Raw genomic sequence first — 215,096 nt, 5'->3', positions numbered from 1 at the left:
TCTCTCTATTTTGCCTAGGCTGGACTCAAACTCCTGGGCCCAAGCAAACCTCCCGCCTTAGCCTCCTCAAGAGCTTCAACTACAGACTCTAATTTGTGCATTTTAAATGGGCGAATTGTATGGTATGTGAATTATATCTCAAGGAAGCCGTTACTTTACAAAAGTAAAAAAGCCCATGAGTGGTCAGGCGCAGTGGCTCACGTCTGTAATCCCAGCACTTTGGGAGGCCGAGGTGGGTGGATCACCTGAAGTCAGGAGTTCAAGACCAGCCTGGCCAGCATGGTGAAACTCTGTCTCTGCTAAAAATACAAAAATTAGCCAGGTGTCATGGCGCATGCCTGTGATCCCAGCTACTCGGGAGGCTGAGGCAGGATAATCACTTGAACCTGGGAGGTGGAGGTTGCCGTGAGCTGAGATCATGCTACCGCACTCCAGCTTGGGCAACAGAGTGAGATTTCATCTCAAAAGACAAACAAACAAAAATAACAACAACAACAAAAACCTACAGTGAGATACCCCTGCATACCCCCTAAAATGGCTCTGATCAAAAACGTGGAAAAATGACAAGTTTTGGAAAGAATGTGGAGAAACTGAAACCCCCATACATTGCTAGTGGGGTGCAATATGGGGCAGCGGCTGTGAAAACAGTCAGGCAGTTCCTCAAAAGGTTAAACATGGTTATCCTATGACCCAGGAATTCTACACCTAGGTAGAGATCCAAGAGAAATGAAAACAGACATCCACACAAAAACTAGGATGTGACTATTTATAGCAGCATCATTCATAATAGTCAAAAGAATAACAAACCTAAAAGTCCATCAGCTGTAGAATAAACAAAATGTGTCACAGTATATTCTTATCATGGAATATTACTCAGCAATAAAAAGGAATGAAGTCCTGACACATGCCCCAACGTGGATGAACCTTGACATTAACATGCTAAGTGAGAGGAGCGAACACAAAAGTCACATACTGCATGATTCCATTTATATGGAATGTCCAGGACAGGCAAATCTATAGAGACAGAGGGTGGATTGGTGTTTGCCAGGGGCTGGAGGGAGGTGGAAAAGGGAGGGACTGATAATGGGTATGGGGTTTCTTTTGGGGGTGATGAAAGTGATCTGGAATTAGATAGCGGTAATGGTTACACAACTTTGCCAATAAATAAAAAACATTGAATTGTATACTTTAAACAGGTGAATGTTATGGTATGTGAATTATTTCTCAATTTTTAAAAAGAAAGTTTTGGAACAGAAACATTTTTGGAGAGGATTAAAATGGCACTGGATGAACAGGACATGTGGAGTGGGGAACTCCAAGCAGGATGACAGCTTTCAAGACAGAAGTGTCGGCTGGGTGCAGTGGCTCAAGCCTGTAATCCCAGCACTTTGGGAGGCCGAGGCGGGTGGATCACTTGAGCTCAGGAGTTCAAGACCAGCCTGACCAACAGGGTGAAACCCCGTCTCTACTAAAAATACAAAAATTAGCTGGGCGTGGTGGTGCGTGCCTGTAATCCCTGGTACTCAGGAGGCTGAGGCAGGAGAATCATTTGAACTGGGGAGGCAGAGGTTGCAGCGAGCTGAGATTGTGCCACTGCACTCCAGCCTGGGCAACAGAGTGAAACTTTGTCTCAAAAAAAAAAAAAAAAAAAACCGGCCAGGCGCAGTGGCTCAAGCCTGTAATCCTAGCATTTTGGGAGGCCGAGGTAGGCGGATCATGACGTCAGGAGTTCGAGACCATCCTGGCCAACATAGTGAAACCCTGTCTCTATTAAAAATACAACAAAATTAGCAGGGCGTGGTGGCGGGCACCTGTAGTCCCAGCTATTCGGGAGGCTGAGGCAGGAGAATGGCGTGAACCCGGGAGGCGGAGCTTGCAGTGAGCCAAGATTGCGCCACTGCACTCCAGCCTGGGGGACAGAGCCAGACTCTGTCTCCAAAAAAAAAAAAAAACCAAACACAAATGTCTCACGTCAAGAACAAGACCTGACATCAAGTATGCACTTGCACTGAATAAATGGTTATATTCATAAACTTGTATGAATAAACGGTTATATTCTAACACTTGTATGAATAGATGGATTGGATTAACTGGGGGAAGAAAAGTTTCAGATGAAAGAGACATTATGAAGAAGCGCTTTGAGGACTTGGAGAGAAGAGCTAGGCATGGCTGCAGTGTAAGTAACATAGCAACATTGCTGGGCGCAGTGGCGCCCACCCGAGGTCCCAGCTACTTGGGAGGCTGAGGTGGGAGGAATGAGCTGAGGAGTTCGAGTCAAGCCTGGGCAATATAGTGAGGTCTTGTCTCTCAAAATAAAAAGCTTAAAAAAAAAGCTTTTTAAACATGAAATGCATACAACGCAAGAATGCAAGAGATGTCATAAAACTTATGTGGCCATCACCAGATAAAAAGCATAGACAATGGCATATCCAAATAGAGGAGAGAGAATTTACTGTGAGCAAGCAAGGCCTCCCAGAAGACATCTGGCATCCAGTGGGCCTCAAAGAATAGCAAAGATTTTCAAGGCTGAAGCAGGGACAGTTTCCTGTTACTAGAACTCCTGGACCCAAGGGTTTACGCAGGACAGTGCCAAGAAAATAGATCGGGAGTTTCCAAACTGTGGCTGTCCAGTGGCCCCTGGCTACCAGGGAAGGGAAGAAAGAGTTCTATCCTTTAGTCCTTAAGATCAGAACTAAAACTCTATCTCTTCTATAACAACCAGCCATAATCCATAGGCTTTTTTTTATTTTTTTTGAGACATGGTCTAGCTCTGTCACCCAGGCTGGAGTGCACGGGTGAAATCATAGCTCATTGCAGCCTTGACCTGCTGGGCTCAAGCGATCCTTCCACCTCAGTCTCCCACATAGCTGTGACCACAGACACATGCCATCATTACTGGCTAATATTTGATTTTTTGTAGAGATGGGATCACTGTGTTGCCTAGGCTGGCCTCAAACTCCTGAGCTTGTGTGATCCTCCCACCTCAGCCTCCCAAAGTGCTGGGATTACAAGTGTGAGCCACTGTGCCTAATCTATAAATTGCTTTCTGATATAAGCTACTTTCTTTTTAAAAGTGTTTTTAGAAAAAATAAAAAGCATGTAAGAACACACCTTTAAGACCATTTTAAAAGAGAATTTAATCCAATGGTTGTGAGCTGACGTTGGTAAAGCCCACATAATGCTGGGTCATGCACATACCGAGATACTCAACAAGCCTTTGATGAATAGGTGAATCAATGAATGAATGAAATGCCTGAGGCCATCCTGATTCCCTCAATGAACTGAGGCAGGGTGACAAGGGTGTGGGCAGAGTGGGGGGTCAGAAGTGTGAGGGGAGGGGGGATGTGGATGAGCCACTCAGGAGAAGTCTGTCTGATGAATAGGTTTCTAAATCTGTTGCTAAGAAAGCAGCAGCAGACATCTGACTTTTGTGGGTAAGCCCTTGTTCGGCCTCAGAGCTCTGTGTGCAGGAGATAGCATGACCTCCATTTCCCCTGTGTCTGGTCAAAGAGGCTTTCTGGTTAACGTTTGTAGGACACAGAGACAACAAATATAAACAAGTGCCTGGCCTGGGCAAGGAGAATTTTTGGTTTGGGTCTTTTTTCCCAGTTTTAGCAGGGTCTGTGATGGGGGCAGGCATTATTCAATCTTTGCCAAATGATGTTCTGAAACCCCTTCCCGGTGGAGGGCACAAGGGCAGAGCCCTGTGAAGAACAGACAGGCATGGCCAAGGCACCTGTGTACCTGGCAGCGTTTGGAGGTCCCCCTTCCCTAGGCCAAAGGCTGTCCTTTGTTTAGGTGAGCCCCCTCTAGAGCCAGACTGAGGCAAGGACAGTCATTGGCTTTCTGGAGGCAAGGACAATCCCTGGCTTTCTGGGAGAAATACACATTGATGAGCAGGAAAGTCCCAGACCTGCTGGGAAGACAGGATTTTTGGAAACAGACAGATGTAGGTTTGAAGTCTGACCACCTACCTGTCTACCAGCTAGGAGAGTCATATCTAATTCCTGCTTCTTCCCAATTTACTCTAAATCTGAAAATGTTTAAATCTCAGCCCTAAGTGAGTAGCCCCCAGGAGAAGCCAAAGGAGGAGTGGGAAGGAGGGAGAGAGACAGAGGGAGGAGAGAGGGAGGAGAAGGAGGGGGAAGAGGGGAAGAGGGGAAGAGGGGGAGGGGGGGAGGGGAGAGAGGGGGAGGGGGGAGAGGGGGAGGGAGAGGGAGGGAGGGAGAGAGAGGGAAGAGAGAGGGAGAAGGGGGGGAGAGGAGAAGGGGAGGGGGAGAGGGGGAGGGAGAGAGAGGGAGGAGAGAGGAAGGAGGAGGGGGAAGAGAGGAAGGGGAGAGGGAGAGGAAGAGAGACAGAGGGAGGAGAGAGGGAGGAGAAGGGGGGGAAGGGGAGGGGGAGGGCGGAGAGGGAGGAGAGAGGGAGGAGAAGGGGGGAAGGGGAGGGGGAGGGGGGAGAGGGAGGAGAAGGGGGGGAAGAGGGGAAGGGGAGGGGGAGAGGGGGAGGGGGGAGAGGGAGGAGAGGAAGGAGGAGGGGGAAGAGAGGAAGGGGAGAGGGAGAGGAAGAGAGACAGAGGGAGGAGAGAGGGAGGAGAAGGGGGGGAAGGGGGGAAGAGGGGAAGGGGAGAGGGAGAGGGGGAGGGAGAGAGACAGAGGGAGAAAGGCAGAGAGGTGAGGGAATAAAATGGGAGCCCCCTGCAGGGCCCAGACCAGCCCTACCAGCCAGTAAATGATGGCTTCCAGGCAGAGAACATTGTACTGCAGGCAGGAGCTGAGCTGACCCGGACACTCGAAGTCAGGGGCCCACAGACAGAACAGAGAGGGCTGTACATTCAGTAAAGAAAAAATTACACACTTATTTTCATTAACCCCTAACTAAATTTTAGCTATTCCTTCAGTTAATGTATGCAACAAAGTAGGGTGTATCAGAGGCACCTGTGACTCTGGAGCAATTTGAATCTGAAATATTTTCACTTCCCACTGCGTTTGTTGCAGATACCTTGAAATTTCTTACATTCATCACTTCTTCAAAATCATCGTTGTTATTAGAGTGACTGCCAGATCTTATCATGCAATGCATTAATAAAGTAGCATTTATCTTGCCTGAGTTTGTTTACATTTTGATAACTGTATTTCAATACAGCAGGTTCTGTCTGGAGTCCTTTGTGCTTGTTTTAGGCATGAAGAACATGACTCCAAGAATCCGTCCATCCACCTCCCCAGGCTGCCGAAGACGGGAGCACGGCACACAAGGGTGAGAACTGAGGAGGGCAGCTGGCGGGAGGGGCTCTGAAAGCACAGCTGTGTGAAGGTCCGGTTCAATATCCGCTTCAGAAGACACACAGCCCTTTGTTGCTCATGTCTGTTGCTGTCTAAAGTTGATCAAGGGCCAACTTAGGGAACAGGATGGAGCTGTGGAGAGGAATGGGTAGAACGCCATGGAGATATTGAGAACAAAAGGCCATGGCTAATACTCCCACTCCAGCCCCAGCACCCAGGCACAGGGAATCTGAGCCCCCTCCACCAGCATCTGCGAGCCCCTGACAGACTCAGCAGATGTCAGCTTTCTTGAAGAGACGGTGTCTCGCTCTGTTGCCCAGGCTGGAGTGCAGTGGTGCAATCACAGCTCAATGCAGCCTGGAACTCCTCTTTGCAAGTGATCCTCCCACCTCAGCCTCCTGAGTAGCTGGGACTACAGGCATGCACCACCACGCAGAGCTCTTTTTTTTTTTTTTTTTTGAGACGGAATTTCCTTCTTTTTGCCCAAGCTGGGGTGCAATGGTGCCATCTCGGCTCAATGCAACCTCTGCTTTCCGGGTTCAAGCAATTCTCCTTCCTCAGCCTCCCAAGTAGCTGGGATTACAGGCATGCATCACCATGGCCAGCTTATTTTGTATTTTTAGTAGAGATGGGGTTTCTCCGTGTTGGTCAGGCTGGTCTCGAACTCCTGACCTCAGGTGACCCGCCCACCTCGGCCTCCCAAAGTGCTGGGATTACAGGCGTGAGCCACTGCGCCCAGCCTCGCAGAGGCTTTTACAGAGGCTGGGATCTCACTGTGTTGCCTAGGCTGGTCTCAAACTCCTGGCCTCAAGCGATCCTCTGGCCCGTAATCCCAAAGTGCTAGGATGACAGGCATGAGCCACCGTGTCCGGCCTCTGTCTGCCTTCTAACTCCCAGCCTGCTTCTATCATGTGCCGGAGAGCTGCCCTGCCTGTTGAAGAAAGCTGAGACCCCAAACATCTTTTCCTCAGGAAGGTGAAGGTGAACTTGGTGGCCTTTACCTGATGACTCTGCTGATATTTGATCCCTGAGGGAATGAGCCACGGCTCAGCACCCAACACCCACTTGAACTCTGCAGTGTCCCAGTTTCATTAAGAAGCCCATTGTTGAGTCTGGCCGTGCGTCAAGGACACGTGGACTCTTGGGGCAACCCCGTTTCTCCAACATCCTCCCAGGTGATGGGTTGGTGTGGCCAGGAGCCAACAGGAAGGGTGCGGGCCAGAGGGGAGAGGCTTCCTAGCAGCTGGCTGCCCTGGAGCTCTGGGAATGTTTGACCATCAGGTTTACTGCACCAGGAATATCCTTCAGTCTCCCCCAGCCAATCTGTAGAATAAGGAGAAATGGAGAGTGTAGGAAGGTAACTGCAGTGTGGACGCAGCCTCAGGTTTCTTCTTTGGTAAAGCTGATGTTTATTACACAGGGGCATAGTAAGTAAAGCATGCACTTCATTTTTCATTTTTCCTAGAATCCAGTGCTGCTAAAAAAAAAAAGAGACAACTGTTTACTCACTGAAGAGCAAATATATACGTTGTTGGATGAGGAAGAAAAAGTTCCATTGGGACTGGGCGTGGTGGTTCACACCTGTAATACCAGCACTGTGAGAGGCTGAGACAGGAGGATTGCTTGAGCCCAAAAGTTCAAGACCAGCCTGGGCAAGATGGCGAAACCCTGTCTGTCCAAAAAATACAAATATTAGCTGGGCGTGGTGGTGTGCGCCTAGTGCCAGCTACTTGGGAGGCTGAGGTGGGAGGATCGTTTGAGCCTGGGAGGCAGAGGTTACAGGGAGCGGGAGGTTACAGTGAGATGAGATTGCGTCATTGCACTCCAGCCTGAGCGACAGCAAGACCCTGTCTCAGAAAAAAGAAAAAGTTCCATTGCTCCCCACTACCCTGATGAATGCCCCCTAAAACAGCTCCTGAATGGCTGGGGGCCACAGTGGCAGGTTTTGGGCGAAACAAACCACAGCTGCCAGTTATGAGGCACCAGCTGCACCACATCGTTTCATTAGATCCGCCGCGATGCCACGAGGCAGGAGCCCTTCAACTCACTTTCCACACGAGGAAAATAAGGTTTTGGGAAGTTAAGAAACTTGTTTCTGCCACACACATCTTACCTTCTGATTTGATTTTGTGAGAAAAGCCTGGTTTGTTTGTTTGTTTTTGCCTGAGCATGGTGCATCTTTCAATCTGGAATGAAGGAGTATAGTGAGGGGGAGGCGCGGCGCACCTCAGCTGTTCAGGTATGTGGTGTTATTTAAAGCACACCGTAGCGGCTACTGGGAAGCCTGGGTCCCAGCCCTGTTGCTAAGCTGCTGCTTGACCTGGAGTAGCTCCCTTTTCCCAGCGTGCCTCAGTTTCCTCATGGGAAAGCTCACTAGCAGCTGAAGGTGAGTGGACTGGGGAGGGAGAGGAGGGGACAGAGCTGGGGTGCAGGCCGGCAGACGGGTGGAGTGTGGGAGGGGCTGAGACGGGGAGAGTCCGGGGAGCAATGGGGTTCCAAGGAGGGGGCTGAGTCCTGGCCTGGGGAAGTCAAGTTCAAGGCGCTGGCGTCCCAGCTGATCCCTGGACCTGAACAGGGACCTGTTCCCTGTCCTGCTTGGAAGTCCCGTCTTGGGTGTGGGCAGCCAGAGAAAGGAAGCCTTCTCCCAGTGCTGCCATGGGCTGCAGCCCTACCTTGCTGGGCTGAGTTTTGTGTTTAACGGAGGGAGGAGGAGGAGAGGGGTGAAGAGCTGGGCCTTCTGGTAGCTTTTTATAATTATTTCTAAAATGCTATATTTGGATATTATTTTCTGCTTCTACAAATAAAACACGCTTATTGTAAAAAAATTCAAACATAACAAAAATCTGAAATTGCTGGAAATATTTTCCCAGGGCTGCTCCCTAGAACAAACAATTAATTATTAGGTGCTCATTGTACATGCTTTGTTACTCCTTTATTTTCCTTTTTTTGGTAACATATGAACATGTTTATGTTGGACAATATAGAAGTATTTGAATCCAAATATCAGAGTTCTTCCACTCCTTTCAACCCCCTGGTATGGCAGGCCAGGCCTCAGGAACGCGGGCCTCCGTAACAACTGTTTCAGCACTGAGTGGTGAAGTTAAATATTAAAAGCTGATAGCGCCAGTGTCCTTATACAAAGGCTGGAATGTAACAAAATCCCACCCAGAGTTTCGCCTAGGCCTTTCCTGGGCCTTAAAGCATGACAAAATAACAAGGCATTCTTAACAAAACCTGTCTAGGATTAAACAAACAAGTTTTACTGGGGGTCTGAAGCAACTCCCCAGGCCTCCACGAACAAGTTTATTGGAGGTCAGAAGGAACTCCCCAAACCTCGCGATTTAGTAAGAGACAAGATAAGGGTAATCACCGCAGCACCTGGACCCATTTAGATGAAGTCAATTTACTGAGGCTCCAGAGGAAGGTCCTCAGGACTCAGACCTCAGTTATAGATTAGAAGTTAATCACTTACGTCTTCAGATAAATGCACCCTTACACATACACATAGAGCTTAGAAGATATATAAGCTCTGGAATACTTTGAAATTTTGAGTTGGTCTGGCGATAATTTCCAGGCCTTCTCCCTGCACCCGGTTACAGAAATAAAAATGCTCTTCTTTCCCAGTTTATCTGCATCTTGATGTTGGGCCACGAGAATAAGCAGCTCGCCCCTCGGTGTGGTCCGGGAGCACTGGCACTAAACACTGGGCAGTGGGAGGGCAGCTTCTGGGCAGTGCCTCCCAGCCTGCTCCCTCCTGCCTCTCCACCTCCCAGGCAGGTCTTCCCACCTCCCCAGGGGTGTGGTGGGGAGGGCTGGGGAGGCCTCAGCACTCCACTGACTCATCAACCCTTCTGTCCTTTGATGGGTAGGATGGGGTGAACGTTAATGCCAGCAGACCTGGTTTCATAATATCTTAGTGTGTTCTGCATGTGTGATCCAGCCCCTCCCTTGGGATGCAGGGGAACTATGCATCTTTTATGTATTCTCAGACTTCAAGGTCTCAGCTGAATTGGAGACAGAAATAATCCCATCTTAATGTCCAGTCACATAACTATATCATCATTTATTTAACTGGCTTTCACTGATGGACATTAGGTTGTTGTGTGTGAGTGTGCGTGCAATACACGTCACACCCATGTGTGAGCTCCTGTGCTAGTATTAATATTATAAACAATGCCTCCCATCATGCCACCTGACTTCAAACTATACTATAGAGCAGCAGTAACCAGAACAGCATGGTAGTGGTCAAAAACAGACACATAGACCAATGGCACAGGATAGCCTAGAAATAAGGCCACACACCTACAACCATCTGATCTTTGAAAACCTGACAAAAACAAGCAATGGGGAAAGGACTCCCTATTCAAAATGGTGCTGGAGTAACTGGCTAGCCATATGCACAAGATTGAAACCAGACCCCTTCCTTATACCATATACAAAAATTAACTCCAGATGGATTAAAAACTTAAAACCCAAAACTATAAAAACCCTGGAATGCAACCTAGGCAATACCATTCCAGACATAAAAACTGGCAAATATTTCATGACGAAGAAGCCAAAAGCAATTGCAACAAAAGCAAAAATTGACAAACGGAATCTAAAGAGCTTCTGCCCAGGAAAAGAAACTATCAACAGAGTAAACAGGCAACCTACAGAATGAGAGAAAAATTTTACAAACTAGGCATCTGACAAAGGTCTAATATCCAGCATCTATAAGGAACTTAAATTTACAAGAAAAAGACAACCCCATTAAAAACTGGGCAAAGGATATGAACAGACACTTTTCAAAAGAAGACATACATGTGGCCAAGAATCATAAGAAAAAAAATCAACATCACTGATCATTAAAGAAATTGAAATAAAAAACACGATGAGACACCATCTCACACCAGTCAGAATGGCTGTTAAAAAGCCAAAAAAGAACAGATGCTGGCAAGGTTGAAGAGAAAAGTGAATGCTTTTACGCTGTTGGTGGGAGTGTAAATTAGTTCAACCATTGTGGAAGACAGTGTGGTGAGTCTTCAAAGAGCTAAAAACAAATACAATTCGACCCAGCAATCCCATTACTGGGTATATACTCAAAGGAATACAAATTGTTCTATTATAAAAACACATGCACACATATGTTCATTGCAGCACTATTCACAGTCGGAAAGACACGGAATCAACCTAAATGCCCATCAGTGGTAGACTGGATAGAGAAAATGTGGTACATATACACCATGGAATACTATGCAGCCATCAAAAATAATGAGATCATGTCCTTTGCAGGAACATGGATGGAACTGAAGGCCATTATCTTTAGCACACTAATGCAGGAACAGAAAATCAGATACCTCATGTTCTCACCTATAAGTGGGAGCTAAATGATGAGGACACATAGAGGGGAACAACACACACTGAGGCCTGTTGGGATGTGAAGGGTGGGAGGAGGGAGAGGGTCAGGAAAAATAACTAATGGATGCAAGACTTAATGCCTGGGTGACAAAATAATCTGTACAACAAACCCCCATGACACAAGTTTACCTATATAACAAACCTGCACGTGTACCCCTGAACTTAAGTTAAAAAACAAAAATGCCTCAGGCATTGTAGCTGCCAATTCTCGTAAGCAATTGTCACTTTGGCCTCCCTAGACCTCTAACCAGTCTCCAAACAAGTTCCCCTGCCCTGCTCTTCAAACTAGGAGAAGTTTAGCACTGGGCCTACCCAATGTATGTCACAGGGCTCCGAAAGCATCACATTTACTTAAACGTTCTGGTGTAAAAGGGTATGTAATGTAATTATTATGTACTTAAGAGAGGATAAATTGGCTGGGCATTTCTCCATTGTAGTGAGCTATTTGCTGTTGGTGCCAAACCTCCAGGCCCTGCAGAGTCCATTCACAGTCATTCCCCTCTGCCCTCAGGGATATTTTGATAGGAAATCTTGAAACGTACTCTCTGTAGTAGACAGCATCCAAGATGGCCCCAGGGATCCCAGCCTCTTGATACCCACACCCTTAGGCAGTCCCTTCCCACAGTACACCAGGGTTGGCCTGTGCGACCAAAGAATATGGCAAAGGGATGGCAAGTCACTTCCACAATTAGGTTATAAGGTTACTATAGGTTATAAAAGGCTTCAAAGCTGAGTGCCATGACGTGTGCCTGTAATCCCAGCTACTTGGGAGGATGAGGTGGTAAGATCCCTTAGCCCAGGAGTTTGAGACCAGCCTGGATAACATAGACCCTCATCTTAAAAAAAGACTCCACCGGGCACGATGGCTCACGCCTGTAATCCCAGCACTTTGGGAGGCCAAGGCAGGTGGATCACCTGAGGTCAGGAGTTCAAGACCAGCCTGGCCCATATGGTGAAACCCCGTCTCTACTAAACATATAAAAATTAGCTGGGCATGCTCGTGGGCGCCTGTGATCCCAGCTACTCAGGAGGCTGAGGCAGGAGAATCACTTGAACCCGGGAGGCGGAGGTTGCAGTGAGCTGAGATTGCACCATTACACTCCAGCCTGGGTGACAGAGCGAAGACCCTGTCTCAAAAAAAAAAAAAAAAGAAGATTTCTCTGGCTGGGTATGGTGGCTCACACCTGTAATCCCAGCACTTTGGGAGGCCGAGGCAGGTGGATGACTTGAGGTCAGGAGTTCAAGACCAGCCTGGCCAATGTAGTGAAACTCTGTCTCTACTAAAAATACAAAAATTAGCCGGGCATGATGGTGCACGCTTGTAATCCCAGCTACTCGGGAGGCTGAGGCAGGAGAATTGCTTGAACCCGGGAGGCAGAGGTTGCAGTGAGCCGAGATCATGCCACTGCACTCCAGCCTGGGTGACAAGAGTGAAACTTGGTCTCGGGAAAAAAAAAAAAAAAAGACTTGCTCTCTCTTTCTTGGATAATTTGCCTTGAGGAATAGGGATGGATACTGGTAGGCAATGAAAAATGTTCATTAGACAAAATGTCTAGATTTGTAAACCCAAGAACTTAGTTCAGGAGACAATATTGCATCTTTTGATTTAGAAGAAACTGAATGCTCTAGAGGGCAAAATAATCTATTTTTCATTCAGTGCCGAGTTTCAACCACATATCATTAATATGTGAATGATTCCAGGACCTTCTCTCCAGACCTTTGGAGGTGCCTTCACATAGGAAAGGCGTTGGTTAATGAGCCTGACATGTGGGTATACCGTAGTTGGCATTTTCATTCTTACTCAATTATTTGCGTCCCTTTGATCCTGCGAAGTATCTTCTTATCCCCACATGCTAGATGAGGAAATGATGCCTAGAGAGGTTATACAAATGACCCGTGGACACGCTGCTAATTAGTGGCACATCTCTGGTGTTAATAAGGATTCTCAACGAATTCGAGTTATGTTACCAAGTCAAAACATGGGGAACTGGCTGGGCGCGGTGGCTCACCCCTGTAATCCTAGCACTTTGGGAGGATGAGGTGGGCGGATTGCTAGAGCTCGGGAGTTTGAGGCCAACCTGTGCAACATAATGAGACCTCTTGTCTCTACAAAAATTTAAAAAATTAGCTGGGAGTGGTGGCACAAACCTGTGGTTCCAGCTACTTGGGAGGCTGAGGTGGGACAATGACTTGACCCTAGGAGTGAGACCCTGTCTCAAAAATAAAAATGAAAACATGGGGAATTCGTCCTAAGGATCCACGGGTGTCTCATGGAGCTTGAGAGCTGAGGTCCAGGTAGGACACGACCAGGGACTGAAGCACCATCGGGGTGCTCTGCTTCCCCCTCTGCTCCTCTCCGTCTCTGCTCTGTTCTTCTCTTTTCCTGCAGTCAGGCTCTCTCTGCTCCTCTAGGCCTTGCGGCAGGAAAAGGTGGCCACTACGGTCACTGGTTTTTTGTTGGTTTTTTTTTCCTGCTTTTTTTTTTTTTTTTTTGAGATGGAGTCTCGCTCTGTCACCCAGGCTGGAGTGCAGTGGTGTGATCTCAGCTCACTGCAACCTCTGCCACCCAGGTTCAAGCGATTCTCCTGCCTCAGCCTCCTGAGTAGCTGGGACTACAGGTGCCTGCCACCACGCCCAGCTAATTTTTGTATTTTTAGTAGAGACGGAGTTTCGCCATGTTGGCCAGGCTGGTCTCGATCTCCTGGCCTCAGCCTCCCAAAGTGCTGTGATTGCAGGCCTGAGCCACCACGCCTGGCCATCCTGTTCTTTTCTTCCTCCCTCAGTTCCAAAATCCTAGAGAAGGCACACCCATGGGCACAGGGGGCAGGTCGTGTCATACAAAATGGACGCTGACCTGGCCCCACTCCCGGGGGCCTCAGTGGATAGAGTCAATATGAGCTGCGCTGATAGCCCAGAAGAGGAACTTGCGTTACAGATCAGCAGCAGGGAGCGAGCCCCTGTGAACTCGGCCAGGGACTCCCCATGGGTGGATTGCTGTGAAAGCAGCTTTGTGCCTACAACTTCTGCCAGCTTCCTGCTTTTTCTCTCATCACAGGCATTTTGTCCCAGCAGCCTCTGAGGCTACTTATTGGGCAATTCACAGAGTGCACTGAGGAGCCTTCAAGAAATAGCTGCCTGGGCCTGAGTTTCCGTCCACATCTTTGTGAGTTGAAACTCTGGGGCATTTCCCTCCAGCATGGCCTTTGGTTCCAAGTCAGGTTTGGGTGGTAGATTCCTAGGAAGAGTCACGATGAGCCAGTCCCTGTGGGACAGGCGATGCCCTCTCTGGACCATGGGCCCTGTGGACCCTGGACGGTCGAGGAGCTGATGGCGTCTGAGTTCTGTGCACGGGCCAGGGCTTGTTGCTGGTTGCAGTTTCTGTGTGCGTGCGGTATGTGGGGGCGGCTGTCAACTCTGTCTGGGTTAATAATGACTGACTTGAACCTAATTCATTAGATACACAAGTCCAGGAAGGTGGTTCACCCAGAACTGGGCGAGTCATGGGAGCCGTGGCAGCCTTCCTCTGGCCTGTCTCTGCCAGGCCTCTGCAGTGCATCACTCAGAGCTGAGAGGAGCCCTGCCCAGCTCAGCAGGCCCAGGGTCCTGAAGAAGGTGTTGTTGGCCCAAGGCCCCCAGGCAGCCCTGGGATGGCAGAGGTGGCTCCTCACCTGTCTGGAGGCCCTCTACAGCCCCTGAGGCCTTTCCCAAGAAGGCCTTCACCCTGGATCTAATCTGGAAGGGAGGAATCTTCCTCTAGTAGTAAAAGGGGTAGTCCTCTCTTAAAAAAGGAGGCTTCCTTCTGAGGCCTCCTGAAGTCAGCCTTGTCTTAGCTGCCACAATTACACGCTAACACCCAGTGGCCCAGGCTTCTCTCTAGAGCGCTAGGTCTGGTCATCCAGCTTGTCTGCTGGACATCTGCCCTTGTGTGTGCCCTGGGCACCTCCTAGCATGTGAAGCCTGGTCCTCCTCACTCATGGGTACTCTGCTCTCCTTCCTTACTCTTCTCAAAACCTGCTCCTCTAATATTCACTCCTTACGGGACTGTTCCCACCAGCCCCCTAACCAGTTCGAGCCCAAGTGTTATTCTCCACTCCTTCATTCAAGAAACATTTATTTGGCCTGCAGTGGCTCAAGCCTGTCATCCCAGCACTTTGGAAGGCCGAGGCAGGCAGATCGCTTGAGGTCAGGAGTTTGAGACCAGCCTGGCCAACACAGGGAAAACCGATCTCTACTAAAAATACAAAAATTAGCCAGGCGGTGGTGGTGTGCACCTGTAATCCCAGCTACTTGGGAGGCTGAGGCAGGAGAATCGCTTGAGCCTGGGAGGCAGAGGTTACAGTGAGCCGAGATTGCACCACTGAACTTCAGCCTGGGTGATGCAGCGAGACTGTCACACACACACACACACACACACACACATTTATTCAACCCCTGCTATGTGCCAGGCCCTGTGCTGGGCCCCAGAGGTAAAGGCATGAGTCAGTGCCAGCACAAGATGCTTGCAGGCTAGTGGAAAGCACACCACTCCACCCTGGGAAGGGAAAGAATGAGAACTTGGCAAGCTCACAACAGGAGGAGGGTGTGGAGCGTCTTGCCCCCTGGCTTATAAGATTCAGGAAAGGTTTCCTGGAGGAGGGGATACCAGAATTGAGTCAGGGGAGAAGACAGAGGAGGGAGGAAGAGGACTTCCAGGCAGAGGGGAATCTGGGGCCCAGTGTGTCTCGGGGAACTGGGAGCAGGCTGACGCTGCCAGAGTGTAGTATGCCGGGCAAGAGAGTCCTGGCAGCCAAGGCTGGAGCCATTATCAGGAGCAGGTTAAGAAGGCTGTTGTTGGGAAGGGGAGCATCTAATAAGATTGGACTTTGTCCTGTGGCAGGGGAGAGCCATTTCAGGGTTTGGAGCTATGGGTGGGAGTTGGGGGTAAAGGGGCCATGATCAGGTTGTATTTGAGTGATTCCCTCTGGAGGCTGTGCAGAGGTCCGAATGTGAAAGTGAGGGGTACAAAGCGAGATCGTGGAAAGGCAGGAGATGATGGGGCCTGAACTAGGGCTGTGGAGGAAAGGGAGAGAAAAGGACCGTTCACTAGGCGTGGGGGAGGCAGAAGATGAAAGAGTCAAGGATGACCCTCCTGTTTCTGGCTAGGGTATCTGGTGAATGGTAGGCCAGCCATGGAGCCAGACAGTGCAGGAGAAGAAATGTGTGTGCGGGGAAGTTTGAAGAGTTCATATTTGGATATGTTGAGTCTGACTGCCTACAGCTGGGGTGTCCAATCTTTCGGCTTTTCTGGGCTGCACATAAAACTCTGTCACTAATGATAGCTGATGAGCTGAAAAAAAAAATCGAAAAATCTCATGTTTTAAGAAAGTTTATGAATTTGTGTTGGGCCACATTCAAAGCTGTCCTGGGCTGCATGTGGGCCCGTGGGCCATGGGTTGGACAACTTGGCCTACAGGATATTCAGGAGGATAACTTCAGGAGGAGATGTTTAGCGGGAAACACAAGGAGAAGTGGGACTGGAGATAGGAATCCCTGTGTTAGGGGAACTATAAAAATGTTGCTGGTGCAAGTAGGAGAGGATGCAGTAGCTCCAGGAAGGAGTACGCAGAATGGGAAAATGGTGAGGGTCATATCCTAGTGAGCCCTGATGGGAACGGGTGGGCCAGAGAAAAAGAAACTCAGGAGAAAGAACTCAGAGAGCAACACTGAGGACTCAGTGAGAGGAGTATCATGACAGTCAAAGGGCGAGTCATGGGAGCCGCAGCAGCCTTCCTCTGGCCTGTCCCTGCCAGGCCTCCACACCTAGATATGCAGACAGTCTCACACCACAGAGCAGTCCAGCAGCACAAAGACTGGAACGTGTTTATTAGACCTGACATTTAGGAAGCCACTGGCAAACCTGTGGTTGGGAGAGGCAGGCCTCAGCCGACATGGTAGCTCCAGTCTCAACCGTACCTATGTCAGTGTGGAAGGAGCATGGGAGTGGAATTCATATGCAGGAATCAGTCTTGTTCAGCACAGACGAGGCTTGATTTTAAAGCTAAACAAATTTGTATTTTGGAATACAACCAAAGCTGGGCACGGCGCCTCACGCCTGTAATCCCAGCACTTTGGGAGGCTGAGGCGGGCGGATCACTTGAGGTCAGGAGTTCGAGACCAGCCTGTCCAACACGGTGAAACCGTCTCTACTAAAAATACAAAAATTAGCCAGGTGTCGTAGTGTGTGCCTGTAATCCCAGCTACTCGGGAGGCTGAGGCAGGAGAATCACTTGAACCTGGGAGGTGGAGTTTGCAGTGAGCTGAGCTGAGCTCATACCACTGCACTCCAGCCTGGGCGACAGAATGAGACTCTGTCTCAAAAGAAACAAAAAGAATACAACCAGAAAAAATCCATTATTAACTATTCAAAAACCACATAAACGTTTGGAAGCCCCACTCTGTGGGGAATAAACAACACTGCTCAAGAAGGAATGAGGTTGTAAAGCTGTAGTGATCCTGGACTATTCTGGCAGGCAGATTTCTAATGTATGCTTTCCACGAATAAAAGCAATCTGAAAGCACATTAGCTGTTTATAACCGCGTCAGTCCTGACCTGTGCTTTAAGAAGCTTGTACTGTATTTGGAACTTGGTTTTGAACAACAGTGCCTCCTGGTGTAAATGTCATGCCTAAATACTTTACTAGCATAGTGGCAATATTCTAATAGAAATATTGCTGCTCTGATACTTTTTTGCTTAAAAAGCAAGTTAAAAACATGTTTTGGGATGAGGAAAGTAATATGGGGGACTTGTTTAGGTTTTATGTAGTACAGCATTAGGGGTATTGATAAAGCTATCATTTAAGATGATAGAAATTCATCTGCCCTTGCATTGTACAGCTGTGCTTCTATAAAGTGTCACAGAGTGGGGTCTACCACTTATTTTTTTAAATAAAATTTATAGCCAGGTGCGGTGGCTCATGCCTGTAATCCCAGCACTTTGGGAGTCTGAGGCAGGCAGATCACCTGAGGAGTTCGAGACCAGCCTGACCAACCAACATGGAGAAACCCTGTCTCTACTAAAAATATAAAAAAAATTAGCCAGGCATGGTGGTGCATGCCTGTAGTTCCAGCTACTTGGGAGGCTGAGGCAGGAGAATCACTTGAACCTGGAAAGTGGACATTGCAGTGAGTCGAGATCGCGCCACTGCACTTCAGCCTGGGCAACAAGGGCAAAACTCAAAAAAAAAAAAAAGAAAAGTTTATAAAATGATACAGAAAATTGAACAATGAATTTCTCCAATTGAACCATTTGTGTAACCAAGCACGTAGATCAACAAATAAAAAATGACTGACAGCCCAGATGCCTCCTCATGCCCTGAGCTCCTATAGGTCACGACCGCCTGGCTAGGGTAATCACGATCATGTCTTCTCACATCACAGATCAATTCTGCTTGTTGATATATCTATGATTGGAACAATTTGTAAGAATATTCTCACAAGTATATTGAATAAGACACAAGAGTGTGTTCTTTTGGGTCCTATTCAATCATTAGCAAGATTTACCCATGTTGCTTGGTGTAGTTGGTTTTCTCTTTGCTGTATAAAAACCATTGTAAAGCTCAACCATAATTTATTATCAGTCCTATGGTCGATAAACATTTGGATTGTTTCCAGGGTTGGGCTTTTATCGCCTGCTATGAACATTATTGTACATGCCTTTTGGTGCCCATATGCATGCATTTTATTAGGAATATACCTAGAAGAAGAATGACTGGGTTATAGCGCAATGAACTTTAGTAGACAATGCCAACCAGTTTTCTAAATTGGTTGTTCCAATTTATATTACCATCAACAGCGGATGAGAATTTGTTTGCTTCACATCCTCACCAACATATGGTATTAATCTTTCTAATTATAGGTATTTTCTGGTGGGTATATGTCATCATACTTTTTAAAAGCAGCTTTATTAAGATGCAGTTCAATTATAGATAATTGCACCATACAACTGATCCACTTACTGTGTAGAATTCCGTGGCTTCCAGTATACTTGGAGTTGTCATCCATCACCACAATCAATTTTAGAACATTTTCATTACCCCCCAAAGAAATCTTATAGCCTTTCATTATAACCCTCAACTCCACTATCCCCTCAGCTCTAGTCTACCACTAATCTATTAATACTTTCTCTGTAGAGTTGCCAATTCTTAACATTTCATATAAACAGAATCATACAGGCCAGGCACGGTGGCTCACACCTGTAATCCCAGCACTTTGGGAGGCCGAGACAGGCGGATCACGAGGTCAGGAGATCGAGACCATCCTGGCTAACATGGTGAAACCTCGTCTCTACTAAAAATACAAAAAATTAGCCGGGCATGGTGGCAACGCCTGTAATCCCAGCTACTAGGGAGGCTGAGGCAGGAGAATGGCGTGAACCTGGGAGGCAGAGCTTGCAGTGAGCAGAGATTGCACCACTGCACTCCAGCCTGGGCGACAGAGCGAGACTCTGTCTCAAAAAAAAAAAATAATAATAAAAATAGAATCATACAATAAGTGGCCTTTTGTGTCTGGCTGCTTTCACTTAGCATGATGTCTTCAAGGTTCATTAGATTTTGATTCTCCATGTGGGACACAGGTTGTAGGCTTCCTATTTATTCCCTTTAAGCTCATCTATCTGATGATACATTTCATAGTGAATTTATCTTCATGGACCTACCAGGAAGCAGTGCTACTCTAAGTCAATCTGTGAGGGCATGACTGAGGTTTATCTTTGACTGCAGGAATGAGTGAGCTTTGTTAACATTTTCTAGGCCAAATTATTTTGGCCATCCTTTATGATGAGACATTCTGAAGTCTCAAGTTCATTTGTTGGAATAGATCCAAATGATTTATTGAGTTGAAACAAATCTGGCTCTTTATTTTTTGAGAGGGGTTTTTTGCTCTTGTTGCCCAGACTGGAGTGCAATGACACAATCTTGGTCATCACAACCTCCACCTCCCAGGCTCAAGTGATTCTCCTGCCTCAGCCTCCCGAGTAGCTGGGATTACAGGCATGTGCCACCACGCCTGGCTAATTTTGTATTTTTAGTAGAGAAGGGATTTCTCCGTGTTGGTCAGGCTGGTCTCAAACTCCCAACCTCAGGTGTGATCTGCCTGTCTCGGCCTCCCAAAATGCTGGGATTACAGGGATGAGCCACCGTGCCCGGCCTGAATTGGGCTTTTCTTTCAAGTATCCCTACAGCCAATCTTATTGCTGACATCTATGTGGAGGCATGGGAACTTCCACCCAGCTGAAGAAGATACACACGTGGGAGGTGACCATGTGAAGATAGAAGCAGAGATGGGAGTTATGTCTACAAGCCAAGATATGCCAAGGGTTGCTAGCAGCCATCAGAAGCTAGGAAAGGCATGGAATGAATTCTCCCCCAGAGCCACCAGAGAAAACCAACTCTGCCAACATCTTGACTTTTAACTTGTGGCCTCAACTATGAGAGAATAACTTTGCTTTAAGCCATCACATTTGTGGTAACTTGTTATGGCAGCACTAAGAAATGAATACACTAAAGACCTGATTTCAGAGCTGCCTGGCATAAGCTGGTGCTCAATAAAAGCTCGTGGAGCCGAGTTAGGTTGTGAATATTCCTCAGCAAGGACCTGGACCTCTGTGTGTGTGTGTTGAACAAGAGTAACTGAACGTGAGCTCTTTTTCCTGATTTGTTTCCCTAACTAAAATTTAGTAGCTTGGATCAGAGAGATGGTCCCAGTTTCCTGTAGATCTTCTGGAATTAGAGTAAATGTGACCTATTTTCCTCTTTAATGGCATCAAGCCTGGGGCATTCTGAGCGTGAATCACCATGGATAGTGACACATTTTTTATTGGCAAGGGGACCGGCCTTATTTTGGTAGATGAGTAGTTATTTTCCTCTGATTCAGCTTAAGTTTAGTACTAATGTCCAAAAGCAGAAAAGGAGAAAAAGAGCCAGTTAGGATGTCTGGATACCATACTGCTTACACTGACTACAGAAATGTCTATCATACTAGGATTAAGTTTGAACTATCAGAAATCCGCCTCAGCACATATTTGGAGATTTTTTGTTTGTTTAAAGACAGGGCCTCACTCTGTCATCCAGGCTGGAGTGCAGTGGCATGACCAGAACTCACTGCAGCCTCCACCTCCTGGGCTCAGGCAATTCTCCTGCCTCAGCCTCCCTAGTAGCCTGGACTACAGGTGTGCACCACCACGTCTGGCTTTTTTTTTTTTTTTTTTGTATTTTTTGTAGAGATGAGGTTTCGCCATGTTGACCAGCCTGGTCTCAAACTCCTGAGCTCAAGCCATCAGCCAGACTCAGCCTCTCAAAGTGCTGAGATTACAGGTGTGAGCCATCACACCCAACTGGAGAACTCTTCACCAGAAGATATACAATAACCACCTTATTTAGGCAGACTGCTAGGTGTGGCCCATTGGTTATTAACCAGTCACCATGTATTGTTCCCATGTGTAGATCAAGAACTAGACGTTTGAAGGGGATGTGGATTTCTTCTTCCTGAACAAGTCACTTCTATATAGTGGGAAAACATCCAAACTCTTTTTTTTTTTTTTTTTTTTTTTGAGAAGGAGTCTCGCTCTTTCACCCAGGCTGGAGTGCAGTGGCGCGATCTCGGCTCACTGCAGGCTCCGTTCCCCGGGGTTCACGCCATTCTCCTGCCTCAGCCTCCCGCGTAGCTGGGACTACAGGCGCCCACCACCTCGCCCGGCTAATTTTTTTGTATTTTTTAGTAGAGACGGGGTTTCACCGTGTTAGCCAGGATGGTCTCGATCTCCTGACCTCGTGATCCGCCCGCCTCGGCCTCCCAAAGTGCTGGGATTACAGGCGTGAGCCACCGCGCCCGGCCCATCCAAACTAATTCTACCACATATTTTCAGATTATAAGGTGACATTCAATATTCCTGGCTGTCACTATGTTTTTTCCTTTTCCTGTATTTCCTGCCAAATTAGGAGACAGAGATACATGAAAAGGTCAAGAGTATGTGTGCTGTAGAGTATCTCAAGAAGAATCCACTCCATCTCAAAGTGGGGCTCAAGTTTCCTACCCCCAATTCTTTGGAATGCTAAATTTTATGAGGATCAAATTATATATATATATTTTTGAGACAGAGTCTCACTCTGTTGCCCAGACTGGAGTGCAGTGACATGATCTTGGCTCACTGCAACCTCTGCCTCCTGGGTTCAAGTGATTCTCCTGCCTCAGCCTCCCGAGTAGCTGGGATTACAGTAGGCATCTGCTACCTCGCCCGGCATTTTTTTTTTTTTTGAGATGGAGTCTCGCTGGGTCACCAGGCTGGAGTGCAGTGGTACGATCTCAGTTCACTGCAACCTCTACCTCCTGGGTTCAAATGATTCTCCTGCCTCAGCCTCCCAAGTAGCTGGGACTACAGACATGCGCCACCACACCCAGCAAATTTTTCTATTTTTAGTAGAGACAGGGTTTCACCATGTTGGCCAGGATGGTCTCGATCTCTTGACCTCATGATCTGCCTGCCTTGGCCTCCCAAAGTGTTGGGATTACAGGTGTGAGCCACCATGCCCGGCCTTTTTTTTTTTTTTTTTGTATTTTTAGTAGAGATGGGGTTTCACCATGTTGGCTAGGCTGGTCTTGAACTCCTGGCCTCAAGTGATCCATCCACCTTGGCCTCCAAAGTGCTGGGATTACAGAAAGGAGCCACTGTGCCTGGCCCAATTATTTTAAATAGCTGTGAATTCAAGCAAATATATCTGAAGATTTACTGACAAACAAGGAGCTTTGTTCTTGAATCTATGGCAGCTTCAGAGAAATTAAGACTGCTTTAAAAATGAGTATTTTCTAATGTAGCAACAAAAGTTACATTCAACTATACATAGAATAAAATGTTTTAAAATCATACTGTAGTTTAAGGCATACAATAATAGAAAGTCATCTTGGATATCACGAGTAATGTTCAATTCTTTAGAAACCAGGTAACTTTGCATAGTTCTGGTCTAGATCTATGTCGTCTACCTTGGCCACTATGCACATGTGGCTCCTGAGCATTTGAAATGTGGCTGGTCCGAATTGAGATGCATCGTCAGTGTAACATACACACTGGATTTCAAAGACTTGGTATGAGAAAATATAAAGTATCTTAACATTACAGTAGAAATATTTTGGCATATTGGACTGAATATTAAAAATAATTTCAACTGTTTTCTTTTTAATGTGGCTACTAACAAAATTTAAAATCATGTGGCTAATTACACTTTATTGAACGGCCTTGTTCATCCAGTTCATTAAAGTGTACAAGAGAGCTAAACATTGGCTGTGATGTGACCCCATTCCTAAGAATCTTATCCTCCTGGCCGGGTGCGGTGGCTCACGCCTGTAATCCCAGCACTTTGGGAGGCTGAGGCGGGTGAATCACCTGAGGTCAGGAGTTTGAGACCAGGCTGGCCAACATGGCAAAACCCCGTCTTTACTAAAAATACAAAAGTTAGATGGGTTTCGTGGCACATGCCTTTAATCCCAGCTACTCGGGAGGCTGAAGCAGGAGAATCACTTGAACCCAGGAGACAGAAGTTGCCGTGAGCTGAGATCACGTCACTGCACTCTAGCCTGGGGGACAGAGCAGGGGAAAAAGACAAAACAAAAAACACCACTCTTTTCTAGGCAATGACTCAGGCTGCCACTACCCAAGCAGACGAAGAGAGCTGGCTTTTATGTATGCTTCTGCATGGAAAGGCCACATAGCCCATGCTTACAGGCCCTTGGCCAGAACCATGCCCCTCCATGACTTAAGTAGGGTGACTTGGGATAGTGCATGGGTACTTAGCAGTAAATGCCTCTGTCATAAGACATGGCATTAGGTTTTGGGTTTCTTGAAACATTCAAAGTTAAACACAAGTACTCTTCTACGTATGTTGGAAAAAGGAGGGAATAAAATCAGGATGTGGTCACTTCTGTCAGATGAGTACTGGAGCCAGTCAAGAGGGTAAAATCTTAATTAATACAGCCTATATATATTGTTTTTATTTCCTTCCTTTTTTAGTCAAAGAAAACTATTAAACATGTGGAAAATGACAAGCAGAAGCTCCTCTTTCCATATTATGTTGACAGTAAGTTGTATATAAACTGTAGCTAATGTGGACAAATCTAACTAGTTGTCTATTGCAGTCTTGTAGAAAGAACTCTAGTTGAATTCTAGTTACCTACGTGTATCTTTTTTTTTCCCCCCTTCCCAAGATGGAGTCTTGCTGTCACCCAGGCTGGAGTACAGTGGCATGACCTTGGCTCACTGCAACCTACACCTCCCTGGTTCAAGCGATTCTCCTGCCTCAGCCTCCCAAGTAGCTGGGATTACAGACATGTGCCACCATGCCTGGCTAATTTTTGTATTTTTAGTGAGACAGGGTTTCACCAGGTTGGCCGGGCTGGTCTTGAACTCCTGACCTCATGATCCGCCCAACTCAGCCTCCCAAAGTGCTGGGATTACAGGTGTGAGCCACCACACCCAGCCTTTTTTTTATTTTTCCTGAAGAGACAGGGTCTTCTTGCTATTGCCCAGGATGGAGCGCAGTGGCACAAATATAGCTCACTGTAACCTCAAATTCCTGGGCTCAAGTGATCCTCCAACCTCAGACTTCCAAGTAGCTGGGACTATAGGTGTGCGCCACCAGGCCCAGCTAATTTTTAAAACATTTTTGTACAGATGGGGGTCTCGTTATGTTGCCAGGCTCTACTTACGTATCTCTACTGTTCAATATGCATATACCACGTTTGGCTATACTTTCTGCTATCTTCTTGGCCTTTATAAAAATATAAATATGGCCGGGCGCGGTGGCTCACGCCTGTAATCCCAGCACTTTGGGAGGGTGAGGTGGGTGGATCGCGAGGTCAGGAGTTCAAGACCAGCCTGGCCAAGATGGTGAAACCCCGTCTCTACTAAAAATACAAAAATTAGCTGGGCATGGTGGCGGGATACCAGCTACTTGGGAGACTGAGGCAGGAGACTCGCTTGAACCAGGGCTGCAGAGGTTAGTGAGCCGAGATTGAGCCACTGCACCCCAGCGTGGGTGACAGAGTGAGACTCTGTCTCAAAAAAAAAAAAAAAAAAAAAATTATATATCTATAAATAGGTACCATATGTTACAATGCTAGTTACTTTTGCATTTCTAAGTTGTTTACGCAAATGCAGAAATACAGAATCTAGCAGCCAGTAATTCAACCCAGCTCTATCTTCCTGCTGCTCTCTCCCCATCCCCATGCATATACAACCCTTCCCCATCCCTAACACAATGACATGAAACACAACAGATGTTTTAAGTGTACATCATACATTTATTACCAACAACCCTCTCAACTCCAAAATTGGGCACAGGGATTAAAAATAAAAATTCATTGCACTACTTAGTAAAGCATTACTAGTAACTTTCATAAAAAATGTACAAACTTTGTTAAAAATTTATCAAGCCTTCAAATGATTTGGTTACAGATATTTATAATACATACATTTAAAACTATGTTAACTGATACAATGGAATATGATTTGAGAAAATGACTCAGCAAATGATTCCAAAAAACACCCGTGAGCTTTCACAATCTGAAACGGCAAAATGAGGTAACCAAATGTACCAACAGGGGGACAAACAGCTTTCTAATGAAAAGGCCCAAAGATATCTGTGAAAAATATTTTCACAAGTGAGTCCGTAAATCTCATTCAAAATTATTCTAAGAGGCCCAAATTTAAGAATCTTAACAAATCACATTTCAGATAGTATATAAAATCTAAATATGCTTTCACATTTTCCAGATTTTGCTCAAAAAATTAAGGACAGAAAATCCTAATATGAGATCTTGATACCTGGAGGCCTTATTTTTTTGAGGAGTGGGGGTTAAAAAAACACCAAAGATGACAATTCATGCCAAAAAACAAACAAGAACCCACAAAAAACCCACAGCTGAGTTAAGATGGTAAAGCCAATATTATTTTAGGAGGAAAGTGGACGAAGGCCAACAAACCAACATCTGCCTGCTATCTGGTGCATCACCCAAGGTGACTGGCTGGGCACAAACTGTTCTCTTTTGCTAGCCACAAAGTTGCTCACTGCGGCAAGCCTGAGCTGGTCAGAACACCTGTGCGTGTGTTCCTGATACACACTAACCACAACAAGCAAGTCTGCACACACCTCCATGAGCCCCATGCAAAGACAAGACATTCCCAAAGATCATTCACAAGAGTGCAACAACGAAATTCAAGATTTTACCAAAACAGACCCTGCTGCCTCCTAAATTGCCAACTGCCTCTCAAAAATTTACAGAAAAAAGGACATTATAAGAATTCATAGAGGGAGGCAAGAAAAAGCTGCTACTCCTAGTCATTAGTACAATGTGCTGTGTTAATTAGGTACCTCTATATAAATTAGAAAAAGTGCTTTACTTGCATGCTTCAATAAAATGAATACTGAGTGTAGTAGTGTTGTTAGATCTGTACAGATATAAATTTTTTGCAGCTATATAAAAGTGTATAAGATGGGCTTTTGCCATTTTAAACATGATTTTTTTTCATTAAAAAAGATTAAACTATATGTGATCTGTATGTAGCTGATTATTATGCCAAGAATTTTGGTCTTTAACACACTTTTTATTCATCAGGAACAGGTGAGGGATATCCTAATGATTTAAAAGTAACATGTGCATTAACCATGTGCATTTTTACCACTGTTTATAAGTATTTCTGATGCACTGACAACCTAGGGGCAAACAGAGTATGCAAAACCCTACTTGTAGGACTAGATAGAGGCAACAGTGTCTCGAAAAGGACAAAATTGTGCTTCTGTGAATTGACTTTACTTAACTCTAGGCTGTGATGAGCTTATAGACACTTCAAGGGAGGGCAAGCAGCATGGCAGTAACAAGTAGTTAACACTGAGTGGAAAACTGACACAGAGCCAACTGAAAGTTGAGTGGGGCTGGCAGCAAGTTATCAGAGTCCTGACTGGAATAATGCAGCTTGTGCTATTGCAAACAAAGCAATTACATCAACTGCAGGAAGAGGCAGACAATGTTGAATACACTAAAAGAATGAGAAAGTAATTTAAACATTGCTGGAAAAATGACTTTAAAGTGAATTATGCTCAAAGAACTCACTAAAAAAAACCCCATACAGCTATGTATTAGATCAACTAAATGAAGGTCAATTCCTGTTTAACAGCATTATTTTTTTATACAAAAATCAAATCTTCATTTATACTGCAAGTATTCTGGACACCTGTTGTATCAAACTTTTCTCAAACAAAAATTAAAAGGAAAAGCAATAAAACATCAAAACAAATCAGGTCTAAGGAACATGAGCTGTAACAGCACTTGATCCATCCTGAAACAAGGGTTTCGATGAGAAGCACATGTGATGAAGGAAGAACTAGACAACTTTCAGAATTGGAGTCTGGCAAGTGAATTAATATGAACAGAAATACAGTTTTCTTAAAACAATTGAGTTGCCCACAGGAGCTTGAACACAGAACACACATCAGAAGTCAAGCTGAATTAACAGGTTTTGTTCTGGTGGAAGTCAACAAGGTGAGACTTCATGGGACTAGTGGTCTTCTTAGAAATATATTAATCAAATATCTTCAGAATAGACTACAAATCTAAACATTAAAAAAAATCACAGGTACTTTCTGTAAGAAACTTACTGGAAATGTAAAGGAAAAAAAAGTATCAACATTCAAATCATTGATTGAAATGCTAATATTGCTAACTGATTATATATGATATTGCACCTTCTTTTTGGAAACAGCAAGTTGGAGATTTAAAAATTTCCACAACAGAATCAAAAAAATCACGTTCATGGAGTGAGAATTTGTTACACTTTTTTTTTTTTCTTAGGTGACCCACTTAGGACCACCAATAAAGAGAAGGTGACAGCTGCCTGAAGCAAAGGAAGAAGGCTTTTCTCATTCCATTCACTGGGAGGGAAGGGGATGGAGTATTCAATGCTTGTAATTGATGCACCCTCAGCAATCAGTGTGCAACAGCAAACACAAGGGGAAAAAAACCAGTGTACAGTACTAGTGCTGTTTAAATAACACACCAGATTATACATTGCAGCATAATTAAAACTACACACACATTCTTGGTACATGCTGGTATATAGGATCTCATACACACGTTAGCTACCATGCCCTCACACAAGTAGTTGCACACTCTCACACAGATACACTTATCACCAACAGTCATACGCTGCATTCATTTCCACTCACAGTTTCTGAAGGCTCTATATAAGGTAGATTGCTATATCATCTGTAGCTACCACTTTTTATAAAAGCACATGCTAAAAGATCACGTCCACTGTAATCTTGCAGCAACACTCGGAATGATCACACAAAAACCAGGGAATGTTAGTGCACACACAAAATTAAGCTAAAGAAAAAGTCTTTGGAGTTCCAATCACACGGTTAGTATAACAATCCCATAACTGTGAAGACTAATTGTAAGCTTTTATAGTTGATTAAGTCACACAGTGCAAAGAAAGGTCCATTGACCCTTTTGGTAAAGGGAGGGCTGGAAGCCACACAGATTAAGTTCAATGGATAGTCCGTATATACATGTGATGAGGAACACCCAAACTAAATTTGTGCTTCTTAGGTTGGTCATTCTGAATCCCGATGCACTTCTGAAGCATCAGCTCGGCAAATTGGGCAAGTACGATTTGCCTACAAAACAAAAGGGAAAACTTGTTTAAATTGTGACATATACAATGACACACATTCAAAGCAATGGAACTACTTTTACTTCCCACAGTTTTTACATTCTTTCTTCCTCTGAAGAGGTACAAAGCAATTTTTGTCTTTTTTTAACCCACAAACCTCCGAATTAGTCCAGGAATTTTTTCTTTTTTTTGAGACGGAGTCTTGCTCTGTCACCCAGGCTGGAGTGCAGTGGCGCAACCTCGGCTCACTGCAAGCTCCGCCTCCCGGGTTCACGCCATTCTCCTGCCTCAGCCTCTCCGAGTAGCTGGGACTACAGGCGCCCGCCACCATGCCCGGCTAATTTTTTGTATTTTTAGTAGAGATGGGGTTTCACCGTGGTCTCGATCTCCTGACCTCGTGATCCGCCCGCCTCGGCCTCCCAAAGTGCTGGGATTACAAGCGTGAGCCACCGCGCCCGGCCGGAATTTTTTTTTTGAGATGGAGTTTCGCTCTCGTTGCCCAGGCTGGAGTGCAATGGCACGATCTCAACTCACTGCAACCACCACCTCCTGGGTTCAAGCGATTCTCCTGTCTCAGCCTCCCGAGCAGCTGAGATTACAGGTGCCCACCACCATGCCTGGCTGATGTTTGTATTTTAGTAGAGACGGGGTTTCACCATGTTGGTCAGGCTGGTCTCAAACTCCTGACCTCGGGTGATTCCACCCACCATGGCCTCCCAAAGTGCTGGGATTACAGGCGTGAGCCACCGCACCTGGCCGCCATGAATGATTTTTAGTAGGTCTGTTAAAATATATAAACAAGATTACTATTCGCCATTTTGGACCAAGTTAACAACTGACATTAAAGTAAAAGCTTGGTTAGTCTTTTTTTTTCCCCCTTTTTTGAGACAGAGTTAAACCCTGTTGCCCACAGGAGTGCAGTGGCATGACTACAGCTCACTACAGACTTGAACTCCTGGGCCTAAGTGATCCTCCTGCTTCAGCTTCCTGAAAACCTAGGATTAACAGGTGTGTGCCACCACACCCAGCCAATTTAAAAGACGGGTTTCACTAAGTTGCCCAGGCTGGTCTCAAACTGCCGGCCTCAAATGATCCTCCTGCCTTTGCCTCCCAAAATGTTGGGATTACATGCCTGAGTCACCATTCCTGGCCCCTTGGCTATTCTTAATGAAGACACAGAAAACATTTAGTGGTACCGAGGAAAGCTTGATTGTAAAATAGGTGACTGACACTATACTGATAGCTCTACTTACTCACCTGTTCCCTGGCTACTAAATTTGCTTTCTCCATTTCAACAAATGGGACCATAATTTGTGGAGTTACTAATGCCAGAAACATAAGCATCACCTGCTCTCCTACTTCCTACAACCCATTATTCAGCACATAATCTTATTTCTGCATTATAGTAATTCTCAAATCAGTCCCTCTTTTCATCTAGTTGCCACTATCCATCCTCTGGCCCACCATGTCTTTATTCTATCTCCCTGTCTCTCAGAAATTACCTCTTTTATTCCATCCTCCAACAGTGGCCAGAAATCCTTCTAAAACACAGTCTGTTATATCCTTCCCAAATGCCTTCAGGATCACACCTAAACTCCTTTACGCTTCAGAGTGACTTCACAACAAGCCGGTCATTGATTTTATCTCTGAACACCTTTTCTTTTCCCACTCTTCCTCACATTCCAACTATCAGCCACATGGAACTTGTGGTTTTCTGATTCTCTGTCTGCACGTGTCAGGGATTTACACATATAATGCTTTCCTTTTAAAATAATTTAAGACTCTTTGTCTTCAGGATTGAGTTTGGGCTAAGCTAGATACTCTGGAACTGTGCTCCCTCAGAACTGACTTTAACTCTATCTTCCTCACCAAATTGTAAGGTTATCTAGTTTTATCCAAACCGGAACACTTAATTTAAAAAATAACATAAATTTGACTATATAATAATTTTCTTTATAGTCATGGAGCCACTGCACCCAGCCTATTAAAATTCTTTTACTGTATCACATTTTTATTCTACTGTTACAATTTGAGACTATGAAACTATGAAGAGTAAAAAAGCAGCTTTTGTAAACTTTTTTTTTAAAACATTAAGTAGCCAGGTGCAGTATATAATCCCAACACTTTGGGAGGCTGAGGTGGGAGGATTGCTTGTGCCCAAGAGTTCAAGACCAGTCTGGGCAACACAGTGACACCCTGTCTCGCTTGAGCCTGGGATGTCAAGGCTACACTGAGCCATGACTGTACCACTGCACTCCAGACTGGGTCCCTGTTTCAAAAAATATATATAAAAAAAGAGGCCCCTGCAATAATTTCACCCTGTCATAGCCACTCTTAAGATTGGTGTCCTTTGTGCTTTTGTTCATATATACAAAGGAGAAAATGGTCAGAATTAAATAAAAACACTAGATGTATTTTTCTCCATGCAAACCTCTGACAATAGAGCTATAATTAGGTAGCCTTCTAAACTCTCAAACTGTGGCCTAGCAAGTTCGGGCCTTGTCCCTATATACCATGAAAAAGGACATACTGATTGTCAAGAGGTCATCCATTTTGGGTTTTGTATAGTCACTCCTATGTTGTTGACTGCAGTTAATTTTTACTGGCCTTTTCTCCTCATTTGCAGAGATCATACTGAAAGCTGTGTTTCCATTTTGTCTTCCTTCCTGTCCACTGAGCTACGAACTTACGCTAATTAACCTGTGGTCAATAAAATAGAAAATTCAATGTCATTTCCTTTAAAGATGTCATCACTTTACCTTAAGCCATTTGTCAACACACTTGGCATGGAACTCGTGGTTACAGGGTAAGACTCTAAGCAGCTGCCTTGACTCAAAATCACACATGCATACTACACACCTAAAAAAAGCAAAAAGATCATTTCACCACAAAACCAGATGGTTTTCTATTGTTACAACTATTGAAACCTACAAGATAATTTATTCTGTTATCAAAATGTCACTTAAACAAAATTATCAACCAATACCCTGAAAAAATTGTGATGTTAAGACAGTAAGAGTTTTGCTTTGCTGACAGATTAGCAAGAAGATTTCCAGTTAACATCAAGTCAATCTTAATACCAAAGATTCTATACTATTTAAAAAAAAAATGGTATTGGAACAACTGGATGTCCACATACAAAAGAATAAAGGTGGACCCCTACCCTCATACCATATATAAAACCTGACTCAAATGGATCAAAAACTTCAGTGTTAAGAGCTGAACTATTAACCTCTTGGAAGAAAACACAGTAAATCTTCATGACCTTGGATTAGACAATGGTTTCTTGGAGATGACATTAAAAAGCACAAGAATTAACAACAAAAAAAGAAATGCAGTTGTTCTTCAGTATTTGGGGGGATTGATTTCTAGGACCCGCAATGGATACCAAAATCTGCAGATGTTCAAATCCTTTATATACAATGGTATAGTATTTGTGACCTATGCACACCCTCCTACTTTAAAATCATCACTGTAATACCTAATACAATGTAAGTGCTATGTAAATAGTTGTTATACTGTATTGTTCTTTATTTGTACTATGTATTGCTCTATTGTTATTTTCTATTTTTATTTTTTCCTGAATATTTTCAATCTTTGGTTGGTTGAATACAGAGGGCTGAGTGTAGGCTGAAATAAACCAAAATCAAAATTTAAACATTTTGTGCTTCAAAGGACATCACTGAAAAACTCAACAATCCACAGAATGGCAAAATATTTTTTTACACTTTTTATTATTCTGTTCCTCAGAGATCCCTGTTCTGAGGGAAGACATTTTTGAAGATAATTTATCTGGTGAGATCTATAATATGTACAGAACTTCTACAATTCAATAATACAAAGACAAACCAATTTATGGAAAACGAAGCAAGGGTCAGAATAGACATTTCTGAAAAGAGGGTACACAAATGGCTGGCAGCACACGAAAAGACACTCAAGGTCATTAGCCATCAGGGAAATGCAAATCAAATCTGCAGGAAATATCACTTCACAACCACTAGACTGGCTATAATAATAAAAAAAAAAATAGACAATATAGAGTGATTCAAAGCCATTATTTAGCCTTGGCATTATTCAATGTCCAAAGCAGAAACCCAAATGTCCATCCACTGATGAAAAAAAAAATATGATCTATACAATGGAATATTATTTGGCCATAAAAAGAAACGACTTACTAGTAAAAGCTACAATATATAGAAAAAGTTATGCTAAGTGAAAGATGCTAGACACAAAAAGACCATATATTATATGACCCCATTTATGTGTAATCTATACAGACACAGTGTAGACTGGGGATGGGGAGGAGGCACCAAGGTGAGGTAGAAATATGACGAGTGTTGCTAGTGGGTGACGGGTTTCGTTTTAGGGTGATGCAACGGGTCTAAATTTGATTGTGGTGATAGTTACACAGCTCTATAGGAAAAACCACTGAATTGTACTTTTTAAATTATTATTTTTTTTTGAGATGGAGTCTTGCTCTGTCACCCAGGCTGGAATGCAGTGGTGTGATCTCGGCTCACTGCAACCTCCGCCTCCTGGGCTCAAGCAATTCTCCCTGCCTCAGCCTTTCGAGTAGCTGGAATTACAGGAGCCTGCCACCATGTCCAGCTAATTTTTGTATTTTTAGTAGAGACAGGGTTTTGCCATGTTGGCCAGGCTGGTCTCAAGCTCCTGACCATAGGTGATCCACTCACCTCAGCCTCCCAAAGTGCTGGGATTACATGTGTGAGCCACTGCGCCCGGCCTGAATTGTACATTTTAAATGAGTGGAATTTTATGGTATGTAAATTATATATCAATAAAGCTATTTTTAAAAGATCCCATACTATGCAGAAATTTTAGGTAAGAACCTCAAACTTTATGTGCATGAATTTTCAATCTTGTGTGAAAACAAACATTCTAGAATGTGAATTAGAAACAAAATTGCTAAGCAACATAAAAATCCAAAACAGCCCTAACAAAACTTTCTAAGATGACAGAAATGTTCTACATCCATACCACCCAACACAGCAGCCATTAGCTAGTACGACTAAGACATTTAATTTTTAATTTAATTAGCTCTACATTGACTTATTGGACAAGCATTGGTTTAGACTATGAAATAGAGATAACTTTATCAAAGTTATCTCTGACTCTTAAGCATTTTCTTTTAATTTTTTATTTCCTCTCCCAACTTTTACCTTAATGACTCTTAAGCTTTTATTTCATAAAGGTAGAAAAGGAAATTTAGCAGAATGATGTCAGAAAAATTTACTTACAAAGTCTGTTCTGACTGGTGGTTGTTAGGATTGAACCGGTAAGAAGGAAGTTGTTCAATATCTGCTTTAGTCAGTCCACGAGGCTTTGCCTCTCCCAGTCGCTCTGCCAGGTTTAACAGGGCCTGCAGCGGTAAAAGACAACATATTTTCATCTATCTTTACATTTGGCATTCCGATACTTTTTTTTTTTTAAGAGGTGGAGTCCTGCTGTGTTGCCCAGGTTAGAGTATAGTGGCTGTTCACAGGCGTGATCATTGTGCACTGAGGCCTCAAACTCCTGACCTCATGCAATACTCTTGCCTCAGCCTTCTGAGTATCTGGAACTACAATTGCATACCACCGCAGCCCTATTAAAATAATTTTTTAAATGTTTCTTATGAAAAAATCTAAACACATACAAAAGTAGAAAAGTAATGTTAATGAACCTTGATCTTTCCATTATGCAGGTCAGTAGTCCATGGCTAATCTTTTACCTATTACCATCTATCCTAAACCTCACATTATTTTAAAACAAAACTGAAAGATGGTATTATTTCATTCATATCAAGTGCATCTGTAAAACAAAGTTAGTAACTTTGACCCTGTGAGCTGGATAATTCTTTGTTGTGGGGGCTGGCCTGGGGACTACAGGATGTTTTGCAGCATTCCTGGCCTCCCTCTACTCTCAGTGCCAGTAACACCCCCTAGCTGTAACAACCAAAAATGTTTCCACACATTCCCAAATATCCCCTAGGGGACAAACTGTCCCCAGGTTGAGAATCGCTGCTCTAAAAAGATAGACTTTTTAGAATATAACCACAATGACATCATCACACCTAAAATATTAACACTAATTCTTTAACATCAAATGACCAATTAACGTTCAAACGTCTTTGTTTTCAATTCAAAACTTTAAAAAGTAGTTTGTCCAAATCAGGATCCAAACAAATCCGTAACTTACCATGGCCTAATATGTCTCAAGACTCATTTTCACTCTTAAATCTGAAGAAACCAGCTTAATGAGCTGTAGAAATTCCCAGTTTGAAATTTGCTAAATGAACTTCCCATCCCTGACCCACTGGGTTTAACAAATCCCTTGTCCCCTTGTCCTATAAATAGGTAGATGTGAATACTTTTACCATAAGACCCATCATGTCTACTGGTTATGTTAGCAGCCAATCATGGAATACTGTCTAGATCCATTAATTCATTAAGAATGGCAAAACGGTAATATTCTAATTTTATCATTCATTTATTAGAATGCCTCATATTAAATACTCAGAATAATTTAGGTAGAATAGGATAAATGAGACCCCCTAATTTCTTTTATGAAGTATCCACCATCAACTCATGAACTTTAATATATCTGATGTGTTTCAATATTGTAATTACTATGCCTTTTTTTTTTTTTTTTGAGTCAGAGTCTTGCTTCATCCTCCAAGCTGGAGTGCAATGGCATGATCTCGGTTAACTGCAACCTCTGCCTCCCAGGTTCAGGCGGTTCTCCGGCCTCCTCCTCCTGAGTAGCTGCCCAGCTAATTTTTTGTATTTTTTATTTTTTAGTAGAGAAAGGGTTTTGCCATGTTGACCAGGCTGGGCTTAAACTCCTGACCTCAAGTGATCCACCCGCCTTGGCCTCTCAAAGTACTGGGACTATAGGAGTGAGCCACTGTGCCCAGCCAATTCTTATGCTTATCGATTTTACACCAGTGCCTCCTCCTTTCCTTAATGACTCTAGTAACTCACTTGTTTTATCCCACAATTAGTCTGCCTTTTGTGGACTGCTTTTCTCCATTTTCCAGGTTGCCCCAGGGTTAACAGAATGGGTAACAAATAATGATAGATGAGAGAAACAGAAATAACTTCCCCAAATGTCAATAGTTAATGTGGTAATAACTGTGTGTGTTTTATTATGATACCACAACTTTGCTTCTGTGTCAACATTAGATAATTGCGTCATCTAAATAATTTGTTCCCCTTTCACTAGCTCCCCAGCCCTTCTAAATGCTGGAATAGAAAGTAAATTGCCAGGCCACACATGGTGGCTCAAGCCTGTAATCCCAGCACTTTGGGAGGCTAAGGCAGGCAGATCACTTGAGGTCAGGAGTTTGAGACCCACCTGGTCAACACGGTGAAACCCCGTCTCTACTAAAATTACAAAAAAATTAGCCAGGCATGGTGGCGTGCACCTGTAATCTCAGCTACTTGGAAGGCTGAGGGAGGAGAATCACTTGAACCTGGGAGGCAGAGGTTGCAGTGAGCCGAGACTGTGCCACTGCACTCCAAGCCTGGGCGACAAAGCAAGACTCTATCTCAAAAAAAAAAAAAAAAAAAAAAAAAAGTAAATTGCCAAATTGATGGTGATCACAATATATAAAATTTAGATACAATTTATGATATCATTGATAATGATCTTTTATATCTCTTAGTACACAAAGGTCAACAAATACAATTTGTGACAAAATGTGTTAAGTTCTGGCCGGGCACGGTGGCTCACGCTTGTAATCCCAGCACTTTGGGAGGCTGACGCGGGCAGATCACGAGGTCAGATCGAGACCACGGTGAAACCCCGTCTCTACTAAAAATACAAAAAAATTAGCCAGGCGTGGTGGTGGGCGCCTGTAGTCCCAGCTACTCAGAGAGGCTGAGGCAGGAGAATGGCGTGAACCCGGGAGGCGGAGCTTGCAGTGAGCCAAGATCGTGCCACTGCACTCCAGCCTGGGTGACAGAGCAAGTCTCAAAAAAAAAAAAAAAAAAAAGTCCTTACAGTATAAAGACTACACAGGCATACTTCACTTCACTGCACTTTGCTTTACTGCATGCCACAGGTACTACCTTTTCAAAACAAAAACAAAAAATTGAAGGTGTGTAGCCACCCCATGTTGAGCAAATCTATTAATTCAATTTTTCCAACAGTCATGTAGTCATTTCATATCTTGGTGTCACATTTTGGTAATTCTCACAGCATTTCAAACTTTTTCATATCTGCTATAATGATCTCTGATCTTTGACATTACTATTGCACTTGTTTTGTGGTACCACAAACTGCACTTGTATAAGACAGAAAACTTAATTGATAAATGTTGGGTATTCTGACTACTCCACTGAACAACTGGCTATTCGCCCATCTCTCCCCCTCTCCTGGGGTATTCCTAGTCTCTGGGACACAATAATATTGAACTTATGACAATTAATAACCCCACAATGGCCTCTAATTGTTCAACTGAAAGGAAGAGTCACATGTGTCTCACTTTAAAAACTAGAAATGATTAGGCCGGGCACGGTGGCTCACACCTGTAATCCCAGCACTTTGGGAGGCTGAGCAGGTGGATCATGAGATCGGGAAATCAAGACCATCCTGGCTAACACAGCGAAACCCCATCTCTACTAAAAATACAAAAAATGAGCCGGGCATGGTGGCCGGTGCCTGTAGTCCCACCTACTGGGGAGGCTGAGGCAGGAGAATGGCGTGAACCCAGGAGACGGAGCTTGCAGTGAGCCAAGACTGTGCCACGGCACTCCAGCCTGGGCAACAGAGACTCCGTCTCAAAAAAACAAAACAAAAACTAGAAATGATTAAGCTTAGTAAGAAAGGCATATCAAAGCCGAGACAGGCCAAAATGTAGGCCTCTTGCGCCAAACCAGTAACCATGTTCTAAAGGCAAAGGCAAAGTTCCACCAATAGAAAAAGTGCCATTCTCACTGGGCACAGTGGCTCACACCTGTAATCCCAACACTTGGACTAGCCTTGGATGGCAAAACCTTATCTCTGAAAGAAAAAAAAAAAAAATCCACAAAAATTAGCCAAGTATGGTGGCATGCATCTACTGTCCCAGCTACTTAGGAGGCTGAGGTGGGAGAATCGGTTGAGCCTGGGAGGTTGAGGCTGTACTGAGCTGAGATCGTGGCAATACACTCCAGCCTGGGTGACAGAGTAAGACCCTGTCTCAAACAAAACCAACCAAACAAACAAAAAAACAGAAAAGTCACTCCAGTGAATGCACGAATAAGAAAGCAAAGCAGCCATATTGCTGATATGGAGAAAGTCTGAGTGATATGGATAGAAAATCCAACCAGCCACAACATTCCCTTTACCCAAAGCCTAATCCAGAACAAGGTCCTTTAATTCTATCAATCTTGAGAGAGGTGAGGAAGCTGCAGAAGAAAACTTGGAAGCTAGCAGAGGCTGGTTCATCAAGTTTAAGGAAAGAAGCCATCTTTATAACAACAAAGTGCAAGGTGATGCTGGAAATGCTGATATAGAAGCTGTAGCAAGTTACTCAGAAGCTCTAAGATCACTGATGAAAGTGAATACACTAAACAATAGATTTTCAATGTAGATGGAACAGCCCTATATTGGAAGAGGATGCCATCTAAGATTTTCATAGCTAGAAAGAAAAGGTGGCAATGCCTGGCTTCAAAGAACAGGCTGACTCTTTTTGGGGGGCTAACACAGCTGGTGACTGTAGGCTGAAGCCAATAATCATCTGCCATTCTGTGGGCCCTTAAGAAATTATGCTAAATCTACACTGCCCAATAATAAAGCCTGGATGACAAAACGTCTGTTTACAGTACGATTTATGGAATATTTTAAGACAACTTTTGAGACTTGTTCAAGAAAAAAAGATTCCTTTCAAAATATTACTGCTCAAGTGCTCTGATGAAGATGTACAAAGAGATGACTGTTGTTTTCCTGTCTGCTAACACAACATTCACTCGGCAGCCCATGGAATAAAGGATTCTCTTTTCTCTACATTCTTGCCAATACTCACTTTTTGATAACAGCCATCCTAACAGGTGTGAAGTGATATTTTATTGTGGTTTTGATTTACATTTCCCTGATTGCAACGTTGAGCACCTTTTCATATACCTGGTTGGACATTTTGTGTCTTCTTTGAGAAATGTCTATTCAGGTCTTCCACCCATTTTTTTTAAATTGGGTTATTCATTTTTTTTTGCTACTTTGTATAAGTTCTTTGTATATTTTAAATATTAACCTCTTATCAGATGTTTTTCATATTTTCTCCCAACCTGTAGTCTGCCTTTCATTTTGCTGTTTCTTTCTTTTGCGGTACAGAAGCCTTTTAGTTCAATGTAGTCTTAGTTATTTATTTTAGCTTTTGTTGCCTATGCTTGTGGTGTGATGGCCAAAAAACCAATGCCATAGCCAATATCGAGGAGCTTTTCCTGTTTTCTTTCAGCACTTTTATCATTTCAGGTATTAAGTTTAGGTCTTTAATCTATTTTGAGTTAACTTTCATGTATGGTGTAAAGGTCCAGTTTCATTCTTTTGCAGGTGGGTATCCAGTTTTCCCATTTCTTTTTTCTTTTTCAGACAAGAGTCTCGCTCTGTCACTCAGCCTGGAGTGCAATGGTGTGATCTTGGCTCAATGCAGCCTCCACCTCCCGAGTAGCTGGGATTACAGGCACCTGCCACCACGCCTGGCTAATTTTAGTATTTTTATAGAAATGGGGTTTCACCATGTTGGCCAGGCTGGCCTCGAACTCCTGACCTCAGGTGATTTGCCTGCCTTGGCCTCCCAAAGTGCTGGGATTACAGGGTGAGCCACTGCGCTCAGCCTCCCAACACCATTTCTTAAAGAGGCTATCCTTTCCCCATTGTGTCTTCTTGGTGGCCTTGTCAAAAATTGGTTGACTGTTGTATTCCTTTCTATTCACAGTTCCTAAAGTTCAGAACATGCATGGTTTTATAATTTATTGCCTGACCTATTACAACATCTAAATAGGTTTCCTTGTCACCATTTTCTAATCACTCCCATCAATGACTTCACAGTAGTGGCAGAGTTTGGACTCTTAACAAGTACTGATGCCATAAAGCACCAAAAACATTTAGTGGCTCCTTCCTCCCCCACAATATTCAAAATTATGTCCATTCTGTAGCAAGCACTGAAGGACAACCAATTGACTTTTCAATCAACTGCCGATTTTCTCCCTTTTACGTTAACCACAGACCGTCTGTTGATTCTCAAGAATGTCTAGCCCTTCTCTGCCTAAATCTTTTTTTTTTTTTTTTTTTTTGAGACGGAGTCTTGCTCTGTCACCCAGGCTGGAGTGCAGTGGCGCAATCTCGGCTCACTGCAAGCTCCGCCTCCCGGGTTCACGCCATTCTCCTGCCTCAGCCTCTCCGAGTAGCTGGGACTACAGGCGCCCGCCACCACGCCCGGCTAATTTTTTGTATTTTTAGTAGAGACGGGGTTTCACCGTGGTCTCGATCTCCTGACCTCGTGATCCGCCCGCCTCAGCCTCCCAAAGTGCTGGGATTACAAGCGTGAGCCACCGCGCCCGGCCTCTGCCTAAATCTTAAAGATGAAAAGCTTGTACATTATTTAAGATCTAGCTCAAACATTTTGGCTTCCACAAAATCTTTTCAGCATGCCTAATCAAAATTCACTGTTTTCTCATTTGCATTCTCATTGGAATTGTACGTAATTCTAATAGAGCACCAATCTACATACCTATTATCATAGCTATGTGGTAGTACATATTCAAATATCCTTAAAGATGTTAAAACATTTTTATGACATGTTTGTATCTTGAAATGCAGTGTATAATTTTAATAAATGTTTAGATCAAGCTTGTTGAACACATGGCTTGCATGTGGCCCAGGATGGCTCTGAATGTGGCCCAACACAAATTTATAAACTTTCACAAAATGAGATGTATTTTTTGCAATTTTTAAAAGGTTATTGGCTACTATTAGTGTTAGTGTATCTTATGTGTGGCCCAACACAGTAATTCTTCCAATGTGGCCCAGGAAGCCAAAAGATTGGACGCCTGTGGTTTAAAGAGTTAAGTAGAATAATACTTTCATGCACACAATACTCCCCAAATTAATTCACAATTCATCTACTAACCTCGTAATTTTCTACTTCTCCATCTTCTACATCTAATTCAAAGCTGAAAGTTGGGCCCACTGCAGGTGGCACTGGAAGCATTGATCTGCAGTGAAAACAATCACACTAGCATTGATATGTTAGTACATTAAATCAATGAACAGGACAGGGAGGACAGAGGCCAGTGCTATAAGGATGAAGAATGGTCAGTGTTAATCTGACAAATCTAACAAAACATATGCAAGAACTGTACAACAAAAACTACAAATATATTGCTAGGATAACTTAAAGGTGAATAAACAGAAATACACCACATAAGACTCAGTATCATTAAGATGTCACTTTCTCCTTAAAATAATCTATAAATTCCATGCAATACCTACCAAGATTGCAGCAAGCACTTAAGTAAAAACTCACAAGCTGATTTAAAAATTTATAAGGAAATGCAAAAAACCTTAAACTAAAACATTTTAAGAACAAAATTGGGAGACATACTATATCTGACATTAAGATAGAAAAATAAATACAGAAAATGGGGGGAGAGAGGAAGGAAGGAAGGAAAAACTACGACCACAGTGTGGTAACATAAGCACGTGGCCTTCTGGTATAAAAACTGTATTTCCTAGCATTCCTAGAAAGTAATTATAGACAGGTGACTAAGTTCTGGCCAATGTGATACAGAGGCAGGGGTTATACGTGCAACTTCTGGGACAAATCCTCGAGAGGAGCAGGTAGGCAGAGGAATCTATTTTTATTTTTGCTAGGTGGAATGTCATATGACTAGAGCCTGAGAGGCCACCTTAGATCTTGCACAGGAAGCCATTAACATTGTTCATAGTCACAGGGCTAACAAATCATCGTTGAGCTGCCTACTTCTAGACTTTATTACGTGAGACAGAAATAAAGAATTACCAGCAGGGCGCGGTGGCTCACACCTGTAATCCCAGCACTTTGGGAGGGTAAGATGGGCGGATCACCTGAGGTCAGGAGTTCGTGACCAGCCTGGCCACATGGCGAAACCCTGTCTCTACTAAAAGTACAAAAATTAGCTGGGCATGGTGGTGCACGCCTGTAATCCCAGCTACTTGGGAGGCTGAGGCAGGAAAATCACTGGAACCTGGGAGGCAGAGCTTGCAGTGAGCCGAGGTGGCACCACTGCACTCCAGCACAGGCGACAGAGCGAGACTCCGTCTCAAATAAAAAAAAAAACAACAAAAAAAAAACCTACCCATGGGAATTTCTGTTACAGACCAACTTAATCCAAATAGAGTAGTTCTAAGACATAGAAATAAATAATTTTTCTCCTTTCCCCCTAAGAAAAACAGCACTAAAAGCTGAATAATCAAGACTGGTGTTATCAGTTGTAAAAGAGGCAAAAAATCTTAACCTTTTCTGCTTCTTGATTTGTTAAACCTATTTTTTGGCTCACAGATTTCTTCCTTCCCCACTTCTCCTATGTTACTGTTCTTTCTTTCAGCCTTAACTGGCTCCTCCCACCCCACCCTTTAACATTAAGACAAATAACTAACACACCGAAAGCTACAGACCACAAAGGAAAGAGAATCTCAAGAGTTTCAAAATTCAGAAATCATTAAGATAAGAAAGAACTTACAACACATATGGCAGTAAGCTGGGATGATAAGGGGGAGGTGGTATTGGCTGCTGGGATCGGTATCTACTACGTCCTGTGAGCCTCCGAGGCATAAATGGAGGATAAGGCTGCAGGGGGAAAAATGTTAAGATTTAGAATCACTCTACATTTACAAATAATCTGTCAAATAAAGTATCTAATTAAAAAAAGACAAACAGTAAAGTTCTTTATTGTTCAAGGTTTTAATATTCCTTAAATACTAACTTACTAATGGATGCAGCAACCATACACTCAGGTGTATTTCTAAATATAACTTTCCAACTGAATGCTGTCGAGAATACATATAATTCTAAATATGGTGAATTATACTAAAACATAACTCAGAACAAGTAAGTTGCCAAAGCAAGTAATTAACATAGTACTCTATGAAAACTTACTACTCCAAAGGACACCTCCTGATGCAAAGGATCATGTGTTAAGAACTGCAAGGGAGCTGATGGAGGTAATGTTGGGGGGTGGGCTGATGGAGGGTAAGTAAAACCTCCTACTGGAAGATGTTCTCCTAAAAGTTCCACTTCATTTTCTATCCTTTGCAGAGGCTGAGGAGGAGAGAAAAAGAAAAAAAAAAAAAAAATATATATATATATATATATATACACACACACACACACACACACACACACACACACTCTTCCTGTGTTTAGATAGATTATGCTTTATAATAATCACATATTTAAAATCCCAAAATGTCTCTAAGGCCATGTATCTCTTGATGTTCACATGAATCTAAAATTCATAAAAGTAAACATATAGACTACAGTAAAATCTTCCTAACTTTGATTTCAACAAGGTTTAAAACATGTTATTAAACATTTCCATTATCCTCTATTTATTTTACTATTTGAACCTTCTCTTAAAATGAGAAGGCAAAAAGTCATCGAATAAGCCAATTATAGGAAAATTAAAATTACTTTTTCAGTCATAGCACCCTAACCTAAAGGATTTTCAGACACTTAACCTTTCACAGATGAAACAAAACAGGATGTGCATTTATAAATCAGAAACAGGGCTAAATGAGATATGGTACAGAGGCATTATGCTGTGCAGAAAGATTATGGGCTTCTGGACATTAGAATCTTGGTACTGTCACCAATCAGCCATGTTAACTTTCAGATAAATTACTTAATCTGAACCTCAGTATTGTCATCTATAAAACTGGCATGTTCACAGCCTACTTCAAAACTGTGTAGTTAACACTGAAGCAATGTAGTGCTATGCAAAGCACACAGAAGATATGTATTTTTTTTTTTGAAATAACAGCTCGGCTGGGGGCGGTGGCTCACGCCTATAATCCCAGCACTTTGGGAGGCCGAGGCCAGTGGATCACCTGAAGTCAGGAGTTTGAGACGAGCCTGGCCAACACTGTAAAACCCTGTCTCTATTAAAAATACAAAAATTGGCTGGTCGTGGTGGTGGACGCCTGTAATCCCAGCTACTGGGAAGGCTGAGGCAGGAGAATTGCTTGAACCTGGGAGGCAGAGGTTGCAGTGAGCCCAGATCGCCCAGATCACACCATTGCACTCTGGCCTGGGCAACAAGAGGGAGACTCTGTCTCAAACAAAAACAAAAGCCACAAGAAAACAAAGAACAGTTCATTGAGATATAACTGACATATGATAAAAGGAATTCAACTGAATGGATTTTTGGTTTATTAACAGTTATGTAACCATCACCACTATCTAATTCCAGAACATTTTCATCAGCCCCAAAAGAAACTCTATACCCATTATCAGTCAATCCCCATTTCCCCAAGCCATTAGCTTTCCATTATTTGTTTATGTATTTATTTTTTGAGACAGAGTCTTGCTCTTCTTGCCCAGGCTGGAGTGCAGTGGTGCCATCTTGGCTCACTGCAACCTCTGCCTTCCAGGTTCAAGCAATTCTCCTGCCTCAGCCTCCTGAGTAGCTGGGACTAGGGGCGCCCACCACCACACCTGGCTAATTTTTTGTATTTTTAGTAGATTTTAGTAGAGACAGGGTTTCACCATGTTAGCCAGGATGGTCTCGACCTCCTGACTTTGTATCCACCGTGCACGGCCCAGCTTTCCATTTTTATGTATTTGCTTATTCTACACGTTTCATGTAAATGGAATCAGTTCATTTAAATAGCAAGAAGCTATGTCTACCTTCTCTGCTTAGCATAATGCTTTCAAGGCTCATCTGTTTCGCAGACTTTATCAATGCTTCACTCCTTTTTATGGGTATTACATTGCATGGATATACCACTCTTTCGTCACCCATTTATCAGCTGATGGACATTGGGATTGTCCACTCTTTGACTATTAGGAATAGTGCTATTACTACATTTGTGTACACATTTTCATGCTGATGTTTTCAACTGAATTCTCTTAGGCACATTTATTTTTAAATGCTAGTCTGACTTCTTCCCTTAGTTACAGAATAGCAACATGTTATTCAAATATAAGTAAATACTAAGCTTTAATTTGGAAGCCTATGCACGCTTGAGAGAAATCACAATTGCTTATACTATGACAACACTAGTGAAAACAAAGTCTTGATATGGCTATGTGACTGGACCTTTAAAAGAATTCCAGATTTAGATACAAATGATAGCTGAATTTTGCTTTAGCCTTGAATTCCCAGATACTGGAAACTGAGAAGGAGAACATCCTGGCACAAATCCTATCCTATTTCCAAGAAAAGACTCTCTTGCAGAAGCAATTCTACCTCTTCTGATGAGCCAAACTTGTGTCATAATTGCTTCTACAGTTTTCAGGACAGCAGCCTCTTTGGTACCCAGCATGGTATAGAAATCCTTAGTAAACAACGGTAAGACTCTGCTATAATAAACTGTCAAGTTCTTTCCACAGAGCTGAAGTCTTCCACTTTAGCCATTTCTATAGGTTATCTCTCCTGTTTCTCCTTAATGTCTGATGGTTTTGATGCTGAACCTGGCCTATTGAAACAACTAGACCTTTTTTCCTGTGCCCTTCTCTTTGTACTTATATAGTACTTACATCTCCCAGTGTCCCAAAATAATATGCCTCTCAACTATATCCCAGTCCCAAGACAGAATTAACTATGTTAATAGACTACCTCATCTGCTTTTTCATCACAATATAGCGAAAAACCAGGCCTTCAGAAAAAGTAACTGAAGTTCAGAAAGGTTAATTTCCTTGCCTAAATGAATACAAATATTATTCTAACAAGTATTAATAATTTTATAATATTTTCATTTTCCAATTTAGAACCACATAAAAAGAAAAAAAACAATACAACTAAAAACTTTTCTTCAGATTTACTTCCTGAAGGACTGCAGATGTAATAGAACACAAATTTAGACCAGTGACATTAAAATAACTAGAAAAATTTAAGAAACCAGAAATTTAAGGTAAATGTTTATACTAATTTGTGCATGTTTGGATTCCTTTAATTCTTTTAAGAACCAGAAGAATGCCTAAGTTATTATGTTTGTTTGTTTGTTTATTTTGGAGACAGAGTCTCACTCTGTTGCCCAGGCTGGAGTGCAGTGGCATGATCTTGGCTCACTGCAACCTCTGCCTCCTGGGTTCAAGCGATTCTCATGTCTCATCCTCCTGAGTAGCTGGAATTACAGGCACGTGCCACAATGCCTGGCTAATTTTTGTATTTTTAGTAGAGACAGGGTTTCACCATGTTGGCCAGGCTGGTCTTGAACTCCAGACCCTAGGTGATCTGCCTGCCTTGACCTCCCAAAGTGTTGGGATTACAGGAGTGAGTCACTGCACCTGGCCAAGTTACTGTGTTTAAGTGTGCCATTTAAACATAGTAACTTAGGCATTCGTCTGGTTCTTAAATCCACTAAGGTTATATGCCTGGCCTAAACATTCTGAAAAAATTAAAAATTAATTAAAAACTAAACATTCTGACATAATAGTAGAGATACCTACCGATCGTGATTGCTGTGTTTGGAAAGGGACAAACTGGCCTGGTGGTGGCAAATGAGGAGGATGATGGGGAGAAAGGTGAGGAGGATGTATAAGAAATGGATCACTAGAAATAAGGGGTGGGAATGCAGCATATGGTACTGGTAAGTGCTGAACTGAACATGCCTGAAGCATCTGTAAGAGAAACCGTTACAGTTTGGTTAAAAATATCAGAATATATAATTAATTTAAAAGGATAGTGAGATTAAAATCTGTAATTGTCACACCTCCCCCAAAATCATGAAAATGTTTTTAATAGCTTATATTAACAATGAAATACCAGTGTATTTTTTTTATCTACTAGTAAAGTAATGGTACTAATAATCTGTATTTTATATAATTTTTACAAATTGGTTGAAATACTTGAGCCTTTTAAACATCTATGAAACAGGGTTGGGGCGGGGTGGGGGGAAGCGCTGCAAAGAAGAGGAAACGCTCTCTAGTTGGTTTAAGATGTAGCGAACACTACTGGTATTTCAAGAAACTCCCCTTTTCAATCCAGTGGAAATCTTTTTCTTCCTAGGATTTTTATAAGAACACAGTTCTCAACTAATTGCCTTAGAATCTCTCAGTATTTTAGTTCGCAAATTTGGTACAATGTTTCTATTACTGAGAAACCAAACCTGAGTAAATTCATCTGTTAAGTTAGTATTGGTATAAGTGTGCGTTTGCTTTAATCTCACATTCAGAGCAACGTATTAAGAGTTACATTTAAATTTTGCTGTGATTTCCTTTGAAGACATTGTTGACCTTAGATACATCATTTAAATACAGCGCCCTCATTTCTGAAAGGAGGCTGAACTGAGATTAAAGGACAAAGCATAAGCTTCAGAGGCAAGAAAAAAAAAGTGTGACTCTCTACTCTCCTATACTAGCTGTCTCTAGGGCACTAAGCAAGTCATTTAACTTTTCAGATTCAGCGACTAGAAAATGGGGGATGATGCTACTTTCATCATAGGTTTCCTATAGTAAGGAATAAGACAAAGCACTCAAAGTGCCCATTAAAACTCAGTAAATGCTGAGACTCTTAAGTGTTGAACAACAAGGTCTCTGAGACTTAGGCTGACCTTCATTGGCTTTAATTATAAACGGTGTTGATATATGAGAAAACATGGTTTGACCCTCAGGATATCCAAATATGTATAAGTTAATTAATGTAAAAATATATCCGGTTATAAAGCTAATTTTATTAAATGGTTACTATAAGGATACTATTGAGACTTTTATTGCAATAAAATTGGCCTTTTTACTTGAACGTGAAACTACAAAGACAGTCTCTTAAATTTTGTTTGCTTATATAATGCAGTTAGCCCCTCTAAAGAGGGTAAGAGTGAGTAAGTTACAAAATCAAATTCAGGCTGGTGTGCTTAATAGTAATATCTAATGAGAACAAAAATATAGACTTACTGGAGGAGGCACACTACAGACAGGGAGGTGCTGTCCACTGAAAACCACAGAGCATCCTGGGACCTGCTGTGTACTACAAGCAGGGATGTGCTGGCCTGTGCAGAGTGGAATCCCATGTGGTGCCACTGTTGTTACTGTGTAAGAAACGGGGACTGTCCCTTGATGGAGCTTTAAAGGAAAAAACAAATGAACAAACTTTAGCTGTTTAGATAAAATGTTAACTATTCAAAATCAACATTTGGTCATTTATTGGCTCCTCTCTCAGCTACACAGATTTTCACAATGTACTCTCCAATAGTTTCGACCAGAATATTCGTTGTCTTTGTATGGGAGAGTTGACTATTTCAAGAGTATATACTATTCCCACAAAATTGGGGCTAAACTCCTCCCTCAAATGACTTGAAAAGCCCAGGGAAATAATGGATTACTATATTAACTCTTCTAGCCTATCCTATAAGGCAGAATAAAAAAAACTGGAATCATTAAAGCTTGTATCTTCCATTATTTGGTCACATTCAAAACAAATTTTAATTACAGCTAGTGAAACAATGCAAAGTATATTAAAAAAAACACGAAATCTCATTTCCCGCCTAGCCAATCTTATTCCCATCCTACCTGCCACCCAGAGGCAAACGATGCTGATAACATATCCTTCTTCTCTTTCTCCATGAACATATGAAAGCACAATTACACATAAAATGTCACGTTTATTTGTTTTTGTTTTCTTAACAGAAATGAGATCATACTACCCTGCAACTTTGTTTTTCCATTTAATACTACATTGCAGGTATGTATGCAAGGGAGTTAAATGTAACTTGTTCTTTTTAGTACTAGCCAGATATTTTAAGAAACACTTGCTTAACACAGTCCTATCATATGGTGTATCAACACACATTCAAATTGTTTTCAACTCTTTTGCCAATATAAACACAACTGAAAAAAAATATGGTATTAGTTTGGCCGGGCACGGTGGCTCATGCCTGTAATTCCAACACTTTGGGAGGCCAAGGTGGGCAGATCACTGGACGTCAGGAGGATGAGACCAGCCTGGCCAACATGGTGAAACCCCATCTCTACTAAAAATACAAAAAATTAGCTGGGAGTGGTGGCGGGTGCCTGTAATCCCAGCTACTTGGGAGGCTGAGGCAGTAGAATCACTTGACCCTGGGAGGTGGAGGTTGCAGTGAGCTGAGATCGCGCCATTGCACTCCAGCCTGGGCGACGGAGTGAGACTTGGTTTAAAATATAAATAAACAAATTTATATAAATGTATTTTATCTATCTCAGAATGATTACTAGGTAAAGGGGTGAACGTTTTTTAAACTTTTACATATACTGCCAAATCATCTGCAAAAGGCTGGATGGAATATGCCACACCCCAACAGTAACATATGAGGGCCCATTTCCCAGGCTCTTTACTCAGAAGTAGATGTATTTGCATTACAAGTATGCTTATCCGAGTGAAAAAATGGTATCACAGCAGGTTTGCGTTAAATTTGCATTTCTCTGACTAAAAAGGTTGACCATCCATTAACATTTTATTAAGCATTTAAATTTTCTTTTCTGTCAATAATCTCTATCCTTTGATCACTGCCCATTTTCTTTTCCTTTTTTTTTTTTTTTTGAAAGAGGGTTTGGCTCTGTCATCAAGGCTGGAGTGCAGCGAGTGTAGTGGCACTATCACGGCTCAATGCAACCTCCATCTCCCAGGCTCAAGCAATCCTCCCACCTCAGCCTCTGGGGTAGCTGGGACTACAGGCACACACCACCACATCTGGGTTTTTTTTTTTCTGGAGAGGGAGTCTCACTCTGTTGCCCAGGCTGGAGTGCAGTGGTATGATCTCGGCTCACTGCAGCCTCCGCCTCCCAGTTTCAAGCGATTCTCCTGCCTCAGCCTCTCAAGTAGCTGGGATTAGAGGTGCCTGCAACCACGCACAGCTAATTTTTGTATTTGTAGTAGAGATGGGGTCTCACCATGTTGGCCAGACTGGTCTCGAACTTCTGACCTCAGGTGGTCCCATCTGGCTAATTTTTAAACTTTTTTGAAGAGACTCACTTTGAATGTAGAGTCTCATTTTGTTTTCCCAGCTGGTCTCAAATTCCTGGGCTCAAGCGATCCTTCTGCCTCGGCCTCCCGAAGTGCTGGGATTACAGGTGTGAGCTGCTGCACCTGGCCCCATCGATCTTCTACTAGGTTGTCATAATCATTTGTAATTTTTTTATTTAACAGGTATATGAATCTATTGCTTGTTGTGTGTAATGAAAATATTTTTCTAGTCTATGTTTTATCTTTTGATGAGATCCTTTATTTAATGGCATATTTTTGTCTTTTGTGATTTTTTTTTTTAATGTAGCCAGAGTGTAGCTTTGGGGTTTCCTTTACTGATGAGGTTATAAACATATATTCCTATATTTCCTAATTCTTTAGTTTTTTATATTCCAAAAGACTTATTTTTGTTTATAAAGTAGGGCTCTAATTTTGCTTGCACATGGACAATTATACTTGCTCCATTTATTAAACCATCTTCTTGCCTCTACAGTGAAATACCGTCTTTTTAAAAATTCATTAAGTACGCACATATTCCTGGATTTCATGCTGCTTTAATTACAGTATCTTACTAGAAGAGTTAGCATCTGGTAAGAAATTCTTCTCACCATACATCTTTTCATTTTTTGGCATTTTCACACAGCTATTCTTACGTATAAAATCAATTTTATTCACTTCCAAAACCCATTAGTATTAAGATTGTACTAAATATGTTATTTTACAATGGACTGAATTTTGTATTAAGTTTTTTTTTTTTTTTTTTTGAGATGGAGTTTCGCTCTTGTCACCCAGGCTGCAGTGCAATGGCACAATCTTGGCTCACTGCAACCACCGCCTCCTGGTTTCAAGCAATTCTCCTACCTCAGACCCCTGAGTAGCTGGGACTATAGGCATGTGCCACTACACCTTTTTTTTTTTTTTTTTTTTTTTTTTTTAAATTAGAGACGGGGTTTCACCATTTTGGCCAGTCTGGTCTTGAACTCCTGACCTCAGACGATCTGCCTGCCTCAGCCTCCCAAAATGTTAGGAATATAGGTGTGAGCCACCGTGCCTGACCTGTATTAAGACTTTTTATATCCAGAAACATTATGCCATTACGTTGAGTATCACTGTTCTGTCTTTCAAGAAGAAATTAAGTTTTCCTTCAGCCCCATAAGACAGGATTGAAAAAAAAAATTAGTTTTCTTCAAAAAGATTATTAATAAATTTATTTCTCAAAGTTTATTATTAAATTTGTTCCTCAAACTGTGGTTTTGTTATACTGACAAGAGGTTATTTTTCTCTATTTGCATGTCAAAGCGGTTAGTGTTAGTACAAACATAATTTTTATTTATATTATCTTGAATATATCAACCTTACCAACTTTAAAATTCTAGTATTTTTTAAAAACTTAGAATCTCCTTTCCTAGGTATACAACTACAGGATGAGCATCCCTTATCTGAAATGCATGGGACCAGAAGCATTTTGGATTTTTTTGAATTTTAGAAAATCTGCATTATACTTACCAATTCGGCATCTCTAATCCCAAAATCTGAAATCCAAAATGCTTAAAATAAACATTTCCTTTGAGTGTTGAGTCGGTGCTCAAAAAATTAGATTTTAGAGCATTTCAGATATTCAAATTAGGGGTGTTCAACCTGAATAAGGTTCAACCCAACTATCATCTTTTTGTGTTAGCAAACTAGAACCTTCAATAATGTGTATAAGTACCTATATCCTATATCTGATATTAATGGAAACGTATGATGAATTTTACCAATAAAACTATTGATTTCTGATAAATAGCCTTTGTCACAAATACCACCCCCGCACCCCGACCAACTGCATACACATTTTTTTGAGACAGAGTGTTGATATATTGCCAAGGACGGAGTGCAGTGGTGCCATCACGGCTCACCATAGCCTCAATCTCCTGGGCTCAGGTGATCCTCCCACCACAGCCTCCCAAGTAGCTGGGACTACAGGTGCATGCGACCACACCCAGTTAATTTTTGTATTATTATTTTTGTAGAGACAGGGTTTCACTGTGTTGCCCAGGCTGTTCTCCAACTTTTGAGCTCATGTGATCCGCCCACTTCAGTCTCCCAAAGTGCAGGGATTACAGGCATGAACCACCGCGCTCCGCCAAGTACCATATTTTGCTGAATCCAAGACATCAGATTGCAGTCATTTTTCCCCATACTAAGAAAAATAATTCTATTTTACTAACACAACACTTAGTCATATATATATATATATATATATAAATATATATATATATATATATTTTTTTTTTGAGATAGATAGAGTCTCGCTCTGTCACCCAGGCTGGAGTGCAGTGGTGCGATCTCAGCTCACTGCAACCTCTGCCTCCTAGGATCATACCACTCTCCTGCCTCAGCCTCCCGAGTAGCTGGGTCTACAGGTGCCCGCCACCACGCCCAGCTAATTTTTTTTGTATTTTTTAGTAGAGACGGGGTTTCACTGTGTTAGCCAGGATGGTCTCGATCTCCTGACCTTGTGATCCACCCGCCTCGGCCTCCCAAAGTGCTGGGATTATAGGTGTGAGCCACCGCGTCCGGCCAGATTGTATAGCCATTTTTTCCCCATACTAAGAAAAATACTTCTGTTTAACTAACATAACGCTTGGTCACTTATAAATTTTATATATTTATTAGAAGCACTTTAAATGAGATCATAAAACACTTCAGCATTCACGAAAAGGAAAATATAAGTGAAATAAAGTAGTTAGTTCTAATAGTTCTTCACTTTCAGAGTCTGACTCTGGTGAATCACTTTTACTTTCAGTGTCATTGTCTGGTTTTCCCACAAAAGGTTCAGTGCCATTAAGGGAGTTGGTGATGCAGCGTTTCTTAAAACTATCCATAAAAGAAACAAAGGCTACTTGATGCTAGATTCTTAAGTCAGGGGTGTAATTATATAGAGCTTGTCTACTTTTGACTCCTGCTTGGAGGTTTATGTTAAACTCACCTCCTGCCACACCCCCTAAACACTACCACTTAATCCCTATGGGTTAACTCCAAGACATATGATGCACAGCACAAGCAATGAAGACTGTGTCACAACTACTGCTTGGCTGACACCAAGATTAAGATGCCATCATGAGAAGCATCCGTCCCAAATTCGGAGATGTTAAAATATGGAAATAGTACATTTTAAAATCAATGAAATAGGGCCGGGCGCAGTGGCTCACACTTGTAATCCCAGCACTTTGGGAGGCCGAGGTGGGTGGATCGCTTGAGGTCAAGAGTTTGAGACCAACCTGGCCAACTAAAAATACAAACAATTAGCTGGGCGTGGTGGTGGGCATCTGCAATCCCAGCTACTCGGGAGGCTGAGGCAGGAGAATGGCTTGAATCCAGGAGGCAGAGGTTGCAGTGAGCCAAGATCGAGCCATTGCACTCCAGCCTAGGCAACAAGAGCAAAACTCCATCTCGGGGGCGGTGGGGGGAAGAAGTTTCACATTTCTTTTCAGAAACTTCATTGTAAAATACAAGCAAAGTACCAAAGTACATAAAGCATGAACATCAAGACTACAAAACAAACAAAACTCATCAGATGAACACTCATGTAACCACCATGTAGGTCAATAAACAGAACATTGCCAAAATCCCCCAACGACCCCCCTCAAGGACCCTTTCCTGGTCAAAATGATCTCACAGCCATTCTTTGATCCCAGTTATCAAAGGAATCACTATCCTGATTTTTCTGGTAACCATTTTTTTTTTTCTTTTGAGACAGAGTCTTGCTCTGTCACCAGGCGATCTTGGCTCACTGCAACCTCCGCGTCCCGGGTTCAAGTCATTCTCTGGCCTCAGCTTTCTGAGTAGCTGGGACTATAGGCGTGCACCACCACACCCAGCTAATTTTTTATTTTTAGTACAGACGGGGTTTCACCATGTTGGCCAGGATGGTCTCGATCTCCTGACCTCGTGATCTGCCCGCCTCGGCCTCCCAAAGTGCTGGGATTACAGGCGTGAGGCACCACACCCAGCCCTAATCTGTTTTTCTTTATGGTTGTACCACCGAGGCTTGAACCCCAACCTAGTCTTTTGTTGGTTAAATATCTTTTCGCTGTCTTCACGGTGACTGATTGTTTCAGTCTATGAGACGGAGGTCTTGCTCTATCATCCATCCATCCTTATCTACCTATGTATCTATCTATGAGATGGGGGTCTCACTCTGTCACCCAGGCTGGAGTGCAATTGCACAATCACTTGGGCTAAAGGGATCCTCCAGCCTCTGCCTCCTAAGTAGATGGGACTACAGTGGAGCACCACAATGAGAACTTTTGATTAATACAAACCTTTCCAAAAAAACAGACATAAAAAGCTACTATAAACAATCCTGTAGAATTTTTTCTGTGGGGACATACGCACTCAATTCTCTTGATTACACCAAGAATGGAATTACTGGATTACTGGGTAGGTGTATGTTTGACATGATTAGAAACTGACCAACAGGTTTCCAAAAGATCATGCTACTTTTTACTTCCACTAGCAATAGAATTGTCAGTCTTTTTAATTTTGGCCCTCAAAATGTCATGTTTTCATTTGGTCACCCAACTGTCCCAGAACCACTTATTAGCAATTCTGTCTTGTTCCAACTCACCTACATTCATCAAGTCATATGCCATGTATATATACTCACGCGTGGCTTAATGATGGAGATACATTCTGAGAAATGTGTCATTAGGTGATTTCATTGTTGTGCTAACATCACAGAGTGTACTTATACAAACCGAGATGGCAGAGAGCCTACTACACACCTACGCTTATATGTTATAGCCTACGGCCCCTAGGCTACAAACCTGTACGGCATGTTGCTGTTGCTATACTAAACCCTGTAGGTAATTATAACACAAGGGAAGTACAGTTAGCCCTTGAACAACATGAGTTTGAACTGCACGGGTCTACTTATATGCAGATTATTTTTTTTCTTTTCTTTTCTTTTCTTTTTTTTTTTTGAGACAGAGTCTCACTCTGTCGCCCAGGCTGGAGTGCAGTGGTGCAATCTCGCTCACTGCAACCTCCACCTCCTGGGTTTAAGCATTTCTCCTGCCTCAGACTCCCGAGTACCTGGGATTATAGGCACCCGCCACCACGTCTGGCTAATTTTTGTATTTTTAGTAGAGATGGGGTGTCACCATGTTGGCCAGGCTGGCTCGAACTTTTGACCTCAAGGGATCTGCCCACCTCAGCCTCCCAAAGTGCTAGGATTACAGGCATGAGCCACTGTGCCCTGCCCACATTTCAATAAAAGTTGCATAAGTGTACCTGCCTCTCCTCCACCAGAGACAGCAAGACCAACTTCTCCTCCTCTTCCTCAGCCTACCCCACGTGAAAACCACAGGGACAAAGACCTTTATGATGATCAACTTAATGTATTTTATGATTTTTTATCACACTTTCTCTAGCTTACATTATAAGAATACAGTATATAATATATAAAATATGTATTAATCAACTATGTTATTGGTCAACATTAGTCTACTAGTTTTTGAGGGAGTCAACCGTTATATGTGTATTTTCAACAGTGTAGAGGGTTGGTACCTCTAACCCCTGTATTTGTATATCTAAACACAAAAAAGATATAGTAAAAATATGGTATTATAAACTTATGAGACCACTGTTGTATATGTGGTCTGTTGGTCAAACGTTATTATGTAGCATATGACCATATTAACAGGAAATGTGTTGGCTTCTAGGTTTTATATTCTATTTCATTAGCTTATTTGGCTATGCTGGCATAAATGTCTTTATTACCATAGTTTTAAAATAATTCCTGGTAACTGGAGAAGCTACTTTGCCCACCTGTTCTTTCATGACTAGAACAGTGGTTCTCTAATTACAGTGTGCATTAGAATCACCTGGAGGGCATGGTTAACTAGATTGCTGAGTCCCACACCCACAGATCCTGATTCAGTAAGTTTAGTGTACAGTCTGAGAATCTGCAGTTCTAACAAATAATCTAGGTGATGCTGCTGCTGCTCAGCTGATTCAGCTCATACTCTGAGAAATAACTGGTCTAGACCTTAAGATCAGGGTGTCAATGGGCCAATTATTTCTTAAAGAGCTAGAAAGTGAATGTTTTAGGTTTGTGGGCCATGGTCTCTGCACAAAGTAGCCAAAGACAATATGGATGAACAAATAGGTGTGGTTGTGTTCCAATAAAACTTTACAGAAACAACTATCAGTTCACTTTCTATGGCTATAGACAATTTCAGGTCTTTTAAATTGTCACTAAAAATGATAGAATCATCTTCTCAAGTTACACCAAAAATCTACTGAAAATTTATTTGGGATTATACTAATTCTATTACGTGCCACTTTTAAGAACTAAGAGCCTTAAAAAAACGGGATCTTTCGAGTCAAATCTCTCGTTTAAATAAGTTTTCCTGTGGTCAGGCGCGGTGGCTCACACCTGTAATCCCAGCACTTTGGGAGGCCAAGGCAGGCAGAACACCTGTGGCCAGGAGTTTGAGACTAGCCTGGCCAACATGGTGAAACCCCACCTCTACTAAAAATACAAAAAATCAGCCAGGCATGGTGGCAGGTGCCTGTAATCCCAGCTACTCGGGAGGCTGAGGCAGGAGAATTGCTTGAACTGGTGAGGTGGAAGTTGCAGTGAGCCAGTATCTCACCATTGCACTGCACTCCATCCTGGGCAAGAAGAGCAAAACTCTGTCTCAAAAAGTATGTAAGCTTTCTTTAAACTCTCTCAATAATGCTTTGGTTTTCTACACAGTGGTTTTAAACCACTTTTGTTAAGACTGATACTTAACTTTTTTTTTTTTTTTTGAGATGGAGCCTTGCTCTGTGGCCCAGATTGGAGTGCAGTGGTGCAATCTTGGCTCACTGCAACCTCCGCCTCCTGGGTTCAAGCAACTCTCCTGCCTCAGCCTCTCGAACAGCTGGGACTACAGGTGCGCGCCACCATGCCCAGCTAATTTTTGTATTTTTAGTAGAGACGGGGTTTCACCATATTGGCTGGGCTGGTCTCAAACTCCTGACCTTGTGATCCACCCGCCTTCGGCCTCCCAAAGTGCTGGGATTACAGGCACAAGCCACTGCTCCTGGCCAAGACTGATACTTAACTTCTTTAGTATTACTATGATTTTTTCAATGGTATTTTTTCTTTGAATTTTTATTAGAGAATTCCAAATATGTTCAAAAACAGTAGGATAAACCCCCATTATCCACCACCCAGCCCTCAAACCATTAAGCCATAGCCAATCCACCTGAATATACTGCTTTGTTTCATGTGTTTTGTTGAAGCAAATCCCAGGACTCTATCATTTAAAAAAAAATTTTAGTATGCATTTCTAAAAAATAAGAACACTTAACCACAATAGCATTATTATATTTTTAAAAGAAAGTTATTTAAAATCAAACATGCAATCACGTTCAAAATTCCAATTATGTCATCAAATAAAAATAAATGATTTTATTAGAACTTTTTCCCTTTCCTCTCAAACAGAATCAAAAAAAAGCATTACATATTGCAACTGATTAGTATGTCTGGGTCGTTCAGTGTTAATGTATCTTTTAAAAAGTTCATGTTCTGTTTGATTCTGGTATTAAAAAAACATACTGATTATTGTATATTCATTTTTGTAACATTTCAATCTGTTCAATTCTTAGTTCTAACAATTACCTAAGATGCTTCGGGATTTTCTATCAATATAATCAGTTTGACTACAAATATTGATGGTGTTACCTGTTCTTTTCCTATTCTTAAACTTTTTCCTTCTTGTCTTTTCTGTTGGCTTAGCCTACTGAATAGATGTGGTAATAGTCAGCATCCTGGTTTATTCCAGGTAGCAGGAAAGTGTTGAAAGTTTCACCTTTAAGCATGTTTGAAGTAGGTGAATTCACTGTAGGTCTGTTTCTATTAGTTTTCAATTACAGCCCTTTTTAAGTCATGTACCGAGTTAAACTTTGTTTATTGCTCGCTGTTCTTGAAAAATTATTGGGGCAACTGAGAACCAAAATGAAGGTGCCTTCTTTCAGGGAGAAATTGCCTCTGTTTTCTAGGCCCCTGAGGTACCCCCATTACTTTAAATGAATTTTCACTAATTTCACAGAGTGATGTGAATTTGGGCTGCAAATTTACTTCTGCTCAGTCTTATCCTAGTGACCAGATATCCCTGTATTCTGGGTACACAGTGACTTAAGGTGCCTGGTATTTTACGTAGGAAGGGTCTCCTATATAGAAAGTGACTCCTTAAATAGTCTTTGATTTTTGTCCCCTTTGCCTCCTGACAGACTCAAAATTATAAGTTCAGGTTTGCTCAAATGAACAAATGCCTTAAGGATGGAACTAGCACCCCACTTTCCCTTAGTTTTGATTTCTTCTATTAGCTCTTTTGATGCTTTCAGGATACTTAAGAGTATTTTATCTAGCACGCTTGGTTGTCCTCAAGCAAAAGCAATGCTATCAATAAGCCTTCCTACCACGTATTGAAAATTAAAGTCCTTTTTACACTTTAAGACCTTCTAATAAGAAATGATGGCTAGATTTTTTATTTCTTGTGCCTATTAATATTTTTCCTTTATATTGTTAAAACCAATTATCTTGAAAGATTTCCTAATATTGAACCCATGCAGGACAGGTTCAATATTACGTTATTCTTTTAATACATCACTAGGTATATTAAAATAGGTTATTCCAACAGGTTATTTTTGACATTTAATTAAAAAATTGTTCTCATACCTTCCTGCTGAAAACAGCTTATTCTTTTAATACACCACTAGCTATGGCTTATTATTTAAAACTTTTTCATCTGTATTCATGAGGGAAACTAGTCAACAGCTTTCTTTTGTTGTATTCGTCTATGAAGTTTCATTGTTAAAGTTGTGTTGGTTTCATAAAATATATTTGGAAGCTATCTTTTTCTATGATCTAGAATAGTTTAAATTGGAATTACCAGTTCTTTAAAGGTTAGACAAGAATTCAGATGTTTTTATTTTTTTGAGATGGAGTCTCGCTCTGTTGCCCAGGCTGGAGTGCAACCTCCACCTCACAGGTTCAAGCGATTCTCTTGCCTCAGCCTCCCTCAGCCTCCCTAGTAGCTGGGATTACAGGTGCCTGCCATCACGTGCGGCCAATTTTTTGTATTTTTAGTAGTGATGGGGTTTCACCATGTTGGCCAGGCTGGTCTCAAACTCCTGGGCCTCAGGTGATTCGCCTGCTTCAGACTCCCAAAGTCCTGGGATTACAGACGTGGGCCACTGCGCCCAGCCTCAGGTGTAATTTTAATTTTAAAGACGGATTTTGTTATGTTTTATAATTTCTGCCATGGCTACCGGTCTGCTCAGGATTTCTAATTCTTGTGTTGTTCTGGTTATTTACATATGCAATGTTTTCATATTCTAATATACAGACTCAACACGTAACACTACTACATAAATGAGACCTTGCCTTTTCTGAAATGCAGTCTTTTCTTTCTTTGGCTCCATCACTAACCACCACTCTTCCTTCACTTTAGCACTTACCCCACAAGCCTAGTATGTATTTCTCTATATTTTTCTCTGTGTTCACATAGTCCTATATACAGTCATATACATATTAATTATGCTTTACAAAATGGGACTTTGTAAACACTTTCCTCCATTTTGCTTTTCTTGCTCAAGGGGATGGGGAGAAGGTACAATTGTGTTTTTTAGTATTTTATATCCATACTTTTATCAGGTTATGGCCACAAATAAGGTAAGCTTTCCTACGTGATCAATTTTTAAGTGTTTCATGAACATAATAAAAATGTCTGGCATAAGAAGAGTATCTAGGTAAGATATTTTCTCAGTTGTCACTGTGTTATTGTTTATTATTATCTAGTGCGGTAGATGAAAAATGAGATCCTATTCTCATTAGTCTTCTCTGGTAATTTTTTTGGTTTATAAACTCACAAGATTTCCCCCTTATCCTTAAAATCCAGCAATTTTTATAAGGACGTGCTTAGACACATGTCTTTTTTTTGACCTCAGAAACTCCACAGAAAATACCACCATGAAATTGTGGTCTTCATCCTCAGGCTCTGAAGATAGGCAACCCCTCTCCTCGGCTGGTCCCTCAGTTCTTGGCAGGAAGAAAAGGGAAATGAAACATTGTAGCCTTGTACCCGTCATCTCCTTGGAGATCTATGAAAACCTACAAGCAAAGATGTACCCAACTGTCTTGCTTATTGAATTATTCCAGAAGAAACTAGGAAACAGGGATATGTACTCAAACCACCAATTGTCTGCTATTTCCTATTAATCTTAAATCAATAATTTCAAATCAAGCATACATGAATTCATTCTAAGCTTTCATAACCTTGATCCTTTTTTTTAAATTTTTTGAGACGAAGTCTCGTTCTGTCACCCAGTGCAGTGGTGCGATCTTGACTCACTGCAACCTCCACCTCCTGAGTTCAAGTGATTCTTCTGCATCAACTGGGATCATAAACATGTACCACCACATCCAGCTAATTTTTGTATTTTTAGTATAGACGGGGTTTCACTGTGTTAGGCTGGTCTCGAATGCCTAAGCTCAAGTGATGCGCCTGCCTCAGCCTCCCAAAGTGTTGGGATTACAGGCATGAGCCACCGTGCTGGGCTGATACTAATTTTTTAAGTTCAACTTTCTTCTATGGAAGCTGTGTAGAATTTAAATCTCAATTCTTAAAAGGAATGAGGAACTTAAATAACTTCATTTTAGGTAAAACTAAAAGAAATTTGCAACAAAAAGCCAAAAAAAAAAAAAAATCTCCAACTGCCACAAAATTTCAGCTTCTGTATTTCCAAGACATTCTGTTATTGTACCTGATCATGTATGTCAACCATGACTGCATTCTGCTGGGGTGGATGAGCAGCAGGATGTAACAGACGGGGAGATACATTCGGAGGGTGGAAGGCTCGAGGCTCCTCTATTGCTTGCTGCTGTGCATAAGGGAGATGGTGATAGTTTTCATCTTGACTAATGGAATTATGTCGAGACAGACGATCCCTTCTTCCTCTCTGGCGCCTGACAGGAGGACTATAATAAATGTCAAAAAGAAAGTCATTATGCTTATTGTCATCCATCAAGATTCTGTATTTTCTTTGATATCTATCAATAGTATATGCTAAGGTAAGCCTTATTATTAAATAACTGCTAAAATTCCCCATCAGCTCTAAAAACTTACAAATTTAAATACAAGGTATATGTTTTATACCATAATGAAAGCAAACAGTATTGGTATTCATCTCTGAAAGTATTTAGAAGTCAACAGCTACAAACAATTTTTTCTTGAATCATATGAAATTGCCCTTTTTATAAGTAAAAAATAGTCTAACAGCAACAATTTCATATAATTTAACCTACCATTTTCTCCCTTTTTAAATATTATAATAAAACGAACTTTAATCTGTAGATACCTTGTCAGTGTTCCTCATATACCTAATAGGCACCTTTTTGTCTATTTAGCTAACACATACATAAGACATAGTTCCTATGTGGCCAAAATGACACTTTTAAAAAATGAGAAAACATGAAATAACCAAAGAACATATAATTTGCTGACAACTGCAAATAGAAACTGGGTAAACACATGATGAATATGATTGATAGTATCAACACAAATATTCCAATATACAAAATTTTTAACTTTTAATTTTTATGGGTACACACAAGGAATATATACTTATATAGAATTTTAAATTAGAATTTGCTTGTTGGGCCAGATGCAGTGGCTCATGCCTGTAATCCTAGCACTTTGGGAAGCTGAGGCAGGTGGATTCCTTGAGCCCAGGAGTTCGAGACCAGACTGGGAAACATGGTGAAACCCTGTTTCTACCCCAAATTACAAAAAATTAGCCGGGCGTGGTGGTGTGCACCTGTAGTCCCAGCTACCTGGGAGGCTGAAGTGGGAGAATCACTTAAAGCCTGGAAGGCCGAGGCTGTAGTGAGCCGAGATCACGCCACTGCACTCCAGCCTGGGCGACAGAGTGAGACCATGTCTTAAAAAAAAAAGAGAGAGGGCCGGGCACAGTGGCTCACGCTTGTAATCCCAGCACTTTGGGAGGCCGAGGCAGGCGGATCACAAGGTCAGAAGATCGAGACCACGGTGAAATCCCGTCTCTACTAAAAAATACAGAAAAATTAGCTGGGCATGGTGGCGGGCGCCTGTAGTCCCAGCTACTCGGGAGGCTGAGGCAGGAGAATGGCGTGAACCCGGGAGGCGGAGCTTGCAGTGAGCCGAGATCGCGCCACTGCACTCCAGCCTGGGCGACAGAGCGAGACTCCGTCTCAAAAAAAAAAAAAAAAAAGAGAGAGAGAGAGAGGAAGAGAATTTGCTTATTGAAGCAAGCCACATTTACTCTCCATGTACTAGTCATCGACACAGTTTAATAAAAGTTTTATTGTGACTAAACTTTCATTTTGTTCATCTCTAAAACTGCTTTTTACAATGGCTCGGCACAAAAGCAACTTGAAAAAGTACCCTGCCTCATTAAAATTGTACTCTACATTGGGCAAAGGAGGTCAAACATCTCCCTTCTAGGAAGAACTCCAAGTGTCGTTTCAGCAACTTTCTTTACGGTCACTTTTTCCTTAATCTTCCCACTCTGTTCCTCTAAATCTATTTCTTCTTACTCCTAATTCTCCAATCTTAAGAGAACAAGGGACACTCCTTTATGAGATCAACTCGCAAAGGTGCTCTTGATATTGTCCCTCCAGCTTCTTGCTCCATTAATTGTTTCTTCTAACTTTATTTTTAATACAATCCTTTTTGCATTTTTGCTTCAAACTCTACTTACTGTATTATATTGAATTCAAGATGCCCTCCACCTTAGAACTAAAAACTTTTTTTTTTTTTTTTTTTTTAAGAGACGGAGTCTCGCTCTGTCGCCCAGGCTGGAATGCAGTGGCGCAATCTCGGCTCACTGCAAGCTCCGCCCTCCGGGTTCACGCCATTCTCGTGCCTCAGCCTCTCCGAGTAGCTGGGACTACAGGCGCCTGCCACCACGCCTGGCTAATTTTTTTGTATTTTTAGTAGAGACGGGGTTTCACTGTGGTCTTGATCTCCTGACCTCGTGATTGGCCCGCCTCGGCCTCCCAAAGTGCTGGGATTACAAGCGTGGGCCACCGCGCCCGGCGAACGGAAAACTTTTTTGAGACGGTGTTTCACTCTTGTCACCCAGGCTGGAGTGCAATGGCACGATCTCTCGGCTCACTGTGAACTCCGCCTCCCAGGTTCAAGCGATTCTCCTGCCTCAACCTCCCAAGTAACGGGGATTACAGATGTCTGCCACCAAGCCCGGTTAATTTTTTTTTGTATTTTTAGTAAAAACAGAGTTTCACCATGTTGGCCAAGCTGGTCTCGAACTCCTGACCTCAGGTGATCCGCCTGCCTCAGCCTCCCAGAGTACGGGGATTACAGGTGGGAGCCACCGCGCCTGGCCTACATTATTTCTTTTAAAATTTTCTCGTATTGTCTTCTTCTGGAAATATTAGTAGACATTTAGAACTTATGACTCTGTGTTCATACTTAAATTTACTTTTTCACATTTTTCATTTTGCCCTGTTACACTACATTCTGGGAAATTTTCTCTGCTTGATCTTCCAGAATGAACTCACTTTTTCTATTTATTAAGTTTTACCAGCTAACATTTCTAGTTGATTTTCATGAGTACAATATCCCTCATCCCTCTCCGTCTTACATCTCTCATATTACATGTACTCTAAAATTCGATCTTGCTTGTTCTATTGTTTCTTGAAGTTCATTGTTAATTGAGTTTAGTGGCCCTGTTTATTCACAGTTCTTTGTTTTATTGCATTTATTAATAGTATCCCTCTTTCACTTCATTTGTTTTTTTCAAATACCTAGCTTTGTGCTCACCTCTGTAACTGAAATCCTGCTAGATTATTGTTAAAAACTGCATCTGCTTGGCACAGCCTGTTTCTGGGAGAAAATCTGGCAGCTATGCTTATAGGTAACCTATATTAAGTAGTAAACAAGAACAGAATACAGAATAAGACACACTGCTGAAAAAAAACACCAGGAGAGCCACTTTTCAGGGTGGTAAATACTCTCTACTACTCCTTTGTATTGCTATGAACGAGGACCATGATGCTTCTCAAAGAACTCAAAGCTACTTACTACTATCATCATCTGTAAATAGACATTGCTGACACTCCCTTCCTGGTCCAAGGCATTTCCTATGACCTAGCAATTCTACTCCTAGACTTACATCCTAATGAAACTTTTGCACATGTACACAGAGAGATGTGCACACAAAGGTTCCTAACAGTATTGTTTATAATAAAAGAGCTGGGTGCGGTGGCTCATGCCTGTAATCCCAGCACTTTGGGAGGCCGAGGTAGGCGGATGGATCACTTGAGGTGAGGAGTTTGAGACCAGCCTGGCCAACATGGTGAAACACCATCTCTATTAAAAATACAAAACATTAGCTGGGTGTTGTGGCAGGCGCCTGTAATCCCAGCTACTTGTGAGGCTGAAGCAGGAGAATCACTTGAATGTGGGAGGTGAAGGTTGCAGTGAGCCGAGATCGCACCATTGCACTCCAGCCTGGGCAACAAGACTGAAACTATGTTTCCAATAAAAAAGGTAAGAAACTGGGCATAGCTACTAGCCAACAACAGTAGGCGGATACATAAATTGTGTGGTACATTAATATAATGGAACATTATATCACAGTAATAGAACTATTGCTACTGCTACCAACATTAAAAACAGAATGCTTAATAAACAGTCAAAGAAAAATACATTTAAATGAGAACAGGCAAAAACCAAAATTATATTGTCTTAACAGTAGATTCCTAAGTATTAAAAACTATGACTGAACAGGGAATAATGTCAAATTCCAGAACAAGGTTACCCTCTAAGAAAAATGAAGGGGAACAGTAGCACCTGAGGCCTTTGAGGGATCAATAACACTATTTTCACCTAGGTGGTGGGTATATGTATTTGTTAGCTTTTTTTTTTTTTTTTTTTTAATTTGAGACAGTCTCACCCTATTCCCCAGGCTGGAGTGCAGTGGCACGATCTCAGGTTTTGCCACTTTGCCCAGGCTGGTCTCGAACTCTTGACCTCAGGTGATCCGCCCATCTCGGCCTCCCAAAGTGCTGGCATTACACGTGTCAGCCACTGTACCCGGCCGTACTAGCCTTTTTTTTTTTTTTTTTAAAGATGGAGTTTCGCTTTTGTTGTCTAGGCTGGAGTGCAATGCACACCCGGCCAATTTTGTATTTTTGGTAGAGACAGGGTTTCACCATGTTGGTCAGGCTGGTCTCGAACTCCTGATCTCAGGTGATCTGTCCACCTCGGCCTCCCAAAGTGCTGGGATTACAGGTGTGAGCCACCACGCCCGGCCTGCCATTTAACTGTCCATTGCTTTATTCACCATAAAATAGGAAAAGACTACAGCAGGTACTCAGGCCTTAACTTTGAAATAACTATACTTTCTCATGCTTATTATTTTTAATAGCTATAAAATAATTTATCTGATAGCCATATACTATCTTACCTAAAAATATTCCCATGTAACTGGTTAATAAGGTACTGGGTAATGTAAAAGTGTTAATGTCTCAACAGAATATAGCTCAGAGACAGGTTTATGTTGTTTCAGCTGGAACACAGAATGGTGGTTTTAAGATCCCTTCTGTATTAGCCTGCTCAGGCTGCCATAACAAAACATTGCAGACTGGGTAGCTTAAACAGATACTTAATTTCTCAAAGTTTTAAAGCCTAGAGGTTTGAAATCAAGGTACCAGCATAGTCGGTTTTTGGAGAGGGATCTTTTCCCTGGCTCTTGCAGACAACTACATCTCACTGTCTCCTCACATGGTGGAGGATGAGTTCCCCGACATCTCTTTTTGAGACAGTCTTGCTCTGTCGCCAGGCTGGAGTGCAGTGGTGTGGTCTTGGCTCACTGCAACCTCCACCTCCTGGGTTCAAGCGATTCCCCTGCCTCAGATTACCATCTCAGCCTCCCGAGTAGCTGGGACTACAGGTGCGCGCCACCACACCTGGCTAATTTTTTGTATTTTAGTAGAGACGAGGCTTCATCATGTTGGCCAGGATGGTCTCCCGACCTCGTGATCCACCAACCTTGGCCTCCCAAAGTACTGGGATAACAGGCGTGAGCCACCCCGGCGCATCGCTTCTTAAAGGACATTAATCCTGCTGGGTAAGGGTCCTAACCTTATGACCTCATTAACGTTAATTACACTTCCTTAGCGGTCACATCTCCAAATACAACCACACCGAGGGTTACAGGAAGGTTATAGCTTCAACACATTAATTGAGGAGGAGGGGTTACAAACATTTGGTCCGTAACACCTTCCTAACTCAAGATCATTGATATTCCTTCAACATCCTGGACATGCATCTCACAATGCACTATTTCCCTGGGATAAGAAATACATGACCTCTGGCAACAACTAATGAGGAAGAAACTCAGGAAGAAATGCACTCCTCTAGGACGAAAAGACAAGAGCCAAATCCCATTGCCTAAAAGTTGAACTAAACTTGTCATCTTTTCATACCACAGGCTCCACAGTTGTTTTTTGTTTTGTTTTTTAAATACAAACAGTGTCTCATTCTGTCACCAAGGCTAGAGTGCAGTGGAACAATCATAGCTAAGGCTCACTGCAGCCTCACACTCCTGGGCTCAAGCAATCCTCCTGTCTCAGTTTCAGCTTGGACTACAGACGTGTGCCAACATCCTCAGCTAATTTTTTGTTTTTTTGAGAGAGACAGGGTCTTGCTATGTTGCCCACGCTGGTCTCGAACTCCTGGCCTCAAGTGATCCTCCCACTTTGGCTTCCCAAAATGTTGGGATTATAGGCATGAGCTACTACTGTGCCGAGTCTCCATGATTTTATAAGAAACATAATTAAGCTCCTAATTGCCTTAGAGGATACAGAAGGAAAAGGAATGGAGTAGGAAAGGGGTAGCTCATTTCTAAGATCTCCATATATCCTTAGTTATGAACTATAAAATGCATCTTCTAATAGTCAAGATTGCAGGCTAGTCCACAACAATCTGTACCGTTAAGATAGCTGATTTCATATATAATGGCATGGACTGATTTTAGCCTCTTTCCATTTCTTCATCTGTCAATGATAAGCTAAATAAACTCTTCTAACCTACTGGAAATCTAGGCAACTTTATTTTTCGTGAGTGAATGTACGTGTATGTGTGGTGATGTGTTTATGAAATGACTACAGAAAAAAATGTTTTCTGATGTTAAATATACTCACAAATCTACCAATGGAAGAAAACTTAAGAAATAAATTGTAATTAACTAACCTTCTTCTGTTGCGTGCAGGTGTGTTGCATCGTTCCCCTGAGAAGTGATGTTGGCTTGGTCGAACTGAAGGGGGCTGCCTATTTGATGTCATCTCCCATGGTCGCATTGGTGGTGAGGGAGCTGGTGATGCTGATGTATAATCAAAGACTGAATGAGAGAGGCGCTGTCTCTTAGGACTTGGACTATCTTCACTCTGCCAATGCAACAAAATGGATCAACTGAGTAAGATCTTTTAAGGATTTCACATTACTGCATATGCACAGGTGTTAAGATGTACTTAACCTAAAATCTAAAAATGTAAAGCAGGGAAAAAAATATATGCTATCAATTCAAATTTAAAACCTTTAAAAAATGCTGGGATGGGGTAGAACAGGGGAGGGAGATGCACAGTAAATGATACCAAGTGAAAAATGAGCTTTGTTTTTAAAAACTCATTCTAAGGCAAATGAGGTAACGACATATAGGGTATATAACAGCATAATAAAACTTTTGTGTAGTACTTGACCTTCTCTTTAAATTCCCAAACCACCTGAAAAATTACACTACACTATAATCTCCCATCAATAAGGCATCAATTCTCAGCTGCGAGTTCAGCTTAGTAGGAGATATAATTGAGTAGGACCTCGATTTGATTCTAAATCACACTCCTCTCCCTCCTTGTATCTGTTTAGACCACTATATTTATTTTTTTTTTTAAAGAGAGTTACATGGGGCCGGGCACGGTGGCTCACACCTGTAAACCCAGCACTTTGGGAGGCTGAGGCGGGTGGATCACTGGAGGTCAGGAGTTCGAGACCAGCCTGGCCAACATGGTGAAATCTTGTCTCTACTAAAAACACAAAAATTAGCTGGGCGTGGTGGCGCATGCCTGTAATCCCAGCTACTTGGGAGGTTGAGGCAGGAGAATCGCTTGAACCCAAGAGGCGGAGGTTGTTGTGAGCCGAGATCACGCCATTGCACCCCAGCCTGGGTGACAAGAGTGAGACTCTGTCTCAAAAAAAAAAAAAAAAAAAGTTACATGGATAAAATAAGATTTATATTAGACAGATAAAGAAATAGCAGATTTACATCATCAGTTCTTAACTAGAATATCACAGCAGTTTGGAAGTACTTTTAAAGTTTTCAAGGGTCCCAGCATGGACTTACTAGCTACAAAACTGATATGGATCACTTTATTGCAATAACACTCCAGGGTTCTCCACCTGGCTCAATTTCCCAAATCAGTCTACCCAAAAATATCAGTTACAAATTAACTGAAAATTTGATAAGGCTGTGTGTTTTCTAATAGAACGTCTATCTCCAATCTATTACTACAAGTTCTAATTAGTTGGGCATTACAGTACTTTTGGTTGCAAAATAATTAGTACCTGCAGCTACCATAAAAGTCATCTTATAACGCTGCAAAAATATACGGGATTACAAATTAGTGTTAGATTGTAGATAAGCATATAAATCAGAACTGATTAAGCTGAAAGGAATGAAGCAAATTGGTAAATGGCTACATTTGATCATTCCAAATTACTTAGCAGTATTCCAAAAACCATGTCATTTCCCTTCTATATTTAGGAGATATTATAATCAATTTTATTATCATTATAATGAAAATACAAAATACAAAAGCATTTTGCTCTAACTTTCCTACCACCATACTAACCTTATTTTCTCCCTAGATTTAACTGTATAGTCGTCCCTCACTATCCTAGGGAGTTGGTTCCAGAGACCACTCCCTCATACCAAAATCTTAAGATGCTCAGGTCCCTGATATAAAATGGTGTCGTATTTGCATATAACGTACACACATCCTCCCATATACTTTAAATCTCTAGATTACTTAACAATATCAACACAATACAATGTAAATGTTTTATAAATAGCTGTTATACTGTATTTTAAAATTTGTATTATTCTGTATTGTTACTTTTAGTTCATTTTTTCTGAATATTTCCCATCCATGGTTGGTTCAATCTTTGGGTAAGGAACCACTAACTAATCTAGTAAAAGTACACTTATTTTTATCCTTTAATTTTAGTGAGAAAGTTAGTTCTTATGTTCTGATAATCCTAAAACTTAAAAAAAAGGTAAATAGCCACTGAAATTTAAATATTCTGATTTTTTAAAAAATGTAGAATAATCAAGACCTGACAAACCTGCATATGAACTACATGAGCACCAGAAACAGGGTGGCTCCACACCTGGTGAAACAGATTTGATTAACACTGACTTTTTTTTTTTTTTTTTTTTTTTTTTTTTTTTTTTTTGAGACAGAGTCTCGCTCTGTTGCCCAGGCTGGAGTTCAGTGGCGTGATCTTGGCTCACCGCAACCTCCACCTCCTGGGTTTAAGTGGTTCTCCTGCCTCAGCCTCCCGAGTAGGTGGGACCACAGGCACATGCCACCATGCCCAGCTAATTTTTTGTATTTTTAGTAGAGACGGGGTTTCACCTTGTTAGCTAGGATGGTCTTGATCTCCTGACGTCATGATCCGCCCACCTTGGCCTCCCAAAGTGCTGGGTTTACAGGTGTGAGCTACCGTGCCCAGCTTAACACTGACTTTTTAAAAACAAAATGCTAGTAACGAATCATGATCATTAGCTTTTCATACATACCCCACATTGTATATCCTACTCTGAATAAACCTAATGTAAGCTAAAACACAGAACTTTGAATTCTAAAAATTCACTACCTAAAATGGAGGCGAATGCTACAGATACTCATGATAAAGGTCAGATGACCAGAGAAAGCCCTTAGGTTATAAACCTTTATATATTTTCAGTGATGTTCAAATTGTGGGCTAAAAATGTTCTTATTTTACAAGACATGCAAAGCTTTTAAAAGTAGAGGTAAGGAAAAGTGGCTGCGAAAAGTAAAGTTACCATCACTTCTCTTTGTGCTGTGATGGTGACAAAGAAGAGACGAAGAATGGGAACTGAAGGGAGCTATTCATTAGAGTACTACTTTTCTACTTTTCTTTTTCTTTTTCCTTTCTTTTTTTTTTTTTTTCAGATGGAGTTTCGCTCTTGTTGCCCAGGCTGGAGTGCAGTGGCCTCATCTCGGCTCACCGCAACCTCTGCCTCCCAGGTTCAAGTGATTCTTCTGCCTCAGTCTCCCGAGTAGCTGGGATTACAGGCATGCACCACCATGCCTGGCTAATTTCATATTTTTAGTAGAGACGGAGTTTCTCTGTGTTGGTCAGGATGGTCTCGAACTCTCGACCTCAGGTGATCCGACCGCCTTGGCCTCCCAAAGTGTTGGGATTACAGGCGTGAGCCACTGCGCCGGGCCAGTAAGTTTACTTTCTAACTCAAAGTCATAGGAAACCACAATGACTAAATACAAGAAAACATTAAAAAGTAGTTTGCTATATGCAATATGATTTCCATCACTTCCCTTATCAATTTTAGTACTCTAAGGAACTTCAAAGAAATTCTCACAGTTTCCAGAAAAGGCAAGGGGTAGTAACCTACAAAGAAATAAGAATTATATTAACAGCAGACTTCCTATAGCAGAAACAGATGCTAAAAGTTATCTGAGGGAAATGAATATTGAACCTAGAATTTTGTACTCCAATCACACTATTAATCTAGTGTGGAAGCATATAAAAAGACCTTTGTCAGATATATCAGGACCCAAAGGTGCTCCTTACATAGCAGAAAATCACTTGATGTGTGCTCACAACATTCCCTATCTCTCTTATTTGAAGCTATTACACAATATCCAATAAATGACAGAAGTAACCCAGAGAGTACAATGAAATGAAATTCCAGGAATGGTAGTACATCAAGTGTGGAAATTCATCATTCCACATTAGAACAAGAAGTCAGAGGGCTCTGAGAAAAATGCCCTAAATAGAATCAAAATATATGACTGAGAACTTGGAAGTTATTAATAAAATTTAAGCAGACGGCTCTTTGTCATAAAAAAATATATAAAAGACAATCAGTCCAGGAAAGTCAATGAGGAATGCAAATTCATCTGACCTTGTCATCTAAAGCATTCTTTGAGTGGAATGGGTAGTCAGAAGATTACCTTCACTTCTCCATGGGCCAAACATGCTCTTGGTTCTGCAATGAGTAAATACATGGATGTTCCTAACATGATGCAAAGTGTTTACTAGTTTCTGATAGTTAAAATCAACCTAGGACAAGGCATGAAAGATCACTACTGTAGTTACAGAATAGAATGTAAGTATAAACTTCGTTAACGTAAACTCTAAAAGTTTCTTTATGATAAAATCACGGACATTTAGTGAAAATCAAAATACAAAAATCTAAAAATAATGGCTTAAATATAACAAACATACTTTCTTGTTTTTTGAGATGGAGTTTTGCTTTTGTTGCCCAGGTGAAGTGCAATGGCAGGATCTCGGCTCACTGCAACCTCCGCCTCCCAGGTTCAAGCAATTCTCCTGCTTCAGGCTCCCGTGTAGCTGAGATACAGGCATGCGCCACCACACCCTGCTAATTTTGTATTTTTAGTAGAGATGGGGTTTCTCCACGTTGGTCAGGCTGGTCTCAAACTCCCGACCTCAGGTGATCCGCCCGCCTCGGCCTCCCAAAGTGCTGGGATTACAGGCGTGAGCCACTGCGCCAGGCCTGTTTTTTTTTTTTAAAGACAGTCTCACTCTCACTGAGGCTGGAGTGCAGTGGCACGATCTCAGCTCACTGCAACCTCCACATCCCGGGCTAAAGAGATCCTCTCACCTAAGTAAGTCTCCCAAGTAGCTGGGACTACAGGTGCACACCACCATGACCAGCTAATTAAAAAAAAATTTTGGAGATACAAGGTCTCACTATATTGCCCAGTTTGGTCTCAAACTCCTGGGCTCAAGCAATCCTTCCACCTCGGCCTCCCACGCTGCTGGGATTACAGGTGTGAGTCACTACGCCCGGCTAACAAACATGCTTTTAAAATGCAGTGCTAAATGCAGGGGAAAAAAGGGAAATCATCAAGGACTCAGAAACTGAGGAAAACTGAAAACCAAATTTGTATTTTTGATGCTCTCAGGAGGAATAGAAGATAAGGCCTTATGACTGAGACCCCTACATGAAGTAGTCAAAATTTCCAAAGCAGTACACTTAAAAAGGAAGACAAGAAAAAGTCATTCCAGTGGAAAAGAGAAGGAAACGTCAATAAGGAAATGTCTGCTCTGTGTTGACTTCGAGTGGAAGTGGGTTTCTCCCGTGAGAATTCAAACTTAGGTTCACTCCCCACACCATATTTGGGGTTCAGATTTTCACGATCCATGCTGTCTGTGAACCTCTAAACATAAAAACATAAAAACTCATCCAGAACTACGCTACTACAAGGACTCTTTACATGAGTAAATACAAAGCTGAATCTGGAAGGATATTTCCACTGCTTTTGTAAACTAAAAATAAAATCCCCCCCCCCCCCACAAGTGACTGAACTGACCCTCTCTTGACTAGAGAGACCCGAGAAACTAGAAAAATTGAGTTCTTGGCCTTGACAGGAAGGAAGACTAGATACACCTCATTCCATCTCTCTATTCCCTGCTTCTGGAGTTTAGGCAAAACTGACCAGCATTAATGTTAAAATAGAAATTACAGGACCTAACAGAATGGACTTTTTGTGACAATAAGATACCAAATTGTAAACAGGACCTAAGGCCAAGCCAGACAAGGGTTAACTCACACACCCCTACAGGTCACTCTAACCCAGTGTATTGGTTAACAGACTTTCTTATAAGATTCCCTTTTGCTGAATCCAACTTTTTAGACAATGCTTTACTCTTTCAACCAACTGCAAATTACAGAATCTCATCTCTGAATCCACCTAAAATCTTTAAGTCCTCACTTCAAGATATTCCGTGTCTTTTCAGTATGAAACAATGTATACCTTCCATGTATTGATTTATGACTTTGTAACTCCTGCCTCCCTAAAACTGTAATTCAACTGTAGTGGGTACATTTCCTTGGGACCTCTTGAGACTGTTTTCCAGGCCATGGTCACTCATATTGTCTCAGAATAAACCTCTTTAAAATATTTTTACAGAGTTGGGTTTTTCCACTGATACCTATGCCAGTAGTTCTCAAACCTTTACATGCTTCAGAAACACCAGATTGCTGGCCCCACTCCCCAGTCTCTAATTCAGAAAGTCTGGACCAGAGGTCCATGAACTGTCATTTCTACTATTATCCCAGGTGATGATGCTTGGATAATTTAGATTTTGAATTATCAGGCAGAGAAGTTCTTTCCCTCCTCTCCTTGTTGATTATAGGCCAGTGGACCAACTTTTCAAAGTACCAAGTGTTGACAACTTAAAATTCATAAGATGTTGATTCAAATCTGGTACAAGTACTGTCTCTATTATTTAATAATATAGAACGTTGTACAGATATTACAGTATAAAACACTGCTACAGATTTAGGGATCATGGGAGGTAAAAGAGGTCATAATGGGAGGAAGGAAGGAAAGGCACGTTTTATGCTTAGCATTAAATCTGATAAAAATGAGTCTAGGAGTACATCTCTATTAACACCAAACCATTTTTATTACCAAAACATCAACAGAAGTGAAATGAACCTGAGGCAGGCATAAGAATGCATTCCATAATTCCAGATGAACAAGTCAGAAGTCATTAAAGGCTAAAGAAAAACAATTTTATATGTAATATATATCTTAGGTTTATATATATCAGCAAGTCTTAGAGATAATAGGAGATGCTGAGCCAGACAAACTTTTCCCAAAACAGAAACAGGTTCCAAGTTCTACTCAGTGACTACAACATGCCTCTAATGGCAACCACTAGCGAGCCCTAAGGACTTCCTTCCCAAAGCAGCAAAGAGGCAACTTGTGTGGGGAAATGGAATTTCTCAAGAACCTGGTCCTCTTTCTCATCAGTCAGGACTACTCTTCACCTTAGATTTACAAATAAGCACAGCATGAGTTAAGAACCTTCAATTCTCCTTTAAACTCCCAGACTTTCTCTACTTGCCTTAATTATCTTTAACAAAAATGAAGTTTCTTATTCCACAACTAAGGAAAAACAGTTGAATGCAAAGGGCCCAGGAAGAGCAAACTCTCACTAAATTTTATTCATTTTAAATAAATGTGAAAACTTAGAAATCAACACTGTGTATAAGCAACTTGTTACTAAAAAATAAGACAAGATCCTTTTTTTGTTTTGCAGAAGATGGATATAAGCTGGGGAAAGCAGAAAATTAATAATTTTATATTTGGATCACACAATAGTTTACAAAATGACTTCTAACATTACCTCATTTTATTCTCTACAAGCTGAGGTTTTTATTTTTAAACTATGTCCAGATAATACGTAAAATGTGGTGTTTTTTTTGTTGATGAGACAGTCTCACTCTGTTGCCAGGCTGGAGTGCAGTGGCGCGATCTCAGCTCACTGCAACCTCCGCCTCCTGGGTTTAGGTGATTCTCCTGCCTCAGCCTACCGAGTAGCTGGGACTACATGCGCGCGCCAGCCAATTTTTGTATTTTTAGTAGAGACAGGGTTTCACCATGTTGGCCACGACAGTCTTTATTTCTTGACCTCATGATCCGCCCACCTCAGCCTCCCAAAGTGCTGGGATTATAAGCATGAGCCACCACGGCCCGCCTAAAATGTGTTTCTATTAGTGAAACTGAAACTTTAAGGCAGTTCAGTGAACATGCTGCCCTTGAACCACATAATGTACAGTCTCATTTCACATAGGACTTTCATTTGATGCATAACTCTTATATTCCTCAGATCACAATTTTGCAATGAAATTCAGTCTCTCAACCAGACAACTAATATATTCTCCTGAAATGTTATTTTACTTGCAGATATAGAAGAAAAAGGAGGCTTTGAATGTTCTGTTTTCAAGTTACCATAAACATGCAGAAACAAAAAAATTTTGCTCTTTGATATGAGCCAAGTTTTTTTTTTTTAACGGAAGCCCAAAGAAAGTAACAGTTTGATATGCAGTGGCTGCTCAGAAAGGCACTCTAGTAGTATAACATATTGCAATCATACCATAATGAATAGTAAAATACGGTATTTTCCTATCATTGGCTATAACTGCTAGTCCACCAAAACACAGGAACTATAAATAAAGTGGCTTCCTAAGTCTAAGGAGGCCTGCATGGCTAGTATTTGAGTAACAGACTAGTGATGTTATATACTATATTTTTCACAGTTCCTAATTACACAAAACATCATTGGTCCACAAAAACTAATTTAGCTTGATGCTACAATTGTAGTTATCACTATATTTCTACCAGAGTACTAGATTCTACTCATGTATCTGTAATAATTTTAAGCTATAATTATAGATAAGAGACTAAAATAAAAAATAAAGTATAAACATGAAACCAGTGAAAATAGGAAAGATACTAAAACAACCTGAAATCAAGAGATCCTTTGAGAGATAACCTGCCTGGAGGTGTTCTGTAAACAGCTGAAGCTCAGAGGGTTGGAATATAAATTTAGGAGTGTTGATATATAGATAGATCATAGTTCATGAAGCTGCAGACATAGACAAAATTGCCCCTCAAAAGTTTATGTAATGAAAACAAGGCCCAATACTGAAACCTAAGAAACACCAACATTTAATGCTGGGTACTTGATTAGCAGGAGGGTGGAGTGTGATGGAAGCCAGTGGAAGGAGGTTTCAAGGATGCAGGATGAGTGGCTGAAAAATATCCACCAGATGTATTAGGTGAGTGCAAAAATAACTGCAGTTTATGCAGTGTTGGAATTTGCCGTTTGGTATTGGAGTACATTCTTAAATAAATGTGGTTATGTTATATATCATTTTAATGGGAATTTCTCACTTTATATTCTTTGTTAATGACTTATTACTTGCTATTTATGTTTATTTTAGACTAAGGAAATGATGTTAGACAAAAAGCAAATTCAAGCAATTTTCTTATTTTAGTTCAAGGTGAGTCGTAAAGCAGCAGAGACAACTCGCAACATCAACAACGCATTTGGCCCAGGAACTGCTAACGAATATACAGTGCAGTGGTGGTTCAAGAAGTTTTGCAAAGGAGGCGAAAGCCTTGAAGATGAGGAGCGTGGCCGATCATCAGAAGTTGACAATGACCAATTGAGAGCAATCATCGAGCTGATCCTCTTACAACTGCATGCGAAGTTGCAAGCTGCCAAAGAACTCAACATGAATTATTCTATGCTGTGGTCGGTTGGCATTTGAAGCAAATTGGAAAAGTGAAAAAGCTTGGTAAGTGGGTGCCTCATGAGCTAACCGAAAATTAAAAAAAAAAAAACAAAAAACATCGTTTAAGTGTCATCTTCTCTTATTCTACAGAAGAACATGGAACCATTTCTTGATCAGATTTTTATATGAGACGAAAAGTGGATTTTATATGACAACCGACAACCAGCTCAGTGGGTGGACCAAGAAGCAGCTCCAAAGCACTTCCCAAAGCCAAACTTGCACCAAGAAGAGGTCACGGTCACTGTTTGGTGGTCTGCTGCTGGTCTGATCCACTACAGCTTTTTTTTTTTTTTTTTTGGAGACACAGTTTCGTTCTTGTCATCCAGGCTGGAGTGCAATGGCGTGATCTCAGCTCACAGTAACCTCCACCTCCCAGGTTCAAGTGATTCTCCTGCCTCAGCCTCCCGAGTAGCAGGGATTACAGGCATGCACCACCACGCCCGGATAATTTTTGTATTTTTAGTAGAGATGGGGTTTCACCATGTTGGCCGGGATAGTCTTAAACTCCTGACCTCAGGTGATCCACCCACCTTGGCCTCCCAAAGTGCTGGGATTACAGGCATGAGCCACCGTGCCCAGCCACTATAGCTTTCTGAATCCCTGCAAAACCATTACATCTGAGAAGTATGCTCAGCAAATTGATGAGGTGCACCGAAAACTACAACGCCTGCAGCCAGCACTGGTCAACAGAAAGGGCCCAATTCTTCTCGTCGAATTCTTGGCACGTCACACAACCAACGCTTCAAAAATTGAACAAATTGGGTTACAAAGTTTTGCCTCATCTGCCATATTTACCTGAACTCTCGCTGACTGACTACCACTTCTTCAAGCGTCTCAACAACCAACTTTTTGCTGGGAAAAGCCTTCTACAACCAGCAGGATGCAGAAAATACTTTCCAAGAATACGTCCAATCCCGAAGCAGTGATTTTTATGCTACCAGAACAAACAAACTTATTTATGGTTGGTAAAAATGTGTTGATTGTAATGGTTCCCATTTTGATTAATAAAGATGTGTCTGGGCCTAACTATGATGATTTAAAATTCATGGTCTGAAACCAGAATTACTTTTGCACCAATCTAATACCAACAGAGGTCTCTGACAGAGCTATTTCTAATAGGATTTGCTATCTCTTATGGCATATTTCTCCCCTTATGACAATTTTTGGAAAAGTTTTTCCCCCTTTTCTTCAATAATCTTCCATATGAATTTAAAAATAATTCTGAAAGCTCTAAAAACAAAATTCTGCTGATATTTTGGCTGGAAATTTCATTAAGTCTACAAATTTGCTAGAATATAGATATTTTCACAATAATTTGTTTTCTCTTTCAGAAACCTGGCGTATTTCTCTATGTGTATAGCTTTTCAAATTTTCATTCACCTAAGTTAACTTCAGTAAATTTGTTAGAGGTGTTTGAACCACAGTACCTCCATACTAAACAGTGGCTTGGTAAAATAAGACTGAGACCTGCTGGGTGCATTCCCAGCAAGTTAGGCATTCCGAGTCACAGGATGAAATAGGTGGTCAGCACAAGATACAAGACCTTCCTGATATAACAGGTTGCAGTAAAGAAGCCAGCTAAAACCCACCAAAACCAAGATGGCGATGAGAGTGACCTCTGGTCATCCTCACTACTACACTCCCACCAGCACCATGACAGTTTACAAATGTCATGGCAATGTCAGGAAGCTACCCAATATGGTCTATTTTTATTTTTTGAGAGGTAGTCTTGCTCTGTTGCCCAGGCTGGAGTGCAGTGGCACAATCTCAGCTCACTGCAACCTCTGCCTCCCGGATTCAAGCGATTCTTGTGTCTCAGCCTCTTGAGTAGCTGGGACCACAGGTGTGCACCACCACGCCTGGTTAATTTTTGTATTTTTAGTAGAGACAGGGTTTCACCATGTTGGCCAGGCTGGTCTCGAACTCCCGACCTCAAGTGATCCGCCCGCCTCGGCCTCCCAAATAGCTGGGATCACAGGTGTGAGCCACGGCGTGGGAGCCCCTATCTTGTCTAAAAATGAGGCATGAATAATCCACCCCATGTTTAACACATAATCAAGAAATAACCACAAAAATGGGCAACCAGCAGGCCTTAGGGCTGCTCTCCTTTAATAAACTTGCTTTCACTTTATGGATTCACCTCAAATTCTTTCTAGCATGAGATCTAAGAACCCTCTCCTGGGGTCTGGATCAGGACCCCTCTCTGTTAACAAATTTACAAAATAAAAGCTATAACATAGCAGTCATTAAGATATCACAAACACCCCTGAAATTAATGGTTGTGCCAGATATAAAATTATCTCACCATGTACTTAATTACCTTTTGAAAACTTACTATCTTCAATCACAACCATTGAATCCACTGATAGTAAAGACATGGCTAATTTTAAAACTTTAAGACAGGGGTTGACAGCAAAGAGACATGAGGGAATTTTGGGGGGTGATGAAACTGTTTTATTATTCAATGTGGTGGTGACTCCACATCTGTATGCATTTGTCAAACTCACAAACCTATATGCTAAAAAAGTAAATTTTATGTTAAGTATACCTTAATTTAAAAATGTTTAAAATATTGTATGAAGCACTTTTAAGATTCTAATTTTAATGGGCTGGGCGCGGTGGCTCACGCTTGTAATCCCAGCACTTTGGGAGGCCGAGGCGGGCGGATCACGAGGTCAGGAGATCGAGACCACGGTGAAACCCCGTCTCTACCAAAAATACAAAAAATTAGCCTGGCGTGGTGGCGGGCGCCTGTAGTCCCAGCTACTCGGAGAGGCTGAGGCAGGAGAATGGCGTGAACCTGGGAGGCAGAGATTGCAGTGAGCCGAGATCGCGCCACTGCACTCCAGCCTGGGTGACAGAGCAAGACTCCGTCTCGAAAAAAAAAAAAAAAAAAAAAAGATTCTAATTTTAAATATGAGTTTTTATAGAGATGCAAATGAGCCTACACTTATACCTCTTCTGTGGGCAATGAGTACACAAAGCCATCATTTTCACAGAAACATTAAAATACCAACCAAATGTGCACTGGGAAGCACATACAAAATATTCCTGGAAGCACTGCTTGTAATAACATTAAAAAACAAAAAAAAATACAGGAAACTACCCAAATGTCAAGCAAAAAGAAAGGAGACAAGCTGCAGTATATTCATATAATAGAAAACTAAAAACAATAAAATAAATCAAGTATACAGGCAGATGCACTAGTAGGGATGAATTTTTTAACAAGTATACAAAGTGTGACATCATTTATACTAACTTCAGAAACAAGCAAAATTAAACAGTATAATATCAAGGGATATTTTATATGGTAAAACCATATAGAAAAACAAAAAGGATACTGAAGAGAGATGTACGTGAGGCACAAGTATGGGATATAACATGGAGGGTCATATGGGGGCTTCAAAAGTGTTGGTAATGGCTGGTTTCTTACACTAGATGGTCTTATTATTATATAGGTGTCTGCTTTACATTTTCTAAATCGCATATATGAAATATTTACAAATATTATTTCACAAAGCATGTAAAATTTAAAAGAAAACCCAGAATTTTGGGCAATTAAAAAGAAGTCTTGACTAGGAGCAATACAAAACAAGCAAATATGAGAAGCAAAATGTAAGTCTGTAATAAACAAGGACAATGACAGAACCGATAAATAATAGATATGACTGACAAAAGCTCAAAAACAGGATAACTTTTTTTGTTCAAAAAGACTGGTAGTAGAAACAACAGTAAGAATCCAGGAAGTGTAGCAACACATTTTTTCTCCCATATGGCCACTTGACTGCCACACACCCAATTCCTCATGCTTGGTGTGGGGGGTGGTGGAAATCAATTAACTTCTTTACTCCTAGAGAAGGCTGATGTCCTCAGAAAAGACAGGAGTTTAAAGGAAGCAGAGAGGGGGTGCCTTAAGAAAAAAATGAAAACACAGGTAAATCTGTTTAAAACAGATTATTCTAAAAAGAAGGAAAAGTAGAAAGAATTGGGAGAGAAGGTACTTGAGGAGAAAGCCAAGAAGAAAGCATTAAGGGAACACATTAAGGGAATAATTTTGACACTAGATGGCTGGGTAGGTTTTCCTTTGCATGTGGTAACTAAGTTTTTAAGGATAAGAAGCATAACTGGAACTAACAAATTACACCCTTTTTAAAAAGATATCAACTAGCTGAAGGTATCAGTATCTCAAAGGAGTTGTGAGAAAGATCTACTTTGCTTCATGTCGAACAGTGGTAGGGCAGTTTCTGGGCAAAAAAAAACTTCCAGATCCCCCTGCACCCCCGCCCCAAAGTTCACTGAGGGCTTTGTTCTAAGGTTCAAGGAAAATAAGGCTTAAGTTAAATTAAGACTATTTAAATAAAAATTTAACAACAATATATTTCATCTTTCTGCAACACTCAAATTCAATTGGCTCTAACTGTTTCGTTTTCACAACATGAGTTTAAATCTATTGCATGCGGCAGCTACTCTCTGAAATTAAAGTTTATATTGAGTTATTGTTTGAAAACACAAAGGGAATATGGAGAAAAGTATCCCAAAAAAAAAAAAAACCCTTTTTATTGGTGGCAGTAGTAAGGGTATTAAGTCCATTTCTTCCACAAATACATAGTAGACAAGATACAGCTAAAGTTAGATTTGAGGCCCTTCTCTGCCAAATAACTACATATGTGATTAGGCACCTCACTGAGCTTTTCTTAGCCTGTTTCCACATCTTAAAAACCATCAATGACTAGTTTACTGTGAGGGCTAAAAACAAAGAGTTAATACATGCAAAGCAGAGAACCTGGCACAAATTCCAAGAAGGAATACCAGACTGAAGAGCCCTAGATCACCTATCCCTCCAAATTTTGTCTCTCCAACTTTATGTGTCACAAGGATTTCACTTTCATACAAACAGAAAATGAGCTGGCTCTTATTCAAAAGTCCCAGCCTTGATGATCAATTAGTTCACTACCTCAGGTTTATACACATTGGCCTGCAATCCTACCACTCAGAGGCAATTGTGTAACCTAACTTTTGTGGTAACAGCGATACTGACTTCCATTACTAAAACATGCTTCTCTAGGAATATGGATTGAAAGTTTGGTAGCCAATGATTTCTATGAGCAGATCCCAGTAATCCTGTTAATAACCTAATGAGTTTCAATCCATTTACACACCTTACTTTCAAGTTTTCATTTTATATTTAAAAAAAATTTTTTAACTCACATGTTTACCCACAGATAAAAGAAGACAAGTAACCATGTTTTCTCTCAGAAATATATATTACTATCGAACTCTGGGTGCCAAGCAAGTAACTAGTGAACATCTTACATGCTTTCATTTTTCCTTTCCTACACAACTTCATATATTCTACACTATCTTCTACTTTCCTACAGAACTTGACCTATTAGGACAAGTGATTTAAGACCAAAAGATCAAAACACAAGAATATTTAGTCAAATAATTAACAGTAGCTGAGTAGCTCAAGAAGACAAACATTCGTCAGAAAAGCTGGCTGAAAAAATATTAAAGTCCTCTAAGAAGAATACTTATTTCCACATACAACAGAAAACAAGGAGACGGTATTGGGCATTTTGTTTCAAGCCTTCCTAGAAACACCGCAGAATGTGACTTTCAGCCCTATGTAGGGAAAGGGTAAATATATAAGAACCTGGAAGAAAGCTTTGAAGTGAGCATCCTCTTGAACGGTAGTGTTCTGATCACTTGGGAGGAGAGGGAACAGGCTCTGAAGTCTCACCCTTTCACAAATCACCTTGTTAGGATGGCCAGGTAGAGATGCTGAATTGGCCCCGGAAGACATCTGGGAAAAAGAGGAAGAAAAGGATAGTTCATGGCTAGCTGCACCAATGTGGAGAAACATGCCTATGAAGGATAGTCTGGATTTTCTAGGTATTTGATGATTCTGCTAGCGAAGACAGGAAAGAAATTAAAAATTAATGTTAAACATCAAAACATATAGAGGGCAAAGGTTGCCTCTGGCAATGGATCTCTCTTACAAAAACTGTTGGAGGCAAAACAGCACAGCCCAAGAACACCACGTCCTTCCTGTTTCCCAAATACCTATTGGTAAGTTTCTCTGTTGGTGTTAATTCTGAAATCCTAAAGGACAGACACTTCATGCTAAGAAAATCCAAGGTAAAATTACATAACTTAAGTACAGAAAGGTTAAGTGTTTGCCTGGACCAAGATTAATACTTTTTCTCATTCTGTTTTTTAGTTAAGCTTCCAAATAATCATGCAAAGGAAGATGACAGATTTAACAATAGTTGTGGCAAATTTTCTATAGCAATCATACATCTGACTGCAGAAATCTCAGCTCTATTCAACACAAACCTAATGACCTTCCTAAGGAATAAAGGACACAATCATAAGCACAAAAGTAAATGACTGCCACGTTTCAAATGCTTGATTTGGCCAATGCAGTGGTCACACCTGTAATCCCAGCACTTTGGTATGCCAAGGTGGGAGGATCGCCCCAGTCTCTACAAAAACTAAAAAACAAAAATAAATGTTTGACTTGATTATGGGTTAATCCCCTTAAATTCATATGTAAATATACTTACTCTGTAACATTAAAAAAAAATCATGAACATAATGTGTTCCACTGTGCTGTGACAGTGAATTCTTCTTGGGGGGTTAAGGCTCGTGGTCCCTTCTTGTCCCTACACTAAAAGTTATATACTTTAACATGGTCTTCTTTTTAGAGTTTCATTGCCTCATTCATTCACTCAATGCTACCTTTAAGCATCTATTTGGTGACAGGCATTAAACCAAAAACAAAGGCATCGTTTCCTACTTTCAAAAAGTATATGCTATAAGAAAGAAACAAAAGTAAATCACTGCATGATGTAAGTATTATGGTAACGCTAGGCACTAGGTGCTATGGAGAAGTAGCTGCCAAGAGACAGCAATGTAGCCAGGAAACTGCAAAACATTTAGTATGGCTAGATAGTAAGGAAGCAGCCAGAAACCGATCATAAAATGAAATGCTATTAATATCCCTGCTGTTAGTATATTAATACCCCCTACCTTCCTTAGCCTTTTTATAGTATTTTGTTTCTGGTTTGCTATGGACCTGGTAAACAGATAACTGTGCCCACTGGTAAGAGTAAAAATACTTCCAAAGACTCACCTAGAAGTAAAAAACAAAGCACTTGAAAACAGGAACTTTAGAATTCATTAGTTTTCTGTACAGAATGTTCTGATCCCTATACTACAAACATGAATGTACTATCCTTTACCATTACGCAGAAGTATGCATTGCTGAATCAAGGCGTATTTACTGACTGACTCCTACAAGCCAAAAATTACATTAGGAAGAATACAGACAGGCCAAATGCAGCGGCTCACACTTGTAATCTCAACCCTTTGGGAGGCCCTGGTGGGAGAAGAGCTTGAGCATAGGAGCTCAAGAATAGCCTGGACAACATAGAGAGAACCCCATTTCTACCCCAATAAATAAATAAATAAAAATTTAAAAAATTAAATTAGTGTGGCATGCTGGCACACTCCTGTAGTCTTAGCTACTCAGGAGGCTAAGGCAGGAGTTTCACCTGAGCCCAGTAGTTTGAGGTTACAGTGAGCTATGACTGCAATACTATACTCCAGCCTGGTCAACATGGTGAGACAATTTCTAAAAATAAGTATTTGTTAATCTAATAAGATATAAAAACATGGGCCCTACCCTCAAGAAGCTTATTCTAACAATTTTTGAAACCCAGATGCAAGCAGCCAACTGTAACACAATGTTTAAAGGCCATAAAACAGGGAAAAATTAGGAGTAAGAGTTCTGAATTAATGTGAAGAGTTAAGATTTCATAGAAAAAGGAGTATTTCACATTCCTGACTCAATCTAAGGAAGGCTTTTGCCACTCTCTCAAAATGGTTTGTTTCTTTATGTAGAAATCTTTTTGCATCCTCTTAAGCTTCTCATTTGCTCATTATGTATCCTTTGTAGTGTGTTATCCTAAGGCCATCCTGCCTTCAACTATCATGCCCAAAGCAGTCTTACAAAATTGCTAGTACAAGTAGCTGGCTGGGAAAAGACAAATCAAGGTTATGTTTCTTCTCCTTCATTTCTTGTTCCTTTGAAATGTTAAGATCTTGGTCACAGACAAATGAAAAACTGGCCAACCTGGTCCCTGTGGCCATAATTTTCACGCATATCCTCTCCTACTCACAATAGTTTCCTTTGATCAGAGGCTCCATTTGTCTTAAAAAGGATGGACCAATATAATGGAGAAAAGCTATATTCGCTATATTCAAATATAATGGAGAAAAGCTATATTCAGAATAAGTCTGGGACAAAACCATAGATGGGCTTGATTAAAACGAGGTACAATTTCATTTTACTACTAGGTAAAATAAAATCACGCGTGTGTGTGTGTGTGTGTGTGTGTGTGTGTGTATGGGGCAGGCAGTGCCATACATAGGTTGCCCAAGATTACCTCTGGTGTCCATCTCCTGTACAACCCCCTTCCCCATGTGCGCAGGCTGGGCTGTGAATGTGATGTATTTCATTCCCATGATTAGGTAAAATCATATGACGAAAGAGGAAAGACGTTCAGATGTAACGAAGATTCCAAGTAAGGTGAATTCAAGTTAAAGAGAGAGATTATCCTGGGTGAGCCTGGGCCTGACTTAATCAGAGAAAGCAGAACTGAGTCCTTCCCAAGAGATTCTCTTGCCAATTCTTCAGACTAAGATGTGAGAAGGCAGGCGAAAGGTACCATGTGGCAGGAGCTTGAGGGCAGCTTCTAGGAGCTGAAAGCAGTCACCAGTTGACGGCCAGCAAGAAAATGGAGGACCTCAGTCCTATAATCACAAGAACCACATTCTACCAGTGAACTTGGAAGGAGACATGGATGAAACCACAGCTCTGGGCTGGGTACGGTGGCTCACGCCTGTAATCCCAGCACTTTGGGAGGCAGAGGTGGGCAGATCATGAAGTCAAGAGATAGAGACCATCCTGGCCAAAATGATGAAACCCCATCTCTACTAAAAATACAAAAATTAGCTGGGTGTGGTGGCGCACACCTGTAGTCCCAGCCACTTGGGAAGCTGAGGCAGGAGAATCACTTGAATCCAGGAGGTGGAGGTTGCAATGAGCCGAGATAGCGCCACTGCACTCCAGCCTGGCGACAGAGCAAGACTGTCACAAAAAAAAAAAAAAAAAAAAAAAAGAAAGAAAAGAAAGAAATCACAGCTCCTGCAAGGTAAGACCCGGGACAGGGGGCCCAGCAGCTAACCCATACCAGGACTCCTGATTCGTGGAAATTGTGAGGAAATATTTGTGTTTTAAAGAAATAAATTTGTAGTAATTTGTTACAGAATACACAATGTGTATGTATATAACTTGAATAAAAATTATTGTACCACAGTGAAAAAAAGTTTCTTCTCCAGAATTCTGGCTACACTGATTTGATTACAAAAGACATAAAAATTAACACATTTTTATTTAAGCAGTATAGCAGGTTTTAGAGCCTCAATCTGGTAACAGCTAGCTTCATGCCAGAAACTGAACTGGGCTCTCCCATCTTTATACACTGAACACCAAGTTTAACAGACTTGCTTAAAGTCACACACCTCAGAAATATCAAAACCATAATCTGAACTCAAGTCTATCAAATTCTAAGGTTCATACTCAACCCACAAAACCACCTTCTACTTTAAAGTAACATTCTTTTTTATAATTTAGTTTGATTAGTATGTATCAACTATTCCACCAGGCCTATTTAAAACCATTTTTAGTACTTAAAAATAAACTTGTTTCCTGAAAACTGATATAATTTTTATCTAGGCTGGCAACTGTTCAGCATTACAGATTTGGTAACTCTGGCTTTCTCTCAGAATGCAACCTGTATTTAAAAAGTCCTGCCAAGGAAACATCCTGAGACCAGATTAAGTCTGCAACTCCCAAAACTTACCATGTTTAATGTCTACTTCCATAAATATCGACTAATTCATTAAGCATAACTAAGAAAACCCTATTTCACAAAACTAAAGTTTACAGAAAACAGTTTAACCTTTTAAGCATCAACACTACTATTTTAGGACATCCTTTGTTTAATCTGGCCATTCTGTGTTTTGGTAACATAACCAACAATTTAACTTTTCTTGGAGACTGCAGGCATTATTAGTAATTATCGCACTAAAATTAGCACTTAGGACAAGACACTGTCCCAAAACATTTAAAATTGCTTCTGACAACAGCATCCTTCTTCGTTCGTTTCTTTTTTTTTTTTCTTCAGTAAAAGTGAGAGAGAGGATACAGTTACATGACTTCTAAGCCAGTATGACATAATGTACTTCTACAAAATAAGGTGTTCACAAAGGCCCACAGAGCATTCTTCAGCATACCAACTGGTCGGTCAAAAGCACTAAAATCACAGCCTAATATAAAAGACGAAAACAAAACATTAGATGAGGAGTCAGGTGCTTAGTGTCACCTCTAGCTACAAGTCTGGGTATCTGTAAAATAAAGTCAAATCCAAAACTCCAAATATTCTCACCACTTCCATGATGGCAACTGTTAATCTCCTGGAAGTAATTAGGTAGATTTTATTAATAGTTTAAAAAACATGTTTGAATCTCTAATATTTAAACTGACAAATTATCAGGTTATATACCAAAATATGAGAAAAGCCATATGCATGAATATGGTCACCACAGCACGATAATAGTGACAATTTAAAAGGTAACTAGAAGCAACCTAAATGTTTAACAAATATTTGCTAAGTAAAATTAGGGTACACTTGCTTCAACTATGCAGCCATTAAAAAGTAGCAACCAGAAACACTACTACTTGGGGGAGGGAAAAATTATTTAAATGCTATGATCATAAGGTAGGGTTAAATATAAACAGGACTTCATAAATTCAAGAAAAAAGTTATCTTGGAATATTAGGAAGAAAAACAGAGAACTCCCTAAAAAGATTAAAGAGCAGCCAAATCAATGAGGTGACTTGAGCATAATACCCTCAGGAGAACATGTGTAAGCTCCATGTCTTGTTCAGCACAATGTCACTAACACCTAGAAGAGTACATGGCACATGGCAGGCATTCAACTATTTATTAAAAGAATAATCTTCCACACTGTAAGCAAATGATGTAACAGCCTGCCTTTCTGATTTGTGTAACAAGTTTCTTAGAAATCTGGTTGGCAATGAGACAAGCTAAAAGCTTTGATCAAGGAAGAGATCTGATGCACTCACCTGCAGGTTACCATTAAATGAAGTCAGTGGTTGCCCAATAAGTCCACCCCATCCTACTGAGGCAGAATAAATCATTGAGCTACTACTGATGCATGCTGTGCTCCTTCTAGGATTTTTTTTCCCTGTTCTGAGAATAAACTAGACCTAAATGTCACCTTTCCTTTGAGAAGAGTTCTATCACTGGGCCTAAAACAAATCTGTTTCCTTGGCTTTTGTTTTCTGGAAGCAAAGTTCTCTTAAAGGATTTTGACAGTGTGGAGCAGGGGTACTCAAAGTCCCGGATCGCATTCTTCAAAGCTGGTCCAGGAGAGAACACTGCAAGCAGGAATGGGACTGTGCACGCTTGGAGTTATGCAAAAGGCAGGCCTGGATGGGCACAGGGATCTTTGGGGGACGACAGAAATGTTCAAAATGTAACAAAAAAAATCTAATTGAATGGAGTGAATTTTATGGTATATAAAACGTAACTCAACAAAGCTCCTTTAAAAAAAAAAAAATCGAGAGCCTGGTTCTGGAAAACTGAGGTCCAAACACTGGATAGAACTGACCCTCTGAGGTGTTATTACCCTCAGAGATCCAAGACAAAATTTCTAAGTCATTCATCTCTAAGCTTCAACAATTCTCATACACAAATGACACATGAAAAAGACTGAAAGGAATAAAAAATAAAATTCTATCACTACCCAATGGTCACCATTTGCTTTTCATATATATGTGTGTGCATAGGTGTGTGTGTGTGTGTGTGTGTGTGTATATATTTTATATATATATATATTTTTTGAGACGGAGGTTCGCTCTTGTTGCCCAAGGTGGAGTGCAGTGGCGCAATCCTGACTCGCACGATCCTGACTCACTGCAACCTTCACCTCCCGGGTTCAAGCAATTCTCCTGCTTCAGCCTCCAGAGTAGCGGATTACAGGTGCTGGCCACCACACCCGACTAATTTTTTTGTATCTTTAGTAGAGACAGGATTTTATCATATTATTCAGGCTGGTTTCAAACTCCTGACCTCAGGTGATCCACCAACCTCGGCCTCCCAAAGTGCTGGGATTACAGGCGTGAGCCACCATGCCTGACCTAAAAAATAATTTTGAAAAGCTAATAGGCAGTATTAGGAAAAAACATTCAAGGACTGGTACTATGTGGGTGAGGATGTTCATTACTGCCCAGCACCGGGACAATCATTTCTAAAAAGAAATTATTGTTCCCACTCTTGAGTTTAGGCAAACAAACTGGACCCATCTCTTTCTGAGAGCATAGCAGAAAAAGGGTCTGTGAAAATAGCCTAAGGCTCCCCTACTTCCTTTCCGCAGTCCACAATCCCATAAGGTGATGAAAAAGAAGGAAAAGGGAAAAGAAAACAGATGCAACTAAAGAAATCCTCTATCCATTACACAGAGAATGCAGAAATAAAGGGTAAGAAAGATAAGAGTTATATATTTTAAATAAACTTTTCTTTCCTTCCCTTCCAAAATCTAGATTTGCCTACACAAAGATTTTTCTCCCCTCAAAGAAGTATGTCTAAAATCGTTTTACTTAGGTTGGTTACCAACAAGAATTACACAGATGTGAAAAATATCTAGACCACAAAAGTCCAAACCAATAAAAAATTTTATACGCTCTCTCCCCCTCCCTCTCTCCAAACACATACGGCGCACACACATATAATTACTTACACAATAATTGTGGGTTTTACGATAGTGGGAAAAAAAGAGGTATGACTGAGTTATGATTGTACTAAATAACAATCATAATTCAAATATTTATTGCTTGCCTGCCATATGCTGGATGCTGCGACTACAAAATGGGAAAAAGAAACAGTCCTTACCCTTAAAGCGACTCAGTCCAGTGAGGGACAATTAATAACAGGAACTACAAGAGGATAATAGGGCTCCATAACCTAGACAGAAGTAAGAGGTAAAAAGTTCAGATCCTTAAATAAGGGAAAGATCTAAGGCAGGCAGGCTCCATAGCAAACACCTGTAGTCCTAGTTACTCAGGAGGCCAAGAAAGGAGGATCACCTGGGCCCAGAAGTTCGAGTCCAGAATGGACAACATAGCAAAACCCCTGTTTCTGGAAAAACTAAAATTAAAAAAAAATTTTTTTAAATGAAAGATGTAAGATTTGGGAAAAGAGACTGTGTGTACATGACCCCTCTTCTTCATCTGTTTATTCTAAATTTCTCTCATTAATTTACTATATAGAGTTCAAGTATTAATGCTTTATCTCCTCTAGATAACGTCGTATTAACGTTTGCTGATGAAGGAACTAGACAAGAACTATACTGTTCAAATCCATGTTTACAATCTGTTCGCTCTTTCCAGAGAAAAGGCTATGAGTTAAGCAGAGTAAAATGGAAGTGAAAACTGTCTGACATGTTTTCTTAGCAGGAAAACCAAAACAAACACAATGCAACAATCAAGACTAATTAAGAACTACCTTTCCAGCAAGATGAATTACAAAATGGTGGTGGCCTAAACCAAACTAGAGGTAGTACAGAGAAATAGGTGGAATAAACTAGAAGACATAATCTTGACCAATAATCTTTCCATATTCATCAAATACCTAATCATTTCAGAAACTTTTATCATAAGAATTTCTCACCCACAATTTCCACTCATAGCCTCAAAAAAAGAAAAGTGAGCACAAACAGAAAGCCTGGGAATGTAACATGAATTAACTAAAAGCCTCATCCAATGCTGTCGACAGAGAGACAACAGATCTACACTCTACATTATGATGCTAACAGATTCAGTTATGTCTGACTATGCCATCTTGTTTACTCTTCATCAAAAATTAGGTTATTTTAGTAGAGAAAATTCTCCTCAATATTCACCCAGAGTAATACTTGACAATTTAACTACAAAAACAAGATGGGTATATAAAGCCCAACAAGTATGGAAATACGAACTACCTTCTAGAATCACAGACGAAGTCAGAGGTGGAAAATCCACAGATTATTTAAGTCCAACTTTTTTTATATTTTACGGATGACAGCCTGAGGCCCACATGACGAGTCTGTGGCAGAACTTATTCAACTATAGGCTCTAAGGCCTTCAAATCTCTTAGAAATAAGTCTTACAGAAATATCATAAAAATCAACTTAAAATTGAATGAACAATGTATGATTAGTAGGTTCGCAAAAGGTGAAATATACCATATCTTAAATATACATTTATAAACCCCAGAGAAAGGGGTATGTGAAGTGACACAATTCCCAGGTAAACTTCCAGTCAGAAATTTCATCTTTTTATTCCAAGTGTGTCCCAGCTTCCCACACCTGATCTGACATCTATATGTATTTGGTTTCGTATTGTTATCTCTACAAAAGTTCTATTTCTTCCATTAGACGGTGTTCCCTGAAGATAGGAACAATTTTACTTCGATTTCAACTGTCCCTATAAAAGGGAATTTTTTTAAAAGCCTACATACAAGGTTTGTTTGCTATTGAAAGAAATTTATGGTAAATGTTCAACAGCACTCGCAATCAAGGCCAAACAAGATACAGCAGACTTGCAACTCTAAGGTAACAACTGTATTATGAGCTTTGTGTACATTTAAGTTTTCATACGTTAAGTCCACCGCTTAAGAAATGGCAATTCATATGATGGTGGCGATAATTACATGTGTGTGTTTCTACTTACGGTATAATGAGCATACCCAACTTTTACTGAATAATAGCATACATCATTTTTGCAACACAAAGAAAAATACCGTACCTTACAAGCCATACAGACGTAAACAAAAACTTTATTTTTTTTGGACCTCAATAACCTGAAATACTCCCGTTTCAAAAACCAACCTCTCTCACGCTTCAGCCCTGAAAGAACTTGCATCTCCTGAGAACAAAACGCAGCCTGTCCAGAAACCCACGGAAGCAGAAGGACGCCAGAAAAGACCCTTTCGACCGGGTTCCGCGTTGTCCTGGGTGACGACATTTCACCTGCGTCTCGGCAAAAAGGGAGGGAGCGAGAGAGCGAGGCCATCTGCAGGGCAGAGGGCCGGCGGCTCCGCGAGCTGAGACCGCGCCTCCTCGCCACCGCGGGAACAAAGAGCGCCGGGCGGCCGAGCCAAACCTTAGCCCAAGACTCGGGCGCGGCCCCGCAGGCTCTCAACGGCCCGCAGCCCGTCCCGCCCTCGCGCTGCAGCCAACGGCCGCGGCGGCCAGTACCTGCAAGGGGAGGCTCCGCCCTGCCGGGCAGCTCCCGCGGCTCCTCGCTGGGCCGCCGCCTCCTATTGTGACTGCTCGCCCAGCCCGCGGCCAGCTCGCCAGATCCGCCGTCCGCGGGCCTCCTCACCCCCGGAACCCCGGCTCCAACTGAGGCACTGTCACTGCGCTTCCTTCCTCCCGGCACCATCACACGGGCCGCGCCAGGAAACGACGGCTGCACGCCCAGAGATGACAGAGTCGCCTAACGCCTTGGAGGCTCCATCCTCTCCGCCCCCGCACCCCAACCGCCCGAGCCTCGGCCCAGTCCTGCAACACCGCACTAGGGGCCCGGCCTGGCCCGGCCCGGCCCCGCCCCGCCGCGCCGCACCCCGCCTCGGCGATCACAGACCCGGGCTCGCTGCGCGCCGGCGCACTGGCCTCCGCTGCGCACGCAGGCGACTCCCCTCGCCGCTAGGCCGCGACACGCGCGGCCCTCCCACTTCTTGGGTCCGAGTCGCCCGTCCCACCCCGTCCCTTCGCCAGCACAAACCTAGCGAGCCCAGCGCGCCAGACCGCCGGAGGGCTCCTCCCTTTTCCCCTAGGATCCGCACCGCGCGCCGAGCCCCCTTTGTTTCCACCCCGAGGGAGAAGGGGGCGGGGCGGGGCTGCGCGCGGCCCGACGCACGACTCGGACTAGTTCCGGCAACAGAGCTCCGCGCGCAGCACCACTGCGCAGCCCCGCCCCAGCCCGCCCCCCCTGCGGACCCCAGGGCCCTGTTCCAATTCCTACAAATTTTCTCTTAGTAAATTGTTGCTACTGTTCCGTGCCTCCTACCTACAAAACTCCGCAATCAAACAGTAACTAACCTCACGTAGTTCTTACAGCATAAATGCATTCACGTGGCCCGAAAAGTAGGAATTTTTATTGCAGTACACAAAGGTGTCTCTCAATGCAGCAAGCAAACAGGTTCGAACCCAACTTGTCCGAGGCTTCGTTAAGTGTGACAGTTGTTCAGATGTCGCTTGGGGAGGGGAAATAAGGACAAAGATTGAAGCCGGCTTGGCTCCTGTCCTGATAATCACGATACAAGAGAGGAAATAAAAATTTCCACAAAAGCACAATCCACACAAGGAAAAAATAGTAAAGTGGTATCAGAGTTAAGGAGAGAGGGCAGTCAAGAGGACATCATGGAAGGGGTGGGCTTTTTAAAGCAGCAATCAGATGTTTCCCGCAAGGATGGTGGTCATATTTTAGGGTGGTAGAGTAAAATTATTGAGGACCAGTCAACAGAAAACTCGGGTTCTCAGGTTCTAGTTCTTTTGGCATTACTTAAACCAGTCTCTCTTTCCCTCTCTGGGCCTCAGCTGCAACCAGTAGAAAATGGGGGAAATCAGACTAAATGTTTTTTCAGGACCTTCTGGACCTTGGACATTCTCTTTATGAGCAACACTATATGGTAATTATTTATGTACACTTGTCTCCCATATCAGACTGAGCACCCAGACGCTGTTGGGACTGTGTAAACCCAAGGCCCAAGCCTAGTGCCAGAAACACAAGAGTAGGTGTTTAGCAACTGCTGAATCAAAGTTCCAGCAATAACATCACAGGTTTTGAAATTCCAGGACAAACAAAGAGAAGCTGGAAAGAGGTATTAGGTCCCTATGAACATATCCACCCCAAACCCATACTCGAATTATGTAACCCAGTTAAACCAGCTGGCTGGCTCTCTCTCGAAGCAGCCAGTTTGGAGATGATCACATCTAAATTTTTTTTTTTCATTTCAAGGTAAAGTGCCAACCATACCTTTAAGTTTATCCAATGTATCCTATTTTCTATCCTCTGTATCCCTCACAAATCGCAATCTACTGTGAATTCGCCTTGCAATTACAGATCTTCCACCAGAATCTAAGCTAAAAAAAAAAAAATCTTCCCTACATAACGCAGACCACCCTGAAGTAGCTTTTCCTCCAAGCTTGGATAGGACTATGTGAAGAGAGGGGAAAGGGGAGAAGAACATCAGGAAAGGAAAGGGAAGTTACATTTGGGGGCTGTCTAATTATAAGAGGCAGATTCCTCAAGTGCTGAACTCAGCAGCAAAGATCTATTACAGTCCTCCAGCATTCCTCACCTCTAAGCTTCAGCAAATCCCTCTGAGCTTCAGCCAACCTTTTGTGAGGCAAGCTTCCTGAAACCTCTCAAATGGTTGCGGATCTTCAACAATGTTGTCACAACCCTAGGTTGGATAGTTTTAAATTTCTTTTTTTAAATTTTTTTTTATTTTGAGACACGGTGCTCTGTCACCCAGGCTGGAGTGCAATGGCTGGATCACATCTCACTGCAGTCTCAAACTCCTGGGCTCAGGCAGTCCAGGCTAAATTTTTAATTTTCCGTAGAGACAGGTCTCACTATGTTGCCCAGGCTGGTCTCTAACTCCTGGGCTCAAGCAGTCCTCCCATATTGGCCTCCCAGAATGCTGGGATTACAGGTGTGAACTACCATGCACAGCCTCTAGTTCATTTCTTAACCAGAAAATCTTAAGCCATGCAAGTAAACACCCAAAGAGTAGGCAGGCTTTTAAAGTGATGGGCCACCTTTGACACCTAATGTGGCAGGGGTTAAAGTTATACCACAGCAGTCACTTAACTACAGTCCAGCTAAAATTTTATTTGGTGTCTGTCCACAAAGGTGGAAAGTCCCATTGTAGAACTAATAGAACTTTCTGCAATGACAAAAATATTCTACATCTGCCCCATCGAAAAGGCTGCCACTAGCTAGTGACATGTGGCTACTGAGCACTTGAAATGTGGCTAGTCCAATTAATGAATTGTCCAGGATCAGTTTTTAAAGCCACACAGGGCTACGGGACAGTACAGCATTTGTAAGAAAAGGTGCTTTTGGCAAGAGCTTTTTGAGAATTCTGACTCTCAGGCTGCCCTTTAAAAAACTGGTTTTCTTGACAAAAGTGAAAATTGTAAAGGACTACTTATTCCAGAGCTACCCAAGTCATTTGAGTCCTTTCAATTTTAAAATAAAAATATATCAAAACATTGCTTACTGAACAGGAAAATGCTGAAGTTCCTTCAGATGGTTCTGGTAGTTATTCAATGAGATTGTTTACTCTGGTGTTCTGCCATTCTAATACATGGGAATAACAGCAGCCACTATAAAAAACTGCATAGGATTTTAGAACTGATCACCTAGTGAACAAATTCAGCCTATTCTTCAATGCTAAATCTCACCCACTTTTCACCTTTTAAAGAATGTGACTCTACAAATTCTCTTTTATACCATCATGTTTTTCTCTTTATTGGATTATTCCTAACAGAACACAAAAATACACCATTAATTTCTCCCATCTTTAAATCTTCATAGTTAAGGGTTTCAGGTTTGTGTTTCTAGTTGCTGTTATTACCCTGTTTAAGAAATATTTCCCGGCCGGGCGTAGTGGCTCACGCTTGTAATCCCAGCACTTTGGGAGGCCAAGGCAGGCGGATCACAAGGTCAGGAGATCGAGACCATGGTGAAACCCCGTCTCTACTAAAAATACAAAAAATTAGCCGGGCGTGGTGGCGGGCGCCTGTAGTCCCAGCTACTCAGAGAGGTTGAGGCAGGAGAATGGCGTGAACCCGGGAGGCAGAGCTTGCAGTGAGCTGCGATTGCGCCACTGCACTCCAGCCTGGGCAACAGAGCGAGACTCCATCTCAAAAAAAAAAAAAAAAGGAAATATTTCCCTTCACTTGGGTCATAAAGACATTTACCTATATTATTTCCTTAGAATTTTTATTATTTTCTCTTTTCCATTTAGATCTACACATCACCTGGAATTGATTTTTGGTGTTGGTGAGGTGGGAATCAAGTGCCCCCTTCCCCATACGGACACAGCATCATATACTGAAAAAGACTTGCCAACTGCTCCTTTGTTTAAAAAACTGTGGCCACATATGCATGAGTTTGTTTCTGGGTTCAGTAGTCTGTTGCACTGTTCTCTTTATCCCTGTGCTGATCCACACCATTGTCATTACTGCAGCTTTGTAAGACTTCCTTTCATCTGTTACAGCAGGTTGTCCTTCACAGTGTCTACATTATCTCTGACCTTTTAAATTTCCATAGGAATTTTAGAATCAAATTATTTCAAAAGAAGGAAAGAAAAAAAGACAAGGAAAAAGGTAAAATTGCTGGGATTTTCTTGGGCTGCATTAGATCTAGAAATGAGTTAAGGAATATAGGAAGATTAAATATTGTAAAGATAGCAATCTATAAGCTATTTACTTGAGTCTTTAATTCTTTCAATAATGCTTCATAGTTTTCTGTCAAGGTCTTGCACATTTTAGTTCTTAGGTTTATTCTAGGTTTGTTAATATAATTCAATTATTAATTCTAATAGTTTATCTCAGTTCTTTTGAGTTTTCTATACACACAATTCTGTTTATATCCTTGTCTTTCTACTTGGCAGAAAATACTGGCTGTTCCATTTCTTTCTTTCCAACATATACTCATTTTCTTGTCTTAGTGCACTGGCAACGACCTCTAGTACAGTGCTAACCAGACAGCTTTGTTTTATTCCAAACCTCAACTGAAAAACTGTCGATATTTAATATTTAAGTACGGTGTTTGTAGTTTTTTTTTTAAGACCCCTTTAGAAAATTAAAGGAGTTCTCTACTATTTCTAATATATTAAAAATTTATACATGGGCCAGGTGCAGTGGCTCACGCCTGCAATCCCAGCACTTTAGGAGGTCGAGGTAGGCTGATCACCTGAGGTCAGGAGACCAGCCTGGCCAACATGGTGAAACGCCATCTCTACTAAAAACTACAAAAAATTAGCCAGGCATGTGGCACGTGGCTGTACTCCTAGCTACTTGGGATGCTGAGGCAGGAGAATCACTTGAACCCAGGAGGCGGAGGTTGCAGTGAGCTGAAATCGTGCCTTTGCACTCCAGCCTGGGCAACAGAGAGAGACTCTGTCTCTTAAAAAAAAAAAAAAAATTCATAAATGGATGTTTGATTTTATGAAAAACTTCTGTATCTACAAGTTAATCATGTGACTTTTCTGTTAATACGTGAATTTGATTGGTTTGGGGGTGTTAGGAATTCACATTCCTAATCAGCCCATTTTAGGCTTACTGTATTGCTCTAAATGGTTGATTTGGTTTGTTTAGATTTTTGCTTCTGTGTTGAGTGACATTACCTGTAATTTTCCATTTTTGTAATGTCCCTGTCAAGTTTTGTTACAAAGACTTACGCTAGCTTCAGAAAATGAATCAGGGAGTACTGGCTTGCTTTCTATTCTCTAGAAGTGTTTCTTTTTTTTTTTTTTTTTTTTTTTGAGATGGAGTCTCGCTCTGTCGCCCAGGCTGGAGTGCAGTGGCGCAATCTCGGCTCACTGCAAGCTCCGCCTCCCGGGTTCACGCCATTCTCCTGCCTCAGCCTCTCCGAGTAGCTGGGACTACAGGCGCCCGCCACCACGCCCGGCTAATTTTTTGTATTTTTAGTAGAGACGGGGTTTCACCGTGTTAGCCAGGATGGTCTCGATCTCCTGACCTTGTAATCCGCCCGCCTCGGCCTCCCAAATTGCTGGGATTACAAGCGTGAGCCACCGCGCCCGGCCCTAGAAGTGTTTCTTTAAGACTAGTGTTAACGCCTTCTTTAAATGTTTGGGAAAATTTGCCAGTTGGCTAATTGGACTTGGAGTTAAATTTCCTTAGATGTCCTGTTTTTTCTTTATTTCTAACTAAGGCAAAACAACTGTAATCTTAGGGTATATATACAAGAAAGACCTCATTCTGAAATTCACTATCTGCTTCTAGAAAACCATTTCCCAATCTTGTGAATTTGAAGGGTACCGTTGCTACAAATACATTTTAAAACACACTAAACAATAATCATAAACAAATTTAAATAAGTGCTAGTTAATAGTCTGTCAAATGGTAAATATAGTTTATTTTTGTGACCAGTTTTGCATTTCTAGACATCAAGGAATACCTAAAATAATGGTTATCTGAAGGATCTTTTTACAAAAAAGGTGACTATGGGGTTACAGGCTGTCCTCCTTATCCCTCTACATACTTGTATCACAATGCCTTGCAGCATTTATCAAATGTCTGTTTCCTCCTGTTAAACTGTAAGCTCCTCAAGTCTCAGTTCTGCTTTGTTTGTATATCACTGACACCGATGTTGGGGGAAAGAATGGATGATGGAAAATGCACAAAAATGGAAAGAGGACCATCTCCTATTTTAAGGCATTGAAAGGCATGATTCAACAGCTACAGATAAAGAACCTCTTGTCCAAATGCTGAAGAACCATTCACATGGAAAGAAATGTCAAAGGAGGTGCTGGGTAAAGAATGGCTTACCTGCTGGAAGTTCTGGACCTCTACTAATGAGAAGGCAGTTTCTCATTGGTTAACACTGTCAGTGCTGTTCTGCCATCACATCCACATCCAAGTATCCCTACTATAATCTCACTCCAACAACCTCAATCTCTATTGCCGAGTTAGTGGCCTCTCCTGTGTGTTCTAAAATAGCATTAATCATTCTGCCTTCCAACTTTGTATTTACTTGACACTTCTGCCCAATAAATAGTAAACTTCTTGAAGCCAAGGACTAAGTCTTACCAAATCTGGCAAGGGGTTAGCACATACCATGTGCTTAATAAATAGTTCAATTAATGATATGTAAATATTTCACAGCAGTGGTTGATTGTACGTTTCTCGCTTGGTAAATTCCCAAGGAAAAATGAAGTACAGGAACAATGGAAAGTGGGCAGTGAAAAGAGAGGAAAAGGGATGCAAAAAGATAAATTTCAAAATTTTCCCTGAAGCTAGCTTTGCTGTCATCCCTAAGTTTCCTTTCTTCCTCCAAAACCAGCTAAAAGGACTGAATAACATAAAGCTGCACTGGGCCGGGCGCGGTGGCTCACGCCTGTAATCCCAGCACTTTGGGAGGCTGAGGCAGGCAGATCACTTGAGCTCAGGAGTTTGAGATTAGCCTGGGCAGCATGATGAAACCCCATCTCCACCAAAAATACAAAAAAAAACACAAAAAAAACAACAAAAAAAAGATAAAGCTGCACTGAGGGAAAAGGTATATTGGCTGAACAGCATTTACGCTACGCACTATCTACAAGCATGCTACAATTTGATCTACTACTGCAAAACAATCAGCATAAGCAGTTTCACCCAGAAATGTTAACACAAATCAAAGTAGAAAAAGTTAATTAGCAGCAGCTGCCGGCTATAGCAACTAGAGACCAGAAGAGGGCAGCAAAAGCTCACCCAAATCGAAGTCCACTGAAAGCCTCCCATATTATATAGCCACTTATCCAGCTTTGGGGTGAAGAGTTAGTCAGATGGCTGTTCCCACAGTGCAGTGAGAGATGACTTGGACTGAACCATGGTAGCTGAGATGACAGAGGGAAAGCTCATGGTAGTGAAGGTGTGAAGGGGCTAAAGCAGGTGGACAGTGAAAAGTCATCGGCCAGGAAGGAGTTCAAATGAAGTGTCCTAAGTGCCTAGGACAGCCAAGTCAGAAACAGAAAAACAGAGACCTATCCCAATCATAAGTGGAGACCCAAGGGCATAAATAAAGCATGCACTGCATATCACAGCATATTCAACCTCTAGAACAGGGTAAACAGGCAGGAGCTGACCCTGAGGCAAGAGGCCTCCACTATATGGCCTGCTGTAACCTATACTCTTTGAAGCCACACTCTTGCTCTTTCTGTTCCGGAGAACAGACAGCACCTTGAGCTCAACCGTATGCTCCAGCAGCTTCATCTCAGGGGCAATCATATTCTAGTACTACAGTTTTTACCAAATCCAATGGAGACCCAGAGCACAAGAAAAAGTTAGCCACATACAGATCTAGGTTATTCTTTTCAACAAAGCCAATTCTTTCTTTGTTAGGGAGGAACCATCTCTGTATTTTTTTTAAATCCTGTATTACATTTAGGTTGTTCTCAGTGTTTTGCTATTACAAAGCTATTATTAATATTCTTGTACATACATATAGTTTGGCAAGCATTTGAAAATATATCCATAAAAGTACATTTCTAGCAGTTGAATTGCTGGTTCAAACAGTATGTGAATTTTCTTAAAATTTCAAGATATATTGCTACACTGCCTCCTAAAAGGCAGCATCAATTTTTTTAATTTTTTGAAACCTGTCACCCAGGTTGGGGTGCAGTGTCATGATCACAGCTCACTGCAGCCTTGAATTCCTGGGGGCTCAAGTGATCCTCCCACCTCAGTGCCCAGTAGCTGGGACTACAGGCATACACCAACACAACAGACTTAATTTTTTTTTTTTTTTTTTTGTGGAGACTGGGTTTCACCATGTTGCCAAGGCTGGCAATTTTTATTCAAAGCAAAGCTAACTGATACAGTTTGGAGTTGACCCTGGAGGGGAATCAGTAGTTTTCAGGGTACTCCCTGAGGAAAGATAGGCTAGCCCTATGGACAGCATCAGGAAGACAGAAGCCCTGAGCAGAACTTGGACCAGTATACTTTGAGTGAAGCCATATTTCATATGCAGCTTTAAGTTCTCTTTGTTCTAATGCCCTTCTGTTAAATCCTTTATTAAATATTAATAGCTTAGGAACTAGGCCCAAACTATAGTCTTATTAAATACAATAGCCTAGGAGCTGGGCCTAAACTTGAGCCAAAGTGACACCAGTGAGAACACCTTAGGGAAGCTGGTGACCAATGGGCCATGGGTCAAAGGACTGGCTGGAAGGACAAGCAGTTTACCCAGGAAGTCCCAGAAATACCTGGAGAGGAAAGCCAGACAAACTGTCCAACTGAAGTTAAGAAAAGCAAGCGCTCAAATCATTAAGAATTGGGCATTAATGGAAAATGTGATCCCAAAATCCAGTGAAATAAGGACTTAAATGGGTTATACTTACATAAGTGCTTCAAGAAAATAAATGATGTTATGCACATGGCCGGGTGTGGTGGTTCATCTCTGTAATCCCAGCACTTTGGGAGGCAGAGGGGAGCAGATCACTTGAGGTCAGGAGTTTGAGGCCAGCCTGGCCAACATGGTAAAACCCTGTCTCTACTAAAAATACAAAAATTAGCCGGGTGTGGTGGTGAATGCTGGTAATCCCAGCTACTAGGGAGGCTGAGGCAGGGGAATCACTTGAACCTGAGAAGCAGAGGTTGTAGTGAGCCGAGATCACACCACTGCACTATAGCCTGGGTGACAGAGTGAGACTGTCTCCAAGAAAGAAAGAGAGAGAGAAAGGGAAGGAGGGAGGGAAGGAAGGAAGGAAGGAAGGAAGGAAGGAAGGAAGGAAGGAAGGCAGGCAGGCAGGCAGGCAGGCAGGCAGGCAGGCAGGCAGGCAGGCAGGCAGGCAGGCGGGCAACAGAAGCACAGCCAACTAGCTACTTTACTTTTGGGAAGGACAATGAAGAGAAGTCGCTGAAAACAGACATGGGAATCACGGTCTTTAAGAAGTTTGAGATGCAAGAAACATTTGAATGTTGCAGACCAGACTGCCTGAACATCTTACTATTTCCATTATGTTCAATGAGGAACACACTTTCTTTCCTCTAGGGAATTCTGGTGGAGCTCAAATACCTGTAAAGTCAATAACTTGCTCTAAATGACACACACCCTGCTATAGAAGTCTAACATCTTGCATTCATGAAATGTGACCAGCTCACTAAAACTGCCAGTGTTTCCACTGATGATAGTTTTAGGATCCTAACACGAGTGGTTTTGCACAGACATATGTGATACATGGCGCATCTCCACAAACCCTGTATCCTCCTGCCCGTGCCACATTCTACAGGCCTTCCAGACTTTAAGGAAAAAAAGGAAATATGTGGGCAGATTTCTAATTTGTACTACAAAACAAATCATAATATTAAGTAAATCCCTTAAGGCAGTACAACCCTTTGTAGAGTAAATATAAAATTTAAGCTTCCACAGGAAGCTTATTTATCTTCCCCTAGCTTGCTTGTTCCTGTTGCAATAGTGTCTTGTAAATAAAACAAAACAAACTTAGGAGATAATGACATTTTAAAGACCAACAAAATAATCTCCAATAACAACAATCTCAAAATACCTATCATTACATGGAATCTCTAATCAGATATTTCACAACAAAGCAAAGTGAGAATCTACTGAAAACACAGTCGGCCACATAATCATACACTAAATAAATTCCAGGTAGATAAGAAAGGATAACGTAAAATTATTAAAACTTTTAGAAAATACGGGTAAATATCTGAATGGAGACAGATTTCCTAAACCTAAAGGCAATGAAACACTACAAAAGAACATATCACAATAGATTTGTTCCTCAAATTATTTATTTATTTTTATTTTTGAAATGGAGTCTTGCTCTGTCGCCCAGGCTGGAGTGCAATGGCATGATCTCGGCTCACTGCAACTTCCGCCTCCTGGGTTCAAGCGATTCTCCTGCCTCAGCCTCCCGTGCAGCTGGGATTACAGGCGTCCACCACCATGCCTGGCTAATTTTTGTACTATGAGAAGCCATGCCACCAGGAACAAAGGGAAATCTATGAAACCTGCTGGCAGATCTACAACATGGAAATGGCTGGCAAGATCAACTTCTTGATGTAAAAGAATCAGGCAGAACCGAGGCAGGAATGCTGAGGCCTGCGGATAAGACATCCAGTATGAAAACACCCAACCAGTTTTTGTCTCTATCTTTCTTTCAACAACCCTATTTTCTATTACTCTTCTCTACAATAAATCAATCACGTTTCCAAGAAGGCCTCCACACATAAAAACAATCCTATTAGTCAGCAGTGGACCCTTTCTTTTATTAAGTGAAGGAAGAAAACAGAGTCTGAAAGTAGTCTAGGGGTAGAATGTTGTTTCCCAGGGGCTGGAGGAGGCAATGAGGAGTTATTGTTTAATGGGTAGAGTTTCAGTTTAGGAAGATGAAAAAGTTCTGGAGATGGAGAGTGGTGGTGGCTGCACAAAAAGGTGAATGTACTGTATGTACTTAATGCTACTGAACTGTATACTTAAATGGTTAAGATGGTACATTTTATGTGTATTTTATTACAGTAAAAAATGTAACTTATGTAATAGGTGAAAATACATGTAAATCATGTCTAATAAGGGGTTAATATCCAGAATATATAACTCCTAGAACTGAACAGCAAAAAAAAAAAAAAAACCTGATTAAAAAATGGCAAAAGGAAGTGTAAATGAAAACCACCATCTCACACTCATTAGGATAGTTACTATAAAAAAATTAAAAAGAAAATAACAAGTGTTGACGAGGATTTGGAGAAACTGGAATCTCTCTGCACTGTTGGTGGGAATATAAAATGGTACAGCCGCTATGAAAAACAGTGTGGCAGTTCCTCACAAAATAAAAAACTGAATTACCATATGATCTAGCAATTCCACTTCTGGGTATATACCAAAACGAACTGAAAGCAGGGTCTTTGAAGAGATACTTGTCCACCCATGTTCATAGCAACATTATTCACAATAGCCAAAAGGTGGAAGCAACCCCAAGTATTTATCAATGGATGAATAAACAAAATGTGATGTCTATTACAATGACATTTTTTTTTTCTTGAGACAGAGTCTTGCGCAATCACTCAGGCTGGAGTGCAGTGGCGCAATCTTGGGTCACTACAACCTCTGCCTCCCAGGTTCAAGTGATCCTCCTGCCTCAGCCTGCTAAGTAGCTGGGACTACAGGCACCTGCCACCACACCGGACTAACTTTTTTATTTATTTTTTAGTAGAGACAGGGTTTCACCATGTTGGCCAGGCTGGTTTCAAACTCCTGACTTCAAGTGAACCACCACCTTGGCCTCCCAAGGTGCTGGGAATATAGGCATGAACCACCATGCTCAGCCTTACAAAAGAGTATTATTCAGCCTTTAAAGAAAGGAAATTGTGACATATGCTACAACATGGATAAACCTTGAGTACCTGCTAACTGAAAGAAGCCAGTTACAAAAAGAAAAACAGTGTATGATTCTACTTGTATGAGGTACATACAGCAGCCAAATTCAGAGAGACAGAAAGTAGAAGGGTGGTCTTTTATCAACATGTCGTATTATGCCACTCCTTTGCATAAAACCCTCCAATGGCTTCTCGAAAAAGCAGAATAAAATCTAGACTACTTTCCCTGGCTTACAAAGAACTACATGGGCTGGCCCATGCCCACCTCTCCAAGCTCATCTCATACCATTCCCAATCCGCATCCACCGTGCTTGCAAATATCAGCCTTTTGTTTCCCTCATCTTTCCGGCTTTACGGATTTTGCACTAGCTGTATTATTTCCCTGAAATGTTCTTTCCATGACCTTGATTTTCACCTGAATTGTTACTTATCATTCAGATCTTTGCCGAAGTGTCAGGTTGAATGAAGGCCATCTTCAACACCTAATAGAGAGCAGCTAACTACCCAATTACTTGCACCACATGAATCTTGAAATGACCATGTGATATGGTTTGGATATTTGTCCCCTACAAATCTCATGTTGTATTGTAATCCTCAGTGTTGGAGATGGGACTTCGTGGGAGGTATCTGGATCTTGTGGGTGAATCCCTTATGAATGGCTTAGCACCATCCACTTGGTGAAGAGCGAGATCTCGCTTTGGTAGTCCACGAAAGATCTGGTTGTTTAAAAGAGCATGGCACTGGCTGGGTGCAGTGGCTCACGCCTGTAATCCCAGCACTTTGGGATGCCGAGGTGGATCACCTGAGGTCAGGAGTTCAAGACGAGCCTGACCAACATGGTGAAACCCCATCTCTGCTAAAAATACAAAAATTAGGGTCACGTGCGGTGGCTCACACCTGTAATCTCAGCACTTTGGGAGGCCAAGGCGAGTGGATCACCTGAGGTCAGGAGTTCGAGACCAGCCTGACCAACATGGTGAAACCCCATCTCTACTAAAAATACAAAATTAGCCGGGCGTGGTGGCATATGCCTATAGTCCCAGCTACTCAGAAGGCTGAAGCAGAAGAATCGCTTTAACCCAGGAGGCAGAGGTTGCAGTGAGTTGAGATCAAGCCATTGCACTCTAGCCTGAACAAGAGCGAGAGTCCACCTCAAAAAAAAAAAAAAAAAAAAAAAAAAAAAAGGGCTGGGCGTGGTGGCAGGTGTCTGTAATCCTAGCTATTGGGGAGGCTGAGGCAGGAGACTCATTTGAACCTGGGGGGCGGAAGTTGCAGTGAGCCAAGAATGCGCCATTGCACTCCAGCCTGGGCAACAGAGCAAGACTCCATCTCAATTTAAAAAAAAAAAAAAAAAAAAAAAAAGCATGGCATCTCCCCACAACTCTCTCTTTCCCTCTATCACCATGTGACATCGCCGCCTTTCCCTAAGCTTCCTGAGGCCTCACCAGAAACCGATGTGGCACCATGCTTTGTGTAAAGTCTGCAGAACTGCAAGCCAATGAAACTTTTCTTTATAAATTTCTCAGCCTCAAGTATTTCTTTATAGCAACACAAGAACAGACTAACATAACCATGCTCAGTGAGAGAAGCCAGACACAAAAGGCTACATTTTGAGATCCCAATTTATGAAATGTACAGAATAGGCAAATTCATATACAGAAATATCAGTGGTTGCTGGGAGCAGGGGGCAAGAAATAATGAGAAGCATGGGATATGTTTCTGCTTGTTTGTGTCACCTATGATTTCTTTCAGCAGTATTTTGTACTTTTCCTTGTAGAAGTCTTTCAGCTCTTAGGTCTATTCCTAGTTTTTTTTTGTTTGTGTTTTTTGTTTTTTGCAGCTATTGTAAAAGCAGTTGAGTTCTTGATTTGATTCTCACTTTGTCATTTTTGTTGTATAGTTCAAGTCCGTTGTTTCTTTGTTGACTTTCTGTCTTGATGATCTGTCTAGTGCCGTCAGTGGAGTACTGAAGTCCCCCACTATTACTGTGCTGCTGTTTATCTCATTTAACAGGTCTAGTAGCAATTGTTTTGTAAATTTGGGAGCTCCAGTGTTAAATGCAAATATATTTAGGATTATGATATTTTCCTGTTGGACCAGTCCTTTTATCATTACATAATGTCCCTCCTTGTCTTTGTTAACTGTTACTGCTTTAAAGTCTGTTTTGTCTGACATAAGGATAGCAACTCCGGATAGCGACTCCTGTTTGCTTTTCATGTCCATTTGCATGGAGTATCTTTTTTCACTCCTTTACCTTATGTTTATGTGAGTCCTTATGCGTTAGGTGAGTCTCTTGAAGACAGCAGATACTTGGTTGGTGAATTCTTACCCATTCTGCCACTCTGTATTCTTTGTGGAGCATTTAGGCCATTTACATTCAACGTCAGTATTGAGATGCTAGCTACTATTCTATTTATCATTCTTGCTGTTGCCTGAACGTCTTGGTATTTTTTTCCTCGTGTTATTGTTTTATAGGCCCCGTGAGATTTATGCTTTAAGGAGGTTCTATTTTGGTATACTTTGAAGTTTTGTTTCAAGATTTAGAACTCCTGCTGGGCGTAGCGGCTCACGCCTGTAATCCCAGCACTTTGGGAGGCCGAGGTGGGCGGATCACCTGAGGCTGGGAGTTTGAGACCAGCCTGACCAACATGGAGAAACCCTGTCTCTACTAACAATACAAAAAATTAGCTGGGCGTGGTGGCACATGCCTGTAATCCCAGCTACTCGGGAGGCTGAGGCAGGAGAATCACTAAAACCCAGGAGGTGGAGGTTGTGGTGAGCCGGGATTGCACCATTGCACTCCAGCCTGGGCAACAAGAGTGAAACTCTGTCTCCAAAAAAAAAAAAAAAAAAAAAAAAAAAAAAAGATTTAGAACTCCTTTTAGCCAGTTCCTGTAGTGCTGGCTTGGTGGTGTCGAATTCTCTCAGCATTTGTTTGTCTGAATAAGACTTTATCTTTCCTTTATTTATGAAGCTTAGTTTCACTGGATACAAAATTCGTGGCGGGTAATTGTTTTGTTTAAGGAGGCTAAACATAGGACCCCAATCCCTTCTAGCTTGCAGGGTTTCTGCTGAAAAATGTGCTCTTAATCTGACAGGTTTTCCTTTATGCTTTTCCCTAACAGTTCTTAAGGTTCTTTTCTTCATCTTTATTTTAGTTAGCCTGATGACTGTGTGCCTAGGTGATAATCTTTTTGCAATGAATCCCAGAAGTTATTTGAGTTTCTCGTATTTGGATGTATAGATCTCTAGCAAGGCCAGGGAAGTTTTCCTCAATCATTCCCTCAAATAAGTTTTCCAAATTTTTACATTTCCCTTCTTCCTCAGCAACACCAATTATTCTTAAGCTTGATCATTTAACATAATCTCAAACTTATTGGAGGCTTTATTCAGTTTTTTCTTTTTTGTCACACTAGGTTAATTAAAAAGCCTTATCTTTGAGCCCTCAACTTCTTTCTTGTTCAATTCTATTGAAATTTTCCAGTGTATTTTGTATTTAAGTGTGTCTTTCATTTCCTGAAGTTGTGATTGTATTTTATTGATTCTATTTCTCTGGAGATTTTTTTGTCGGTATCTTGTTTTTTTTTTGTTGTTTTTTGTTTTTGTTTTTTTTTGTTTGTTTGTTTTTAAATGTCAGAGGAAAGATCTGGGGCTCAATGGCTGTTCAGATTCTTTTGTCCCATGGGGTGATCCCTTGACATGGTACTCTCCCCCTTCCCCTAGGGATGAGGTTCCTGAGAGCTTGACTACAGTGATTGTTGCTGCTCTTCCGCATCTAGCCACCTAGTAGAGCTACCGGGGTCCAGGCTGGTACTGGGGAGTGTCTGCAAAGAGTCCTGTAATGTGATCAGTATCCAGGTCTCTCAGCTGTGGCCATTAGCATCTGCTCTGACGGAGGTAGCAGGGGAATGAAGTGGACCCTGTGAGGGTCCTTGGTAGTTTTGTTTAGTGCACTGTTTTTCTCAAATGCTGGTTGTGCTGGCAGTGAAGTTGTAATGTGGACAGACTCAGAACCTCTGGTTAGCTAGGATGTTACAGGCAGTGGAATTTGCTATTATTTTCTCCTTTCTTGGTGCAGAGTTGTTCTTTCATGAGTTGCTGTAATGACTTCAGTTGGTTGGCCTCCAGTCAGAAGGTGGCACTTTCAATACAACATCGACTGCGGTAGTATGGGGGGATATAAGTTTGCCCTAAAGGTCACTTGGATAAGTATTCTGATTTATCAGGTGATGGGCGGCGCCATAGAGCTCCAGGGCAGAAACAGACCATCAGGTAAGGGCCAGGTTAGGCATATCTGAGACTCTCCTTGGGTGGGGCTTGCTGTGGCCACAGGGCAGGGGGGAGGGGGAGGGGGTGGAGATGGGAGGATGGGGGATGGGGATGTGATTCTCAGGCCAATAAAATTGTGTTCCCTGGGGGATTATGGTTGCCTCTGCTGCTTCAAACAGATCACCACGGAGTTAGGGGGAAGCTGGCAGTGACAGGCCTCACCGAACTCCTGCAGAACCAGCAAGGCTGGTCTCAGTCCCACCATGCCCTGACAGCACCCTTATATCCAGGCAGCCTTAGAGCAAGGCTGAGATTTTGTCCCAGGCTACAAAAGCCCCTGCTGAGAAAGCAGCAAGGATTTCAGGTCTTGCCCCTCCCTGCCTGCCCTAACTTCTGTGCCGGTATCTGCACTTTCGGTTTGCCCACTCCCAAATATTGCCCAGGAAAATTTGCACTCAGTCAAAATGATTACAAAGTTAGGCTGTAAGTTTTCTTCTCCCTGTGGTCCTTCCCCATTTCTAATGGCAGCCTTTCCCAAGAACCCCTGGTAAGACAAAAGTCAGAAATGGCTTCCCTGGGGACTAGAAGTGTCTACAGGGCTCCTTGCTGCTGCCTTAATTTTTTTTTTTTTTGAGACAGAGTCACATTCTGTGGCCCAGGCTGGAGTGCAGCGGCACCATCTCAGCTCACTGCAGCCTCCGCCTCCTGGGTTACAGCGATTCTCCTGCCTCAGCTGCCTAAGTAACTGGGATTACAGGCATGTGCCACATGCCCAGCTAATTTCTGTATTTTTAGTAGAGACAGGATTTCGCCACGTCAGCCAGGCTGGTCTCGAACTCCTCACCGCAGGTGATCCACCCACCTTAGCCTCCCAAAGTGCTGGGATTACAGCACTTTTTGGCTGGGAGCCACCGTGCCTGGCCTTGCATCAACTTTTATATTTCATTTGGCTCTCTAAATTTGTATCAGCTCCAGGTAAGGTTAAATCCTTCTCCCACCATCTGGATTTTCAGGTTCCCCAGTGAGGATGTGTGTTCAGAGGCCGACTTTCTCCTTCTTGCACTTTGGGCACTCACAACTTTTGGCTGTCTCACGGAATTTGCAGCAACAAGTCGCTTATTTCAAAGGGTCTGTGAATAATTTCGGTTTTTTTTTTTTTTTTTTTTTTTTTTTTTTGAGACGGAGTCTCGCTCTGTCACCCAGGCTGGAGTGCAGTGGCGCAATCTCGGCTCACTGCAAGCTCCGCCTCCCAGGTTCCCGCCATTCTCCTGCCTCAGCCTCTCCGAGTAGCTGGGAGTACAGGCGCCCACCACCACGCCCGGCTAATTTTTTGTATTTTTAGTAGAGACGGGGTTTCACCGTGGTCTCGATCTCCTGACCTCGTGATCCACCCGCCTCGGCCTCCCAAAGCGCTGGGATTACAAGCGTGAGCCACCGCGCCCGGCCTTCGGTTTTACTGTTATGTTCCTGCAGTAGTTCTTGAAGCAAAAGTTCACGATGTGAGTCTCCACACACTGTTTTGTCCATCCGAGTAGAAGCTGCAAGTTAATCCTGCCCACTTTTGATTTAAAATTATACATCTTACTTGAATTCTAACAGTAGGTTAACTTTTATTTTTGATATTTGAACTATTTACCTAAAAGTACCAATAATAATTCTATAAATTAACAATACTTCCATCACTTTTTTTGGTTTTGGAGACAGAGTCTCACTCTGTCATCCAGGCGGGAGTGCAGTGGTGCAATCTTGGTTCACTACAAACTCCACCTCTGGGTTCAAGAGATTCTCCTGCCTCAACCTTCCGAGTAGCTGGGATTACAGGCGTGCACCACCATGCTCAGCTAATTTTTGTATTTTTAGTAGAGACAGGGTTTCACCATGTTGGCCAGGCTGGTCTTGAACTCCTGGCCTCAAGTGACCTGCCTGCCTTGGCCTCCCAATCTGCTGGGATTACAAGCATGAGCCACCACACCCAGCCACTTCCACCACTTTTTAAGTGAAACACTGCTTAACTTTTACAAATCTAGTTCCTATCTTAAGCTAGAGAATCTTTCTCTACCAAGGTACAATCAAGGAACTTGATTTTAACAAGGATGAAAAACATTTCATACAAATATGGTAAGAAAAAAAATCTGTTGGTCGGGCGCGGTGGCTCACGCCTGTAATCCCAGCACTTTGGGAGGCCGAGGCGGGCGGATCACGAGGTCAGGAGATCGAGACCATCCTGGTTAACACGGTGAAACCCCGTCTCTACTAAAAATACAAAACATTAGCCGGGCGCAGTGGCGGGTGCCTGTAGTCCCAGCTACTTGGGGGGCTGAGGCAGGAGAATGGCGTGAACCCAGGAGGCGGAGCCTGCAGTGAGCCGAGATTGCGCCACTGCACTCCGGGCTGGAAGAAAGAGCGAGACCCCGCCTCAAAAAAAAAAAAAAAAGAAAAAAAATCTGTTAATACTGAAATTCCAATTGTTATTTCTCAGGAGAGAAACTGAATAGAGTGCTGTGTTTGTTTTTACAATCAATATGTAATTTTTTTTTTTTGGAGACAGAGTCTCACTCCATCACCCAGGCTAGAGTGCAGTGGCTTGATCTCCATGCAACCTCAAATAATCTTCCCACCTCAGCCTCCTGAGTAGCTAGGACCACCGGTGTGTACCACTAGGCCCAGCTAATTTTGTATTTTTTGTACACACAGGGTTTTGCCATGTTGTCCAGGCTGGTCAGCTGGTCTCAAACTCTTGAGGTTGAGTGATCCACTCGTTTCAGCCTCCCAAAGTGCTGGAATTACAGGCATGAGCCACTGCGCCTGGCCAACAATCAATATGTAATTTTTAAAAATTAAAAAGAGGCCAGGCATGATGATTCATGCCTGTAATCCCGGCACTTTGGAAGACCTAAGCAGGTGGATCATTTGAGGCCAGGAGTTGAAGACCAGCGTGGCCAGCATGGTGAAACCCCATCTCTACGAAAAAAAAATACAGGCTGGGCGCAGTGGCTCATGCCTGTCATCCCAGCACTTTGGGAGGCTGAGGCGGGCAGATCACTTGAGGTCAGGAGTTCATGACCAGCCTGGCCAACATGGGGAAACCCTATCTCTACTAAAAATACAAAATTAGCCAAATGTGGTGGTACACGCCTGTAATCCCAGCAACTCAGGAGGCTGAAGCAGGAGAATCGCTTGAACCTGGGAGGCGGAGGTTGCAGTGAGGCGAAATGGTGCCACTGCACTCCAGCCCGGGTGACAGAGCAAGACTCCGTCTCAAAAAACAACAACAACAACAAAAAATTAGCTGGGCATGGTGGTGGTGCATGCCTGTAATCCCAGCTACTCGGGAGGCTGAGGCTGGAGAATTGCTTGAACCCTGGCAGTGGAGGTTGCAGTGAGCCTAGATCACACCACTGCATTCCAGCCTGGGCAATGGAGCAAGACTCCATTTCAAAAATAAACAAATAAATATGAAAAAGTAAAAAGATCAAGAAAAAGGGCCGGGCGCGGTGGCTCACGCTTGTAATCCCAGCACTTTGGGAGGCTGAGGCGGGCGGATCATGAGGTCAGGAGATCGAGACCACGGTGAAACCCCGTCTCTACTAAAAATACCAAAAAAAAAAAAAAATTAGCCGGGCGTGGTGGCGGACGCCTGTAGTCCCAGCTACTCAGAGAGGCTGAGACAGGAGAATGGCGTGAACCCAGGAGGCGGAGCTTGCAGTGAGCCGAGATTGCGCCACTGCACTCCAGCCTGGGCGACAGAGCGAGACTCCGTCTCAAAAAAAAAAAAAAAAAAAAAAAAAGAAAAAGAAAAAGGAAGTATATAGTCACAGAAGAAAAACTGGTACATCTCGAGCAAAAATCTAAAAATCCAAAATCTGAAATGCTACAAAATCCAAAACTTTCTGAGTACAGATTACACACTCAAAGGAAGTACTCAATGGAACATTTTGGATTTTCAGATTTGGGATGCTCAACCAGTATATAATGCAAATACATAAAACCTGAAAAAAATCCAAAATCCCAAACACTTCTGGTGCCAAGCATTTTAGATAAGCGATATTGAACCTGTAAGTACATTTTCCATCTTCCTTGAGGGCAGTATGCATGGGATTACTTATAGCACAAGCTAGATGGGTGCTTTTTTCCAAGACAAATGAACGAAGCCTACTATAAGGAATTCTTTTTTTTTTTTTTGAGACGGAGTCTCGCTCTGTCGCCCAGGCTGGAGTGCAGTGGCGCAATCTCGGCTCACTGCAAGCTCCGCCTCCCGGGTTCACGCCATTCTCCTGCCTCAGCCTCTCCGAGAGGAATTCTTGTCAAGAAAGACTCCTGCTCTGAAGCACACATAAGCAGTTTAGGAAGAACTCTTCTGTTTTTGTTTCTCAAATGGCCATCCTCCTGGCAATGTATCAAGAACTCTGAAAAAATATATAATTGAGGCTACAAGTTAATTCACCTCAACTGAGGGAATAGTCTTATCAAATTCTTCTATATTTTATCTCATTCTCGGGTCAGACCTAGTTCCCCAGCTCAAGCTTGTTGTCACTGTGAAAATGTGACTATTTTCAAACTGACATTAGCTGAGTTAAGTTAATTTCAGTGTCTAAGTGAAACATGACTACAGGTGGCACGGCGTCTGTATTCCCAGCTACTTGGCAAGGCTGAGGTGGGAGAATCCCTTGAAGGTGGGGGCAGAGGTCACAGTGAGCAGAACTTGCGCCACTGCACCCCAGCCTGGGCAACAAAGTGAGACCCTGTCACAAACAAACAAACAAAAAACTTGCACAGAATTCTGAGCCTGACACAGGGTAGGGATGACTTGGCAGAGGAGCCTGGAGTAACAAATAGTCATGAATCAGAATAAAGGCCTGGGGGCAAGAAAAAAAACTACAGACAAGGACTGGTGCCAGTGGTTCAGTTCCACTGTGACTCTCTGAGGCCTTCTCCACTTGCAGATATGTTTCTCCGAGCATGTCACAGTTGAATGGTTGAACTTAAAATAGGAATAGGTTTCTTCAAACAGCAGAGTACAGACTTGAGCAAGGCAGCTTGGGATGGAATCCCACTGTACTGCTGTGTGATCTTGGGTAAATATTTAATCTGTGCCTCAGATTCCTCACTGATAAAACTGGAATAAAGCAGTCCCTACTTCAAAAGGTGTTGTGACTACCTGGTTAAGAGTACAACCTTTGGCCAGGCATGGTGGCTCACGCCTGTAATTCTAGCACCTTGGGAGGCCCAGGCGGGTGGGTCACGAGGTCAGGAGATCGAGACCATCCTGGCTAACACAGCAAAATGCCCTCTCTACTACAAATACAAAAAATTAGCCAGGCGTAGTGACAGCCACCTGTAGTCCCAGCTTCTCGGGAGGCTGAGGCAGGAGAATGGCGTGAACCCAGGAGGCAGAGCTTGCAGTGAACTGAGATCGTGCCACTGCACTCCAGCCTGGGCAACAGATCAAGACTCTGTCTCAAAAAAGAAAAAAAAAAAAAAGAGGACAACCTTCTCCCAGTATTTCTATGCCCACTTCCCTGCTTTCTTATTCTTCACAACACAAATAATCAGTTAACAATATCTTTATTGTCTTGCCTTTCCCCACTCACAGAAAGCAAGCTGCATAAGAGCAAAGACTTGTTTTCTTCAATGCAGTATCCCCAATATTTAGAACATTGCTCTGTATGTAGTAGCTACTCAAATATAAACGTTTGCTACCTAGAAATTACGGAATACGGCCCTGTGAACGAATGTAAAAATAATGCTGGAGGGCCTGTGCAAATTGCTGTGCCCGATATAAATTAATGAGAATCTGTAACTCACAGGATTTAATAATTAACATCAGAGCTGGAATCAGTTTCTTCCAGCACTATAAACAGATACATATCAGGAGAGAAACTTTAAGCTGGAGAACAGATCAAGCCAAAAAATTGGGGATTGGCCACCACCTCCAAGGCTGTAGAGAGGATGTCCAACAAATAAATTGGCCCTCATACTCCTTGCCTGAACTGTGTTTCTATCCCGTCATACATGGATTAGTTAAAAGTGAGAAAACTTATAAGAAAAATCATCTTTTCTTCCCCAATCTGAGAAACACACCATGCCTGAAAGATGGGCAAAGACAACAAGCAAAGAATCAACACGTTTTGACAATGTGCTCAGAATACCTAAGCAAATATTTTAATAACTTGCATTTGATACAGAAGATCTGGTCTAGCCCTAGCACTGTGGGTTACCCCTGAACAAGTAATTTCTCCCACGGTGGTCACAGCTCCCAAGTTTATTTTTTTTAAAAGCAGGTTGGGGCCAGGCGTGGTGGCTCACGCCTGTAATACCAGCACTTTGGGAGGCCGAGGCGGGCAGATCACTTGAGGTCAGGAGTTTGAGACCAGCCTGACTAACATGGACAAACCTCGTCTCTACCAAAAATACAAAATGAGCCGGGCGTGGTAGCAGATGCCTGTAATCCCAGCTACTCGGGAGGCTGAGGCAGGGGAATCACTTGAACCCGGGAGGCAGAGGTTTCAGTGAGCCAAGATCACACCATTGCACTCCAGCCTGGGCAACAAGAGCGAAACTCTGTCTGAAAAATAAAAAAATAAAATAAAATAAAAATAAAAAGCAAATCAGCGTAAATGTGCTCTATGATCCCTTTAATTCTGAGTGAGACTACGAAAAAGTGGGGAAGGGAGAGAGAGTGAGTGTGCAGAGGGCAACAGGTTCATTTTAGTTTTTGCAAAACCAATACCCACGTGTCATAGAAAGACGTTAGGGGGCTGTTGTATACGTAGGGATCTGATTTTTAAATATGATATCCACCCACTCTCCTCCCCAGAATAACACCTGATGATCCTGTTGAAAGCTATAATCTGGCCGGGCACGGTAGCTCACACCTGTAATCCAAACACTTTGGAAGGCTGAGTCGGGTGGATCACTTGAGGCCAGGAGTTCGAGACCAGCCTGGCCAATATGGTGAAGTCCCATTTCTACTAAAAATACAAAAATTAGCCGGGCATGGTGATGAACACCTGCAGTCCCAGCTACTTGGGAGGCTGAGGCACAACCATCACTTGAACCAGGAGGCAGACACTGCAGTGAGCTGAGATCTTGCCACTGCACTCCAGCCTGGGCAACAGAGGGAGACTCTATCTCAAAACAAACAAACATAAAAATACAAAAAATTAGCTAGGCGTGGTGGCACACGCCTGCAATCCCAGCTACTCAGGAGGCTGAGAATCATTTGAACCTGGGAGGCAGAGGTTGCAGTGAGCCAAGACTGTACCACTGCACTCCAGCCTGAGCAACGAAGGGAGGCTCTGTCTCCTCACTAAAAAAAAAAAAAAAAAAAAAAAAAAAAAAAAAAAAAAAGGAGAGAAAGAAAGGCTGTAATCTGTAACTTTTCTTTTATCCACTTCACTTATTGTAAAATGATATACTAGAATCTATCTGTTTTGTATCTGGCTGTATTCCCTAAATGCCTAGACACATAGCTACCAATCAGTGAGTATTACTTGCTGACTGAATGAGTTGAATAAATTCTAAATATATAGTCAAGAGACCCTAATCCATTTTCTCCATTTCCATTTAGGAAACAATCAATATATACATGGTAGGTAGGAAGAAAGGAGAGTTGTTTCAGATGGTTCTTTAATCTGCTGATCTCCTGTTCCTTAATAATATTCCTTAAACTTCTCTTCCCTTTTTCCCCCATATTTCCAGAAAAATCTCCTGTCTCAAAAGCACAAATTCAGCTATAGAAAGATTAATAAATTAGAAAACAAAAACATTTTAAGGGGTGACAGGAAGTACCTGGCAAAGGTAGACAAAAAGCTTATCTTCAGAATCTAAGGTCTGGAGACAACCCAGAGGGCAGTCTGGCTTCTATACCATAAATGAACAAATGGATAGTAACATAACACACTCAGCAGAAGAAAAAAAATTCAACCCAAAAGCACCTTCATAATTATGAAGCACAATCACTTGTAACATTAGTAACCTAAAATGATTTTGCCTTTTCCCTCTATCATCACTCTTAATTTCAAATGTTCATTTCTAAAATCTGTAGTATACAAAATTTTCTGTAGCCAACTATATATTCTAGAAGTCTCAGTGGCTTGCCTTTGAAAGAAGTTAAAAATGAAACTCATGCCTCTTGATTGGTACAATAATAAAGGAGACTCTGGAATGCTATGAGCTACCACTCTCTGTAAAGAGAGTGAAATCAGTCTGAACAAAGCTCACAGAGACCAACAAACAGAACAAAGAAACCATTTGGAAAATCCCAATTATCAACCAACTTCTTGATCCAGCTCCAACACAATGAGAGAGGAGGATCTTGATCAAAACAGCAGAGAAAAAGACTGCTTAGATTGGTCTGCACTGGAAACTACCAAGGGAGTGATAGATTCCTGCATATAACATGTAGGAAATGGGAGGGAAGCCACTAGAAATTGATGGTGAAAAAGACTAAATTTAAGTCCATCCAGATCAGCAGCCAGATGTTCCAAACGCCCAGCCCACAGAAATATTTACTGCAAGGGCTGGGCCGTCAAGGGTACTGATGAGTATTGAAAAGCCCCTAGAGACCAGATTTCTTTAGAGATAAAAAGAACAAAAGCAAAAAACACAATGAAACCACCACTAATAGTTTGGACATAATTTAAAATATATACATATCAAGCCCAAAGTAGACTTCTTGTGTATGAACCAGATCGATTCAACTGACAATCCCCAATATTTAAATTGGCCTTTGCAAACAGAGCCAAAAAATTTTTTTGAAGGTAAAGTATAAGAAGAAAACATAATTCAATGCAATTAATGCCAAAAGTGAACCAAAATGTAATGTCCAAGATATTTCCAACATGAGTTGCTGAGATAGCTATCAACCTCTGAAACACATGTTCATATATTAAGATAATCCATTCAGGCTGTGCAGAAGAGGAAGCACCACTATGGGGACAGAGGCATAGGTAGGAAAGTGGAGTGTTGATCAAAAGTCCAACCCACCTCGGGTTGAGGAATTAGCCCTAGGTTTTCTGGAGCAGTCAATAATTTGACACACAAACCAGCAAGGCCCTCAGCATCTCAACAATGTGTCCCCACAAATCACACTCTTCTTGCCCTAGGCCCAGAGTTATGCAAGAGAATCCAGCAACATAAGATTGGCATGCATTTTCACCATGGCAGACATCAACACGAACCTCACCTTGTCACTGTCATCATGACAAATGTGGTCGTGATGGATGGACTGGCACTGAAAAGAAGCACCAACACTACCTACAAGAAAAAGGGAGGAAAGGTTAAGATGCAGTAATTCCTTATATTTAAACTGCTTTACCAATTAAAAGTGCTTTTACATCCATGATCCCATCTAATAAAATACTCATATAAGTAGACACTGTGGGGATTATTATTCATGCATTTTAACAGAGGAAAACAAAACACAGAGAGGCTGACCCACACAAAGGAGCAGTCAGGGAGTGGCAGGTCTAAAACTACAACTCCATTATTCAAACCGCTAATCCCACCTCTTTCTACTAGACTGACTGGTCTCCTTTCAAAGTAAGATTACCTACATAAACACAAGCCTTCAATAGGGCAAACTCTTATTTATAAGGAAAAATATTACATTCCTTTTCAGACTACACATGCTTTGAGAAAAAACTGGTCCTATAAATTCTAAACATATGAGAAACAATCTAATCTACAATCACATAACACTTTAAATGTTTTTATTACTTTAAATGTATACAAAATATACCCATTTGTAAATTTTAAAAACTACCTTCCAATAACAACTGCTCTTTAATAATAGTTACATTTCTAACCAACACAAACTATTCAACAAGTGATTAGAACAACAGATTGCCCATTTTTAAAAGTTTTGGTTTATACTTCATACCATAAACAAAATGGTGAGTCAAAGATCTATGTAATGTAAAAAATGAGGCCAGTTTTAGACAAAAATGTTAAATTTTAAAAATAATCTTAGAGGCCAGGCGCAGTGGCTCAGCCCTGTAATCCCAGCACTTTGGGAGGCCAGGGCGGGTGGATCACCCGAGGTTAGGAATTTGAGACCAAACTGGCCAACATGGTGAAACCCTGTCTCTACTAAGAATACAAAAATAGCCACGCATGGTAGCTCACCCCTGTAATCCCAGCTAATAGGGAGGCTGAGGAAGGAGAATCACTTAAACCCGGGAAACAAGAGGTTGCAGTGAGCCGAGATCGTGCCACTGCACTCCAGCCTGCATGAGTGAGACCCTGTTTCAAAAAAAAAAAAAAAGAAAATGAAAATAATCTTGGAGTAAGAAAAACCTTCTGAAAGAAGATACTAAACATGAAGTCATAAATAAAAAGCACACATGACTTGGACCAAAGGCTAACAAAACCCCTCCTGAGTAGCTGGGATTACAGGCACACGCCACCACGCCCAGCTAATTTTTGTATTTTTAGTAGAGACGGGGTTTCGCCATGTTGGTCAGGCTGGTCTTGAACTCCTGACCTCGTGATCTGCCCGCCTCAGCCTCCCAAAGTGCTAGGATTGCAGGCGTGAGCCACCGCACCCGGCCTCAGACAGTACATTTTAAGATGTTATTAATGTTGGGAAGATGTTAAGTAACATGAGGCTAAAGACTGTAAGTGAGGATCACCTGCTTATTTACTAGTACAGTAAGAGCTTATTGATACTTCTAGATATGTAGAGCAGAAAATTCTCTTTCAGAATCGGATTTGTTTTGTTTTGTCTTGTTTTAAGCAAAATTAGTGAGACACAATTCACATACCACACAATTATCTATTATTTAAGGTATACAATTCAATTTTTTTTTAGTATATTCACAAAGTTGTACAACCATCATCACAATTTTAGGACATTTTCACCACCTAAAAAGAAACCTCAAGCCCATTTATCTCTTCCTTGAGCCACTGACAACCACTACTCCAACCTCTGTGTATTTGCCAATCCTGGACATTTCATATAAACAGAATCATAACGCATGTGGTCTTTGTAATCAGGTTCATTCACCTACCATAATGTTTGCAAGGTTCATCCACACTGAACTGCGTACCAATTCATTCCTTTCTATGGCTAAATAATATTCCAGTATATGGATATACCACATTTTGTTTCACTTTGGAAATATTATGACTAATGCTGTTTTGACATCAATTTACAAGTTTTTGTGTGAACGTTTATTTTCATTTCTCTTGTTGGGTCACTTGATCTCTCTATTCAACCTTTTGAGGAACTGCCAAACTTTTCCAAACTGACTGCATCATTTATAATTCCACCAGCAATATATTATAGTTCCTCTGGCATTTTTTTTTTTTTTTTTTTTTTTGAGACAGAGTCTCGCTGTCGCACAGGCTGGAGTGCAGTGGCGTGATCTCAGCTCACTGCAGGCTTCGCCCCCTGGGGTTCACACCTCTGGCATTTTTTGAGTAGAATGCACTTTGGAGTCAGACTTCGATACAATTCAGGAATTTACAGACTATGTGAACTTAGGTAAGTCACTTAACAAATCATATGCCTTCCTCATCTGTAAAATAAGAATATTATTATCTACTTATATATAGGTAATTTATAGAGCTGTTCTGAGAGATATTAAAGTTAGATGTATGAAAAAGCTAATAGCACAGTGCCTGGCACACAGCAATTCAAGAAATGGTACTACAATTAACACTTCTATTCACATCAAGGCTGTGATTTGCCTGTGAGACACTGCCTAAGTCCTCAATTTTTTTTGCTAGAGCTGTTTCGCCTTCATTTTTTGAGGAGGAAGGGGAAGAGGTAACATGTCTGTCTCTCCAGCCACATCATAGGATCCCTAATTAATCTTTTCATCCTCCAGCATGCAGCACATTTCCTGACTCATGGCAAGTACTAAGTAATTGCAAAAGCAAAGCATGAGAGAAAAGAAATAAAAGAAAGAGTTTTTAAAAGATAAAAAGGAAAAGGGGAAGAAAGGAAATGAAGCCTTCCTGATTTCTCCCTCCCTTTCCTAGTCTACACTTCCATCGGTCCCTCCACATACAGGCCCCAATGAGATTTAATGACCTCTTCCTCCTTTCTCCTGTACAAGCTGCTTAGCCCTTGTTACCAAAATTCCTATGTTGAAACCTAATCCCAAATGTAAGCGTATTTGGAGGTGGGATGTTTGGAAGGTGATTAAGTTATGAAGGCAGAGAGCCTTCATGAATGGGATCAGTATCCCTGTAAATTCGGCCTCAAAGAATCCCTCACCCTTTTGCCTTGTGAGGACACAGCAAAAAGGCACTCTCTATGTACCAGGAAGCAGGCCCTCGCCATAATGAATCTGGGTTCCTTGATCTTGAATTTCCCAGCCTCTATCTATCTATCTATCTATCTATCTATCTATCTATCTATCTACTTATCTATTAATTTATTTGAGACAGAGTTTCACTCTTGTTGCCCACGCTGGAGGGTGGTGGTGCGATCTTGGCTCACCGCAACCTCCACCTACCAGGTTCAAGCGATTATCCTGTCTCAGCCTCCCGAGTAGCTGGGATTACAGGTATGCGCCACCATGCCTGGCTAATTTTGTATTTTTAGTAGAGACAGGGTATCTCCATGTTGGTCAGGCTGGTCTCAAACTCCCGACCTCAGGTGATCCATCCACCTTGGCCTCCCAAAGTATTGAGATTACAGGCATTAGCCACTGCACCCGGACAAATTTCTCAGCTTCTAGAACTGTGAGAAATAAATTTCTGTTGTTTATAAGCCACCTAGGCTATGGTATTTGTTATAGCAGCGTGAAGAGACTAAGGCAGGCCTTACGCTAAAATAAAAAAATGAGGCCAGACGCGGTGGCTCACGCCTGTAATCCCAGCACTTTGGGAGGCGCAGGCAGGCGGATCACGAGGTCAGGAGATGGAGACCATCCTAACATGGTGAAAGCCTGTCTCTACTAAAAATACAAAAAATTAGCCGGGCGTGGTGGCACGCACCTGTAATCCCAGCTACTCAGGACGCTGAGGCAGAAGAATTACTTGAACCCGGGAGGCGGAGGTTGCAGTGAGATGAGATCACACCACTGCACTCCAGCCTGGGCGACAGAGCAAGACTCTGTCTCAAAAAAAAAAAAAAAAAAAAAAAAGGATAAAACTGTAGTACAACTACTGTTTACATACAGTAAACAGTGTGTGTGTGTGTGTGTGTGTGTGTGTGTGTGTGTGTACATATATATATATATGTATAAATTCAATTTCCCCTGCTGGACCACGACCACATGTTTTTAGAGTCAGAGACTGAGCCTTGGTCATCTTTATGATCTCCGTAGAGGCCATAACATACATCAAGTTTTGTTCAAAGAAGGCCATACTTAAAAAGTTTACTTAATACATAAAGACTTTGAATAACAGCATTATTCTGACCTTAGGCCTAACAAAGAAACCAACCAAGTGAAGCAAGGGGCATATGACAACTGAATAAATATAACTAGACACAGCTGGGGGAAGTAACCTCTCTTCTTACATTCAGGGCTATATTTCTTGAATGGTCCATTCTAAAGACAGCCCTGAGCATTTACTATCTACTCAGTACGTACCAGACATATGTACACAAGACAAAGCAAAAAGCAAGCAAGGCCCCTAGCTCTATGGACAGCCCAGTAGAGAGCATTTGCCTGCCATCCTGAAGACTCTAATCTCACTCACACTCCAGAAATTTCATTTCTGCAATTGCTTAATTCATTAAATAAGTATTTATCAAGCCCTCGCTACATGTCAAGTCTATCCTAGGCACTGGAAACATAGGAATAAATAACACAAGGTCCCTGCTCTTCATGAATTTTATTTTAAACAATTCTATAAAAATGCATTTCTTTGCCAATAATTCAGTGAAATACCCGTATGCTCTAACTTTTAAATAAATTTTAGTAGTAACATGTGTACATAAGCTTAAAAAATAAAAAAAGAATGAAATGGATTACAATGAAAAAAGAATCCCATTGCCTTCTTCCCTATCCCTAGTCTCCCTTCCCAGAGGCAAATATTCCCCAAATCTTACAGGCATTCCCTCCAGTATTGAAGACAATGGTCCTCTGGTATCTGTGGGAGATTGGTCCCAGGACCCCCGAAGGATACCAAACTCTGCAGATGCTCAAGCCCTTTATATAAAATGGCTTAGTATTTGCATAAAACCTATGTACATCCTCTCATATACTTTAAATCATCTCTAGACTACTTATAATAACTAATACAATGTAATGCTATATAAGACACAGTGGCTCACGCCTGTAATCCCAGCACTTTGGGAGGCCGAGGTAGGAGGATCACGAAGTCAGGAGTTTGAGACCAGCCTGGCCAACAAGATGAAACCCTGCCTCTATTAAAAATACAAAAATTAGCCACGCATGGTGGTGGGCACCTGTAATCCCAGCTACTTGGGAGGCTGAGGCAGGAGAATTGTTTGTACCCAGGAGGCAGAGGTTGCAGTGAGCTGAGATCACACCACTGCACTCCAGCCTGGGCAACAGAGCAAGATTCCATCTCAAGAAAAAATAAATTAATTAACAAACAGTAATTGTGCTACAGTTTTACTCATTTTTTTAATTGTAGTATTGTTGTTTTTATTGTTTATTTTTCCTGATATTTTCCATGCAGTTGGCTAAACCCAAGGATGTGGAACCTGCAGATATAGAGGGCCAACTATAACATACTTGATATGACTATTTCTTGGTTATTAATTTTATAAATTGTTTATTGAATTTCTAGCATACTATCATCAGATAACTAAACTATTCCACCCCTCCTACCCTACTCTCACCCAGTCCTCCAACATAATTATGTAGTATTTTGTGTTTTTATCAAGAGGATGGTCACTGAAATTCCAGAAATAGATAAGACCTCCTAAAGAGAAGGTATAATCAGAGAAAAGCAGAAGGCCAAGAATTATTATTATTATTATTTTTAATTTTGAGACAGAGTTTCGCTCTTGTTGCCCAGGCTGGAGTGCAATGACGCGATTTCGGCTCACTACAACCTCCGCCTCCCAGGTTCAAGCGATTCTCCTGCCTCAGATTCCCAAGTAGCTGGAATTACAAGCATGAGCCACCATGCCTGGCTAATTTTTTGTATTTAGTAGAGACGGGTTTTGCCATGTTAGTCAGGCTGGTCTTGAACTCCTGACCTCAGGTGATCCACCCACCTCGGCCTCCCAAAGTGCTGGGATTACAGGCATGAGCCACCGTGCCCGGCCTTAAAATTTTTTAAATACTGAAATGTATTGGAGGAAAGAGGTAGTTAATGAAGGAGATAAAGAGAAAGAGCCAGAGGAAAGAAATTAAAGAATATGTGTGGGGATATAAGAGGACCAAGAAGGAAGTGTCTGATTTGATTGATTTTCTTGCGTGTTAATGAGAGGCTAGTAGTAGAAGGAGTGGCTCTACTTTGTATTTTTCCATTTGAATGGAAATATGAGGACTTCAGATGGGGGGGGGTTCCCAATTTCCAGAGCATCTCCTTATTCTTCTTGAGGAGAGATAAAGAGAATTCAGACATTCCGAATCCAAACAAAAATCTGGCCTTAATGAGGATTAAAAAAAAACAAAACACGGCTTTTCTATACTCTCACAACATTTCTGGCACACAATTTATGAGTTGTCCACACCAAGCAATCCTTCAGTTCTCCACGGGCATCAGTTGAACATCCTATAATTCTAACACTAACTACCCATAGTTAATGTAGACCCTAAAGGTAAAGGGCTCAGTCCCACAAGACTGCCTCCTACTTCACATGCCAATTGCAAGTAGTGGCTCCTCAGGCTAACCACAACTTTTGTCAGTTTGGCTACAAATCAGAGGTTCCCATCACCCCTTCTTCTGATTCAGTAATTTGCTACAATGGCTCATAAAACTCAAGGAAACATCTATAGTCATGCATTGCTTAATGATGAGAGTACATTCTGAGAAATGCATGGTTAGGTAACTGAATCACTGTGTGAACATCATACCAGAGGGGCTATATACTTAGACAACACGGTATAACCTACTGCCCCTAGAGCACAAACCTGTATAGCATGTTACTGTACTGAATACTGTAGGCAACTGTAACACAGTGCTATTTGTGTATCAAAACACATCTAAACATAGAAAAGGTACAGTAAAAATACAGTATTATAATCTCAGGGGACCAGTCATATACGCAGTCCCTCTTTGACAAAAACACCATTATGTGGCACAAGACCGCACTTTTGTTTACTGGTTTACTAAAAAGGTTAAAAATGAAAAGCCAATGAAAGAGGCACATGGGGTAAGATATGGAGGAAGGGGGAATGAGCAGAGCTTCCATGCCCTTTTTAGGCACACCATCCTCCCAGCACCTCAATGTCTTCACCAACCCAGAAGCTCTCCAAACTCTATTATTTAGGATTCTTATGGAGATTCCCTAAGGTAGCCATGACTGATAAAAATCACTAGCCATTGGTAACTGAACTCAATCTCCAGCCCCTCTCCTCTCTCTGGAGGGATGCTGGGTTGAAAGTTCCAACACTCAAATTGCATGACTGGTTCCTTTGGCAACCACCAGCCCTCATCTAGAAGCTATCAAGGGGCCCACCAAGACTCACTTCATTAGCAGAAACTCAGGTATAGCTGAAAGGAGCTAATTACAAATTAAGACGCTCCTCTCACCCCAATCACTCAGGAAATTCCTAGGGTTTTCGGACCTCTGTGCCAGGAATTAGGGATGAAGAACAAATATATATTTTTTATTATATCACATTATCACAGTGGTCCACTCCTTGAGTTGTGAGATAAATAATCTAATTTCCTTTGCATTCTCCCATGGCTTAATATTAATCTGGGTATTAACTTTTTTATTTTTGAGACGGAGTCTCACTCTATTGCACAGGCTGGAGTGCAATGGCACGATCTCGGCTTACTGTAACCTCGGCCTCCCAGGTTCAAGTGATTCTCCTGCCTCAGCCTCCCAAGTAGCTGGGATTACAGAGGTGTGCCATTATGCCTGGCTAATTTTTGTATTTTTAGTGGAAACGGGGTTTCCCCGTGTTGGCCAGGCTGGTCTGGAACACCAGACCTCGTGATCCACCTGCTTCAGCGTCCCAAAGTGCTGGGATTACAGGCGTAAGCCACTGCGCCCAGCTGAGTATTAACTTTCTTATCCACTCATAACTTCCCATTTTACAAGGGACAAGGGTAAAATTCAAAGAAATACTATTGGCCAAGCACGGTGGCTCACGCCTGTAATCCCAGCGCTTTGGGAGGCGGAGGCGGGCGGGCAGATCACAAGGTCAAGAGATCGAGACCATCCTGGCCAACATGGTGAAACCCCGTCTCTACTAAAAATACAAAAATTAGCTGGGCGTGGTGGTGTGCCCCTGCAGTCCCACCTACTCGGGAGGCTGAGACAGGAGAATCACTTGAACCCAGGAGGCGGAGGCTGCAGTGAGCCGAGATCCAGCCTGGTGACAGAGTGAGATTCAAAAAAGAAACAACAAAAACAAAACAAAAAAACAAAGAAATACTATTTCAGCCATTCAGGAGAAAATGCTAGTTACACATATGGTAAGCATGAGTCATCACTATTAATTACTATTTATTATAACTATTATTTTCATTATTACCATTTATGATAACTAAACATGACACACTTATTTTACAATTTAGTACCTACAGGAATTCAAATCTCTAGGCTAAGAAACCTGAAATCTCTAATATCTTCCCTAACTATTAAATAAGATGAGAGGGTAAGTTGCTGCTGTGATTTCTAGTATAGAGAAAAGATTGATATTCACAGTGGAGATAAGAGAGAAGAATGATAGCTACCAGAGGCTGGGGAGGGTAGAGGAGGGGCTAGGTGGGGGAAGTAAGGATGGTTAATGGGTACAAAAAAAGTAAATGAGTAAGATCTAGTATTTGATAGCACAACAGGGTGACTATAGTCAATATAAGTTTAATTATACATTCTAAAATAACTAAAAACAGTATAACTGGATTGTAACACAAAGGATAAATGCTTGAGGTGATGGATAAACCCCTTACCCTAATGTGATTATTAGGCATTGTATGCCTGTATCAAAATATCTCACGTACCCCCATAAATATATATACCTACTAGGTACCCACAAAAATTAAAATTTAAAATTTTTTTAAAGGCCGGGCGCGGTGGCTCACGCTTGTAATCCCAGCACTTTGGGAGGCCGAGGCGGGCGGATCACGAGGTCAGGAGATCGAGACCACGGTGAAACCCCGTCTCTACTAAAAATACAAAAAATTAGCCGGGCGTGGTGGCAGGCGCCTGTAGTCCCAGCTACTTGAGAGGCTGAGGCAGGAGAATGGCGTGAACCCGGGAGGCGGAGCTTGCAGTGAGCTGAGATCGTGCCACTGCACTCCAGCCTGGGTGACAGAGCGAGACTCCGTCTCAAAAAAAAATAAAAAATAAAAAATAAATAAAAATAAATAAAAAAGAAAACATAGGGCTGCGCACAGTGCTCACGCCTGTAATCCCAGCACTGTGGGAAGCCAAGGCAGGCAGATCACTTGAGATCAGGAGTTCGAGACCAGGCATCGTGGCAGACACCTGTAATCCTAGCCACTCCAGAGACTGCGGCAGGAGAACTGGTTGAACCTGGGAGGCGGAAGTTGTAATAAGCCGAGACTGTGCCACTACACTCCAGCCTGGGAAACAGAGTGAGACTTCGCCTCAAAAAAAAAAAAAAAGAAAAAGAAAATATAAATGACTTTGGATATATACAAATGTTAAGCTTCTCTCAAAAGAAAAATTGAAGTAAAAATGACACTTTGTCACCCACCAAATCAATAAAAAGCAAGAAGTTTAATAACACAGTATATTGGAGAAGGTACGAAAAAAACAGGCTCTAAAACATTGCTAGTAGTAGATAAACTAGTACATCTTCTAAAAAGAGTAATTTGGCAGTTAACTGACTCAGTGAAAAATACATACAACTTTTAGGCCAGGCGTGGTGCCTGTAATCCCAGACTTAGGGAGGCCAAGGCAGGTGGATCACAAGGTAAGGAGATGGAGACCATCCTGGCCAACATGGTGAAACCCCATCTCTACTAAAAATACCAAAATTAGCTGGGTGTGGTGGCACGCGCCCATAATCCCAGCTACTTGGGAGGCTGAGGCAGGAGAATGGCTTGAACCTGGGAGGCAGAGATTACAGTGAGCCGAGATCGTGCCACTGCACTTCCAGCTTGCCAACAAAGCGAGACTCTGTCTGAGAAAGGAGAGGGGAGGGGGAGGGGAGGAGGGAGGGGAGAGACGCAGGAGGGGAATGGGAGGGGAGGAGGAGGGGGAGGGCAGGGGAGGAGGAGGGGAAGGGCAGGGGAGGAGGAGGGGAAAGGCAGGGGAGGAGGAAGGGGGAGGGCAGGGGAGGAGGAGGGGAAGGACTTTTATTTTTTGAGATGGAGTTTTGATCTTGTTGCCCAGGCTGGAGTGCAATGGCGCCATCTTGGCTCACCACAACCTCCGGGATTCAAGCGATTCTCCTGCTTTAGCCTCCCAGGTAGCTGGGATTACACGCATGCGCCACCACGCATACCTGGCTAATTCTGTATTTTTAGTAAAGATGGGGTTTTTCCCATGTTGGTCAGGCTGGTCTCGAACTCCTGACCTCAGGTGATCCGCCTGTCTCAGCCTCCCAAAGTGCTGGGATTACAGGCATGAGCCACCGTGCCCAGCCTACACGTAACTTTTAAACCAGATATTCCAATCCTAAAAGTGCATCTCACAAATATACTTGGCCCTCAAACTGATGTGTGTACAAATTATGCATCACAGTTTATTGCATGCCTCTCAAGATTAGAACTGGCTCCATGAGGGCAGGAAATTCCCTTGCCTTATACATTATATCCCAAGTGGAAAGAATAGTGCCTGGCACATAGCAGGTAATCAATATTTGCTCAACAGAATGAGTAAAATCAATTATTTTAAAGGTGTAAATACCCACCAATAAGAGAATACTCTGCAACTGTAAGTGGAGGGTGGGTGGGAAGAGGAAGCTCTAGGTACTGATAAAGAATAAGCTCCACTATATACTGTCACAGAAACAAAGCTATGTGTGGAACAGCACAGTGAGCCACCACTGTGTAAAAAAGTGGGGGCTGGCGGAGGTACAGATGTATAGAAACTGATCACACTGTCTCTAAGTCTAGGGAGAACAATGAAGCAGGACAGGCATCAAAGAAAGTCTTTTCACTGTATGCTTTTTCCTAGTTTTAAAATTTTGAACCATGCGAATATATTACCTGTTTAAAAAATAAACTTTAGAAAAGAGATTGGTCTTACTCTAAATTACAGTGGTTATAATACGAAGCAGATTCTTAAACATACTTGAGGTTGCCAAGTTGAAATGCAAGGCAAACACGAGAGTAGTAATTTTTAAATGAGATGTGACCTATACCTAAGAATTATTTGTATTCCAAAACAAAAAGTAAAAATTAGGTAGAAATTTACTCTAATAATTTATATTATTCTGTGAAGTCAATATAGTTGTTTGAATAACAGGCATCATTTAGAGGGAGAAACTGAATTTGAAAACACAATAGTTGCCGGGCGCGGTGGCTCACGCTTGTAATCCCAGCACTTTGGGAGGCCGAGGCGGGCGGATCACGAGGTCAGGAGATCGAGACCACGGTGAAACCCCGTCTCTACTAAAAAAAATACAAAAAATTAGCCGGGCGTGGTGGCGGGCGCCTGTAGTCCCAGCTACTCGGAGAGGCTGAGGCAGGAGAATGGCGTGAACCCGGGAGGCGGAGCTTGCAGTGAGCCGAGATCGCGCCACTGCACTCCAGCCTGGGTGACAGAGCGAGACTCCGTCTCAAAAAAAAAAAAAAAAAAAAAAAAAAAGAAAACACAATAGTTAATGATCAGTACTGGTTCTTAAATGTTCAAAGACACTGAACATGCCTTGGCCTTACTGAATGGAGGTTTTTTTTTTTTTTTTTTTGAGACGGAGTCTCACTCTGTCACCCAGGCTGGAGTGGCTGGAGTGCAGTGGCGCAATCTCGGCTCACTGCAAGCTCCGCCTCCCGGGTTCACGTCATTCTCCCACCTCAGCCTCCCGAGTAGCTGGGACTACTGGTGCCTGCCACCACGCCTGGCTAATTTTTTGTATTTTTCGTAGAGACAGGGTTTTACGGTGTTAGCCAGGATGGTCTCGATCTCCTGACCTCATGATCTGCCCACCTCAGCCTCCCAAGGTGCTGGGATTACAGGCGTGAGCCACCGCGCCCAGACTCTGAATGGAGTTTTTATACACCACAAACCTAATCCAGTTCTTTGCAACTCTTTTTGTATCCATGAGAACCTATAGATTTTTACTTCCTAAAAAAGCACTTGTTTCAAAATGGCAAAACAATTCATTTAAATGTTAAGCTTCCTATATGAGGCTATAGGCACCTAATATTAAGGATAGACTCTGCGTGTATATTCACAGTTGTGTAACAAAGTTTATAGATAAATCTTTCATTCAAATTAGGCTTTTATCAAAATTAAGTTGTAGCAGGATGTTTTGGTAAGGGAGATGCCAAGAATGTAAAGAGTGGGTAGAAAAGTAAAATATTGAGAAAGTGCATTGCAAAAATATCTAGGGAAGTCAAATGATCTCAATGGGAAAGCTGACATTAAACAGTGATAATCCAAACAAGAAGAGACCTCAATTCAGTTTAGAAAGAGCTTAGCCATCAGCTCCTTTTCTGAAAGATAACTGCCTATTATTAAAATAGTAATGACAGACTCATATAGCATAGTCTAGATTCATTTATACCCATTTTCCTTCTATTATTTGTGGAAAATACATAATTTACAGAGGCAATAGTAAGAAACACTTACAATCGTGGCCGGGCGCAGTGGCTCACACCTGTAATCCCAGTACTTTGGGAGGCCAAGGCAGGCGGATCATGAGGTCAGGAGATAGAGACCATCCTGGCTAACATGGTGAAACCCTGTCTCTACTAAAAATACAAAACATTAGCAGTGTGTGGTGGCAGGCGCCTCTAGTCCCAGCTACTTCGGAGGCTGAGGCAGGAGAATGGCATGGACCTGGGAGGTGGAGCTTGCGGTGAGCCCAGATAGCACCACTGCACTCCAGCCCAGGTGACAGAGCGAGACTCCTCAAAAAAAAAAAAAAAGAATGGGAACATAAGTATAAGTAATATAAAATGGATAATCATCCATCCTTTAGTTTTGCTATGGCAACCAGGGTCAGTAATCTTTGAAAGCTGTTTTCTGACTTCCTAGTTCTAAAACAGAGAAGCCAGTTTTCTACCACCAGAGCAGCCAAAGGTCAGACCCTTCCCTTTTCCCTCTTAGCTATTCCTATGCAGATAAAACATTTGAGGAGGCAAATAGGATATGATGAGTGGCTGCTTAACAAGGCCACTTGGGCTGCAGTGGAAGGCGGCCAGCCCTTTCCTTCACTCTTGCTCCTGGCACTGCAGCTGAGCAGGGCAGGACCAGGGAGAGAATTCATGTGTGAATCTTACTATCAAAGATGCCACTCCCCAACCAACATCAGACCAGTCATACAATGTATTTGGTTTTGTCTCAACATATCTTACAACTAAAATATCTTCTCATCAACTCTTGGTTCTTTATGAAGATGATGCAAGTGAGCCTAAGTATAAGTAAATCAACTCAGAGGAAAAATCTACATAGCTTGGTCAGTTACAGTTACTGGGTATCTCACCTAAAATTAGTCCCACATCATTGGTTGTAAAATGTTACCCTCCATCTAGGAAACAAATCATTTTCAGCTGAGCTCAAAGCTTTCTAAGGACAATATTCTAAAAAACAAAGAAGGAAAGTCAGATCAGACAAACTTATAGAAGGAGCAAGGTTAAAATAAAAAAGAAGAAGAAGAACAGACAAATCAATACTACTAGCTGACAGACTGAGCTAGGTGCTGGCAAGCAGGGCAAAAATCAACAAAATATGGTCCTTATCTTTAAGCAGCTTTCAACTTAGGAAGGGAAACAAAACCTAAATGTCAGCTAATAACTCTAAAGTAACTTGTCAAGAGGGTTTACTTCAGACTGTAAGTGCAAAGGCAATTCAGTGAGTCTATTAAAGACAGAGGAAAAGTCTTAAGAGGTAGGTCTTAAAAGAGGAGGAAGAAGAATGATATAGCAGCCAATGCTAATTCTTAGGCAGGAGTCTGTGAAGCCTAAGAAATTTTACAAAAAGGTTTGTAGGCATAAATGTACCACTTTTCTGTAGAGGATGCTGGTTGTTTTGGGCTCTTTGTTTGACACTGAGTCTCACTCTGTAGCCCACTCTGCAGTGCAGTGGCCCAATCACAGCTCACTGTAGCCTCAACCTCCTGGGCTCAATCAATCTTCCAGCCTCAGCCTCTCGAGTAGCTGGGACTACAAGTGTGTGCTACCAGGCTCAGCTAATTTTTTATTTTTTGCAGAGATAGGGTCTATGTTGCCCAGGCTGGTCTCCCAACTTCTGGGCTCAAGACATCCTCCCATCTCAGTTTCCCAAAGTGCTGGGATTACAGGAGTGAGCCACCATGCCCAGCCAAGGGTGTTGCTTTTTAATCAGACCTTCAAAGTAGTCCAGGATTCTCAAAAGGTAGATCCAATACTCTAAATAAGCTTGTCCAACCCGTGGCCCATGGGCTGCGTGCAGCCCAGGAAGGCTTTGAATGCAGCCCAACACAAATTCATAAACTTTCTTAAAACATTAAGAAACTTTTTTTGTGATTTTTTTTTTTTAAAGCTCATCAGCAATCGTTAGTGTTAGTGTATTTCATGTGTGCCCCAAGACAATTCTTCTTCTTCCAATGTGGCACAGGGAAGCCAAAAGATTGGGCAACCCTGCTCTAAAATATTCAAGATTCCTCCCTCCGCACCTTATCCCAATACACACTTACAAGCAGAAGAGTTTCAGTACATTCAGTGTTTTTGTCTACAATGGCAAAGCTTTCACAGTGCTGAACAAAAGACCTAGATAGGTTAGCACACTCAGGCATTTACTTATACAAAGCTAAAAAGGGAGTGGGATGACAATGCTATTTCTACCTGAAAGAAACAATCTCCTCTTACCCAGCTGAATAGGTGAGAGACTTGACATCTTCCCCTGCTCAGGAAAAGATGTCCTCTCTCCTCCTCTCACTACCTTAGAGAGCTAGGGGCCTAGAGAAGGGCAAACAATACATGGGGCAAAAAATTTTACAACATGGACGTTAGAGCTTAAGAACTATTATCAGAGATTTCTCTCAGCCTTGAGTACTGCTAAACACACATTTATATTAAGTGCTCTCTACTCACAAACTAGAAGAGGTTAAAATAAGCCACAGGGGCCACCTCATATTATCATACTTCAAATCTATGCAGAATAGAGCTATGCATGAAAAGCAATGAGGGCGGGGTGGGAGGGGACTATTGAATTCAAATAAACAAGAAGTGATTTTTTGAAACAGAACACAAAAATTATATTCTAGCCAATTCTAACATCACGAGAAGTGATTTTTAAAACAGAATACAAAAATTATATTCAAGCTAATTCTAACATCACTGGCAGGAAAAACATTTTACTTGCTAATAGTATATGTAGACCTAGATGTGAGATGTGAAAAATAAAAAGATTTTGCAGTAAGACAGGCTTGAGTTTTAATCCTTGTCCTTCTATTCATTAGCTGTGAAAGCTTAGATCTTGAACAAGTGACCCTCATTTTTTTTCCTTACCTTCAAAGAGGTGTGACACCTATGACACGAGGTTGTTGCGAAGCTTATATGACGTATGTAAAGAACACAGTACTGTGGCACAGGAAATGGTTAATAAGTGGTTATTCCTATAACAATAGAAAATAGCCAGGCATGGTGGCTCACGTCTGTAATCTCAGCACTTCAGGAGGCTGAGGTGGGAGGATCACTACAGGTCAGGAGTTAAAGACTAGCCTGACCAACGTGGCAAAACCCCGTCTCTACTAAAAACACAAAAATTAGCCAGGCGTGCTGGCACACACCTTTAGTCCCAGCTACTAGAGAAACCGCTTGAACCTGGGAGGTGGAGGTTGTAGTGAGCCGAGATCATATCACTGTACTCCAGCCTGGGCAGCAGAGTGAGACTCTGTCTCCAAAAAAAAAAAAAACACTTATCAATAGAAAACGCTAACAGTACCAATCTCCTTTCTCCACATCGCCACAAATTTGTCTGGCATAATTTGTAACTGAGAAAATTTTCTTGGTATCCATTGATATCTATATACTATTTATTTTACAGCCTGCCTTAAAGTTACTGACATGGGCCAGGCACTGTGGCTCATGCCTGTAATCCCAGCACTTTGGGAAGCTAAGGTGGGCAAATCACTTGAGGTCAGGAGTTCGAGGCCAGCCTGGCCAGCATGGTGAAACCCTGTCTCTACTAAAAATCCAAAAATTAGCAAGGTGTGGTGGCTTGTGCCCATAATCCCAGGTACTTGGGAGGCTGACGCAGGAGAATCGCCTGAATCTGGGAGGTAGAGGTTGCAGTGAGCTGAGATCATGCCACTACACTACAGCCTGGGCGACACAGCAAGACTCTGTCTCAAAAAAAGAAAAAGTGGCAGGGCGCAGTGGCTCACGCCTGTAACCTGTAATCCCAGCACTTTGGGAGATGGGCGGATCACCTGAGGCGATCACCTGAGGTCAGGAGCCTGCCCAAATGTCAAAACTCAGTCTCTACTAAAAATACAAAATTAGCCGGGTGTGATGGCGGGTGCCTGTATTTCCAGCTACTAGGGAGGCTGAGGCAGGAGAATCACTGGAACCTGGGAGGCAAAGGTTGCAGTGAACCAAGATCGTACCATTGCACTCCAGCCTGGGCAACAAGAGTGAAACTCCATCTCAAAAAAAAAAAAAAAAAAAAAAAAAAAACACAAAACAAAAAAAAAGAAAAGAAAAAGTTACTGACATGGAAAAGTACCAAAATATATTGTTAAGTGGAAAAAAAAGCAAGTTGCAGAATAAATAAATAAGGCCCTGTTATCTAACCATAGAGACTAGAAATATATACAAACTGCTCACAGTAATTATCCTTGAAAAGGAAAATGGAACTGAGGACACATTGATCTATTTCGTATTGTTTGCATCTTCTACAATATTAAGCACTATTTGCTTAATTAAAAACCAATAACAAAAGGAAAAAACCACTAGTAAAATGAAAATTATTCATACAAGGCACTTATATAATCTCAGATACTTTGGGAGGCCGAGCTGGGTGGATCACGAGGTCAGTTTTAACCTTCCTGTGCAATACTTCCCCCCTCCCACACCAAATGCCTCATGGTCTGACAGTCTTGAAAACTCCATGGGCAGACACATTTTTACTCCACCTGTCTGCCAATCTAATACAGTCAAGGCTAAGTTGAGCATGGCTCCTTTAACCCCAATAGTGACTATGGAGTGGGAGAGTAGGGTCCTGGTAGGAAAAAGGGTGTTAGAAGAAAAGATGAGAAAGAAAAAGCTCAATGGAAAAGAACATACCCTTTTCTATTTTGTAATGTACTAAGGTTACAAAAAGGCCTTTGTCCATCCTGGCAGACATTTATTGTGACCTCAGCTATTTATATGCAACACAAACTCTCCAAGAATGTCAGCTAAGTGAAAGATAAAATTTACATAATTTCATTTTGCAGGCTTTTCATCTGTTCCGGGTTACTAAATTACCAATTTTTTTTTTTTTCATGGAGTCTCACTCTGTCACCCAGGCTGGAGTGCAATGGCACGATCTCAGCTCACTGCAACCTCCGCCTCCCGGGTTCCCACGATTCTCCTGCCTCAGCCTCCTGAGGAGCTGGGATTACAGGCACGCGCCACCATGCCGGCTAATTTTTCTATTTTTAGTAGAGCGGGGTTTCACCACACTGGCTGGGCTGGCCTTGAACTCCTGACCTCGTGATCCACCCAGCTCGGCCTCCCAAAGTGCTGGGATTACAGGCGTGAGCCACCGCGCCTGGCCCCAATTAAAATACTGATTATAATATAATATCACCTAGGATGGATTTCACCAAACACTACAAAGGTCTAAGATGCATTCAAATACATACTCTTCAATTAAAAACAACAACTTGTGCACCTCTTTCAAAAAGGCTTGCTTTGGGAAGTTAACACTATTGCTCTATGACACCTCAAGTCCATCTAAATTAGCCTGGGAATTGACCTTCTGTTCAAAGAAATCACAGCTATTTAAGGAATGACAACTTCTAAGAAAGATTATTTTCTAGTATATTAAGGCATTTGTACTTCCAAACTGATTTACAGTGAACATTAGATTATAAACCTATTCATTATCACTGAATATTAGCCTACTCTTAGACACTAATGATAATTCTTTCTGAATACATCAGTTTAACCTTGTCATTCCCCTACATAGGAACCATCAATAGCTTCCTCCTACTTATAAGGGGGGGAAAAAGTCAAATCTGTCCATCAGGCATTCCAATCTTCCTAATCTCATCACTACCAACTCTTGCCAAAGCCTTAGCACAAACCAGCTGTCAACTTCCTGTTCTTTGAACTCACCATAATCTGAGTGAATGTTCTCATACTATTAGACCCATCTTTAAAACTCCACCTCAATTCTGCCATCCCTCAATATCCAACTCAAGCCTCAAAAAAGCTAGACGGTATCATCTCCCCTATGAAGTTTTAGCAATGACTACTATTGGAGCTTGGGGGTTCATTAAATAAAATCCCTTCCCTCCATCCACCTACCCACTCATTTCCGGAATAAGTGAGAAATATGACCAAAAAAGTCAAATAGAGAGTGACCAAACTGTCAGCTTTATTATAAAGCTCGTATTTTAAAAATACATTAAAAATTAAAGACACCTGCCAGGCGCAGTGGCTCATGCCTGTAATCCCAGCACTTTGGGAGGCCGAGGTGGGCGGATCATGAGGTCAGGAGATTGAGACCATCCAGGTTAACATGAAACCCCGTCTCTATTAAAAATACAAAAATTAGCCGGGTGTGGTGGCACGCCCTAGAGTCCTAGCTACTCGGGAGGCTGAGGAAGGAGAATCGCTTGAACCTGGAAAGCAGAGGTTGCAGTGAGCCGAGATCATGCTATTGCACTCCAGCCTGGCGACAGAGCGAGACTCCGTCTCAAAAAAAAAAAAAAAAAAAAAAAATTTAAAGACACAAAAACAATGGGTTTCCTAAAATTGCATTCTGGAATTGAGCAATTCGCTCACCCAATAACAGTAGCAGTTGGAAAACCATAGGCCTACCCACATAGAGATCTGTTTCTGGAAAATTTGCAGCTTCCAAGAATAGGCTACAAGTGGCTGGCTCCTAAGCCCTGCCTAGTTCCTCACCCAAATTCTTCAATGAGATTAGTAAGTCCTCCTCTGGGCAAAGAGAAGCCAAGGGAATTACACGGTGATGTCCCTCCACATGGAAATGTGAACCTAGGAGAAAAGAGATGTCCATCCCCCAATTATGGCTTTGTTTCAAACACAGGCTTATGCCACTTCTATGGATGCCTTAAAACGTTATTTTTAAGTATCATACTGTTTTCAATATGTTTATTATCTCCACATAGATTAAGCTCCTAGAGAGTGAAATATTAAATGGATTGTCCGCAGGCATAGTGATGGCAAGACTTGGAGTGGGGACAGCAACACTGTGAGCCAGATAATAAAATCTCTGATGAACTGAGGGGTGAAGGATGAGAGAAATGTCTGTGCCTAGAGCTTTAGTAGAAGATGGCAAAAAGGGGTTATAGGGAAAAATAGCATAAACCTCAAAGACCGATTTTCGCACGAAGATATTAAAGCAATGGCTGAAAGTTGCAAGAGTGAGAAAAATGTCAATGCTATATATTTACATTAAAAAGGAAAAACAAAGCAATTCTATCTTTATATTATTTATATGCACAATACAACCACTCAGTTGTTGGGACACAGAAGACTCAAATGACAAAATGACAATTAGGAATCACTACAAATAGATAAAGACTTAACTACCATTCAACGCTGGAAAATTACTTCAAGCCATCAAACCATATAGACCAGAAAGCAACAAAAAGAATGTAATTAAAATGCAAAAAAGAAATGAACTTAAACGCTGAAAGGCAGGCATAACCAATGAACTGAAAAAAATTGGATGGTAAACAGATTCATCCATCTGGTTTCCATGACTAATGGGAACAGAGGTGCTCAGGGAGAGCGAGTGGAGAGAAAACAGGAGGTTACGGATAAGAACCTGGTGAATATACACAGAAGACAGGTGTTGCAAATTGAAATGTACAGAGACAAAATTAACTACAGTCAACTTTTGGCTGATGAATGAGTGAAGTCACTCGACAGAACCAAGCAGGCTGGAGCCAGCATGTTCTCCTCCCAGAAGAGCAGCTCTAATGATCACTGCCACAGGAAAATGGCCACCCAAGTGCAGCCAAGTCATCTTTTCCCCAAAAAGGCCATACATTCAGATTTTAAATATTTTTATTGTTAGCAACTACAATAATGTTTTCAAAACACTCTGAGGGCCAATAAAACATCTCCAAACAAGATTTGAAAGTCAGCTAGCCATTCTTGATTTAGGACATGGACAAAGAAAAAGCCACAAAAGCACCTGAAAAGAAGTAATTTAAAAAAAGGACAGTGAATGATCAGGATAGAACAGTTCACTGAAACCAAAGGCAAAGGGTTTCAAGAAAAAAAAATGAGGGTTGGAGATTGCGGGGGAGAGCATCAGGAAGAATAGCTAATGGATGCTGGGCTTAATACCAAGGTGATGGGTTAATCTGTGCTGCAAACCACCATGTCACACGTTTACCTGTGTAACAAACCTGCCTTTCCTGCATTTGTACCCTGGAACTTAAAAGCTGAAGAAAAGAGGGATTAACAGGAAGTTCAATTAAAAATCAAGACAAAGGCCAGGTGTGATGGCTCATGCCTGTAATCCCAGCACTTTGGGAGGTCGAAGCAGGCAGATCATTTGAGGTCAGGAGTTTTAGACCAGCCTGACGAACATACTGAAACCCCATCTCTACCAAAAATACAAAAATTAGCCAGAAGTGGTGGTGCACACCTGTAGTCCCAGCTACTCGGGAGGCTGAGGTGGGAAAATCACTTGAATCCAGCAGGCAGAGGTTGCAGTGAGCTGAGATCGCACCACTGCACTCCAACCTGGGTGATAGCAGTGAAAACCCTGTCTCAAAAAAAGATTTGAATAAATAAGGGAATACCACACCCCTCAAATAAAATGTCGTTAGTGCTCTTTAGTAACCTGAAAATTTAAAATAGTTTCATACTGCAGCTTTAAGAGCCATTCTCCTTTTTTTTTTTTTTTTGAGACCCATCAGTGATCGCCAGAGATTCTGGTTAATCCATTATCTCTCAGACCCAAACATATCCTGCATAAACTACAAAGGCTCAAATCTCCTGGACTATGCTAGGAGACCCAGAACACCTGGAGCCCCACTGCGGTTCGGCATCCACAAGGGTGACACTTCACCGTCTTTTGCGATGGGACAGTCTGTTGTGACATGATGCTTCCACTCTAGAATGACAGAGAAGGTATGCACTTACAGACAACCTATCAGCAATAAATAGCAAGTACTGGAACCAAAGAACAGAAAAAAATCCAGGTAGAATGAAGTTGACCATGAAATGCTTTCTGGGAAAATTTGAACGTAGCAGAGAAGTTGAACATGGTAAGGATAAAGACAAGAGTCATACAAAGTAGATTTTGTGGCCATGTGCCCCCAATTTTGAGACAATATGATTTCATGTAATTTTTTTCTTTTCAATAATGGTTATTTGTTAAACTGCATAATTACTTATTTGTTGCATTCTTTTTCATATTAATAATTTTACAACTAAATTCCTTCATCAGACCTTCTACACAATTTGAGTTTGGATAACTGGTCACCACATGTATGAAAGCAATGGAACCCACACGGGTATAGAGATGCTTATGAATAAATTGGAGTTGGGATGAGAGAGAGTGAAACAGTCCATGCTAAGATAGGGGAATCAAACCACAAGCCAGAACCACTGGAGGATGGTGAAGGGGAGAGAGAACTAGCTGGTAAAAGACTCCTCTAAAGTAAGGAGGCATGCAGCTCTCTGAAAAGCCAGCCAACAACTTCTTAATCCAGTTTTTCAATCTACTACTTCAGATTGCCAGCTGATATCAAGGAGTGTCACAAGACACCGTAAGGTGTCACAAAACACCACAGCTTTAACATGTCACCTGAAATGACAGCCTAGGGAAAAATGTATTCAGATTCTTCTCCCTTTCAACTATCAGGCTCTAACGATTCACCCTGATGTGGAACTTCAGAGCTGTTGCCACACAGAGTAGCACTTAGTCCCTGCGTTGTTTTGTTCTCCCACATGCATTCTGCTTGAATCCAGTCCTTGTCTTCCATCTTTCCCGCCTCTTAAAGTTTTGGCTCTTACACAGGGAAGTCCACCAAGCTTTGTGATGTGCTACAAACTCTCAGGCTGTTCTGTGTGGTCCATGAGCAAACCTGAACCTCTGATCATGTCAGGCAGTTTCCCAGTAACTTAGCCCTGCCCAAGTGTTAACTATGCCAGCAGCCTCTGCTAAGAATTCTGGCCCCTCAAGTACAAACTCTGGGAATGTTACACTGATTTGTATCACAAAAAGGGTTAGTTTCTGTTCCTGGAGTTTGAAGGAAACTAGTTAATATGAAGCACTCATATAAACAGCAAGGATTCTCCCAACAATCTGTAAGAGTTGAGGACAACAGAAATTCAGTACAACAGTTTACATGAGATGCTTTTCTCTCCCCTGTGCTTCCTGCACAAGAAAATGTGGGACAAGGGAATGGTTTGGAAACAACTGTTTCTTTCTTTTATTAAAGTACAAATTAAATCTGAAAACACTTTAAGTTGAAATACACATCAGCCCAGGCGCGGTGGCTCACGCCTGTAATCCCAACACTTTGGGAAGCTGAGGCAGAAGGATCACTTGAGGTCAGGAGTTTGAGACCAGCCTGGGCAACATGGTGAAACCCCATCTCTACTAAAAACACAGAAAGTTAGCCAGGCATGATGGCCCCTGCCTGTAGTCCCAGCTACACGGGATGCTGAGGCAGGAGAATCACTTGAACCCCGGAGGCAGAGGTTGCAGTGAGCCGAGATTGCACCACTGCACTCCAGCCTGGGCGACAGAGCGAGACTCCGCCTCAAAAAAATTAAAAAAAAAGAAAGAAAGAAATAGACCCAAATGATAAACCAGTTAAAACATACAACTGATACCTAGATCTCCTCTACAAATACTTGAAACTCTTAGGATCACTTGAGCCCAGGAGTCTGAGGTTGAAATGAGCAGTGACTGTGCCAGTGCACTCCAGCCTGGGTGACAGAGTGAGATCCTCTCTTTTTTTTTCTTTTTTTTTTTTTTTTTTTGAGACACAGCATCACTCTGTCGCCCAGGCTGGAGTGCAGCGGCGCCATCTTGGTTCACTGCAACCTCCGCCTCCTGGGTTCAGGCAATTCTCCTGCCTCAGCGTCCCAAGTAGATGGGACTATAGGTGCATGCCAACATGCCCGGCTAATTTTTTGTATTTTTAATAGAGACGGGGTTTCACCGTGTTAGCCAGGATGGTCTCGATCTCCAAACCTCGTGATCCGCCCACCTCGGCCTCCCAAAGTGCTGGGATTACAGGCATGAGCCACCGCGCCCAGTCTAGACCTTATCTCTTAAACAACAAACACAAAAACATTTGCAGGTCCTACAATTAAGTAGAAGCAGGGGAAGTTGCTCAACTGGATGGAGGAAGCTTTGTGGACTTCTCACTCAGGATATTGGAACTCCTCACTCAGGAGTTCCAATATCATGTTTTATTTTTCATAGTTCTGCTATTTGATATAATTTTGGAAGCTCACTGACTTAAAGGCTGGTCTAGGTCTTTCTCCCCCAGAAAATACATAGTATTGACAAACATATTTGTTCCGTTCACAGGAACTGCACTACTGAATTCCCTCATGTATTTATATGAGATCATATACTATCTATCATAAGGCTATCCCTTTCTTTTGTATTTTTTATTGTGGTAGAATATACATAAACTTCACCATTTTAACCATTTTTAAGCATAAATTCAGTGGCATTAACCTAACTAACTCTTCAAAACCCAGTTATAAAGCTTAGTTGTGCAACCATCATCACTCTCTATTTCCAAAACTTTTTTGTTGCCCCCGACAAAAACCCTGTACCCAGTAAGCAGTAACTTCCCACTCCCACTTGACTTTTTTTTTTTATATATAATTATATTCTCAAAAGGCTTAATAACTTTTAAACTGTGATATGCTGCCACCTAGGTGGCAAGAGAGCATCATGGCTCCCCTAAATTGGGAGGAAAGGCAGGGAACCACTAGTACTTTCTTCCAAGAATTAGAAAAGTTAAAATTTCGGCCGGGCGCGGTGGCTCACGCTTGTAATCCCAGCACTTTGGGAGGCCGAGGCGGGCGGATCACGAGGTCAGGAGATCGAGACCATGGTGAAACCCCGTCTCTACTAAAAAAGACAAAAAATTAGCCGGGCGTGGTGGCGGGCGCCTGTAGTCCCAGCTACTCGGAGAGGCTGAGGCAGGAGAATGGCGTGAACCCGGGAGGCGGAGCTTGCAGTGAGCCGAGATTGCGCCACTGCACTCCAGCCTGGGCGACAGAGCGAGACTCCGTCTCAAAAAAAAAAAAAAAAAAAAAAGAAAAGTTAAAATTTCACTCACCAAAACCACCTAGGTACATAACTATACATTTCTACATGTTTTAATTTCCCTCTAAAATCTATAATAACTGAACTCATGCGAGCTGCAAACAAAGAATTTCAGAGAACAATTTTAAAACCAAATAAAGCTCAAAATACAGAACTTAGTGAGTTATTTCCTAACTTAATAATCACTATACCTATTCAACTTTCAAAATTAACCTAGAGCCGGGCGCAGAGGCTCATGCCTGTAATCCCAGCACTTTGGGAGGCTGAGGTGGGCGAATCACCTGAGGTCAGGAGTTTGAGAACAGCCTGGCCAACATGTTAAAAGCCCATCTCTACTAAAAATACAAAAATGGCCTGGCGTGGTGACTCGCGCCTGTAATCCCAGCTACTTGGGAGGCTGAGGCAGGAGAATCACTTTAACTCGGGAGGTGGAGGTTGCGGTGAGCCGAGATTGTGCCATTGCACTCTAGCCAAGCCCCATAGGTTGAGGCAAAAATCAATCATCACAAAAGTGAGATAACCAGACAATATGAGTCTCCTAATGAAAGAACACAACTCCCTTATGATGTAGTCTTGCATTCCCCAATTCCAAATAAAGTATCCTTAAGTATGACTGAACCTCTAATTCTAGCAACCAATGCAGTGCAAAGAGAGAACACAGAGGACTGTGTTAATAGACACCTTGGGAATGCAATCAGCAAAGTTCAAACTAAAAAATTATGGAACAAACAAGCGGCTTTCTTCAACAAATAAACTGCAGTACTTTGGCCGGGCGCAGTGGCTCATGTCTGTAATCCCAGCACTTTGGGAGGCCGAGGCAGGAGGATCACTTGAGGTCAGGAGTTTGAGACCAGCCTGGCCAACGTGGTGAAATCCCATCTTTACTAAAAATACAAAAAATTAGCCAGGTGTGGTGGCGCGCACCTATAATCCCAGCTACTCAGGAGGCTGAGACAGGCGAATCACTTGAAGCTGGGAGGCTGGAGGTCGCAGTGAGCCGAGATGGCACCACTGCACTCCTGCCTAGGCAACAAGAGTGAAACTCCATCTTAAAGAAGAAAAAAAAAATTGCAGTAGTTTTTTTTTTTTTGAGACAGAGTTTCGCTCTTGTTGCCCAGGCTGGAGTGCAATGGCGCAATCTCGGCTCACAGCAACCTCCGCCTCCCAGGTTCAAGCTATTCTCCTGCCTCAGCCTCCCTAATAGCTGGGATTACAGGCATGTGCCACCATGCCCAGCTAATTTTGTACTTTCAGTAGAGACTGGGTTTCTCCATGTTAGTCAGGCTGGTCTTCAACTCCTGAACTCAGGTGATCCGCCCGCCTCGGCCTCCCAAAGTGCTGGGATTATAGGCATTAGCCACGGCACCTGGCCTGCAGTATTTTTTTAATGACAAAAAGGGAAAGGCGCCAGGCACGGTGGCTCACGCCTGTAATCCCAGCACTTTGGGAGGCAGAGGCGGGCAGATCACTTGAGGTCAGGAGATCGAGACCACCCTGGCCAACATGGTGAAACCCCGTCTCTACTAAAAATACAAAAATTAACCGGGTGTGGTGGTGCGTGCCTGTAATACCAGCTACTCGGGAGGCTGAGGCAGGAGAATAGCCTGAACCCAGGAAGCAGAGGTTGCAGTGAGCCAAGATCGCACCACTGCACTCCAGCCTGGGCAACAGAGCAAGACTCTGTCTCACAAAAAAAAAAAAAAAAAAAAGGGAAAGGCAATATATAGTAAAGATTTGAGAAGCACTGTGAATCACTTACAAAGTATTAGTTGAAGTGGATCCTAATTCAAACAAACTTTTTTTAAAAAAAAACTTTTTAAGGCCAGGCGTGGTGGCTCACCCCTGTAATCCCAATACTCTGGGAGGCCGGGGAGGATGGATCACTTGAGCTCAGGAGTTCAAGAATAGCCTGGGCCACATAGTGAGATCCCATCTCTACTAAAAATTTTTTTTAAAAAAAACAGACACGCACGATGCCGTGTGCCTACAGTTCTAGCTACTCAGGAGGCTGAAGTGGGAGAACCACTTGAGCGCCCAAGGAGTTCAAGAGTGCATTGAGCCGTGATCACACCACTGCACTCCAGCCTAGGTAACAGACTGAGCTGATGTCTCTAAAAAAACTTTAAAATGTTCTTAAAGTGGTTTTTAGTATATTCACTGGGTTGTGCATCAGTCACCACTAATTCTAGAACATTTTCATCATCCCAAAAAGAAACCCTGTATCCATTAGCGTCAGCTCTCCCCATTCTCCCCTCCTCCAGCCCTAGATAACCATTAATTTACTTTCTGTCCCAATGAATTTGCCTATTCTAGACATTTTACATAAATAGAAGCATACTACATGTGGTCTTTTGTGTCTGGTTTCTTTCACTTAGCATCTTTTGAATGTTCATCCATGTTGTGGCATGTTAGCAAAATCTTGCTTCTTTTTTCTTTTTTTTCTTGAGATGGAATCTCACTCTGTTGCCCAGGCTGCAGTGCAGTGGCGCAAACTCAGCTCGCTGCAGCCTTCACCTCCTGGTTCAAGCACTCTCCTGCCTCAACCTCCCAAGTAGCTGGAACTATAGGTGTGCACCACCATGCCCAGCTAATTTTTGTATTTTTGGTAGAGATGAGGTTTTGCCATGTTGGCCAGGCTGGTCCCAAAGTCCTGGCCTCAAGTGATCTGCCTGCCCTGGCCTTCTGAAGTGATGAGATTACAGGCATGAGCCACTGCTCCCGGCCAAAACCTTGTTTATTTTTATGAATAATATGCCATTGTATGGGCATACCAATTTTTGTTTCTCTATTCATCAGCGGAAGGGCATTTGAATTGTTTCTGTTTTTCAGCTATAATGAATAATGATCAATCCTGTGAACATTTGTATAGAGCTTCTGTGTAGACTTAACATTTTCAATTATCTTGGGTATCTAGGAGTGGAACTGCTGGGTCGGCCGAACTGTTTTCTAAAGTGGCTGCACCATTTTACATTCCCGCCACCAGTCTGAATGTTCCAATTTCTCCACATCCTTGACAACGTGTTATTGTCTGTCTTCTATTATTATAGCCATCCTAACAAGTGTGAAGTGGAAATATTATTATTATTATTATTTTGAGACAGAGTCTTGCTCTGTTGCCCTGGCTGGAGTGCACTGGCACAAGCACAGCTCACTGCAGCCTCAAAGTCCCAGAACTCAAGCAATCTTGCTGCCTCAGCTTCTCCAGTAGCTGGGACCACAGGTGCATGCCACCATGTTCAGGTAATTTTTTTTTTTTTTTTTTTTTTTTTTGAGACGGAGTCTCACTCTGTAACCCAGGCTGAAGTGCAATGGTGCGATCTCAGCTCAATGCAACCTCCACCTCCTGGATTCAAGCGATTCTCCTGACTCAGCCTCCCAAGTAGCTGGGATTACAGGCGTGCGCTGCCACGACTGGCTAATTTTCTGTATTTTTAGTAGAGACGGGGTTTCACCATGTTGGCCAAGCTGGTCTTGAACTCTTTTTTTTTTTTTTTTTTTTTGAGACGGAGTCTCGCTCTGTCGCCCAGGCTGGAGTGCAGTGGCGCAATCTCAGCTCACTGCAAGCTCCGCTTCCCGGGTTCACGCCATTCTCCTGCCTCAGCCTCCCTGAGCAGCTGGGACTACAGGCGCCCGCCACCACGCCCGGCTAATTTTTTGTATTTTTAGTAGAGACGGGGTTTCACCATGGTCTCGATCTCTTGACCTCGTGATCCGCCCGCCTCGGCCTCCCAAAGTGCTGGGATTACAAGCGTGAGCCACCGTGCCCGGCCTGGTCTTGAACTCTTGACCCCAAGTGATCCACTGCCTTGGCCTCCCAAAGTGCTGGGATTATAGGCATGGGCCACCACGCCAGCCACTGAGCTAATTTTTAAAAAATTTTCTGTAAAGATGAGGTCTTGACATGTTGCACAGGCTGGTCTTGAACTCCTAGTTTCAACCAATCCTCCCGCCTCAGTTATACACAAAATAACTGATGTGAGTCATTGCGCACAGCCAGAGGTATTAGTTTTTAAGTGTGATAATGACATAGTAGTCATGTACAGTATTAGAGATTCATACTGAAATATTTATAGATAAATGATATGTTGTTTAGAATCATTTCAAAATAACACAAAGTAGGGATGAGGGGAGAAGGTAGAAGTGGAGATGCATAATATTGCCACTCTAATAATTATTGAACCTTAGTAATGGGTACGCACGAGTTTGTTATACTAGTCTCTCTAAAGCTATGTTTAAGATTTTTCCATAACAAATATTAAAATGTACCTACAATACCACAAATACATAAAATTCTTTCACACCTTTTTTTTTTTTTGAGGCAGAGTCTCACTCTGTCGCCCAGGCTGAAGTGCAGTAGCACAATCTCAACTCACTGCAACCTCTACCTACCAGGTTCAAATGATTCTCCTGCCTCAGCCTCTGTTGTAGCTGGGATTACAGGCACCTGCCACCATGCCTGGCTAATTTTGTTTTGTATTTTTAGTAGAGACAGGGTTTTGCCAATGTTGGCCAGGCTGGTCTAGAACTACTGACCTCAAGTAATCCGCCCACCTCGGCCTCCCAAAGTGCTGGGGTTACAGGCATGAACCACCATGCCTAGGGTTTTTTATACCCTAGAAAACAAAATATCATACCTATTACATTATTTCACATCTCAACATTGCACAAATATTATGTTAGGTGTTTCTGAGAACCTGAGAAAAAAATTATGCCTAATAAAAATATCAATTATACATTAATTGTATTTATGTTTTTTTTTTTTTTTTTTTTTTTGAGACGGAGTCTCGCTCTGTCGCCCAGGCTGGAGTGCAGTGGCGCGATCTCGGCTCACTGCAAGCTCCGCCTCCCGGGTTCACGCCATTCTCCTGCCTCAGCCTCTCCGAGTAGCTGGGACTACAGGCGCCCACCACCACGCCCGGCTAATTTTTTTTGTATTTTTAGTAGAGACGGGGTTTCACCGTGGTCTCGATCTCCTGACCTCGTGATCCACCCGCCTCGGCCTCCCAAAGTGCTGGGATTACAAGCGTGAGCCACCGCGCCCGGCCGTTTTTTTTTTTTTTTTTTGAGACGGAGTCTTACTCTGTTGCCCCGGCTGCAGTGCAGTGGCACAATCTTGGCTCACTGCAACCTCCACCTTCCAGGTTCAAGTGATTCTCCCGCTTCAGCCTGCTTAGTAGCTGGGATTACAGGCGTCCACTACCAGGACTTGCTGATTTTCTGTATTTTTAGTACGGACGGGGGTTTCACCATATTGGCCAGGCTGGTCTTGAACTCCCGACCTTAAGTGATCCACCCGCCTCAGCCTCCCAAAGTGCTGGGGTTACAGGCGTGAGCCACTGTGCCCGACCTAATTTTAAATCCTGTAAACAGATTTTCAAGGTTATATATTTAAGCTAGTTAACAAAAACTGTGTTGTACCCAACTAAACTTCATTAGCTACAAATGTGAAAAATCAAACTCATCAGTATTCAACTCCTATGCGTATAAAGAAATAAATTCTTAAGAATATAAACTACAAATGCAATCTCTTTTTTTTTTTTTTCTGAGACACAGTCTCACTCTGTCACCATGTCTAGAGTGCGGTGGTGCGATCTTGGCTCACTGCAACCCCCCCCTCCCAGGCTCAAGTGATTCTCATGCCTCAGCCTCCTGAGTAGCTGGGATCACAGGCACAGACCACCATGCCCAGCTAATTTTTCCTATTTTTAGTAGAGACAGGCATTTCACTGTGTTGGCTAGGCTGGTCTCAAACTCCAGGCCTCAAGTGATCCACCTGCCTCGGCCTCCCAAAATGCTGGGATTACAGGCATTAGCCACTGCGTCCAGCCTTGTAAATGAAACACTGTACTTTATCTCAGTTGAGAAAGTTTTGTTTCTTTAATACTAAGCACAATACTAAAAGGAGTCAACTCTCAATTATCTCCAGAAGGAAGCTAAGGAGCAAATAGTTTAAAAGTGCACTCATGGCCGGGCGCCGTGGCTCACACTTGTAATCCCAGCACTTTGGGAGGCCGAGGCGGGCGGATCATGAGGTCAGGAGATCGAGACCATGGTGAAACCCCGTCTCTATTAAAAATACAAAAAAAAAAAAAAAAAAATTCACACTTCGGGGACTGTTGTGGGGTGGGGGGAGGGGGGAGGGACAGCATTAGGAGATACACCTAATGCTAAATGACGAGTTAATGGGTGCAAGAAATCAACATGGCACATGGATACATATGTAACAAATCTGCACATTGTGCACATGTACCCTAAAACCCTAAAGTATAATAAAAAAAAAAAAAAAAAAAAAATTAGCCGGGCGTGGTGGCGGGCGCCTGTAGTCTCAGCTACTCGGAGAGGCTGAGGCAGGAGAATGGCGTGAACCCGGGAGGCAGAGCTTGCGGTGAGCCGAGATCGCGCCACTGCACTCCAGCCTGGGTGACAGAGCGAGACTCCGTCTCAAAAAAAAAAGTGCACTGGACGCGGTGGCTCACGCCTGTAATCCTAGCACTTTGGGAGGCCGAGGCGGGTGGATCATGAGGTCAGGAGTTCAAGATGGCCAAGATGGTGAAACCCAGTCTCTACTAAAAGTACAAAAATTACAGCACGCCTATAATCCCAGCTACTTGGGAGGCTGAGGCAGGAGAATCACTTGAACCTGGGGGGCCGAGGTTGCAGTGAGCCGAGACTGCGCCACTGCACTCCAGCCTGGGTGGCAGAGCGAGACTCCACCTCGAAAAAAAAAAAGTGCACTAATTTAACTTAATTCATTTTTTCTTTCACAAATTGCCATTTAACCAAATCACAGAAAAGGTAGCCTTCCCATTTCTTTCTAGCATCAGAGGGAGTAAGAAGTTCCACCTGGATGAATTTTCTTGATAACGATCCAATAATAATTTTTTTTTTTTTGAGACAGAGTCTCGTCTGCCATCCAGGCAGTGGCGTGATCTCGGCTCACTGCAACCTCCACCTCCTGTCTCAGCAATTCTCCTTCCTCAGCCTTCCTAGTAGCTGAGATTACAGGTGTACACCACCACATCCGGCTAACTTTGTATTTTTAGTAGAAACGGGTTTCACCATGTTGGCCAGGCTGGTCTCGAACTCCTGGCCTCAGGTGATCTGCCCACCTCGGCCTCCCAAAGTGCTGGGATTACAGGCGTGAGCCACAGTAGCTGGTCTCAAACAAATAATTTTTATTTCAACCATATTTAACAGAAATTATTCCAAAACATAATATGCATTTCTGTGTGTTATAAGTCACTAAAATGCAAAGTAATTTTAAACTTTTCATGATACATAAACATCGCTAACATCAATTATCAAACTTTTTGATGCTATAGAATCGGGAAAACTAGACATCTGCTTTCATGTATCTCAGGGTCTTGGTTTTTCTCTGCAAGGATCTATCCTAGACTCTGGCTTGCCAGTGAAGGCTGTCTCTCCCACTGGGCTGAGGGTTTCTCTGGGCCTCTTCCTGCAATTCACCTCTCAACCTACTGGACACCGAATCTAATGAATACTCACTGTTTTTCCATTCCAGGCTAGCTAGCACAAATACCCGTTATCTCCTTGAATCCAGAACTGTTATATTCTGCATTGTGCCAAGCATGAATACCAACAGATTGGGCCATGTTGATCACTGTGCTAACTTACTTAATGGTAGATATGTTTTAGAATTATAAGATATGAGAACTTTAATAATACAAGTGTAGGAGTTCAACCTCCCTGCTTTATAGATAAGTAAAAAGCCCGGAAGATTAAGTGACTCATCCAAGGTCACTGGGTATTTTCGTAGCAGAAAAGAACTGCTGGTTTCTAGTCCAAGTGCTTTTTGCACTACTTCATCAACACCCACATCCTACAAGATTATCATGCAATAAAGTATAAACTAATTAAGGAGCTAAATTTTGCCCTAATTCTTTAAATTCATGGATGCTGGTCCTTCCAGAAATAAAACAAAACCCTAAAATCTGATTTCTGCTAGATGAATTTATATTAATGTAGAACTAGCTTTATCACAGGTACCTGCTTTCTTACCAAACACGAAGGCACTGAAATAATAGGAATCAGTCACATTTAAACCAAACATAAGATACAACTATCTTCAGAAAAACACATACTGCATACAGGTAACACTTTGGAGTAAGGCATGCTTTAAACAGACTTCCTCTAACTGAATTTAAACCATTTAATTGGCAATTAATCTATTAATTGTAACTCTTTTCCACTGAGCTATAACAGAAGAACATGCATCTATCCCTCCGAGTTCTGCTTACACCATTAGATTCTGAAAGTCTGCAATGGGCACAAACATTAATATTTACTTAAATAGTTAAGAAGACTTTGTTGGAAATAACTTTAAAGCCTTTATGTATAAACTTTATGGTTGATGGTAATCTTTAAGGCACAGGTTCTCAAACTGAGATCCACAGGCTTAAGTTTATCAGGGGACCGGGCGTGGTGGCTCACGCCTGTAATCCCAGCACTTTTGAAGACCGAGGAAGGCAGATCACTTGAGGTTGGGAGCTCAAGACCAGCCTGGCCAACATGGTGAAACCCCGTCTCTACCAAATAAACAAAAATTAACCAGGCATGGTGGCGGGCACCTGTAATCCAGCTACACGGGAGGCTGAGGCAGGAGAATCGCTTGAACCCAGGAGGTGGAGGTTGCAGTGAGCCGAGATCACGTCACTGCACTCCAGCCTGGGTGACAGAGGGAGACTCCGTCTCCAAGAAAAAAAAAAATTATCAGGGGACTTCAGGAGGTCTACAAACTCCCTAAAACTGTACACTAAATTCAGAATGTACGTGCATTTGTGTATGTGTTAGGTTGAGAAGAGCCCTAGCTTTTATCAGATCCTCAAAAGAGAACCATGATGCCAAAAAGGTTCAGAATCACTGCTTTAAGTAAAACAAAGCTTTCAAACTGTGGAGGTAAGGCAGTCCTTTGATGGTTGCAGAACACACAACAAAGGTTGCCTCTCCTCACATACCCCAATGCTTTTGGAATGCAGAGCCTCAATATAGTAGTAATGAGAGGTGAAGCCACCTGGGCTTCTGGGTCGGGTGGGGACTTGGAGAACTTTTCTGTCTAGCTAAAGGATTGTAAACGCACCAATCAGCGCTCTGTGTCTAAAGGATTGTAAGCACACCAATCAGCACTCTGTAAAATGGACCAACCAGCAGGATGTGGGCGGGGCCAAATAAGGGAATAAAAGCTGGCCACCCAAGCCAGCAGCGGCAACCTGCCCGGGTCCACTTCCACACTGTGGAAACTTTGTTCTTTCGCTCTTCACAGTAAATCTTGCTGCTGCTCACTCTTTGGGTCTGCACTACCTTTATGAGCTGTAACACTCAACCACAAGCATCCGCAGCTTCATTCCTGAAGTCAGTGAGACCACAAACCCACCGGGAGGAACAAACAACTCCTGACGTGCCACCTTTAAGAGCTGTAACAGGCCGGGTGCGGTGGCTCACGCTTGTAATCCCAGCACTTTGGGAGGCCGAGGCGGGCGGATCACGAGGTCAGGAGATCGAGACCACGGTGAAACCCCGTCTCTCTAAAAAACACAAAAAATTAGCCGGGCGCGGTGGCGGGCGCCTGTAGTCCCAGCTACTCGGAGAGGCTGAGGCAGGAGAATGGCGTGAACCCGGGAGGCGGAGCTTGCAGTGAGCCGAGATCGCGCCACTGCACTCCAGCCTGGGCGACAGAGCGAGACTCCGTCTCAAAAAAAAAAAAAAAGAGCTGTAACACTCACTGCAAAGGTCTGCGGCTTCACTCCTGAAGTCAGTGAGATCACGAACCCACTGGAAGGAAGAAACTCCGGACACATCTGAACATCTGGAGGAACGAACTCCGGACACACCATCTTTAAGAGTTGTAACACTCACCACGAGGGTCCACGGCTTCATTCTTGAAATCAGTGAGATCAAGAACCCACCGGAAGGAATAAATTCCAGACACAGTAATATTGAGAAACCGTAAGTTCACCGGTCACAAGACAGAGAGACAAGTCCACTATATATCCTGACCAACATATCGCCACATTTGGTGTCTTAACCACAGAGCATCAAGACATTCTGTAAGACAGAAAGATTGCCCTCTGGCTGGACGCGGTGGCTCACCTGTAATCCCAGCACTTTGGGAGGCCAGGGTGGGCAGATCACGAAGTCAAGAGATTGAGACCATCCTGGCCAACACTAAAATACAACACTAAAATATCTGTCTCTACTAAAAATACAAAAATTAGGTGGGCATGGTGGTGCAGGCCTGCAATCCCAACTACTTGGGAGGCTGAGGCAGGAGAATCACCTGAACCCAGGAGGTAGAGGTTGCAGTGAGCCGAGATCGCACCACTGCACTCTAGCCTCGTGACAGAGCGAGACTCTGCCTCAAAAAAAAAAAAAAAAAAAAAAAAAAGAAAGAAAGATAAAGATTGCCCTCCACAGCTACACACTGAAAAGACTGGGGAAGGGATAGAAATGTTCTGGGAGAATCTCTAGGGTAAAGGGCCTTTAGGCAAAAACACTCCCTGAAATTACTTTATCTCAACTAGTACTACCACTTCCTGTGTATACTTAATTCAGTAACCTGTATTTACTCCTTTTATTTGTCCAAAACAAAAATCTCTCTGTCAAACATTAAGGAAAGGGCATTGCCTTCATTTTGGTACACTATTTTGTATTTAGAGAATAAATCCATTATCACAATTTTATAAGCTGTGAACACAAATCCCCTTAGTGTTTTCTGACACTGAAGAATTACTTTGTATTTAACACCCTGGATATGTGAGTGTGCAAGAGAAGAGTATGTGTATGTGTGTACATACTCCATCACAGGCTACATAAAATATTAACTCTAATTATTGTACGGTGCTTACAAAGAAATCCTGCTTTCCTTCTACCACCACTAAATACTATTAATTTTTCACTTCAGAGACTCGTGGATTTTAGGAAAGTTTATTTTCATTTCCATCTTCTACTGTCATGTACAATACTAAAAATCAGTTTTAACTGATTTTAGTGTTTTCCCAAAAGAAAATGGAGAAAGGATTATTGAGTCAAGAAATCTGTGCATACAAGATACTTGTGGTGATTAGTAACATCGTTGTATTTTACACCTATGTATTTTTAGGCTATTGCTATACAATACTATAAGGGAAAATTTTTTATCTTAATGCAAACGAATGTTTTTCTAACTTAAATGACAGAGAATTAAATCCTTTCACCAAAACCATGCTTCTTAATATCTAAAAAGCCTACTTAGGGCCAAAATCAGTGCTCCCAATTAGAGATCACAAATGTAACTTTAAAAACATTTTTCTTGTGGTTTCTTAAGCTTATGATCAACTGCCTACAAGATACTAAGAATGTTGCCTACAAGACGTTGAGGATTAAAAACAGTAAAGAGCAATAAATATACTAGAAATTCCAATTATCTAATTTATTGGTACAACTGATGGTTTACTTCTCTAGCATTAAGTGACCACAGGAAGGCAAAGACTAATTTAAACTTTATGCAACAAACAGGAAATTCAAAAGCAGGAATAAAAAGCTTTTATCTATAGTGGTTTAGCCAAACTATCATACATATACATACTGGAGAAAATGGAGGTGACAACATTAAGTGTGTGTGTGCAAGTGCCTGCCCCGACCCCATCACCAAGAACAGGGCTGATCCAGAAAGTAAGGTAAATCAATGCACAGTGGTGGGAAACAGGCTTTTCCTAGTCCCAGAACACTTAATGGACTGGAAGCAGCAACTAGCTTAATCAGTGACATTCACACATATAAAGAAAAAAAGGAGCTGGGCGCGGTGGCTCACTCCCGTAATCCCAGCATTTTGGGAGGCCAAGGCAGGCAGATCAGCTGAGGTTGGGAGTTCGAGACCAGCCTGACCAACGTGGAGAAACCCCATCTCTACTAAAAATACAAAATTAGCCAGGCGTGGTGACACATGCCTGTAATCCCAGCTACTCAGGAGGCTGAGGCAGAAGAATCGCTTGAACCTGACAGGTGGAGGGTGCAGCGAGCCGAGATTGCACCATTGCATTCCAGCCTGGGCAACAAGAGGGAAACTCTCTCAAAAAAAAAAAAAAAAAAAAGAAAGAAAGAAAAAAAGGAGGCTGGTCGCAGTGGCTCACACCTGTAATCCCAACACTTTGGGAGGCCAAAGCAGGTGGGTCACCTGAGATCGGGAGTTCAAGACCAGCCTGGCCAACATGGGGGAAACCCCATTATTTACTAAAAAATACAATAATTAGCTGGGTGTGGTGGTGCACACCTGTAATCCCAGCTAGTTGGGAGGCTGAGGCAGGAGAATGGCTTGAACTCGGGAGGCGGAGGTTGCAGTGAGCCAAGGCTGCACCACTGCACTGCACTCCAGCCTGGGCAACAAGAGCAAAACTCCATCTCAAAACAAACAAACAAACAAACAAACAAAAAAACTCTGGGCCAGGGATGTTAAAGCCATGAATGAGTAGTGGTAAGCTGTATGCTATAAAGGAAAAAGAAAACCAGAATACAATGAGAGAGCAGAGAGGTAGAACCTTCTTTAGACTGAGTAGTCAAGGAAGGCCCTCAGAAGAAAGCTGAGAGCTCATGGATGAGAAGGAGCTGAGTACTCGAAGGGTAGAACAAGAGTGTTCTAAGCAGAGAAAACAGCCTGGAAGAGACAGGAAAAACTGTGTAAATTCAAGTGCAATGGGACGCCACTGAATAGTTTAACTAACCATGTGACCCATTCTTTCAAAAGCTTTCCCTGGCTGCTATGCAGAGAAAAAAATCGGAGAGATCAGAGAAGAAGTGTGAAGACCAGCTGAAAGGCTACTGTGGCAGTTCAGGGGGAGAGATGGGATAGCTTCAGTGAAAAGAGGTGAAACAATACAAAATACATTCTGGAGATGTGTTGGAAAGGACTTGGTGAAGAATGTGGTGGGGAGTGGTGTGTAAGAAAAATGAAGGTGCCAAAAATGACTCCTAGATTCCTGGTTTAAGCAGTTCGGTGCCCATTTCCGATGGAAAAAACTAAGGGGAAAAATAGTTTTGCAGATAATAATTTCAGTTTGGACATGTGAAGTATGAGCTCCCTGTAAAATACAAATTTAGGATTCTCAGCACATAAATGATATTTAAATCCTTGGGAACAAATGCTATCATCCAGAAAACACAGAAGAGAGATGAAGAAACAGGCCCGAGCCCTGAGGAACTCAAACATGCAGTGACTGGGAAAAGAGGTTGGCAAAAAGTATATGCAAAGGTGAGAGGAAAACAAGGATTATGAGATTACGGAAGCCAACAGGCTGGGATCCAAGAAAGAGGATGAATTATGTGGATAACTCTGGTAAGAGATGCAGTGAGATGTGGCCTGAATATCCACTGGTTTGGCAACCCACCATTATGGATGACCCTTGGCAAGAGCAGTTTCAGGGAACTGGAATAAAGGATTAAGTCAACAAGGGCTGAAGGGTGACTGACTATACACCAACCAGCCTGTATGCAACTTAGCAAACTTCCCAGCTATCACCAAGATGCAGGTAAGTCACCCCATCTCTCTCCTGCTCTACCGTAACAGCCTCCAACTGCTTTTCCTGCTTCAATCCTTACCCTCCTACAGCCCATTCTCAGCACAGCAGCCAGAAAGATCCTAGAAGGGAAGTCATACCATATATCACCACTCCTCTGCTCAGTGATCTCATCTCATTCAGAACAAAGGTCAAAAACAAAGTATTCCTAATAGTCTAGAAGGTCACCATCTTACCTCTGAACACTCCTGTTCATGGAATACAGCAAGCACACTTTTGCGTCAGGGCTCCTGCACTTAAACAGCTTGATGCCTAACTTCCTTTGAATTTCTGCTCAAATGTCACTGCACCAATGAGGCTTTCTCTGACCAACTGATTGATTTTTTTTTTTTTTTTTTTTGAGACAGAGTCCTGCTCTGTCGCCCAGGCTGGAGTACAGTGGCATGATCTCAGCTCACCACAACTTCCACCTCCCAGGTTTAAGTGATTCTCGTGCCTCAGCCTCCCGAGTAGTTGGGACTACAGGCAGGCACCACCACACCTGGCTAATATTTGTATTTTCAGTAGAGATGGAGTTTCACCATATTGGCCAGGCTAGTCTCCAACTCCTGACCTCAGGTGACCTGCCTGCCTCAGTCTCCCCTGCTGGGATTACAGGTGTGAGCCACTGTATCCCGCCCTGATTTACTTTTTTTTTTTTTTAAGTGAAAACAAGTTTATTAAGCAAGTGAAGAAATAAAGAATGGCTACTCCATAGGCAGGGCAGCCTGGTCAAGTGATTTAAATAGCACCTGCTTTCATTCTTTGCTTATCTTTGCCTACCCTGATCTATTTTTCTTCTTACCACTTAGCATCCTTATGGCATATTTATGCTTACTGTCTGTCTCACATCATGAGGATGTAAGCTTCATAAGAGTAGAGGTTTTACCTGCTTTTGTTCACTACTGTGTAGCAAATATGTAGGCCTGGTACACAGTAGACACTCATTTGTTTCTTGCATGTAAGTCAGGAGAAAGGCCCTGCACATTATGAAGTAATAAACTGGCACTTTCAGTTTGATACAAGCCTTCTGTTATTTAGATAATATGAGTCTGATCACTCACAGGAATGCAAGAAAGTCTCATTTCTGGATCCATGAAATAGAATACTAGTTTTTCAATGATCTAAACGTAGGCCTTAAAAAACTCACAAATATGCCATTCTGCTGGGTGTCTCCTTGTAAACTCAAGAGCATTTCCATTCAATTTTCAATATGAACTGTTTACCTTTTGGGTAAAGCAAGGTACACTAGACAAAAAAAAAATCATTTGTAATAACGCAAAGATGTGGTCATGAAGGGGGCAATGGTACTGATGAATCACACAAATACAAAGATATGTACATATTACATTTGAACAAAGGCAAGTATGTATGGTGCACTGGGATTAGGTAATTCTTCCAAATAATTGAACCATGCTCTCCAGTCTGTCTATTTAATTTCCCTAATCATCCCTCTAATCACCAAGAAGAGACTAAGCTATTTTTCTCTGCAAACTCCCTAGCTCACACTTACTCTTTTGTCCTCAGAAAAATAAGTGACCAAAAACTATTACCTTGGGCCGAATGCGGTGGCTCATGCCTGTAATCCTAGCACTTTGGGAGGCTGAGGCGGGCGGATCACGAGGTCAGGAGATAGAGACCATCCTGGCTAACATGGTGAAACCGTGTCTCTACTAAAAATACAAAAAATTAGCCAGGCGTGGTGGCGGGCACCTGTACTCCCAGCTACTCAGAACGTTGAGGCAGGAGAATGGCGTGAACCCGGGAGGTGGAGATTGCAGTGAGCTGAGATCACGACACTGCACTCCAGCCTGGGCGACAGAGCAAGACTCTGTCTCAAAAAAACAAACAAACAAAAAAAAAAACCACACAAAAAAATATTATCTTCTAATTTCTGACAAGATCAAAGCTCCACATTATGTAGATGAAATGCAAGCCTTAATTATAGTTTGAAATCATATTTAGGCCGGGCGCAGTGGCTCACGCCTGTAATCCCAGCACTTTAGGAGGCCGAGGCAGGCAGATCACAAGGTCAGGAGTTCGAGACCAGCCTGGCCAATATGGTGAAACTCTGTCTCTACTAAAAATACAAAAAAAAAAAATTAGCCGGGTGTGGTGGTGCACACCTGTAATCCCAGCTACTCAGGAGGCTGAGGCAGGAGAATTGCTTGAACCTGGGAGGCAGAGATTGTGGTAAGCCGAGATTGCGCCACTACACTCCAGCCTGGGCGACAGAGTGAGACTCCGTCTCAAAAAAAAAAAAAAAAAATCATATTTGTATCAGATTATCAGTCATATATATCTACTCATGTAACCCTAAACAAATTCTGTGAAAACACAAATCCTGGAAACTGCAATATTCACCCAATAAATTAATATACATACACTGTATAGCTAAGAATGGAAGCAAATGGCAAAACAAGTTAAAATACAGATAAATCTAAATAACCATGATTAATCTGGCTACATAATTGTGTGGAACATTTTTAAAAATCATTTCCAAAAATATCTAATATATAAAGATAACATACATAAAATTCCAGATTTGCAAAGAAAAAAGAAAGCAGATGTACGAAAATGCTTGTTTTACAATTATGAGGACTCAAAAAGATACTATTTAGTGCTCTGCCTCTGACAGAGAATTTTAAAAGCCTTCTTAAAATCTGCATGGACCAATAACACAAAAAGATACTTAACATCATTAGCCATGGGAGAATGCAAAACAAAACTAGAACGAGATACCACTTCCCACCCACTAGGAGGTCTATAATAAAAAAGACAGATAACAGAGAACAAGTGTTGGCAACAATGTGGAGAAATTAGAACCCTCGTACACCGCTGGTGGGAATATAAAATGGTGTTAACAACCTTAAGAAACAGCATGGCAGTTCCTCAAAAGGTTAAACATAGAGTTCCATTTGACCCAGTAATTCTACTCCTACATAGGGGTGGGTTCGTGTTTACACAAGAGAAATAAAAATATATGTCCACGTAAAAACTTGTACACAAGTGTTCATAGCAGCATTCTTTTTTTTTTTTCTTTCAAGATGGAGTTTCGCTCATTGCCCAGGCTGGAGTGCAATGGCGCAATCTCAGCTCACTGCAACCTCCACTACCCAGGTTCAAGCGATTCTCCTGCCTTAGCCTCCCGACTAACTAGGATTACAGGCATACGCCACTACGCCTGGCTGATTTTATATTTTTATGGAGACGGGGTTTCTCCATGTTGGTCAGGCTGGTCTCGAACTCCTGACCTCAGGTGATCCGCCTGCCTCGGCCTCCCAAAGTGTTGGAATTACAGGCATCAGCCACTGTACCCGGCCCATAGCAGCATTATTCATAATCATCCAAAATAGGATGCAATCCATATGTGCATTAACTGATGAATGGGTAAAGTATAATACATCTATACAACTACTATTTACCTATAAAAAGTAAAGTGCTGGCCGGGCGTGGTGGCTCACGCCTGTAATCCCAGCACTTTGGGAGGCCGAGGCGGGTGGATCACAAGGTCAGGAGATCAGGACCATCCTTGCTAACACGGTGAAACCCCGTCTCTACTAAAAATACAAAAAAAATTAGCCGGGCGTGGTGGCGGGCGCCTGTAGTCCCAGCTACTCCGGGAGGCTGAGGCAGGAGAATGGCGTGAACCCAGGAGGCGGAGCTTGCAGTGAGCCGAGATCAGGCCACTGCACTCGAGCCTGGGCAACAGTGCGAGACTGAGACTCCTCTCGGGGGGGGAAAAAAAAGTAACAAAGTGCTGATATATGTTACAAACATAGATAAACCTGAAAATACTATTCTAAGTGGAAGAAGCCAGTACTGTTCATAAAAGTGCAGATTGTATGATTCCATTTATATAAAAGGTCCAGAACAGTCTAATCTACAGAGACAGAAAGTAGATGGCTGTTGCTTAGGACTGAGATGGGAGGAAATGGAGAGTGACTGCCAATGAGTGGAGGATTTCTTTTCAGGGAGATGAAAATGCTCTGGTATTAGATAATGGTATTGGTTACACAACTGTGAATACACCAAAACCCACTTAATTGTATACTTTATTTGGGTAAATCGTATATGTAAATTTGTATTTCGATAAAGCTGTTAAGAATGAGGTAGCAGGCACAATGGGAGGCTTATAAAGCGTAGTTTTAGTATTTTATTTCTTGACCTGCTTGGTAGTTACACATGTGGGTTCACACTATGATGATTCATTGAGCTGCAAACTTACAAGATATGAATGTTTCTATACGTATTTTGTATGTCAAACAAATGTTTCAAAAAATAAATTTATAAATACTGACTTGGAAAGAGACCCAACATTATTATAAAGTGGGAAAAAAGCAAGTTTCAGAACAATATATATACTATGGTCCCACTTTTTGTAAATTTATACACAACAACACTACATGAATATACACATATCCCATCCTCACTGACCTCTGCAGGATTCAAATAAAGGAACTTTTATTTTCTCTAATATACATTTCTATAACATTTTCAATTTTGCCATGTATATTTTTGTAATCAGAAGACAATAATGTCTACTTATAAAAAAATTAAAAAGGCATAAAGACAGCCAGTTGCGGTGGCTCACACCTGTAATCACAGCACTTTGGGAGGCCAAGGCAGGCGGTTCACCTGAGGTCAGGAGTTTCAGACCAGCCTGGTCAACATGGCGAAACCCCATCTCTACTAAAAATACAAAAATTAGTCGGGCATGGTGGCACACGCCTGTAATCCCTGCTACTCAGGAGGCTGAGGCAGGAGAATCGTTTGAACCCAGGAGGTGGAGGATGCAGTGAGCCGAGATCACGCAATTGTACTACAGCCTGGGCGACAAGAGTAAAACTCTGTCTCAAAAAAAAAAAAAAAAAAGGCATAAAGACGAAATTTAATAAAGAGAAGAGAAATTCCTGAATTAGTATACAAAAATATAGAAATAATAAATCCAAGAATAGATTTTTTTTTCTTTTGAGACAAAATCTTGCTCTTGTCCCCCAGGCTGGAGTGCAATGGCGTTATCTCTGCTCACTGCAACCTCTGCCTCCCGGGTTCAAGCAATTCTCCTGCCTCAGCCCCCCAGATAGCTGGGATTACAGGCGCCTGCCACCATGCTGGGCTAGTTTTGGCATTTTTAGTAGAGATGGGGTTTCACCATATTGGCCAGGCTAGTCTCCAACTCCTCACCTCAGGTGATCTACCCGCCTCAGCCTCCCAAAGTGCTGGATTACAGGCGTGAGCCACCACGCCTGGCTGAATACATTCTTTAAAAGATGATCATTTAAAAAATAATAGCAACTACAGCCAGGCATGGTGGCTCATGCCTGTAATCCTAGCACTTCGGGAGGCCGAGGAGGGTGGATCACGAGGTCAGAGTTCAAGACCAGCCTGGCCAAGATGGTGAAACCCCATCTCTACTAAAAATACAAAAATTAGCCAGGCTTGGTGGCAGGCGCCTGTAATGTCAGCTACTCGGGAGGCTAAGGCAGAGAACTGCTTGAACCCGGGAGGTGGAGGTTGCAGTGAGCCGAGATTGCGCCATTGCACTCCAGCCTGGGCGACAGAGCGAGATTCCGTCTCAAAAAAAAAAAAAAAACAAAAAACTGCAACTAATCTGATTGCTATTACATATATATATGTATTTTATATATATATATACACACACACATATATACACACACATACATATATACATAACAGTAATAGTGAAATTATCTTTTCCAACTATTTAAAATTATGAAAAAAATTAGATGTCTACTTAAAATTTTTCAAGATTTTCAGAGTATATATTCAAAATACTTTGAATATCACTGAATTAAGGAGAGTAATTATGCAGCAAGAGAAAACAGCCCAGTGCAAGGAGGCCGCAGCTCTGAGCTATGGGGCCTGAGAGAAGAGCCTAGCCCTCTGTGGGCCTGTTTCCTCAATATGACAATAAGGAGGTCAGATTATGATTCTGTTGCTCTCTGCTTCAAGAGTCACTAACTGGGTGGGTCAGGCCATTTGGGATATAACATCACTACCAAGAATAACACCATTAGCAGCAATAATAAAACCCCCTACAGCTTTTTCAACAATTAATGTACACTTCCATGCATCATCTCTATACACAAATGCCTGCGCCTCTCACACGGGTAATTTGTGGACACACACCAAAATGGTACCTGTTACCACCTCTGGGATTGTAGTGGGGAGAGGAATAAGAATGGAGGGTCCATCAGTCAAGTCCCAAAAGTAAAGAGATGGCAAATACAAATTAGAATAATCTGAGAAGGGTTTGTTTATAAAAGAAATAATTACAAAGTTTGGGGGGTAGAGGCTACAGAAACCATGGGGATGGAACAGAAATCAGGACTAGTAAAGGCAGAACAAGGCTGAGCACCAGTGGCTCACACCTGTAATCCCAGCACTTTGGGATGCCGAGGTGGGAAGACTGAGTGAGCTCAGGAGTTCAAGACTAGTCTAGGAAACACGGCAAGATTCTATCTCTACAAAAAATGTTTAGAAACTAGCCAGTTGTGGTGGCGCACGCCTGTCATCCCTACTCAAGAGGCTGAGGTGGGAAGACTGCTTGGGCCCAGAAGCTCAAGGCTGCAGTGGGCCACGATCGCACCACTGTACTCAGCCTGCTGGGCAGAGCAATATTCTCTCTTTAAAAAAAAAAAAAAAAAAAAAAAAAAAAAAAAAAGCAGAACAAGTATTGCTTCTAGAAGTCCCAAAGAAGATAGGAGACAGAGATTACTAGAACGCAGAATCCAGGTATATAATACATGCTACCCTAAGAGGTGAAGGGATAAATATTCTGACCTCCTTCTCCTCTGGCCCTTCAATCCAGAGGGCCTAAGAGTTCTTTATCTGGGGCAAAGAACCAGGCAGAAAAGAGTAGAGGATGGATCTGGAGAGGTAAAGAAAAGATAACCAGCCCAGATTTCTTTTAACTTTTTATAAAATTAAATACACGAGCCTGGCGTGGTGGCTCACGCCTGTAATCCCAGCACTTTGGGAGGCCAAGGCAGGTGGATCACTTGAGGTTAGGAGTTTGACACCAGCCTGGCCAACATGGCGAAACCCCATCTCTATTAAAAATACAAAAATTAGCTGGGCATGGTGGCGGGTGCCTGTAATCCCAGCGACTCGGGAGGCTGAGGCATGAGAATTGCTTGAACCTGGGAGGCAGAGGTTGCAGTGAGCCGAGATCGTGCCACTGCACTCCAGCCTGAGCAACAAGAGCAAAACTCTGTCTCAAAAAAATAAAAAAAAATTAGGCCAGGCGCGGTGGCTCACACCTGTAATCCCAACACTTTGGGAGGCTGAGGCGGGTGGATCACAAGGTCAGGAGTTCAAGGCCAGCCTGACCAATACGGTGAAACCCTGTCTCTATTAAAATTACAAAAATTAGCCGGGCATGGTGGCAGGTGCCTGTAGCCCCAGCTACTCAGGAGGCTGAGGCAGAATTGCTTGAACCCAGGAGGCAGAGGTTGCAGTGAGTCGAGATCACACCACTGGACTCCAGCCTGGGCGACAGAGCAAGACTCCATCTCAAAAAAGTAAAACCTTACACAGAAACCTGAAGTCCCACCCTCCATAATCCTGGATCCTTCTCTCCAGAAGTAATCATCTTTGTTATCAGTTAGGTGGGGTTTACTGTTGGCCCTTTCTATATAGACAGAAAGACGTTATCACGGTAAAATACAGAGAAGTGTTTTTTTTTTTTTGAGATGGAGTCTCACTCTGTCGCCCAGGCTGGAGTCCAGTGGCGCAATCTTGGCTCACTGCAAGCTCCGCCTCCCGGGTTCACGCCATTCTCCTGCCTCAGCCTCTCCGAGTAGCTGGGACTACAGGGGCCCGCCACCACGCCCGGCTAATTTTTTTGTATTTTTAGTAGAGACGGGGTTTCACCGTGGTCTCGATCTCCGGACCTCGTGATCCGCCCGCCTCAGCCTCCCAAAATGCTGGGATTACAAGCGTGAGCCACCGCGCCCGGCCCAGAGAAGTGTTTTATGGAGTGCTATTCATTTAACATGAATGGTATTACTCTACTACATTGTTCAATCTTTTTTTTTCCCCACTATTTTCAGTTCAGTTAGAAAATAATGTTCAAGGGCCAGGCACGGTGGCTCACACCTATAATCCCAGCACTCTGGGAGGCTGAGGCAGGCTAATCACCTGAGGTCAGGAGTTCGAGACCAGCCTGACCAACATGGAGAAACCCCATCTCTACTAAAAATACAAAAAATTAGCCAGGCGTGGTGGCATATGCCGGTAACCCCAGCTACTCGGGAGGCTGAAGCAGGAGAATTGCTTGAACCCGGGAGGTGGAGGTTGCGGTGAGCCAAGATGGCACCATTGCACTCCAGCCTGGGCAACAAGAGCGAAACTCCATCTCAATAAAAAATAAAAACTATATATAATGTTCAAAGCCTGGTGCGGTGGCTCACACCTGTCATCTCAGCACTTTGGGAGGCCAAGGCGGGTGGATCACTTGAGCCCAGGAGTTTGAGACCAGCCTGGCCAACACGGCGAAAACCCGTCTCTACTAAAAACTACAAAAAATTAGCCAGGAGTAGTGGCACCTAACTGTAGTCCCAGCTACCTGGGAGGCTGTGGAGGGAGGGTCACTGGAGCCTGGGGAGATTGAGACTGCAGTGAGCCAGGATTGTGCCACTGCACTCTAGCCTGAGTGACAGGGTGAAACCCTGTCTCAAAACAAAAAGAAAAAAAGAAAAAGGAAATAATGCTCAAGAAGCCAGGATGAGATGGATGGGCTTGATTCTCCTCAGTTGTTTCTACTCCACCACAGTGGCTCTCAGAACACACCTGGCCCTTCATCTGCATTAGCATCACCTAGGAACCTATTTAAAATGAAAACTGCAGGCCCCACCCAGTGAGGTGAATCAAAAGCACTGGTGGGGGTGTCCAGCTTTTAAAGTCTAAGAACCACTACTCTACCTCCTGGTACTCAAAACTTTCTTCATCATCACCTGATGCCTTGCCAGAAATCGGCATTTTAACAAGATCCCCCTGGCCTACCTCAGGGCCACAAACCATAACCCCCAATCCATAATGCTTCACACCCATTCACAGTGTCTGAGTGGTTTCTGGGAATGGGAGGTAGGCGAGGCCCGCTGAAAGAGAAGTGGTTTTTATCTCTTTGAATATGAATCTATCACTTACCAATCCTGTGGGAAAAACAGCACTGCATGCCCTAGTTAGACAAGAGTATGTTGTGTGTGTGACAGAAAGCACACAACTACCATTAAACTGCCATGGAAATTATTTCTGCTTAGATGTCACTGTTATGTCGTAAGTTATTTTTCTTTTAAAATAAGGGAATTTCAATTTTAACCCCAAGCATAATAAAATTACCAAGATTGTCTAACCTTTGTATTGCAAATATTGTAGTGGGAATCCATCACCTTAAAACAAACCAACCAAGGGGATATACCTTACCTTCTCTGCTCGAACAAGGACACCTTTACCAACATCTAGCCCCCACTTCCATGCAGCAGCCCCCACCTCCACACAGCATGGAGGAAGGAAAACTATTTCCAGTATTCCACCTTTAACTTCCTGCTGCCTCCCTCAAAGACTCATAGATTTTATTTCAAAATCTGAACCCGAAGGCCCCTGACTCCATCTCTCCCTTGCTTCTCTCTCATTTTCCTCCACTGAGACTTCTCTGGTCTGTTGTACTGCAAACATGTCGGCTCTTCCGGCAAATTTACAGGTGAACTACGTACATATTTATGCCTAAGAATTGTACTGTCGCACTGCTCAACCCAGCTTGACTCAGCCTAACACAACGATGTGCTTTTTTAAGGCACTTCCAGTTTCACTTCTAGCTCCTACCAGGCTTCCGCCCCGCCCCAGTGCAACATATCCCCCTCAGTTTCCCAGACCCAGGAAGTAGCAAGGTCAATTCTGTGAGGCCCATATCCAATTTGACTTGCCTCTCTCTTCTTAAAGCAATCTTTGAATTAAAATTTCTAAAGCCCCCTTTCAATTTAATAACTTTTCTTCCATAGAAACAAGAGGTTTTAATCAAGCCTTAAAAAGAAATTTGAGCCTTGTGTCTTTAATCACATAGCATTGGGAAAAATAATATAACTATTCTACCAAATTTCAAAAGGAAACATGTTTACATCTCAAATGTGCTATAAAAAGATCCTGGTATGGTAAAACTAGTTTGATTTCGACTCCCACCCCAACCTTTTTTAAACTTCTCCAACACAGTTCCAGAATAACTTGTCAAAATCACTTCTAAAGCGGTAATCCCAGTTACTCCAGAGACTGAAGTGATCGCCTGAGCCCAGGAGTTCCAGGCCAGCCTGGGCAAAATAGTGACTCTTACCTCAAAATAACAAAACAAAACTCACCCTGTGAATTAGACTCAAAAGATGTACAGTACTAACTAAACATTCCAGAGTCAAATTGTAACTTCAGTTTTTATCTCAACACAGAATTCATGAGTTGCACATAAATTTACTTTACTTCTTTTTAGAAATGGAGTCTTGCTATGTTGCCCGGGATGGTCTCAAGCATCTGGCCTCAAGTCATCCTCCCACCTCAGCCTCCCAAGTAGCTGGGATTACAGGTGAGCCACCGCATCCAATTTACAAATTCACTTTAAAAAGTCAAATCTTTTCACTTCTTGCCTTGCTTCTTGGATTTGTTTGGGGAGGAGGAATCTTTCTTTTTTTAGCAAATAATGGTAGCTTTTACTTGAAGCTTTATCAATTTTAAAAAAACAATTTTAAAATAACGATTTGTTTTCAACTATATATGCAATTTTAATAAAAATATTAGATAATTCGATTACAAGAGTTCTTGACTTACATTCCTGCCATTAGCAAAGACAGTCAATAATGTCTTAAGAGCCACCAAACATATCAATCTCTAGATATGGTCTAAACCTAAGGTTATTTTAAAAACTAAAAACAGTGAGTGTATAGAAACTCTTCAATTATCTGGATTAATCAGTTTTTATCCTGCCTGTATAGAATCAATGTCTTCCTCCTATGAATTAATTCCACAGTTTAGTAATTTTGAAAGGCAGAGAATTCATTTTTCCTTCCTAGGTATCCATAAACCAAGCTTGTCTAACCCACAGCCCAGGATGGCTTTGAATGCCCAACACAAATTCATAAACTTTCTTCAAGTGTATTTTATGTGTGGTGCAAGACAATACTTTCAATGTGGCCCAGAGAAGACAAAATATTGGACATCCCTGGCCAGCAGTTAGCAGCACTCAAATAAAAAACAGGCCTTATTCCAAAAGTTTATATAATCTGGCTTTGACCTTAAAAGCCCATTTTGCCATAGATCATTTTCTAAATGGTAGGTTCCCAAGATGGCCCACCAATACCTATTAAGCCCACAATATAGATGAGATACTGAACTAGCAAGCCCAGCCAAGAAGTTTTTCTTCATCTGTTTAAGTGCCCAAACAAGCACTCAGTTAAGATCTAATGTTGAGAATCACAGAGCCTGGGACCTTTTCTAAGAAGTAACTTAGGCCGGGCGCGGTGGCTCACGCTTGTAATCCCAGCACTTTGGGAGGCCGAGGGGGGCGGATCACGAGGTCAGGAGATCGAGACCACAATGAAACCCTGTCTCTACTAAAAATACAAAAAATTAGCCGGCTGTGGTGGCGGGCACCTGTAGTCCCAGCTACTCGGAGAGGCTGAGGCAGGAGAAGGGCGTGAACCTGGGAGGCGGAGCTTGCAGTGAGCCGAGATTGCGCCACTGCACTCCAGCCTGGGCGACAGAGCGAGACTCCATCTCAAAAAAAAAAAAAAAAAAAAAGAAGTAACTTAAATATGCCTGATTTATAGAGAATCCAGGGCTGGGTACGGTGGCTCACATCTGTAATCCCAGCACTCTGAGAGACCGAGGCAGGTGGATCACCTGAGGTCAGGAGTTCAGGACCAGCCTGGCCAAGATGCTAAAACTCTGTCTCTACTAATAATACAAAAATTAGCCAGGCATAGTGGCACACACCTTTAATCCCAGCTACTCGGGAGGTTGAGGCAGGAGAATCACTTGAACCCAGGAGGCGGAGGCTACAGTGAGCCAAGATCACGCCATTGCACTCCAGCCTGGGTGACAAGAGCGAAACTCCATCTCCAAAAAATAAATAAACGCAATAAATTAAAAAAATAAAGAGAATCCAGTGCGAGGCACAGTTAGGGGTGCCTATAGTCCCAGCTACTCAGGAGGCTGAGGCAGGAGGATCACTTGAACCCAGGAGTTCAAGTCCAGCCTGGACAACATAGTGAGACCCCATTTTTAAAAATAAAATGGCTGGGCGTGGTAGCTCATGCCTGTAATTCCAACACTTTGGGAGGCCGAGGCAGGCGGATCACCTGAGGTCAGGAGTTCAAGACCAGCCTGGCTAACGGTGAAATCTCGTTTCTACTAAAAATACAAAAAATTAGCCAGGCATGGTGGTGCGCACCTGTAATCTCAGCTACTTGGGAGGCTGAGGCAGAAGAATTGCTTGAACCCGAGAGGTGGAGGTTGCAGTGAGCCAAGATTGCACCACCACACACCAGCTTGGGCAACAAGAGCGAAACTCCGTCTCAAAAAAAGATATTAAATAAATAAATAAATAAGTGTACCACTCTGATGCAGGTACTCCTACTCCTGATGTGACCATGTAATGAATGATTTAAAAACTCAATTTTTGGCTGGGCACGGTGGCTCATGCCTATAATCCCAGCACTTTGGGAGACCGAGGCAGGTGGATCACAAGGTCAGGAGTTCAAGACCATCCTGGCCAAGATGGTGAAACCCCGTCTCTACTAAAAATACAAAAAAATTGGCTGGGTGTGTTGGCAGGCGCCTGTAATCCCAGCTACTCAGGAGGCTGAGGCAGAGAATTGCTTGAACCTGGGAGGCGGACGTTGCAGCGAGCTGAGATCATGCCATTGCACTCCAGCCTGGGCGACAGAGTGAGACTCCATCTCGAAAAAAAAAAAAAAAAACAAAACAAAAAACCCTCAATTTTTAAAACCCTAGCATAGACCGGGCGCGGTGGCTCACGCCTCTAATCTCAGCACTTTGGGAGGCCGAGGCAGGCGGATCACGAGGTCAGGAGATGGAGACCATCCTGGCTAACATGGTGAAACCCCATCTCTACTAAAAATACAAAAAATTAGCCAGGCATGGTGGCAGGCGCCTGTAGTCCCAGCTACTCGGGAGGCTAAGGCAGGAGAATGGCGAGAACCTGGGAGGCGGAGCTTGCAGTGAGCCAAGATCACGCCACTGCACTCCAGCCTGAGCAACAGAGCGAGACTCCGTCTCAAAAAAAAGAAACTCTAGCATAGTAATTCAGAACTTAAAAACAAAGTTATTTCTCAGGAGAGACAAAGGCAAAACAAAAGACTGCAAATTCTCTTCATCGGCTAAAATAGTGATCAACTTTGCTTATATTCAGTCTTTTGTTATCAAAACTACTTGCTGTGTTTTCGGAGGCTATCTGTAAAGTAAGATGCAGTAAAGCATGATGGCTAAAAATACAGATTCTGGAACTAGACTACCTGGGTTCATATCCCAGGTAACACCCTTAATAGCTGTATCATCTCCAGCGAGTTGTTTAACCTGTGTGCTCCAGTTTCATCTGTACAATAAGTATAATATGAGTCCCTCAGGGGACTGCAGTGAGGATTAAATGAATTAATACACATAAAATACTTAGAATAGACCCTTAAATAGTAAGCATACAATAAGTGACCACTATTATCTAGATATTTAAAAATAGGTAGAATTTAGAAAAGGAACTGAAGGGAAAAGAGGCATTATAGGCTGAAGTAACAATCTAAGGAACAGAGGTAGAAAAATCACACACAGGGCCGGGCGCGGTGGCTCAAGCCTGTAATCCCAGCACTTTGGGAGGCCGAGGCGGGCGGATCACGAGGTCAGGAGATCGAGATTGTCCTGGCTAACACGGTGAAACCCTGTCTCTACCAAAAATACAAAAAAATTGGCCAGGCGTGGTGGCGGGCGCCTGTAGTCCCAGCTACTCAGGAGGCTGAGGCAGGAGAATGGCGTGAACCCAGGAGACGGAGCTTGCAGTGAGCGGAGATTGCGCCACTGCACTCCATCCAGCCTGGGCGACAGGGCAAGACTCCGCCTCAAAAAAAAAGAAAAGAAAAAGAAAAATCACACACAGATGGGCGAAAAGGTGTTGTTCTATTTCCCTGGAGAACAATATTTATGATGAAGAACAGTAAAGACTAGAATAGGCCGGGCGCGGTGGCTCACGCTTGTAATCCCAGCACTTTGGGAGGCCGAGGCGGGCGGATCACGAGGTCAGGAGATCGAGACCACGGTGAAACCCCGTCTCTACCAAAAATACAAAAAATTAGCCGGGCGTGGTGGCGGGTGCCTGTAGTCCCAGCTACTCGGAGAGGCTGAGGCAGGAGAATGGCGTGAACCTGGGAGGCGGAGCTTGCAGTGAGCCGAGATCGCGCCACTGCACTCCAGCCTGGGTGACAGAGCAAGACTCCGTCTCAAAAAAAAAAAAAAAAAAAAAAAAAAAAAAAGACTAGAATAATGAGGACCCAAGAATGCTGGCCCTCAATGCCAGACTAAAAAATATGGCTTTTACTTAGAAAGCAGCCACTTAAATATTTGATCTAAATATGTGCTTTGGCAAGGTTATCAAATCATATCATTAAGCCCAGCACGGTGGCTCACTCCTGTAATCCCAGCACTTTGGGAGGCCGAGGCAGGCAGATCACCTGAGGTCGGGAGTTCGAAACCAGCCTGGCCAACATGGTGAAACCCCATGTCTACTAAAAATAAAAAAATTAGCTGGGCATGGTTGTGCGCACTTGTCGTCCGAGCTACCCACTCGGGAGGCTAAGGCAGGAGAATTGCTTGAACCCAGGAGGTGGAGGTTGCAGTGAGCAGAGAGAGCACCATTTCACTCCAGCCTGGGCAACAGAGTGAGACTCTGCCTCAAAAACAAAACAAAACAAAAATCTTATTACTATTAATGCAATTGTGATGTTTTTGCAATCCCCAAAATGCATTTGTTCTGCTAACACTGTCATAGTCTATCACTTTACTGATGCATATCTGAATTATCTCAAATCCTCACTGTGCCTAGTACATAGTAAGCATTCAACAAATGTTTACCAAATTATTATTAATATAAGTAATCATTATTATTAATCATTATCTTTTTGTGTGTGTGTGAGACAGAGTCTCCCTCTGTCACCCAGGCTGGAGTGGAGTGGCATCATCTCAGCTCCTGCAACCTCCATCTCCTGGGTTCAGGCAATTCTCCTGCCTCAGCCTCCCAAGGAGCTGGGATTACAGGCACCCACCACCACGCCTGGCTAAGTTTTTGTATTTTTAGCAGAGGCAGGTTTTCACCATGTTGGCCAGGCTGGTCTCAAACTCCTGACCTCAGATGATCTGCCACCTTGGCCTCCCAAAGTGCTGGGATTACAGGCGTGAGCCACCAAGACCGACCTCAAATCATTATTTTTTAGTGGCCAACAGAGAGCAGTAAAATAGAGACAGGGGTTAATCCCCTAAAGAAATATAAACTAGCCGGGCGTGGTGGCTCACGCCTGTAATCCCAGCACTTTGGGAGGCCGAGGCAGGTGGATCACAAGGTCAGGAGTTTGAGACCAACCTGGCCAATATGGTGAAAGCCCGTCTCTACTAAAAATACAAAAATTAGCTAGGCGTGGTGGTTGTAGTCTCAGCTACTGTGGAGGCTGAAGCAGGAAAACTGCTTGAACCCAGGAGATGGAAGTTGCAGTGAGCCGAGATCATGCCACTGTACTCCAGCCTGGGTGACAGAGTGGGACTCTGTCTCAAAAAAAAAAAATATATATATATATATAAATTATAAATGAGGCAAATAAAGTAACCTAGATAATAGTTTACAATTAAGCTAAAATAAGTCATTGCTAATCAACATACTTAACTAAAACAGGTTTTTGTTTTGTTTTTGAGACCGAGTCTCACTCAGCCACCCAGGCTACAGTGCAGTGGCGTGATCTCGACTCACTGCAACCAAGGTCTCCTGGGTTCAAACGAGTTTCCCGTCTCCCCAGTAACTAGGATTACAGGCACCCGCCATCATGCCTCGCTAATTTTTGTATTTTAGTAGAGATGGGGTTTCCTCTTGGCCAAGCTGGTCTTGAACTCCTGACCTCAGATGATCTGCCCGCCTCAGCCTCCCAAAGTGCTAGAATTATAGGCATGAGCCACCCCACCCAGCCAAACCTTGTGTACTTTAAAGTCTCATAAAATTTAGCTGTCAAATTGGTACAGCCTTTTCAAAGGATTATTTGGGCAATATCTTTTTAATGGACTACCAGGCAGTCTTTTTTTTTTTTTTTTTTTTTTTTTTGAGATGGAGTTTAGCTCTTGTTGCCCAGGCTGGAGCGCAATGGCATGGTCTTGGCTCACTGCAACCTCTGCCTCCTGGGTTCCCGTGATTCTCCTGCCTCAGCCTGCCAAGTAGCTGGGATTACAGGCGCCCACCACCATGCCCGGCTAATTTTTTTTTTGTATTTTTAGTAGAAACTGGATTTCACCATGTTGGCCAGGCTGGTCTCGAACTCCTGACCTCAGGTGATCCACCCACCCTGGCCTCCCAAAGTCCTGGGATTATAGGCGTTTCCTAATCCAGGACAAAATTATGCTGGCAGGTAAGAATAAAGGTCTAACTCCTAACTTGACTCCAAGTAATTAGAAGAAAGGGCAGCTTACAGTAGCCATAGGTTTCCATGGAGTACACACTATCTACCTGTACACCATAGACGTCAATGCTAATTACAGCAACAAAAAGGGCCACCCTCATCCTGAGAATGGACTCCTGAAGTTTACAGTCTTAAAGTCTAAAGATTATTGGCCAGGCATTCAAGACCAGCCTGGTCAAGACAGTGAAACCCCATCTCTACTAAAAATACAAAAAAATTAGCTGGGCCTGGTGGTGAGCGCCTGTAATTCCAGCCACTCGGGAGGCTGAGGCAGAGAACTGCTTGAACCTTGGAGGCGGAGGTTGCAGTGAGCCGAGATCGCACCACTGCACTCCAGCCTGGGTGACAGAGCAAGACTCGTCTCAAAAAAAAAAAAGAGATTACCTTGCAATCAATTCTTTGGTGTATTTCTTACAAAATACAACAACAAAACAGGCTGGGCATGGTCACTCATGCCTATAATCCCAGCACTTTAGGAGGCCAAGGTGAGAGGATCACTTGAGCCCAGGAGTTCGAGACCAGCCTAGGCAACATAGTGAAACCTCCATGTCACAAAAAAAGTTTAAAAGGTTAGTGTAGTTGGCCGGGAGCAGTGGCTTACGCCTGTAATCCCAGAACTTTGGGAGGCTGAGGCAGGCAGATCACAAGATCAGGAGATTGAGACGATCCTGGCTAACATGGTGAAACCCCCGTCTCTACTAAAAAATACAAAAAATTAGCCAGGCATGGTGGTGGGCGCCTGTAGTCCCAGCTACTTGAGAGGCTGAGGCAGGAGAATGGCGTGAACCTGGGAGGCAGAGCTTGCAGTGAGCTGAGATCACACCACCGCACTCCAGCCTGGGCGACAGGGAGACTCTGTCTCAAAAAAAAAAAAAAAAAAAAGGTTAGCGCAGTAGTCACACTCATAGTCCCAATAGTCCCAGCTACTCAGGAGGCTGAGGTTGAAGGACTGCTTGAGCCTGCGAGATGGAAGCTGCAGTGAGCTATGATTACCACTGCCACTGCACTCCAGAGCAGGCAACAAAGCAAGACCTTGTCTCAAAAAACAAAAAACAAACAAACAGAAAACAGTAGTTTGAGATATCAACAAGTAATACAGTAATAACTAACATATTAAGAAAAAAGTTTTCACTAAAAGATTGCCAACAAGACTTCTTAGAAGCACATCATGACATAGAATGGTTGATATAAGTGTTTATTACCAGGCGTGGTGGCTCACGCTTGTAATCCCAGCACTTTGGGAGGCTGAGACCATCCTGGCTAACATGGTAAAACCCCGTCTCTACTAAAAATACAAAAAATTACCCAGGCGTGGTGGCAGGCATCTGTAGTCCCAGCTATTTGGGAGGCTGAGGCAGAAGAATGGCGTGAACCTGGGAGGCGGAGCTTGCAATGAGCCGAGATCACGCCACTGCGCTCCAGCCTGGGTGACACAGCAAGACTCCGTCTCAAAAAAAAAAAAAAAAAGAAAAAAAAGAGTTTATTAAGCATACATCCCCAGATAAACTGATTTTTTTCTGGTGGCAACAGGGAGAAATCGCTTCCCAAAAATGTAAGTATTTAAAAAAAAAAAAAAAAAAAAAGATTGGCCAGGCACGGTGGCTCACACTTGTAATCCCAGCACTTTGGGAGGCCGAGGAGGGCAGATCACCTGAGGTCAGGAGGTCAAGACCAGCCTGACCAACATGGAGAAACCCTGTCGCTCCTAAAAATACAAAATTAGCCAGGCGTGGTGGCGCATGCCTGTAATTCCAGCTACTGGGGAGGCTAAGGCAGGAGAATGGCTTGAACCCGGAAGGCGGAGGTTGCGGTGAGCCGAGATGGTGCCATTGCACTCCAGCCTGGGCAACAAGAGCGAAACGCTGTCTCAAAAAAAAAAAAAAAAAAAAAAAAAGATTAGTGGGCGCATCCCTGGGAGAGTAAGCAAGTTATGTATTTGGCTTTTGTGGGCAATCAATCATTCTGGTAACACAAACATAAGGCAAAGTAGACCCAGATTTCTATATATTTTCCTCTAAAGTACTTTTAAGTTACAATTTCAGACTTAAAAAAAAGAAAAAGGTTCCAAGCTCAGTCTTGTCCTTTTTTAAAGCTGCAAGTATTATAATTTAAAACTCTGAAATGTATTCACTTAAACACGTTCCTGTCACTATTAACAACAACGCTCCATTATCCACTTTTGGTACTGTCTCCAGATGATTTTTAATCCCTGCCTGACTTCTCCCTACCAACAAGTACTTGGATACCATCTTTACCCCGCCTGCCCCCACTACTTGGTTGTGCCTAGGGAATTATAATTACAGCAATCCCGCCTTTAGAACATCCTCAGAGCACAAAGCTTCTTTGTATAATGGTGGAGGGAGGGTGCCCTCCAGGCTCCACAGAAAAGAGTGGGTGGTAGCAACAGAGGAAGAGGAAGTGGAGCCACTATGGTGGCCCTCAGTTCTAGTTCAATATTGTTTGTGGGAATTTACTTGTAATGACCAGCCAGGGTTCTGTTGAGCTTCTGCATCTCCTCCCATGTGGGGATGGAGAGAATCAGGGCTTATCCTGGCAGATGAGCACAATCACCATGCCCAGAAGACCAGGGAGCAGAAAGAAGCAAGAAATTTGGGAGAAAAGCAAGCAATAACTGTCTTGAATTGCACCCCTCTATGCGATTCTCAAGATCTTAAGTGAGGAAGTTTTGACAACAAAAGCTATCATCCTAATTAACCAGTGGTTAGTATTGGCATTACTGGCACTCGGTAGATGCTCAAAGATGTATTGAGGTGGCAATAAAAATCTACATAGGAAGAAAAATCTATAAAAAAAAGTTTTAACAAGAAGATAGCACAAAAGCCAAATGAAAAATACTTTTTATTAATTATGAGTCCCAGCCAGGCATAGTGGCTCATTCCTGTAGTAATCCTAGCACTTAGGGAAGTCGAGGCAGGAGCATTACTAGAGCTCAGAAGTTCAAGACTACCCTGGGCAACATAGCAAGACCCTGTCTCTTTAAGTAGGAGTTCCAACTCTTCTCTATCTGTAAATGTGATTTTTTTTTTTTTTTTTTTTTTTTTTTTGAGATGGAGTCTCACTCTGTCGCCCAGGCTGGAGTGCAGTGGCGTGATTTCGGCTTACTGCAAGCTACGCCTCCCAGGTTCAAGTGATTCTCCTGCCTCAGCCTCCCGAGTAGCTGGGCCTACAGGTGCACACCACCACGCCCAGCTAATTTTTTTGTATTTTTAGTAGAGACAGAGTTTCACCATGTTGCCCAGGCTGGTCTCAAACTCTTGAGCTCAAGTGATCCACCTACCTCGGCCTCCCAAAGTGCTGAGATTACAGACGTGAGCCACCGCGCCTGGCCCTGTAAATGTGATTATTAAATGAATACCTGTTTTACTTTCTGCCTACTCTACTTCTGTTCAGTCTGAGAAACTGCTCACTTTTTAGTTCTCTGACAATAAAACAAACTTCAACAGAAGGTCAGCATGCAGCATCTGCAGCCACTAAAATCCAAGGTGCAGAAGCAGAATGGACAGGCAACTTTTCAACTCCAAGAACATCCCAAAAGCACTACAAATTGTCCTACTACCTAACTGCTTGCTATTCTTCTTTCCATGTATATAGTTTTCTCTCTTTTTTTTTTTTGAGACAGGGTCTCACTCTGTTCCCCAGGCTGGAGAGGGCAGTGGCACCATCTCGACTCACTGCAATCTCCGCCTCCCAGGCTCAAGCGATTCTCGTGCCTCAGCCTCCCAAGCAGCTGAAATTACAGGCAAGTGCCACCACACCCAGCTAATTTTTGTATTTTTAGTAAAGACAAGGTTTCACCATGTTGCCCAGGCTGTTCTCAAACTCGAGCTCAAGTTATCCACCCGCCTCGGCCTCTCAAAGTGCTGGGATTACAGGTGTGAGCCACCACGCCCGGCCCCGTCCATGTATATAGTTGGTCCTCTTACTACTACTTCCCTACATTTCTCAACAAAGTCAAAGGATCAGTATTTACACCAAAACTCACAATATCTCACTCCCCTATTTCTATACATATTTTACCACAAAAGCAGAAAATGCAGTGATAGCTTTTTCTTTTTTTTTTTTTTGAGACGGAGTCTTGCTCTGTCACCCAGGCTGGAGTGCAATGGTGCAATCTCGGCTCATGGCAACCTCCGCCTCCCGGGTTCAAGCGATTCTCCTGCTTCTGCCTCTCGAGTAGCTGAGATTACACGTGCATGCCACCACACCCAGCTAATTTTTGTATTTTTAGTAGAGGCAGGGTTTCACCATGTTGGTCAGGCTGGTCTCAAACTCCTGACCTCAGGTGATCCACCCGCCTCAACCTCCCAAAGTGCTGGGATTACAGGCGTGAGCCACCGCACCAGCTAGCGATAGCTTTCCATAGCATAACTATTGATAAACCCTAATATACTCCCATCATTCTACTCTTCCACCTGTCCAACATCACTGCAGTTAACTGTTCTAAGCAGTCCCAAGAACAGCGCTAATATCCATTTAAATAGAACAGGAAAAAAACTGAAACCACTCTGGGTAAGGCCTGCAGGTAAGAATTGTTTATTTTCCTTCTGTGGGCAAAAGACCACTTTTGTTAAACATCTTTAGTTTTTTAACATGTAATTTCTTTTAAAAAATTCCTCCAAGACAGCAGCATAAGCAAATTGAAACTTCCTATCCCACCATCCTCAATCATGTTTAAAAATAATAATAAAAAAGACAACAGAAACCACTTCAAATGTATCTTTCCCTTGAGCCCCCAGAACAGCATTCATCCACGACAACCGTTCTGAAAAACTCTGCCATTATTTCCAAAAGCAGTAGGAAGTCCGGTCTTGTCCTTGGTTTGCACTCTCCCTTCCTCTCTCTCCAAGAAAAAATGAAACAGCAGGAAGCGTAAACAACCACTTAATGGAAAATACAAATGGGTAAATATTTTCAAAATTGGCTAAAAAGCCTCAGGTCTTCAGGAATGCTAGTGCAGGGGGAAATAGGAAGAGAAAAAGAACTGCATTTACCCCTCCAAGTGAGCACTGTAAGAAGACAAGAGGCCGGGCGCGGTGGCTCACGCTTGTAATCCCAGCACTTTGGGAGGCTGAGGCGGGCGGATCACGAGGTCAGGAGATCAAGACCACGGTGAAACCCTGTCTCTACTAAAAATACAAAAAAAAAAAAAAAAATAGCCGGGCGTGATGGCAGGCGCCTGTAGTCCCAGCTACTAGGAGAGGCTGAGGCAGGAGAATGGCGTGAACCCAGGAGGCAGAGCTTGCAGTGAGCCGAGATCGTGCCATTGCACTCCAGCCTGGGTGACAGAGCGAGACTCCGTCTCAAAAAAAAAAAAAAAGAAGACAAGAGCAAATGTGGCACATAGGTACTATACTTTCTCTCCTCCATTTACCAGATACTTTTGTCTTTTATTTTGAGACGGAGTTTCGCTCTTGTTGCCCAGGCTGGAGTGCAATGGTGCAATCTCGGCTTACAGTAACCTCTGCCTCCTGGGTTCAAGCGATTCTCCTGCCTCAGCCTCCCAAGTAGCTGGGATTATAGGCATGCGCCACCACGCCTGGCTAATTTTGTATTTTTAGGAGCGACGGGGTTTCTCCATGTTGGTCAGGCTGGTCTTGAACTCCTGACCCCAGGTGATCTGCCCTCCTCGGCCCCCCAAAGTGCTGGGATTACAGGCATGAGCCACTGTGCCCAGACTTTTTTTTTTTTTTTTTTTTTGAGACAGTCTCACTCTGTTGCCCAGGCTGGAGTGCAGTGGCGTGATCTCAGCTCACTGCAACCTCCACCTCCCGGGTTCAAGCGATTCTCCTGCCTCAGCCTCCAAAGTAGCTGGGATTACAGGCATGCGACACCATGCCCAGCTAATTTTTCTATTGTTAGTAGAGACGGGGTTTCACCATGTTGGCCATGCTGGTCTTGAACTCCTGACCTCAGGTGATCCACCCGCCTCGGCCTCCCAAAGTGCTGGGATTATAGGCGTGAGCCACTGCGCCAGGCTGACAATGGTATTTTCTAAATAGCTTATTCTGTACATATTTCTTCAGCCTCATAACAAAGTTTACTATTTTAAGCTGTGCTCTTGGGTTCAGCTGAGCATGGTGATGAAAAGCCCCTTCCCATGAAAAGTTCACATGGAGAACTCCTGAAGCCCCTAGGGCAAGCACCAATCCAGACCTCATGGTAAAGCCCACAAAACATATGGATGAAACTGTTAGTTACAGCTGGACTAACAGTTCCAAAGCTGCAGAGCAGTGCTAGATCACAGATCACCTTTGCGTGGATTAGAAAAGGTGCCCCTTCTCTGAGGGCACACAGTTCCACACCAGGTACTCATCTTGGTAAGTAGAGTACAGAATAGATTTCCACCTCACTTGTCACCCGAAACAGGTATCCTTTTGCTGAGTGCAATCTCTATGGTCCTACACAGCAGCACCGTTAAGAAGTGTACCGGCCAGGCACGGTGGCTTACGCGTGTAATCCCAATACTCTGGGAGGCTGAGGCAGGCTGATCACAGAGGTCAGGAGTTTGAGACCAGCCTGGCCAACATGGTGAAACCCCGTCTCTACTAAGAATACAAAAATTATCCGGGCATGGTGGCAGGCGCCTGTAATCCCAGCTACTCGGGAGGCTGAGGCAGGAGAATCACTTGAGCCTGGGAGGTGGAGGTTGCAGTGAGCCAAGATCGCGCCATTGGACTCCAGCCTGGGCAACAAGAGCGAAACTCCGTTTCAAAAAAACAGAAAAAGAAAAAGTGTACCTGGGCAATGCTGCACCTCCAAAGTGGGTTTCCAGATACAGGAACCTTAACAAAGACAAACAGGCACTTCACAAATTTCACTATCAGAAAGCCTCAGATTCGTTAATATAAATTCATTCATAAACACATCAGGACTACAGGAAGAAAGGTCTAGCAGAGAAGGAAAACTAGCAAATTTGGGAGAAAGGACACTCTTCCATCTTGAGGGATAATCAGTTGTTTCCCAAAGACCTTAATCTCTGACCATAGGTTCAGACGGCTAAACCTCAAATGTTGGTCACAAGCTAAAACAATCACTAGCATCTGCAGAGGGATGGATTATCTTTCTCAAGACATGATGACATGTTTACCTTTGGGAGTTTTACTTTCCCCAAATTTTCCTTCTCTGCTAGACCCTTTTTGCCCTTACTTTTTGCCCTAACTTTAAAACCACATACAGTTGACACATGTATTAAAATCTGTAAAACCTGATAAATAACCCCGGTAGGTAGTGGGCCCCTTAGCTAACTCCATGAAAATCAGAGGAATGGACAACCTAGATTAAGAGGGGTATGGCACCCAACCCTATCATTCTTTTATGCTCCACAAAAGAGGTAAAGTATCACATGGGTCAAAATTCCATCCCAGTCATCCAGGAGTGGGAACAGAGGGGCAGCCTAAGGAAAAGATGAGGACTAGGCTGGGGCAAACCTAAGATAGTGGTTCTCAAACTTTAGTGGGCATCCGAATCTACTGGGGAGTTTTCTCAGAATCAGATGTCTGGGTCCCTCCCTACACCTGATATATCAGAATGTCCTGGAGCACATCTATTTCGACAAAACTCAAACTGCAGACACAGGTCCACTAGAAAGTTTAGAAATAATGAGAAATGTACCGCAACTATCAGCAGTTCCGAAATAAAAGTCATCCATTGCAAAACTAGGTTTAGCAGGTCAGAAAGGGGCGAAAAAGGATCACCAGCCTGCATGTCTAACAGGCTGTGCTGGGCTGGAGCCTGTAGGAGAGGTCCATTATTATGAAAGAAAAACTGTGTTCTATAAACAAAATTTTTTGTGTGAGAAATATTTCAAGCATCTGAAAAATACTTAGAGTATATTAAATATCTCTATACCCTACACCCAACATTACCAAATCTTAATTTACAATTACTTGATTCAGATTTTTTTTAAGTAATAGAACATTAAAGGTATAAATAAAGCCCTTTTGGGTACCCTTGTGTAATCCCATTCCTCATCTTCTCTTCCCAAAGACAATCATTACACTTAATATGCATATTTTAATACTATCACCACATATGGGCATAGCCACAAACAATATTATTTTTCATATTTTCAGATTTTACACACGTGAAACGATTCTGTAAGAATTCTTCTGACTTGCTTCCCTGCTCCATATTGTTTTTGAGATTCACCTATTTTAATGCACGAGGCTAGTTTATTTTTCACAGTGCTGTAATATTCAATTGTATGGGTCTATCTAAAAATGTATGTATTCGCCGGGCGCGGTGGCTCACGCCTGTAATCCCAGCACTTTGGGAGGCAGAGGCGAGGCGGGCAGATCACAAGGTCAGGAGATCGAGACCATCCTGGCTAACACGATGAAACCCCCGTCTCTACTAAAAATACAAAAAAAAAAAAATTAGCTGGGCATGGTGGCGGGGGGCCTGTAGTCCCAGCTACTCAGGAGGCTGAGGCAGGAGAATGGTGTGAACCAGGGAGGCGGAGCTTGCAGTGAGCTGAGATCGCGCTACTGCACTCCAGCCTGGGTGACAGAGCGAGACTCCGTCTCAAAAAACAAAAACAAATAAATAAATAATAAATAAAAATGTATGTATTCTTCTGTTGATGGACATTTAAGCTGGAATGAGCATTCTTGTATTTTTTTCATACTTATTTTCTTGGACAAATGTACAAGGATCTCTTAGGGTATATATACATACCCAGAAATTGACATTTTACGTAAATGAATATGTCTGCCCGCCTTCACACTAAACACCAAATACCACTACTCTCTAAGGCGGTTGGATCCATTTACATTTCCACTACACTATATACAAGTTTATTTATCCACAACCTTAATAATCCTCGGTTTATCACAGCATTACATTTTTGCCAACCTGATCGGTGTGAAATGTCATCTCACTGTTGTTTCAATTTGCATTTCCCTGATTGTAAGTCTCTCACAAGTACATTTTCTTGCTTTTAGGTATATATTTGCCAAATATGTGTTTCTTAGAGTTTTTTAGGAAAATCTAACCCATCTTGTCTGAATTGGGGCAGTCCTTCCCAAAGCACCCTGCCAACAGCCACCACAGCAGGAAAGCTAAGGTGCAAGAGGGCAGCAAGAAAACAGCTGACTTAAACAAGGAATCATCTTGGACAAAGGGCCTTAATTAATGCATTTGTTAATTAGTCTTTCCCTTCCCTCTTTTGTCAAGCCTTACTTCCAAGACAATACTCCAGGCCCTGGGGGTCTGCATCCTTAGAACTGGAGCGAGAAAGAAGGGGAGGGGGTGCTCAAGCTAGAACGTTTCTATAAAAGTATAGCTGTCCTTACTCGAAGAAAAGAAGTGACTGCAGACCAATTCATACCCAACCTTGTAAGCTACCATCCACCTCCAACAGACTCCTTTCAAACTCATCACGTTTGGTACCTTCTTTGAAACATCCCAATCTTTTTCTCCAGACTAGACACCGCCCCCCCGCCCTTCAGCAACCCTTTCATCTCCCATCCCCCACAATGACTGAATACCCTCTCCTTTTTCCCCATTCTATTTTCTAGCTCCACGGGACCCTCTTCCCTGCCTGTAACACGTTGCTCTCTCCCTTGCCTCTAGAACTGCAAGTCCTTTCCCCTTCCAAGGGACATCCGCAGTCAAAACAACCCACCTCATCATCCACCCCAAATAAAAACGGAAATCCCATGTATTACATGCCAGGCAGGCGGGTGACTCGGTCCCAATCCTCCCAGCTTCCTTCCCCCTCCACGCCTGGGATAGCTGTTCTTTCTCGGGGAGTTCTCCAAGTGTGGTAGGTCCAAACCACCTGGAAAAAACTCACGTGGCCTTCTGTGCCGTAAATGTCTTTACCAAGGCCATGTATGCATTTCTGGTTTCGGCATGAACGAAATTAGGGCCATTTACTGAAAAAAGACACCTTACGGGCGCCTCCACAAAAGCGGGCAGGCCTCCCTCCCAGTAATTCCAGCTGAATTGGTTTAGTCCGTGCAGTGGTGGGGAAGGTGGCCTGGCAGAGACCAAACGGTCCCCACGATAAGAAGTTTCCGAAGCTCTGCCCTACTCACTCAAGAAAGCCCTCTCCCCGAGAGCACACCCCGCACAGAAGTCTTTGCCGCTGCGGCTCCCCAGGGCACCACCAAGCTCCCAAGTCGGCCCCCTGCTCTTCCGTCCCACCCCGCAAGAGATCATTACTCCCAAGCCAGCCCAAAAAGGGCTGGGTGGGTGTGCCAGGGTCCAGGGCCTGACCCCCTCGCCCCAGATCTATCTCCCTCGGCTCCCGGGGGCCGGGGGATCGACCTCTTCCCAGCCCCCTCTGCTCGGGGCCCGCGCCGGCCCAGGGTGGCCCTGGGTCCCAGCCAAGCTACGGCTCTCACTGGCTATGTGACCTTGGGCAAGTCACTTCCCCCTCTAAGCCTCGGTTTCCTCCTCCGCCGAGCAGAGACCTAGAGAGGTCCTGCCCTGCACACCCTGGGGGAGGGGGCTACCCACCGGGTGGGAAAACGCTTTGTGAGCCGCTCAGCGCGGCTGAGGCGCAGGGCTCGCAGGGGCTCCAGGGCCGGACAAAGCTGACCCGGACAACGCTCCTCCCCGTCGGCGGGGCCGGGCGCCTGGACCACACGCCTCCGGCCCCCACCCGCGGGACCGACCCACGCCCCTCCCTGCCTGGCCCACTCCCGGACCCCGTACCTGCTCCCGGCGCTCGGCCGCAGGCGCCGCCACCCTGGGCGCCCGCCCGGAGAGGCCCGTGGCCCGGAGGGCTGAGGCGGTCCGTGGCGGCGGGCTCCGGCCGGGGCGGCGGCGGTGGGGGGCGCGGGCGGCGCGGGGGCCCGAGCTCGGCGGGGCCCGGCCTGGGAGACGACGACTGAGGGTGAAAGTGCGCGGCGGCCGCGGCTGCTGAGGCGGCGGCGGCAGCGACCGCGGCGGCGGCGCTTCCGCTCATGGCGGGGCCGCGAGCAGCGGCTCCGGCTGCGACTCGACTCCGGCGCGGCGGGCGCTGGCTGGGCCCCGGCCGGCAGCAGCGGTGGCGGCGACGGAGGCGGCTCCCGAAGGGGGAGGAGGCGGAGCCGGGAAGCAGCGGCGGCGGCGGCGGAGGGGGCGGGGACGTGGAGGGGGCGGGGACGCCCAGCCGCCGCCGCCAATGGGCGCGGGGCTTCTCAGCCGCGGCTCCGGGGGCGGGCGGGCGGCGCCGAGGGGTATCCTCAGTCTCCGCCGCTCCCCAAGGCGGGGAGGCTGAGCGCTGGCCGCCCGCCGGGAGAGCCCTGCTGCAGGGGCTGCCCCGCCCCCGGCCCGCCCCTGAGGCGCGGCCGCGGGCGTCTGGGTCCAGGCCTCGCGCGACCCAGGCTGGGGCTGCGCTTGGGCTCCGCTGTGCAGGGGTTCGTGCCTGCGAGGGGGCCGGAACTCGGCCCAGATAGCTACTGCTCGCAGCCCGCCTGCCAGACTCCCTCCTCCGCTCCCCCGCACTGGAGACGCAGCCTCCTCTCCCCTCCTCTGCCTCTCTTGGCTGTTTCCTCAAAGTTTTTCCCTTTCAGACACTTAGGAAAGAAACTCTCCCTTCTGTTCTTAGGCTGCGTTTCAGTGATAAATTAGTCCCCGCGGACCCAGAGAGAACAGCAGAGGCAGAAACCAAAGAGATGGAAACGAGCTGCCGTCCCTGAGTCCCCGAGACCATCTTGAATGCTGAGCAGGAGCCAGCCAGGCTCAGCCCTGGCCCCTCGCCCCTTTCTCTGACTTTCTCTTTTTCACTTCACATGCCCTTGTTGTTAGAAGACTTAAATAAAAACATCCAGCCCAGCTGGGCCTAGTCTCAAAAGAGGGGGAGGGTGTGAGGTAAGGAAAGGGTTTTGACCTGTCCCGACGGCTTTCCTATGAGGGGAAGAATTCTGCGAGCTGGTGACCCCCTTTGGGCCCTGTTCCACTTGGATGTGATGTTGGTCACTGAAACCGTTTCCTCCTCATGTTTCTGTGGCTCTCATATCAAAGCCGTAGAGGAGCAAAATAACCATGTGTTAGGGGTACCTCTAAAGTGCAGGCACGGGTGGGCCAGGGTGCAGCTAAACTGCTGAGTGGATCATTTCAATAAAACCTTATCCTCAGCCATTCTCCACTGAGCAGAGAAAGAGCTCTATTTGAATCTTTGACAACAGACATTTCAAATTCCATGCTGATACTTAATAGGTGCCTGATCTTTCATTCATGCTGGTCTTTCTGTCATCAGCAATGCTAGGCACTGGGAATACAAGAATAAAAAAGATATAGTCGAGGCCTTCAAAGAGTTTACAATCTCACTGGAGGACAGTGAGATATTTTTAGAAGTTAAAAACTTACGGATGAGCAGGAGTTCACCAAGGGGGGCAGGTTGGGGGAAAGTGGACTGGGAAAACGTTAAGATTGTATTTGGCCAGGGAACCTAAGATTTTCTGAATCCCATCCTTGACTTTTTGGTCACAGAGGAAGCAGGTAATATATTACTTGCTGGAGCTTGGGTCCCAGTGCCCACCGTAGAACACCTGTCAACTACTGCATGGAGGCACCTTCTTTCCTCTGATAGGTCTCAGCAGCCTTGAGCAACATTGGATCTATTTCTGTGCCAAAGCCCAAACCCCAGTTTTAGCTCTTATAACCCCAATTTGAGCAAATGCCTTGACCACCAGCCCTAGAAGAGAACGGACAGATGAGCAGTTTAATCCAGTAACCAAAGGAGCCCATCCAAGGATGCCTTGAGGCCAGGAAGAAATAAAGGGAGAGGGCCAGGCAAAGCCTTGGGCCACCTCACCTTGCCAGTTTAGGGAAACAAAATAAAGAATGGACCACATTCATGTTGGTTGCGATCTTTATCTCTTAACTTTCCGTCCCCCAATGATGATCAGGAAGAGAGATGAGCATTGGGGTTTAGGAAACAACAGGTTTAATAGGACTGGAGCCCAGCTCGGGTGATGAGTGGTAAGAAAAGAGCAGACTGGAATTTAGTTAAGACAAGACTAAATCATGAAGAGTCTTGAGTGCCGCATTGAGGAATTTGAACTTAACCTGAATAACAAAAGCGAGCCATTGAGGACATAATGAGGAAATGATGTGATTAGATCATATTTCGGAAAAACTCTGGCTGCTGTGTAGAAAATGGATTGGAGGGTGCTATGGTTTGAATATTTGTCCCTTGCAAAACTCATGTTGAAATTTAATCCCCAGGCCGGGCACAGTGGCTCATGCCTGTAATCCCAGCACTTTGGGAGGGCGAGACGGGTGGATTACCTGAGGTCAGGAGTTCAAGACCAGCCTGGCCAACATGGTGAAACCCCATCTCTACTAAAAATACAAAAATTAGCCAGGCGTGGTGGCACACTCCTGTGATCCTAGCTACTCAGGAGGTTGAGGCAGGAGAATTGCTTGAGTCTGGGAGGCAGAGGTTGCAGTGAGCCGAGATCGTGCCACTGCACTCCAGCGTGGCTGACAAAGCGAGACTCTGTCTCAAATAAATAAATAAAATAAAAAATTTAATCCCCAATATGGTAGTATTGAGAGATGGAGCATTTAAGAGGTGATTGGTAGAGCCCTCATGAATATATTGATCCATACATGGATTAATGGGCTATCATGGGAATGGGACTGGCCTTTATAAGAAGAAAAGAGACCTAAGCAAGGATGTTAAGCCCTTTCACCACGTGATGCCCTGTGCCACCTCAGGACTGTGCAGAGTCCCTAGCAGCAAGAAAACCCTCACGAGATGTAGCCTCTCAACCTCAGACTTCTCAGACTTTGCAACTGTAAGAAATACATTCCTTTTCTTTATATATTGCCTAGTTTCAGTTATTGTGTTATATATATATAAGCAACAGAAAACAGCCTAAGATAGAGGAGAACCAAAAGAGAAGAAAACTGGCTAAAAAGTTTTAGGCATGGGATGAAAGTGACCTGAATTAAAGCAGAGATAGCAGGAATAGAGAGATTTTAAGGTGGTGGAATCAACAAGGCTTGGGGAAGATGAGACTGATTCAAGGATAACAAAGATTTTTGGCTTGGACAACTGAGTGATGGTGGTGCCATTCCTGAAAATATTAACAGATAATACAGAGAACTATGAAGAGCAGAGAACTATGACCCTGGTTAAATCAGATTATTTCTGTGACTCTCCACATAAAGCAGAAGGGCTGAAGCAATTGGACTAGGGTCACCACTATACAATTACTAATGTCCTCTGAGATGGGGATCCAAAGATATGCAAAGGAGAGGCACAATAGAAGGATTGCCCATTCCTTTTTTTCCATTAAAAAAAATTGTGGGCCAGGAGCGGTGGCTCACACCTGTAATCCCAGCACTTTGGGAGGCTGAGGTGGGCGGATCACCTGAGGTCAGGAGTTCGAGATCAGCCTGACCAACATGGGGAAACCCTGTCTCTACTAAAAATACAAAATTAGCTGGGCGCGGTGGCGTGTGCCTGTAATCCCAGCTACTCAGCAGGCTGAGGCAGGAGAATCTCTTGAAACCGGGAGGCGGAGGTTGCGGTGAGCCAAGATCGCACCATTACACTCCAACCTGGGCAACAAGAGCAAAACTCCGTCTCAAAAAATATATATATATAAAAATAAATAATAAATTGTGGTAAAATATGTAAAATTTATTTTTTAACCATTTTCAAGCGCATAATTGTAATTTCAAGTGGCATTAACTATATTCACAATGAATTAGCTGGGCTTGGTGGTGGGCACCTGTAATCCAAGCTCCTCAGGAGTCTGAGGCAGATAATTGAATTGCTTGAACCCAGAAGGTGGAGGTTGCAGTGAGCTGAGATCGCGCCACTGCACTCCAGCCTGGGCGACAGAGTGAGACTCTGTCTCAAAAAAAAAAAAAAAGAAAAGAAAACTGTATTCACAATGTTGTAAAACCATCACCACTATCTGTTTCCAGAACATCTTCATCACCATCCCAGACAGAAACCCATTAAATAACTTTCAGTTCCCTCCTCCCCTCAGCCCCTGGTATGTCTACTCTACTTTCTGTCTCTACAAATTTGATTATTCTAGATACCTAATGCAAGTGGAACCATACAATATTTGTCTTTTTGTGTCTTTCTGGTTTATTTCACTCACATAATGTTTCCAAGGTTTATTCATGTGGTAGTATGTATTAGAATTTCCTTCCTTGTTTTATTTTTATTTATTTTTGTTTTATTTATTTTATTTTTATTTATCTTGGCAACAAGAGTATTGCTCTTGTTGCCAAGGCTGGGGTGCAATGGTGCAATCTCAGCTCACCGCAACCTCCACCTACGGGGTTCAAATGAGTCTCCTACCTCAGCCTCCTGAGTAGCTGGGATTACAGGCATATGCCACCAAACCTGGTTAATTTTTTGTACTTTTTGTAGAGACAGGGTTTCTCCTTGTTGGTCAGGCTGGTCTCGAACTCCCAACCTCAGGTGATCCGCCCACCTCAGCCTCCCAGAGTGCTAGGATTACAGGAGTGAGCCACCAAGCCTGGCCTTACTGCTTTTAGTTCTTTTGAATATATACCTAGGAGAAGAATTGCCGCATCATAATGGTAACTCTGTGCTTAACTTTTTGAGGAAGCACCAGACTGTTTTCTATAGGGGCTGCACCATTTTTGCATTCCCACCAGCAATGCATAAGGGTTCTAATTTATCCACATTCTTGCCAGCACTTGTTATTCCACCCCCAGCCCCACCTTTTTCTTCATAATAGCCTTCCTAATGGATGTGAAGTGGTATCTCATTGTAGTTCTGATTTGCACTTCCTATTTCACCTTCAAGCTTAGCACAATGTCTGTTTACTTGTATTTGCCCCAGCCTGGCTTGTAAATCATTATTTTATTTGGGGATTAATGAGGGAGTGGAGGAGAGAAATTGTAAGAAAATACTGAGGGGGCACCGGGTGCGGTGGCTCAAGCCTGTAATCCCAGCACTTTGGAAAGCCGAGGTGGGCGGATCACGAGGTCAGGAGATTGAGACCATCCTGGCTAACATGGTGAATCCCCATCTCTACTAAAAATACAAAAAATTAGCCGGGCGTGGTGGCGGGCACCTGTAGTCCCAGCTACTCGGGAGGCTGAGGCAGGAGAATGGCGTGAACCCGGGAGGCAGAGCTTACAGTGAGCCGAGATCGTGCCACTGCACCCCAGCCTGGGCAACAGAGCAAGACTCTGTCTCAAAAAAAAAAAAAAAAAAAAAAAAGAAGAGAAAATACTGAAGGGGCTATTTCATGAAAAACGATAAGACAATGATAGACCTAATAGCACATAAAACCAAAAGAGGAGCAAGATGGTATTTCAGAGTATTACAGAATAATGCTTTGCAGCCTTAGCAACTGAAGGAATCTAGATAAGGTAGACCCGATGGAATTTGTAACCATGCTCAGCAAAGGAAGTGAAAATAGCAATGCCAAATGGAAGGGGCTGGGGCAGGAGATGAAATTAACCACCAATACCACATGATTGCTTTCCTTCACAAACACATCACAAGCACATGTGAGACAACTATATGGTTTCCCTGAAATGCTTGGGGATGTAAATTGCAGGGTGTGAGCCAGGGCGAAAGAAAACATGCTGAGCATTTTTCCTCACTATTATCACATTAATAAACATTAGTTTCTATTTCCTTAGGCCACATTCCTAAAGGTGGAATTGCTAATTCAATGTTTTGAAAAGTTTTACTTTCCAGAGAGATCATAGCAATTTATTTGTTTAATCATTTATTTTTATTTAAATATAAGGGATTGAATTGGTCATATTTCTCACTTGTAAGGCTACTCTCATTTGTTTTATTTATTTATTGTCTTTTATTCACATTCACTAATCTCATTCCCCTTTCTCACTACAGGCAATTATTCTGATGTGTCTCACATATATCCTTTTGTTTGTGTTTATTTAAAATATGTAGTATTGGGCTGGACATGGTGGCTGACGCCTGTAATCCCAGCACTTTGGGAGGCCAAGGCAGGCAGATCACTTGAGGTCAGGACTTTGAGACCAGCCTGGCCAACATGGTGAAACCCCGTCTCTGCTAAAAATACAAAAATTAGCTGGGCGTGGTGGTGCACGCCGGTAATTCCAGCTACCCGGGAGGCTGAAACACCAAAATCCCTTGAACCTGGCAGGTGGAGGTTGCAGTAAGCCGACATTGCACCATTGCACTCCAGCCTGGGTGATGGAATGACACTCTTTCAAAACAAAACCAAAACCAAAACCTCCCAACAAAGAGATTTTTCAAAAAAAAAAATAGTAATAGGATAAAATACGTACTATTGTCTTAGATGAGTGTATTTTTTTCTTCTGTAAATAACATTGTAAGATAGATTTTTTTTCTTATTTTTCTTTTTTGCTGCAACGTGTTTTTAAGATCTGGCCCATTGCTTGTATCTACTGCATATTACTCCACCCATCACATTTTGCCTAAGGTCTTCTTCATTAGGGACACCCAAATTGCCTACAACCAAAAACATCACTGCCATAACTATCTTTATACATATCCCTTATAGTACCTGTGTGAGAATTTTAGGAGGGTTATATATATAGTATCAGAATTGGAATTTTATATTTTTTCTCTGTTATATAGTTTTAGCTTTCATATTTTTATTATTGGTAAGGATAAATGTGTGTGTGCTGTCTGCGTGTGTGTGTGTGTGTGTGTGTGTGTGTGTTTCTTTAACCACAGTATTCTAGGAATTTTCTGATCACATCCTTAGCCCTATCCTCTATGGCTTCTTTAAAGACTAATTGAGTCTGTAATTGATTGTAATACATTGAATAAATGTAATGCATGAGTCCATAATGATGCTCAAAGAGCAAGAAAAGAGAAAGGAGGAAAAAATTCATTTGCCACTATTGGAAATACTATGACACCAACTCCTTTGTCAGGAAATTGGTAATTAAAGAGAAAGAATGAAGCATTTAACCTGCCATTTTAGGAAGAAATGAGGTTAATCCCCAATTGATGAGAGGAAATTCTTCTTTACAGAAGAATGTCATCTAATAAATGTAGAAGGATTGATAGAATTAAAAACTCACCATTTTGCAATCTCCAATGAGATAATTGATTCAAGCAAGTATCATCAGTGAATGTTAAACTATTTAAAAAGAAAGAAAAAAGAGCAATCTATCATTGTATCTGTTTCCCACCATTCACTTGCTCTACAAACACTTCCAATTTGACTTCTGCTCCTACCATTCTATTAACTACATGCTTGAAAGACAATGCTGGCTTCTCAATTGCCAAATACAATGGTCTTTACTCCGTTCTCATCCTCCATGATCTCTTCATGGTATTTGACAATAGCAGCCACCTCCTCTTTCTTGTAACTCTCTCCTTTCATCTACAAAAGACTGGCTATCCATTGCTGTATAACAAACCACTCTAATATATTTAGAGGCTTTAAACAATTTATTGCTATTTTTCATGGTTCTGTGGGTAGACTAGGCTCAGTTGGGTGGTTCTCACTTGCGATCTCCGATGTTTCAGTAAATGGTGTCTAGGGCTGGACTCATCTGAAAGCTTGACTGGGCTAGACATCCTAGAAGCCTTCTTCACTCACTTGTCTGGCATCTCGAAAGGATGGCTGGAACAGCTGGATGTTAGTAGGGCAACTCTCTGTCTCCATGTGACTGGCTTGGGCTCCCTAACAGCGTGGTAGACTCAATATAGTGAAGACTAAACTCTGATTTTTTAGTTTGTCCAAATTCCTACCTAAGGGCCCTGGGGAGTCATGCCCTACAAACCATAAAGTCTCATCAGAGGGGTTTTCATTTTAACTCTATATAGTGTGGTCTGCTTTCTAACCTGACTCTGGCATAACATCACAGAACAAATAAGGGAAGAAATCAAAATATTTTAACCCTAAATATAATTCCTTGCCATATCTTGACATTGCCCTGAAAAGTTGTCTCTTGTGGGAAAAATCCACATTCCGTAGAGAAACCCCTTTACTGGCCAGGTGCCTGTAATCCCAGCACTTTGGGAGGCCAAGGCGGGCGGATCACGAGGTCAGGAGATCGAGACCATCCTGGCTAACACGGTGAAACCTCGTCTCTACTAAAAATACAAAAAAATTAGCCGGGCTTGTTGGCGGGCGCCTGTAGTCCCAGCTACTCGGGAGGTTGAGGCAGGAGAATGGCATGAACCCCGGGAGGCGGAGCTTGCAGTGAGCCGAGATCGCGCCACTGCACTCCAGCCTAGGGGACAGAGCAAGACTCCGTCTCAAAAAAGAAAAAAAAAAGAAACATAGACTCGGCTGGGTGCAGTGTCTAACACCTGTAGTCCCAGCAATTTGGGAGGCCAAGGCAGGCGAATCACTTGAGGCCAGGAATTTGAGACCAGCGTGGCCAACATGGTGAAACCCCATTTCTAGCAAAAATACAAAATTATCAGGGCATGGTGGCATATGCCTGTAATTCCAGCTACTTGGGAGGCTGAGGCACGAGACTCACTTGAACCCAGGAGGCAGAGGTTGCAATGAGCCAAGATGGCACCACTGCACTCCAGGCTGGGCAACAGAGTGAGACTTGGTCTCAAAAAAAAAAAAAAAAAAAAGGCCAGGCGCGGTGGCTCACGCTTGTAATCCCAGCACTTTGGGAGGCCGAGGCGGGCGGATCACGAGGTCAGGAGATCGAGACCACGGTGAAACCCCGTCTCTATTAAAAATACAAAAAATTAGCTGGGTGTGGTGGCGGGCACCTGTAGTCCCAGCTACTCGGAGAGGCTGAGGCAGGAGAATGGCGTGAACCCGGGAGGCGGAGCTTGCAGTGAGCCGAGATTGCGCCACTGCACTCCAACCTGGGCGACAGAGCGAGACTCCGTCTCAAAAAATTAAAAAAAAAAAAAAGAAAGAAAGAAAGAAAGAAAAAAGAAAAAAGAAAAAAAGAAACATAGGCTGTATTGGCTTTTATAATCCAAAGCCTGGGGTGGATCTGGCATGACTTGATTCAGGGACTTGAATGATGTGTCAGCTCCCAATATTCCTCTGTCTCTCAGCTGTGCTTACCACCATGTTGGTTTCATACTAGACTCCATGCAGTGATGAGACAGTGATGGCAGCTCCTGGCACAGAAGAGAAAACATGTAACCCTCTCAGCAATCCTAACAAAAAGTCTCACTACTTTTTTTTTTTTTTCTGAGATGGAGTCTCGCTCTGCCGCCCAGGCTGGAGTGCAGTGGCGCAATCTCGGCTCACTGCAAGCTCCGCCTCCTGGGTTCACGCCATTCTCCTGCCTCAGCCTCTCCGAGTAGCTGGGACTACAGGCGCCCGCCACCATGCCCGGCTAATTTTTTGTATTTTTAGTAGAGACGAGGTTTCACCGTGGTCTCGATCTCCTGACCTCGTGATCCGCCCGCCTCGGCCTCCCAAAGTGCTGGGATTACAAGCGTGAGCCACCGCGCCTGGCCTCTCACTACTTTTTATCAGCTAAGATTGAATATACGCTTGCTTACCTTATACTGACCTGTGACCAGGGAGATGTGATGACCTGAGTGACTTAGGATTGGGTCCCATGCCTCTCTGAAGCCCTTTCTAACCTGTAGACTGAGAAGAATTGCCTTGGAGCATTCCAGCTTGCTATTATATAAGTTGAATTTTTTTTTTTTTTGAGACGGAGTCTTGCTCTGTCACCCAGGCTAGAATGCAGTGGCACCATCTCGGCTCACTGCAACCTCTGCCTCCTGGGTTCAAGCGATTCTCCTGCCTCAGCTCCTGAGTAGCTGGGATTACAGGCACCCACCACCATGCCTGGCTCTTTTTTTTTTTTTTATTTTTAGCAGAGACGGAGTTTCACCATCTTGGCCAGGCTGGTCTCGAACTCCTGACCTCAAGCAATCCACCCACCTGGCCTCTAAAGTGCTGGGATTACAGGCGTGAGCCACTGCGCCTGGCCTTAGAAGTTCTTTGTTTGTTTGAGACAGAGTCTTGCTCTGTTGCCCAGGCTGGAGTGTAGTGGCATGATCTTGGCTCAATGCACCTCCACCTCCCGGGTTCAAGCGATTCTCCTGCCCCAGCCTCCCGACTATAGGCATGCATCACCACTCCTGGCTAATTTTTTTGTATTTTCAGTAGAGATGGGGTTTCTTTTTTTTTTTTTTTTTGTTTTGAGACGGAGTCTCACTCTGTCTCCCAGGCTGGAGTGCAGTGGCGCAATCTCGGCTCACTGCAAGCTCCGCCTCCTGGGTTCACGCCATTCTCCTGCCTCAGCCTCTCCGAGTAGCTGGGACTACAGGTGCCCGCCACCACGCCCGGCTAATTTTTTGTATTTTTAGTAGAGACGGGGTTTCACTGTGGTCTCGATCTCCTGACCTTGTGATCCGCCCACCTCGGCCTCCCAAAGTGCTGGGATTACAAGCGTGAGCCACCACGCCTGGCAAGAGATGGGGTTTCACCATGTTGGCCAGGCCGGTCTTGAACTCCTGACCTCAGGTGATCTGCCCACCTCAGCCTCCCAAAGTGCTGGGATTGCAGGCGTGAGCCACTGCGCCCAGCAGAAGTCCATTCTTGAAGTAATGATTGGGTTAAGGAAGGACTATGGGCTTCTTGAGGGCAAGAATGGCATCGTGTTTCTGTCTGTATCCTCACTGTTCATACACAGCACCCAGCATGTTTCCCTACACACAGCAGACATCACTTAATTGTGAACCAAAAAACTGCAAGCGTCTTTCTTCATTCACTGTGTATCTTACTGCTGTTTATGGAAGACTTGCTCTTGCTGTGCAAAATGCCAGTCCTTATTTGCTTGGGTTTTGTCATCTTTTGATCTCTTGTGCTGCCAGAAGGCCTCAAAGCATAAGTTTGAATGGGGCTTGGACTCCGAGACCCATAGAGCTAAGCTCCGTATAGAATTCCCTGAGGGAAGCCTTTTCCTTTCCATCTCAAGTCTGGCATATTGCTCTATAACACTGGTTATGGTGATGCTGCAGTTTTAATCTTACCTTTTGTGTTTGTTCTAGAGCCACTTTAAAGGACTCTCTTTGGGTCTTTCCCCTAATCCTCCTTTCTGACCCCCAGCTTCCCTTGGTCCCTCTCTTCCCTGCAGCCACAGCTGCCTGGCTCCAGTGCACTCAGACGGCACTGTCGCCTAGGCAACCCAGAAGGGGGCTTCAATCTACTGTCTCCCCAGAGGGGTTGGGCTGGCCCTGAGCCAGGAAGAGGCAGGGGGCAGGGGACCTGTACTAGCCCTGCACAGGGCATATCAGGAAATAAACAGACTACTGGTGCGCTGTCTGCATTAAGAGACAAGGGGAATGTCATGGGTGTGTTGTCTGTGTGTTATGTAAGCAAACAGCCAAGGATGCCACTGCCCGCTAAGAGCAAAGAAATGGAACAAGAGAAAGAAGGCCCTCCCGTACATCTTGGACTCAGATCTGCAGTGATGGGGTTAACTGGCCAAGGCTCTGTTTTAGTTTCCTAGGGCTGCTGTAACGAAGTACTACAAACTGGATGGCTCGAAACAACAGAAATGTATCTTCTCACAATTCTGGAGGCTAGAGGTCCAAAATCAAGGTGTCAGCAGGGCCATGCTCCCTCTGCAACCTGCCGGAGAACTTCCTTGCCTCTTCCTAGTTCCTAGTGGTTTGCTGGCAATCTTTGACAATCCTTGACTTAACAGCCACATAACTCCAATCTCTGCTTCCATAGTCACATAGCATTCTCCCTGTTTGCCTCTGTTTTCATGTGGCCTTCTTCATATAAGGACACTAGTCATATTAGATTTAGAGCCCACCCTTGCTCCAGTATGACTTCATCTTAACTAATTACTTGTGCACTGACCCTATTTCCTAACAAGCTCACACTCTGGAATGGGGATTTGGACTTCAACATATCTTTTTTAGGGGACACAATTCATCCTGTAACAGCCTCCCAGATGGGTATGAAATGATGGGACAGATGGTTTTAGAAGTTCCCATAGTATAAGAGAAAGCCCTTTCTAGGGCTAATTGACAAGACTAAGGAAGCTCTGGAACACCAGGCTGAGGATCTTGGCTTTGTTTAGTAGAGGGGAGCCATGAAGGGTCTCAGAGAAGACAGCAGTGTGGCAATCTATAAGACTCAGGGTTTTTGTCATTGGTTGCTTTTTATGTTTTAGTGCCAGTGAAATGAACCACTCTTCTCCAACGCATACTCCCAGCTGCCTCTTTAAGTAACAGCCCTACACAGCCAGTTGTAGCATGACAAAAACCTTTGAAATGAATAGCATAGAGTTTGGTGTGGTTCCGAAGTAAGACTGCCACTTGCCAGCTGTGTCAGCATTAGTTGCCTCCTCAGTCAAATGAGGATTATAAAAGTACCAATCTCAAAGAGTTGTTACAGGGATTAAACGAGTATGTATGAACATATATTATATATATATAACATATTACATATATGATATACATATATATATATATCTGTCTCAGAAGAAAGCCTGGCAAAGTAAGAACTCAGCAAATGTTCACAATTATTATGCAAAGATGAATAGTTAATTTGGCTAAGGAGTACAGTAGAAGTCATTATTATTAGTGCTGGTTATTAAGACTTTAGACCCTGGCTGCGCACAGTGGCTCATGCCTGTAATCCCAGCACTTTGGGAGGCCAAGGGGGTGGATCACTTGAGGTCAGGAGTCCAAGACCAGCCTGGCCAACATGGTGAAACCCCGTCTCCACTAAAAATACGAAAATTAGCTGGGTGTGGTAGTATGCACCTGTAGTCCCAGCTACCCAGGAGGCTGAGGCAGGAGACATGCTTGAACCCGGGTGGCAGAGGTTGCAGTAAGCCGAGATCACACCACTGCACTCCAGCCTGGGTGACAGAGTGAGACTCCGTCTCAAAAAAAAAAAAAAAAAAAGAGAGAAAGCTTTCACTTTTACTTTATACAATTTTAAAATAAGCACATAGTATTTTAATAATGAAAACTTAATTCCATTTATAAAATTATTAAAATAAAGCATTTTGTATGCAAGCAACATTATTATAAGCATATCTTGAATCTGCTCTGATTTTCTTCAAGGAAATCATTCATGAATATGCATAGACTATTTCTGGAAGTATCTTCAAGAAGCTGATGACAGCGGTTGCCTCTCCAGAGGGAGATTGGGGGACTGGTGTTTGGAGTCAGGGATGGGAAGAAAATTACCTTTATGCTATATTTTCTTTTACAAGATTTAATTTGTTTTTAACCAAATGCATGTATTATGAATTCAAATAAATTAAAAGAAAATTTTAAAAAGCTACAGTAATTTATAGTTACCAATGAATAATGTGTAACTTACCTCATGACTGATCACAACACACCAGTGCTTCCAACTGGAGTGGATGCTAAGCAGAGTGCTGACAGTCAAACTCAGGACTCCAAGTCCAGAGGTTTTTTTTGGGGGTGGCGGGGTGAGGGGGACAGAGTCTCTCTCTGTCGCCCAGGCTGGAGGGCAGTGGCACGATCTCACCTCACTGCAACCTTGCCTCCCAGGTTCAAGCAATTCTTGTGCCTCAGCCTCCTTAGTAGCTGGGACTATAGATGTGCACCACCACACCTGGCTAATTTTTTTTTTTTTTTTTTTTTGAGACAGAGTTTCGCCCCGTTGCCCAGGCTAGAGTGCAGTGGCTGGATCTCGGCTCACTGCAAGCTCTGCGTCCGGGGTTAACGCCATTCTCCTGCCTCAGCCTCCCGAGTAGCTGGGACTACAGGCCCCGCCACCACGCCTGGCTAATTTTTTGTATTTTTAGTAGAGACGGGGTTTCACCATGTTAGCCAGGATGGTCTTGATCTCCTGACCTCATGATCCATCCACCTCAGCCTCCCAAAGTGTTGGGATTACAGGCGTGAGCCACCGCGCCTGGCAGTTTTTCTATTTTTTAAGTACAGACCGGGTTTCGCCATGTTGGCCAGGTTGGTCTCAAACTCCTGACCTCCTGTGATCCGCCCACCTCGGCCTCCCAAAGTGCTGGGATTACAGGCGTGAGTCACAGCATCCAGCCGTCCATGGCTTTTAATAATACATCATTGCCCGACATGGTTGCTTCAAGGACTGCACCCTTGCAAGCCCAGTACCTCCAGGACCACCCCCTGACTCAACAAGCCATGACAGTAACATCACAATTGCCATAGCAGAAAAGTCATGACTGTGGAATTAACTCCTCAACAAACATTAAATATTCAGCTCAGTGAATTTTTATATATGTTCACCTGTGTAACCATGATCTGGATCAAGATATATAGACCATACTGGTCAAGCACGGTGGCTCACGCCTGTAATCCCAGCGCTTTGGAAAGCTGAGGAGGTGGGTGGATCACCTGAGGTCAGGAGTTTGAGAGTAGCCTGACCAACATGGAGAAACCCTGTCTGTACTAAAAATACAAAAAAAATTAGCCGGGCATGGTGGTGCATGCCTGTAATCCCAGCTACTCAGGAGGCTGAGGCAAGAGAATTGCTTGAACCCAGGAGGCAGAAGTTGTGGTGAGCAGAGATTGCACCATTGTACTCCATCCTGGGCAACAAGAGTGAAACTCCATCTCAAAAAAAAAAAAAAAGATATAGATCATACTATCTCTCCAGAAGGCTCCCTCAGGCCCCCTCCAGTCCATACCCCCTAAATGTAACTACTCTTCTGATTCCTATCATCATGAATTAATTTTGCCTGTTTTTAAATTTTGTATAAATGGAATCATATAGTAACTACTTGTTCGTGTCTGGTTTCTTTTGCTTGACACTATTTTGTGAGATTTATCCGTGTTGTTGTATGTAATAGTTGTTTGTTCATTCCAGGATTGAAAGTGCTGAGTCACAGGGCATAGATACGTATATTTAACTTTATATATACTGCCAAGCAGTTGTCCAATGTAGTTGTACAATTTATACTCCCACTAGCAACGTAAAAAAAATTTCAGCCGGGCTCGGTGGCTCACGCTTGTAATCCCAGCACTTTGGGAGGCCGAGGCGGGCGGATCACGAGGTCAGGAGATCGAGACCACGGTGAAACCCCGTCTCTACTAAAAATACAAAAAAATTAGCCGGGTGTGGTGGCGGGCGCCTGTAGTCCCAGCTACTCAGAGAGGCTGAGGCAGGAGAATGGCGTGAACCCAGGAGGCGGAGCTTGCAGTGAGCCGAGATTGCGTCACTGCACTCCAGCGTGGGCGACAGAGCGAGACTCCGTCTCAAAAAAAAAAAAAAAAATTCAGTTGTTGGGCCGGGTATAGTGGCTCATGCTTGTAGTTCCAGCACTTTGGAAGGCTGAGGCGGGAGGATCACTTGAACTCAACTGTTCGAGGCTGCAGTGAGCTATGATCATGCCACTGCACTCCAGCCTGGGCAACAGAGTGAGACTTTGTCTCTACACACAAAAATGTTCCAGTTGCTCCACATCCTCACAGACTCTTGTTATTGTCAGTCCTTTTAACTTCTGCCATTTTGGTGGGGGTCACTATTTTAAACCCCTCTTGGTTCCTTGGTTTTCCATCCATTCAGTCTTCCGGTCTGATAGACCCTCAATGGACTTTGAACTCCTGACCAACACTTCCTGCCCTTTCTTTCCTGGAATAGAGCCGTATACTGTTATTACCTGATTGAATCCTAGAGCTCACCACACACAATTCTGATCTCTGCCACAGGCTGAGACCTGACTCCAGCCCAGACTAAGCTCTAATGCTAATCACAGACTGGTCTCTACTCTAATCACAGACTATGCTCTTAGCCCCACACACTGAGCCCTAATCACAACTACAGGGTGAACCCTGATCCCAACCATACCCTGAGCCATTACCCCAGCAACAGATTGAGCTTTCATCCTAGATAGAGGTTTAAACTGATCTGATCCAAATTCAGACTGATAAACACAAGTGGGCCAAGCACAGTGTCAGAAATTATTAGAAGATGTCAAATTGCAAGAATAAAATGCATTGTAAACTGCTATCTCTGTAGTCTGTCCTTGGTTCACGTCAAATTTTAACTGTGACTGAATTTTGCTAAGTTAGGGAAAGAAACTACAATCAACCCCACCCTGACATGTTATAAAGAACAGGCTGGGGGCGGGGGAGTGTGGCTCAAAGAAGCCTAAAGCTGAGCCAGTCTGCAGATGGTGGCGGGAAGACGGGTAACCTTCTTCCTGTCCTCACAAGATGGCAGGTTTATTTTAAGGGTGTTTTTAACAGCTTAAAAAATGGATTCAAAGAACACTGGGGGAAGCCTCTGATTTTTGGGCTTCTGCCCATGGTGCCTTTTTTTTTTTTTTTTTTTAACAATGGTATTTGACTCCCAGTGAGATTTGTTCCTTCATTACATTCTGATCATATTGCTTTTCACATCCCCCTCCCTGCAGAGGCTGTTGGGAAGGAAAAAGGAAACAGCGCCTTGAAGAATGAATGCTTAGAGGTTCTATTTTTTTTTTTTTTTTTTTTGAGACGGAGTTTCGCTCTTGTTGCCCAGGCTGGAGTGCAATGGCACGATCTCGGCTTACTGCAACCTCTGCCTCCCAGGTTCAAGCAATTCTCTTTGCTCAGCCTCCCGAGTAGTTGGGATTATAGGCATGCGCCACGATGCCCGGCTAATTTTGTATTTTTAGTAGAGACGAGGTTTCTCCATGTTGGTCAGACTGGTCTCGAACTCCTGACCTCAGGAGATCTGCCCGCCTCGGCCTCCCAAAGTGCTGGGATCACAGGCGTGAGCTACCGTGCCTGGCCTGCTTAGAGGTTCTATTTGCCCTATATCTGCTAATCAGCAGCAAGCTGGGAACATAATTTTCACTTTTTCTTTTTCTTTTTTTTTTTAAGACAGAGTCTCGCTCTGTCACCCAGGCTGGAGTGCAGTGGCGCAATCTCGGCTCACTGCAACCTCTGCCTCCCGGGTTCAAGCAATTCTCCTGCCTCAGCCTCTCCTAGTAGCTGGGACTACAGGCGCATGCCGCTACACCTGGCTAATTTTTTTTTTTTTTTTTTTAATTTTAGTAGAGACAGGGTTTCACCATGTTGCCCAGGCTGGTCTGGAACTTCTGAGCTCAGGCAATCCGCCCACCTCGGCCTCCCACAGTGCTGGGATTATAGGCGTGAGCCACCGTGCCTAGACAATTTTCACTTTTTCTTATGCCCATGAGAAAAATCTTGATTTTACCCTTAGTACCAGGAACACCCTTAATGCCAGGTCCACAGTGCAAAGTGGATCTTCATACACGTTCTCTCTACTGGACAAAAATCCTGATTCGTTTGAGATTTCTAAACCTTAACTGGGCAAGACAACTTGGATGATGAGGCCACATGGCATTGTGGAAAAGGCTCTGGATGGAGAGTCAGGAGAGACAGTCATGCCATCCTGTGTCGTGCCACTACAAGTCCCACCCTCTCTCTAGGCCTCCCTTCTCCATCAATAAGAGTAAGGTTTAAGTGCAGCTCTTTGTAGTGTATTTACATACGTTATTTCATTTAATCCTCATGAGAAGCATAGTAACTCCCATTTTATAAAAGAAGTATCAGGGATTTCGAGAAATTGACTTGCTGAAGGTAACAGAGTAATCAAATAGTTTTGATTGGTTTGGTTTTGTTTCAGTTGAATGTAACCTGCTAATGTTGTTATTTGTCATTAATTCACTAATTGACAAACATTAATTCAGCATCTTCATGTGCCAAATACTATTTTTTGGCTCAAGGAACACGGACGTTTTCAGGAATAATCTTGTTGGTTAATGGTCTACACAGGTCAATGTATCAGTTAAAAAAAAAGTGGCCGGGCGCGGTGGCTCACGCTTGTAATCCCAGCACTTTGGGAGGCCGAGGCGGGCGGATCACAAGGTCAGGAGATCGAGACCACGGTGAAACCCCGTCTCTACTAAAAAATACAAAAAATTAGCCGGGCGTGGTGGCGGGCGCCTGTAGTCCCAGCTACTCGGAGAGGCTGAGGCAGGAGAATGGCGTGAACCCGGGAGGCGGAGCTTGCAGTGAGCCGAGATTGCGCCACTGCACTCCAGCCTGGGTGAAAGAGCAAAGACTCCGTCTCAAAAAAAAAAAAAAAAAAAAAAAAAAAAGTATAATTGCTGGGTGCCGTGGCTCACGCCTGTAATCCCAGCACTTTGGGAGGCCAAGGCGGGCACATCACCTGAGGTCAGGAGTTCGAGACCAGCCTGGCCAACATGGTGAAACCCCGTCTCTACTAAAAATAAAAAAAATTAGCCGGACTTGGTGGCAGGCGCCTGTAATCCCAACTACTTGGGAGGCTGAGGCAGGAGAATTGCTTCAACCTAGGAGGCGGAGGTTGCAGTGAGCCAAGATCATGCCACTGTACTCCAGTCTGGGCAACAAAGCAAGACTCTGTCTCAAAAAAAGAAAAAAAAGTATAATTAAAGTTCTTCCTCTTCTTCCTCTTCCTCTTCTTTCTTCCTCTTCCTCTTCTTCTTCTTCTTCCTCTTCTTCTTCTTCTTCTCCTTCTTCTTCTTCTTCTCTTCTTTCTTCTTTCTTCTTCTTTTTTTAATGGGTCTAGCTCTGTCGCCCAGACTAGAGGGCAGTGGTGTGATCTCGGCTTACTGCAACCTCCACCTCCCAGGTTCAACTGATTCTCCTGCCTCAGGCTCCTGAGTAGCTGGGACTACAGGCGTGTGCCACCATGCCGAGCTAATGTTTTGTATTTTTAGTAGAGACAGGGTTTCACTGTGTTAGCCAGGATGGTCTGGATCTCCTGACCTCGTGTTCCATCCACCTTAGCCTCCCAAAGTGCTGGGATTACAGGCATGAGCCATGGTGTCCAGCCCCTTTCTTCTTCTCTTAAGACAAATATGGGTTAACTTTCCATCTTTCTGCCCCTGGAAGTCTAATACAGGGGCAATGTCAGCTGTGGTATTAGACAGCATTGCTCATGGTAAAAATAACTCCAGATTGGTAAACTTCTTCTGGGCCAGGATACATAAGTACCTGATGAGAACACAGCTTTGGGCCACTCTAATTGCAGTGACACTTGTAACCGGTTCATCGTCTATGGAGAATGTGATAGCTATGCTCCTGAGCCACTAGATATGATTGCTCTTTGGGACGGGGCATTTCTTTTCTTTTCTTTTTTTTTTTGAGACAGAGTCTTGCTCTGTCGCCCAGGCTGGAGCGCAGTGGCGCGATCTTGGCTCACTGCAAGCTCCGCCTCCCGGGTTCACGCCATTCTCCTGCCTCAGCCTCCCGAGTAGCTGGGACTACAGGCCCCGCCACCACGCCTGGCTAATTTTTTGTATTTTTAGTAGAGATGGGGTTTCACAGTGTTAGCCAGGATGTCTCGATCTCCTGACCTCGTGATCCGCCCGCCTCGGCCTCCAAAAGTGCTGGGATTACAGGCGTGAGCCACCGCGGCCGGCCAGGGCATTTCTTCTTCTTCTTCTTCTTTTTTTTTTTTTTTCTGAGATGGAGTCTCGTTCTGTTGCCCAGGCTGGAGTGCAGTGGCGCGATCTCCACTCACTGCAAGCTCTGCCTCCCAGGTTCAAGCGATTCTGGTGCCTCAGCCTTCTGAGTAGCTGGGACTACAGGCGCATGCCACCAGGCCCGGGTAATTTTTTTGTATTTTTAGTAGAGATGGGATTTCGCCATGTTGGCCAGGCTGTTCCTGAACTCCTGACCTCAGGTGATTTGCCCTCCTTGGCCTCCCAAAGTGCTGGGATTACAGGCATGAGCCACCGAGCCCGGCAGGACAGGGCATATCTAAACTAAGGTTGTCGCTGCACCTGTGAATATGATCCTGTCTCCTTGCACCTGAGCTGTCACCTGGGGGGCCAAAGAAGACTAATCACTGGATAACTACAATAACTCTGCTGAAGAGAGGTTTCAGATGTTGTTCTGCTGGCACAGTGTGTCATGTCTTGAATCCTTCTGAGTTAATCTGATGCAAAGTAAAGCCTATGGTATTGAGGGTAAATGTCTGGTTGAGCTCAAAGACCACCTAATAATGGACATTTCAGGGGCAAATCCAGATCCAGTAGTTTTGAAGATATAATTCCAACCTTATTTTGTCTGACTCTAGCCATGGTTCTCAATCTTGGCCACACATCGGACTCATGTTGAAATGATATTGAATCCCTTGCCACAATGAACACAGCCATAAAAAAGAAGAAAGCACTGCTACACATAACATGGATGAATCTCTCGGGCATGATGGTGAAAGAAAGGAGCCAGCCACAAAAGAGTACAAACTGGATAATTCCACTTATCAGAAGTTCAGACGCAGTCCAAACTAACCAGAATAGTGGCTATTATTGAGGGGGTAGGTATTGACTGGAGGCAGAAGGGAGCCTTCTGGGGAGCTATAAATATCCTGTATCGTGATCTGTGTGGTGGTTACATGGGTGGGTGTATATATTCATAAAATATGTGAAGGCAGGGAATCTAGAAGCAGAAAGATAGGCTGAATCCAAAGGTGGGTGGGGGGCTTAACTAGAGATTTGAGGCCTGAGCTGGAGGCTGAATCTTCTGTAAAAACTCCCACTGACCCTGCGAGGTGGAAAGTGTGAGCCCCATGGAAAGGTACTGAATAGTAATTCTATCAGAGGGACCCAAGACTTTGAGAAAGGAGAAATAGGAGAATTGGACCCGGATGTTCAACTCCCAAGGGAAGCGGGAAAGCAGCCTGCAGCTGCAACCAAAAGGCAAAACTCCACTATGCAAGGAGCTATGAATATAAAAACCCAGGGGAGGCAACATTTTGTGGATATTAAGTGACAGTTTTGGAGACGGTATTTTACTTTTTATGTGTCTCTTTCTTCCCCCATCTATTTTTAAGATTTTAATTGCAGGAGAATTAAATAAAGTAATGTACAAGGCTTTATTTTAGTCAGACTGGAGCCCAGATAGCACCTGAAATTAGGTCCTGCCTTTGTTAAAGTGGATTAATTTATTCCTAGCTTCAAGCTGGGATGAAACTTCTGGTGTAAGACCAAATTGAAAGAGAAAATCCAGGAGTCATGCTTCATGACAACTGGCTGAAAGGATGGAGGCCACTGTCTTGGAGGAGGAAGGATCTCAGGGAAAGGGACAGGACATTGGAAGTGTTTCCATATATCTGAAGGTTTGCCATGTGAGAAAAAGGCAGATTTGCTCAAGATGAGTGCAGAGGGGAACAAGGAAATTCTATGTGGAAATTCTTGGAGGCACCAGAATTGCTTGAACCCAGGAAGTGGAGGTTGGAGTAAGCCTAGATTGCGCCACTGCACTCCAGCCTGGGTGACAGAGTAACTCTGTCTCAAAAAAAAAGAAAGAAAAAAATTTTCTTCTGACATTTTCAAATAACATCATCTGCATTAACAAAGATAGACAGCTAAAGTCATAAATTTGTGTTCTAAGTGATTCAAAGCTGTGCAAGTATTGATATGAACAACTATATTTGTGTAGACAGGGAAGGATAATATCACCCATGTAGAGATGGCAGGATGAGTGATCTTCACTGGAATTACACCAGCATGCTCATGCTCTTCCTTTTTCTTTTTTTTCAGGTTTTTAAAATAATCTACCATATTTTTATTGGTTGCAAGAAATATTTTCCCTCCTCCAGATTTGGAGAACGGGATATTCTTCCCTCCTCCCTGCAACCCATTCCAGTTGCTCACCCTATGTTTGGCTTGGCTAGCCAAGTGATTCCCTCCTGCATGAAATTCTTACATTGCTCTTGATTCAAATTCATACTAGGTGTTTAAAAATGCATAATCTCAGTTAATCCTCTCAACGGCCTACAATATCAGTATAATTATTCTCATTACAATTAAATTCATGTCTTAGATCTTTGAGGCTGTTTGTGAGTAGCTGAAACAATGAATAGTAATTCACAAATGTCAAGGGTCTGTTCTAATTTACCTGTCTGTCTCCCAAAATAGACTATGAAGACTTGAACTTTTTTTTTTGTTTGGTTTGTTTTTTGAGATGGAGTCTCACTCTGTCGCCCAGGCTCGAGTGCAGTGGTGCAATATCTGCTCACTGCAACCTCTGCCTACCAGTTCAAGCAATTCTCCTGCCTCAGCCTCCCCAGTAGCTGGGATTACAAGCATGCGCAACCACGCCCAGCTAATTTTTGTATTTTTGGTACAGATGGAGTTTCACCATGTTAGTCAGGCTGGTCTCGAATTCCTAAGTGATCTGCCTGCCTCGGCCTCCTAAAGTGCTGGGATTTGTAGGTGTGAGCCACCACGCCCGGCCAACTTTGAACTTAGGAACCATATCTTATCCATCATTATATTCTCAACAATACCTTGCATGGTTTCTGACACATAGTAGGGGCTAAAAAGTATTTTTCCAATAAATAAATGGATTAATGGAAATGTATAATAATTAATATTACATTTGAATCATTTAAATAGGGTGCATTTATGTATAATAGATCAAAGATACTTGAGGGAAATCTCAAAATAGTTTTTTTTTGTTTTTTTTTTTGAGACAGAGTCTCACTCTATCTCTCAGGCTGGAGTGCAGTGGCACAATATCAGCCCACTGTACCCTCTGGCTCCCAGGTTCAGGCTATTCTCCTGCCTCAGCCTCCTGAGTAGCTGGGACTATAGGCACCCGCCACGAGTCCGGCTAATTTTTGTATTTTTATTAGAGACGGGGTTTTGCCATGTTGGCCAGCTGGTCTCCAACTCCTGACCTCAAGTGATCCACCATCCTTGGCCTCCCGAAGTGTTGGGATTAGCGGCATAAACCACTGCACCTGGCCTCAAAATAGTCTTAACTGTGGTGAAAAGACTAGAAAAAGATCTTACATGCAGTTTCTACCACATGAAATAATGCATTCTTGAAAAATAAGACACCAGAAATAGCGGAATCCCTTTATAACTAGGTAACACTCCTGTAATAAACCAAAATAATTTAGTTTATTCTAAGGAATAAAAGGGTAAGCCCTTCAGCCCCACTCCTTCTCGTCTCTCCTTTCCCTCCCTTTTTTCTCTTCTCCCTTTTCTCCTTTCTCTTCTGTTCCCATTTTCAAACATTTACCAAGACACTATTGCATTAACACACTGTGAGGATTTCAGCCCTTGCCTTCAAAGAGTTTACTTTATAGTCCAGAGGAAAAAAAGGTAAGAAATGGTAATATCTATAACCACAGTGACAACATCTGACCATCTGACTTTCTTTTTTTTTTTTGAGACGAAGTCTCGCTCTGTCGCCCAGGCTGGAGTGCGGTGGTGCGATCCGCTCACTGCAAGCTCCACCCCCCGGATTCACGCCATTCTCTTGCCTCAGCCTCCTGAGTAGCTGGGACTACAGGCTCCCACCACCACGCCCGGCTAAATTATTGCATTTTTAGTAGAGACAGGGGTTTCACTGTGTTAGCCAGGATGGTCTCGATCTCCTGACCTCGTGATCCGCCCACCTCGGCCTCCCAAAGTGCTGGGATTACAGGCGTGAGCCACCGCGCCCGGCCATCTGACTTTCTACAATAGCATCAAGCCCACAATTTTGCCCGAGCTGCCCTCTGGCGCACCATGAATCCCATCTTGGAAGACTTGCCTGATCTTTTTTCCCTGAGCACAGGCACAAAGAAAATTCTTCTCCTCATTCTGTAAATACTTACTTTATCTGACTGAACTGCAATAGCAACAGGGCTTTCCTCTGGGATTAAAAGCTAGGGAAAGCCTCAAAACAATATTAAAAATGACTGGAGCTACTTAGAAGAATTATAACAACTGGAAGGGGACTTAGAGATCTTTCAATCCAACTACCTCATTTTCCAGATCTGGAAGCTGAGAACCAGAGTTGGAAGGCGGTGACCTGCCTGTGGTCACATAGCAAATCAGTGGCAATGCAATAATCCTGGGATTATTTTAAGTAGTGCACGACAAACTTTTACATATACAAATAATTGTGCATTTCTATTTTTTTTTTTTTTTTTTTTTTGAGACAGAGTCTGGCTCTGTCGCCAGGCTGGAGTGCAGTGGTGCGATCTCGGCTCACTGCATTCTCTGCCTCCCGGGTTCATGCCATTCTCCTGCCTCAGCCTCCCGAGTAGCTGAGATTACAGGCACACACCACCATGCCTGGCTAATTTTTGTATTTTTAGTGGAGACGGGGTTTCACCATGTTGGCCAGGATGGTCTTGATCTTTTGACCTCGTGATTCACCCGCCTCAGCCTCCCCAAGTGCTGGGATTACAGGCGTGAGCCACCGCACCTGGCCTGCATTTCTATTTTTAACTTGTATAAATTTAATGAGTATAAATGGAATATGCATTTATTTTAGTTTAGGAAATATATAAAAAGCACATCAAGCTCTGATTTTATAGATAAGGGTATTATATAGTGGTCAAAAGTTTTCTTTAAGTTTTAAAATAAAAGGATGAATGGGCTGGGCATGGTGGCTCACACCTGTAATCCCAGAACTTTGGGAGGCTGAGGCAGGCGGATCACTTGAGGTCAGGAGTTCGAGACCAGCCTGGCCAACATGGTGAAACCCCATCTCTACTAAAAATACAAAAATTAGCCAGATGTGCTCGCTTGACCCCAGGAGGCGGAGGTTACAGTAAACCGAGAGTGTGCCACTGCACTCCAGCCTGGATGACAGAGCAAGACTGTCTTAAAAAAAAAAAAATGAATGAATTAAAAGTATTTTTTAGGCCAGGCGTGGTAGCTCACGCCTGTAATCCCGACACTTTGGGAGGCCGAGGCGGGCGGATCACCTGAGGTTGGGAGTTCAAGACCAGCCTGACCAACATGGAGAAACCCCATCTCTACTAAAAATACAAAATTAGCCGGGCATGATGGCACATGCCTATAATCCCAGCTACTCGGGAGGCTGAGGCAGGAGAATAGCTTGAACCCAGTAGGTGGAGGTTGTGGTGAGCCAAGATTGTGCCATTGCACTCCAGCCTGGGCAACAAGAGTGAAACTCCATCCCCCCTTAAAAAAAAAAGATATATATATAATATATATATATATATATATGTATACACATATTGTTTAAAAGTACAGGCCAGGTACAGTAGCTCACACCTATAATCCTAGCACTTTGGGAGCCCAAACTAGGTGGAATGCTTGAGCCCAGGAGTTCGAGGCCAGTCAGGGCAACATGGCAAAACCCCATCTTTACAAAAAAATACAAAAAATTAGCCAGGCGTGGTGGCACGCAACTGTAGTCCCAGCTACTTAGGAGGCTGAGGTGGGAGGATCACCTGAGCCTGGATGGTCGAGTTTGCAGTGAGCTGTGATCATGCCACTGCACTCCATCCTGGGTGACAGAGTGAGACCCCTGCCTGGAAAAAAAAGGGGTGGGGGTAGTCAGTACAATAACGCAGTAAAAAAATTATGAAAGGGGTATGCAAATTACTGAAGTGTAGAAAATATCATGTTTACTATATCACACTGCATCTCTCCAAGATAAGATAAAGGACTTTGAGGCTGGGCACAGTGGCACATGCCTGTAGTCCCAGTTACTCAAGAGGCTGAGGCAGGAGGATCACTTGAGTCCAGGAGTTTGAGGTTACAGCGTGTTATGACTGAACCTGTGAATAACCACTGCAGTCCAGCCTGGGCAACAAACAAGACCCTGTCTCTTAAAAAACATTAAAATTAAAAAAATGAGAAAATGTAAAGGACTTTGACAAATCTACCTGCTCAGAACATTATGAGAAGACAACTTTTTAATGTAAAGGTGATGATTGAATAGTTGGATATGTACATGTTTAGCAAAAACGGGTTAGGCACAGTTAAGAGTAGGTATTTTATTCAGGAAGAATAGAAGGCAACTACATGGGGGAGTTTGGCCTGAGTTTTGGCATTTGATAGAAATGATTGTATTTTCTTTTCTGTTTTTTTTTTTTTTTGAGACAACGGAGTTTTGCTCTTGTTGCCCAGGCTGAAGTGCAATGGTATGATCTCAGCTCACCGCAACCTCCACCTCCCAGGTTCCAGCAATTCTCCCGCCTCAGCCTCCCGAGTAGCTGGGATTACAGGCATGCACCATCATGCCTGGCTAAATTGTTTTGTATTTTTAGTAGAGACGGGGTTTCTCCATGTTAGTCAGGCTGGTCTCGAACTCCTGACCTCAGGTGATCCGCCCACCTCAGTCTCCCAAAGTGCTGGGATTACAGGCGTGAGCCACCACACCCGGCAATGATTGTATTTTCAAGTATGCCTTCCTGGATTAACAAAGGGTCAAGTAGAAACCCTGCAACCTGTTTTCCTATAACTGAATGTGAGTGAATATGTTATCAGAATTGGGTTCAAATCCTGCTTCTGCCACTTCCCAGCTTGTGCCCTCTGCCAAGTCACTTAACCACTCTGAGCGTGTGAAAAAGTTATGTTGTGAGGAGCAACTATGAGAATGTCAAAATGTCTCGAAAGGGAGAGTGAGAAAAAGACTGAAAGAAGGATGAAGAAAAAGAAAAAAAAAAATGACAAAAGAGAGGAAGCCAGGTTGGAAGGACTATAAGAAGAATGGGAGCTGGTAAAATTATTTCAGACTTTATGTGCTGAAATAGTCATTCTTGTCACAAGCTGCTAGATTTTCTTCTTATGAAAACATTTCTAAGGTGGCAGATGAATATATTTTTAAAATTTTTCCTGAAACATAACACTCCAACAGGATGTGTTAGAGAAATGCCAAGAAAAGAAGGCAGAAGGAGGTAAAGTCCTTGAATGAAAAGGAAGATAAAGGGATCCGTGCATGGACCTAGTGGGGCAGAAGTCCCACCTCCTCTATGAAGCCCTCCTGAGCTCCTGGGTGGAGCTGACTGTCTCCTCCTTAGACCCCTGCTATATTTACACACCTTCTACTAGGGCCAGTGCAATGGCTTAGGAGCATCTCTGTTTGTCATTCCCATTAGGTAATAAACCCCTTAACTGCTGAGACTGTCTTATTTATCTTATATATTCTCAGTCCTTCTCACAGGACCTGGTCCATATGATATGCTTGATAAACATCTGTTGAATGAATGAGCCTGTTTCTAGGAAATTGCAGTAATGATCTTTGAGGGATAAATGGAGGTCAGGAAGACATTTAGCCTGGAGTGTATCTGGGGAGACATACTTACTGTTTTCCAATAGCTGAAGAACTGTCTCGGGGAAGTGTATTTTAAAAATGTGCCCTGTGGTCCTTAATGGCACAGCTGGGACTAAGAAAATCAACCTGGCCAATATGGCAAAACCCCGTCTCTACCAAAAAACTACAAAAATTAGCCGGTCATAATGGCACATGCCTAAAGTCCCAACTACTTGGGAGGCTGAGATGGGAGGATCATTTGAACCTGGGAGGTGGAGGTTTCAGTGAGTTGAGATCGCAGCCTGGGCAACAGAGCAAGATTTTGTCAAAAAAAAAAAAAAGAGCCATGGGCTTGGACTGGAATGTGCTGCCCATGTTTACTATGTTCATAAACTCTAGTGCAGGGCTTCAAGTGCCCAGAAGTTGGGTCACCTGTTTTAAATTTACACACAAGTGCCCTACAGGATTAGGAGTCAGAAAGACTTGAGTTCTAATTACTCAACTTTTCTAGCAGTGTGACTTTGAGCAAATTAATTAGCCCTTTGAGCCTCAGTTTCCTTATTTCAAATATGCCAATAACTATATCTCCCTCCTGGGGTGGGGTAAGGCTTAAATAATAAAGCAGGCTGGGTGTGGTGGCTCATGCCTTGTAATCTCAGCACTTTGGGGGACCGAGGTGGTAGGACTGCTTGAGCCCAAGAATTCAAGACCAGCCTGGGCAACATAGAGAGACCCCGACTCAAAATAAAAAAAAAAAATTCTTTTTGTAGAGATGGGGTCTCCCTCTATCACCCAGGCTGGAGTACAGTGGCACAATCTTGGCTCACTGCAACCTCTGCCTTCCAGGGTCAAGTGATCCTCCCACCTCAGCCTCCCAAATAGCTGGCACCACAGGCCCACGCCACCAGACCCAGCTAATTTTTTGTATTTTAAGTTTCTCCATGTTGCCCAGACTAGTCTTGAACTCCCAGCCTCAAGTGATCCACCTGCCTTGGCCTCCCAAAGGGATGGGATTACAGGCGTGAGCCACCACACCTGGCCAGAATTTTTTTTTTTGGAGCTGGGGTCTTGCTCTGTCGCCCAGTCTGGAGTGCAGTGGGGTGATCTCAGCTCACTGCAACCTCCACTTCCTGGATTCAAGCAATTCTCCTGTCTCAGTCTTCCGAGTAGCTGGGATTACAGGCGCCCACCACCACGCCCAGGTAATTTTTGTATTTTTAGTAGAGACAGGGTTTCACCACGTTGGCCAGGCTGGTCTCGAACTCCTGACCTCAAGTGATCCGCCCAGGTCAACCTCCCAAAGTGCTGGGATTACAGGCGTGAGCCACCGCACCCAGTCCAGACATTATTTTTTTTCAATTAGCCAGATGTTGTGCTGTTTGCCTGTGGTCCCAGCTACTCTGGAGGCTGAGATGGGAGAATTCCTTAAGCCCAGGACTTCGAGGCTGCAGTGAGCTATTAATGCACCACTACACTCCAGCCTGGTCAACTGAGCAAGACCCTGTCCCACACTGCACCCCACAGAAAAGCACATAAAGCTCTTAGCACAGTATCATAATAAGCATTTAATTTCTTTTAAGAGGAAGGCCCTAGTGTTTGTTTGTTTGTTTGGAGGCGGAGTTTCGCTCTTGTTGCCCAGGCTGGAGTGCAGTGGTGCGATCTCTGCTCACCGCAACTTCTGCCTCCTGGGTTCAAGCTATTCTCCTGCCTCAGCCTCCCGAGTAGCTGGGATTACAGGCATGTGCCACCATGCCTGGCTAATTTTGTATTTTTAGTAGACACGGGGTTTCTTCATTTTGGTCAGGCTGGTCTTGAACTCCCAACCTCAGGTGATCCACCTGCCTCGGCCTCCCAAAGTGCTGGGATTACAGGTGTGAGCCACCGTGCCTGGCTGCCCTAGTGTTTTTATTTTCCTTTCAGTCTCTTCCTAGATATAAACATGGATAATTGAATAAAACTTCTCAACATTGCAACTTCTCTTTCTGTAGGAAACAACCCTGTTCAATCCCATTGTCTGCCTCCATGAAGACTTCCCTTACATTCATTAACTGGATGACATTGCATAGTCACCTCCTTCTGAGAGCTTGTTTTTCTATCTGTAATGAAGACAAGAGAGGGAGGAATGTCTATTTCTATTTTTAGCAGTCCATTTCCACAAGTGTATGTTAATTTTGTAAAGAAATAAAAGATTTTTAAAAATTGAACTAAACTGCTGTCTAATGTCCCTTTTTGCTCTGACATTTTTTGAGCCTGAGAATCTAAGCCTCCCTCTCTTTCTCCTGTTCCCATTGCCTTCCTCCATTCCTAGCTTCTCTCTCTCTGGCCTTAGAATGCAAAACTCCATTGAGAGTGCATCATGCAGGTGGAAGGATTGCAACAAATACATTTCTCCTCTGGCCCCATGCTAGGACCTGGTCCCAGAAATGGCTATAGCTGGGAACATGTAGGGAAGCCCAGAGCAGATCTGATTGCCTTACTTAGCTGGAGCTCAGCCTATCTATTCTTTTTCTATTTTTTTTTTTTTTTTTTTGAGACTGAGTTTCGCTCGTTGCCCAGGCTGGAGTGCAGTGGTGTGATCTCAGCTCACTGCAACCTCTGCCTCCTGGGTTCAAGCGATTCTCCTGCCTCATCTTCCTGAGTAGCTGGGATTATAGGCATGTGCCACCATGCCCAGCTAATTTTGTGTTTTTATTAGTAGAGACAGGTTTTCTCCATGTTGGTCAGGCTGGTCTCGAACTCCCGACCTCAGGTGATCTGCCCGCCTCGGCCTCCCAAAGTGCTGGGATTACAGGCATGAGCCACCGCGCCCGGCCCTTTCTTTTTCTTTTCTTTTTTAAAAAAAGGAGTCTTGCTCTGTCGCCCAAGCTGGAGTGCAGTGGAATGATCTCGGCTCACTGCAGCCTCCACCTCCTGGGTTCAAGTGATTCTCCTGCCTCAGCCTGTTATGTAGCTGGGACTACAGTGGGACTACAGGCATGCACCACCACACCCGGCTAATTTTCTTTTCTTTTTTTTTGAGAAGGAGTCTTGCTCGTAGTCCAGGCTGGAGTGCAGTGGTGCAATCTCGGCTCACTGCAACCTCCATCACCCTGGTTCAAGCAATTCCCCTGCCTCAGTCTCCCAAGTAGCTGGGATTACACGTGCACACCACCACGCCCAGCTATTTTTTTTGTAATTTTATTAGAGACGGGGTTTCACTATGTTGGCCAGACTGGGTCTGGAACTCCTGAACTCCTGACCTCAAGTGGTTTTTTGTTTTGTTTTGTTTTGTTTGTTTTTGATGGAGTCTTGCTCTGTCGCCCAGGCTGCAGTGCAGTGACGCGATCTCGGCTCACTGCAACCTCTGCCTCCCGGGTTCAAGCGATTCTTCTGCCTCAGCCTCCGGAATAGCTGGGAGTACAGGCACACGCCACCACACTCAGCTAATTTTTGTATTTTTAGTAGAGATGGGAGTTCACCATGTTGGCCAGGCTGGTCTTGAATTCCTAACCTTGTGATCTGCCCACCTTGGCCTCCCAAAGTGCTGAGATTACAGGCATGAGCCACCGCGCCCAGCTCACCAGGCTAATTTTCATCTTTTTAGTAGAGACGGGGTTTCAGGCTGGTCTCGAGCTCCTGACCTCAAGTGATCCACCCACCTCGGCCTCCCAAAGTGTTGAGATTACAGGTGTGAGCCACCGCACTCGGCCTTCAGCCTATGTTTTCATTTGAGCACTTTTCTTTATAATTTCTCTTTGTCATCCTCATCTAGTACCCAATTTCCTTTAGGGAAATCTAGCAGTTGAGTTACAGAATGATAGACTTAAAAGTGTGCAAACTGGGTAACAAAGAAATCACGTTCCGGCTGTGTGAGGTGGCTCATGCCTGTAATGCCAGCACTTAGGGAGGCCGAGGCAGCTGGATCACGAGGTCAAGAGATTGAGACCATCCTGGCCAACATGGTGAAACCCTGTCTCAACTAAAAAAAAAAAAAAAAAAAAAAATTATCTGGGCATGGTGGCGCTGGTGGCACGTACCCGTAGTCCCAGATACTTGAGAGGCTGAGGCAGGAGAATCGCTTGAACCTGGGAGGCAAAGGTTGCGGTGAGCTGTGATCGCGCCACTGCACTCCATCCTGGGCAACAGAGTGAGACTCTGTTTCAAAAAACAAAACAAAACAAAGCAAAGAAAAGAAAAAAGAAATCACGTTCCACAAAAACTGTGCAACCCGGCCGGGCTTGGTGGCTCATGCCTGTAATCCTAGCACTTTGGGAGGCCGAGGCAGGTGGATCACTTGAGGTCAGGAGCTCGAGACCAGCCTGGCCAGTATGGTGAAACCCCGTCTCTACTAAAAATACAAAAATATTAGCCGGGCATGGTGTATGCCTGTAGTACCAGCTACTCGGGAGGCTGAGGCAGGAGATCACTTGAGCCTGGGAAGCGGAGGTTGCTGTGAGCTGAGATCACGCCATTGCACTCCAGCCGGTGCAACAGAGCAAAACTCCATCTCAAAACACACACACACACACACACACACACACACACACACACACACACACTCTATGTAGTCCACCCTGTCCTTATTTCTGTTATCCTTTTTTTCCCTCAAGGACCAAGTGGCTTAAGCTTTTCTGACCAAATAACATTAATTTTATCTTTTACCCTCTCCCTCTTCCCATCCCTCTTCCCCTCCCCCTCCCCCTCTCTCTCCCTCTCCTCTCCCTCTTCTTCTTTCTTCTTCTTTTGAGACAGGGTCTTGCTCTGTCCCCAGGCCAGAGTACAGTGGCAGGATCTTTGCTCACTGCAACCCCTGCCTCCTGGGTTCAAATGATTCTCATGCCTTAGCCTCCCGAGTAGCTAGGACTATAGGTATGCACCACCACGCCTGGCTAATTTCTTGTGCTTTTAGTAGAGGTGGTTTCTCCATGTTGGCCGGGCTGGTCTGGTGACCTCAAGTGATCTGCCAGCCTCAGGCTCCCAAAGTGCTGCGATTACAGGCATGAGCTCTGCAGCCAGCCATCTTTTCTTCTTTAAATGTTTTATTTATTTGTTTATTTATTTATTTATTTTTGAGACAGAGTCTTGCTCTGTCACCCAGGCTGAGTGCAGTGGCATGACCTCCGCTCCCTGCAACCTCCGCCTCCCGGGTTCAAGTCTCCTGCCTCAGCCTCCCTATTAGCTGGGATTACAGGCTCATACCACCATGCCTGGCTACTTTTTTTTCTTTTTTTTTTGAGATGGAGTCTCACTCAGTCGTCTAGGCTGGAGTGCAGTGGTGTGATCTCAGCTTGCTGCAACCTCCACCTCCTGGGTTCTAACGATTCTCCTGCCCCAGCCTCCCGAGTAGCTGGGATTACAGGCACCCGCCATCATGCCCAGCTAATTTTTGTATTTTTGGTAGAGACGGGGTTTCACTATGTTGGCCAGGCTGGTGTTGAACTCCTGACCTCAGGTGATCCACCTGTCTCGGCCTCCCAAAGTGCTGGGATTATAGGTGTGAGCCACCATGCTGGCCCAGTTAAAATGTTTTAAAGAGAATACAAAAACATAAAAATTAGGAATATATGAAAAGGCATTTCTGACATTTCTGGGAAAAATGACAAGATTCGGTGAGAATAAAACCCAGTCAAAAATCAACTGGGATTCAGTAGCAGCTGCCCTAGTGTCACAGACACTCTTCAGTTGGTCTTCAGTCTCTGTCCCTTCCTGTTATCACCTGACCCCCACCAAGGTCAATATCAATTCCAATACACTGTTAAACCCAGCCCACTTCACTAGAGCCCAACCCCTGTAGAC

The 215,096-nt window shown here is 43.2% G+C and overlaps 1 protein-coding gene across 27 annotated transcripts; it reads right to left on the bottom strand.

The window, feature by feature from the left end:
• Window positions 1–24,980: 24,980 nt before the first annotated feature.
• Window positions 24,981–182,446, bottom strand: RNF38 (ring finger protein 38). 27 transcript variants are annotated; one of them, XM_055293719.2, is made up of 14 exons: window positions 182,141–182,446; window positions 116,701–116,771; window positions 81,631–81,780; window positions 66,788–66,981; window positions 63,353–63,451; window positions 60,297–60,510; window positions 47,447–47,614; window positions 46,004–46,174; window positions 42,491–42,652; window positions 42,075–42,181; window positions 40,484–40,568; window positions 33,630–33,751; window positions 31,131–31,230; window positions 24,981–28,375 (listed from the first exon to the last, which is right to left on the bottom strand). In XM_055293719.2, the coding sequence occupies exons 1-14, from the start codon at window positions 182,391–182,393 to the stop codon at window positions 28,313–28,315; spliced, it is 1,959 nt and encodes a 652-aa protein (XP_055149694.2). In that variant the 5' UTR covers window positions 182,394–182,446; the 3' UTR covers window positions 24,981–28,312. The 27 variants fall into 27 exon arrangements, with proteins under 27 accessions (XP_055149694.2, XP_055149695.2, XP_055149698.2 ...); XM_055293720.2 differs by having other exon boundaries at window positions 81,718–81,780; XM_055293723.2 differs by having other exon boundaries at window positions 81,733–81,780.
• Between the last annotated feature and the right edge of the window lie 32,650 nt (window positions 182,447–215,096).

The sequence above is a fragment of the Symphalangus syndactylus genome, chromosome 9, assembly GCF_028878055.3.
Source record: "Symphalangus syndactylus isolate Jambi chromosome 9, NHGRI_mSymSyn1-v2.1_pri, whole genome shotgun sequence".
Classification (NCBI taxonomy): Eukaryota; Metazoa; Chordata; class Mammalia; order Primates; family Hylobatidae; genus Symphalangus; species Symphalangus syndactylus.
Note: the sequence above shows the minus strand (reverse complement) of the source record. Positions and strands in the feature narration are given on the sequence as shown.

Coding starts and splice junctions, on each gene's coding strand:
- RNF38 (XM_055293719.2), bottom strand. CDS start 182,393: ATGAGCGGAAGCGCCGCCGCCGCGGTCGCTGCCGCCGCCGCCTCAGCA. Junction 63,452..66,787: donor CCTGCACGCAACAGAAGAAG/GTTAGTTAATTA, acceptor TACTTAATATAG/GTTACCTATAAGCATAGCTG. Junction 47,615..60,296: donor TGGTTGACATACATGATCAG/GTACAATAACAG, acceptor TTTCCTTTAAAG/CTCCATCAAGGGACAGTCCC.